Genomic DNA, 285307 nt, shown 5'->3' with positions numbered 1-285307 from the left:
ATCTCAAATACAAAGTGAAGTCCAAAATAAACAAGACTGAGCTGAAATAGAAACGACCGGAACTTTGTTCTAATAACTTCGAGTTTATTTATTCAAAATAGTCTACTCAGGCCTCGATACACTGTTTTGCGCAATCTAAAAGCTTTTTGGCAGAGTGTTTCAGATCATTGACCGGAATGTCGGTACAAGCCTTTTGAATGGCCTCCACGGACGCAAAACGTTTCTCCTTTCATGGCCAATTGCAATTTTCCGAATAGGTAGAAGTCACAGGGAGCCATATCAGCCGAATACGGTAAGTTATTGATGGTTAAAATGCGATTTCTAGTGAAAAAATCAGTCACAAGAGAGGTGAATCGATGAGATGGTGCATTATCATACAATAAGCGGCAGCTGCCTCCTTCGCGGTATTCAGGGCGAATTCAACGAAGGCGATTCAACAAACGCTGCAAAAGGCCAAGATAGAAAATTGCATTGACGGTTTGGCCCATTGGCATGCACTCCTTGTGGACAATTCCCTTGGAATCGCAAAAACAAATGAGCACCGACTCGATTTTTGACTTCTCCAAACGCGATTTTTTGGGTGGTGGCTCGTTTGAGGCATTCCATTCGGCACTTTGATGCTTAGTTTTAGGTTCATGTTGGAAACAGACCGTTTCATCACCAGTTAGAATGTTGTAAAGGGAGTTCTCGTCTTTTCTCGCCTCTTTCAGGAGGTCTTTCGAATGATCAATTTTGAACAATTTTTGGTCCTCAGTTAACTTGTCCGATTCCGGGAATTTCAACTATGATTTCGATGCATTTGTGATAAATTTACGAACAAGTTGTATGGAGTTTTCGGTGATTACTTTTGGGCAGCCCATATGTTCATTGTAATTTATGTCCTCACAACCATTTCTGAAACATGTAAACCACTCATGAACTCCCATAAGCTAGTAGACTGGTCAAATACTCATTTTTTATAGATATTTTTAAGGATTTTTTTTCACAAAATAAAATGCGATCGTTTTGATTTTATAGTATGTTATTATTAACATCAAATAGTATACAAAAACAGTTTTTTTTTTACATATTTTTTTGTAGTAGGGTGGCACCAAAGTAAGCGTCTTAAAAAAAAGCTTGTCAACAGGATTTTGGCTCTTCAAGACATCTGAAACGAAAAAGTTAAACTGAATATTATTCTGTAGGCTTGTCATTCTGGCAGATTGTCAACAAGAGGGATATATTGTGCAAAGCCTGCTGAGGTACGCTACATATTTTAAGGCCTTTTACGAATTTTAGTACATTCTGGGGTTAATTGTTCTACAATTTATGTGGAAGCAGGGCAATGCCTTTTGTAGTTGAAAGTTTGTAAATGTGGGTAAATATTTCTGACTGTGGCTTTAACTGTGGAAGAATGATAGTACAGCATACAAAAACTGAAAAAAAGGCTTACTACCTACCCGACCTAAACAAAATCTGTGGTCATCTTGCAACACAAAAGAAAGGCCAGGTAAATATTATATAACAGCAATTCGACTGCTGAGTTACATCTGTTCAAAAACTGTTTTCAGGGTCATAACCAAGGCAAATCTATTTGAATTGATATCGGTGGACCAGCTGAGTTATTTTCGCAACAAAGTCATCAAATCACTAACCGGCAGCACTTGGGGCAAAGGCAAATAAAGGTTGCTGGCGAGACATTTAAAGCGATTGGCCAGCCGGTATAGAATTATGATGCGTTGTTGTTGTTGTAGCACCATAAACGTTCCCAATACTTACATGCGGGGAATACTGCTGGAGTGACAGTCTTTGGCCGGATATAAATCCGGTTCGTTTCGGTAACGTAGAACCGACTGTCGTGGAAACGAATTATGCTGCGTGCGTCGGGTCGCCTGGCTTTAGTCATTTGCAGTGGACAAACTTCCAGACCTATCAAAGTATTGCTATCAGGACAGCCCCGGAATGCCTTCTGATGTCCCCCCTGCAACACCTTCACAGCAAAAGGCAGAAGCAATTTCTGCTTAGGTGTTACCGTAGGAATCACCTCCGGAGACAATTGCTAGAGCCTGAGCCACCTCCGTTAGATGAGTTAGACGATGAGGATCGATAACTACACCGGACTGGTAGGGCCTAATGCTCTGCTACAGCAACAACAACAACATGGAGTCACAACCTTTTATTGGTATGGAGTTTAATAGTCCATTACATTTTTTCTACTCTAATTTTAAGTGGCTTCGAAATACTGCTGGTTTTTGGAATTTTTTTTTTTTTTGCTGTCTTTTTTCCACGTAAAAAATTCAAGATTGCAAAGAACATTTCCGAAGACGCGCTAAATTCTTTCAGGTTAGACTATTTTTATTCAATATATGGCTCTTAACTATTATATGTGAAAAATGGCATCATTTAAATGTCCACCATGAGCACGTCCTCCGACTCATTCGGAGGATTATTTCCTCCACAAAAATTACGAAGTTTGCAAAATGTTGGTCTTCAACATCGACCATTTTCATAAAAAGTTTCAATAATTTTAATGCGTTCCTCTCTTGTGTAAAATTGTCAACTTCATCTGTCGACTTGATAAATGTCAAAGATGACATAAAAAAGGTACTGCCCAGGAATTATTCACTGCTGGCATCTAGACGTCACTTTTTTTGTAAAGAAGCCGTAACATCTCAGCGAAAGACAATTCTCAAAAACCAACGGTAAGACTAAGGTACGGTACACTAGACAGGGTTAGTTCACTGGGACGGCAGTCCTTGGTCTGAAAAAAACCGAGTCATTCCAGTAACGTAAAACCAGTGAAAACCAACGGTATTTTGTAGTCACTTGAAACTTGCACTTTGTTATTCGTATATAGAAATCTGTAGCCAAAGAAGAGGAGGGAGACAAAGAAAAAATATTTCTCATGCCATAAATTTTCTGAAACAACTTGTCGTTCAATTTCAGAAATCGGGTAACATTTTCAATTCTTAAAAACGAGATAACTTTGAGAAATCGGATAAAATTTTCAATTTTTAAAAACGAGGTAACTCTCAGTTTGGACAGTTGGTCACTGATAGTTTTTGGACTTCAATTGAAATTTTTGGTATTTATACGAGTACAATTTTATTTTCTAATGCACGCCTATACCGGTACGTATAAAATAATAGACCCATAAAGTAATATATTAAAAATTAATTTACATTTATTGCACAATATTCCCTAATCTTTCTGTTATTCATTGCTTTTTCTGTGAAAAAAATGTTAATAGATAAAACGCAGTACTGAAAATATTTTATTTTTAACAATTACACAAAGCTGTGTTGGAATCAAAGCAACTTTGTCAGTTGGTACTGATTGAATAACTGAGTTTAAATAGAAATAGGGGCACATTTAAGTGAGTCTCACGTAATATCTTCTGTTTAAATTTAATAATAACGAATTGCTTGCTCAGCGCTTGATTCAACAAACAGGGTGACTGCAAAAAGTGTAGAGAATAAGTTTTAAATTTTTTTCATATGTATATGCAGAGAGTGAGAAATTTTCAAATTTATACTGCTCATCATGATTAAAGCCTGATACATTTTCCATCTGGCCTGCATCCATTTTTTACGATTTACTGTTTAAAATTGCAGAAGTTCCTGCTCTAATATTCGTAAATCGCAAAATATTTTCGATTACAAACCGGGTGCTTTTGATGGAAACCTTCTGGTAGATGGAATATTATATTATATAGAAGAAATTTATAAAATTTGGATTTTTTTATTTCCACACTGTTATGAAATATAATTTAATTCATATAAAGGGTTTTCCAATAAGAGGTGTTCTTTTGATATTCAAAGAAAAATGCTATTTTTTAATATAAATGATCGGATGTTTATATATATATATATATAATTGGCGCGTACACCCTTTTTGGGTGTTTGGCCGAGCTCCTCCTACTATTTGTGGTGAGCGTCTTGATGTTGTTCCACAAATGGAATCGGATGTTTATTTCATTATAAAGAGAAAGGTATGCCGTTAATAGTGGAAAATAACATCAGGCGAATGACCACCACAGCCACGCTATTATTGTTACTGTCCTATCCTTTTCATGAAATTTTCCACAACCGAATTGCAAAGTGGCAGCCCTATGTCCTCGATAGCCTCACAAATTCCATCTTTGAGATCTTGAATCGACCCTGGGCTGTTGGCGTAGACCATCTCTTTCACGTGACCCCAAAGAAAAAAGTCGCAAGATGTTAAATCACAAGATCTCGGTGGCCAATTGTAATCCCCTCTTAGAGAGATAAGACGGTCCGGATACTTTTCCCGTAAAAGATAAATGGTTTCGTTGCTTGTGTGGCACATAGCGCCGTCTTGTTGAAAATAAACGTTGCCCAGATCAATATCATCCAATTCCGGCCATAAAAAATCGTTAATCATTTCTCGATAGCGCAGTCCTATTCAAACTAACACCTGTTATTGGAAAATGCTTTACTTTAACTTATTTATTATATATATTATTATTTATTTTATATAAATAAATTTTCTCGCAGTTCCTTGGTGGAATATAGAGCCTCAATAAACAAATAACATCGCAATGGCTAAAATTAAAACTTAGTTTAACCAGCTCCTCATAAAATATCGACCAATCGAAATCGGCTTAAAACTGAAGGTCCTTCCATTTGTCGAAAAACATCCAGCCGCACTACACAAATAAGAAATTGCGTTTGTTACGTTTTTGTGCAATTAAACTTGGCAACTTGTGTCCCGCCTTGTTCTATATTCGCCATCTGGTGTCAAGGCGAACTCTGGGTTGCGTTTTTACCGAAGACTTAGTTCAACAAAAAAATTATATCTATAAGTTAATCAATTATATATTGCCGTTGCTGTTTACTACCTCTTCATACCTCTCGACCAATTCGTCCGCATGATGCCGTTCCGTCAAAAATCGCCTAGTCTGGTGTCAAAGAAATAGTTGAGCCAGTTTTTAAGGACTTCTTTGTTATCGAAAGTAACGCCCTTCATATGTTTCGACAGCATAATCGGTCGGTGGAAGGTTGTGAGTGCGGCTGTGATGACTTGTGCAACTTGTGCATCTAGGGCCCAGCGTTTTCGGAAGGTTTGCATGGTTTTACTATGTCGATCAGGTATTTTAAGTCTAGTATCCTCGTTCACGCGGTGTAGCTAGGCAATGTAGAGCTCTTTGTTGACCGTGACAGTCTTTTCGAGCATTTCGCATTGCATCAAGCCCTCCCAGTCCCACCAAACATGTATCGTTCTTTCTTTGGATGAAGATCTGGCTTGACTCTCGACTTTGGCGTATCTCCTGGAGCCACCCACTCCTTTCTTTGCTTCATATTGAGGTATACTCACCATTTCTCATCTCTCTCGTCTCCCGTGATGATTTGGTACAAAACGCGCTGTTTAGGACCGCGTGTTGCTCGATGGCGGGCGAGATGCTGAGAAGCAATTTGAAGATGGCGTTCCTTATATATATTTTTTCGTTGAGATCGTGAAGCACCTAGGCCCGCAGGCTCTAAGTTTTTCGGTAAATCCCATTGAATGAAAAGGATTGACAATAGTTTTATGGTCGCAGTGGTATTTTCCGGCAATTCTCAAAACAAATAAAAAATTAAATAACTCAAAAATACAATCAACATAATTTTGTAGAGCAGAATGAATACTTACCCTTTGCCAAACAGCAAACAAATCGTTGTAAAATAAACACAAGAGTTATTACATCAAATGCGTCTTTTTTGATGAAGAGTACCCGAGTTTTATTTCTCTTGCTGGTTGTAGTTGGTTTTATTTAAACTTTTACGGGGCGTAATCGAGATTTGACGAGCAGAGACCGTTAAAAAAACACTTTAATTTTGATGTTGGGATTATGGCTAGATTAAGTTAGACGGACACTCTTGAAGATTGTGCTCTATAACTAAAGAGGCATATTATTATTCCCATCAGGTGCCCCTTCCTTATCTCAATAGCTCGTGCAAAAATCGGTATACGTGGGTCTGAAGTTGACGTTCTTATGGGTCATGATCACTCAGTTAGTATTCTTGTTTCGTTTGGTTCGTTTTTTACAGTCTCAATAAGTTCCGTCTTCTTCATTTATTTATTTCGTCGAGTGCTCTTCAAAGTTAAGTCAAATGCCCAAATTTAATTTATATCCAAAAAGGCTAGCAGTTTTCTCAAATTCTCCACATATGAGACTTGGAGGGGCTTGAGTGCTTATATTCAATTCCATGAGTTATGTATGCACTCTCGATTCCTGGAGCACCACAAAGTCCCTTGATGAGAGATTACTAATGTGTTGTCTAACAAATCATCTGATATTCTTGCGCACATTTCTAGTTAGTCGCCCAAAGCACTTAGATCATTCGTGACTGTCTACAACGCAGGCGTATCGTGCTTGTAATGCATGTAATGATTAGTGCATGTAATTATAATTATACGTAAATGTAATATGTTGGAAGAAAGGGGTGCTTGCTGAACTCACTTAAGAACTACCTGGTTAAGCAACAGTTCGCAAGCACCTCGGAGTCAAGATTACCCGGCCTAACTAAGGTTAGTTAGGGTAGATGGCTGCCCACGCGAGGGGCCCACTTGCACAAAGGATCAACATTCGTCCAAGGTGATGCCATACAGAGCAAAGACAGAGGAATAGGAACCAAGGAGGGAGAAAAAAAGAGGGTGCTTTGGATTGGAGGATGGCGACCAACGATGGCTAATTATATTCGTATTAACCGCTTCAATTTACTCATGAAATTCACCAGTTGTGTGATATTTAAACCTGTTATATTCGCAGGTGAGCTGCCGTAGCCGAATGAGTTGGTGCGTGACTACCATTCGGGAGTGCGGGTTCGAATCTCCGTGCATGAACATCAAATAATAGAAACAGATTTTTCTAATAGCGGTCGCCCCTCGGTAGCCAATGACAATCCACCGAGTGTATTTCTGCCATGGAAAAGCTCCTCATAAAAAGCTATCTGCCGTTCAGAGTCGGCAAGAGTCAGACAACATCAAAGCGCACGCAACAAATAGGAGGAGGAGCTCGGCCAAACACCCAAAAAGGGTGTAAGTGCCAATTATATATGTATATATAAATATATATATATGTATCCGCAAACAAGTTAGAGCTCAGTGCCTGACTAAGGTTATTAGCCATTGAACTCGAATGCAACGCACAGACATTTTTCATAGATAGCTAAAAATATGAAATAGCTTGAAATATTTGTTTCCATCTATATTACTACAGAATATTGGCTTCAAGTTGAGAACCACATATAAGGACTCAGCTTGAATTTCTTTTAAAATGCGGGAAATTTGGCAATTCGACGCATCGCCATACGCAAATGTAGAAGTTGTGCATGGCCACAATCGTTATGAACTTAACTCTACATTTATTTCAATGTTTGTTGATGTGTCCTTACAATGAGTAGTTAACATAGAGTCAAACTAAAATTAAGGGACATAAACAAAGAACAGCTTAGAAATGAGAGAATAATAAATTGCGCCTTTCGAATTCGCTGTGACGTCAGGCTCCGAAAATATACAAACAAAAGGAAGAGCAAGTGTAGGCGAAAGAAATACATAGTAATTACCAAACGCAAAAGTTTTCACAAACATTTAATTTATCCTCCGTTTATTTGTTTTGCTCGTGTGTTTTATATTTGAAAGGAGCCGTCAGACTTGCCTAAATCGCGAAAAATAAATTAACTCTTTTCGGAACACGCCACTTTCTGTATTCAATTCGCCCTGAAAACAGCTGGTTTTGAAGTTGAAAAAACGAGTAAATTTTAAAAGCAATTTAATATTAAGAATATTTAATCACTTCCTTTATTGGTTAATGGAAAAACAGATTTTAAAGACGTCTGACCAAAAATGCAATGCAGTATGCAACAATCATTAACTTTATGACAAACCATTTAAATTATTTATGAGTTGCTTCAAAAGATTCTGACCAGTAATAAATTAAGTTTAAATGAGATTCTAACGGAAGTTCTGAGCAATCGCTTTACCATTTTCTTTACCATTTTTAAATTCGGACTATAAAAGTGCGTATCCAAGTTGATTACTTTTGAGAGCATAGATAACTTAAAACAAAAAAATTAAATTCAGGAGCATCACCCTATACACTCACATATTAAAGAGCATCTGACTAAGCTCAACTCGCTACATTTCGACACAAGAGTTCCACACTTTAGTCGCTTGCATTGAGTGGCATTAAATTCAATTAGGGATTAAGTTCAAGTTTAGCGTTACGAACGCAACAAACGCTATGTATCTAAGCTTTTTGTTAATTATTTGCTATAATCTGCCGCTTCTGTTGCGTGGTAAGTTGCAGCGAATAGTTGTGAAAAAAATTCTACAAATATATTTCTAATTTATAATTTTATTTCCTAAAATTTTTTTTAGCTTGCCCCATCTATCTGACCATTTCGCTTGAAAGTAAAACCTTACAGGATGCTAATCTTGAAATAAATTGGGGCCCCGAATGCCATGATCATCCCGAGTGGATTGGCATCTTCAATGAAGACCCCTCTACGGCATATGTACATCCCGAGGCACGTATAACTAATGTAAACAATTCTTCCGGTAAGGTCTTGACCAATGTGAATGTTGGTAAATTGCGATTTCCGTTCGGTTGGAATATCAATGATATTAATACGGTGCCCATCGAATATCCCAAAGGGAAATGCTTACCATATTATGTAGCCAGTTTTAATGGTAGTGAACTACTGACGGTAGAATGCTTAAAAATACAACCGAACTGGATGTCGAAACTGGAACATATTGCACAAATGCCATTGAAGGACATTTTCATACCAGGTATGCTTATTAAATCAAATACTACGCATATAGGAGTATGAATTTGTTGGAATTTCAATTTAAAATTTTAGGTACCCATGCCTCTGGCGCTTATATCAACAACTCAGCAAAAACCAAATCAGTGCTGGTTAAAGATTATGTAGTTGCGCAGCAATTTGATGTCTGGTCGCAATTGGTATTTGGCATACGCTATTTGGATTTTAGTATTGGGTGAGTGTTAGTGAAACTTAAAAGCGAGAAAAGTATTTAATATTTTATTGATCGATACCTCATAATAATTTCGCTATTATATTCAAGCCCAAGAATCAGACCATCCAAGTCCTATGTAAAATCGATTACTGAGTCCGAAAGCCCACACTTTAGGCAAACCTTTTGCAAAACACATGCGTTGGATTATTCTTAAAGTATTAAAGGAGTCCTAGTGAATGAAATTTAATATTACTCGTACTTTGAGGAAAACGAAATCCATTATTTTCTCGATAGATGGCTGTAGAGATCGATATCTCTTAAAGTATCGATCAAACAATTTCAAGTTTATGTTCGTTGTCAAGGTGAGATTTCACACTAAAAAAATTATTTTGCTGTTGTTTGTTCCATTCAGTGGTGGGACAATGGAAGTCAACAAAGAAAAAATTCGGTACAGTTTGTTTTTTTATGAAGGTGCCGATACTGTAAAAGCTAATTAAGTGCAATTTTGGTGTCGTCGATTCCGTTCAGGAGTTCTTGATGTTAAAGAAAATGTCGATAAAATCACAGAAATAGTCGAAGTTGGCATGTTAGTGGTCGTAGCATCGCCGAGGAGCTAAATATCGACCATAAAACAGTTTTAAACTACTTTCCCAAAGCTGGATTCAAAAAGAAGTGCGATATTTGAGTGCCACACTAAAAGGCACGATGGATCGAATCTCCATCTGCGAACCCTTGGCCATACGGAATGAATTGGCTTAAACGAATGATGATTGTGGATGAGAAATGGATCACATACGGCGATATTGTGCGAAAACGATCGTGCTCAAAGCGTGATGAAGCAGCTCAAACGGTGGCCAAACCATGATTAATGATCAGGAAGATTCTACTATGCATTTCAAGGGACTTGAAAGGAATCATTTATTATGAGTTGCTTCCGTATTGCCAAACACTAAATACAGATCTCTATTGTCAACAACTAGACCGTTTGAAACTAGCGATTGGCCAGAAACTGTCAGAATTGGTCTACAGAAGAGGTGTTGCATTCCATCAGAACAACGCAAGGCCGCCTACGTCTCTAGTGACTCGCCAAAAACTCCGGGAGCTTGCTTGGGAAGTTTCAATGCAACCGCCATATAGTCCAGATCTAGCACCAAGCGATTACCTCTTTTTCTCTCATTACAAAACTTTTTGAATGATACGAAATTGGTATCAAGAGAAGATTGTGAAAATCGATTACTAGAGTTTTTCGCCAATAAGGACCAAGTCTTCTATGAGGGAGGCATTATGAAGTAACCTTTAAAATGGCAACAAATTATACAACAAAACGAAGCTTATTTGACCTAAATGGGACAATCCGGAACACCTTGAATAAAGTTTTGAATTTTATGCAAAATAATGGACTTCATTTTCCCCAAACTAATATTAAGTTTCAAGTGTTGATGTAAATAAGTAAATTTCAAAACAACCTTCTATCTTTTGGATTGGTCAACGTATTCGCCAGACATTAGCCATATTTTACGAGCTTACACTCTTTGTGGGATATTTGGCCGATATAAACGTGCACCTCCCCTGTTGGCATTTCTTTCGATATTTCTGGTCGATAAAGCAGATTGCAATATTAAGGAAAAGAAAGAAAAAGATCGACCTGACAACAGCCAAGGAAAGTAGACACCCTCAATACATAAAAAGTAGGTTTGTATCATAGGTCAAACCACCTTCTATTTCTAACTATCATAAACAGGAGTATATTTGGAACGCTTTGTTTGTTAAGGAAAATCCGGGCTTCAGTTTTTTTCTGAGCATATGTTTCTTTCCAACAGGTCATGGGCGTCTTAATACATTTTTGTCCAAAAGTGAAAAATTCGCTTTTGGAATGCCAAAGGAAGACTGGGATGATATGCTTTGTGGATGCTGAATGAACTCAGACATTATAAATCTTGCGGGTTTAGGGACTAGAAGGGACTGACGAACGATACGATGTGAGTAATATGTCCTACACTAGTCGAAGTTTCAAAATATTAGAACATATCCTGCGTGAAATGTTTAGGCGACGAATTTACTTCGTGTTCAATTGACTACTTAATTTTTTCTGTGAATAGATTGTGTGTAGTGAAAAATGCGTATGGTGTTCAATCCAAGCCGCCAGTTTAAAGAATATCGTGATAATAGTTATATATATGTATAAATATTTTTTTTTTCGGGACAACTAGCAAGTGCAGCACTCAGACATTAAAAAAGTCCATTGTACTACATTTGGATTCCCTTTTAATTTTCTTTAAATCTAACCGATGTCCGAAGAAATCTGAGTAGATCTTGTGGTGCCAAGGAGTCAAGATGGTCGCTTCTTAACACATGAGTACCAAGGACCTCAAGCCTGATTCGAGCGAAGGCGGGGCAGACTCATCGGAAGTGGTCCGCCATCCTATCCTCCTCTTCACAAGCTGGGCAGAGTGCACTGTCTGAGAGGGCCAAAGAAGTTGGCCTCAGAGCCCATCTTAGCTAAGGAGTCAGAGGTCTCGTTACCCACGATACCCACATGTCCCGGGACCCATGTTAGCATCAGACTATTATGTCTACTGACATACTTCAGCCTGGATTTACAGGACCCGACTACCCCTGATGTGGTTGGGGGGCTGTCTGAGGCCATGAAGCCTGGCTGTCGCTGCAGACACATATAAGTCTGCCTCTCCATCGGTTTTCTACAATAAAGCTCATCACTTCTTGGACAGCATACACCTCCGCTTGAAACACAGATGCATACATTCCAAGAGCAAAGTGCAGTTTTGTCCCGCTAATTATTATTATATTAGTAAAATATACCAGCCAGTTGAAAGACTCAAGCAGAATGAAAAAAAAAATAAAAATTACTGTATAAGTGCCAAGTCTGCGTACTGAAAACGAATGTCATTGCAACCTGACACAGTTTATATCGTTACACTATGATCCAAAACAGTATGGAAGCTGAACTGGTAGAATCTTCGAAACCTTACCGGAGACTTATTTCTAGTAACACTGATAACATGGATCTTTAGAATCCACTTGAACCTATTCGTGGAAACAGCCCCTCTGAAAATTCCATGGTAGCTGTCTTTCAACGCCCAAAGGCGGCTAGAGCCTGGCACGGTGTGGAGTGGCAGGTGACCCAGGTGCTTAATGTAACATTTTCTGAGAAACCAAACCCAAATTGTTTGCACACGAACCGCTGATCAACGCAATAATTTCATCCGCTGTTCCGTAAAAGAGACGAAGAGAAAAAGTTGCTGCTTCAGCAATAGCGGATTTTAGCTTTGAAAGTAATGAATTTTTGCTATATGAATATTCAAGTTTTTAGTGAAACCATGTACAATACATAAATAATATTCCAATCAAGGCACATTGAACAGGGAGTCGCAGCAGGGTTGCAATTCAAATTGTTTCTATTATTTGGTCTTTAATTGTCGTATTTTTTTTAAATTACCCTAAAATGTCGATTTTTTTTAATCGAGTTTAGTGATCAAAAGCAAAAACGAAATTATTGCTCTGGTTGTTCTTATTCTGCTGTTACTTCCTGTTTAATGTGCCTTACTTCTAATTTCTTTTTCAGCTTTGACAAAATCGTGGACGTCTACGATACAAGTAGTGGTGACAATTTTTATATTGTCAACGAAAACAAATTCGTTCAACCGTTAAGAAATGTTTTGAAAGATTTACGGCGATTTGTTAAACTCTCCCATGAGGTCGTTATATTGGACTTCAGCTGCTTTCCAATAGGTGAGCTCAAAGTATAAGTACAAATAAAATTATGAAAGTAAAAAAAGTTATTATCCATTATATTATTACGCCTATTATTTTTATTTTACGCCTATCCTTAAAAGGTGCAATAGAAATAAAATTGCGAATTATAGGCCGATTTCCAAGCTAACTACACTTTCTAAATTATTTGAGTGTATAGTCAAAGACAAAATATACTTTGCCGTTAAACATTTGTTATTTCCCAATGAACATGGATTTGTTTCCGGCAGATCTACGTTAACAAATTTAGGTGCCTTTACGACAGCAATGTTGGTACTACTTTAGGTCCGTTACTATTTATTGGTCCTCTTCCTTAACGATATTTCCTTCATGTGTAATTTTCTTCTACAGGTATAGGCGGATTATCTGAAAATCTCTCCCGCGTGAGTTGAATAACTTACATATATACGAGGGCGGTTCAATAAGTACCCGTGTTTGATGGCAGAGAGCGTTCCTGAGGGAAGTTGGTGTTAGCATCGAGTGCTGCCACCTATCAACCGACGGCAACACAAATTTCACATTGATTGATAGGTTAGTTTGGATTTGGCTAAGATGGAAAAAGAGCAGTATCGTTCGGTAATTCGCTCTTTGTTTTCGGATGGAAAAACATGCGAAGAGATAAAGACAAACTTGGATGCTGTCTATGGGAACACTTCGCCATATATGGCTACATTTAGGTATTGGTTCAACAAATTTAAACGAAAGTGATTGTCGCTAATCAACAAACGAAAGTGCGTGAAGTAGCAGAGGCCATAGGTGTGTCGCCCGGAACGGCAATTATATTTTACATGATAAGTTGGCGATGTTCCTCATAACCAACAAGAAGCGGATGCCCCTCTTAACTTCGAAGCAGTGTGTGGAGCAATTTAAGCGAGATACGAAAAAAATTTTGCATCGAGTTGTGACCGTTGATGAAACCTGGATTCATCATTACACCCTAGAAAATAATCAACAATCAAAACAATGGATTCCTCCAAGTGAATCTGCTCCAAAGAAAGCGATCAGAACGATCACTGGGAAATACTACAGTGAGTTATTGGACCGCTTTCACAAAAAATTGAAAGAGGCACGGCCGCATTTGGCGAAAAAGAAGATGTTGTTTCACCACGATAACGCACCAGCACATTCATCCGGAGTTGTCGCCGCCAAACTGCATGAATTGCTACCGCACCCACCGCATTCACCCGATCTGGCTCCCTGCGACTTTCTATTGTTGCCTAACGAGCCATTCCGGCCCGCGGAAACAAAAAATTTAGTTCAAATCCTATTTTTTGGAGTGGTTGAAAAAATAGCCGGAGCGTTGGGAGAAGTGTATCTTTCTAAAAGGAGACTATGTTGAAAAAAAAAAATTTTTTTTAAATGGTGTCTTCATTCCTAACTCGGGTACTTATTGTTTTAATGAAGTAAAAGGTCCTAGGTCAACTTCACCACGCAAATAAATCGTTCACAATGTTAGCCTTTATTCGCCGAAATAGTTCTCCGTTTTCTGATCTCTGTACTCTCAAATTGTTGTACTCTTCCTTAGCTCGGTCCAGGTTAAAATACACGGTATTCGTTAGGATACTGTTTCATGCAGTCTATATTAATAGATTAGAGACAGTTTGGAGTCCCAGCAGTGTCTTCCAGGCGGAGGTACTGGCAATTGGGAAAGCTTGTAGGCTACTAATCGCATATTTCTCTTTTAAGGGCAATATCGCTATTCTTTCGGATAGCCAATCTGGCAGTGGATGCGGCTACAACAACCTCTAAATTGGTGGAAAAAAGTAGGAATAACCTCACCACCTTGATTAAAAACCATAAAGTTATCTTAATCTGGGTCTCGGGCCATCCGAACATTAAAGGTAACGAAAAAGCAGATGAACTGAACACTGGTGTGCAGTCAAGAATACAAAATTCCCGTGAAATACCTCCGAATCGCGGATTGTAGATGGAGATACCAGACGAAATGCAAAACTAGCAGAACGGTATGGGCCACCTACAACCTCAAGCAATTGTCGACATTAATAAGCATGAAATGACGGGACACCTGGAGACTAACGGCAGTCATAACTGGCTGTTGATGTATCGGCGAACAAGCAGCCGAAAAGGGAATCGCTCCCAACACATACTGTCACAGTTGTAGGCAACGGGAGAAAAAGGAAACAATCTTTCATTTCTTCTGAATGCCATGCTTTATGGAAGGATAGAATGCCAACCCTGGGTGAACCGCTGTTCGAGAGTCTCAAGCAACTGTCTGGCCTAGACGTCAACAACCTAATAAGGTTGCTGAACTCCACAGACTGAATGTAGTCATGCTGTAGTTAATTGTTAAACAAATTGGTAACGAAAATGCGGCAACAAATGGGGCGGAAGCGCTAGTTGGATTTTGGACAAATCACCACTTTCACCAATCAACCTGTTCAGAGAGTTTTTGTACGCTTGGCTTTGCGCTCGATACAATTTATTCATCCCATTCCATCCTATCGCTCTCCTTTCTTATTAATAAATCCCATGTCCTTAGAGTCTAGGCGTGTTCTGTTGTCGATGTGTTTTGTCTCTGATATTTGTGCGGGCGTATTGATTTTATTCCACAAATGGAGGGGCCTACAGTTTTACGCCATCTCCAAACGGCAGATGGTTTTTTATGAGTAGTTTTTTCATGGCATGAATACACTTTAAGGTTTGTCATTGCCTACCGAGGAGCAAGCACTATTAGAAAAATCTTTTCCTATCATTTGGTGTTTCATGCCCGAAGACTCGAATCTGTGCACTTCCAAATGATAATCATGCACCAGCCCATTTAAAGCTACACAGACTAAGCAAAATGTTGTTTTTGTATTTAATTACTATTCGCAACATTAAAATAGGTAGTTTTATCCTCTTTATTAAAATAAAATTTTAAAAATCCGCAGAAGCCCATATATCTGCTTTAGAATATCATATGCCGTAGCAGCCGAAGTTACTCTCGCAATTTTACTTCGGATGGCCAAACCTTGTACAAGCACGAGCAACTCGATGCCTTTCTCAAGCCCTCTTACAAGTTACGAGCCGAAGCAAAAAAATGGGTGCGGTCCTGCGTGAACTCACACATAGTCTTAATACATTATGAGGGCTGCTACAACAATTTTGAACCAAGAACTTCAATTCACTTTTCCTACAGCCTCTGACCTATTGAATCCGAGTCTAAGCTCAGAATACACTTACTACACTAGGTTTTTGATATACTCCGGCTTGTCTATATTTAAAATTATACCATCATGACGCTATGACAATTTTTCTAACATCCCAACCATTTCTCAAAGGGCAACCCTTCACTTTCTAAATACAATTCTATATATAAAGAAAAACTTCTTTTTACATTGTACGTACTGTTACGATATTTGAAAAAAGTTTCACTCTTTCTTACAGGCTTTTACAAGCATCCCGAGCGTCATAGTAACCTACTGCATTTGTTGCACGAAGAAATCGGTGATGTTGTCTACATAAGAAACACCAGCACCACTGTGGGATCAAAACAATGCTTTGAGCTTACCATCGACGAGATTAGAAATAATAATAAATATATAATAATTCTATATCCAGTACAGGAGTTACCATATCCTGAAAGTGGTAAATATATATATAAATATTATAATATAATATATAGTGAATATATATATAAACCATTATAAAGGGCTTTCCAATAACAGGTGTTATTTTGAATATCCCGCAATTTCGGTAGGTGTCACTTTTGAAGCTGTCATTTTTTGATATTTGACAAGCGGAAACTACGCCATTAATAAAAATGGAACAATACACGCTTAAACAACGCACTGAAATTATTCAAATTCATTATAAAAATGGTGAAAACTTGGCAGAGTCGGTTCGTAAAACTCGAACATTTTTGGGTTATCGTGAAGCACCTTGTCGGATCGCAATACAGAACTGGGTGAAAAAATTCGAGCTGTTGGAACAAGTTAGTGACGTGAAGAATAAAACCTGTGCACGTCGCTCAAGAACAGCCGAAAATCGAAAATATTGCTGTTGTAGCCGAAAGTGTTGAAGACAACCCAGGTTTGTCCATTCCTCGTCGTTCTTTGGAATTAGGCATTCCGCAAACGTCATTACACCGTATTTTGCATTAAGATTTGGGTCTTAAGGCTTATAAAGTCCATTTAACCCAAAAACTCAAGCCGGCGGATCATCAACAACGTCGTGTCTTTGCTGATTGGGTCGTTGAAATGCATGAAAATTATCCGGAATTCCATCGAATAATCATTTTGAGTGATGAGACACATTTTTACCTCGGTGCCTTCATCAACAAGCAAAATTGTCGAATCTGTTGCTCAGAAAATCCAAGAGTTATTGTTGAAAAGCCTCTATATCCTCAACGTGTGACTGTTTGGTGCGGTTTATGGTCCGGCGGAGTCTTTGGGCTTTACTTTTTCGAAAATGAGGCTATCGAGAGATGATTAACGATTTTTATGGCCGGAATTGTATGGTATTGATCTGGACAACGTTTATTTTCAACAAGATGGAGCTACGTGTCACACAAGCAACGAAACCATTGATCTTTTACATAAATAACACCTCTTATTGGAAAACCCTTTATATAGCAGTACATCAATAACTAATTTTCAAAATATCCCTTCGTATAGAATCGAAAATGTTATGCCCCAATTGGAAACGTTTCTCAACTGCTTTTATGAATACCTCACAAGTGCTGGACTATATGCGTTTGTTGTTCAGCAAAAAGGACACATCACCAGTGCAAAATGAAGGTTGGGTGTTTCAAGCCACACGCAGCATGGAACAATCACTGGTAAATAGCAATAAAATACTCGTATATGTATTGAATATCTGTGGACTTTTAACAAAACAATATTTGTAAACTTTTAGCTTATAGGAAAAGGTTTCGTATAATTTTTTGAGTTCTCTCGTTGAAGAGTACGAGATAAATTTCAACATCGACCATGTTCAGAATATGATCGCCTGAAAAATGTACGCCATCTTGTTTATGCACTCATTCCTTACCTCGATTTTTTAATAGTTTTTACAAATTATTAAACTTTAATTCATACGCTACAATCCCATGGAAAAGTGTTCAGAAATGGCCTCCAGGTCTTCTTTTAAAATTTAAACGTTCATTTGGGGCAATTTCAAATGTCTGATTTGTTATTTTTTGTTAGGGATGGATGCGTAAAGGAAGCCTCTCTTTTTTGCCAAGCGTTAGCAAATGGCGAATAGATGAAGAAAATGATACAACATAAATGAACATATATTGGCAACGCGGGAATAGAGCTGCCTAAAATTACATTTGTTTGTAAAATAGTGAGTTATACCAGCTTTACGAGTTTATAACTATACTCGCTAGCGGCCCATCTTACTCGAAATTTTTACCAAATTTTTACTGGAAATTTTTTCACCAAGTTAGTCGAGCAGAGAAGTGACGAATAGAAGAGGTCTTATGTATCATTTGATGAAAATGTGCCTTTACCAGGTAAAGTAGATTTTGTCAACCAAAACCACTTAATGAACTCCTCGTGCGGAGAACTCTTCAAAATAGTTCATTCGGCTCCGAAATACCCTATTAGCAACGGTGGCCGAGAATGATAGAGAATAAGATTGCGCTCTTCAGAGCGGTGTGACGTCTGACTGGTGCAATTGCAGGGAGGGAAAGTAAACACACGAATAAATTACACAAATTTGTCGTGACACCTTCCGAATTCGCTGCGACGTCAGGCTCCGAGAGTATACAAGCAAAAGGAAGGTGAACAACTTGTTTGCAGCGTTAGTAGTAGAGTTAGCGGAACTAATATAAACTGCCAAACACAAGAAATGATCAAGAAATTATACACACTCGCACACACTTTCTGTCTTCTGTCTGACACTCTGCCGTCTTCCGCATAAAAACGCAAAAAAAACTGCATTTTGAGGTACTTTACAATTTTTACAAATTATTTGTAAATTTAAATTTCACAAATCACAATATTGCCACCAAGCCGTTCTCACAAACATGCAAGCTTTCTTCCTTTCCTTTTGTTCATTTATTTGCCATTGGAAGGAGCTGGATGTCAGACTTGTCAAAATTTCAAAAAATAGAGTAACAGCTTTGGGAAAAGTCACCTTCAGTAGCCAATTCGCCATGTGTGAAATAATTATGCAGAATTCGGGCACCTAATCCCCAAGTTCCCCACACAATTTTCTTTTTCACCATAGTTATTGACCAAAGCTTGTAAATCTATCATCCTTGACTTCCATCAATACATATTTACTTATACAATATCAATTTGTTGAGCTTCCATTTGTAGATATTTGTTTTTCTCTATCTTTAAAATACTTCGAAATTACTGATATCACACAAACAATCCTCACCATCATCATCATAGCATCACAGTTCGGGGTGTACCATTGCTCCCGTTACAATTCGCCTCCAAATCACTCGGTCATCAGCTTTTCGTTTGATATCCGATATGCCCATAGCTTCAAAGTCGCCTTCAATGTCATCTCTACATCATTTTCTCTCTTCTTCTGTCGCCTTGTGGATTTGTTTCGAAGATCTTTTTTAGATGTCTATCGTAGCTCATTCGTAAAATGTGATCATACCATAGAATCTTTTGCGCTTTGATGTACCTGATTACATTTGCACCCCTAATAAAAGTGTCTAACTCGTCGTTGTACCGAATGCGGTAAGTACAGTTTTCAAATTTTTCTTAGAATCTTCCTTTCAAAACTTCTAAGTGATTGGTTTCATTAGAGTTCAGAACCCACACTTCGTTTCTGGTTTCTAGAAAGTAATCTCGACTTCATCAACTTCGTATGCTTTGTATGCGTTAGTAAGACTTATTTGAAGTCTGTATCCTTTCTTGTATGGCAATAGATGTATCTTTCTGTGCACTCAGCATAACTCCAAGATACTCAATTTTATTGACCATTTCAAAGCTAAAGCTGCCGATTTGTAAGTTACTCGTATTTGTTGCGATGCGGCCTGCGCTTTCCATATATATTATTTAGTTTTTTCTTCGTTTATGATAAGTCGTACCATCCTAGCAGATGATTCTAGACACATACATGTTTCTTGCAGAACCTGCACAAATTTGTGTAGATTTGCAAAAAATTGTGCCTCCGGGATCTATATCAGCTATAACAGCGGGTAGTACCAGGTTGAAAAGCAGGGATGAAAGCGTATGTCCCTGTTTTACACCTGTGATCACTTCAAAATGGTCGGTGATATTACCTTGGATTCTTACTTTTCCCCAAGTGTTTGATAAAGTTATGGCAATCAGGCGTACAAATTTAAAAGGTATGCCTAACATCTTTGAATGATGTTCAATATGTTTTCGACCAAGCTTGTCACACGCTTCTTTGAAGTCTGTAAAAAGGCAACATAACGTAATTTTGTATTTTTCAAATATCTGGGGCAGCGAAAAACATTGGACAATTGTTGATCGCTCCACCTTGAGGACGCATTGATAGTCGCCGATAAATTTTTGAGCATATTCATTGAGCTTGTTGTGGAGAATATTTGAAAATATTTTATAGTAGCAGAGAGACGCCTCTATAGTTTTCCCAATTGGTTTCTTATACAATTATGCAACCACAACAACAATAAATCACCTAAAACGTGTTACTGCAGTATGCAGAAACGTATGTATGTATGTATTTGTGTTTGATGTTATTTTTATAGGTTAAGTAGAAAAGATTAGCCCAAGAGTGGCAAGGAAAACCATGAAAACCAGTCTTGCGTTGGTTTCGTTAATCTATTTGATTTCTGACAGGGTAGGTGCGAGGGCCGTGGATTCGAACCCACAACCTCTGGGATGGCAGGCTAGTGCACTTCTGCTAGACTTTTTTTCGGGATTTTCCATTCGAATGTGTCTGCTTACGTTAATATTATATATAGGGTGTTGTTTTAGCTGCATGAGAACTGTTCCGATAACCGTGGTTTGACAGCTGTGTTGACATTTCTGTTCCGGAAAGGCTCGCAAGTCATCATGAGTCCTTTAACGCCACAACAACGCTTCCAAATTGTAGAAATTTACTTTGGAAAAAAATAAAACAAATAAATCTGCTCGCGAATTTCATACAGCCTGGTGTTATCGTCGCTCCTTATTTCTTTCGAAATGCGGACGAAGCTGCCTTTACGGCGAATAGCGAGTGCTACCGAGCCTTACTGACTGAATTTTTGTTCCCAAAAACTAATCAGCTAAACAACGCTAACATTTGGTTTCAACAAGACGGCCCAACTTGCCCCACAGCGTACTTAACAATCGATTTATTGCAATCGAGCAAGCCAACATTGACGCCACACGGCCAGACTTATTAGAAAAAGTAGTAAAAAATTGGACTGATCGAATGGACCATGTAACTCTTTGCCGCGGCGGACATATGCCGGATACCATTTTCAAAAAAAAAAAAACAAAAAAAATGTCTGTTCTGTAATATCATTTTAAGTTCACAAGCTCTTAAGAAACACCTGTTACATATTTGTACATATGACGTGAAATAAATGGCAAAGCATAGCATGATAACGAAGGTTCAACACTTTACCATAAATATACACATATTTTATTTATTTAACTGTACACAACTTAGCATTTTCTTCCTATGTATTTTGTCTTTGAGTTATCTAGAAATCAATTAGAACATAAGCAAATTGGCTTTTCCTGGAAAACTGCATTGAGGGAAATATATTTTGTTTAAAAATGAAATGTTTACTTATCTCTGCATGTGTAATTTTAATTTTCCATCGTATCTTAAATTGATGCTAAAATTGCTTGTGTCTCACACTCCTGATAAAATAATGAATGAACAAACTGATAAGTTCGCATTCGCGAACATAAGCGAGGGTGAATGATTGCTTCCGAGCTCTGCTCAAAGGTCAATATCCTATTTTTTTATACAAAAATGTTTATTAAAATACGACAATGAAGCTGTGTCTATATAACAAATTATAAATTGATAAAATATTTAATTAAAATCCAGCGATTGAGTGCTTGACAACAAAAAACCTCAAAGTCGACTTAAATGGCTTTGGAAAAAGTCTACAGATATGCACTTTTTTTTTTTTGGTTTTGTAAGAGAAATACACAACTTTGTTGCCCAAGATAAAGATAAATATTTACAAGAGAACTTGAACTTAGAATAGAAATTTAAAGCGAATTTATATTCTTAAGTTCGGAACGGACATAAAGTTAAATCCTAGTACCTTCTGGCGTTATGTTAAATCCAGAAAAGCATGCTCAAATATTCCTTCTCTTGTCTATTATAATGAAACTCAAGCATATTATTCTATAGATGCAGCTAATCTTTTTGCAGATTTTTTTTATTCAAATTTTCAAGTATACTCTAATTTAATTCATGAGTGTCTTGGTTGGTTGGTTAAAGTGGTGATTCTTCCAGAATCCAACTAGCGCTTCCGCACCATTTTGTTGCCACATCCAACTTGATTACCAACTTGTTTAACAGTTAATTACAGCATGACTACGTCCAGTCTGTGTGGTTCAGGAACCTGAGATGTCGAGCCAGACAGTGGTTCGAAACTCTCGAGCAGCGGTTCACCCAGAGTTGACATTCCACCCTTCCATAGAGCAGGGCGTTCAGAAGAAATTAAAGATTGTTTCCTTTTTTTCCGTTGCCTACAACTGTGAGAGTATGTGTTGGGAGGGATCTGCTTGTTCTCCGATAGACCAAAAGCCGGTTATGACTGCCGTTAGTCTCCAGGTGTCCTGTCGTTTCATGCTTATCAATGTCGACGATTGCTTGAGATTGTAGGTGGGCCATAACGTTCTGCTAATTTTGCATTTCGTCAGGTCTTTCCATCTACAATTCGCGTTTCGGAGGAATTTTAAGGAAATTATATTCTCGACTGCACCTATTGGTGTGAATACCGATTCTACAAGAGCGTTATTCATGGCCAGTTCACGTGCTTTTTTGTTACCTTTAATGTTCCGATGTCCCGGGACCCAGATTAAGGTAACTTTATGGTTTTCACTCAAGGTGGTGAGGCTATTCCTACTTTGTCCCACCACTTTAGAGGTTGTTCTAGCCCGATCCAGTGCCTGGATTGCAGCTTGGCTATCCGAAAGAATAGTGGTATTGCCCTTAAAAGAAAAATCTGCGATTAGTAGCTTACAGGTTTCCCCAATTGCCAGTACTTCCGCCTGGAAGACACTGCTGGTATTAGGGAGACGCACAGATTTCTCAACTTTAAGTATGTGAGAATATATACCAGCTCCAACACCACAGTCCATTTACCTGCCATCTGTATAGACTGTAGTGTCGAAGTTGTTTAGAGAGAATCCCTTATTCAATTCTTTCCTTAGATGGAAAGAGAGTGGCAAAATTGCTATTAAATGTTACTCATGAGTGTCACTCGAACGTGAATTCCTCAATCAATATTGGTTCGTTCGATGTTGAAGATGGAATTCGACAACTCAAAACATCAACAAAATCTGATGTAGATGGGCTATCTTCGAAACTTTCAAAAAACTGCTCTGCAAATGCCTATACACTTTTACTAATGTTTAACAAATCCCTTGAACGAGTAGAGTTCATAGACGCCTGGAAAGTAACAACCCTTAATCCAGCATTTACAAGTGGCCATAAAAGCAACATTGCCAATTATAGCCCAAAAAATTAAATAAAAATTCTCTGAATATTGTATATCACCTTTTAAAAACTCAAGTTGACACTGTTTACACAGATTTTTCAAAAGCATTTGGTAAGGTTAATCACAAGGTTTCAATTTGCAAATTGAGTGATGTAGGACTTCATTTCCCTCTTTTAAAATGGGTTAAACCCTATATCTACTCACAGAAATGTGTTGTTAATGTTGATGAAGCGTCATCTATTTCTTTTATTGAGCCCTCTGGTGTACCCCAGGGAAGTATACTGGGTCCCCTACTTATTATAATTTTTGTTAATCACATTTCTAGTTCTTTTAATAACGCAAATTTTCTCTTGTATGCCGATGATTTAAAGATATACTCGGGGATCGCAAGTATAGTGGACTCTTTAAGTCTTCAACCTGATATATAATAGATAACATCGTTGCTTGGGGTAAGGGGTTAGAAGTAGTCAGTGGCCAGAAAAAATTATGATTTTCATTAATTTTTTTTTTTGCTAGTCAAATGTTTTATTTTACAAAAATAAAGACATAGCATTAATACATTATGTTTCGACTTGACTTTAACAAAATTTCAAAAAAATAGTAATAATCATAGTAAAAGTTATCGCCATTTGTGTGGAGCCCATTTCTCCAGAAGTCCCCTACGGTAATCATCACAAGTCCTTGAAGATTCATCTAAAACCAATCGGACAAAAGAAATTAGTTTTATTAATAGATAATCTTGTGCCTGATCGAAGCTTTTTTTTCAAAATTAAAAATATGGAGGTCTTAGGAAATATTTCACGCTAATGCTCCGATTTCTAGAACTCTGGGAGAATTTAATTCGCTTTCAAATCATACTGCTTACTTCAACAAGGAACCACTTCAAATTGGTATTAAATGAGTTGTTGAATTAAATTCTTAGTAGATATTATCTAATAATCTTTCCCTTTAAGTTATAAGAAATGTTATATTTGTCTTTCACTCATTACAATTGAAAGTAATTAATTATAAGTTTCATTTTACTTTGACTAAACTATTTCGCATTAATCTGTTTTCATAGTCTGTAAGAAATACAGTAATTTTTAGACTATTAATTGAATAAATAAATGCTTTTTCACCAATTCTAGAACAACAACAAGCTGGAGAAAGCCAAAGAACGTGCTGCCATTTTGAATCCGAAAGTTAGTAGCTGGCTTAAGGGCCCTTGGAGTTTGACCGCAAACGTTGTGGCACTTGATTATTTCAGCAATACAAATATTATCGATGTGGCCATTTATGCAAATATGCATAAAGCTTTCAATATGGCCAATAAAAATTTTATAAACTTTGAAATTGTTAGTAATTAAATCATACAAAATATTTATATTATTATTTAAGTAAATATAAATTACATGCACACATATCGTTCGCTTGCTGCAAGACTGTAAGAAATCAAAATAAAATACTTGAAAGAGCGTAATTTTAAGCTTTCAGTTGGTGGCTCAATGTAGGCCGACTTTGATCGACAGCTTTTAGGCGAACCCTATTTTGTTTCCTTGTTCACTCCTCCCGGTAGCATAGCGCCTCGACAAGACTTATTTTGTGTTGGTTTCGTTAATCTATTTGACTTCTAGCTGGCTAGCCTACCTATACGTTCAATACTGGATTGTGATATTTATTGAACGAGTGGGGCAAAACATTGTTGGAGCATGAACGGGATCCCAAAATATTAGAAAAAAAATTTAAATCTTATCCGTCGTTTTCGATCATATTGAACGTAAAATGCGAATATCTTCAGCAATCAGTGTCGATAATGATAAAAAACGACAAAATCCATTTGAAGTCATTTATTTTCAAATTCAAACCTTTTGAAATTTCCTGTTCAATTATTAAGGAAATACGGATTTAATAAATACTGAGTTTGAAGGTTTTATCACGAGCTGAACGTAATCCCTCAATATGCAATTTATTTCGTCAATCCAAAAACCGCGATGTTTAACGAACGTATGGCGTTCGCTTGAAAAACTTGATAGAGATGTATGAAAGTTAGAGCTCAGTTGAAATTTGATAAGGTTGAGCCAAGGAGCACCAGGAGATTTTGTGGCTCCTAAAATACGCAGGCTAAAAAGCTCATTGTATTTAGAGCTCTGGAAAGAGGGTAGATAGTCAAGGGGGAAAGGAGAAAAGTATCAGAGAAAGAGATAGGAAAGAATAGAGACAGGATCAGAGGTAGTTAGTATGTGAGAATTTTCCAGATTCTTTGGCAAATCTGTAGATATCCTCCAGTTTTAGAGAACGAATATTACACATTCTCACAACATCGGAACCCAAAACTGGTAGTCTTGCTCTAGCAAAGGCAGGACACTCACAGAGAAAGTGCTCAGTGCTATCCGTCTCCGCACATTGGGTTCTCAATGATTCTAATGGTGATCATATGCTGACCCCATGGGTTGTGTGCTGTAATAATGCCGACCATCAACCGAACGTCTTTCCTTTCAAGTTTTAGTAGAAAGTTTGACAGTTTACTGTTCGGACTTGTCACAAAACACTTTGCAGTTCTGCAGCGTTCTAGACCGGACCATCGCTCTTTATGTAAATTGCATAAATAAACGCTGATTCAATTTATGATTCCTGCGGAACTAATTCCGATTATTGGCACTGAACCGCTGATCCATGGTTGGCCAATTCATCGGCAATTTCGTTTCTTTGAACACCGGAGTGTACTGGAACCCATATACCTCAGTGCAAGCCTTTTTTGTCTTGCGACAGAATTAAGCTTCTTCTTACATTCTTGAACAATCTTTGAGGCTTGCTTCGCGTTCTCCAGGACCTTTAGTGCAGCCGGACAGTCACTAAAAACTCCAATCTGTTTCCCGTTCCATCTTCTCTCGATTATCCATTCGGCTACTTTCAGGATGGCAAAAACTTCTGTTTGGAAAACAGTTGCCATTTCCCGCATAGCATAGTGATACTTATTACTATTTCATTCTTGGACCCATCGATAGAGCTCAGTTAGTGTAGACTTAATTTACGTAACTTAACTTAACTTAATATTTTGCCCAACCTATTATATAGAGAGCTGTGTAGCAGTTAGTTATAACTTAAGAAATTTAAGAGACTGCTATGTTACATTCTTGAGTTTCGGTCTTACCTAAATTTAGAGCGCGCTTGGCATTATCTTCGGTATTATAAGTCTTAAAAATAAATTATTGAATGTATGAAAAAATTGTTTTTGAAATATTTTGTTTCATCTGGCAATAAATTAAGGGGGTAGTATGGTTAATTCGGTGTAAAACAAGCATATTTTTCGAAATTTTTTTTGTCAACACAGTTGATTTATTCAAAATTTTAAAATTACTTCATTATAAAGTCATATTTAAAGAATATTGTGTGAAATTTTCATTGATTTTTATGAAGAAATGAGTTGGTGGCAGCGAATCTTCGCGGACGTCTCATAAAAAAGTTTTATTGCGGTGTCCCTCAGAACTCATTACTGGATCAACTAAAATCAAAAAACCAAATTGATTTCATCAGCTAATAAAGTTTCGCAGGTAACAACGTCGAATTTTTTTTTTAATTTTTTAAAGCGCTTTGAAGTCAAAACACCGATTTTTCATAAAAAAAACTTGAAAACTTTGTTGTTTTAAAATATGACAAAATTTAAAAAAAAAAAAACTCGACGTCATTACCTCGTGAATAAAGTAAAGAAACAAAAAAACCAAATTTGAAAAGAATCGGTGCAGTAGATATGAATCTACAGTGGACACCGACCGTAAAAAAGGCAAGTGTGAGAAAAACACGTTTAAAGTTCGCCGACCGCTCAAACCAGTCCAGCTGTCGCGTCACTAAAATAGTTGTAGCTTCGAAAATAATTCGAATTTTGAAAAATCCTTTTAGGGAGATATTTTTGAATAGTTAAACTATCAAATTTTGAAAAAAAAAAATTTTCGATTTTTTCAAATTTCTAGACTAGAATACCCGCTTAAGGGAAGCGAACTGTTAAAACGCCAAATTTGCGCATTCTCTTCCAAAGAATTCTCGAAAATCTTTCCTTGCATGTTTTTGACGTTTAAAAGGATAATTTTTTTTGCCATTCATTCGTCGAGTGCTGGCCCTAAGTGCACTTGAATAAAAATACGAAAATGTGAATTCGATGAAAACGAAATGTCAGAAAAAACACTCGATTTCGCTGACCGAGCGTGCGCCTACCCCGTTGACTTCTCTACGCTTTTTGCCACCAAGCTCTACACGCAGGCCTCTCCACCATGGGTGAAAAATTATCATGGTAATTGACTGAAACAGATGTAACGAAAGGTACAGAAGCAAAACATTGACGTCTGAGTAATCGGTGCCAATTTCGTAAATTAAGTTAAGTTAAGCCTACACTAACTGGGTTTTTAAACAAATGATAGCGTGAAGCGGTTCAAAATTTCGATAGAGCGGAGTTTTTTGCAATTTCAATGTTTTCAATTATTTTTGTCATTTCTCAGCTGCAAGCGTCAATTTGAAGTGAAATAATTTGTTTATGTAATCAATTAATTGTTAATAATGATGTTTAAAAAACAAAAGTTTTGCCTATTTAAATGTTTTGCTGCTGATTTCGTTGCTGTAAGTTTTCAAATTCACCATTTTGCCGCCGAGCTTTCAAAATAAACGCAATCTAAAAAAAGTAAGCATATAATTTGTAGTTTTATCTACATTTTTTTATTACAAATATTTACATATATCTAAGTACATATGTATGTAATTATAATTACCTGCCGATACATTTTTTTGGAGTTATGACAGTCTGGCAGCATCTGATGCGATGTGTTTAAATTATTATTATATTTTATTATTAAATTATTACATATACATACAGATGTATGTATGCATTATATTGTATTAAACATTTTTCTTCATTAATATTTATATGGAAATTGATAAAAAAATATGCAAAAAATACAACAATAAATCGAAAACAAATATTCAGTTTTTACTTCAGCAAACCAGCTGATTCTGTCAAATTCTTTAAGAGCGGGATAGCATCTCACGGAGGTCGCCACCTTCTGTATCTCTCCACCGTATGGAGCTCCCATTTATAAAACATGGGCCGACAAGTCCCACACAAAACACGTTTTTTTTTTGTTCGAAATTATCTTTATTAATCAACGTAATTTCCATCAAGAACAACGCAATTCTTCCAGCGCCGCTCTAACATTTCAATACCACTTTTGTGGATCGATTTATCTTTTGCCTCAAAATGGGCCTCAGTTCTAGCGATAACTTTTTCATTCGAGCGAAATTTCTTACCGGCGAGCTTTTTGTTTTTAATCTGCGAACAACCAGTTGTCGCTGGGAGCCAAATCTGGCGAATACGCTGGATGTGGGAGCGATTCGAATTTCAATTCGTGTATCATAGTTGCGAAGCGAACCAGATGCTTTTTTGATGCAATTCACTTGAAGCGCCTAATGCCGACATAATGCTGCACAAATAGCAAAAGAGTTGCACATCTTCCAGTTGGCCCCATCAATTAAAAAATTTACTTATTCGCGTATTAGCGCGTATAGCTTTCGTTTTTGAGATGTTAAGCTTTAAGCCAGTTTTCGGTGCTACTTCTTGCCCTGCTTGCAGTTTGGACCCATATCCGTGTATGGGTCAACAGGCATCGTTCGCGTAGTCAAGATCCGTTGATTGGCCTTACAGACTCCAGGCGATTCGCAACCAAACTTAGTGTTTTTCGTTATGACGAGAAAATACAGCCTTGTCGAACACCTGTCAGTACCCTTTACTGTCTCCCAAGCGTCGTTCATGCATTATCCGGCAGCCTGCATCAGCATATATGTGCAACCGCTACGAGACTGATGAGCTTTTGTGGGACAACCTTTCACTGAAGAGTTTTGCGAATTTCGTGGTGGAGAGCATATCAAAAGCTTTACGAAAGTTGATAAATAAAAAGTGTAATGGCGTTCTGATAATAAAGCGAGAGTATTTACATATGTGAAAATCATCGAACGTAGCGTTATTTCAATGCGTTCAATCTTCGAAATGAAAAAACACTTCCAAGACAATACCGTCTAACTATATAAAGGGTTTGCCCAACAACAGGTGTTACAGGTGAATGGATTGCGCTATCGAGAGATGATTAACGATTTTTATGGCCGGAATTGGATGGTATTGATCTGGACAACGTTTATTTTCAAAAAGACAGCGCTACGTGCCACTCAAGCAACGAAACCATTGATCTTTTACGGGAAAAGTTTCCGGACCGTGTTATCTCTCGTAGAGGTGATCACAATTGGCCACCGAGGTCTTATGATTTAACACCTTGTGACTTTTTTCTTTGGGGCCACGTGGAAGAGAAGGTCTACGCCAACAGCCCAGGGTCGATTCAAAACCTCAAATATGGAATTCGTGAGGTTATCGAGGACATAGGGCAGCCATTTTGCAATTCGGTGGTTATGGAAAATTTCATGAAAAGGATATTGCCCTGCAAGTGTGGTCGTGGTGGTCATTTGCCTGATTTTATTTTCCACTATTAACGGCATACCTTCCTCACTATAATGAAATAAACATCCGATAATTTATATTAAAAAATTGCATTTTGCTTTGAATATCAAAATAACAACTCTTATTGGAAAATCCTTTATTTAGAGAATGTTAGAGTCGAAGAATATGAAAAAGTAACCTTAAGTCACCAGTAAGTTTAAGACTATTTGAATATTAATTGTAAATAAAACACTTATATTTTTATTGTGCGTGACCACCAGCATTTGGTACTCTTAGAAATTGTTAAGATCTACATGAAAGCTAATAGGCTGAATTTGCAAAAAATATTTAACAGCTTCTGCGAAGATGACAAATTTTGCAGTTTAAACATTAGGAGCAAAAGAAGGCACCAGTTGGTGCTTTGGGGTAACCGGACCACATTAATCCGTCTACTTAATTTCTAAATAGGTGAGCATAAATTTCATGCATCCAATTCGTTTAGACAGGGCGTTGTATTTTTTTCCTGGCGGTGAGGTAGGCTTAAAAATGCATTCGCATCAATATAAATGGTGATTCCACTCAAAACATCCCTCCTCTTCTCTTGAATTTTTTCCTCAACAGCCGGCGCCTAAGAAGCACACATTGACTTACTCACCCTGCGTCCACAATGAAAAACATATGCATCCGTTGAAAAATATACACTTACTGCTCTTCAGCCCAAGTTTCCATTTCACGCCTCTTTTTCGGAACGAAATTTGCGACAACATTCCATTTTTCTTCGCATCACGCCATTTCTTCGATTATTTCTTCAGGTGTACATATGTACATACACCGTTGTAGAGCTGTTCTCTCGGTGTTCCGCCTCTCACATTTGAAGAAGGTTTACCACCTCCTTAAGGAGTAATGGCAATGAAAAATCGGAAACATCGAAAAGATATATATTTTGTAGAATGAATTATTGTTTCAAATTGAATTTGAACTTGAAATTTTTAGTTTCTCAAAGTCAATAAAAACCTCTCAGGCAAACGATGCTATCAACAGTCGGTTATGCGTTACCGGAACAACTCGGATTTATATTCGGCCAAGAAATGTCACTCCAGCAATGCATGTGTGGGGAATTTTAAGCTGCTACAACAACAAAAGCGAGAACAACAATAAAAAAATACTTCAATAGTTTCTTTTTTCTTTTTCTGCTTCGATATTTTTAACTGACGGTCGCCGTAGCTGAATGGGTTGGTGCGTGACTACCATTCGGAATTCACAGAGAAAACGTAGGTTCGAATCCCGGTGAAACACCAAAATGAAGAAAAAGTTTTTTCTAATAGCCGTCGCCCCTCGGCAGGCAAGGCAAACCTCCGAGTGTATTTCTGCCATGAAAAAGCTCCTCATAAAAATATCTGCCGTTCGGAGTCGACTTGAAACTGTAGGTCCCTCCATTTGTGGAACAACATCAAAACGCACGTCACAAATAGGCGGAAAAGCTCGGCCAAACACCTAAATATAAATATATATATATATATATATATGTATATATTTTTTTTATCTGAAATCATTCTTAAACGAATAAATTATACAAACAAAATTATATTAAGTTTCATTTAAATGTAAGGAATTTACTGAACAATCGTTAAATTTTATTTCACTCCTGCTATAAATGTACAATGCATTCTCCAGAATAAGTAAATGGGTTACAGATTTCATGAATTTAGCATACAAAGGGCAAAACTTCTCAGGCATTTTCTTAACGGCATGTTGATTTTATTTACACTAAAAATAAAAAAGAAAACATAACAAATCAGGTTTACACCACAACTGAAGCTGCATGTGCAGCCGTACATATGTTCCATATATCAGATATATAAATATAAACATTATATATATATATATAGATATACATATATATATAGGTAACTCTATGCATACACCTGTGTTCGCAATAATAGCAGCTTGAATATGCAGTTTTATAGCAATTGAATTTTGATTAAAGTGCCAGTTTGAAGTGCCTCAAAAATCGCTTTAATTTTGGCGTGTTTTTTTCTAGCGGTCTCCATATACAAAAATTTCGAACATTCCTTATATGGAAAAAAATACAAAAAACCGTCACCAATCAACGCCAATTTTGAGCTACTTTAAACTGCTACATTATTATCCCAAAATTATGAGAGCTGCAAAACTGCATAAACTGGGTTTTTCTAAACAAAAAAACGGTTATCAAATCAGATTGGACTGTTCCTTCGACAGATTGCGCGTGACTACTTCCAAACTAAACACATAATTTTTTCAGTATTCATTGCCATTTCATCAAAGAAAGACTTACCCCTCAACAGTGTTTACAATGGACTTTTATTTGTGGGAGTATGTAAAGCCTTCATGGTTTGTGGATACTCCTGCTTCGATTGAGACATTGGAAGCTGGCATTACTAAAGTTATTCACGTCCAACCTTGCCATATGTCGTGCTGCTGTTATTGTGAACCCGGGTGTATATAGTAATTAATAAACGTTGCGTTTTAAATAAACTTTCGTAAATAAACAACGTATTTGAATCAACAGCCGACGTTATAAAAGGCGGCTACTTCAAGAAAATCAACATTTACTATTCGATTACTCGTACGAGAACAGTAATAATGAAACTTATTTGGATTGCCGCAGTCATTCTTGTAATACTGGCCACCTTAGCAGCCGCGCAGGACCCATCATGCCCTGGAAGACCACGTAAGAGGCTTTTATTTTAATTTAAAAATGTGTGTTTGCATTAAAATCATTTGAAATCTTATTCAGCAAACCAACTGTGTCTGAAACCAAAGAATGCCGGTACAACGGGTCGAGGCTGCAGGCCCAGTCAAATGTGGTACTTCAATGAACGGACACAAACATGCGAGCGTCTCAAATATCTGGGCTGTGGTGGCAATGAGAATCGTTACTGCACTTATGACGGTTGTATAAATACGTGTATTTAAGTGACGAGCTTAGTGTGTTGCATGTACCACTCATTTGTTGCAAGAACATAATAATCTTACTAAGTGCATTTCATGGAAAAATAAAGGCTTAATTTTTTTGCGGAAAATGTAACGACATTGAAGATCTTTGAATTAGCATAGACTTCATAAATCTTCTGTGATAAATATTAGGTTGGGGAAGACTTTTATTTAAACAAAAAACAATAGTTATATAAATAAGTTATTCAATTATATGTTGTTGTTGTAGCAGCATAAACTTTCCCCATACATATACGGGGAATGCTACTGAAGTGACAGCCCTTGGCCGGATATAAATCCGGGTCGTTCCGGTTACGTATAACTGACTGTCGTGGCAACGACATATATTCGCCGTTGCTGTTTACAACCTCTTCCCACCTCTCGACCAATTCGTTCGCATGATGCCGTTCCGCCGAAAATCGGCTGGTCTGGTGTCAAAGAAGTAGTTGAGCCAGTTTTTAAGGACCTCTTTGTTATCAAAGGAAACGCCGCTCATGTAGTTTAACAGGGAGCGGAAAAGATGGTAATCGGTCGGCACAAGGCCCGGAGAATGCGGGGGATGTTGAAGGACCTCCCATTCGAGCTCTTGGAGTGCGGCTTTAACAACTTCTGTAAGATGGGGCCTGGCTTTGTCGTGAAGGAGTATGGTTTGACCATGTCGCTCCGGTATTTTCAGTCGAATTGCCTCATTGACGCGGTGCAGCTGGGCAATGTAGAGCTTCTTGTTGACTGTGGCATTCTTTCCGAGCATTTCCCAGTGCACCAAGCCCTCCCAGTCCCCACAAACACATATTATGATCTACTTTGGATGAAAATCCGGCTTGACTCTCGGCTTTGGTGAATCTCCTGGACCCACCCACTCCTTTCTTTGATTCATATTGACAGCGTGTTGCTCGATGGTGGGCGAGATGCTGAGAAGCAATTTGAAGGCGACTTTCTTTGATTTTTCCATTGAGTTAATGAGACACCCAGGCTCCGAATTATTCAGTAAATTCCATTGAAAGAAGGTGATTGGGAATCGTTTTATGATCGCAGTCCACTTTTTCCGCCAATTCACAACTGGCCCGTTCTCCATCAAAAGTTCATCGAATTCAGAAGGAACGTTGAGGTCTATGACTCAAAGTTGCTATTTTTGAACTATACAGACCATTTCTATGCTGTAGACTCTCCTATGACACATTCTTCATACACGTCGCAAACGTCCCGGGCTGCTCGGTAGCTTCGGAAGCTATTTGACCTCGATGAAAAGCAAAGAAAGGCATCTGTCGAAAATGTTGATTTTTGCCTCCTGGGTATTCCATTTCTAAGCTTCAAATCTAATAAAAAATTAAATAACTAAAATATCCACTTAATATAGTTTTGTAGAGCAGAAAGAGTTCTATCGAATGAATACTTACCCTTTGCCAAACAGCAAACAAATCGTTGTAAAATAAAAAAAAATATAAAAACGCTATGAACTTATTCCCCGAACCAATACATTGATTTTGCGACTGCTTTAGCTGCATGATTTTTGTGTGACTACAAATTCGGTTGTCTCGGATTCGAAACACGTTGTGGGTACAAAGCAAAAAAGTGATGGAAAATATATGTTTCTAATAGCGGTCGCACCTCGAAAATTCTTATAAAAAACTAACTACCGTTTGTTAGGTCCTTCCTGTAGGTAGCTAGGTAAGTAGGTAGAAGTGACAGTCAATCATTAAACCAACTCACCAACCGTTGAGGATCTTTTGTGATACCACAGAAGCAGTTTACCTACTACTCCTCGTTAAACCATTTTATTTTAAGTGTAAACCCATTGATCAGGCTGAAACTTATATCCTTAACGTTATCAATATCACTCAAGGGCGATGAGCTGAAGTATCTAAACCTAGTGGCACGCCAAAAGGTACTGTGACAAAGAAGATGTCTGACAGACTCTTCCCCCTCCTCATTCTTGCAACTTCTGCAATAGCCAAAATGAGGTGCATACCTTCAATCTTTTAACTTGCCGACCAAGGGGGCAGTGGCCTGTGATCAGAGAGAGACATTTTTTCTTGACCGAATGAGTAGTGCCTTTGAACACCTAACGTCCCATTTCGGCCAAATTCTTTTTCTAGCACTACATGTCAGACTACCAACCCATCTCGTGTTGGCTGAAGTGCACTGCTACTTGTACCACGCACTTTGTGGGTTGAAAGATGTATAACTACAACATCCATACTAAAAGGGAGGCGAGTGCCCTCTCTCGCTAATTTGTCTGCCTTACGATTCGATGGAAGGTATCTGTGCCCTAGAGCCCATATCAAATGGATGCAGAAATGTTCCGCCATCTCGTTAAGAGATGCCTGGCGCTTGCGAGCAATAATGGAATTAGCGACAACCCCACCAAGAGATTCAATCGACTCTTGCCTATCAAAATAAATATAGAATTCACGAAAGGTAGTCACATTTTTGCCTAACCAGACAGCTACCTCATTAATGACTAGAATTTCAGCCTGAAATACGCTACAGTGATTAAGAAGAGACGAGCCGAAACACGTCCCACCTGTAAGACAAAATGTTATATTATATTATTATATGCTTATAACTGACTTATATTATTCTTGTCCATTGATGAAAACCAACGCTAGATTCAAATGAAGATGGTATACTTTATTCGTAAATAAGTAAGTAACTACCCTATTTGTAAGAAAACATATTTACGCGCGTCTACACAATTCTACAGGGTTCGGCACTCGAATTTTAACCAACTTCAGACCGCTCATGTAGCTGATGCGTGGGCAGAAGTGGTCATTAAAAGACTTCAACGTCACGTGAAATGGTTCAAAAAGGGAAGAACCGACTTGAGCGAAACCCCCAACGAAGTGCCAATCAAATGGCGAAAGAACTGAAAATATCTGACCTTAGCATCCGCCGCATACTGTAAAATGATCGCAAAGTCAAGCCTTATAAGATCCAAAAGGCGCATGATCTTACACCAAAACAGCAACAAGTCAGATTTGAGAGAGCGAAAGAACTGCTTCGCATGCTCGAAAGCGGTCTTCTTCATCTCCTTCAGCGAATTCTCTATATACCTTCTATCCTCTATCGACTCAAAGCGGCGTCCAGGGAGTGGCAATTTAAGTTTTGGGAAAGGGAAAAAGTCAAAGGGGGCTAAACTCAGCAAATACGGTGGTTGTTCGATGATATTTGTCGGGTTTTTGTTCAAAAAAGTGTTCACAATATGAGCCTTGTGTGACGGTGCGTTATCATGGTGCAAGATCAATGAGTTTTCTTCTTCCACAAATTGGGCCGTTTCCTATGCACATTCTCTCTCAAACGTCGCATAACTTCCAAATAATATTCTTTATTTACCGTAGAACCATTTAAAATGAATTCCGAGCGCACAAGAACAAGATAATCAAAGAAAACGAGTAGCATGACTTTCACTTTTGATCGACTTTGACGTGGTTTTTTGGGTTTCGGCTTATGTGGATAGCGCCATTCAGCCGCCTGTTAATGGGTTTGCGAACTCATACTCATGAATACCTACGTCTCATAACCTGTTATGATGCGCTGGATAATCGTTGGGTCCGAATTCACTTGCTCAAGCATGTCTTCAGCCAGCTTCTTCCGATGAATTTTTTTTTAAGAAATTAAACTCTCTTGGAACGAGTCGAGCAGCCACGCGTCCCATGTCCAACTGATGGTGTAAAATATTGAGAATTGATTCGTGAGACCCGCTAAGAAAACCAGCCACTTCCTTCAAACTTAAATAACCAGCATTTCCTTCAAACTTAAATAACGATCGTATTCTAGGGATCAAAATAAGAAACTTTGCCGAAGAAACCATACCTCTAAAACGAATTTTGATTTCCCCCAATTTGGGTCGAACGAAAAATCCCACTTTGACCCATTTAGAGTGCTCCAATCGAGTCCAAATGTATGACCGACCCCCACTAACTTTGGACGGCCGATCCACCCATGCCAGTGGCACACCCCCTGGAACTCCCCTGGAGGGTTCCCCATACAATCATTTCAAAATATCACCATTTTTATCTTTTACATGAGAAAAGAAACTAAAAAGTTCGACCCAAATTGGGGGACATCAGAATTCGTTTTAGAGGTATGGTTCCTTCGGCAAAGTTTCTTATTTTGATCCCTAGAATATGATTTTCACAGAGCAATGGGCGATTTTTTTGCCTCCTCACAAATCAACCCGGCCTAGTATATATAATTGGCGCGTACACCCTTTTTGGGTGTTTGACCGGGCTCCTCCTTCTGTTTGTGGTGTGCGTATCCACAAATAGAGGGACCTACAGTTTCAAGCCGACTCCGAAGGGCAGATATTTTAATGAGGAGCCTTTTCATGGCAGAAATACACTCGGAGGTTTGCCATTGCCTGCCGAGGGGCGACAGCTATTAGAAAAATATCTTTCTTAATTTTGGTGTTTCACCGAGAGTCGAACCTACGTTCTCTCTGTGAATTCCGAATGGTAGTCACGCACCAACTCATTCGGCTACGGCGGCCGCCTAACTAGGGATTAGGATCGCAATGATTTCGGCAACTTTCCATGACTTTGGGAAATACTTGAACTTTAAAGCCGCATTGAAAACGTTCCTGAGATAAATTATTGCTCTGTCGGGCATATGCTTTAAAATTTTTCCCGAGATGAGGTCATATCCAGGGGACTTATTGTTTTTTAATGTCGAAATTAATTGCTTTATCTCCGTTAGTGAAGTTTTTTTGATGATTTGCTTGTCTTTATTGCTCGTTGTACGAGTATGTGTCAAATCGCACAAGGCGTTATTTTCATTTTGAAATATATTTTTAAAATGTTGAGCTAAATAAGTCGCTTTTTCCGATGATGTTCGGGCCCACTCTCCGTTTGTAGTTCTTATTGGTGGAAGGTGTATTGTAGCTCCAACCATCTTTTGTTGTGTCAATATTTTTAAGGTATTTGTTTAGTTTTTTGTCTTTTTCATGTTTCAATAGTTCTTTAACTTCTTTATTTAATTTGTTAAATTGTATTTTTTGTCATCTGGGAATCTGGTGGTCTGACATTTTTTTTCTCTGTTTTCTCTTTGGTTTTAGTTTCTTTTTTATAGGGTCAGGAATGTTATATTTTGTAGTTTGTGGTTGTAGAGTTTAGAGAGCTTAGTGACATAATAGTCGTGACATTAAAAACAGCTATTGCAGTTTCAATATCGTTGGTAGTTTGTAATGAGATTTTCCTCTCCAGGCTTTGTTCCATTATTTCCATAAATTGATGAATAAATAAGTATTTCGCGAGAAAAGTACAAATCACGTACACATAAAAAAACGTCCCTTTAAGAACTTACGATTACTATACACCTAAAATCTCATAATAATACTATAAAAGTAAATATTAATCTAAACCGCGACACTGATGCAGTGTGATGCAATATCCGGAAATGATATCTACATTTTCACTGATAGCCAAGCGGCGATAAAATCCCTCACAAAACAGTCGACAACCTCCAAGGTAGCGTTGAAATACCGCACATCTCTTAACGAGATGGCTGAGTCATTTCACCTAATGGTAACATGGGTTCCTGGCCATCGCGACATTGAGGGTAACTGTAGAGCCGATGAACTAGCAAGACTCGGCACTAAATTGTCTGAGGAGCACATAGATAATGACATAGGGATACGCTTACAAACATGTAAGCTACACATCTTTGAAGAAATTGTACAGAAAGCAAGCGAAAGATGGCGTAATGAAGTCACCTGCAAAATCGCCTGTCAACTGTGGCCGACTCTAAATGCTAAACGCACAGAATCTCTGCTAAGCCAAAATAAACACAGTCTTAGCACATTGATCTCAGTCATAACGGGGCACTGCCTAATAGGTAGACACGCCCAAAGGATGGGTGTGCAGACACATGACTTTTGTAGAAGTTGTCTAGATGAGGACGAGGAAGAGACAATCTCGCACCTACTGTGCCACTGCCCTGCTCTATTCAGACGCAGGTTTACTATTCTGGGTAGATCATTTTTTAATGAGTTAGAAGACCTCAGTTCTATAGAAATCAGAGATATTTTAAAATTTTTGAAAAACACACACTGGTTTTAGGAGAGATAGGGACAAGCTCCCCACGCGGCATCACAATGGGCTATGATGGGTGTGACCCACAGGACCACCGCTTCAACCTAACCTAAATATTAACCTAAAATATGACAAGAAAATTGTACAGTTCCTCTAATATTTAATAACATCAGATTCAAATCTTTACAAAGTCAAAAACTAAATTTTAAAATTTCCCATATGAGTTACTGAACGTTGAATGTACCGGAATATCGATCTTAAACAATGAGTGGTGCTGGCGACGGATTAGGATAGATCATATATTTACTTAGTTAGTTAGCAAAAACCGGGTAAGACTCTAATATAGAGGTACTGGAATTCACTGCATCAATACCTTCTTGTCCAGTCAAAATGTTCTGTGGAGTATAAATATAGGTACATATATGCATACATACTTAGTCCTGACATAAACTCTGTTACAAGTTAAGTTCGTTATGGATATGAAATTATAATGCTTTTGTTAATGAGGTTAGTTTTATTTAATCAGGTAAATATTAAAAACAAAAAGTTTATATTTTCATTCAAATTGTCACCACTTGCTTTTACAAAAGCCCTGAAACGATTAGGCCATTCAGCTATTACAGCTCGCACGGTTTCCATGGACATTGACATCGCTACTTCAACCAAAGATTGTTTGAGACTCTTCAAAATTTCTATGAGGTTTTCAAAAGGCCATGTTTGCCAACCCTGACCATAAACTGTAGTTCAGTGGATTCAGATCTGGATTTCTAGACTGCCAATCTTCTACAGCTATGAACTCAGGAATATTGTTTTTTTAGCCACTGCTGTTAGGTTTTTGCATTATGGGCTCGAGCGGAATCTTGCTCTCCATTGAAGAGGGTACTGATGAATTGCTGCACCACGTCTTCTAAGACTTTTGCCCCGGTCTTAACCACTTTTTCGCAGAAATGAAGAGATGTAACGCCTTTACAAGACACTCCCCACCAAACCATTGCGGAGGATGGATGGTGGCGTTTCCACGGCAGTCGGTTCTACGTTACCGAAACGACCCGGATTTATATCCGGCCAAGGACTGTCACTCCAGCAGCATTCCCCGTATGTAAGTATGGGGAATGTTTATGCTACTACAACAACATGGATGGTGGCCACGCTCAACCCTTGGAACAACATTTTTGCGTCTTTTAAAGTTTAAACATCGATTTTGTTGTTTTGCTTATTAAAAACTTCTTCAACAGTAAACATTTTCTCATAATACTTTCATGGCCGTAACTGCGTGCCACCGAATAAGCTGTTTGCATCTGTCGAGTCTAATTTTCTTCAAGCGCTTTGTCAAAAGCTGACCAGTTGAGCGACGAAAGGCTTTCATGTGGTGAGCATCTCTAATTAGTCTTGATATGATTTTCTACTTTCTAAGTCGATTTCGGCAATTTATTTCTCGAACGACTTTTATGGCTTCTCTGATTCGAACCACGCGAGTACGATCACTTCTTTTTCCGTGTGTCACTTCAGATGTTTAGGAAAAACGATTGATCGTGCACTTTTACCCCACTTTTGTAATGCAATGACTGCAATGCGATTTTAATTAGCTCACCACTCCATTGTTAACAAGCGAAATTTGCCACGAAACTGAGCTGTTTGAGATTATTCCAGTTAGTATTTGAGTTCCTTAGAAAACATAGTTAGTTGACAAAATATTTATATGCATACAAAAGTGTGCAGTCTCCGGATCAGCACAGATGTTAGCGCCTAGGTCTCGGTCTCGCAACCATATAGCAACACGAATTTTATATTGGAACTGAAGATCCGAAGCTTGGTCGTGACTGATAAGGATTTTGAAGACCACAGTTTTGTTTGATTGTACAGAAGCAATGCACGTTTCATTTATTGGATTTGCGATGTCTTCAGACGATGCTTTCGAGATAACCAAAATCCTCTTTGTGAAATGTAGGATACCATTCTCTGTACAGTTCGAGATGAATGCGGTTTTGTTTACATTTATTTTAAGGATAACTTCGCTTGCATGTACACCGAGTACGACTAAGTTATTTTGTAGGTCCGACGTTTTGACAGCAAGGTAACCTGATAGCATCGTCAGCGTAAGCCAGTTCTTCTACATGTTCGTGAAAGTTCCAGGATAAACCCCGCTTGTCCGTTAGCACATTGATCAGCTCATCGTCGAGAGCTATGTGAAACAACAACGGAGACATGGGACAGACTTGTTCAGACACAGACATTCTCACAACAGTTACGGTTCTGCGTTACTGGAACGACCCCGTTTTATATCCGGCCAAGGAGTGTCACTTCACCAGCATTCCCCGTACAAGTATGGGGAATGGTTATACTGCTACCGGAACAAAAACAGCACCACAGAACAACAGACTTGATTTATGCCGGAATTTGGGCATATCGGATCCGAGTTGAGTTGAGTTACACTCAAAATCTCTCTAGTGTGCCTTCATGATGTTAATTAACTTTTCCGAAAACCTCTAGAGGCCGCTGTAGCCGAATGGGCTGGTGCGTCACTCCCATTTGGAATTCAGAGAGAACCTACATAGGTTCGAATCTCGGTGAAACACCAAAATGAAGAAAAACATTTTTCTAATAGCGGTCGCCCCTCGGCAGGCAATGGCAAACCTCCGAGTGTATTTCTGCAATGAAAAAGCTTAAAACTGTAGGCTTAAAACTGTAGGTCCCGGTTTGTTGTTGAGGCAAAGAAAGTTCGTTGGGATGCTGATCAGGGTGATGCCTCTGTAGTTTTTACATAGAGAAAGGTCGCCGTTTTTAGGAACTTTCATCAGTAGGCCCGTCATCCACTCATCCGATAATTCCTCATAGCGCCAAATCGCGAAGACCAAAATAACGCGGCGCTAAAGCGGGGTCAACTTTAAGGATTTCAGCAGAAATCATATCACTATCTCTCTCGGGTTTAGGGTCTCTCATAGCACATTCAATTTCTTCCACACTAGGTGAGCACGATGATAGTGATGAGTCATTTCTGGTAGGAGAAGCTGAAAAATGTGGGTCGTTAGTATGTTAGTCTATGTAGGATTGAAAACTTCAGAGAAATGTTTACTTTTAAACGTCATATCGTCGAATACACAAATTCCCGCCTGTGATGCATCACAGTATTAATGCAGAGTACGGATTTGAGACATCCTTAAATGTTTGCCTACTGGAAGAAAAAACAAAATATGATGAATGCAAAAATATGTAAAAATGATTTACCTATGCTTTTTATGTGCCAATTTATCCACGTGCATATTAGCCAATGCCTTACTAGTGATGTGGGTATTTGACGATTATTTTTACTCGCATATACGGGGTATTCGCAGGTGCGTACTCCTTCGCCAAGTTCAAACGAATTTAAAGCGGAGGAGCAGAAACGAACTGCTTCAAAGTGGTGTATACCCAATGATCAGAAAGTACCGGGAATGTTTAAATAAAACACAACAGAGTTAAATTTCAGGCAAATCTATTTTATCTCCTTCCTTTCCAGTCCTCCATGCACCCCTGGTAGGCCGACGAAAGGATGGACTTCAGCTCCTTCGTCGCATTCTCTTTGATCTCCTCTATCGACTGAAATCTCCTTACACGAAGTGGTAACTTCAACTTGGAAAACAAAAATATGTCCATATCAGGTGAATATGGATCTTGCACGATGGTATTTACTTGGTGTTTGGTCAAATAATCCAGCACAATTTGGGTGCTCAGCATCTCTCAAATGTTACAAAACGGATAAATAATATTCCTTATTGACTGTCGGGCCTGATGGAAGGTGCTCATGATGCACTACGCCTTTGCAATCGAAGAAAACAGTCAACCCGGTACTTTTTGATCATAGGGTGTATACATACATACATATGTGTGTTACAATCTATTGAAAAATAAAGAAGGAAATAATATTAAGCAAAATGAGGTGTGTACAATATTCGGTATATTCAATCGATTAATCGTAGAATTACCTGATAATTTCAAGCTATGAAACTTTTAATTCCTCCCATAGTAAACTCTTCAATAATGTTGTACATCGAAATGTATCTGCCAGAAAAGCAACAAATTAAAGGTAAGTAAATATCAAACCAAATATCAAAAGCTTCTGTGACAATCGACTTTACGTTACATACCCAGCCGAGGATGATCGTTTACGGAGAATCCCAGAAAAATATATGGTGCATGTTTTCTTTTACAACAACAACACCAAATCGTCGTTCCAGATGGTGTAGCGACCTAAACATACTTGTATATGTATAAGTATATTACATACAGGTATCGTCATTAAAATAGGTACCGCCACATTCGTAGGGAAAATGCAACTTTTTAAATAAATACTAACAGATATTCAATTGTATGTGGTTATTTATTATAGAATAATATAAAAAATATAAATAGTAATTCAAGGATATTGTAAAACTTAAACTAGCGACAATAGGAACAAATAGAAAATATTCGGGTGGTCATTAAAATAGGTACGAAATAGAAAGACACAAAACAAAAAGAACTTAGTGATTTTATTAAAAATGCCTTTTAAATTATAGAAATTTAGTCAATAACCAGTGTGTCCACCTCAATTGTCAATGACTTTTTGTGTTCCATTTGGCATAGAATTGGTAATCCTACGCCAGGTTTCTGTGACAGTGGTATACCAGAGTTCTTTGATTTTTTTTGCATATTTTTTAATATTTTCTTTCCGATACTTTAAGTCTTTCCAAAGGTTTTCAATGGTTGTTGTTGCTGTTGTTGTAGCTGTATAAACATTCCCCGTGCATATACGAAGAATGCTGCTGAAGTGACAGTCCTTGGCCGGATATAAATCCAGGTCGTTCCGGTTACGTAGAACCGACTGTCGTGGGAACGGGTTTTCGATGGTCTTTAGGTCGGGTGACTGGCTTGGCTAATCCATAACTTTAACATTATTTTGTAAAAACCATTCACATACTAATATTGAGGAGCGTTTTGGGTCATTATTTTACAAAACAGCCTACGAAGTGGCTAATCTGAAAATGGTAGCATCACCTCTTAAAGTCTGTCCTTGTAAATAAATTTCTTCATTTTATTCTCGATTCTTCTTGATTAACAAATCGCGCCAGTCGTTTCTTTCTCGTGTGAAGCCAAATCCTTCTATACCTGATCTTTCCAACGCAGAGGAGAACTTCCTCTTCCTCTGCTACCACCAGCGGGTACCGCATCAAATACTTTCACAGTCAGAGCGCTTGTTCCCATTCAAGCGACATCCTTGATCCATTGCCGGCAATACTCGCCGTCACCAACGTGCAAAGTTCCAAAAATCTTCCGCAAAATCTTTCTCTCAAACACTCCAAGCGACGCTTCATCGGTTGTTGTCATCGTCCACGCTTATGTGCCATACGTTAGGACGGACATGATGAGAGCCTTGTAGAGTGTTAGTTTTGTTCGTCGACTTTACTACTCAGTTGCCTACTTAGTCCAAAGTAACACTTGTTGGCAATAGAGATTTTACATTGGATTTCTAGGCTAACATTGTTGTAGGTGTTAATGCTGGTTCCTAAATAAACTGGTATGCCCGGTAATGAGATGAATAGGTCCTACTTCATACCAAGAGAAGCATCCGCGAATCATTATGCTGCCGCCACCGTGCTTGACTGTTTTTGTTTTGTGAGCTGAGGTGAGAACTCTTGTTTTTTCGGATCCAAATGATCCAAATAAATCCTATTCTATTTTATCATACCCTCCGGCCCACACCATGTCTTGAGCAAAACTTTTCCATTTCCTTAAATTCACTTGCTTCAACAGACGAACTTTGCGAGCTATTCTGCCTTATAGACTTTTGTTGTACAATCGACGCCATACAGTTCTCGCTGTTACTACGTAGTTGATTCCAGCTGCTATGGCTTTTGTTGACCTCTAGGCAAGAATCACAAATTTTCCGTAGTGCAAGTCACCACCTCGTTCTGTGGATTTACGTAAAATTTTTGGACGTTCCAACTGACTCGGTGAAAAATTGATACGATTTTTCTGTTTTCGAAGATTGACAACAAGCCTCCGCTCCTCAATTGTGCAATGCTGCGCCATCTTAGAAAGAAATTCATATTAATTATTACTTATTAAATGAACCATCTAATTCACTACTTACGTTAAATTCAATATTTTTCAATAAAGGGGGGCAGTTCCTCCAGACAGCGAGTTTTTCAATCAATTTTTACGAAAAACGATGAGTATTTAGAATCTTAAAATAAATTGCATATTAATATTCATACTTCCATGAATATAAATTTTTTTTTTATAAAATTCTGGCGGTACAGCTGCTCAAACGTGGCGTCTTTGATTTGCACCGTGGAATGTACAGCCTCTTGTAATCAACTGAAATCAACTAGAAAAAAAATGTCATTAAGATAAGTTATTCCGCTTTGACTTACCCGAAAAAAAAAATAAAAATGAAATGAAAAAAATACACTTTTTTTATAAACAAATTGATCAAAACAATATTTTTAGTGATTATTAATATATAATGTGAGGTAAATGCAAAGGCCAATATGTCAAGGAATATCCCTGTAAAATTTTAAGTTGACATCTTGATTAATTTCTGAGTTATGTTCTACAGCGCGGCAAAAAAGTATTTCGAGAAAAACGCGAGTAAATTTTCGTTCTTACTCTTCTTTCGTTTGACGCTCATCACTCGACTGACTTTATAGACATATTAGACTTTCTATTAAGCTTAAAACATTGAAAAGATATGGAAAGATAAAAAATGGACATTTTGAAAGTGCTGGAGGAGATGCCCCCCTTAATTCGATAATATGTAAGAGTTATGTGCAAAGTACCTATTTTAGGTACTTGTGCACTGTGGCCATCTGTTGCGTCGGAGCTTTTCATTCAAGGAGAGGCCTTGAAGGCCATCCGCAGGCTGAAACACAATGGGAATTGATACGGCCCCTGTACGGCATTGGACAACAGAGTAGGCATGGACTTCGATCCAACGATCCTTGCCAATTGACTCCATTCCATCCAGAGTCGTGCTTGACATGAGATACAGTGTGCTGCCAGAGGTTCAACTGTGGTCAAACACAGAAAATGAGTCCGGCAAACACTGTTTTCGCATTTTCATGGATGGCTTCAAGACCGTGCACGGCTCCGTCTACGTGGAATCCAGCGGGACAAAACTCCGCTTTGCCTAGTGATGAACTTTGTTGTGGAAAAGAGATGGAGAGGCAGATCTATATGTGTCTTTTGCGACAGCCAAGCTGCGCTCATAGACCTAGACAGCCCCCCAACCACTTCAAGGGTAGTCGAGCCCTTTAAATCCAGGTTGGAATATGTTGGTAGACATAATAGCCTGGTACTAACATGGGTCCCTTGATATGTGGGTATCGCGGGTAACGAGATCTCTGACTGTTTAGCCGTTTTGTCACTCCCTTCTGCAGCCATGAAAGCCACGGTTACCAAATGTGTTACTACAACCCATTAGCGAGCTTGGCAGGCTGAGACAGGCAATAGCTAAGAAAAATGAAGCTCGGCAAAGAATGCTAAGAAGGCCCACCACTTGAACAACTCGTGACGGATTATCACACCAAAGGCATTAGAAAATTTTACAAGCGTGTCAAACAACAAACAAAAGACTTTCTGCCTCGTCTTAACATCTGTAAGGATAAAAACGGAGTTATATTATCTGAAGAAAGTAGCATAATCGGACGGTGGAAAGAATTCTTTTCAGATCTATATAACCCCGTTACAGCAAGCGCATCATCTCTCATAAATTTTACGCCCGCCAATAATACGGCGGAGCCGGAACCAACTTTGATGGAACTTTATAAAGCTATGACTCATATGAGTAACAATAAGGCTCCTTGGGAAGATGGCACTCCCATAGAGCTGCTGAAGTACCTCGACGACAACGGACGTCAAGTTCTGCTACACCTCTTTTTAAGAATATGGCACCGAGGCAGCATTCCGGAAGCATGGCGTGTAGGCTTGGTAACTCCTATTCACAAAAAGGGAAAGAAATTAAACTGTGAAAACTACCGTAGAATCACTCTACTAACTTCCACATATAAAATCTTTTCTCGAATCCTCGCATCCCGGCTAACTGCGGAAGCAGAAAAAATCATAGGCGAATACCAAGCCGGATTTCGCCCAAGTCGATCAACAACAGATCAAATCTTTATGTTAAAGTAAAATCTTGAAAAATGCTGTGAACGCAACTTAGACGTACACATCCTGTTCGTCGATTTGAAACAAGCCTTTGATAGTATCCTCCGAGACAAAATCCCAGAAGCGCTCTCCAACTTGGATATCAGCGACAAACTTATTCAGCTGGTCATGGCAACACTAACTAACACCACTAGAAAAGTAGTTGTACAACAAGCAGTGTCAAAGCCCTTCGAAATCTCCTGTGGCGTAAAACAAGGCGACGCGCTTTCCACATCTTTATTTAATCTCCTTCTTCACTATGATGATGATATCGCAATAGTGGCAAGGAACAAAAGATATCTCATTGAAACATTCTGTAATATTGAATTTCGTACAAAATCAGTAGACCTTAGAATAAATGAAGGCAAAACTAAATATCTGAAGGTCTCCCGCAGCGAAGAAAGACGAAGTCCTGAAAACATCCAAATCGGGACATTAACCTTTGAAGGTGTTCAACACTTCAAATATTTGGGAGTGTTAATAAAAAATGGCAACAGTAGTTACGACACAATACAAGACAGAATAATGGCAGCAAACAAAGCATATTACGCCCACACAAAATTGCTGAAGTCCAAACTGCTCACACCTGAATGTAAACTCCGCCTCTAACAGTCAATAATACTACCGGAGCTGTCCTACGGCTGCGAGTGCTAGACATTGACAAGCACAGTCGAAAGTAGCTTAAGGGTGCGGCCAGAGTGAACGCTGATGTCGAGCCGAGCCGAGCCGAGCTTATTGACGCTTATTTTCATGCGAGAAGAAAATTTGTATATAACACAGTGAATGCGAGAATCAGCGCTGAAATTCTGTTTATTCCATGTGTTTTGCTCTTATGTCATTTAATTTTGTTGTTCATTTGTGTTTATAAAATTGCTGCACACGGTAATGGATTCATCTGATGACGAGTATTTTGCTTCTCCTAGTGTGATTAAAACAATTATTAACACAAAAGAGTTTGGAAAACATCCAATTACACTAAAAAGGAATGAATTTGGTGAATTTCATCATTTATATAATGATTTTTGCATCACGATAATGCACCGTCTCACACTGCACTCGTTCTTCGGGACCATTTCGCCAAAAATTCCACGCATATGATGGCTACTCCGGAAATGGACTATTTGGCATGTTTCGGGGATTGGAAAAATCGTTGGCATAAGTGTATTTCATCGAGAGGGCACTATTTTGAAGGGGATGAAATTGATTTACAAGAATAAATGACGATTTTTCATTTTACAACCAAATTCACCTTACTTTTTGCCCACAGGTAAAAACAGAAAATATTAATCCTGGCAATCCCAATAAGGATAATGGAAAACTTTTATCAAATTATTGCATTGTCATCGGTTCTTGATAGGTGTGCAAAATTTCAAGTCGATCAGATTTTTAGAAGCCAGTGAAAATTAAGCTCACAGATTCCGTTACATACATACATACATACATACATACAACCCGACCTAATAAAAGTGTGTTAAAAACACAACTGCACTCTAAAAAGTAAACATCAACAATCCAAAAAAGCGAGCAAAACGCTTTGAAACTGTTTTCTCGCACTCATCGGCTTTGCTCTCTGCTCTTGTCGGCGCTCACTGTGTTATACACAAGCTTATTTGTATTGACTTGTATGTAACCAGTTTTATCGCACTGACAATCTTTATCGCACTGACAATCTCGGCTCGGCTTTCAGCGTTCACTCTGGCCGCACCCTAAGAGTTTTCGAACGAAAATGACTCCGAAGGGTGTTTGGCCCCATACGCTGCAACGATGGAACGTACCGCTTACGCTACAACGATGAGTTGCTAAACTTCTGCCAGAGAGAAGACGTCGTGAAATACATTAAATCCCAAAGGTTTCGATGGTTAGGGCACACTGTGCGCATGTAAGAGAGCCGCCCCCAAAAATCTTTTGTTATCAACAAATTGTCTAATGACCCGAGCCCGAGGACGTCCAAGGTTAACCTGGCTTGACCAAACCATAGCCGACCTGACAAAGCTAAGAGTTAGGAGCTGGAGATTTGTTGCTATGAACCATGCAAATTGGAAGAGGATTGTGGATGAAGCTAAAGCTCACCCTGAGCTGTCATCGCTACTTGATGATGATGATGATGATGATGTACGGAGAGTGCCAGTGGAGTGACAGTTCTTGGCCAGATTTAAATCTGGGTCGTTCCGGTTACGTAGAATCGACTGGCATGGGAACGTTTGAAGTTTAATATTTTTTATTTATTTTTTTTATCACAGAATTACATTCAAATGAAACGAAGTTATTGATCCATATTTCTATATTTCCAACCCATATATTCTTCGCGAAATAACTTCTGCAATATTGCGACAGCTAATCAGCTGAGTAATTTGTGGAGCAACACCAAGAGGCACGCCACAAATAGGAGGAACACCCAAAAAAGTATAAGCACCAATTACATATATAATCAGCTGAGTATCAGCAACAGACCATTAAATAACACGACCGCCATTACGTTCCTACGACAATCGTCTCTACGTAACCGGAACGACCCGGATTTATATCCGGCGAAGGACTGTCACTTCAGCAGCATTCCCCGTATATGTATGGGGAATGTTTATGCTGCTACAACATATATAGCGGTAATTGCGGCGAACACACCCAATGCTATTTGAAAATTTCCTTTAGAGCCGCTGAGCGCGCATTTAGCACTCCGTTGGGCACCCGGGTTATAGCTAACGACTTCAGTTTCCAGGTAGTTTCCTAAAACTTAATTTTTTATTTGTTTGTGGATATAACCTTTTAAAATGGATACTCGAACAAGACAAAAAAAGGCCAAGCCGAGAGTTAAAACCAAACTTAAATCACAAATACATAATAGCGATACAAAAAAAATACTTCAATTAATTTTAATTTTTTTTTATTTCTATTTTTAATATTCTGTTTTATAAATTTGCTCAAATGTGAACCTTTTTTAACATATTTTATTAATTTTACTTCAACTCCTATAGAACTGAATGTTCAAATATTGTGCTATTGAGAACTAGATATATCAGTATAGCCTACCGACCCTTTCCAACTACGAGCACAAATTTTAATTATTATTTAATTCGAGTTTTAAGCTGACTACCTTCATTGCAATGTTTCCGCATATGGCAGTTTCAGAACTACTCAATACTGTGTGTGTGTGTGTGAGTTTGTATGTATTTGTGACAAGTCAATTATTAATTTATTTATACGACAATTTTTATATGCTTCACAGCATTCAAACTACAGTCTCCGGCGCTGACGCATCGCTTATTTCAAAGAAAACCCACACACAGCCGCCAACAAGTTTGCATTCGCACGAAGCTTAGCTGCCTGGGTTTCAAGATGCTGCGTGTTCCCCGTCCCCGTGCCCCGTAGTATATGCGCTATAGAATTGCAATGAAATAAAGATTTTTTGTGTAGGCGTTCGTAGAGCAATGTGTCAGCCACTGAGATAACGCGCATGTAAGTAAATACATATGAACATTCATGATTAGATGTTTATGTGCCTAACTAGTCGAAACCATACGCCTACTAAAGCGCCTTCCTAATATGCGCACTGCTGAAATGAAATGCTGCAATTTTTGTTTTCTTGTTTTATATTTATTTTAAGAGTAAAGCATAAATATATTTTTTATTCGGCCAGTTGCAGCGCAGCAATACTTGGGACATACCACAACTGGCCGAATTACCGCACATTAACGTTCTTATTATTTACAACGCGGGTTAGTCTAATGTTTAATAAATAGTATTTATAACTGATTAAGGAAAAAACACGCGCATCACATTTGTAAAAGGTTTCCGACAGACCGGGCACTTCGAGACCGAGGACGCGCACTTGGCGCAGGCCACCACATGGCCGCAGGGTAAAAACGCTGTGTTGTATTCATCAGCATAGCATATCTTGCAGAGCTTCTCATCGGGGATGTTTGCCTCTTTGAGTTTCATATCATCCTTCTCTGCCGATGTCGTACATTTCGGTGTCGATATTGTAGCCATCACAGGCTGTGCGACCGTGGTGTCTGATGTTGAGCATTGCTGACCCGACGACTTCAGCCCTTTATCCGCACTTTTACCATTATTCACCTTGAATTTGGCAGCGACGCTGTCAATATAGCTTGGGTCTTTGAGCAGATTCAAGTAACGACATTTAGGGAACCAGAGCGCATGTTGTTCCCATGGTTCATCGTCATTGTCCCAATCCTTGAGGCCGCAACCACAGCTAAAACATTTCACACGATCACCAATACCAGTGTAGAAGAAGCCAGCGTCTGCCAATTGTGCAGGCCGTTGTTTCATGTTGCGTGGCCATTCGGCAAACGAACGTAAACGTGCAGCTTCGATGGTATACTCAGGGTACTCTGGTCGAAACAATATCACCTCGTTTAGGGCTGGCCTGTCGTTGACGCCGGAGTTGTTATGCGTCGTCGCATCACCACTCGCTATGCTATCATATTGATAAGTTATGCCAGATGTTGCTGTCGTCAGACCATCTTCAGGACGGCCAACGGCTGCAGATTCACTTGCCTCCAATTCCGATTCGAGCCCCTCATTGCCGCAAACATCATAACTGACGGGCGGTAGGACGCGATTCAGTGTATCACTGTTAAGAGCCACATTGTTGGTGGTTCGCCGCCTCAGTAATGGGCAATTGGGTGAGAAACGTAAATGCTCATTGACAGGCTGATCCTCACGTTCCCAACGACCGATCTCAACTTCGCAGAAATAACATTTCACTTTGTCATCGTCGCCAGTATAGAATAGACCAGTTTGCGCCAATTCCCTCTTGTTCAGCCACTCCAGTGGCCAATTGTCGAATGTCTTCAAACGTTCATCTTCGCGTTGATATTTTTCGTCCATAGTAAATTGTTCCGGCTTCCATTGGTGGAGGAACATTTCATTTGTTTTGTTGTCCGTTACGTCGTAGCTGTTTGCGTACAAAAATGCTGGATAAAAATACGACCTCAGACAGTGGTTCGAATTCTTAGCTTGGTAGGTGGAAGGTTTCTCGGTTATGGTTTCAGACATTTTGATGACGTTGTTCTTTGTTCTGATTGCTGGAAATACTACTGAGTGTTGACAATATATACGAGCTGTTAATGTTGTTGCGGACGAAAGTCTGGAAGTATAAAGAAAACAAAGTGTGCTGTGTTACTCAATTTATATTTATATGTTTAGAGCAACGTAATCTTGAAATTGCAGAAATAAATTACGCTAGATAAGATAATACCAGGCGCCAGAATGTGCATGTACACATATGTACATAAACACATACATACTCGTATATATGTACTTAGCTCACTTTACAATTTCTGGAACTTCGTCATGAATCGCATTTGATAGAGAAAATATTGCGAAAGAATACTTGGTAGTTTAGCGAATTACTTGGAAAGCAACAACACAAAACAAGCTACTCGAAATGATATGAACGGCATGAGTTCAGGTTGCAAAGGAAAATGCAAGTCACTATTGTGAATGGGCCCCTAGAAAATAGGGGGGAATTTAAAGCTAAAGGGGAAACTGAAAACAAAATGGAGCACAACTAAGTAAAGGATGGTTAAATTTCAAGGGCCGATGTTGAATGTGAACCACACCTAAACGCCAACGACACCATTGGACTTCTTTCTTTGGGGTTATTTGAAAGAAAAGGTGTACGTCGATAAGCCAGCAACAATTCAAGAGCTAAAGGATGAGATAATTCGGCACATTAACGGCATAGAACCTCAATTATGCCTCAGCGTCATCGAAAATTTGCACCATCGAATGGAGGTGTGCCGCCGAGGCCAAGGCAGCCATTTGGCCGATATTTTGTTCTATACGTAATTGAGCCATACCAATATTATCATAATGAAGGGAAATGACAATAATTTCTTAAAAAAATTGTATTTTATTCAAAATCAACACCGGCCCTTGAAACTTAACCGCTCTTTAGAATGGCGTTGCATAGTTTTTTATTAAAATATCAAATAAAATATGATTTAAAATAAGATTTTAATTAGAATGAAAACACACAAAGAGAGGAGGACACACCACGACAGTCGGTTCTACGTTACCGAAACGACCCGGATTTATATCCGGCCAAGGACTGTCACTCCAGCAGCATTCACCGTATGTAAGTATGGGGAATGTTTATGCTGCTACAACAACAACAACAATAACTAAATGTAAAACATAAGCGAGTTCAAACGTTCTTTTGCAGGTCGGTTGCAAAAGAATACTGCTAATATTTCAACATTTTAAAAGTATTGCAAAAATTATATGCAAAATTTGCCCATCTGAATTGGTTGTTGTTGTTGTTGTTGATGTTATTGTAGCAGCAAAAATATTCACCCATACATATACGGGGCATGCTGCTGGAGTAACAGTTCTTGGCCGGATATAAATCCGGGTCGTTCCGGTTACGTAGAACCGACTGTCGTGGGAACGCTCTGAATTTGTCTGTCGTTCGACTTTTCTGAAAATTATTTCTTCTCACAACATAAAACTAATAATAATTGGGAAATATTACTTTTATTTAGGGAGGAATAGTAAATTGAACCTTGTTTTCTTGGAATAGGACGTACTTCCAGTCTTCCAGCTAACGCGCGTTGCGATGGATATTGAAAAACGAAGTTGTTGCGAACAAAATATCTTGAAAAACAAAAGCTCTTAAGTTTAAAGTTTTTTTTTTTTTTAATTTCATCAAATTAGTTATGCCTTATTATTATTTTTTTTTTCTACTTTTTGGCTCATCTGCGAAACCGCTTAGAGTATTGAAATTGGAAATAAATAAAACTAGACTCTAATTATTAGAGTGTACACAAAAATAAATCCAATTTCAGTTTCGATTTATTAGCTAATTTTTGTACTAACCAGCGAAAATCTGTATGCCGTACAAAATAATTCCTAATCTGTCTCAAGTGCCTAGATTTCATTTCAAACGGTTTCAGGAAAATCAAATTTAAATAAAAAAAAATTTACAAGTTTTGTGCTTGTGAGTACTTTATTTTTTTATTTCGTTCCATTACTTCAACAAATTATTTACATATGAATATACTTTTTATTTCCCCACCGACATGAGAAAGCTCCTCATAAAAACCATCTGCCGTTCGGAGTCGGCTTAAAATTGTAGGTCCCCCCCTCTATTAGTGCAACAACATGAAGACGCACACCGCGAATAGGGGGAAGAGCTCGGTTAAGCCTCCAGCAAATGGTGTAAGCGCGCGCCGTATATATAATATATGTATTTATGTATGAATGTATACATAAATGTACATATGTACATACTTATATACTTTTTATTTCTCTATTTTAATAAAATTTACTCCTGAACTTATTTTTTCTTTAAAATGTATTTTTTTATAAAAAGATTTCAAAATCACAAAAAAAATCAATCGGTGCTACAATCAGTACTTCCTTGGACATCGCCCGCCCATCCTATAAAATTTACCAGTTGACAACATTTTTATGGAAACAATGAAAGCACAAAAACTTTTATTTTAACTAATGCAAATTTCAAATTAATACCCCAAAAAAAAATTTGCACTGAATATTATTATTTTTTTCATTCAATTTACCTTCAACACGAACGCTGGCTTATCGTATGTATACATGCAATGTACAAAGTCACCATTCAACAATCAATGCTTTACACGAAGGCAATGAATAGCGGCGCCATTTTTATTTTCACTTCCTTTTTGTTTCACACTTTGAGAAAGTTAAGAGAAAATTTTACTACTATATTCTGTGATAGCTTCCGATAAAGCGAACTATGACTGATGTGTCCTGGCGATGGCTGTCTGATGACTGAATCCTGGAAGTGATGAGCCATACCAGTGACGGAACATCGGGAAAACGAGCGAGTAAAAGTGCTGCGCAGGACACTATCTGTACAATACACCTATGTGATAGTGACGATTAGGGGTGGAATCAAATGCATTCACCCTTAGCGCCAGCCAGCTGCCGGCCATGTATGTACATACATACGAGTGCATTGTATTTAGGCTCGCTCTCATCAAAGGCAACAGCAGATGCCACATGCTCGTGGGGTTAGTGGATGGTATACGGCGGCGGCCATCACGAAGTTTCACGAAATTTCGTTAAGCTTCACCATTTACGACGATACGCTACGGGCGAGTACTACAACACCAACGAGACTACGGCGAACGCTTCGCAACCGAATCCAATATACTCGCATTGCTGTAGCTAACAGCAAGAGGCATGAACTCTTCATTAGAGTACGCAACAAAGTGCAAAATACTCGTGTAAGCGTAAGCAGCAAAATACTCACAAGCATCGAGCAACGACCGTAAGCGCGTCCAAAGCCAAGTCGTTTCTACGAGACTATACGAAGGACATTTTTGCATTGGTAAATTTGCAAAATCACACTTTCAACTGCTAAGGGTTGTTGACGCTGCAAGGAAAGTGTAAAAATGATTGTATGTATGGATGTATGTCTTGCAGAAATCATAAATCATGCTTGGGCGCATTGAAACATAATTGAAGTTTAGCTGCGCAGGTCATTTCCAGCCCAGTAATGGCGGCCAAACAACGACCAACCACATCGACAACGACGACGACGACAACGACGACAGGACAGGTTGCAATGTGAATGCAACCGAAAAAGCACAAAGAACTTAACGTAATGGCCATCATCATATACAGTATTCCATGTAGTATACGCGTATACATAATAATCAATGAACCCTACGATGAACGACCTCGACGCTGGGGCCCCGACCGGCTAGTCGTGGACGAATTAACAAAACGGCGCAAATAAATGTACGAATGAGTTTTAAATGTTTGATAGAATAGGAAAAGTAGCAAATATCGGGGGACGCGAATATGCGAATATCAACATTATGGTGTTTCAATTTGCCTTATGTTTTTATCGTTGTAGCAGTTACAAAAAATCCTGCCAAGTGCAGTGAAGCCATCGCTTGTCGTCATCCATCTCATATAACGATACGCCTGGGAATGAGGCTGTTTCGACAGGGTACGACTAAAGGGAAAGAGGTGCGGTAGGCGGAGGTGATTGCTGAAGCTGCAACTTTTTCATATAGAAGATAAAATTCACTATGGCGTCCAAATGAAATTTGATATCAAGAGTACGAACTCCAAGCATTAGCACACATGCATACTCGTACATCTAAAAAAATACAAATTTTATATGCTTAAAAGTAATACCCAAAATTTAAGTAAATAATGAAAAAGAAGACTGCGCGCTAACAAATGGAAATATTGTTTAAGTTAAAAAAGTAATGCATGGGTGCTCGGTGGAGCCATATTCGAAGATACGAGTATTGGTGACTGTCTTGTTAGAAAAAGAATTTTCCATAACTTTTCCACGCATTTGATTAACAAAAAATGTGCTAGCATCATCCACATCAATATCAATCTCCATTGAACGTTCTCTGAAGAAAAATTCAAATATGGGTTTTTATCAAACATTGACTATAAACTAGCATTTACCCAAACACTTCAGAAAATTCTTCTCCGAAAATTCCTGCTCAACTTTTTCAATTCAATAATATTTCAATCAACCGCATTTGGCATATGAACATTTGAAGATTTTGTTTCGATACCCACAGATGTTTATCTGCGGACTTTGGCATGAACCTAGACATTTTGATTTTTCGCAAAGCTCTATCTAACAGAGTGGATATTTTTATAAGAACTGCTCGATGAAATTTCGGATAAATTGACGATATTTTAAAGAACTTAAGTGAAGACGTCGGTTACTTGAGAATTGAAAGTTATTTAATAATTCCATTGACTTGGTTGAGATGGGGCAGCCAGAGTAAAATCATATATGTTCCTAAATCCATATGAAATACTGCTGCAGTCAGTTCTACGTTACCGGAACGACTCGGGTCAAGCACTGTCAACTCCAGCAGTATTTGTATGCGGAAATTTCAAACTGTTTTAGTCAAAATTTGTAGAACTTTTCTGAATTTAGTTTTCATTGAATTATGGTATAATAAAGGGAAAGTTTGGAATGGCTCAAAAGTCCCATTGATTTTTTTTTTTTGTTTTTTTCCGGCGGTCTTGCGCGAAATATCGAGTAGCCATTATATGGAAGAAAATGCGTAGCACCATCAACAAGAAAAAAATATCAAAAATCAATCCGAATTTTGAGCTGCTTTAAAGCTTGAAATGTTTATAACAAATTATTGAAAGTTGTTCAATTTTTTTTAATTTTTATTGAAAATTCTGACTAAGAGTTTAAAATTTTTATGATTATTTCTCAATTTGTTTTTTTAGGTTTGTAGAAAGTTTGAAATTTTGAGTTATGTGGTTTTTACAGCATAATTTTTTTATTTTAATATTGTGAGCACAAGCTTATGTAAACTAAGAAAAAATAAAACTAAATAAAAAACATATATTCTTCATTTTAAAGTTACCAAACTTGCCGAAAAAGACTAAATTTCAAAAACACTGAAAACAAACCCCTACCCCTATCGTCTGGCTGTCCATCCAACTGATAAAACGCAGCTAGTCCCCAAAACCCAGCCAGGAAAATAAGCTCGTAATGAGCATATTTTCTGGAAAAGACGATTGTGAGTGAATTGGATTGGGTTTCAAATATGTAGGTACATAACATTGCAATTGCAAGAGCTACGAGAAATTGCTGTAAGCAGGCAAGCAAAAACAAAATAAAAAACAGAAAAAAACGACTACGAAAGCCAAAGCCAAAACAACCAAGTCAGTCAAGCCAGTCGCTGGGCAATATACTATGCACTCGGCACTAGGCACCAATCACCAACAAACAATCAACCAACCAACCAGCTAACCAACCGAACCAACGAACCAACAACTTGGGGGCATTTGCAGCAGACTGTGAGAAAGTTTCAATGGAATGCAGTCAAACAACTATTTGAGTGCAACATAAAAACAACACTAACAACGACAAGAAAAACAAGCGACAGCAAAACAATTGAAGTGGCAGCAAGACAAAAATAAAAACACAACGACAAAAACAAATGCTGCGCTCATGCACGCTGAACGAATTTCTGCATCGAGAAAAAAAACACTCTGTGAACTCGCTAGTGACGATTGAGCGAGTTGGTTCATATGCACCATAAAGAGCTGGCAACGAAGCCAGCGATGCAATGCAAGAACCATCAATGGAAATATGAAAAAGTCGAGTTCTCGATGATGTTATTGTTAGTGGTGCCAACAGCAGAGCACATTCATACATACATATTTATATACATGCACATGCACATGCATATATGTATATAAATCATACAACAATAGTGCAAGAGAAGTTTTTTCCCTCCTCGCGACGAAAAAAAAAACAGAAATAATAATTCAACTCATCATGAGCAGAAGCAGACGCCAACAATGCATTGGTCTCTCCATCACAGCAAGCCTTGAGGGGGGCGGGGGCGAAGGCTAACACAGTGGAAATGTACGAGTACAAGTTTAACGAAGCAACGAGTTAATGAGCACGTACGAGCAAAATTGTTGCGAAAAATGTGACTATGGGCTCCAAAAATTGTGCACAAGAACGAGTTGTTAAGGAGTTTTGAGCAGCTGAAATCTTAGCGGGGTGATGTATTCAAAATTTACGGTGATAATGTTGTAAAGCTTGGTATTGTAGAGGATATATGGGTAGAGTTTGGTCGTTTTATCAGAAAATAGGAGATGCCTGCCCAGCAGTGATGAGTCCAAAGGTACAAATCATTGGTCAAGCCACCGCTGCTGCTGCTGCTGTTACTGCTATTGCCGCTCTCGAATGAACGACAATGCGAAATGAGTAAAGCGGTGGTGTTACCGTTAATCTGTATGCTGTTGGTGTGATGCTGATGCATTAATATAATGAATGCACGGCGGAGTTACAATGTTGCTATTGTTAAACACATACATACACATATACATAATCAATGTAAATTGATTTTTCTCTTCAGAGCTTTTATATGCATACATATGAACTGCTTACAAAGCATGTAAAGCAAAAATGTTTAAGCAACAGTGTACTTTAAAAAAATATGTAAACAGCTGCACAGTAAAAACAACTCTGGAAATAGCAGAAGTCAGTTTTGTATTCAGGATTGGTTGCACTAAAAAATAAATATAATAAGCATTCTGCTCACTACCTCTTCAGTGGTACTTAATACATGAATTCCATTATAATTAAAGATTTAGTGATATGAAAAAAATTGCAATATCACTAAACACTTTTTTACACGTACTATCACTACATTTATAATGAAAATCGTACCTTAACTACCACTGAAAGGGCAGTGGTAGTGCAGCCCTGGTTGCACTATTTGTTTCGTATGCGTTTTAAATATGGTAAATTAATAATAAGTTTTATTTAGAAGCGCAGCCATTATCGACCACAGAGTTGTGTTGATGTAAAACACGAAACATATGTTTCTGTTTCCATGGAAGGTTATCAACTTGAGTTGTGGTTAGGGAATTGAAAGCTAAAATTAATTTCTGTGCGTCAAAACAGTAACTTGGATTTTCATATATAATATTTACATTTGCGGTAGCAAACTTTTTGGACATACACACACACGCTCTCAATTATGAAAACAGTAATCGTGGCTTTTACATACACAAGAAAACCAAAGGGAGACAAACACGCGGCATATATTGCAATCGTTTTAAAAAATAAAACTAATTAGTATATAATTTTTTTTTAATACTTCGTTTATCACTTACATTAAATACTAACAGCTGCTACAGCAATCCAAATTAAATTGTCAATTAAGCAAATATTTTCCTTGCACAGCGGTTCACGAATGCTCACGAACAGTTCATACGAATATTTTTCTTTTGCTTGAATTTTCTTTTTTTTCAGGTCAATATGAACTCGTAAGTTTCAATACAATTAACAAGAACAAAAATAATTTACACAACACAATTTTCTTCAAATTATTATTAAAATCAAAAAGTTTTTTGAACGCTACTCAAACTAAATATTTTTCACGTTTTTATGCTTTGACTATGTTGTATGTAGAACGTGCGTGTTGACAGCACCAGACTTAATGCACTAGTGATTCGACGAGCGTGCAGACACCGGAGACGAAGCCAAAACCGACCAAGGAGACTACAGCGGAAACCGAATTGAAGAGGCCAAAAATAAAATGTCTGCATTTGGAAAACATAATAGCATTGCATGCAGTAATAGGGGTGACAGTGCTGCCAGCTAAGAGAGAGAAAAGGTCCGAAGCAGGCAAGTATGTGGATTTATGTAGGTAGAAATCTACATAACAAAGATTTGAAAGGAATTTTCGAGAACGGTTCAATGATTTTTCCAATAAATATTTTAATCATTCATTGCAGCATTAATTCATGTTAAATATTAACCCACACCAGAAGAACAAGATGGAATTTAAAAATATAATCGATTAAACAAGAATTATTAAGTCTCTAATTTTTAATATTACCTAATTTAAAATTATCTAAATTAATTAAATCTAAAATTTTAAACAGACGTCAAATTATTTAAAAAAAAATTAAGCACTCGGCTCTGAAGAGTTTAATATCCAAGTTTTTTTCGCGCCCTAGGACACAAATTTGTCTAATTCTTAAGAGGAATTTAACAAAGGGAATCACTTCTCTATGAAGATAACTTTTAATAACTATTTGTTAAGCAAGGTGGCACAAAATTAATTATCAATCACTTTTCTATTAAATAATTATATTTTATTACAAAATAAATAAATATTTGCTTAAGCGCATGCATTTTGCATCAATTGAGTCCAGGTGAGGTCGCTGCGAGTTATTTCCTCATGCAGACAGCGTCGCCAGAATCCTCTTGATCTTTCAGTGCGTCCACATGTTAAGGCCATCGTTCGTATTTTTTAGGTTTCAGTGATGGAAATCCTTATATCCTATAGCAGACAATTTTTTTAAAGCTTTATATCTTCTAGCAAAATTTTTTTTCTAGAGCTTGCTTTATTGATGAATATAAATTTTTTATTTACTGTTCATGGAGAATCCGTTCGCTCGAGAACGAGTCTTAAAAATATGCGATTTCGATATGAGATTGACCCAAGTGATAAAAAATATTATTTCTTAATACAATCTGTAGATATTAAATACATCTGCTGAAAGGTTTCCATACTTCCAAAATAAATCAAAAGTTAGTCATTTTTGCGGGCTCTGGGGTAGTACTTCGCCTTAAAGCGTATATGTTATGTATGATATTTATGTATATGTGCCTGTGTATGTATAATTTTGCATTATTTTATAATTAATCAGAAGAGCTAGTTGTTAATATTCGATTTATATAAATATAAACTATTTTCAGAACAAAATTCAAACCATTTTTAAACCCGAATTTGGCCTAGTATAATCAAGAAAACTACCGTCTATTTGGAAATTTTTCCATTGTCCTGTCTAATTTTAATTTTATTTCATTTTTTCATTTTAGTATACACGAATTCCCCTTATAACAATACCAAAAAATCTCAAAACATTACAAAGGCTTAACCAACTCAAATGTTAGGCATCATCTGGCAACGCCACAATATCCGCTTGGCCAACCCAACATAGCTGCAATAAAAAACAAAATTGGAATGCAGTCAGACAACTTTTTTTCTCAAACAGACTCATGCTTTTTTTTTTGTCTAGTTACATTCGAATTACCTGGCGACATCAAATGCAGTTGTATGGATGTGTGCTCGTGGTCGGTTAATGTTGTTGTAATGTTATGCTGGTACACCAACATAAAGTTAGATTCTTATTGGAAAAGCAGCATAGGGTACAAAGAATGGAGCATGGCAACGCACTGGGCGGCCTCTGAATGCCAGCGAGTTAGCCAAGAAATCGGAGAATACCCACAGCAACTTGCAACTGATGTAGGCAAAAGCATAGAAGCCACGAGCCAGTCATCTAACCTAGCAATCGACCACCAGGTAATACTCGCTTCTGCATACCGAAGAAGCATAACACTGTTAACATACATACATACATACATACATTCATACCAACATAACTACAAAATATGTTTATGTATATGTGCGCGAGTACATACAGTATGATATGCATGTTTGCCTATTAAAATGCGTATGTTTGTTGGAGTTTCTCGAGTTTGCTCTGTTCTGTGGGAATAATTCAATTCTTCGTTGTCTTATTTCTGGTTTCAAGTTTGCTTCATTCTGAGATTGGAATGCGGTGCTACTAGATATCAGTGCACAAACACATGAACGCACATACATATGTATGTATGCATGTATGTGTATGTATGTATGTATGTGCATGAGATCCATTTACATGATCAACAGGCAACATTAACAAAAACAACAACAGGGAATATAACACTAACCAGCAACAACAATCGTGACTCCAGTAAAAAAAAAAGATAAAATAAGTAAGGAAGTTCTAAATTCGGCCCAGACCAAACTTAATACACCGCGTATATTTTTGCTATGATAGTTTGGTTTCCTTAAAAAAATGTTGCCCGCCTTTCCACGGCGTAGAAATTGTTCAGTGTTGCACTCAATCCTGTAAAAAGCCTTGTCTTTGCCTACTCAGAAAAAAGAGCACAAAACACTGCTAGTATTTACCTAACCTTAGGTGGTGTACCAACATTTTAAGTAGTCAATTAATTTTCATGGCAACCAACTCCCTTGACAAACATTCTCAAATAGCCTCCTTTGCCGTTGTTGTTGTTGTAGCATCATAAACATTCTCCATATTTACATACCGGGAATGCTGCTGGAGTGACATTCCTTGGCCGGATGTAAATCCGGGTCGTTTTCATTCATTTTTGGAATCAAAGAAACTCATACAGACAATTAGAGTTATAATTTATCGCTCTCACGACAGTCGTTTCTCGAGTTATCATGCGCATGGACGAACAGACGGACGGACACACATGGCTCAAACAATTTATATCATAATTTTCAGCATTTTGGCATATAAATCGCTGCTTTATTTCAATAGTTGGTTTTGGTTTTTTTTGTACTGTTAGACACAACCATTAGGTGAACAAAATTACGAAAAATACCCTTGAGCAAAAGCGCGCGGGTATACAAAAAATTATATGCCCTGTCCGATGGGAGCTAAAGAACCACTCAAAGAATGCATTCACACAATCACTTAAAAAATTAAAAAAAAAATCATTTATAAAGTGTATGAGTATAAAAGAAAGCTGAAGGAAAAAATAAAAAAAAAATAACAACAAGGCGAACGAAATGAAAAATTAAAAAAACAAAAACATTCTTGAGTCGTCCTTCCAAGAAATGCAATCATGCAGCGATCACCAACGACGTTGTCGCCAACAACAGCAACAGCAATTGTCCTATGCATACACAACATAAGGCAACGGCATTGAAAAAAGTATGATAAAAATAATAACAACAACAATATCATCATCATCAAAACCAACAACAATAACACTAAGAAGGCTAAATACAAAAGGAGCAGATAACAAGAAATGCACTCAACATAGCGGCACAGGCGCAGACACAGCATAGCATAAAATTATCGAGCAAGCGACCGAACGAATGAACCAGTAATTCTCTTTAAAGCTGTTCGCTCCCTCGCTCGCTCTCATTTGTGTGTACTGTTGTAAGGCATGAGTGGCGCAGGCGTAGTAGCATAAATGCATGTGTGCTGGCAGTAATACTGTAAGCCGAAGATCGTGAGCTATCGATCACTTTTCCGTTGCTGCCCTGCAGGGTTCCCTGCTTTGCGGTAAAGATCAATGAAATGCAAAAAATGCCATAACAGCATGGCTTGAAGCAACAAAATTCCTAAATTGGATGCTGGTTGGGTTGACCGACCGCCGAACGCCGATCACCGTACGTTCGATCGTCTGTCCGTCCATTCAACTCTACATTACTTCTAACTTCTAATTCGATTTTGTTGATTGTATCATAAATGTCTGCTTGTTCTTGTTTTCTGGGAGAGTGTATGTGCGTCGTGTTGAGGGGGAGAAGAGAGGATGTGAAAGCGCCTAAAAGTGGAGTGAGACGAAGCTACTATCGTAAATTCTAACTTTTATGTCCAGCATTCGCCTATACAATCGATCGCCCATACTATCGATGATTGTTCTGGGCGTTATATTATTTGGGAAATCTCAAACAATTGAGAAGTGCCGAACAATGCAGCATGAAAATGAGAAATTATACTACTATCAATTGTGTTAGTGATAAAAGGAAAAGACCGCTGTCGCCAGCGCCACAATACGTGCACCTAATGGTCACGGAAATATTAGAGTTGAGCTGAAACTATGAATGCTCGACGATAATGTGCGTGTGAAAGAGCATGTAAGAGGGAATTCGAAAGAATTTTTCATTCTAATCATTATTCAGTATTGAAATTTCTGGGAATTCCTATCTACACAAACAACAAAACTCATTTGACATTTAACAGTCACAACAGACGACACCGTTTTCTCGTATTATCTCGAATACTCTGAACGAGGGTCTCTCAATAAGTGTTGATATATGCACCACAAATGTCCGTAAAATTATGATTCATCAGTTTCCTATTTCTCCCATAATGCACACCCGTTCAGGATCAGTCTTGATTATCGGAGAAATGGAGTTGTGAAGGTCACCCTGCTTCATTTAGTAAAAACTTTAGTCATAAAGATATGCGACCAGAATTGAAAAATATATTTGTTTCTTGGCACCTTTCAAAAAATCGTGGTCATCGGGACATGCAGGGTAGCCGATGATGATGACAGAGAACGAAATTAGAGCACTAAGCAGATTGACCCGCGTTACTTTGACACAATTACGATTCAAATACTATTTACACTTCCTTACACGACCCTATGTCTATATCTGGCATCGGTCTATCGGTACCCCGCACGACACTAACCACCAATTCACGTATCATTATACCTCATGCACTGACATGGTTCAGTAAGCTGCTACAACAACAACAACCTCATCGCGCTTGTAGGGATCGGTAAACTGGTGTAATAAAATCAATAACGAACGGGTTTAACCTCTGGCAGGACCGAAAAGCGATGAAGTGTCGCTTGGAATGTATAAGAGAAGGATTCTGCGCAAGATTTTGGGAACTTTGCACGTTGGCGACGGCGAGTATTGCAGGCAATGAGCTGTATGAGATTTACGACGACATAGACATAGCGCAGCGAATAAAGATCCAGCGCTACGTTGGCTGTGATGTGTTTGAAGGGAAACAAGCGACCCGGCTCTGAAAGTATTCGATGCGGTACCCACTGGTGATAACAGAGAAAGAGCAAGGCCTCCTCTGCATTGGAAAGATCTGGTAGAGAAGGACTTGGATTCACTTGGTGTGTCCAACTTGCGCCGGTTAGCGTGAGAAAGAAACGACTGACGCGCTTTGTTAAACACGGCCAAAATCTCGTAAGCGGTTATCGCGCCAATTAAGAAAACGAAGAAGAAAAAAAAAGAGCGAAATGAGCATCCCCAATCTTCAACAATGTTAGAAATAGTGAACCGAGGTCAAACTTACTTGATTGAAAATTTGGAAAAATTAAGTTTCGGAAAAATCTCCGAAAATGAATTGACATAAATTGAAAATTAAAAAGAAAAAAAAACCTACACTAAATTAATAAATTTCCGAAACCTTTTGAACAACCCTCGTAAGTATATGTGGTTTCTAGCTTTGCGCTCCTATTACCGCCGATGTGGCGGTTGAAGTACGTGAGAAGCAATTTCTTATTTACCTTGCATGTATTGTTGGGATCCAAGTATGATAAATTGTGTGTTTAAATTATAAGGATAGTTTGTGATTCATTTCTCACTGAGTTTACTTTCTGGTGTGAGAATTGTTTTTGTGCTTAGGACTTGATTTTGCGTTAAAGAAAGTGCCAAATGAAAGCAAGCGCTACGAAACCAAGCCTCTGCTCAAATATTAGATACATATGTTTTGTTTGTTTCGTTATTTTCGGTTGAAATATCGTTTTTTACAGATCATTCATTTTGAATGGTCTCCAATACTGTCCTGTTCCAAACAGCAAATGTTGTGTAGAATATTTGAATGATTGAATTCTAGCCCGCACTTTCCTTCAAATGTAGTAATCGTCTGAAATTATGGTTTCTGCTTGACGAAAGATTTGTAAAAAAATAACAAAGTCACTGAGCAAGATTGGCTATTAGCGAGTTGGGTTTAAGTAAGATAGATATAGCAGATTTGGTCACGATCGATACTGTTGACTGAAGACTAACTCTCCGTTTGACACCTTTTTTGAGCAACCGGGTCTGGCCTTTTTTCGTCCTGTTAGAAGATCCTTTTTAAAAGGTTGTATACATAAATCGATAGAAACTTAAATTTTAGGAAGCTACCTGGAAACTCTCAAGTAGTTAGCTATAATAGAAACATTTACATTTTCGCCGGTTGTGGAATATATCCGAACCAGTAAGACGGTTATTGTTTACAGCTTCAGCATAAACTCTACCATCAGGATACTTTCCCCCACTTTCAATCACAAAATTATGGAAAGTACAACTAACAAATTATTTTCTTTACTTTATAAAATTACAAGAATCACGGCAAAATATCCAAATATCAAAAGATGCTAGAGAAGTAAACTTCAAAAGCAACGAATGTTGTCGAAAACAATTTCGCCGATTTTGCCGTGTGGCCGCGAATGAAACATCAAAAGTTAGTTTCCGGGAGATACCAGATGTCTCTGTGTGTAAATTGGGACTTTGTAATTCCATAACTCTTTTCTTGCATTCACAAACAAATTTTTCGCTTAGCAAGCAGAAAATTGGAGATTTTAGTCATTTCTGTTACCTTCTCTGAGCCGTTTTTATTTTCGTTTGGAGTAGTTTTGGTTAGGTGGCTGTCATTTGAGGATCTAGTTTTTCCACTGAAGAAGGAAGAGCTTTTGATTCGTTCACTTTCCCATAAAATTTGGGCCACTTGAGTGTTTTTTTATAAAACGAAAAACCTTACTGAATTTAAATATGCACATCACCGAAAAATAAACAATAAAATTATATTGTCTACATACAGCAGTTTTGCTAAAGAAGATCAGCATATAAATGAAGATGGAGTAATTAAAAAATACTCTACACCATTCCATTTCCATATGAATAATTTTGTATTTTTTATCAAATAACACGGTGTGACAAAAAAAAAAAATTAAATATACTTTTATGGAGACCTAGCACAACTTGTAGGTATAGTAAAACTAAGAAACATGGTATAGGAGAAATTTCCAATACACCCCCAAAATCTCATTTTATGGCCATAAAACCGTTTTTCAGTAGGTTGATGTGAACAATCACTCCTAACTTCGCCAATTTCCATCCGATTTCGAATTTGTTTTTTTAGTTCGAAAGAACAAAAACAAGCTTTTTTGACAGTGTGTTGAACATTTTTCTGAAATGACAACTGACGAGACTGTAGACGGAAGTATTCGGAATTTTTTTATTTTTTCTCCATTTTTTCAACTTTGACATCATTTTTGCGATATTATCCGATATTGAGGATGTTTTTTAGTACACTATTGCTATAGTAAATTTAATTCTGCGTCGAATGAGCTATATTTGACTGTAATTGAATTAAAATTAATAGAGTTGTGTGAGTTTTAAGATTTTTTTTTTTTTTTTTTACTAATTTGGTATGTAGGTATAACTTACGCTAAATGGGAATTAGGACGTGTTTTGATGCGTTATTATAGATACATAATATTTATTGGAGTAGCACAATAGCACACTTTTTTTTCAATAGAAATATGGAAAAGCTCCCAAGTGTACCAAAGTTCACACTGTACATTGATTAACAAAAGAAGTTTGTTATTATAATTTAACCTTATTAAAACGTCAAAGCTTTATTTTTTGTTTCATTGAAATTCAAGAGATATAAATCAAAACGTTGCCAGAAAAGTCGAATTTCTCAATATTCTCTGATGATGTGGCATCATCATTCTTATCATAAACCAGATGATTGTTATTTTTATAAAACGGACGTAAACGGTCATCATTATAAAGCTCGAAAGCACATAAAGTATGCTGATGTTGCAATTGTTAAGAACCCCGTAGTCTTGGACGATATGATTGACTCAACTGCAGGAACTGAAGGAAGTTCAACTCATTGCTGATGATGATCAAACTGATAACAATAAACCTGATGATGAAGAGTACTTTCCGTCTGGTTCTAAGTCTTCAGAACGACACATTGTATCAAATTCAGATTTTCAGGATCTTTCTCGTGATTTACTTCTATCGGGAAGACAATCTGAAACGCTCGCTTCTCGATTTAAACAATGGAATTTAGTTGATGACGACTTCAGATGAATGATGATGATCGAATTTCTTACAGAGAAGTATTTAAAACTGATGAAGAGAATGACAAATGTACCGTACCATACTAAACTCCAAAGAGCCGTTTCCAATGCATTTTTAAGTTTGGAACCAGTTCCGTTGTGTACTACACCGTACCATACCGTACAATGCTGCACTGCACAATACTCCAATAAATATTATGTGTTTATAATGACACTTGTTATCATTTTCATGCTTCGATGCCTATATACCAAATTAGTAAAAAAAAAAATAAAATCTTAAAACTCACACAACTCTATTAATTTTAATTCAATTACAGTCAAATATAGCTCATTCGACGCAGAATTAAATTTACTATAGCAGTAGTGTACTAAAAAACATCCTCAATATCGGATAATATCGCAAAAATGATGTCAAAGTTGAAAAAATGGAGAAAAAATAAAAAAATTCCGAATACTTCCGTCTACAGTCTCGTCAGTTGTCATTTCAGAAAAATGTTCAACACACTGTCAAAAAGGCTTGTTTTTGTTCTTTCGAACTAAAAAAACAAATTCGAAATCGGATGGAAATTGGCGAAGTTAGGAGTGATTGTTCACATCAACCTACTGAAAAACGGTTTTATGGCCATAAAATGAAATTTTGGGGGTGTATTGGAAATTTCTCCTATACCATGTTTCTTAGTTTTACTATACCTACAAGTTGTACTAGGTCTCTATAAAAGTATATTTTCACTGTCGCACAGTGTAATTTGAGACGGAGTACAACAATTTGTTTGCCAGAAATATCGAGCCCATTTTAAATATCTGAAATTTCGGTCTAGTGTAATTATATAATATTTATATAGAATATGAAAACATTTGACGTAAGAATATGCATATGCATATTATGTGTATATAGATTTATATTTCAAAATAACTCACGGTGGTATATGCAATCGAAAATCGCTATCAACCACTACAGCATTGCAATCAAATAACTTAGTTGTCTGGTCATATGATACGGATTTAATTGCTTTCGTTGTTTATAAGTGCATTTCTTTGGATTGCGAAATATCTACCCCCATTCTCGAATTTTTATTATTACATTTATTGGTGGAAGGGCGTGGAAATACTGAAATAGTATGATTAATACAAAATATACTTGGCCTAATCACTTTTAATTCGTACACCCCGTTGCAAATTTATAAACACGCCACTATTTTGTTATAAAAATATAGTTCATACTGGAAAAAAACCACACAAAATTGCGTCCAGAATTTTTAGAATAATTTCTGGCTGTGCAGTTTTAGAGTACATAAATTTTTGTATAACAAAATGCTTAACTCTGGATTACTAAACATTCGACTAAATAGACTTCGACATATTCTCCTCACACCAGCTCACTGAGAGAACTTTCATAAACAGTTAAATAGAAATAATATTATATAATATAATACAGACAGACTGAGTAACATTGATTTCAGTTTAGTTAAGGGCGAATACCACTATGAACGCGTGAAAATTAAGTGATTTTCATGAATTTTTTTTTATAGGTAGGGATGATTATTTGAGGATCGGACAAATTATAATTTATTTAACACACATATATATATTTAACTATAATGACACAAATTTTTATTAAAAAATATTAAAAACTGCAATTTTTATTAATATTAATGCGTCATAAAAAACTGATGCGCCCTGGTGGCCACGATACAGCGGGGAAAAATCATCTGAAAGCAATCAACCAAAAAAATTCTTAATCTACTATATACATCAATGACTATCGTCGTACTTGGCGGTTTTTTTTAATTTTTTTTTTGAGAAAATGGTGCAGATTTGAAAACTGAGTTTGTGTTTTTACCGTTTTTTTGTTTTCGAAAGGCTTGAAAAAAATATTAATTTTTTAATATTAATTCATACGGCTATGTAAGTATGTAGCCAGTACATGTACAAAAATTAAAAAAAAGAAATTAAAAAAAAAAAATTAAAATCGGTTCATAAATCTTCGAGAAATGGAGGCCAGCGAGAAGTCGTATTGAGAAAAACGCATTTAAAGTTTTCATTGGCCGTTGTAACTCACTGCCTACACTTATTGTATTGGGTATAACTTCGTCAATTTTCAAGATTTTAAGTTAAAATTTGTTTACATATTTTTGAATATATCTGCTTTAAGAAAATGCAAAACAAAAAAAAAATCGATTTTTTTTGAAAAATCAAAGTGGTGTTCCTCCTTAACTATGGTTGAAATCATTGTTGACTTTTGATCATTTTCTCCGTATACCACACAACAATGTATTACATTTGTTATATGGAGAAAATGTGCAACCTGCAGGGGAAAAAGTATTCAAAATCAACGATAATTTTGGAGCCAAACAATTGATGATTTGAACGGAAATTTTTTTAAACTGTACTTCTGTAATCTAATAAGTTATGGAAGGTAGAGAGCTCAGAGAATATTTTGACCACGAGATTTTTAACATTCCTTGTGTGAAAGAGTGATGAAAATTGTGTGCAAAGAATCGATTTTTAATTCACAATATCGAGGAACTCCACATTTGAAGGGGAAGCCTGCTTTACAGGCTTCAAAAAATCGATTTTTTCGTGAATTTTTTTTGGGAAGGAAACAAATATTCGATTGAAACGAAACTTTCAGGTTTTATTGTTTTATATTTCAACAGTCTTCTCAAATTTTTTCATTAAAATATATGTCATATAATGCCTGGTACAAGCATTTTGCCAAGGCTCCTCGAGTATGCATGTGTCGTGCGGGGGGAAAAATGCAAGTCGCAATTTTCATCTGAAACCAAAAACCCAAAAAGATTTTTATTTTAGCATAGTATAGCTTCTAGTTAAACCCAGAAAATTAAACGAAAATTTCGACAATTTTTCACTAATTAAAAAAAAAAATCATTTTTTTTGGAAAAACAAATTCACTTTAGATTGTTTAAAAAGTGGGTTAATCATAACTTTCTTAAGGTTTTCTAGGTTCAACTAGAAGAGAATTTAATTCCGAATACAATCAATGTTATCTCGTTTCGATAGGACGTTCAACTTTTTCCCTATCTTTCCCGCCCATTAGAAAACATCGTAAAAATAAAAAACCGTAACTGTAACTCCGAAAACATTTTGAATTTGCTTCTGAAATTTTGAGGACACATTCTTGGATAGTTTGGGAAGACATTTATGTAAAAAAAAACGATTTTTTGAAGCTTCTAAAGCAGGGGAACCTTAAACTTCATATAATAAACTATGCCGTCTTTTATTTGTATTCCATTTGTTATTGTACCATTTGTGGAATAACATCAAGACACACACGACCCATAGGAGAAGGAGCTCGGCCAAATACCTAACAGAAGTGTACGCGCCAATTATTATTTTTTTTTTATTTCTCCTTATTTGTATGTAAATTCAAAATTGTTTTATTCCAATTAAAACCCCCCTTACTAAGTATACATTATTTGCGACCAAAAAATTGGAATCCACAAGGAGTTTGGTCTGCTGAGCAACACAATAACATGTTTGCAGTTAACAGTAAATAAAACAGCAAAAGAAAAAGTTTGCAATGTGTATTACTTACGAGTGACTAGACTTTCTCTTTGTGAAAAATTACCGATTGCAAACAAACTATGGTTGCGGCATAGAAATGAGTGCAAAAGTTCAGCCAATCGCGGCACATTAAACAAGTCAGTTTCTTTATTATTTCTTTTTAATTCTCTGTTAAGGTAAAAGCACTGAAGACACGCCATAATGTTAGCCGAATAAAGTAAACTGAAATAAATTTACGAATTTTTCTTCTTCCTCTTCTTTTTTTTTAACTTTAATCCGGAAATATTACATTGCAGCATGTAGTAGATTTTTTTTATCTTAGTACCGAATATCTAAAGGGGACGGAAACGGATGAGTTGTAAAAAGTAAGCTCAAAACTAATTGCGGATATAAAGAATTTTACAATTTATACCAGCTTCCGCTTTACCACTTCTTTTATTACATTTCGTAATGGTATACAAGTATATATGTATGTATGTATGTATGTATATGCCCAATAACCAAGGTACCTGCTTATGCAAGTACCCCGCAGGGAAAAACTGAGGTGAAGAAAAACATAATTTACCGATTCAATCTAGTGCAGCATTTTATTTTTATTATTATTTTCTGATTAGGCGATATCTGAGACGTATTTTAAGAGGGTAATCAAAATATTGTAAGAAAAAGTTAAAAGCGATTAACAAATAATGAAAATATCAAAACTGAACCCGCGAATAAAGCGCTTATAAGACATTTTTTCAACCCTAGAATACTAAACTTAAATCAGTGTTACTCTGTCACTAACCATTCGTCTTACAGGCTACAAATTAAGAACAAGAATATTTTTATATTTCAGACAGACAAAAATATAATGACATTATTAATAATATGACCTGACAACCTTACGACTAAGATCATAATGACGTTTGTATGTAGTCGCGAACATCCAGCATGGATACGCCGATCAAAAAAAGTTTACTATTTATGAAAGTTCTGTTAGTGAGGTGGTGTGACGGGAATATGTCCAATTCGCCAAACTGCATGCGTGCGTAGTCTATTAGCGAAATTTTAGTGATCCAGGGTTAAGAAAAGTATGCAAATTCGCCACTAGCGCTCAATTTGTTTTATGAAAACTCGTAGCAGTTACTATTTACATTATCTCATTACAAGAAAAATGTGTGTTTATTTTTGCTTGAAAGAAATATTCATAGTAAATTGAAAACTTCACGCCCCTTCATATTTTTCTTATATTTTGGTAGTGATACATAAATACGTGCCGTTCCGCTAACTTAGGGAAAGAGTTAAATTTTTTGGCACAGTGCACGCTTGGCTTGACGCTTTAAATCGTTCTTTGGCTTCTTCTCATCGGGACTTGTTCACAACCACTAATTGTAAAGTATCTTCAATATATTTTGTTTTTGTTTTCTTTTTTTTCCTTTTTCCTGTCTTTTTTTGCTATTTGTGTTTTAGTTTGTTGTTCACTCTGTTGGGGTTTCCGGTCCTCTTTCGAATTATGTGCAGCGTTATACACATTTTTCGTTCACCGGAAATAAATACTTGGGCATAAGCGATAATGATGTATTTGTTGAAAAACAAAAACATGTGCATATTATATACAGTGCATCAACAACTTAAATGAACAAATTCTGACTAATTGTTCGAGTATTTTTATTTGTATTAAATTTTATATTATATACACATATAATTATTATTTTTTATAATATTTATACAGTTTTCGGACAATAAAGAGACCTTCCAAGACACTTATATAGCATAATACATTTTCATTAAAAATTGCTATAAAAAAGTCGTAAAAGGAGAAGAGCAAAATTTCAAGTCGAACAAAGGTAGTAAGACCAACAAACGAGTTAGCAGAATTTCACTACGAAACCTTGCCTTATTTCTGGAATTATTTGTCATTTGCAATTCGATCGCAATCGCTGGACCCTAAAAAGAGTTAACAGCATTTTCTTTGCATTTTTGTAGCACATTCAATTGTAGAATTATATTATTTATTTATTTAATTTTTTATTTTTAAAAGCTTACATGATATTAAAATTATTAGTAAACTCAAGTAAACGCAGCGCTAGCAGCAGAGGCTTTCGGTTAGCTAGTGATGTGGGTTGGATAAGATTCGACGGAGGAGATCGGTGTCCTTTAGTGCAAATTTTTTTATTTTATCTTCAGTGGCATCTTTTAATAAAAGTATAAAAGGATCTCTGTTGCTGAAGTGGTGATGCCTTTGAGAAGCAAGTTCTGAGCCAGTTCTGTACCAGTATGTATACATGATTGTTGGTGTAACGGAAATGTCCTTGACAATTGTATCTGCCAGTGTGTTATTTTAGAATTATATTATGGCAGTTTAAAGTGATTCAAAAGTCATGATTTTTTGATTTTTTCTTAAATTTGTTTTTGAGTGTTGCTAGTTTTCTCTGGGTCCACTGTATAACAGTAATACTGTACATACAAGTATATTTATAAAATAGCTTTTAAGTTTTTAATACACAGCCAGTATTATTCATCGATCAGCCGTTGGTGATTTAATTTAATTTAAACAATTGCAACCCTGTAGGTGCTAGGCGCCATTTTGGTTCTAATATGTGTGTATGCAAGACGAATCTATACATGGTGATACCAGTCGAATAGCTGTTTTGGTGCGTTATTTTTTCATTATGTTAGAGCAGAAAACATTTCCCTTCAATTTTGGGTCAATGCTGCTGAAATGAATATAAATTCGGGTCGTTCCGGTAACGTACAACCAATTATTGCTTTTTTTTGTCATTTGGTGGTTTTAATATTAAAGTGATATGTTTTTGTCGTTGTTTTGTTAACATTATAATTGAAATTTTTACCCACCAAATTGCAAAAACTAAATATATATCAACTTTGTTCTTCTACCGCTATCACATTGTCCAATTCATGACTTGTGTACATTTGTTTACCAATCATCATTAGGGATGGATTATGACATTGCACATACGTAGATTTTTATTGGTTGTGTAGCGACATCAATGCTAATTCAGTTACAGCCATAAAATTGTATGTGAATCGCTCATTAAAAGAAAAAAAAACCCAATCAACCCAGCAATGGGGTCGATAGAACTTTTGTGGTTTTTAAAAAAGTTAAATTTACCTTTGGTCTTCGATAAAAGAATAATTTCAAAAATATTATGCTTACTGAGTTAACAATTGCCTTATTTCAGTAAGCCTTCCATCCAAATACATCATGCTAGTAATGGAAAATTTAACCAAAATTTTAAAAGTAGAACAAATGCCTTCCGTTGGTTGAGTGGGTGTGACAATTCGCCACCCCCTTGGCCCGCCAACCAAACACTGTCTGATCATAATGGCAAGTTTAATCCTTTATAATCAGCATAAAAAGGTCAGTATGATTTTTTAGCGAAACGGTAGGTATTCTTTAAATATTCTAAATTTATTTTCTTGGGAATTTGATTAGAGCCAAATTTCGAGTTGCAAACCATCATTAAATTACACTGGAGTTACCAAAAACATCGTACACCCCTAATGATTAACAAATACGTTTTGTTTTTCTGCTGCCAACTCATTTATATTACAAATGCACACACACACACAACAGTTTGTATACATACGGCATTCCTCTGTGAAGTCATACATGTTCATATGTACATACATATGTATATACTACTTCACATTTCTCTTTAATTATTTACAGACACATTATGTAGCGTTGACTATTTAATTATGAAAAACAAATATGGTGCACTGATTCACCTTAATAAATAACATATTTACAATTATCACATTTAAATGCATTTTATCACGCTCACCTTGACAGTTTTTCTCTTTTCACGAAAAACTCCAAGTCTTTTTACTTCCAGTGTAGCTAAAATATTTCTGCACGATGTACCACGATGTTATATTCAATCGGTTTTGAACAAGAAAGCATATAACTTATTTATTGCTTTTCAAATGTAAATAATATTTATAGATTCATCAGTACAATTTTACATTAATACATTTCTCAAATTTTGTGCGCAATAGAAAATAACTTTAACTAAGTCAAACAACGAACAATCAACGAATAGCTGGCCGAACTTGAGTGAAGCAGCGATAATACCGAGTGTGATATTCGCATAGTTGCCAACCTATGCTTCAAGCACTGCATTTATTGCTTTTTGAAAAAGCGTCAAAACATGTAGTGAAGTTAAGCACATTTCCAATACAAGTAATACTTTTAAAAGCAGTAAATTGCGTTGCTCCAATAAAAAGTAAACTTCTTGCCGCGACAATTATAATACGTAAGTCACAATTGTCACATCGAATATAAACAAGTTTGCAAATTATACAGAAATGGTAGACTTTGAAATTAATTTGTGACATAACTTGTACATTTTTGTATTTTATAGAATCGTAATGAACGAAGAAAGTCAGTGTTATTGAATTATATTATACATTGCACGTTTATTTTTGCTTTTGGTGTACACAAACCGTTGAGAGAAAAAAAATCACTGGTTTAAAACACCAACATTTGGGAGGAGTAAAACGCAAGGCGAATCTATTAAAGGTGGTGTTGGTAAATCAGCTGAGTTTTTTTTTTCTTTCGCCGTGTCCATGAGGCTGTTAGCACAGAATGAAACAAGGCGAATTCATTTGCTGTTTTCTAGTTGTTCAATACTTTGCTTTGGCAATCAAACGTGCAGAACAGTGTTGTTGACCTAGTGCCACCACCTTTAATGAATGCGACTTGGTAAAACACTTTTTTCCAAGTTTTGCTGTTTTTTGAAACTGAATAGTTGGCAACACTGGATATTCGTTATATTAATTTCAACGAATACATTCGACGAACGCAGCTGCTACTCATAGCCGAAGCTTTGGCGAGTTTAATAGAAGGTGACTTCGGTGGAGCAACAACTGCATTTACATTTATTTTGCTTTTGCAATTCGATGGTTTGTTTGTATGTATGTCGAAATTTCAATAAAAATGTAAAGAAATAAACAAACAAGGCAACAAAAAGGTGCTGTATCGAATTCACCTTGCTAAGCGAATTCATATAAGGTGATAGCAGTAGTACAAAAACTAAATTTGCAGTACAGTAGAATTTCGGTTTGTGCAATTACAAATGGCAAATATATGCAGCAGGGTCATATCGTCCGATAGGAAACAAGCGCTCCGGCTCTAAAAGTATGCGATGCGGTACCAGCTGGTGGTAGCAGAGGAATAGGAAGGCCTCATCTGCGTTGGAAAGATCAGGTGGAGAAGGACTTGGTGTTGTTGTTGTTGTAGCAGTATCTTCGTCCTGTCAGTGTAGTGTAGTTACCGGTCGTCTTCGTCTAGCTCATCTAACGGTAGGCCCAGGAAACTAGCTTTTTCGACGGGTTGGGTTCAGAGGGAGAGAGGTGTTAGATGAGTGGGTTTTATAGGGCATGTGAAAAGGTGGTTAGTGTCGTGCGGGGTGCCTTCACATGCCGGACATATGTTTGGTATGTCGGGGCCGATTCTTGATAGGTAGGAGTTTAACCTGCTACAGTATCCAGAACGTAATTGTGCCAAGGTTACGCGGGACTCTCGGGGAAGCTGGAGCTCTTCGTCTGCAATAGGTGGTGGTTGGACTCCGATAACGGCATTCGGGGGTCGGGAGCTTAAGAAGGTAGTAAGGGTCTCCCGATGAATGTCAAAAAGGTCTTGGCTTTTCACTTGGTGTGTCTAACTGGCGCCGGTTAGCACGAGAAAGGAACCACTTGCGCGCTTTATTAAATTCGGCCAAAATCACGTAAACGGTTATCGCGCCAATTAAGAAGAAGAATTCAATTTCAAGAAAATATTCAAGGCCGATTTTTTACAATTGAAAATTTATTTTATTTTATTATTTATTCAGGTTAATTATAAGTAGTGAGTAGCTGTAGCAGCATAAAAACTACCAGAAATATTAGGTAATGCTGATGGAATACAAACGAGACCAAGATGTAGGATACAAAGAGCGCACACTCAGAGCGTTCGTAACAAGTGCAAATTGTAGCGCATGCTAAGAGGTTAGCAGCTGCAATGCACATCAAAAATAAGATGCAGCAAAGAACTCAGTTTCGGCAGTGCGTGTCAATGCACTTAGCCGCCGTAAACCAAAAGAAAAAATAAAAAAATTTCGAATCAGTCGCGTGCTAATTCCGTACACGTATGTATGTATGTATGTGTTAAGAACTACCTGCCCACCTTGCTTGTTGTCCAATCAACAAATAATAATAAAGACTAAAATGGTCATACCAAAAAGGGTCTATGGGTATATTTACTTGAACTGAATGAATGCAGATATCCTGTTTAAATTGTTCGCAGTTTGTTCAGTTGTATTTGAAATAAGAGAACTGCCGTAGTTGCAGCAAACAGACGTCCATATTCCATTTATACATATGTATGTATATACATATTGTATATATTTATCATACAGATTTCACTCATAAAAAACATTCGGCTACTCCATCAGCAGTCATCAGTAACGTGTGAGTTTGTACACAATCCCGAAACAGCTGCAACAGATGTTTCAGTTTCCCATTCTTTCAATTTGATTTTGGTTTTTGTATGGTACTGTCTGTTGTTCCATTATTTAAACTACATATGTGTATATGTATGTATGTGTATGGGATTTATATGAATTACTAATGCGATGGTGTGGTGATATTATTCTTAATATTGCAAACTTCACTAAATTCACACTGAATCAATTTGAAAAATAAACTGGGTTTTCTCTTTTTTTTTGTCGGGACAAACTGTACAGCACTTGGGTTCCTTTTTTAATTTTCTTTAAATCTACCGACTTTCGAAGAAATCTTGTGGTTCCAAGGAGCCAAGATGGTCGCTTTTTAACACATCAGTGCCAAAAACCTCAAGCCTGACTCGAGCGAAGGCCGGGCAGACGCACAGAAAGTGGTCCGGTGTCTCATCTGGCTATCTGAGATGCCTTCCTTTTCCATGTGCTTCGCGCATTATTCAAAATAGCTTATTCATCATGTTTACCAGAAAATTAGGCTCGATTAGGACCAAGTTCTAGGTTATGTGTCGACTGGACTTTAATGGTTTGAAAAAGAAATCGGTTCCTTAGGACAAAAGCAGCGGAAAAAGGTAAAATTAATCTTCTGAATTTTTCAACATAGTCGCAACTTACAAGGAATTTTTGTTGCTTATTCGTCACGGATTTTCTCCATTGTCTCATCAGTGATTTCATAAGTCATAAGTTTCATAAATATTTTTAACTCCCTCAAAATATCACGTTTTGTTCAAAATAACTTCTGTAATACTGCAGCAGATTATCAGATCAGCATCAGCAAGAGAGTAACAAGCAATAAGGTTGCAATATTGCCATCATTATTGCGTAGCTCGGATATATACCTAATCGAATGCTGTTTTGATCAAATGGGCAGACCTATCCCAGTACTCCTTATGCCACACATTCATAATCGACGGGATGGAGTATCTCTTGTAATCAAACAGTCAGCGCACTCGGCGTTTCGCATCCCTAATGAGAGTTAAAATTTTATAGTAGCAGATGAATGAAATTGCTTGGGACCCAGCTTTGAAATCCGACAAAGAATCCCTCTTGCAAGAGCTGTAATATGGACTATGTAAGCAATTGAGAAGTAAAGTCATGTCACGACGAACAAAAGCCACACTTTGTAAGGAGGAACCAGATGAAACCACGAGTTAAGTTAGGATAAATGGCTGCCTTTGCGAGGCGCCCACTTGGACAAATATTTAAAATTCGTCCGTTATGATACCATACAGGGGAAAGGAGAAATAAGGTTCCTTGGGATTAGGTGATGAAGACCAACGGTAGCTAATTTACTTTTGATGAACTTCACCAGATGTGTGATATATAAACCCGCAAGTGAGAGCCCAGATGTCTAAATCTTTGCCCAACGAGAGCGGAAAAGCTAAGAAGAAGAGGTGTTGAGCTGATTTCATCTCATCCTCCAGACAGCTTCTGCAGAACGCATGGGCGCCTAACAGACATGTCCGGTAAGGAACCAAGTTCGACAGCTGCAGCTTTGTTAGTCTTAGATGCTCCCTCGAGCGACTCCGATCTACCCTTGGCCAGAAGGATCGCGCGACATTGCACGTTTGCGCACTAGCCCAGCGCTCGCCGAGTTACCGCGAGGTTCATCTTTTCAAGAGCAGACCACAGGTTCTCAAGAGAACCCCAATACTCTCATTTTGCAATGAAACCGTTGTTGTTGCTGTACTAATACAGACGATGAAACCGTCTCCAGGGTTCCCTGTCTAGCGAGCTCATCAGCCCAGCAGCTTCCCTCTATGCCATTTTAAAGTGCCAGGGAGAATAAAGATCCAACGACCAAACGAAATAGAAGAACCATCCAAAAACATGTTTTGTTGTTGTTCTATTTATCTAATAATACTGCTAATATCAAGGAATTCATTCAATTTATCGCTCGCTGTTTTCTTTGCCTTTGATACTTTTCTCTCTAAACACATTCCAACACGTACGCTCGAGTCATCATATTAGTAATCAATCGATTCTATAGACATACATACTGATACAACAACAACATGCACATTCGATTGTTCGTATAAACTGCATTCCGGCGAACGGCGAATATGGCCCAGCGGAGTGACTATTGGGTACTAATTGCACAATTTATTAATTCCTCTATGGAAAATTGAACTCAATTACGGTTTTGATCGCTTAAAATTCCTACGTAATTTTTTTTATTAGCTTATTATTTGCAATCTTTCTCAGAGAAGATAATCAAATTTTTTAAAATTATTTTTTTAACAGGAATAGCTCTGGTCTCCAATGAGCTAGCCATTATATGTATACTAACTATAAAATTCTTAAAGTGAATATTTTTTTTTACTAAAGATATGTTGTTTACAATTAATCTGGGAGATCTAAAATATGATATCTTTCCAGTCTTTATAAGTTAAACTATTGTCTAGCAAATTTAAAGCTGGTAAAGACCACTTCCACCCACTCCTGCTGCTGCTGACATGCCCACTTTTCAGCCGGTTCACTACCTTCACATGTCCACCATTTTCTGCATGCACCTTCTTCCACCCACTACTATGAACACTTTTCATCAGGTTCACTCATGTCCACCATTTTCCATATCCACCCACTCCCACTGTCTAATACTTAATTTTCGTGTTTCATCAATTATAAAATGGGCTCTAAGATCTTTAAGAATTTCGGCATTAGTAATGAACTAACAATAGAGCGAAGTCTTTTCGATTGATATCTTTGTACAATTTTTAATTTTAGGCAGATTTGCTGTACCCCAAAGTGGAATAGCAGGAACAGCATAAGTCCAGACAAGCTTTTACATAGTTTTGTTCAGGCGCACCTTGTTTTCAATACTGACTTGGAAATTTCGACTGAAAGCCAATACATTATTTTAGTTTGACTTTTAAGTTACTTCTGCTTTTCTTTGTTGTGGACTTTCTGGCTTAGTCCTCGATCACGGTGACCTTCAAGATATTTAACTATATCACTTTGAGGGATTTCGAAACAATTAAGTGAAACTTTTCGGCAGTCGTCGCCTCTCTTTTTCAATGCAAAATTAGCTTGAACTGATTTTTGCAAATTTACTCGAATTTCCCACTGCAGCCTTTTCAAAACGGAAATTAGCCGAATGAATAATCGAGAGGAGATGGAGTAGGGAACAAATAGGAGATTTCAGTGACAGTCAGGCTGCACTGAAGGCCCTAGAGAACGCGAAGCAAACCTCAAAGATTGTTCAAGAATATAAGGAAAAGCTTAATTCTGTCACAAGACAGAACAGGCTTGCACTTATATGGATTCCAGGACACTCCGGTGTTCAAGGAAACGAAATTGACGATGAATTGGCCAACCGTGGAATAACGGTTCCCCCACAAGGGCCAGAGCCAATAATCGGAATTAGTTCCGCAGGAATCATGGATTGGATCAGCGTTTATGTATGCAATTTACATAAAGAGCGATGGTCCGGTCTAGAACGCTGCAGAAGTGCAAAGTGTTTTGTGACAAGTCCGAACAGAAAACTGTCAAACTTTCTAGTAAAACTTAGAAGGAAAGACGTTCGGTTGGTGGTCGGTATCATTACAGGACACAACCCATGGGGTCAGCATATAACCACCATTGGAATCTTTGAGAACCCAGTGTGCCTGTCATGCTTGGAGGAGGCGGTTAGCACTGAGCACTTTCTCTGTGAGTGTCCTGCCTTTGCTAGAGCAAGGTTACGAGTTTTGGGCTCCGATGTCGTGAGAATTAGTAAAATTCGTTCTCTAAAACCTGAGGATATTTACAAATTTACCAAAGAATCTGGAAAATTCTCACAAGACCTTTGTCTTTGTCTCTATTCCTTCCTATCTCTTTCTCTGATACTTTTCTCCTTTCCCCCTTGACTATCTACCCTGTTTCCAGAACTTTAAATACAATGGGATTTTCACTCTGAGTGTATTAGAAGCCAGCAAATCTGTAGGTGCTCCTTGGCTCGACCAATTCAATATCAATTCCAATAAATAGAAAATATGGAGCCGGAAGCTAAAATACGAGCGTGCCAAACTCTATGAAACTTTTGCTGTACATCAAGAAATTCTGCACAACAGTACCATTTGATTGCATTCACAACTCGATGACACTGCTCAGGTGCTCCATGCTCCTTTCTGTACCCAAACTGATGTTCCGGTACGATATCAATTACGCAATTAAGGTGCATGTCTGAACGTACTTTTAACGAAGTAAATTAGCACTTATTATTTGCTACACTATGACATAATACGTATACATATTACGATCATGATGATATAATTTATGACTAGTGGACCTCGTCAAAAATTCTAAGAAAAAGTTCACCAAACCACAAACATATAATTTCTCTATGTCGTTGAAATATCTATCTTGCCGCAGTAGTTTCAGTACATTTTCAAAATATGCCGAAGTGACGCATTGAACGAAGCAAAGTGTCTGATGTCTAGACAGAAGATCTGGGCAAGCAGCCAAAATATATTTATAGTATGAAGTCATTGAGGAAATCGCAAAGTTAGAAAATCACTTCAGTCATGTTTCGGCATGCAGAAGAGATTGCAGCGAAGTGAGCTCAAAGTGCACACATATTAACTTATGCATACATACGCAACTGGGTGCATACAAATAAAGCAGAATTTGCGTTGGCAAAAGTACGAGTATAATTATTTAGGTATACATTAGACTGGGTTGCAAAACAAAGTTGCAAAAGGCCACTACTGTATTTAAAGCTTATGTTGGGAATACTTCGTCACCATAAAAACTATTTTTTGTTAAGCCACCGACGAAATGGCCTTTTAATTGCAACTTTGATATTTGACATCCGATTCTGGGTAACTAACCCAAATGCATATGTAAAAACGGCTTCCGAGCTCACCATGGAATGTTACATAACCAAGTTATAACAGAAAAAAAAGAATATCGAAGGTTTGTATGAGGATGAAAAAAAAAATTGTTTTTATGGTGCCGAAAATCTCTTAAAATAAACTTTAAATGCAGGGGTGGAAATTTCCAACTTAGTTTTCGTATGGCGATCGATCCGGTCTAGTAATGCGTGGATTAAAGTTAATTTATATACATATACATGCATTCTTATGGCCACACATAGATGTATGTATGTGTTGGATTACTTTGTTTACATGTTCATGCTGATAAGGCCTAATTAGCAACGAGCAGTTAAACTACATATAAAAAAGATGAATATTGTACCCACACAAAGGTCAAAAATACTATATATTTAGCAATATTTCGAAATAAAGAAGCAACTAATAGAGTTTATATTAATGCAGGGATGCCACTATACGAAAATATTTAACACAAAACAAAATTACCAAATTGAAGAAATGATTTGAAAAATTGTCTTCGTTTGCGCGAAAACTCGAATCTGTACACAAAAATAATAATAACAATTAAAACTAAAACATTACACTAGGCATGTATGGAAAGCACCCAGTGGTGCAAACATTTCTAGATTTTGCTCGTTGATTTTATAAATTTTGGTGATGGCTCCTGCGTTTTTTTTTTCATAGGTGAAATTTATAAAAACTTGAGTTGATTTTTAGAAAACAATCTTGCGCATTTTCTTCCACAAGATGTTCATTTTTATATGGATTAAAGTGCAAAAGCACGTTAGAAAAAATATATTAAAAATCCAACCGATTTTTAGATGCTTAATATTGGCACTTATTTTACTAAGATTATTCGAAAAGTTTCTAAAGATTCAGATTAGGTAGGTAGGTGAGTTAAATGGCTAGAGTACCACGGGTACCATACGAAAATTTTCAAAACTTAATGTAAGAAAAACCGTCTACAGCCATCTAGTACTGCTGATGTAGTGGAGGAGAGAAACGCGATCTAAGCAGGAGAACTGTCTCAGGCTATCCCCGAAAGGCACACTACGCAACTTTAAGCGCCCAGCCGCCAGATCCGGAGTTAAAAAAAAAAATAAAATCTTAAAACTCACACAACTCTTTTAATTTTAATTCAATTACAGTCAAATATAACTCATTCGACGCAAAATTAAATTAGTAGTGTATTAAAAAAAATCCTCAATAACGGATGATATCGTAAAAAATATGTCAAAGTTGAAAAAATAGAGAAAAAATAAAAAAATTCCAAATACTTCCGTCTACAGTCTCGTCAGTTGTCATTTAAGAAAAATTGTCAACACACTGTCAAAAAGGCTTGGTTTTGTTCTTTCGAACTAAAAAAACAAATTCGAAATCGGATGGAAATTGGCGAAGTTAGGAGTGATTCTTCACATCAACCTACTGAAAAACGGTTTTATGGCCATAAAACGAGATTTTGGGGGTGTATTGGAAATTTCTCCTATACCATTTTTCTTAGTTTTACTATACCTACAAGTTGTACTAGGTCTCCATAAAAGTATAAAATCACTGTCGCACAGTGTAATCAATAAACAAATGAAAAAAATGGATAGTAAATTTTTTTTGTTTCCTTTGTACAGCGCTTCGAAAACCGGGCGAAATTCATGCTTCTACACTAGAATACAGGGGGTATAAGCAAGCAACAATTTTATGAAATAGTCAGTAAGAATTGTTCGGACCGAAGTAACTTCCAGATACGTTTTCTTTTCTTTCGCCAAGTGCATGTGGCTAGTCAGTCCAGAATGAAACAAGGCGAATTCATTCTTTGCTTTCTACTTTGCCAATACTATTCGTTGACAATCAAACGTACAAAATATTGTTGTTGGTCTAGTGCCACCACCTTTAATGAATGCGCCTTGGTTTTCTTTTTTTTTCAAATTTAAAAAAGTATTGCCACTAGCAGCCGCCGTGACCGAATGGGTTTGTGCGTGACTACCATTCGGAATTCAGAGAGAACGTAGGTTCGAATATCGGTGGAAGACCAAAATAAAGAAAAAGTTTTTTCTAATAGCGGTCGCCTCTCGGCAGGCAATGGCAAGCCTCCGAGTGTATTTGTGCCATGAAAAAGCTCCTCATAAAAAATATCTGCCGTTCGGAGTCGGCTTGAAACTGTAGATCCCCTCATTTGTGAAAGAGCATCAAGACGCACACCACAAATAGGAGGAGGAGCTCGGCTAAACACCCAAAATGGGTGTATGCGCCAATTATATTTATATACATATGTATATATGCCGCTAGCGAATATTTCTGGATGGTAGTGAGATCAAGGCTGTCATAATAGAAAACCATCTTAAAGAGAAATCCTAATTATTTGATCATTGGCATATTAAAAGTGTTTTTCTCTTGAGCGGGAATTTCACTGAAAAATAAAAAAAATGTAAAACCATATCTTTCGTCAATTTTGTACCACCGTACATATGTACATTATATTACAATATATACGTGTATGTAATATATGCATATATGGATAATGTACACTCGCATGAATCCGTATTTTTGCAACATTCTTGGCTTTCCCCCGAGCGGACAATAACAACTAAATACAATAAAAATGTAATCACAATTAAATGGTTTTAAAATTTAAATGCTTAAGTGCACATGTACTTTGAATCACACACATACCTACAAACATAGGCACAAACATTCTTAATGTGGTAAGCACTGGCTGGAGAGTACTTTGTTCTCTTCTCAGCTTACATTTGCCATGCGATGAAGTCATGATCAAAATACTTACTTTGCAAAATGAATGTATATACATATACATATATATCTATATATAGTTGGATAACCATGCACACATATCAATACTTTTATACTAAGGTATACAATCAGCAACTGCATTTTTTGTAAATTATGCAGTTGTGGCAAATTCAAGCAAACTACTTCATCGCACTGGTCATTCACTTAGTTTGAAAGGCCTTGCAAGGCCGTCTAGTTGGACAGCTTTGTTTAGTCATATGCTTAGATATTCTTAATACTCTCAAAATTGTAGTAAATAATTTTACATACTTTAAAGCAGAAATAAAGAAAACTTTACTTCAATTACAATGGGCATTGGATTGTGGTAGAGGAGAAATAAAAAAAATATATATGCGGGCATTGAAGATTTGAAAGTTTAGATAAGAATTTCGCTTTTAAGAGAACTTAAAGTTTTCACTGTTTTGCACATTCTTATGGAAAAACTGTAATCCTTACATTTTAGATTTTATGATGTATTCAACAGTTTTATATCACCCTTACTTTTCAACTTCTACATATCGCAGCTTCCTCAGCTCCATCAGAGGGAGTCTCCCTTGTCTCCTATGGTGACGACTGTTCGATAATGGCGTCGGGCAATGATATCGATGGCCTATGCTCCAAAGTAAATGATTACCTCACCGGCCTTTCTCGTTTATCTACTGTGAGGAATCTCCAACTTTCCCCACTAAATGCACAGCATCCTCTTTACCAAAGGACAAAGGAAGTCAAACTAAGGTCAAAGTCGATGACACACCAATACCGACAGTAAACAACCCGAAAATTTTAGGAGTTACCTTCGATAGTTTGCTCTCTTTCTCTGCACAAACAACCGCAATTGCTACTAAAGTCCTAAACTGCAACAAGGTCCTCCAATCGCTTGAGGGCAGTACTTGGGGCAAATGTCTGAACGCCTGTCTGATCGCCTGGAACTAGTAATTCGCAGTAGATTAAACATCAGACATGGTAAAATACTGCAATTAGGATAGCTACAGGATGCCTCCTGATGTTGTCCCTACAACACATACACAACGAGGCACTAATGCTTCCCGTCAAGGAGCACAATAAAATACTGAGCAAACAGGTTTTGCGGCGGCCGCTGTAGCCGAATGGGTTGGTGCGTGACTACCATTCGGAATTCACAGAGAGAACATCGGTTCGAATCTCGGTGAAACACCAAAATTAAGAAAAAGATTTTTCTAACAGCGGTCGCCCCTTGGCAGGCAATGGCAAACCTCCGAATGTATTTCTGCCATCAAAAAGCTCCTCATAAAAATATCTGCTGTTCGGAGTCGGCTTGAAACTGTAAATCCCTCCATTTGTGGAACAACATCAAGACGCACACCACAAATAGGAGGAGGAGTTCGGCCAAACACCCAAAAAGGGTGTACGCGCCAATTATATTTGTATATAAATAGGTTCTGCTTGAGTGCTATCGAAGATTTCACCCCTGTAGACACCTGTTAGAAGCTGAGCCGCCTCCCAGGCGCTCCAAGGAAGCATCACTATATTAATTTTGACCAGATCCAGGACAAAACCAACCTATAACTACTGGACCGGACTGTATATAAACATACACTAAATGGCATTCATCGGGGGGACTTACCACCTTCCTAAGCTCCCGACCTCTGAATGCCGTTATCGGAATCCAATTATCACCTATTGCAGATGAAGAGCTTCAGCTACCCCGATAGAACCGCGCAACTCTAGCACAATTACGTTATAGATATTGTATCAGAAAAACTCCTACATATCCAGAGTTGAACCCTACATACCCACCACCTACCTTTAACCTCTGGACCAAATCGGTTGAAACAGTGCGTTTCCTCGGCTTACCGTTAGAAAACGACCGGTAACTACATTGCACTGACAGGCCTGAGTAAGGTACTACAACAACAACTTAACTTTTGCACATATAATCCTAGTCCGGGAGCCAGGGGTCATTTTGACCTCATCATTTCATGCCGGCTGATTTTAATACTGAAGGCAGACGCCATCCAAGCGGTGGTTCAGTAGCGGTGGGTACGTGCGTGGGATGCTGCGAAACGTGTCGAAAGAAATGTTTAACAATTCATTTAATACCGGCAGACATTTTTTTTGTGTATTGTTGACATTTAGTACAATAAAAAAAATAGCCAGCTGCGCCGTAGAGGGGGGAAAATACGTCAGCTGAAATTTGTCTAAGAATTCAGATTGAAAAGTTAAATATTTATACGAAAATTTGTTGAATTTTTTTTCTAATTTTTGGTTAAAAAATTGGCAATATAAAAAAAACATCATCACACCTAAGTTATATCTGTGCGTATATCGCATTTAAAAAAGCTCGCACTAAAAACTAAATTTAACCCATACATCTCTACATACGAATATTTCCCCAAGGTACATTTATATATGTAAATACAAACATACATACATATACACTCACGCATGTGCATGCAGTAGGTATTATTTTGTTTTTTACTTTTTATCCTTGGAGTACGTGCACTGAAGTGTGCCCGCCAGCAGCTGCTGTCAGTACAGCTGATGGTTGATCCCGCAGGACTCTTGCGCATGGAGTGTAATGAAAGGAATGTGGCAGCTGCTGCCTGATGCCACGATCTTTTATTCTTATTTTTAAATACTTTTCTTTTTGTGTATATTTGAGGCATAATAACAGTGCCGCACGCAGCGCAAGGATAAACGTATTTATGAACAGCTGGAATTGAATAAAATTAATGGCAATGCGCTTAAAATTAAAAAAAAAATTAAGAATAACACGTAGTTCCAAGGAAAAATTGATTGAATGTTTTTATGTGTATTATTGGGGGTGTTTTTTTGGTAGCTGTATAGAGTTTTAGTTTCTGGAAAGGCTCCATGTATAAAACCATCTGCCGTTCACAGGCAGCAAAAAACGGTAGATCCCTTCATTTGGGGAAAAACAACAATGCACACCACAAATAGGAGAAGGAACTCGGCCAAACACCCAACAAAGGGTGTACAGGCTTGTTAATATTCGACAGACCCATCTGACAACCCTGTCTTTTGACAGAGACGTCAGATCGCTTAATGACATACCGCGTTGGAAGCGTCAGTCCAAGCAGATTTTTACCATGGAACAGTACACGCCACGCGAGCACTCCCAAATTGTTGAAATTTACATTCAACAAAAGAAGTCAATTGCGAAAACTCAACGCGCGTATAAAAAATTAAATAATGTGAAAAGTGCGCCTTCAAAGAACACCATTAAACGTTTGTATGAAAGGTTTTCGACTGGTGATGCTCTTTCTAATCCAAAGAGGCCAAATCAAAACCGACCAAGGCGATCGGATGAGAATATTGCTCTTGTACGGGCCAGTGTAGAGACGTCGCCAAAGACATCCCAAAATCGCCGTTCTCAGCAGTTGGACAATGCTCGGACCACTTTACAACGAATTATCCGCATTGATTTGCATTTACAATATTATCGTATAAGATTCAATTGACGCAGATTGTTGCCTACGGACAAGCCTCGTCGATTGGAATGGGCCCAAAAAACACATGGGTCCGTCGAATATGAGCAACCCTGTAGTAGGCACCCGTACACACGGAAGTCAGTTCTAAGTTATTGGAACGACCCGGATTTATAGCCGGCCAAGCACTGTCACTTCAGCAGCATTCCCCGTACATGCAAGGGGAATGTTTATGCTGTTACAAACACAATAATAACAACAAAAAGGAACCGTAATCATTGAGTTTTTTTCAAAAAAAAAAAAAATATTATATTAAATTATTATTTGTTGATCAGAAATAATCGTAATACTTAGGAGTTTTGCGGAACATGTGCATGTACTACTCTCAAGTATTTATAAACAAGAAAGTTAAATTCAATAATAAAACGCATTTATTTAAAAAAAACACACATTTTAAAGACAATTTATCACGCATACAACCTTCTTTAAGTAGTTCAATAGAAATTTGATATTTTATTTTCTTTAAACGGGCATTTGAGTACGTTTTTATATCCAAAGCTAGGCAACACTGCCGTAGCGAGAGAGATTTTACTGCTGAAAGCAGAAGAACACCAACAACAACTGCAATCGCGGGCAATGCGGCCAGATGTTAAAAAAAAGTGTAGCTAAATAAATCTGAGTGCATTATTAAACTAATTTTAAAAAAATTTATATTTTACAAAATTATAAACATTACTTTTAATTAGAACAGGCTCGAAAAATGTCATGAAGAAAGAACTAAGACTCCGATACTAAATAACAAAAAAAGAAATCCTAAATCAAGTTACGAAAATGGTAATCTAGCCATACTGGTGCTCAAACGACGTAACACATTGTCAGATTCGCTGAGAGCAAAGTAACGGTACCACGACAGGCGCCATCTCATTATTCTTTTCATCATGGGTATGGCCGATATGAGACCGTTAGCCGGCTCTCAGCGTATTTGACATAATCAGCAGATGGGCTGACGTAGTCCAGGTACCGCATCGGTTTGTTTACGAAAATACTAAGAATGTATTAGTGAGATATGAAAAAGTATTAACACAATGTCACTTGGTTGCTGTCTGAACAACGACAGATTTGACGATTTTGTGAATACATGTGAAACGATCATGCTGAGTTCGTGGCAGTCGAAGTTCCCTTTACAAGTTTTCTTTTTTTACCATATTTATTGACCAAATCTAGTAATCTATCATCCTTAATAAGACGCCGTTGTTGTAGTTATAGCAACATTAAAATACAGTGACAGTGCTTGGCGGGCTATAAATCCAAGAATATTGTTTAAAGAGAATGGAAGAGAATATTGTCTATGGCTTTCAAAAGTCCTAGAGCGAGGTTAGCTTAAGTAGAAAAAACTGCATCAAAAAGTTCCACGCTTAGTCTTACAAAGAATATATAATTATTATGATATTACAAGTAGAAAAAGAAAGGAATAGAACTCACTATTTTTATTTATTTTATTTCAGTAGGTCTATATTGTATATTAAAATAAAATAATTATATATGAAATTTTAAAAAATTAAACTTGCACTTTATATACTAAATTTATTTTAGAGTAAAAATTTACAAAAAAATTACGTTTACTGTAAAAAGGGTTGTGGTTTCTGTTTTTGCGAAAAATATTGCTTCTTTCTTGTATCTTTTGGCGATTTTCTTCGGTTTAAATGTTTACTTTTACTCCAGAAAATCATAAACACTCAGGGAGCCATATTCCTCAAAGATCGACTTAGGTTTTCAAAGTTTTGCCGATCGCTAAACTTAGCCCCGATAAAATACAGTTGTTTGGTGACTGAACGTCAATACTTTGTGTCCTCTGTCCGTCTTTAGAATACCTTACGTCATATATTTAAACGTATAAAAGAAAGCTCGCGCTTCAAACATAAATGGCTTCGCTACCTTGCCGAAAATTGCTGAATGTACTCAAATGATTTCTCATTATTTCAATCTATTCCAATTTCTCCCTACTCCTACTACTACTATTTTTACCTTACTTTACGTTTTTAATACCTTCTCCAACTTGAACTTCTTCACTACTTGCTGTAATTTTAATTTTGATTTTATTGTTAATCCTTTTATCTACGATTAATTATGTAAACTATTCTTAAGGTCAATCATTTTAAAAATGACCCATGATTGTATGTTTGATTTTAATACTAAATAAAATAAATAAATAAATACTTATTACTTTGAAACAACACAAATGATTTATGTATTTTATTTAATATATGAAAAAAAACAATAAATTGATAGTCTGCAATAAGAGGAGCACCAGCTGCCAAAGTTTACAGCTCAACAAAAATCGCTTCTTTTAGTTTATTACTAAAAAACGCACTAACTACTACATCATTAAGCGACGTCTTGCGGTAAATGAGCGCTCAAATCGTTAGAGCTCTAGCACAGACACAAACCACAAATTAATGACGACGAGTGATCACGAAACCGCATTGCCAACTTCAGCAAAGTAGGTGGTAGGTAATGAATAATTTAAACTTGATGCTCGCTACTCAAATGCAATTAAAACTTAGATAAGCATATTTTTTCAAAAACCTTTCAAATATTAAAATTCAGAAACAAAATTTCGCCAAGTTCTTTCTCAATTTGAGTTGTAGATCATGATGTTCTCCTAGAAAATCTTACTGTTGTTGTTGTTGTTGTTAACAGCATAGGTAACCCTGTCAGTGTAGTCATATCATCGTTCGTCGTCGTCTGGCTCATCTAGGGGTAGGCCCAGGAAACATGCTGTTTCGACGGGTTGGGTCCAGAGGGAGAGGGGGGTTAGATGAGTCGGTTTGAGGGGGCATGTGAAGAGGTGGTTAGTGTCGTGCGGGGTACCTTCGCATGCCGGACATGTGTTTGGTATGTCGGGGTCGATTCTGGATAAGTAGGAGTTTAACCTGCTACAGTATCCAGAACGTAGTTGTGCCAATGTTACACGGGTCTCACGGGGAAGCTGGAGCTCTTCATCTGCGATGGGTGGTGGTTGGACTCCAATTACGGCATTCACAAGACGGGAGTTTAAGAAGGTGGTAACGGTCTCCCGGTGAATGTCGTTTATAGACTGTCGAAATACTGTCCGGTCCAGTAGGTTACGGTCGGTCTTGTCCTGGATATCGCCAGCGTAGTCAAAGAGGTGTCTCCTGACGTGCCTGGGAGGCGGCTCGGGCTCAAGCAGGTGTCTGCAGGGATGAGACCTGCGGTAACATCCGAGCAGGAACTGCTTGCTGAGCAATTTATTGTGCTCCGCAACTGGGAGCATTTGTGCCTCGTTGTGAAGATGTTGTATAGGTGACATCAGGAGGCACCCGGTCGCTGTCCGAATGGCGGTATTTTGACAGGTCTGTAGCTTAGTCCACTGCGAATCACTAGTTCCAGGCGACCAGACAGGCGCAGCATAGTTGAGAACCGGCCGGCCAATTGCCTTAAATGTCGAAAGCAACAGTTCTTTGTCTTTGCCCCAAGTGCTGCCGGCCAGCGATTTGAGGACCTTGTTGCGATTTTGGACTTTAGTGGCAATTGCGGTTGTATGCGCAGAGAAGGAGAGCAAGCTGTCAAAGGTTACACCCAAAATTTTGGGGTTATTCACAGTCGGAATTGGTGTGTCGTCGACTTTTACCTTAAGGGGCAGCTTGACCTCCTTTGTCCAGGTGGTGAAAAGGGTCGCCGTGGACTTGGTGGGGGAAAGTTGTAGATTCCTCGCAGTGAAAAAGCGAGAAAGGTCGGTGAGGTAGACGTTCACTTTGGAACACAGGCCGTCGATGTCATTGCCCGACGCCATTATCGAGCAATCGTCAGCGTATGAGATCAGGGAAACTCCCGCTGGTGGTTGGGGGAGCTTCGAGATGTAGAAGTTAAAAAGCAAGGGTGAAAGGACACCACCCTGCGGTACGCCTTGCTTAATCTTCCTCTGCTTTGACATTTGATCTCGAAAAATCACTGACGAGTGCCGACCGCTCAGGTAGTTCGCGGACCACCTCTTCAGCCCTGGCGGGAGTGTCGACTGATAAATGTCATCTAGTAGCGTGGAGTGGCTGACTGTGTCGAAAGCCTTTTTCAAGTCCAACGCTACTAGGACAGTCCTCTCGCAGGGGCGGTTTTGGTTAAGCCCGCGATTTATCTGGGCGTTTATGGCGGTGAGTGCAGTGGTGGTGCTGTGCACTCGTCGGAAACCGTGCTGATGTGGGGCTGGGGCCAGGTGTTTCGTAAAGAGTGGGAGTAGGAGGGCTTCAAGTGTCTTCACTACTGGGGAAAGGAGAGTTATCGGCCGATAAGACTCCCCTTGGTTGGCGGGTTTCCCTGGTTTCAGTAGTGGGACAACTCTCCCTGCTTTCCACTTTTCAGGGATGATGAGAGTGGCCATGGACAGATTGAAAACCCTTGTGAGAAATCCTACTCCCAGGGGTCCCAGATGCTTCAGCATCAGCGCGTTTAAGCCGTCAGGGCCAATGGCTTTCGATGATTTCGAACTCTTGATGGCCCCCTGAACCTCATCACTGGAGAAAGTAAGTGGCGCACTGTTGTTCTTCAGTTTGTGCAGCCTTCTGGTAGCACGACGCTTGGTTCTGTCGCCCGGAGGATGCAATATAAAAAGCCGGCTAAAGTAGCTCGCGCATCGCTTCGGGTCCGACGAAGTGCAACCGTTGAAGGTGATGGCCACCTTGTCGTTGTGCTTCGTCGGGTTTGACAGAGACCTAACGGTGGACCAGAGCTTACTCACCCCAGAGGTGAGGTTGCAGGTCTTCAGGTGCTCAACCCATTTGGTCCGCTTATGCTGGTTTACCAGTTGCCGGATCTCCAAATTGAGATCCCTTATGCGGGGATCCCCGGGATCGGCCTGGCGTAGGTGATCACGCTCGTTCGCTAAACTGGCTGCTTCGGCTGGGAAATGAGGACGAATGTCCTTATAACTTCCAGCAGGGATGAAGCGAGCCGCAGCAGCTGTGAGCACCTTGCGGAATGCGCGTTCGCCTACGCGCACATCAGTGGGGATGGGAAGAGCGGCGAAGGTGTCCTCAGTAAATTCCGTGAAGCCGGCCCAATTAGCTTTTTTAAAGTTAAAATAGGACCGGTGATTCGCGGAAACGAAATCGGCAGGTCTCTCGATCGAGACGATAATGGGCAAGTGGTCTGATGCAAGCGATAGCATAGGTCGCCACGTTATGCTATTTATCAGACCAGCGCTAGCAATTGTTAGGTCAGGCGAGCTGCTGCAATTGCCCACTACCCTGGTGGGGGCGTCGTCGTTCACTGTGCTGAATGTCGAGTCGTCTATCTGCTCTGCCAGTTGCTGTCCCCTACGATCATTTGGCAGGCTTGAATGCCAAAGATCGTGATGCGCATTAAAGTCACCTACAACCAATCGGTTTTCACCTCTGAGGAGCGCACCTATATCAGGGTGATATCCTGCCGGGCAGCAGGTGACAGGGGGTATATATATGTTAAATATTTCGAGCTCGGAATCGCCTGACCGGACAGCTATGCCTTGACATTCTAAGGTGCTGTCCCTGGGGTCGATTCCTTCATCGATAAGACGATACTGCACAGTGTGGTGGACTATAAACGCTAGGCCACCACCATTGTCTCGCTCGCGATCACGTCTGTGCACGTTATAGCCATCCCTGGTGATCAGAGATGACCTAGCGTGCAACTTTGTTTCTTGGACCGCAGCTATCTTGATACTGTGCCGGTTCATAAAGTCGACTATCTCGTCGACCTTGCTCATAAGTCCGTTGCAGTTTAGTTGGAGAAGCTTGAAGCTTCTCGGCGAGGTCAGTGTAATCCGGGGGGTGAGGGACGCGTGGTGTTGTCTGCGTTGGGCCTGCTGCGCAATCCACTGTGGCTGTTGCGGCCTGATGGTGATGGGCGGCCGCGCCTCCGGGGGCGGTTGTGGGTGCAGAGCTCTGCAGCAGGGAGCAACGTAGGCAGTTGTCCACTCACGGGTGGTGCGCAGGCCGGAACATCTCCGAAAATGGCACCAGCCATTGCAGGAATTGCACTGGACTGTTACCAGATTCCGAGGTATTACGGCCTGACACACGGAACAGACTGTGCGGGGGACCAGGAGCTGCTGGTTTGTCCCCGCACTGGGGTTGGAGCTGGAAGGAAGGGGAGGGGTTGAGGGGGAGTTGTGTTGCTCCGATAGGCTCCTCACCGTGGAGGTGTTTGTGGTGGTGGCGGTTGGTGGTGCCGGCCTATCAGGGGGTGTGTTAGCCGTGGAGGCATTAGTCGCCTGCTGGCGGGAGCAACACTTGGCCACATACCGTGTGGACCACTCCCTATGTGACTTAAGACCCGAGCAGGTCTTAAGGTGGCTCCACCCGTTGCACTTGTTGCACCTAACCGAGGTTGAGTTCGGGTGAAGCCGCTATTTAATGTCGCTAACGCATGGCGAATCGAAGACAGCTACAATTAGTTAGACATTTATTGCAAATATGAGCGTAAATATATGTATGAGATATTGCCTGTGAAAATATGACTACATACAATAAATAATGCAAATAAGAGTATGCTAAATTTACATACGCACACACATGCATGTAGTTATACCTACACCTAAAATGCATTGCGTGAACAGTGAGATCACTTTGCTTTTGTCTGATTAGTGCCGCAAACCCACGCTTAGTACAAAGCTGTTACAGTCATTGTTTAATTCAGAATTTCCCCACGCCATGAACTGCATTCAGGTGCATACTCAAATTCATAAGTATGTATGTATGTATATATAGAAATATGCACACAAGTACATTGGGAAACATTTTTAGGAATAATTGCAATTAAGTTATTATTACTTTATAAAATGTATAAGGAGATATATGTAGATACAAATGTATAGCATAGAAAGAGTGGGCCGAGTGAACTCAGTGACTTAAAGAACTCCATAAACTCAAATTGGAAAACTTAGAACATTTTATAAAGAGTACAGAATATCGTCACAAAATGCGGTCTATCGCTAACAGCTTTGCATTTTTTACAAAGTGGCACAATTTGATTTTACTTTGGCACAAATAAGAGCCTTTCCTAAATACACGCACACATACACTCTTACGCATACCCCGAGAAGAAATCACGAGCTACGCCCCGGCTAACCAAACAGAGAGCGCTCCGAAATAAGGGTACGAAGGGAGTCTCATTTTTGGGCTTTTTTTGGAGTGTTTTTCTTGTTTTTGTATAATTTAAAAAATGTACCTTTTTATGAAGGTGCTTGAAGTGTTGAGCGTCAATGCTTATTTAAGGCTTATTGGGGCATTTAAAAAAATTGTGGAGTATCATTAAAAAGATTTTGAAACAGCGTTTCGCTAAATGAACTTTAAAAGAATAGTCAAAACGGAATCCGTGAGAAGTTCACACATTTTTGTCTAACAAATTTTGTTTCCCCAACATGAAGTTTAAAATGATTATTAAAATAAAGTATTTTATTCCATTAAAAAGTACATAAAAAATACACAAATATGATTCCAAAGAGACTTCTAGAAATATGATATTAAAAAACAACTCCTAAAGGCCTGCTTTATTTACTGAAAATCGTCATAAAACGCACCGAATTCATAGGACTAGCGAGTCTTTTTGATGTAATTTTTAGACTCATTTTTAAACTCGCCGCATTAGGGCTCCAAAAAGAGCTTACTTTTGGCAGCTTACTTATGGCTTATGCGACAGTCGGTTCTACGCTACCGGAACGACCCGGATTTATATCCGGCCAAAGACTGTAACTTCAGCAGCATTCCCCATATATGTATGGCTGTTACAACAACAATAAAAATAACTTACTTATGAGGGAAAAAGCTCCTCTATAAGAAGGCTTATAGCGCATAGGTCTCATTCTTTGAGAATCCACTGGTTTTCCGAGATGAAATAAATTTCTGGTCTCTCAGATTACACTGGTTTACAGCCAAAATGCACCAGAGACGCCGTTATGAAATTCCTATGTAAAATCACCGTCTGATTCCGAAAATCAAGGTTATTTTTTATTCTATGGTAACGTTTTTGAGATATTTACGAATTACCGTTATTTAAAAAAAAAAAAAAAATTCGGCTCACTTAATCATATATATCTCGAAAACGAATTGAGCGATTCCAAAACCGTTGAAAGCTTTTAAAAGGTAATAAAATTTGCTATAAACTGTGTGTAAAACACTTTTTGCTAGGCCCTGCAGATTTAAAGATAACGAGCTATCATAACGGATTTTTTTAATTTTTTTTGTAAAAATATAAAAAAATTTGTACTTTGAGAGAAAGGATCTCGAAAACTTTTTACTTTTTCGTATATTTTTTGTTTTCACTCTAAGCTCCGTTTTATTACAAAAAAAATAAACTTTGATTAAACAAAATCGATGAACTAATACAAAAGTTACAAGCATTCAAGTAAATATATCCATTTAATACTTAAGTACCCTACAAATAATACCATATGTACATATGATTCTGTCTTAACTCTATGATCTTATTTTATAATTGAAAAAGTTATGTGTCTTGTTTTGACGCTTATTTATAGAAGGATCGGTTTCTCTTATGAGAAACCAACAGTAATCACCCATCATAGCGACATCCCAGAATCCTTGATACCTACTTTCAATCATTTGCATTTGCTGGTGAAACCTTTCGCCATGCTCATCACTTTCGTCGCCAAGATTTTGCGGGAAAAAATTTAAATGGGAGTGCAGAAAATGAATTTTTAAAGACATATTTACTCCTGAAAGAAAATTAAAAAGGGAATTAGATAAATACATAAGTGACACATTAGCATATAATTTTCTTAGGCTGGATTAATCTTCCAATTCAGAACAAATTTTGGTGGTTCTTGTTTGTTCGGAGCAGGGCAATAAATTCAGATTAAGGGCTATATGTTCTCATGTAAATTTAAAAATTTGCTTTCAAACTTTTTGTTTAGTTTTAAAGTTAACTGAGAAAATGGTCTTATATGTGTTTTTTATTTACCCATTTCCGCATAGTTTTTGATTAAATCGTTTACTATCAGCTCGAAGTTAGGACTTTTGTGTTTGCCTAAAAAAGAAGTAACGACCTTTTCAAAAGAGTCCCACGCCGCTGCCTCCACTGGTGACAATAATTCTTTGAAATGGGTATTGGCCATTATTTTCCTTATTTGCGGCCCCACAAAAATCCCTTCCTTTATTTTTGCTTCTGAAATCTGTGGAAAGATTGTTTTCAAATAATGAAAAGCTTCGCCTTCTTTGTCCAAAGCCTTGACAAAGTTTTTGATAAGGCCGAGCTTGATGTGGAGCGGAGGTAGAATTATTTTTTCCTTCTTTATAAGTGGTGAGTATTTTATGTTATCCACCCCAACTTGAAACTCGATTCGTTCTGGCCAATCCTTTATGATGTAGTGGTCTTGACGTGCCCGGCTATCCCATTTGCATAGAAAGCAACAGTATTTTGTGTATCCAGATTGTAGACCACATAGCATTCCAACGACTTTTAGATCGGCACATATTTTCCAATCATGTTCTTCGTATTTAATTAATTTAAGCAATTTTTGCATTGTCTCATATGTTTCCTTCGTATTTACTGCATGCGCGATCGGGATAGATGGCTTTTGGTTGCCAATATGCAATAATACGGCCTTTAAACTTAATTTATTGGCGTCTATGAACAATCGCCACTCTTTTGAATCATATGGTTCACCAAACTGTTTAAATAGACCAGCAATGTTTTTGCAATAACAAATACTGTCCTTCTTCGTATAGTACTGGGAGAATTGTTCGTGACGAGTCCTATAATATGTTACCTTAACATCGGATGAAACAAATTTAAATTGTTGCATACGAGAGGCGTGTAGTTCGGCCTTTTCTTTTGACAATTCCAAATCCCTTATCCAATCATTGAGTTGTGCTTGTGACAAAGGGTTTCTTTCGTTTTCCGTTTGCAATTCAGTACAACATGATGCCGCGTAATCAGATACTGCTGTTGACAATGAAACTGGAGCCGGAACTAAAGTTAAATTTGATGCTGGCAATCTAGCTTCCGTTGAATTTAGTTCTGGTAATGACACTGTAGATACGCTCGCATAGGTTACTTTTCTTGACTTTCCAACCCCAAATACTTTTGTAGTACAAATATAGCAGTCCGTTGAATGGCAAGTTGGTTCCCTCCACTTCATTGGTGTAATAAATTTCATATGTCGTCTAAATAGATAGTTTAAGAAACTTGTCAGATATGCATTAAAAGAGAGCAAACTCCTAATTTTTATGATGTACCTTTTGGTTCCGGTTTCCGAAAATATCAATTCGACTCGACATGTGGTGCACACAGTATTCGGTGTCCATGGTTTTTCATTGTTTCTAGGCTCAATTCCATAACACTTATGGTATGCAAATTTCAAAGGATTTGAAAACACACGTCGCATCCTTTTAACGATAAACTCCCCGCAGATGAAACAGAACATATCTGGATCATTTTTACACTCAAATTCTCGCGCCCTTTTATTCATATTATATTTTTAAGCAAATGACGGATTATAAACTGCAATTAAAAAATGAACAGTATCCGGCGATCCTTGCAGAAATTATGAAGGAACGAGGCACATGTACTATTATTTATACTTACATAGATCACCTACCTATACAAAAAGGTTCCCCAGTTATACATAGAAAACACTACCTGCCTTAAACATATGATCTTGCTTGAAATGTGTCTGTGCTTGAGATAACGACACTAACAATTTTTTATATCTAATAACCCTTCCAAAATCTACCTGAAACTAACTGATCTGCGAATACTAACACATATTACCAGTAGGGTACTTAACACGTTCCCTGTCCGCTGAGCCACATATGGTTCAGGAAACGTGCGCCTGATAAGCACTGATACGTTCCTGAGCCATATGTGTGTCAGCATAGAAAAAATTCCCTGAACCACATGTGTTTCATGAACATGCAGAAGCAAAAATGGACCATATGTGTTTCAGGTAGAAATACCCTACATCCGTTTTTTTTTTAGTTATTATTATTACTAAAGCTATCCTATGACTACAGAAAAAACCTTGTTGGACTTGACGGTCAATTTTGCATTTTTGTATTGGGACAGGGAACGTGTTAAGTATTAAATGGATATATTTACTTGAATGCTTGTAACTTTTGTATTAGTTCATCGATTTTGTTTAATCAAAGTTTATTTTTTTTGTAATAAAACGGAGCTTAGAGTGAAAACAAAAAATATACGAAAAAGTAAAAAGTTTTCGAGATCCTTTCTCTCAAAGTACAAATTTTTTTATATTTTTACAAAAAAAATTAAAAAAATCCGTTATGATAGCTCGTTATCTTTAAATCTGCAGGGCCTAGCAAAAAGTGTTTTACACACAGTTTATAGCAAATTTTATTACCTTTTAAAAGCTTTCAACGGTTTTGGAATCGCTCAATTCGTTTTCGAGATATATATGATTAAGTGAGCCGAATTTTTTTTTTTTTTGAAATAACGGTAATTCGTTAATATCTCAAAAACGTTACCATAGAATAAAAAATAACCTTGATTTTCGGAATCAGACGGTGATTTTACATAGGAATTTCATAACGGCGTCTCTGGTGCAGAAAAAAAGCTGAAATTTGTGATCCAGTGTTATGACAGTGTCAAAGTCAAAAATAGCAATAAATAAAATAAAAACTAACTAAAAACAATTTCTTTTATTTTACTGATCAATCCTTACAGGCTTTTGTTAAATATATTGTAACAAAAAAACAAAGAACAACGGCCAGCTCGTAAATGAAGAATACTAACTCGCGAGTAAATTAATGGAAAAGTGTTCACGGACATTCTTGCAGGCCACTGAAGACTGTGTAGTCATCTGCACTTGATCGGAAGATGGTCCACTAATTCTTGTCGTTTCTGCGCCCAATGGCAGAAGGCTCCAGTGCACCTTCTCCTTGAATATAATTTTCGGAGAAGATTGAGACATCTCGGCCAACTGCAGCCAGAAAAAAGGCAAATAGGCTAAATTATACCCAGCTTTATCCTAGCTTTAATAAGGGAACTGGGTCTGGATGAGCTACTGTGATGAGCCGAGGGCACTAAAGAGCACAAGGTCGAAGTGCAATCCTCGAAGTAATTTATCTATCTATCTATCTAAAAAAAACTCATGAATTTTGCACCACGATAACGTGCCATTTTACAAAGTTATCTTTACGAGCAAATGTCTGACTTTGGCTGACGCTTGCCGACTTTTGGCTTGACGTATGCCGATGATATTGACATTATTCGCCTTAACAAAAACGCTGTTAGTTCTGCTTTCTGGATAAAGAGGCAAAGCGAATGGGTCTGGTGGTGAACTAGGGCAAAACGAAGTACCTCCTGCCATCAAACAAACAGTCGGCGCACTCGCGTATCGGCACCCACGTCACTGCTAACAGCTATGATTTCGAGGTTGTAAAAGACTTCGTATATTTAGGAACCAACATTATCACCGATAACAATGTCAGCCTTGAAATCCAACGTAGAATCTCTCTTGCCAACAAGTGCTACTTTGGACTAAGTAGGCAATTGAGTAGTAAAGTCCTCCCTCGACGAACAAAACTAACACTCTAAAAGGCTCTCATCATGTCCATCCTAATGTATGGCGCAGAAACGCGGACGATGACAGCATCCGATGGAGCGACGCTTGGAGTGTTTGAGAGAAAGATTCTGCGTAAGATTTTTAGATCTGTGCACGTTGGCGCCGGCGACTATTGCAGGCAATGGAAGAATGAGCTGTATGAGCTTTACGACGACATAGACATAGCGCAGCGAATGGATACAAACGCTCCGGCTCTGAAAGTATTCGATGCGGTACCAGCTGGTGGTACTAGAGGAAGAGGAAGGGGTCCTGTGTGTTGGAAAGATCAGGTGGAGAAGGACTTCGCTTCACTTGGTGTGTCCAATTGGCGCCGGTTAGCACGAGAAAGAAACGATTGGCGTGCTTTGTTAAATTCGGCCAAAATCGCGTAAGCGGTTATCGCGCCAATTAAGAAGAAGAAGTCACGTAACAACCCATTCGGCTACAGCGGTCGATGATTGTATTATTCATGTGTTTTCTCCCGGTTACGGACTTCATTTGGAGGTGGTATTATAAAATTTAATGAATGATTTTACGCATTTATTACCGATTTTTCTTAAAAAAAAACAGATACAATGGGGCTCAATTGACTCTTTCTAGGATATCGATGTATAAAATCCCCCAGCTATTTGTATGAAAGAGAAGAGGAACGCAAGCTAGTCATGGCGTCAAACTCACAACGGCCGCTCCCATTCTCAACTAGCGGATTACCCTTCCGGTTAGCATTGATATTATTTACAGTGTATGAATGTATGTATGTTTGCAAACTAAAATACATTTTACTTAATAGCTTGGTGACATTGAAAGGCAATTAATATTTCCAAACCGCTATTTACAGAGTGTGGAGGGAGCACTTACAAGCCGCTAACCATTAAGAAAACAAAACATTTAAATTATTACTATTATTTTATTGAGTGCTTGGAACTTGTGCGAAAAGTCTATATTAGGAATTGGAGAGAGTTTTGGTGATACGGTCTACTGCTTAAAGCTGATCCCACAGCCGCAATTATTCAGGACGCTTTTTTTTATTCTGAAAATTATGCTAGCGATGGACGAAAATTTGAGAAAAAAAACCAACGTTTTCTTATGCTTCGAGTTTCGAGCTTTCAGCAATCCGAAAACCCTACAAATTCAATTATTCCTTTTTTAAATTTATTTAATTATTAATTATATTAATAATTTCTTAATTTAATATTAATAATTTTTTTAAATTCTTCCAACTTTAATTCTTCAAATATTTATAATAAATAAAGCTTGCAAATCTGCACTTGCTGAACTACTGGTTGCAAAAACTTTACTTCTGCCTGCAGGGTACAAACGCCTGTGCTCATAATAAAAGCAACTCAACATACCATTTGGCAAAGTTTTAACCATATATTTATTTACTTATTTCTTTATAAAAATATAGTTCATACTACAACAAAAACCATATAACTTAAAGTTTCAAACTTTGCACAAAATTTAAAAATAATTCAACAAATTTTCATCAAAACTTCAACTTTTTAAATCGAAATATAGTGCAATCGGGGAGGTCGTTTAATGAAAATTGTTTCCATGCTTAATGCCAAAGTTTACAATTTCCAATAAAAGAAATCATTGAAAAAAATTCGTACGTCTTTTATTTATAGCCGGATTCAATTCAATTCCAAAGCCTAGATGGATCACCCTGTATGCATACATTGATTAGAAACCGTTTTTACGGTCAGTTTGCAATTAAAATTTAAGCTCAGATTGCTTGAAACAAATTTAAATACAGTCACGCGCAGCTTAAAACGTTGTTTTAAATGCAAAGTTGAAAAATACTGACCAAATGCGCATAACCAATCGATTGAAATATAATTTGGCCTCCCTTTTCCGAAAACCAAATTAAATTAAAGTGCAAAAAATCATATAATCAGTAATAATTTGATCGTCTGTGTAAACTAGGCATTACAATGATTTAGCGCTTTGATTGAGCTCTACCACTATGTACATATAGGGTGATAAAAGGGAGATGCAGATCTTTGGCGGCAATTATTTGTGATCCTTTTTTTCATTTAATTAGTACAACAGGCGTCGGCAACCTTAGTCATGGGCCATTGTACATATCTATAAGTAAAAATACTCAGCTGGTTGTCAAAAAACAGTTCTGCCCACAATTGGGATCACCTGATTCCACATCGCTCTTTTATGTAAGATAATTGACATAAAAAAATGATTAAATTCCACGCAAAATCGTATCAAAAAGTCTAAGAAATGGCGTTCAAATTCAGATAATCCCCATTAAAAAGAAATATTATAGCTAAAAAATATATTTGTTATTGTAAATTTTCCAAGTCAAAGGTATTATTATTATTATTTTTTATTTTTTTGTTGTTGTCGACATTCTATTGTTTTTAAAGTTACCATAAAAATTCTACGCTCAAGCAAAAAACTCAAGCACTTACACCATCGCACACTTATGTAGGTGGCTGTCAAATTCACACCTAGGGTGCCTGTCAAAAAATAGAAAGAAGCGTATGTTTACTTGTAATATTGTACAATGTCATGCAGCTGTAGTCAGTTGGACAACGCGTAAAAGCGATTCAATCCTTTTATGAAAATGCTCGATATGCAAGAAGTGCATTTCGCGTATTTCACGATTTATTTGGTTCAACATAACCGACCATTTCAGTCAACAATCAGTCGCTAATAAGCAAACTGCCGCATTTTTTCTTCTTGATTGGCGTCATTGTTATTGTTTTAACATCATAATCGAGAATGGTTCCATATGTATGTAGAAGTCCACGCAAGTGGGGGAAGTCCTTGATCACTATTCACATATGAGTGCCCAGGAAGATTCTTCTGCAAATGGTCCAAGCAGTTCACAACTTTCAGGCATCGCTTAAGTATCCTCTGGGTTACTTCCGAACAACCGTTCGAGAGCGAGCTAATATGAGAAGGTAAAATAACCCAGGATATCCGTCACGTAAAGTTCTCCCCAATGAAAACGAATAGAAACTGCCATAATTGGGTACTGAAAATCTGCACATCATTCAAGAAAAACCCTTGCACCCTCAACGAGTCACAATTGTTTTGGTGATTTTTGGACTTGCGAAGTCATCGAACGGTACTTCTTTAAAATGGCGATCAAAAAAAATCATTTTGACAAATTTAGTGGTGTTTTAATTACAAAGGAAGTTCTGCAGTCTCATTGAATCACCTTGTACAAATACAATTTTAATTTGCCTACTAATCGACTGACTCTAATATGCATACAATGTTTGTATATAAACTCAAAAACAGATGTCCAACAATTTTTTGTACAATATTTGTGCGCATACATATGTACATAATATGTGAATATAAAATACTGCGCTTTAGTTTACAATTACATGACTGCTCGAAATAATTTCGCCATTGCTCTATATTTCCAATTTAAATCGATGAGCAATGAATGTCCGAGAAAAAGGAAGCTGCCATTGGGCGAAATTTGCAAAAACTATTGCAAACTTGCATATACACGTACATACATGCACACATATACATATAAATGAAAATCAATTAGTGTCAAAATTTCACAATACATGGAAATCGGAAAATGCAAATTCATATGGAAATGAAAGGTTCCTTTCTCCCATGATTTATCCGCAGTCCTTTTGAAAATCTGATTAATGTATTTATTTCCCTTGTTAGTATAAATTTGTTAAAAAGAAAATGAGCTTAAAGCCTAGCTGCTATAGCTCCTAACATAAATAACTTATAAGATTTATGTTGTAAACTAATTTTATACAAATAAAAAAAAAAAATAAGAAAAATTATGCTTGTGGATATAGCAATTTTCAAAAAGCCAGAAGAAGGGTTTGGCAGATTTAGGCATGACATCTATTATGTTTTAGGTAAACAAGCCCCCATGCCCACCTAGTTCGATATACCTTCTACTCAAATATGAACGAGACGGTATCAATAAAACGGTCCGCGGATGACATATGGCAAAAATAAAATTTTTGTTTTTTGGTAGGACTGTTATAAGCTTACATGGCAAATTTCAGCGTGATATGTCACATAGTTTGTTTTCTGTGCTACTGTAAACAAGTCAAGCTCGAGTGTGTGCATAAATACATCTCGCTATAAAATGGTAGCACAGAAAGATGTTGACCAATTTTTACTATGTATTTTTTTTTTAAAGTTCATTATTTTTGTATAAAAGTTAGAGCTCATTGTCTTACAAAACCCTATAGATCCAATTTAAAAATGTATGCAATTCTACGGTTTTTAAGGGAGGAAACCGGTTTAGGAGGCCGAAATTTTTGTGTTTTTCGTGAATTTTTTTAACAAGGAAGGAATAATCAGAAATTGTTTAAACTTAGAGGGTATTTTATTAATATTTTTAAGTACACTTTTAAATTTTTTTCAAGCTATTTCCGCCGGAAATAGTGGCATTAGAGCGTGCTTTTCATGGACGATCGCCATCCGAGTATCTGGCTGGTGGGAATTCCTGAAGTTGTAATTTTTCTCTGTAATGAACAACAATTTTTTTTTCATTCACAACATGTTTCCTAAGAATATGAAACTAATTTTGATAAAATAATATTGAAAATTGCATGTTTTTGAGCGGCTGGAACACAATATCATTTTTTCATACCATATTTTCTCATATATTTTCCTTAAAAAAAAATATTTTTAATGATAATATAATCCAAGAATTAGGTTCATATAAATTAGAATCGAATGAAGAACACTCCCCAAAAATTTTAACGATTGGTCGATAACTTTTTGAACTAGAGTTCCCACCAGTTGAAAAAAATTAGCTTCGAGAAAAACGTCGTTCTAACTAACGCGCGCTACGGTGCCGGCCAGCTTTTTGGGAATCGGCCGCACTGTGCGACGGGCGGTCACTTAAGTGCTCATAAAATCGGGAATAATGCGAATTTCCTTTTAAAATTTTTACCACATATTCTTGAGTAGTTATACTAACAATTTATGCAATAAAAAAATTTCTATTTTTGATCAGTCTCAACTGGTTTCCCCCCTTAAATAGAATTCCTAGAAAGATTTTTGATATGGTATGTTATAGGGTATTAAATTTGCATTGCATGACATTTTTTTATATAGAGAAAATTTTAAGAAAAAAATTATTATATAAAAAATCAACGTCTTTTTTCAGCAACTTCAAACTTGCACTTTATTATACTATAAAATTTAATGTGTGTGTGTACGGTTAAAATTTTGGAATATAATAAGTTCTTTAATCAAGGAAATTGGAATTGAGAAAATAAATAGCGTAGTCCTTTTTTCTTGTGTTTTTCAAAATTAAATTTTCAAAACAAATTATCGAAAGAAGGAAAAATGGCGATCAAACACTCAAAAATTATTTCTTTTATCATGCCACCAACATACCTACGGAGAAGAAAACTTTCATCGTTCATACTAGGGGTGGGATTATTTTCGAATAATATTCGAATAAACATTATTCGAATAAAACGAATAATACTATTCGTTTCAAATAATTCGAATAGTTCATTATTCGAATACCTTACTATTCGAATACCGCACTATTCGAATAGTTTACTATAGTTTACTATTCGAATACCTTACTATTCGAATACCTCACTATATATTCATTTACATCAGGGAGAAAATGCTTTTAAAAATATAAAAATTACATTGGCCCTTCTCATGGTGCATGCACTTGTACATAAACCGATTAGTAGTCCGCTAATCTAAATAAATATTTACCAAAAATATTCGAATAGCGAAGTATTCGAATAGTGATGTATTCGAATAGTAAGGTATTCGAATAGTAAGGTATTCGAATAGTAAGGTATTCGAATAGTGAGGTATTCGAATAGTGAGGTATTCGAATAGCATTATTCGAATAAACGAATAAAAAATTCGAATAAATATTATTCGAATTACGAATACCTCTCGAATAAAAGATTTTATTATTCGAATAATAGTTCATACGGTAGTTGGCCCTGCATGCATGGGAATGTTTATGATGCTAACAACAACACCAGCAATAAAAAAAAACCAACAACAACACCAACAATAGTAAGACCAACATGAAAAACAATAACAATAGCATTAGTCGCTACAACAACAACAATAACAAGAAGAAAAATTTCATAAAATCATTCAATCAGTTTGTCTTTTGCATTATTTTGCATTTCCTTTAAAATTGAATTTAGCATTAGTTGGTTTTTTTAATCCTCTAATGCCCTGCAATAGGCAATACAAGAAAGGGTCAGTTACAGTTACGCTCTTTTTTTGTGAGGAAAGCAAATAGTTTTTGAACTCAAATGCATTCTCCTAATGCAAGTACAAAAATACATATACCTAAACAAAACAGAAAACACTTGACGATGTGAAAAAATCAAGAGCCTTTTCCACATTTTCCACATCTTCCCACGCCGCAAATGTATGGTACAAAACATAACCTTAGCTACGGACATTGTAATATGCCCATGTGAAAGAATCCTGCGGGCCTCTCTCACAGTCAAACAAACACACATTGTGATGAGCATGCAATTCTGTATGCACATATGTATGTATGTATGTATTTAATAAAAACATCAGCATGGGAAAATGTGAATGAACTCAAAATGCGATTAACGGCGAGCGCTCTCGTCACTCCAGCCGCAGGGCAACCACACACAATGCTCCTGGGCAAGACAATAGTCAAAATGCTGGGAGTGAGTGCTAGCGAGATTGGACGAGTACCGCGATGAATGCAACAAAAACATGCCATCTTTATTGTTGCACAGTGAATATCCTGCACTCGGATGCTTTATATGAGATTGTTTTTTTACTCATGTTGCTCGTACTATTCCTACTACTAGTAGTATTGTATTTTTGACGCGTACTCGTACTCGAAACTACCGTACTGCCAGCAACAACAATGCTGCACAAGCGAGTTCCGTTCGGCGAGTGAAATGCAACTTTACGATGAGTGAGAAAAGGACTAAAGGATGCATGTGTACATATATGTATGTTATGACGGCAAATACACATAAATATTTGTGTATGTATGTGTAGCTATGGAGAGCAGTTGTAAATATTTTATAACTGCCCCTTTTTCAACTTTTAGAGCGTATGAGGGAAATGACTTTGTGTCGGAAGTGTTGCATATTTTTAGACATCGATAAGAATTACTTACCATTTTGCATATTTATGGTGGAAAATAGGATTTAACAATTTTTCTAGAATGCTGCTGGTGCTTGTGAATTTCTAATTGTAGTAGTGAAGCTAAAATTTTATACGAAAGTTTATTTATTAGGCGCGTAGTTATTTGCTTGCTTTACCGTAATTTTAAATACGCAATAAGATAGACTGCATAAAGTTTTCTTTTAAGCTCTTTTTATAGGGCTTGGCAATTGGGTTTCGCGTTATTTGCATTCAACTTTAGTGTTTTCGTTTGCACTCTTATCGATCGCCACACAAATTCCCGTTCGATTACTTCACTGATAACATTATCGTCACTTAGAACAACTAGAACACATACTAATTACTAGCAGAACGTTTCTACTATGTTCTTGTTTTTATTTCACGGTAAAATCACTTAATTTGAAGGTGTAATGGCTCTGTCATTACGCTGCCAGTTACGACCTGCTGGTCTCATCACCGAATCGTATCTACGCTGCTTTTAGTAGTTTTTGTAGTTTTTATTATATTCCTATTTGAATGGGTTTGCGCAGCCGACTAGAACGTGCACACTTAGTTACATATAGGTACATACATACACTTTGATATTAAGTAACGAAAATAGAGGGGTGGTTCGGTTGGTTAGAGTAGTGACAGAATAAAGGCCAGTTTTTTAGTGCTAGTTTATGCTAGGCGGTCCACTAAAGCTGTTTAACTAAGTTTAAAACAAGCAGTTTTGCGGGCTTGCGGGTCCCGGTGTTCTAGAGCTCGAAAATTTAGGGTAAATTTATATTTTTTAGGCTTTTTAACTTCTTTTACTTAACAAAATTAAAATTTTATTTTTTTTAATAGGACTATGAATAAGTGCGGTTTTACAACAGATGGCGTAACTTGATTATTATTCCATCGATCCACATTTCCAAACATTCATTGGAGAGCTACTGTCGTAAGGCACAAACGTCAGTATAAGTTTTTTATTTGAAGCGTAAACAACAATATTTTTACCACACTTGAAAATGTCGAATTTCGTGCCAAATAATGTGTTTTTGCGGGGAATTCTTCTTCATTATTTTAATATGAAGAAAAAAGCAGCCGAAAGTCATCGTATCTTGGTGGAAGTTTATGGTGAGCATGGTCTAGCTGAGCGAACGTGCCAGAAGTGGTTTGCACGCTTTAAAAGTGGTGATTTTGGCTTGGAAGACGAAGAACGCGAGGGTGCGCCGCCAAAGTTCATGGATACCGAATTGGAGGAATTGCTCGATCAAGATCCGGCTCAAACGCAAGAAGAGGTTGCAAAAACTTTGGGAGTTGATCAATCAACCATTTCCAAACGTTTAAAAGCCATGGGAATGATCCGAAAGGTAGGCCATTGGGTGCCGTATGAATTGAAGCCAAGAGAAGTTGAACGCCGTTTTATGGCATGCGAACAACTGCTTCAACGGCACAAAAGAAAGGGTTTTTTGCATCGAATTGTGACTGGCGATGAAAAGTGGGTCCATTACGACAATCCAAAACGTCGGGCAACGTATGGATATCCTGGCCATGCTTCAACATCGACGTCGGCGCAGAATATTCATGGCCTGAAGGTTATGCTGTGTATCTGGTGGGACCAGCTGGGTGTTGTGTATTATGAGCTACTGAAACCGAATGAAACGATTACGGGGGATGTCTACCGACGACAATTGATGCGTTGGAGCCGAGCACTGCGAGAAAAACGGCCGCAATACGCCGATAGACACGACAAAGTTATTTTGCAACATGACAATGCTCGGCCACATGTTGCACAAGTGGTCAAAACATACTTAGAAACGCTCAAATGGGATGTCCTACCTCACCCGCCGTATAGTCCAGACCTTGCGCCATCCGATTACTATCTCTTCCGATCGATGCAACATGGCCTGGCTGACCAGCACTTCCGTAATTACGATGAAGTCAAAAAATGGATCGATTCGTGGATTGCGGCAAAACCGACCGAATTTTTCACAAAGGGAATCCGTGAATTGCCAGAAAGATGGGGAAAAGTAGTAGCAAGCGATGGACAATACTTTGAATATTAAATTTGTAACCATTTTACGTCAATTAAGTTTCAAATTTCGAAAAAAAACCGCACGAACTTATTCATAGTCCATTAATAATTTTAAAAATTACGCTGAAGTGGCCCTTCCGAAAAATTGGACCTAATCGGTGTTGTCCATTTTGGGTCTTCTATTTATCTAAAACACAAAAAGCAAAAAAATTATTCATCAGTATGACTGTAGCTATGTCCCATACTAGAATAAAAAAAATTGACAAAATGGCGCGGTTTTGAATTTGGCACTCTAAAAATCGATTTTTTTTCAGTTTTTTATTAAAAAAAAATACGAAATAATTGAAATAATAGTATGATTCTAGAACGGGCGGTAGCCCTTGATGTTGTGAACAACATATACAAATTTCAGACGATTCGGTTGAATAGTTTTTTTTTTTTGACAACACCTGGCGGAAAAAAGTCCTTTCGAGTAAATGAGTTTAACGTTTGAGGTACAGGAGCGCGCAGACAGCTCTCTTTTGAGGTACAGGAGCGCGCAGACAGCTCTCTACCTATTATATTTAATGGGCTGTAGAAGCTATAATATTGGGAATTTCCTCATGAAAAATTCACAGTATATTCTAAAGATACCATACTTTCGAAATATCGAAAAAACAAAAAATCGATTTTTTGAAATTTCTAGACCCCCGGGTCCTCAGTTTAAACAACTAAGGAAGGCAAAATTCGGTCTAGGTCGAATTTTCTCTACTCTATACACATTTTGATAAAATTTAATATAGGCTGGTTGTTAATTTTTAAAATCAAACTCATAGACAGTGAGAGTTAGTAACATCAGATGGATGGGCGGAAATTAAATTCGAACATCCCAAAAGTGGACGTGGGTTTTATCCGATCTCAATAATATTAGTTTAGGGCTAAAGAATTCCATTATTTTCTCAGTAAATGTCTGTACTGATCGATATCTCCTAAAGTATCGATCAAACAATTTAAAGCTTATGCTCGTTGTCAAGGTGAGATTCACACTAAAAAATATATTTTCCTGTTGTATATTTGTTCCATTCAGTTGTGAGTTAATAGAAGTCAACCAAGAGAAAATTTGGTACATTTTACAGTTTTTCTTTGATAAAGGCGGAAATGCAAGCCAGGCCGCTAAAATTGTGAATGGGGTTTATGGTTTGAAAAGCTAGTTACGTGCAATTTTGGCTTCGTGATTCCGCCCAGGCATTTTTGATGTTAAAGAAAATGTTGATAATGTCGGAAATGTCGATAAAATAACAGAAATAATCGAAGTTAACCGACATGTTAGTAGTCGTAGCATCGCCCAGGAGCTAAAGATCGACCATAAAACAGTTTTAAACAGTTTCGCAAAAAATGTATGCAAATATAAGGGACTTGTTTTCCCCTTACTAATATTTATGTAGGATCTAAGTGAGGTATGGAGAAATGCGCGTGTCAAGTTCGAGCAAATTTTTTGTGAGCTGTTATCGAAATATTCACATTTACCCCAAAATAGAGGTGACTCCGCCCATTGTCTGTTTTGGTGTCTCACCAAAAAAAAAGGCGATTCGAGACTTAAAATCGCTAAAAACTGGGTACTAAACCAGTTAGCGAACCATTAAAATTAGATGAAGTGTTTAATTTTTTAAATTTTCGGAGCATATACTGACTGAATACTTAAATGCTAAAGAAATATTTAAAAAAGTATAATTGGCACCTACACTTTTTTTACGTGTTTGTTATTCCATGTTATTCCACAATTTGAAGGACCTACACTTTTAAACAGACTCCGGACCGCAAATGGTTTTTTTGTGAGGAGACTTTCCATGGCAGAAATACACTCCGAGATTTGCCAATGCCTGCCGTGTGGCGATGCACCGAGATTCGAATCTACGCACTCCCGAATGCTAATCACGCACCAACCCATTCGGCTACGTTGGCCTAAGAAATATTGCGTTTTGCAAATATTGAAGGTGGTTTCGAAATTATGACACGTTACTTTGGGAAAAATTACGTTGTTTTCTTTCTGCATCGTTCAGCATTTAGGGTCAATATCTGATTAAGCGCTTAACCAGCGAATAACCTTAGATGACTAAATAAGCTATTTCGCAATGTCTACTGAGTGAATATCTATCAGTTAACTGCTGATAAAGTTCATTGTCAAGCGAGCCAGGCAAAAACTCGCCGCTTGTATTAGTGAAAACAATAAATACGATTTCTATTTGCCATTGTTTTGCAAGTTTAGAGAGATTTTCTCTTCAATTTGTATACCTTATTTCTGAGGAATAAGCGTGGCGCTGCAAGCAACGTAATTAATAAGGTCTCTAATGCTAGTGCAAGACTTGATAAAGATGTTATTGAAAGGCCCTTTCGCTTCTCCTCCCGAGAAACCGCTTCCTTTCTTTTATTTTCTATAACATTAGGGTGTGGCAATCAATAAATTTCAATTTGGATAGCCGATTTCTTTTTTTAAATTGTATTACTATTATTAAATAAAATGATTAGGATATACAAATAAATATATCAATTTTTTTTAAGAGCTCGAAAACTTACAATGATAATACATACAAAACAGTCATTCATCATTCTGAAAAACTGGTTACAAGTGAATCATTCCCCATCACTGGCTACTACTTTTTCTCATCTTTCTGGTAAATCTCGTATACCGTCGCAGTAAAACTGTTCATCTTTTGAGGCTATCCACGGATCAAGCCATTTTTTGATGTCTTCATATGAATGGAACTGTTGGTCAGCTAGACCATGTGCCATCGATCGGAACAGGTGATAATCGGATGGCGAATATCTGGAGAATGTGGCGGGTGGGGTAGGATTTCCCATTTCAATGTTTCCAAGTAGGTTTTAACGGGTTTGGCAACGTGAGGCCGAGCGTTGTCATGCTGTAGAATCACTTTTTCATGCCTTTCCGCGTATTGCGGCCGCTTCTCGGGCAGTGCTCGGCTCAATCGCATCAATTGAAGTCGACGGTTTCGCTTCGATTTAACAGTTCATAATAAATAACACCAACTTAGTCCCACCAAATACATAGCATAACCGTCGCAGCGTAAATATTCGGACGAGGCGACGACGGAGAAGCATGACCGGGCAGTCCCCATACTTTCTTTTCTTTGGATTGCTGTAATGAATCCATTTTTCATCACCCGTCACGATGCGATGAAGAAAACCCTTCCTTTTTTGCCGCTGGAGCAATTGTTCACAGGCGAAAAAACGGCGTTCAACATCCCTTGGTTTTAAATCATAAGGAACCCAAATCCGCATGCAATCGCTGGGAAATGGATTGGCGGGTAACTCCTAATACTGAAGCAAGCTGTTCTTGCCTTTGACACGGATCCTGAGCAATGCCTCCAATTCAGCGACTTCGAAGGTTTTTGGTCTTCCTTCCGGAAAATTAAGGGAAATCAACCGCATGTATGTAGACGAACATCCTGCATCAAGACAATGCGAGCTCTCAAGTATCGGGTAACACAAGAGCGCTCAAAAGAGCGAACTAATGGGTCATCCATCTTTCAGCTCGGATTTGGCACCTAATGAATAATTTTTATTCCCGAACATCAACAATAAAATTCGAGGTAAAAGTTTTCCCAACGCCTGAAGAAGCCATTAAACAGTTCGTTTTGGAAGTATCCGCTTCCGAGTGGCAAAAGTGCCTTGAAAACTGATTCAAGCAAACGCTGAAGTGTATTGACTTTCTAAGAGAATATTTTGAAAAATAATAAAACCATTTTTATTATTGTTTTTGTGTGTTTTCATTATTGAGCGCGAAATATGAAAGGCATCCCTCGTATTTGTTTGTTTGTTTGCATTCTGATTGAAATTTTGACACTCAACCCAAAAAAGACCAAAAGAATGGTAATGGTAAATGTAAATGTAAGATGCTCAAATAGAGAATTTTATTTTTCTAACATAATTGCAATTGAGTAAAAATCGTGTTTTCTTCTGATATTTCAGTGCGCTATAAAATCACTATAAATGCAATAAATTAAGTGAATAAAATAAGTGAATAAAAATTAAATGAGATGAACATTAATATTTAATTAAAAACATAAAGTAACAACAATCAGTCAGCGTAAGTTCATTTTGGAGTAGTTTTTTACAGTCCGGATGAGATTTTCTATGTTCCTGGACACAGCGCAGCAAAAACTGTTTTTGTTCTTCTTTAGCCGCGATAAGTCCCTTAAATCCTGCATTAATTCAACAGCCCTTTCAGCAGTATCATTCACACCTCTCAATTGACTTATTCTTCTTTTAGAAGATACATTTTTCTTTAGAAAATTGTCGTTGATCTGCAGTCGTGGTAGAAATTGTTTGCTCTGCTCCGTTACGAAATCATCCAACGTTTTCTCTGAAAAAAAGGAAAATAAGTTTAATAACAAAAAAACAAATCAACAAACGATTTAAAATTATCACAAAGTGGAAGTTGGCAATCATTTTATTTTTAGTTTGGTTATCAACTTCATCATTAAACAGTGATAGAATGACTGTCTCTTCACATTAATACCACAAGTGCTTTAGAAATTGATGTGTAAACTTTTTCGTACTCTTTTAATATCTTTAAGAGGCGGTTAGGAGATTTGGTCGTCACTGTGCATTCGAGCCAAGCTTAAACATACAACATCACGACAAATAAGCAAACAACTTGCAGAGCCTTTTTGTCCTTCGTAGTCATTCTGCATTGTGACTGAAGTAAATATATTTTTAAAGAATAGATTTCTCTCGCCCTCCAGAGTTCCTGATGCATAGTTCCTGGGAGCCTTAGTTTTAATTTTTCCTTTATGTCTCCTCCGAAACATATTAGGCACAGTTCGACTAATTCGGGGTAGACATCTCTTACAAAACCATTGTCTAATTCTACCTAATAAAATATTAACAAAGCTTGAATGTCCGCCTCGGCGACACGTTCTTTTAGGAAATTAAGAAATAATTCAGTGTTACTAGAATCGATGTTTTTCCAATTTTTCCTGAACTTTTTGAACATCGGAATATCTGGGCTACTAGTAATTTGCTTAATCTTGGTTTCAAACACAGCTTTTAGGGCCAATTCGTAAACATGATGACGACAGGCGAAAAGCAGCAATTCTCTTCTAAAGTTTGCACCAGAATAGCACAAGCTCCATTGGAACGGCCAGTATTGGAAGCTGTTGTGTCGCAGCACATTATTTGTACTTTATCGTGTAGGTTCCAGTCAAAGAGAGCTGTTGAGACGATCTTAGCTTGATGTTTTCCAGTTTTTCTCTAGTTTTGGCACTGCAAGAAGCTTTTCTCTATCGTCAACCGGAGCAATAACTGTCAAGCATTCTTCTTTTGAATTTGGTACATCCGACCCAGGTAATAGTTTTCCATCCCAATGGACTGTGATAACTTCGGGTATATTGTTTCGGAAGTCAGATTCTGCCTCTGATTTTCTATTTTCAGTACGAGTTCGCTGAATCGAGGATTTGTTAAAATGGAAATCATCGCCACTCAGACCAAGCGCTTCTATCACCGCATTAATAATATAAAGGGAGTCTCTAATGCTTAACTGGCATCGATCTAAAGCTGCAACTAGTTTAGATGTTATGAGATTATTTCTACCCCTTTTTGATATTTGTTCATGGCAGGGAACGCCCGGCAATCTGAGTTCAGAATTTAAGATATGTTATTCGTCTGAATCTTCTACACTTTTAAAGTTATTTGTGGTGAAAGTAGATGCAACAGTCAGTGATTCTTTGTCTTACAATGCTTTCCTCTTCTTCCAGTAGCCGTCGTCCAGATCTTTCTTCTTTTTCGGCCAATTTTTTGCCTACACCATTTAAGCAGCACGGGCGACCTGGCTCTCTCTGTTGCATTCAAAATTATTTATCTTCCTCTATTTTCATGGAATTCTTGCTTTTTCCCCAACATATGATGCACTCCCTAATCACAAAATTCGCACTTTCACTAACAGTCAGTTTAACCTAACGAATATTTTAAAATAGGATTGAGAGAACTTGTCGATTAGATAGGAATTTTGCACCATTTATTTGATAGCTAAGCAAACCGATAAGGAAAATATTTTGTTTGTCACTCCGTAATTCTATCGACATGTTTACGCACTTAATACTGGGGCACTAATAAATAATCTAAAATCACGTATGAAATGACAAATAAAACACGTCGTTACAAGTCACAGCGCAGTACTCATGCAACTTGTATGGACAAGTTTAAATCGCAAGTCGACACGGGTTGTCGTTTATAAGGTATACGTAAAAAAACTTGAAATTTAAGGGACACCCTAAGAACCATCCATGAGATTTATCTTTTAAGGGGTTAGGTGGGTTACAGAGGTTCAAAAAAAGGGTATTTTTACTATTTTTTTTTAATATATACAATCATATATTTTATTTAAACAATTCAGCATATCAAAGATACATATTTAAACAGTATTTTGTGAAATTTTTATTTAAAAATTCCGAAAACTCAGCCGTTGGTACCTCATCTCCCTTAACGTCTTACAAAAAAATGCTCTTGCCGTGGACAGCATAACTCATTATTGGTTCATTTAAAATCAAAAACCCAAAAATATTTCGTTAGTACATGGATAAATCTCGTTACTGGACGAAGGAAAAAAAAAAAAAAATTAATTTGAATTTTTGACAGTCTTTGAACAAAAAAACACATTTTTTGGTCAAATTTTCGTCATGTGTTGGCTCGAAAAAATTAGTTGTAATAAAAATAAAAAAAAATCCTTCGTTCAATAACTTGATAATGTTATTCCAAAGATGTGTGCAAAATTTGAACAAAATCGCTTCATAACTTTTCGAGAAATCGTGTCCACCGACTTAAAAAATCGAGTTTTGAGATAAACGCGTATACCTGCGAAACGCTGCACTGACATGGCCTGATGGGCGGAACTTCTGAAGGGTCTATCTCGTAGAATTTTACTCGGATCAATTTGAAATTTTAGGAGAATATTTTAAACATATTATACTATTTAATAAGACAAAAAAAAAAATCGATTTTTTGAAATTTTCAAACCCACCTAACCCCTTAAAGATAATCCTTCTCAAATGTTGCCCGCAACTGCGCCGTGATTCGTCCATCCGTAAACACCAATTTTTAATAACTCGCTGGAAGACTTCGGTCAGTATCTCATGAATAACTTTAGTAATGTTGGCTTCCAATGCCTCAATCAAAGCTGATTTATCCACAAAGCATTTAGACTTTACATACCACCACAAATAAAATTCAAAGATGTGATAGCACACAATCTTGGGGACCAATCCACTGATCCAAGACAATAGATAATTTGCTCACCGAAACGACGAAGCAGTAAATCCATCGTTTCACGAGCTGTATGGCAACTAGCGCCGTCTCGCTGGAACCACGGGCTTCAATTACCGGCATCAAAACGTTGTGGATCATGGCGCGATAGCGTGCGCCTTTCACAGCTCCAGCCTCGTCCTTGGAAAAATATGGGCCGATGATTCCTCGAGAACATAGCCCGCACCCAACGGTTGTTTTCAATGGACATAAAGGCTGTTCTTGAATGGATTCGGATTGCTCTTCAGCCCGAACACGGCAATTTTGCTTATTGACGTAGCTATTAAGCCAAAAAAGGATTTCATCGCGGTTAAGTACACCATACGTTGGTCTAAGCGCGCGATAAACACTTTTCGCAGAGCGTTGATTTTCGTAATACACTTGTATTACGATTTGTAAACATTGTTGACGCGTAAGTCTTTCCATGATGAAATGTCAATGGGTACTAAAAAAGATAACGTGTACGATGGAAGTCTTGTTGTTGTTGTAGCAGCATAAACATTCCTCGTGCATATACGAGGAATGCTGCTGAAGTGACAGTCTTTGGCCGGATATAAATCCGGGACGTTTCGGTTACGTTGAACCGACTGTCGTGGGAAGAGTCTTGTCGACGTCCTATGCTCCCGAGAGGAGTCAACAAGGAGAAAAAAAATTCGCCAATACCTTGCTATGACAATCAAAAGTACAAAACATTGTTGTCGGTCTAGTGCCACCACCTTCAAAATGGAACAGATAGAAAGTTTTTCGTCAAGATTAACAAACACGTAAGCGAGAGCTTTTTTTCATTTAATAGGTTCAATGGGGCACTCTCATATCAAGATCGATTGGCGTGAAAATCAAGTTTACAAAACATCACGATTACAGTTGATTATAAAAAATAGTTCGTTCTACAACAAATATAAACCGAAGTTTCAACCTTTGTACAAGATTTATAAAAATTCGACTAATTTTCTTCAAAACTTCAAACTTTTTAATCAAAACTAAAAATAACTGGTATGCAATTTTATAGCCCATTCATAGTATAATAAAGTACAAATGGCAGAAAATTCTTGTTTATTTTTGATAATTTTTTGAAGAATATGCAACACCATCATTAACGGAAATTTTGATTATTTTGATCTATACGGTCACTTAATTTGTGGAAAATTAACATACAATTGCATGAAATATACAACTAAGTCTTATGGTTATATCTGCAAAGTGATGTGCCGCTTTTGATAATTTATGGCGCGCTGAATCCGCATTCGGCACCAAACATTTACCATTGCTTCAGAGTTTTTAGAAACTTTGTCGAAATAACACTTTTTAAGTAAAAAATAAGAATATACAGATGTGAGAAGCAAATCTGTTATCTATACTAATATTATAAAGAGGAAAACTTTGTTTGTTTGTTTGTTTGTAATGAATAGCCTCAAAAACTACTGGACCGATTTTAAAAATTCTTTCACCATTCGAAAGCTACATCATCCACAAGTAACATGGATTATATTTTATTTTGGAAATAGGGCTCGAGATATAGGTCAAAACGTGGACCCGGGTAACCTTCGGATGTGTATGTACAATATGGGTATCAAATAGAAGCTGTTGGTGAATGCTTTAGTCCAGAGTATTTTTCATGCCGCTCCGTGACCAGGGTCTCGAGATAGAGACCAAAACGTGGACCCTAGAATGTGTTTGTACAATATGGATATCATATTGAAGCTGGTGGTGAATGCTTTAGTACAGAGTATTTTTCATGCCGCTCCGTGACTGGGGTCTCGAGATATAGGTCAAAACGTGGACCCGGGTAACCTTTGGTTGTGTATGTACAATATGGGTATCAAATGAAAGCTGTTGATAAGTGCTTTAATACGGGGTAATTTTCATACCTATTGATGACTAGGGTCTCGAAATATATGCCAAAACGTGGACCCGCCGTGTCTTTGCACCGAATTAAACCAAACTTACACACATTGTTAAGGAGGTATTGAAGATGGGTTTCGTAAAGTTTGGTTGTAATTCGGAGCACTGGCAACGGGTACAGCGTTCTTTTGAACCAGCCATAATGTCGCTTACTTTTTTAACGCTTGGGGCGGAACTGAACTGTCAAATTGACAGTGTGAGTTACAATGTGTCAATATTTCTTTCTGATTTGGATGCCATAAGGAAAAAACGTAAGTGCAACATGTAAAAATTGTTTGTGAATTTTTTTGGAGTGGATTTTGGAACAGTGAATAATTTCTTACGAAATTTGAGAATTTAATGTGAAATCCGAATGAAATTATGTGTTCGTGGAAAAACAATTATTTTCGTTTTTTTTTTTTTTGAAAAATATAAATGGATAATGGTTAAAAAAGCTCCAATGCTTAATAAAACATATAAATTGAAACGAAAAATTCATGGATGATCAGGAAAAAAGACGATTGTTTATTCATATGCGTTGATTTGAAATTTAAAAACAATTTTCTTTTTTCCTGATTTTCAATTTATATTTTATATTTACTCAAAAACAAATAGAAAAACAAAAAATATTGTTTATGCCAAAGCGCTTGAATAAAGAATAAAGAAATAAATAATATGAAAATCATATATTTTCTGTTCTAAACCATATCTATTCTATTTTAGTGTGCCCAGCGAAGGGGGCCGGGTTTGCTAGTTGTTTGTAAAGATGAAGGAGCTATGATTAGACTTCCTTCTATAAACACTATATAAAGTTTCAGTTGTTGTTGATGTTGTTGTAGCAGCATAAACATTCCCCATACTTACATACGGGGAATGCTGCTGGAGTGACAGTCCTTGGCCGGATATAAATCTGGGTCGACTGTCGTGGAAAATTGTCTCTAAATTGTGGTATGGTAAGTAATTCCTCAGGCCAGGTTCGTAATCGATGCACTTCACTTAGAATAATTTTATATGGTAATGTAAAAAAAATAAGTTATAGGTATTCAAGCAGTGCAAGCGGCACCGTCTATATGTAGAGTTTACCTACAATACTGAATATTCCAAGTTTGGTGAGATGAATAAACAGCCAGTGTTTTCACTATGCGGGACAACAACGAAAATATGTATAATTTACATAGATAACTATAAATTTGTCTATAAATCCGAGTTTACTTGGCTTAATTGAAAATAAAGAAAATCAATACTTTTTTTTAATGCATCAAGGTTTTGAATGCTTGCTTTTTAGACGTAAATTTGAATACCAATATAAGTAGTGTAACAAATTACAAAAGAAATACATGTATTAATCCTAAATATTTTATGGGATATTACAGATTTCCCATTTTATAATTGCACGTCTTAGTTATCGGGATTTAGACTCTGGCAGTTTTTTTCATATTCTGCGTAATGAAATCAAACGAGCTAGTAGTACTCGTAGATGTACACCTAAAGCAATGGTATATGTATATATACACATAGTAGAAAAAGTCTGCGTTCACCTATGCAAAAATTCTTGGCATTAGAAAAAGTTCAAAACAATAAATATTTCAGAAATTTTTTTAATGAGTTTTATTTAGTTCACTTAAACGTAACTATCACACATATTTCGCTACCAATAACAAAATCAAATTTAAAATGAGATCACATAAAATTAAAAAGGCCATTCAAACTAAACGGAAAAAGTTTGCGTTCACTTCAATAATAATAAAATAAAAGGCTTAAGATCATAGAAATGTTTTAAAATTAATAGCTAGTTGGATATCCACGCCTTTTTATGACTTCTAGAAGGCGTCTTTTCATTGATCCAACTAGTTTGGCTGTTATTTCTGGACTTATGACTTCCCATTCCTCTTTAACCCTTTGAAGCACACATTTTACTTACCAACCGCTTTTATGATTGCATGTAATTTTAAGGGTTTCAGGGGTCGCTGATTACGAATCTGAGGTCAGATTTGAGAAATTCAATATGGCGGATACAAAATGGCGGACCTATTTTTTGAAAAATTTTTTGGAAACTTACCAAATTTGACATTAGGGAGTTTTTGGGGTCGCTGATTACGAACCTTGAGTCAGATTTGAGAAATTCAATATGGCGGATACAAAATGGCGGACATATTTTTTGAAAACTTGTTGGATACTCACCAAGTTTGATATTAGGGAGTTTTTGGTATCCAACAAGTTTTCAAAAACTATGTCCGCCATTTTGTATCCGCCATTTTGAATTTTTCAAATCTGACCCAAAATTCGTAATCAGCGACCCCAAAAACTCCCTAATATCAAACTTGGTGAGTATCCAACAATTTTTCAAAAAATATGTCCGCCATTTTGTATCCGCCATATTGAATTTCTCAAATCTGACCTCAGATTCGTAATCAGCAACCCCAAAAACCTTATAGTATCATGTCCCATCTTTATACATTATGTACAATGTTGAAAAATGAATTTTTTCCTGAAAATAGACGATTTTTTCAATTTGTTTATCTGTAATTGTTTATAAATTCACGCAAAACAATTTTCTTAGTTTCAGTTACATTCTTTGATATATGGATTATCATATAAATAAATTTTCTCGGTCCCATTTTCATAAATATCAAATCTGTAGAGAAAAGTTGAGAAAAAAGAAGGTGGGAACCTGGCTTCCCACCATGCTCCTAAGGGTTAAGCGCGTTCTTAAGCATTTCCTTGCTAGTTACTGTACGCTCTCGTATTTTTTTTTTTCTAGAACGTCCCGTAAGTGCTCAATGGGGTTAAGGTCAGGTGATTGTGGGGGTGTGCGAAGTTGTTTTGGAACATTATACAACAACCACAACCTAACAATCTCTGCTGTGTGTTTCGGGTCGTTTTCCTGTTGGAAAACAAATCTTTCACCGAGTCCCAGTTTGATTGCACTTTCTCTCAAATTCGTTTTTAAAATATCGAGATAATCATGTCTGTTCATTATCGACTCAATAAACTATATATTTCCAACGCCCGAACTAGCCATACACCCCCATATCATGGCACCTCCTCCCCCATGCTTTACCGTAAGTACCAGATTTTGCTTTCCAAGTGCCGTTCCGTTTTTCCTCCAAATAATTTTACGACCTTTTATCCCGAAAATGCAAAACTTGCTCTCATCTGAAAAAATCACACTATTCCAAAACTCAGGTGGCTTAAGTCGATTTACTCGCGATATGAAGGGTTGTTTTCGGGCCACTCTGCCGTGAAATCCGATTCTTTTTAGAATTTTTCTTACTGTATCTGGATGTACTTTCTTTTTGTATTTTACTTCTATGTCTTTTGAAATTTGGCTTGCTGTTAATCGTGGATTAGACTTCACAAGAATAGTTATGTTGCGTTCTTCTCTTTCCGTCAGTTTTTTTGGACGCCCAGAACGAGGCTTAGACTCCAAACATTTCGTTTGCTAGAAGTTGTTTATCACTCTTTGGACCGAGGAGTATTGCCTCCAAACAATTTTCGCGATTTCCCGATAGCTCTTACTATTTTGCCACAAACTTACAATGATTTTCCTTTCACCAATATCTATTTCTTTTCGCCTTTGGTCCATAGTAACAAAAAATGTATTTCTAATATCAATTTTTCCCTCTTTAGATTTGTTCTTAACCGCGTCAACTACATGAATGATTTAAAATTAAATTTAACGTAATTGCCATGCAAATAATCGTCACTATTCGAAATGAACGCACACTTTTTCTGCTCAGCCTATTTAAGTAACTGTACTACAATCCCGTTATCTGAACACGACGCAGCTCAAACTCCAAAAAATTTTGTTCATACCCTCTACGAATAATTTTCTTTGAAATAAGTGAAAAGAAATAACTGAGAGTTTTAAGATAAACACGTTAAATTATTTTAATACTTTATAACAGTGGGTGAACGCAGACTTTTTCTACCATGTGTATGTATATTATTGGCGCGAAGGGCAAATATTTTTTATGGTAACTTTTTCATAGCAGAAATATACTCGAAGGTTTGCCATTGCCTGCTGAGAGGCGACCGCAATAAGAAAACACTTTTTGATCTTATTAAAAATTCTTGATATCTGGACGATATACATAATTGCAAGCACATTAAATACAATTTGTTAAGCTAAAGGCGTCAAAGTAGACGAATCGATCTATGCTGCCGTACAATAGATACTAGGTTATCTGCATGAAACATAAAGTAAAGAAATGGAAGTAATTTCTAACAGCAATCGCTATAGACCTCAGCGATTTATTCACATACACAATTCCCTTTTACAACCACATATGCATAATTACTTACCGGATGTTTTAAGGATTCCCAGTTTTTTAACATCGATTTCAGTTTATTTCTTTGCATTATTTAACGCCAAATGTCGTATCTTTAAATGCCTTTCAATCAATTCCGCTGGACATTCTATGTAATCTATTTTGAAACAATTTATCGCTGGAAAATACTTCTTGTGTAATTGTTCAAATATCTCTTTGTTATTGATTTTATCGAAATTCTGTGAAGATTCCAGTGCTCCCCGAGGTGTCACTCGCAACCAATTGTCTCGCGAATTATTTGGATTCCAAAGGACAACTTCACCAACCACTTCGCAATAATGGCCAATTTTCAATTCGACATCCCAAACAGCAAATTTAAAAATACGCAAATTTGCTGTACCTTCAGGCAAGGCGTATTTTCTGTTAGTGAATACGACAAAATTAAAAATAAAAGCTTTATTTGCAAAGCAAAACATATTACATACCTAGGCAAATGTGATAGATTAATGTTTTCCAATATGAGATATCCGTTGTGATGTTGTTGTAACCTACCAATTACAGTGCAGCGCCCCTGATGCAGTCTTAAAAAGTTTCGTTCCAGAGCGAGTTCTTCTACTAGAATGAATTTGTTGTGAAAGCAGTATTCAGGCAGCTCTAATGTATCAATATCACTCTTTTCTTTGGTCATAACTCTCAAACATCGTAGTCCCTTAACGTATGTAACTCGGCAAATACTTGCCCAAATCAGAAAACAACATGAATTATCCTAACATCCTTGCTCTGAATCAAGGTGGATTGCACCAAACGCAACAACAAATGCATGTAGGGTTTTACTTATATGTGTTTGCTGTCACCTGTAATAAATTCGCCTTGCTCTGAATAATGGCGCGAGTTATTTCCCAATTACCAAATGAAAGTATCAATAACAGAGTGACACAAAGAATTTAAAAGATTGGAAAGTAAGACCCATCGCACACTACAAATTTTGTCATCCGACTATTTAGTCGTTTCTCTTGAATCACATGAAGGGAGAAACTTTAGGCTCAACGTCATAGGGGAGTTCGGAATACAATTATGCCAGATCATAACGCACGTCTTCAAACGCTCTTCCAATCAATCGCTGTTCAGACGACGTTGATTTTTTCGTATATCTCCAACACAATCTCCGTTTTTGCCTACCTCTGTTTTAACCAAGCCGGTGCGATATTCCTTACTATTTCAGCAAATCAGCTGATTCCTTCAAATTCACCGGGAGTCGACTATCGGTTTGCTGTTGGCCACATCCTTGCATTCTGTACATCGTGTACATTTGTTTGGCGAATACCGTGTGGTTTTTGCACGGAATGCGAGGAGAGGAGTGAGTTCGCTAATTTTAACAGCAGAAATAAATTTGTCCGGCCAAACAGACGTCAATTGTGGTGCTGCCATGCATAAAAATTGTTAAAGATCGCATCATATATAAATAAAACGTAACTATCGCGGTTCAGCGTGTTAAGTGTTAATAAAATCTCTATTATTCCTCTGAGTTCGGTCACTGGATTTCTTGGTTAAATGGTCAAACAAATGGCAGCACAACTTGCTTGCTTTATTTTATTTCAATTACTTTACTTTACGTTCACACGCTCAAATTAAGATTCATTATATATGCATGTGCTTAATACATATCGTATGTTCTAAATATGGTAACTCGTATTTTCTCGAAACTTTCACTTTTCATCTGGTATTTACGTTTTGGTTTTGGTATAGCATTCATTCGGTATTGCCCAAAGCGAACTGAATATCTAAGGTGGCGCCATTAAAAACGGTTACTTTATTTTTCGCGATTTTAACGTCAACCATGTCTAGGAAGCATGTGTGTGCGTATAATTTCTTGTGTTTGGTTGTTTCCAAGGTGGATTTATTAAGGTGACAGCATTCACCCAGCTGAATTTTTCACCGTAGGTATGGCTTACGTCAAAATGATATGCTTTGTTTGTATGCATTGGTATGTTTACATTCGTATGTTTACATTTGCTTGCTGATTTTGACGTGATGGTTGAACCAAACGCAACAACAAATACATGTAGGGTTTTACTTATATGTGTTTGCTGTCACCTGTAATAAATTCGCTTTGGTTGTTTCCATTGCTTTCACATATTCTTCTTCTTCACAAACAAGAAATTCCTCTTCCTTCTGGTTGTTTATTCATGCGCTGTTACAACACGGCAAATTCGGAAAGCGCAATCGTGTACTCCATAATTATGGGGTATTGCCGGTAGTTTCGCAAACTTTTGTGTTTTGCCACAATACCATACCAATAAAGGACGTACTTAAGTAGGGAAGGTACAGTTTTAAAACAATTCTGCTGATGACTGCCTAATTTTTATGTTGTAAATATTTTAATAAGCTTCTTATGTTTCTTATGTAATAAAATAATCCTAAAGCCTAAGGGTAATGTTATAATTACAGACGAACTGAAAACGCTATAAGTGGTGAAAATGTTTTGGAAGACGCTATCGAAGACGAAAAACTTTTTGATTGACACACTGTGTTATGTTAATTTTAAACTCATAACTCAAAATATAAGCCGTAAAACGGTTATTGTTATTTGCATTTCTTTAAAATTATTGTTATTTAAAAACGTAAACTAATTTTCAGTTGAAGATATTTATTATTCAAAAAACAAGAATTATCACAATTTTATTACAAAAAGTACTATCCTTCAGTAAATTTTATACAATGTCGAGAATTTAATTTCACAAAATCTGTTCTTACATAATTTCCTCTTGGTTTTATAATATAAAGCAACAACAATAAAACACAAGATTGCGCCTTCCGAATTCGCTGTGACGTCATCTTCTCAAATTAACAAACAAAGGAGGAAAATTACTTGTGAAAGCAATAAACTAGTAAGCGAAAGCAATAGAAGCTTTCAAACACAATTATACGCAAACAATTTTTTGCCACGGCGTGATCGGCAATAACACTGTATTTTTTGGTATTTCTATAATTCGTGCTTTCACACTTGAACACGCGATATTTCATTTTTATTAATTTGTGTACCTTAAAAATTAAAAATCTGAATATCATAATAATGTTAGCAAGCCAATCACTGAACATTTACGAATAAGTAAGTTCTCATGCTTTTTTTTGTTTAATTGAAGAGCTGACGTCATCAGCTGTCGAAATCGCAAGAAATAGAGTCGAGGTTTTGGAAGGCGTCGCTTGCTGTATTCTGTACACCGGATATGTGAAATGTCTCAGCCCGTTCGATGCACGCACATTTGAATTATCTTTTTTTTTTCAATTTTGGTTTTAATCTGTTATAACTCTAGATGCTAAATTACTACAGTTTCTTCAATACATGTATACAAAGAAAACATATAAATATTGGAGAGGCAGTTTCAAGCATTTTATTTATTTTGTACTAATGCTTTCCGAACTCACTTTGTAACAATGCTTTATTCAAATCCTCTATCTTTATCTTTAGTTGTTTCCCCTTTTTACTTATTTGGCTTATTAATTTTAATTTCAAAGAAAATGTTCACTAGTGGGTTGTTTATTAAAAAGATAAATTGAAAAAGAATATCAGTTTTACTTGGAACACTTTATATCGTACTAAAAATTGTGGTTATCATTTTGCTTTTTCGAGAAGCCACCATTTTCAATGCTCACTAAACACAACTTATTATTCAAGTATTTGCAAAAAAGTGTTATTCGATGCAACCCTGAAACCGAAAAGATTGAAGAAGTGGTAGAAATTGTGAAAATTTGTACGTGAAAAGATCAAAATTATCGCCGAAGTTGACGAAATCGGAAACAGGAGCAAATTCATTGGTAATTTGTAACGTGAAATTAGTGAAGAAAATGTATGTGAATATTCTTTGAAAAGCGTTTAAGTATCTGGATAGAATAAAAGGAATTAATAATTGTGTGGTGAAGCTTAACAAAGTGAAAACTAGTTTAAATAGTGAATGCTGAGCACATAGAGAAAATAATCACAATCTTTTAATCGAAATAGGGGGGAACTAGCTGGAATGCAAAGTGCAGCAGAGGCAGCGTACGCCAGCGGAGCCCCAACCCCAACCTCAAAATTATACGAATAGAGATTACTTGGTCGGTCGGTTAATGTGTTGCGAAAAAGTCAAATAATCGCGAGAGGAGTGGCGGAGACGCTACAAATAAATGAGCTTGTTAGTTACGCGCAAAACGTGAAATTTAAGGACGGACTGATTACTAACATTATTGAAACTAAAAAATAGGTGATTAAAAAATACGGTTATAATATATGAAATGGTAATGCTGAAAGTGTGAATAATGTAGATGGAAAATGTTTATCAACCATGAAGAAATTAATCAATTTGGAACAATTAGTGCAAGAAATTGGTTTCACTACAGCTTAAAATATAAATTATTCTTTTAGAACAGTGTTTCAAGTGTTTTTATATCCAATTTGAAATACTTATTTGAGTATATATCTTTATGCAATCGCCTACTCTTTTTTACTAGCTGCTTCATCTTGTAATCTCTTTTGTGTTCTGTTGCCAGATTTTTATGCGGCTGTTGGATTTATGTCAGGTTGGAAACAACAACTATGCAATGCAACAGTACGGCTGGCAGCTGCGTAGCAGAGCTAGTAACGACGACGTTGACTTTGTAGATAGTTTAATTTGTTTTCCAAACAAATTTTTTGTATTCAACATATATTGCTGAATTTGTAAAATTTGAATTTTAAGGGCTCCCATAGTAAACGCCGGCACAACTCTGCAAACAGCGCTGTCAATATTCGGCGACCGCGATCTTGCTGCTGCATTTTCATTGTTTCGGTTTATTGGACAATTTGACGCATTTGCTGTGAGCTAATTCTACGATTGGGCTGTTCAGCTAGCGGTATCTTCGGGTGTATTCGGCCCACTTTGCTGATCGGCGTTCTGTTCGGCTCCATCTGTGTGCAGTGTTAGAGTTGCCGAGAATCTCGTTAACTTTGTTTATGAAGTGGTTTCTTTAATTGTAGTATATAAATATATAACTATATAACTATTTTCGCTGAGTGATTTTAAACAGCGTCAATCATTTTTTTTTTAATTATTTATCCACATTATTTTATCTAGAAAGCGTTTTATAGAAAAACGCCCCACAAAAAGTGTTGGCAGTACTGTTAAATGAATTGATTTTGAGTGGCATGGAGGCCGATCGTCGTTGGAGCTGCGCAGTTGCTCTGCTCCTGCCGCCATCAAAGTTGCTATTTTCCTTCTTGACAAGTGTTCTGTTTAGTTTCTATTAACGCAAGTGCTTCTGATATAACGTTTCCTCTTTGTTCACATTATTTTCGAAATTTTTCAAACTTAGAAAAGCGCACTGCAGGAAAATCGATAAAAAAAAACATTGCAAGGTGCAGTGAGCAATAACAGCCAAATAACCACGATACGAGAAAACTATTGTAATAAATAATCAAAACAAAAGTATTATGAACGAAAACGAAATTGCAAACAATTTAATTTTGTGCTACAATGAAATTTGAAAAAGAATTAGATTTTCTGCTAGTGAAGGAAAAAGAAAAAATAAACGAAAAGGTGGTGGACGCAGTCCAGCAACTAGATGTAGAAGTAGGATACGATCAAAATTGACACAAAGTAAATCGAAGGAAAGGGAATATCACAAAATATCAAAGAAAAAAGCACCGGATAAAAGGTGGCAAAAGAAAGTTTAAATGCAGTGAAGTGTAAAAAGAAATACGTTAAAGCAAAATCAAGAAGAAAAGCTGTGATGTGCAATAAAGTGCTGGCGCAGTAAACGAAGAGGAAAGATAGTAGAAGAGTGAATTTTTTCATCATTGCATGGTGTGTGAAATGAAGTGAAAGAAATCGAAAGAAGGTAAATAAGAGCAAATATGCAAGAAAGCAGAAATGTTGATTAAATCGGGCAAAGTCAACTTTCAATGACAATTTAATACATTCAGTAAAGGAATTGCACGACAAGAGAAAAATTTTAACATATTTTGGAAAGAAAACTCAATTGTGCTAGAGAAAATCAGTTTTAGTTTTTACTTTATTATAGCTATTCCTCTCAATTTCACATGCTTAATGTTTCATGGATGTTATACTTAGTAGCGAAAATAAAATTAAAAAATTTTAAACTAAAACTCAAATTGTAAATAGCAAAAATTGTGCTGAACAGTTTGTGGAAATTTAATTCTTATTGTAATTGAAATACGAACTGTCACAAAATACTGCCAGCTCCGCGGCGTGGCAGATACATAAAGTCTGCCTTTGAGTGACTGGCAGACTGATTGGTAGGCTGGCGTACGATCCAACAAATTGATCGAAAGATTGGGTGATCAATTAATATTGTCAGCCAAGCAAAAGGGTGATAATTCATATCACCATAATATCAAAGACGAAAGTTTAGAAGAGACAAGGAATCAAAGAAGCATTCAAAATGACATCTCTGGATGTGCGCAACAATTCGGCGGTTATGAAGCGGGCCGAGCAACTGAAACGCTGGGAGGAATCAGATACAAATCGTCAACCGCCAACGCCACGTCCCGAGCGTGGACGCAAAATCAAATTCTCCTCCGGCTGTGTCTTTTTAGCAGCATGCATGTCTGGCGACAAGGAGGAAGTTCTAAAGTTGCTAGAAAATGGTGCCGATATCAATACAGCCAATGTTGACGGATTAACTGCCCTACATCAGGTGAGATATAAAAATAATATTTTTCTAGAAAACATAGCACATAAATATTTCACAAAGGATTGGTGTCCACTTCTATTCAAATATATCACGGTTCTATAATCAATAGATTTTTATCTCTCTGTTTATTTACATGGTAAAATATTTGTGTTATTCAAGCAATGGAAATATTTGCCCGAAAAATACTGAATTCCTAGCTATAATAGATAAAACAAATTCTTCTTTCCATTTATTTTCGACCAGAGCATATCTTGTTCCAAATATCCGTCGCATCTCACTAGAAAAACTAGTTTTCGTATAATGCCCCCATTCTACCCCATTTTCTACGTCCTTACTTCTAGCAGAAATACATTTTGCCTTCTTCTCTTTTTCTCTTCGTTTGTGTTTGCTTTATTAATATTAATTTTTTCACTACCCTTTCTTATGTAACTAGTGCTATTTTTGTTGTCAAAAATTCTAATCGGCATTCCTATTAAGTTGTCCTCTATATATGTAGCATTACTAACAATTAACATTCCCTTTGCTCTCGAAAACTGTTTCTTTCCCAAAGGCAGTGGAAATCTGTATAAGGGAATTCTGTACATATGCAAACACGTGAAGGTACCAATTGCGTCAATTTACCTAAGGTTTATTTGAAAATTTACGCTATGAAACCATATAATCCCCTAATATCTGCAGACTTTCCCCTCTTCCGATTCAACTGTCTACACATCCATTGCCATCATCAACCGACCATAGGTTCTGGCGCGTTTCGATGGCAGAAGCCATAGCGCCAAATTAACAAATTCGTTTCTAATGCAAACAGACGATTTACAAACCCACCAAAAAATAGAAGCTATTTTTAACTATGAAATTATTTCGCGAGCGCGCTTCGTCGTATATTTTTCGCAAATCATTTATGTACGTTTGGTGCAGAGAAATATATAATTTTTTTTTAATTTTGCTCATTACGCGTATGTTTTGTTCAGTTTACAACGCGTATGGGATTTTTCTCAATTAGTTTTCATTTTCTTTTTCACGCTGCGCGGCTAAGATGTTGCATACAGAAGGCAGCCGCCAAAAGCCTAAAAACATTTGAAAGGCGTTTAAAAATGGTGGGAAAACGAAAGGGAAACGAGCTGAAAGTTTGCTACTGGCTGCAATAGTAATTGTAATATTTGCTTTGTTTATTTTACATTGAATAAGCAAAAGTTCCACAGGGAAATTTTTATTTTTCGCTTTATTTTATTTTGAAAATTATTATTAGACCTATCGACGCTTGAACACTCACAAATTAATAACATTAGTAAACTGTTATCCTACTTACTTTAGTCAATATAATTTTTAGGAATAACAATGATCCATTTTCTGTATTGCTGTTTTCAAGTTTTTCAACAGTGTTACGGAGGTGTTACTTACATATATGCATTAGTTAAAACTAGGTATAATAACATATCGGCGCCAAACCAAAACATTTTTAAAATAATGGTGCTTTCTATCATTAATTTCACGAAAATAAATACACTAAGGGGCCAAATTTCACCTTTTCTTCACTCACAGTATTATATTGTATTTAAACTGAAAAAAAAAAAAAATGTTGCATGTATGAAGAGCATCACTCAAAAACTACTATCGAATTTAAAATTTGTTTACATGGCAGTCAGATTTATATTATATTACACAGGTCTTCTAAAATTAAAAAGTTTGATAGCGTTCGTCAAAGTTTTAACTTAAAAATCAATTTTTAAAACTGTTTAACTGTTTAAAACTAAGAATGCATACCATTATACCATTTAGGAAAAAATGTTGGCCCCACACAAAATTTCAAAAAAATTACAAGAGGGGTCAAGTTTTTGGGACATTAACTAATTAAAAAGGCCATAAATTTAGTTGGGAAAATTAGTTTTATTTAATTCAAAGTAAAAAGTGTGTGAAGAGATAATAATACAAAATTAAGAATCAATTTACTTCAGACGGTCCAGGAACGAATCGCAAGCTGCCCAAATATGACTTGCAGGTATTTTGGCCACTCGGAACAATGGCTTTTTTCAGCGCCTCGAGACTGGTTAATCTTTTAGTTCGGTCCTTGCTCTCCAAAATGGCCCAAAGAGAATCCATCGGATTCGCGTCTGGTGAATTTGAGAGGAATGTGTGGACGTTATGAAGTCAAATAAACCCTATCGTTTTGGGAGTTTACGAATTGCTCAATTTGAAAAATTTTCTCGTTAGAAAATGCAAAATTTGGGAATTCACCGCTTTCGGCCAAACGAAGCAACTCCTTCGCTCTCTCAAGTCTGACTTCTTTCTGCTTTGGTGTGAGATCATGCGGGTTTGGATCTTGTAAGGCTTGACTTTGAGATCATTTTTCTGTATGCTGCGGATGCTACGGTCAGATATTTTCAGTGACATTTCACGTGACGTTGTCCCTGTAGTCCCCATCTCAGACATAGATGTCCCCTTGACTGTTGTTAAAGGGAAACTACACAATTTCCTTACCAAAAAAGCGCAAGACAGATGGAGGAGTATTATCGTGTGCTATCTCAAAAACACTAAACACTAAAAAACCTCAATACGACAGGAACAGGATGCTTAAGGTGATAGAAATTCAATCAAACTCCAAACTCATTGCGGTGTTCACAGGACTTCCGTACAACCCCTATTGCAGAAGGGGTGTAAGTGCTACTTGTAGTGTACCGGTGGTACCCATCTTACGTCAGTCTTTTGATGACCACCTCCATGATGCCCGTGCATCGGCTGCGCGAGCGGTCTCAAGTTGGTTACACTTCGAGTGCCGGAATGCAGGCTTAAGTTCTAATGGAGTTACAGCGGTACATCTTTGCTCAATTTTGCCCCAACCGAAAGTAAAGGTGATTCACATCGAAAGTTCGTCAAAGGAATGAACGCGTCTAAACAATGGCCAAGTGAACATTTATCGTTTATTCTCTTCCACATTGAATTAAGCTCCTCATTTTTATTTTACATTAAACCAAAAGTCGAATTGAATTAAATTTTCAGGTAGCGCCCTGTTAGGTTATTTGAATATCAGCGTAAAACATTGTTTATAAAACATTTTATGTATATTAACTATTATTAAAAAATGTTTATGCTGGGACAGTTCTTAACAATATAAATCCGAGCTGTTTTTGGTGAAATATCAGCGATTTCGTAGGCCTATCTTTAACTGGAAATTCAATTTTACATCAATGAAGCGCTCCCTTCCCCTCTAGGTCACATCCGTGCGGTATTTTGCTTTTATGAAAAGTTTTATACGGTATATGCCGAAATTTACGCAGGAGTTTGCCAAAGCCGTAGAGGCAGTTTTCTATTAGGCATATACGCATACTCGTAAATATCTATACTCGAATAAGGCGTTCAGCAGTTACATATTTTGTGAACTAAATTTTTCTGATTCCAGACAAGATTTCCGACTGTGTTTAAACAAAAATTATATTCATGTATGTACAAAAAAATGCGCCATTGCATTCGGGAGTTAATTAAAATGGCATTAACCTGTGGTTTGAATGACACGGCCACCTTTCGTTGGCGTCTAATATTTGATTTTATTAAAAAAATAAAATTTCACATTTCACGCCAGCGCATGGACAACTACATACATAAGTACAATTCAGTTACGACATTGGCATTGATGAAATCAAAAACAAGGTGGTTTCATGGCATTGCCGTTGAAGGTGGGTGGGTTTATCACTTGGTCATTTGGTTGTTTAATTTGCTAGCGTGTGAAAAGTGGCGAAAACAATGTTGTTTTTTTAGGAATTTTACATTTAGAAAATGCAGAAAAATATGTTAACATTTTTTGATTTGTTTTTGTTTGGAATTTCGCTACATTTTTGAAACGTTTGAATACATCTTTTTGCTATTTTGTATTTACCAATAGATGTGTTTGTCTTCTTTTAAAGCAAAGCAATGAGAAGTAAAAAATTAATATCATAAATTGTCCAGTGTGAAATTTTCACTCTTCATAGAAGTGTTCCTTTAATTGGTTGCTGTACTCGAGCACTTAGGAACCTGAAGTTAATATTTGATCTTAACACTAATACTGTTTATTTTCATTATATAGACGAAAAAATATTTTTATTTTTTCATTCTTTGGATTCAAACGAGGGTATTCGGTCCTCGCCCAGTTGATTCCACGTTACCGTATATCTGTATGGTCAATCTTTTGTGCTCGTACACTAACAACAATAACAACAAGGGGCTTGTTCAAAGCTCGTGTTTCACGTTTCGTTATACCGAAAGATCGGTCGGCAACACTATGTACTGAATGCAGAGGTGTGTCCTACATCAGACCGTTAACCGTCTCTCAGTGATTTTGAAGGAATCAGCCTATTGGCGAACGAAGCTGGGGTCATGATAGCGGTTTGTTTACGAAACAACTAAGATTCTGTTAATGATATACGAAAAAAATCAACACAGCCATTGGTCATATTACTTTGTTGCCGTCTGAATAACGATTGATTGTGCGAGTGTATGAATAGGTGTGCAATGAGCGGGCAGAATTTTGTTGCCGAGTACCCGGTGACATTGCAGCCGAAGTTACTCTCGCAATTTTGCTTCAGATCGCCAAAACTTGTAATCTATCATCCCTCGGTTGGCAACACCTATTGTGGGCCTTACATTTTTTGGGAATTTACGATATTGAATACAAAATGTGTTTAGATTGAATCACTTGCGTAGGCGGAATTTGAGAGATATTTATTAAACATTTTTTCAGGATGCCGCCCTTCCACATTCCAGGCTTTTTCAAATGCACGCCTTGAACCACGAGAATACCGAAGCCTCTTTGTTGAAATTTATTTTATTTTTCTGAGCACGTACATAGGTATGAGTGTATGTATGTGAATGTGTAATTTTTGTTTTTTGTTATATGAGATTTTTGTATTTGCTTTTTGGCAACAAAAAACTGCATTAAAACACAAACTAAAACAAAAAAAAAACAGCAATAAACGTTTGTTGACGTGTTTTATAGCCTTGGCCTGGTTCTAGGCGATTTTCTATCACAAATCAAACATTTCACAGGAGGCAAAAGCTGCTGTTAGTGGCAGAGCAACAACAACAATACTATCTACAAAACATCGCAAAAACAGCTTAATTTCATTTGAACTTAATTTGATTTAGCTTTGTATGTATTTGTTTGCTTTATTTTCCTCTTTTTTTCTTTGATAAATGTTTCTTTAGTGTAATTTCTGATTTTGTTTTATAGTATATTTGTTGCATTTTGTTTTTGAAATATTGAATTTGTGATGGTCGCTTTTATCTAAAAATGCACAAATCTCTCGATTCATTCGACTTAATGATTTACACAAAGAAGCTTTAGCTCAAAAGCTGATGAAATAGACGTAAATACGATGTGCATTAATTTGAAGGAAAATTTTATAATTCTCAATAAATCGTGTTCGGGAAATTTTGTATCATATTACTTTTCTTTTCAATTTGATAGATACCAACAAATCGCTTAATGTTGAAATTGAAAATAAAGGGTAAAAACATCGCCGCCAAATTTTATTTTGCCCCACTGCTAGTGTTTTATTTAATTATAATAATAAATAGTAATAATAATGAGCAGTAGCAGGCTAAGTTACATATGAGGCCGAAATTTTTTAAACTGCCGTACGATGATTACCTATTTCTGGAATCTTATGTTGCCCATTCTGAGACAAAAAGATGTTAAGATCTTCTCAACAACGCTAATAGCTCATTTTGCTTCCTTCGTCTATAATCGCGGATTTAGGTAGGCCTGATTATACTTTTCTCATTGACATGTACCACCTTTCGTTCGCTTTTAATGACATCTTCAATTTTCTGACTGATACAGCCGGCGAAATAAACTATAGTACCACAACATTTTTATCAATTTGACTACTTTTTTTTTAATTTTCATAAATTTTTTTAAAGAAATATAGTTTATTCCACAATAAATGTCATATAAATCAGAGTTTAAAACTTTGTACAAACTTTTTAAAAATTTCAGAAAATTTTCATAAAAATTTTAAACTTTTTAACAATTCTTCGTAGGCAGAGTGAACTAAATCAAACTGTAAACACGATTTTTATAAATATCCGTACTTTAGCGCCATTTAGAGCCTCTAGACACCTTCCCTGACTTTCTGACCACAGCTTAGCTATCAATTGAACTTTTTAGGAGTGTATAAAGTACATTAAAGTTAAAGGAAGAGTCAACTAATCGATCCATTTATTCTTATGCGCAATATGAAAACTACATATGGCTATGTATGTATATATTTTTCTTTTTATTGTCTATGAATATATTTTTATTCTGCCCTAAAATAAAGCTTCCTGCTTTCTCTATTCTGTGTGCCCAAATTTTTGAATCAAGATTAAACATTAATTTTAATTAGGATTAAATATTTAAGAACACAAAATTTTTGAGTAGGATTAAAAATTGAAGAAATATGTATCAAAAATTAAATTTGTGGTTCGATAGAAAAGTTAAGTCACTGCTTACTTAAAAAAATGTTATTCTTAAATTTTGTTATTTATATCTTTGAAGGTCGCTTAATTTATGAGCAATAACTTGATTCGTGTAATAAAAATGTATAACATTTATAAAGAGTTTTCTAAATATCTCAATGAAGGAGTTGAGTAGTTCACTAGTTCTCCTGTTAAGCATTTTAACGACTTTAACTTAGATTTAAAAGTTACCAATTATTTCCAATTTATGCGCCTATCCAATCAAATTTAACACTACTTATTGTATTGCATCATTCTCAAAAATTTCGCAAATTTTATTTCTGTACTAAGTGATCGTGTTTCTTAAAATATGCTATAGGCATCTCTATCGCTGCAATTTAAAGTTAGTTGTTGTTGTTCTGGCTAACGTTTCGCTTTATAACTTGGCGCTGAAAATGATGACGACAAGCGTGTGTGAAATATTTTCTTATTATAACAAATATTTAGACGTTTCACAAATCCAAAGTTTTTCGACAAAACAGCAAAGGACGCAACAACACCAACTAGAGGGGAATGATGTGTATAGAGAGCAGAAGTTGGCAACAGTTGTCCAACGGCAAATCAGTGGCAGTGATAGCCATGGTGATGGCAATAGTGTAGCATAAATTTTCACACATTTGACGCGTAAAATATGAAGTTGTTGTTTTGAAATATTTCTCCTAACACTTGCTACATTTCGTAGGTGTTGGCTCATTAAGCTAAAGGAATACGCTCAATGTGCCATCTTATTCTTCTTCCCACCTATGGAGAAGGACGCTTGCGCCATATGTACATCTGCGGCTGAATGATTTGTTTAATCCAAAAATAAAATTCGAAACTGTTGCAAAAATTTTATTGAGTACAAGAGAAGGGAAAACTCTAGCACACTGGAAGCCAGCTAAACTCTTACATACTTACTCGTACCGTGGCAGTCGAGTGAGTGAGCGTATGTTGCGGAAGTGTGCATTGGGACGACGAGCGAAAAGCGTCGAAAAAGCCACGCCTCACGAGCATGCGATGTGCCGCAATTAATGTTAATGGCTGGCTGTCTGGGTTTTTGTACACTTTTCCGACATGCGAATAGATCAGTTGCCGTACACGCCGAAACACATTTGGTTTTATATGGCTCGCTTTGTTTTAAATGATGTACGATTAGCTGGTGCGCCTTCATCACTTCCTTGAACTAAACGAATTCTATTCTAAAACTTTATTGTTTTGCAAACATAAATATCATACATACATGTTATATGTACATATATACGAACACACACTATAGAGTATAGACTTATAATAATTTGCATAAAGTATTACAATTATTCATTGCGTATGCTTTAAAATCCAATTGTTTAGTGACCCAGATGAGATCTCAGAATAGATAATGATTGGTCTGGTTATTGCCTTTGCTTTTGCAAAATAGCCGTTTTGTTTTATTTCCGTTTTTACTCCCACACGCTTGTAAGCCTACCGAATCGGCATACATACCTATGTACATATATCCATTTGATTTTACTCCAATACTCTGCATTGTGGGTGATGTTCGTACGTATCGCATTTTGCATGTGAAGATCATTAAGTAAATTTAAAAATTTTTATAATGTATTTACGAATTAATTCACAATTAAAACGAGCGGCCACTTTAGCGGAATATTTAGTGCGTGACTACCATTCGGGAGTGCGTAGGTTCGAATCTCCGTGCATGAAATACAGCAAAATCATAGAAAACTTTTTTTTGTTTAGCGGTTTCCTTTCTGCAGGCAATGGCGAACCTCCGAGTGCATCTCCGCCAAGGAAAAGCTCCTCCTCAAAAAGTTTGACATTCGGATTCGGCTTAAAAACTGTAGGTCCCTTCATTAGAGGAGGAGCTCGGCCATACACACAACAGAAGTGTTTCCGCCAATTTTTTATTTTTTTTTATATACAGGGTCCGCTATATAACTTTACGGAACTAAAAATGCTATAAAAAAGAAATTACTCAATATTTTTCCAAACTGTTTTTTTTATTTTGAAGTACAATCCTTCCGGTTAATGATGGAACACAACCATATGAGGTTGCCTCGGCTAGCCATGCACCATCCCATACGATCGGTCCAATTTTTCAACACATTTTCGATTGTATGCGGCTGTATTGTTGAGAACGACGGTGAACTGATGTTCCTGGTGATTCACGAACACTCTCGGCCACAGCAGCAATATTTTCGGGTATACGCACGGTTTTTGGTCGGTCACGCGTTGGTTTGTCAATAAGCAACCCAGTTTCTCTTACTTTTTTCGCAAAGTAACGCACATACGCTTCATTCGGTGCTTTTCTTCTTCCCATTGCCGTACGTAATTTTCGTACACATTCTGCAACATTACCATGATTCTCAAAGTAATGTCGCAATATTTCCCAGCGTTCTTTGAATGTATACACAACCATTTTCGTTCAGCGGAAGAATAAAACTAATTTTCTGTCAAATCAGATGACTGCTAAGTGTTACCATTCTTCAAATAATACCTAGTTCAAATCCGAAACGATAGATGGCGGGCCCTTTATTAAAATTAGAGATTTGTACTTCGTAAATAATACAGCCAAACTTAAAAATAATTGTCATAAACTTAATGATATTAAAAAAAATTAAAACTCATTGCTTAAAAAGTATTATTATGTTGTTGGTGTATAAATATATGTAAAACCTACTAAATATATTTGTTTCATTTTTGGAAACAGCCTCTAAGCTTCTGGGCCTACAGCCGTTGAAATATACTTGAAAAGGATACTCACTTCTCTGCATTTGAGACTTTTTTCATTAGAAACACGTAAATGTTTTGCAAATTAGGTTTTTTAAAATTAAAAATGTTTTTAATCTGTATCAGTCTTAATGTCTAAGTAAAGTATCAACACTTTATGTACAAAAGTTAATAAAATAAATAAATTATTGGCGAGCACACTTCTTTTAGGTGTTTGGTCGAGTTCTCCAACTAATTGTGGTGTGCGTCTTGAAGTTGTTTTACAAATGGAAGTTCGGACAAAAGTTAATAGAATTCGAATTTTCTTCGCAAAAAATACTTAAGAACGAAGAAAACTAATAGTCAAATCATAAAAAAAAGGGAAAAGTATACAATAATATTTTGATGAAAATCCTTTTTGCTTTATTACTGCTGCACGGCGCCTTTGCATTGACATTATTAAACCTCTACTACGAACGTCCAAGAGGAATGCACTCCCATGCTGTCCTGGCCTTTTAAAATAACTGATCCAAATTAGTGATATTCTGCGCACTGAGTGCATTTTTTATGTCGTTCCAACGATGTTCTATAACAAAATATTCGGAGTTCGATTAACATTATGGGTCCCGGTGGTCTAGAGCTCGAAGATTTAGGGCATTTTTAGGAATATTTTTTACAATAAATATCGTTTAAATTTTATAGGCTTTTTATTTAACTTCTGTTACATACAAAAATGAAATTTTTTTTTTTAATTCTAATAATTTAAAAAATGGCGCTGAAGTAGTCCCTTCCGAAAAATTGGACTTGGACAGTGTTGTCAGTTTGGCTCTTCTAACGGGTGATATTTTATCTATTATCTTTTTAAACAGTGGGTTTAAACAGCTGACGCACGTTTCGTGTTTTGTTTCACTGTCAAACATCTTCAGTTTGGTCTATAATTTAACCATGAATCGGCTTACAAACGAACAACGCTTGCAAATCATTGAATTTTATTATAAAAATGCGTGTTCTGTTAAGAAAGTTTAAGTTGGCCGAAGATCCACTTTTTTTATCGAAAAATTGTGTTCAGTGACGAAGCTCATTTTTGGATCAATGGGTACGTAAATAAGTAGAATTGTCGATTTTGGAGTGAAGATCAGCCAGAAGAATTGCAAGAGCTACCAATGTATCCAGAAAAGGTCACAGTTTGGTGTGGTTTATGGGCTGGAGGTATCATTGGACCGTACTTCTTCAAAGATCCTGCAAATCGTAACGTAACTGTGAATGGTGAGCGCTACCGTGAAATGATATCCAACTTTTTTTGCCCAAAATGCAAGAGCTTGACTTGCATGACATGTGGTTTCAGCAAGACGGTGCTACATGCTACACAGCACGCGTAACAATGGACTTGTTGAGAGGCGAGTTCGGTGAACATTTTATTTAACGTTCGGAATCTGTCAATTGGCCACCCAGATCGTGCGATATAACGCCTTTAGATTATTTTTGGGACTATGTTAAAGCTCATGTCTATTCAGACAAACATTTGAAGCGCAGTCGCGGTCAACATTTGCATGAAATAATCTTCAAACATTACATTATATGGACTGTACTATCGATTTAAATAAAAATTTCATGCAATTCTCTAAATTTTACGTGTTTTTTTTTTTGAAAAACTTTCCTATAGCTCGTAAAACATCACCCTTTCGGTTGAGGTACAGGAGCGCACGGACCACTCTCTTCCTACTTAATGGGCTGTAGGAGCTACTATAACATTGGGAATTTCCGCATGAAAATTTCACAGCATATTCTTAAGATACCATACTTTCGAAAAATAAAAAAAAAACAAAAAATCGATTTTTTAAAATTTCTAGACCACCGGGTCCTCTTAAAAGTGTTAAACTTTACGATAAAAATGTCAGTTCTATGTTAATACATACATATATTCATATTGGTGTTGCTATATCGCAAAATTTAGGTAACAACTCTGGTATTAAAAACTATTTTTTTATTCTGCTATTTGTAATTTTATAACGTATTGCCATACCTTTTTTCTTTCTTCATCAAAACATTTTCGCGTGATTTATTTACATTTGTACGATTTGTTTAAAGATTTTATTTATAGATTTATTAACTCAGAAGATGTAAAATTTGCAGAATTCAATATTCCTTGGGAAAATTGTAAATTTGCGCCACAAATAAGCAAACATTTGAGATGCTTCATTTAATTTTTGGGCATTCAATAATTTTCTTCGATGGAATTCGGACATTTCCAACAAATATTTTAAACGTGCGCAATTGGGCATATTATCGTATGTATGTGTGTATGTATGTATTGTTGTATATTTATTTTAGCATTTAATAAAAAATCTTTCGAAATTGCTGCTGTATTGACATATTAGTGCAATAATTCGTAATTTCAAAATTCACGGGAAACACAACCCCAAATTTCCTCCAAGTCCGCTCACTTGCAGTTACAGGCTTACTTAAACATATACACCTGTGTTCACAAAAATAGCAGCGCGACATTTTCCAAAGTTTTGGGCATTTATTTTTTTTTATATTTTTTTTTTATAAAAATATACATGGTTATACAGTAACAAAAATCATATCAGAGAATTTTCATCAGAATTTCATAGTTTTTAACCAAAATTTTTAGAAAAATAAATGCGGGCAATGTGAAAGTTGATATTTGAGTTGTAGTTGTCGTTGATTTAAATGCGGTATGAACTACATATAATAAAAGAAAGAAACAAATAATAAAATATAAAAATGTAATCAAAACTTGTCACTATGTAGCGCTGCTACTATTGTGTTCATAGGTATACATACATATGTATGTATGCATCTATGCCGCTGTCTTCTCTACAGGCAATTGCGAAATTTTGTGCGTGCATTGCGTTTCATTGGAGTTCATCGCATAATTTTCCTCTTCTCTTCATCTCCGCATCTATAGCAAATGGTATTGTACTGGATGTTGTAAGTGTAGTCACATGTGTGTTGTTGCATGTGTCAGCACTGCTGCAACAATTGTGGCAGTGGCATTATGCGTAGTCTGTCAAAATGTTTATTGCCACAAAAACTATATAAAATGCTACTTTGTTCAATGTATTGCCTTTTGCTGTTGTTGTTCATTTTTTCTGTTCTGTTTTTTTTTTTTTAATTCTTTTGGCTCTGATGTGTTGCATGAAACCTTCTTGCTTTATTTTTCGTGATTTGTAGTAACATTCCGCTGTTCGGTTGCATTATTTTTTCGTTTCGTTGTTTCATTATTGTTTTTCACATCAAACGATCGATATTTTTCATGACGTTGGTATTTCGTTTCATTTCTAATTGCATTGATGACGTAAGACCCTACAATTTCTGAAGAACTTGTGCATGTGCGTACAACATAAATTTAATTTCTGTTTAACTTCATATAAACTGAGCATTATACTATATACGAAAATCAATCATTCTTTTTCTGCCCTCATTTTTTTGAGGTATTTACATTGTCATTGAAATGCAAGCGTCATAAATAATATCATTGCATGGTCAGTGCTATTTACATATAAGAGAGCTATAAACATAAATACACAGTTTTTCATCAAGTCGATCCTGGCATATTTAGCGGAAGTTAATATAATATTGGGCAAAAATAATTTACTACTTAGCGGAATACTTCAGTATCCTAAAGCAGTACAATTTTACTTCTTAATATTTTGGAAAAAGAATTTATTACTTAGAGGAAAATTGCACTATCCTAAATTATGTAGGACACTTTTATTTGTTACAGGAACTCGTTAATTTAATATTCCAATATGGCTATGGCTCTAACGAAAAGAGACAATCTAGAGTTGGATGATGAATTAAATTGAAATAGGGAATAGTACTCGGCAAACAAATTTAGGTCGTTACACCTCATCAGACATTTCTTCAATTCTTCGTTGCTCCACAAATAATACGATATCTTGAGACCTCAAAATAAGAAGAAAACTATTTATTTAAGCCTTACAGACTAGTTGACAATACCAAATAGGGTTAACTTAAATATTTGTAAGCTTGTTTTAACATCAAAATTGCTACTGCAGCTATTACATAATCGTATTGGTCACCTAATAGGCTCGCTAATAAGTGCTTTTTTTCAATTTTAATTTATTCAATTTATGTATAATATTAGGTTAGGTTGAAGAGGTTCATATCCCATTGTGATAATCTTTCCTAAAATCAGTGTGCACTTTTAAAAAATTGTAGAAGATTCCTGATTTCCGCAGAACGGAGATCTTTCAATTCATTAAAATATTGTCTACCTAAAATAGGAAATCTACGTCTGTATAGAGCAGGACAGTAGTACAGAAGGTGCGAGATCGTCTCTTCCTTCTTTTCATCTAGACAGCTTCTGCGGAAGTCATGTGTTTGCACACCCATCCTTTGGGCTGGCCTGCCTATGAGGCAGTGCCCAATTTTAAATGAAATCCATGTAATGAGACTGTGCTTGTTTTGGCTTTGCAGAGATTCTGTGTGTTTAGCATTGAGAGTCGGCCACAAATGCCATTCAGCAGGTGGTTTCATTACGCTATCTTTCATTCGCTGCTCTTACAATATCTACAAATAGAAGTAGCTTACCAATTTGTAAGGATATGCTAAAGCCATTGTCTGTGTACATATTGGTTAATTTGGGGCCGAGTCTCGCTAGTTCCTCGACTTTGGAGTTAGGCAAAATCGGTCGTCTCGTTAAGAGATGTGTGGCATTTCGTGGCTACCTTGGAGGGGCCCGCCCACCGTGTCCTCAAGCATTGAGCCGTCTGTATATACATGGATGGACTCGCCCTGTCTTACTTCATTCTGTCTCACTCTTCCCTTGAGGGTGAAGGGTCATGAACGTTGTAACGGTGCAAGTGTAGGCAGGAGTGCATACTCCCCCAGTACGGAAAGCTCCGAAATGCCAGCCAGGACTTTACCGTAGCCGTAGTCCGTGTTTGACTACTTATCTAAAGAGTTCGATATCTTGCCTACAGATCTACCGGAAGGAGGTTTAATATCGCATGTTATCCTTTTGATTGTGTGGTTGATCTTGCACCGATTATAAGAACATATACAAGTCGTTGAACCTTGTGAACTCTTTCACTGTTCACACCCTTCTCAAGGGCATTCCAACATACTACAATACCATAGTAGAGAATTAGTCTAACTAATGCTCTGTAGAGCCAATGCATTATTCTAACCACCATTTTTCCCAATCAGCTTTCTGAAAGAGTACAATGCCATCATAGTTTGCATACTCTATCTGTGAGTCTCCAATTTAGTTTCCTATCCAGAACAAATCCTAGATATTTAGCCCTTTCCTTTTTGTTTAGGAGCTGGTGTTTTGTGTCCCATTGCTGAACAGTATCCCTTTTTTCCAGATTTACTTCTTGTTCTTGACTTTGTTGTAGACTTGATAGGTTTACAATGAGGATAGTAGGATTTCAAGGCATCAGAAAAATTTAGAGGTTTAAGGACGAAACGGGGAAATTTCTTTTGTACTTGTTTAATTCTTTTATCATGAATAAGTCTACAGATTGAACTTCAAACTACAGAGGCACATTCTAATTTTGAGCGGGCCAAATAATTAAATTAGACTTTACGAAGGAAAGAGGTAGAGGTTTTTTGAAAACGTTCACAAATCTATACAAGAAGGCAGGGCGCTTTTGGAAACATGTAACAGATATGATTTACAAAAGAGAAGCTTGACGTGCGAACCACTAAGACCATTGTAAAGTGAATATCTTTTCTCGAAAGCGCCAAGTTCTTTCTCAGCTTTGATCAAAATCCTGGTTCCTAATTAGACGTAGGACATTGATAGGACTTCACAAAGGCGAAGTCTTTGACTTGCCTTCCAATACTCGGGAACTCGGTGTGCTGCTAGGGAGTTTTTTGCGATGAAAAAGCTTGTCATAAAAACCAAGGTGTGCGTCTTGATGTTTTTCCACAAATGGAAGGTCCTTCAGTTTTACGCCGTCTCTGAACAGCAAAGGAGGCAGTTTTCTTCACTAAGCTGAGTTCTACTGATATTCCCACTGCAGTCGATTGTACATTAGCGGAACGACCCGGATTTATATCCGACCAAGGACTGCCGCATTTCGATGGGGAGTCTTTCTGCTGCTGCGACAACAAGGGCTGCATTGATGATCCCAGAGGTGAAGCTAATGACGATAACGATAGAAAAAGTAATTTAAATACCATAACAATGGTGTGAGACCGCTTCGCTTGAGAGTACTTTAAATGAAGGATGGAAGGGGTCCATTTTTATGTAACAAAAGTTTAATTGAAATCTTCACATAGGCTAAAATATTTCCAATAAAATTTATTCTTTTAGTTTAAATCGTTCTTTGCACGTGGGTGCAACATATTTAAATACATAAATCGGTCAGTTTCACAATCCTTCTCTTTCAAATATTTAACTTTGTTGTATTAATGCAATAATATAACACATTTCGCGTAATCTTTTAGAACAACAGTCCCCCGACAGTCGTGGATATATCGCAGCTCAGTGAGACTGCGCGTAGCAATCGTGAATCGCCGGTCCCTACTTCTTCGTATAAATAAAAATTTATAAAAAAAAAACAAATTCTAATGGAAGTCATCTCTCGGTAGACAAGGTCAAGCCTACGATTGCATTTCTGCACTATTAGTGAACGTTTTTTGTGCAAAAAAATAACGAGTGATTTTACAGACAATTATGAATTTTTAATCTGTATACACTCGTGTATATAGGCTCCATATATAAGTATTGGAACTGAAAAAAAAAAACATATTTTTAGAGTACTAAACCAATTGCTCGAATGAGTATTCCGAAAATTTAATATGTTTTTCATTTAAATTTGGATGTTTGCCAAACAATTAGTTATGAAGAAATGCATTAGGGAATCACAAAGCGGCTGGTCGGTCAGACGGCAACTGCCCACTTGGACATACGCGTATGTAATTTTAAATATATAAATATTTGTGCATGTAAGTGTATGTGTGTGTGTTGCTTTGATCATGAATCAAATATGTACGTATGGATTTAGATAAATATGCTATTTTTTCGGGTTGAGGGCAACATACTTGTAAATTTTAATAGAATAAAAATAAAATAAAAAATCGATTGGTATTTAAACTTTTATATATTTTTTTTAATTTTTGCTTAATTTGTCCTAAGCTATCTTTGATTTATATTTAATGTGGTCTTTGCCTTGGTATTTATTAACCTTGAAGAGGGTATTGGAGGAGGGTATTATATTTGAAATATGTGTGATTATACACAAAATGATGATTTTTAGTTAGGTTTATTGAGAAAAAAATATAAATAAAGCAATAAATAAAAATAAAAAATATATATAAATAAATATTTTGATCTAAAAATACATTCGAATATTTTTGAAACGTCTTGAAACGGTTAGCTGAGGAGCTAAAATATAAGAGTTAAAAAAATTAAGTCATGATAGTTTCTGATATTGTTTTTTTACGTATTTGGTTTAGTTTCGCTACTTGCCAAGATTATTAGTTTTGATATTATTTTTGGGTTTTTACCCGTTTTTTTTTGTACGGGTCAACGAAATACAAGAATAAAATTTTGTGTTCTGACTTACGAAAACATACAGAAAATGATAATGAATATTTCGGTTTTTTTGCACTCACAAAAAAAAACAAAAAGTTCCGAATCCGCGGTTCGTATCAAAAATGTTACTACACTCCATCTGTTGTAAATTTGTATTTGGTGAACCAGTGATAAGTGAAGACGAGGAATTTCGCGAATTGAATTAAGTTTTAAATTTAGTTTCTCCCTAAGCGCTGAGCGATCTACGATACTACGGAACGGAACGGTGGTGAGAATTCATTTACATGGGGCTCTCATAAGTTTCATCGTGTCAGCTGATACGGGCGTACGTTTACGTTGGCGAGTGTGAGCACCATAAGTGCGGAGGGGAGGGGACTTATTTAGTCACGGTGTCGCAGTGGACGGGTGAATAGCGTGCATCTTCCAATAAGTTCGTGTGCAAACAATAGAACAAGGTTTCTTTTATAATACCTCGACCAGGCAATGGCAAACCTCCGAGTGTATTTCTGACATGAAAAAGTTTCTTATTAAACCCCCATCGTCGTTCAGAGGCGGCATAAAATTGTAGCTTTCTCTGTTTGTGGAAAAATATCAAGACGCACACCACAAATAGGAGGAGGAGCTCGGCAAAGCACGCAATAAAAAGTATAAATTATGTTAATTTCCCCAAAGGAGAGACCTACAGTTTTACGCCTCCTCCGTATGGCAGATGGTTTTATATGAGGTGCATTTTCACGGCAAAAATACAGGTGTTGCTAGGTTCGAAAAATGTTCTAGCAGTTGTTGTTTCATACGCGGCATTTCGAAACCACGCATTCCGGCTATGGTAAAAGTTATTGAAATAAAGTTTTATTACTAGTAACTCTTTTTTTAATTCTTAAGGGGGAGGTAGGGTTTAGCGCTAAAAAAAAAACACTTTTTTTGTGAATTTTTTACAGAAATATGGCTTAAGATACTTTAATAAAATCAGTTACATGTTATTGTACATCTTTTCAATAAGTTTTTAAAAAATATTAATAATAAAATATTGACAAATAAGCCCATGACAGAGTTTTTTTGGAGATATGTTTTTCGAGAGGTGCTCTGCGGTGCCAATCGGCATTCGTCGTAGAATCATCTGAAACTAAAAAAGTCGAATTTTTCAGTTAAAGTATGACGTAATGCTCCCCCCTACATTAATACAAATTTTTTTTTTCATTTTTGTAATAGGACTATGAATAAGTTCGTGCGGTTTTTTTCGAAATTTGAAACTTTATTGACGTAAAATGGTTACAAATTTAATATTCAAAGTATTGTCCATCGCTTGCTACTACTTTTTCCCATCTTTCTGGCAATTCACGGATTCCCTTTGTGAAAAATTCGGTCGGTTTTGCCGCAATCCACGAATCGATCCATTTTTTGACTTCATCGTAATTACGGAAGTGCTGGTCAGCCAGGCCATGTTGCATCGATCGGAAGAGATAGTAATCGGATGGCGCAAGGTCTGGACTATACGGCGGGTGGGGTAGGACATCCCATTTGAGCGTTTCTAAGTATGTTTTGACCACTTGTGCAACATGTGGCCGAGCATTGTCATGTTGCAAAATAACTTTGTCGTGTCTATCGGCGTATTGCGGCCGTTTTTCTCGTAGTGCTCGGCTCAAACGCATCAATTGTCGTCGGTAGACATCCCCCGTAATCGTTTCATTCGGTTTCAGTAGCTCATAATACACAACACCCAGCTGGCCCCACCAGATACACAGCATAACCTTCAGGCCATGAATATTCTGCGCCGACGTCGATGTTGAAGCATGGCCAGGGTATCCATACGTTGCCCGACGTTTTGGATTGTCGTAATGGACCCACTTTTCATCGCCAGTCACAATTCGATGCAAAAAACCCTTTCTTTTGTGCCGTTGAAGCAGTTGTTCGCATGCCATAAAACGGCGTTCAACGTCTCTTGGCTTCAATTCATACGGCACCCAATGGCCTACCTTTCGGATCATTCCCATGGCTTTTAAACGTTTGGAAATGGTTGATTGATCAACTCCCAAAGTTTTTGCAACCTCTTCTTGCGTTTGAGCCGGATCTTGATCGAGCAATTCCTCCAATTCGGTATCCATGAACTTTGGCGGCGCACCCTCGCGTTCTTCGTCTTCCAAGCCAAAATCACCACTTTTAAAGCGTGCAAACCACTTCTGGCACGTTCGCTCAGCTAGAGCATGCTCACCATAAACTTCCACCAAGATACGATGACTTTCGGCTGCTTATTTCTTCATATTAAAATAATGAAGAAGAATTCCCCGCAAAAACACATTATTTGGCACGAAATTCGACATTTTCAAGTGTGGTAAAAATATTGTTGTTTACGCTTCAAATAAAAAACTTATACTGACGTTTGTGCCTTACGACAGTAGCTCTCCAATGAATGTTTGGAAATGTGGATCGATGGAATAATAATCAAGTTACGCCATCTGTTGTAAAACCGCACGAACTTATTCATAGTCCTATTAGTTTTGGTGGCAAAAAAACGTAAAACGAGCATTTTTGGCGAAAAATTTCGCCATATTTGTAAGTGAAAAACAACCTTAAAAAACAAAAACTAAAAAAAAACAGTGTAGGGGGGAGGTATTTTTGATTTAGAAAACGTGTGCCAAATTTGAAAAGAATCGGTTGAATAGTTTCGGAGTTGTGATTGGCACCGACTTTTAAGAAGTCGTTTCGGGAAAAACGCGTTTGAAAAAATGACTCTGAGAAATTATCGATGCTCCGCATTCGAGGTAGAGTGCCTACAAAGGCTATAACTTTGAGAGTTCTGCTCCGATCCACTTAAAATTTTGACACAACATTCTTGAAATGATTTACTATAAGATGAGTGAAGAAAAAAAATTTCGATTTTGTGACCCTACCCCCCCCTTAAGTGATAATTATTTTAATTCCTAAGTCGCCTGTTGTTGTGCGTACATGTTTTTTGTGTATTGAAAATGTTCCGCCGTTGAGTAACAAATTTTCTGAAAATATTTGAGATAGTGGATGAATGTGGAACTCTGAAAATAATCCCCTTATTCGGAATAATCGCAATTCGAACTGATTAGATTCTTTCTAACGGTGAACCTTGAAGCCTATTTGCATTCTTTGAACTAAAGATGTTACAAAAGAATTCAGCAAAATTTGCGCTCCACTTCTAGTTATTTCCATAATTATACACGCTTGTTTACATGAAATTAAAACTAAATATTATCATGTTATTTCCTCAATTCTACTCGCTTTTAGGGCACAGAAGAATTAAATTTTTGTGAAATAATTTTTTCATTTCTGATTAGTTGAATGGAAAAGAAAACCAAAACAAAGAATGGAAGTGAGAGTGTGAGATCACATTTTTCGAAAGATGCTAAAAGTGCTTCTCAATGGTTCAATCTTACTATATTTGTATCGTGAATGGAAATATCTAATTTATCATGTTTACTATCCGCTTGTACGTTCTACCAGTAAAATGAATTATTATTATTTTTTTTAATTTCTTATGATTGTGGTAGCAACTAAAATTGAAATTAATGGATATAATTCAAGCTAATTAAGCTTTCGGCATAAAAATAACATACACACGTACATAAGTGCATGTCTACATATTGCCAGTGATAGCGAAATTCTTTCATTCAATTAGAAATTCCTAAGCTGTTTGGGACTGAGAAAACCATCAGCAATCGCTATACGTAGTCGTTGCAGCCAACCACTCTGCTATGCATTGAAAAGTGCTAATCTTTTTCTTATTTTGTAGTTTATTGTCGCATTGGCGATGGCGAGTGCACTTGTACTTTTTATTTCATTCTAGGCTGTCTGTTTTTTTTATAAATTTGTTTTTTTCTTCAGTTTTGATTATATTATTTAGGTTTTTGTTGTTTTTTGTTTTTGTTTCTGCCTCTGTTGCTTTTCTGTTCGCGTCAACAAAAAGCGCTCAACGCCGTACGCCGCTTCGCATTCAGCATAATAATAGAAACTATTAGCGCAAGTTTAATCAAATAAAGTGTTATTCACCCCATTTGTTACTCAAGCGCATACCCAACGTGTTCAACGAAGTAACCACAGCAACGGCAACAACAATATTTTTAAAAAATACTTGCTGCCCAGCAAATGTAATTGCATTACAAGTAGGAAAGTGTAAGTGTTAGAAAATCAACATGCCTCTATATATATATGTATGTATGTATTATACGTACATACAAACCTGCATAATTAAATAATTTTTTTTTGTATTTTATTTTTTATTTTCATTGCATTTGTGGATGCATACATTTTAGAAAAGCGAATGTAAACAAACAGCTGGTGCTAGCTAGAGTCATGCGAATCTACTAAAGTCACGCAATCCAAGATGTAAATATTACTGAAGCGTATAGAGAATTCGATACAAAATTTCGGTGCTCAATGAAAGAGTTTTTAATGCACGAAATGTTACTCATACGCCGTGAGTGGCAAACAGCCTGCTGGTTTGTTTACATACGAGTATGTTGGTATATGAACATTTTATTTCATTGCAAATTTCTGAAACTTAGAAAACTCTATAACTTTTGAAAAATACTGACTTGAAAGATTCATTTTTATACCCGCGTGCGCTTGTGCCCGAGGGTATTACTTGTATAATTTTATTCATATAACGGTTGTTTGTAATAACTGGAAGAAATTAAAGATATATAGACATATACTTGCCTTAACAACTGCTAATTCGCACACCTACGATTTCTTCTCATGCACGCCCCATTGGAAAATTATAAACACATTACTATTTTCTTATAAAAAAAATAGTTCATACAATAACTAAAATCAAAAAACGCAAAGTTTTAAACTTTGTACAAAATTTCTTAGAATTTCAAAAACTCACCATCTGGGTATGCAGTTTTATAGCACATTGAATTTTGGTAAAATAAAATGCACATTTCAAATGGCTTGCGTGGTTTTTTACAATTTTTTGTGCTGTCGGTCTTGTGCAGATTCATATGGAAGAAAAACCCAACACCGTTAACAAAAAAAATTTGTTAAATTCTACTCAATGCGATTTGCACAAAGTTTGAAACATGGAATTATATGGTTTTTGTTGTACTAATATGAACTATTTTTTAATAAAAGTGTTACAAAAAAGGACAATTTTTTTTGCGACCATCATAAAAATCTGTTTTAGCAAATTAAAACCTTTCAGTGAGAGAAAATACGCAACACCAAAGTGGGTAAATCGCTAACTATGGGATGTGGGACCACTATTTTTTAGTACAATTAACTTTTTGTTACCAATTTTTGTTGCTATAGAAACCACAGCAGTCCCGACATTTGAGACATTCCGCAGTTCGATGTCTCTTAAATTCAAGTAGATATTTCACTAACCTCTACAATGGAGACAGTTCAATCTAATGTTGTGCTAAGTTCCTTACTAAAGAAGGTACACAAGAACGTGTCACATTCGGGCTCATAGAAAAAAAATTGATTTACAAGTGGCATAATCTGTGTTGCTGAAGTGATGTTCTCAGGAATTGCCGAACAGGTCAAAAATATTGTTCTGGACCGTTATGGACATCTTCCATAATCGTCTGGTATATTGAATACGAATTTATATCACATATACCGCATTGGCACTGCAGACGATAGTTGGTCTCACCATTATTATGAGCATTAGTCGATGTAATCGTTAAAAAAAGGCTGGCTACTACCTGAGAGTTCCAAAGGTGTCACATTCGGCTGGAAAGATAAGTACTACGGTTTGGAGGTATTTAGAAAGCTTCTTATAATCGACTAATAAAGATTGTTGGTGTCAAGAGAAATTTGGATCACTGATGATGAAGTGAAGTTTGATATTTCTGCCTATTTTAAAAGCATTAAAAATTGTTTAATATGCATTTTTAAATCTCTACGTAAACAAGTTTTCATTTTAAATAAATTTCTAAAAATCGCATTATCTTTTTAAGCTGCTCCGATTCTTAGGGAGTTGTGAGACAGCTGCAAAGCCTTCCGGTGCGTTGAACATCAAATAGTACATTTTTTGACTAAATAAAAGTATTTATTGTTCGTACATAGCTGTCCACGCTAAATATTGAATAATTTCGAATTCCGGGTAGATGTTTGGTTGCAAAAGTGTCTATTGAAATGAAAGCACTCCAGACTGCTAAAAAATATATGTATGTAGGTTAATACTGCGATAAGCATGCAACTACAGATTATAGATGTAGATGAGCAAATATTCGACTGAACTACGACAAATAAGCATACAGACCCATTGACATACTAGGTATTTGTACAGTGTAAATTTTTTTTTGCTTTTTGCATACAATACAAATGGCGCTGAATTTGCAAACATTCATGTTTTTCATTGCTTTGACAGCACCCAGCTAATGTAATCCCTTGCATACATTTCAATCACATATACGCATTCTTATGTATTGTAAATACAGTGGCATACATAAAAATGTTAACAATCCAAAAAATTCTATTTTCTGATGTTTTTCTGTTAAAGATAAAATATATCATATGGAAATCAGTGAAAATAGTGTCGATTCTAATATAGATAAATGGGAGGGTTTAACTTTTAATTTCAAAGCTGTTATTTATATTATTATATCTATTTTATTACAGCAGTAGTTTTTATAAAACTTTTTCTTATTATAAACACAAAAAAAAAGCAATGCCTTTAATTAAGTTTTGCAATATTTTGTGACAACAAGTTTAATTTTTATAATCGCAAGAAATAGAGTCGGTACAACACCTTCTCTGTGAATGTCCTGCACTTCAAAGAAGCTATGCCAAAAATCTTGGCGAATATTTCCTTTGCGACTCGGGAAACTTAAAAAAATGTCTCACTGGAGGGACTAGTTACCTTCTTAAAAATATCCAAGTGGTTTAAGCAACTTAGTTAGGGGATGGAGATCAAATGCAGACATCACAATGAGCCTTAGGGCCACCAAGAGTGTTAAACCCACTAACCAGTTCACAGCGAGCATCATTTTGATAGATAAAAAAAAAATGAAAATATTACTTTTCTGAAGTCGTATGCCACTCAATTTGCATACGTTTTCATTCATACCAAATACTTCTTGCGTATTTCTTCGATCCAAAATATAGCAGCAGATATTTAAGAAAATTTAAGTCTACCTCTCTTTCGGCGTTCAATGGGTCCAGTAGCCAACCTTCTCAGTAGCATTTTTTACAAATAAAAAAAAAAAAATTTAACTAAACACATTAGTATCGTTAAAATAGTTGCACAACTATTATAATTATATGGATAAGTCTTTCAACCGCAATAAGCCTCGCTGTTATTATTATTGTGACCGCCACTGTATTTATATATAGTACATATGTACAAGTGTGTGCTTAGTTTAATCATTTCCCCACATCCAGGCATCATTTGCGCAGATTGTGCAAACTTTCAAATTGTTTGTGCTGCGTTGGGTTTTATATACACATTCACATATGTTGTATGTATATAGTAGGTAAATATGCACATACAAACCACCCTCCATGTAAATATTCCCTCGTATACTAGGGAAAATTAGGACGTCTCAGCTAGAAGTATGGATGCGTGTAGCATTTTTGTTTTTTCTTTGTTTTTATACATATGTACATACGTGGAGCGTTCAGCGGCCTTTTGGCTTACATGATTTTCTGCTGGCAGTTTTTTTGATTTTAGCTTAATTTCATTTGCCAACATTTTTAATATTTTCATTTTTCATTTAATGTTGAAATGTTTGGAATTCAGTCATAACATAAAACGTCTGTTAGTGTACTGTTCGTTTAGTTAGAAAATCATATTAAGCAATCTAGCTAGTGGACAAGGGTGTCATAACGGTTGTTTATAGCAGCTTAAGCGAATCGATATACTATAAATATAGACATATACACGGATGGATGTACATATAATATATTTACCAAAATGTTCACAATATCGAGGGATATCGATTTAACCTACGGCAGCATGTGAAGATGAAACTTGGTACATATGTACACCTTGGTCCAGGAGCGTTGTTAGTGAAAATTAGCAAAATTGGTCACTAACAACACGCAAACCTTCCACAAAACGGTGGTTTTCAAAAATACTATTTAAAAAAAAAGAGGTTGTCTGTAAAGTCGGTTTACTGACGATAGTTTAACGTGACAACGTCATAAGAAAAAACTGATGGAATGGAATTTCAAAAGAAAATTTGAATTTTATTTGTTCGATAGATATTTTGTATGGATATAGAGAAGAAGGTTAATGGAATCGCAATGGAATGGATCAAGTTACATTTACACCAACGTGAAAAATTACGAAACATTTATCAAATTCATGAAAGATATGCTCAATTTCGATTGTGCATCAGACGTTAATAAGTCAACAACACTAAGAAGCACCATCATTGATGGACACATTGCACTCGAAACATTCCCTTTCATTTCTCACTTTTCCTATCATCGTCTTATGGTTCAGAGAAATGGTTCATTACCATGCACACAGGAAGAAGGCATATGTAAATACACATATGTGAATTTATATACATATGCGAATATACATACATATATATGCTCACTCAAGTAGGAGAGAGCCAGATGTCGAACGTTGCCGAATGCGGAGGCCGATTGTGCCTCTTTGTCGTTCGCTCGGCGCTCTCGCATGAAGTTCAAGCAAGGTAACGACGCATGAGCAAGATAACGACGCATTTTTTGGTGCGTGCAGCCGGCTACATCGAATTATAAGACGTTATCACATCAAAAATACGATACTGGATTGGCCAAAACTAAAGCACCTCCTTTACATGATCTCTAATAATGCCAAATAATTCAATAAAAACCACGTAAAATATCGATACCTTTTGTTTTTCTTAATAACTCGGTCTTAATTAAACATAACAAAAATTATTCAACACTTTTATTAAATTATTTGGTATTATTAAAAATCGTGTAATTGGGTGCTTTAGTTTTGGCCAATACTGTCTGTATACCTTGACCTTGGTATTGACAATCATTTACAGATTTAAAAAAATTCTCATCAACATTTTCAACTTTTTAATCAGAATATTTAGAAATTCTTCAAGTTTAGTATAATAAAATATTACTTTGAAGCCACTCCGAAATCGCATTGTTTCTTGACAATTTTTTTGCAAATAATGTTGAGAATTTTTTCCATATAAAGCACATGTTTGGAAGTCTTTTATATGGGATGGGCTTGGAATCTGCATGTAAAGAATTTTTAGAAAAGTAAAGAAAGCTAGTTAACCTGCAGCGCATGAAATCAGGGATGCAACGCTAATGCTATGGCAAGATCGCTCGATTAACGAAACACGCGGCAGATGGACGGTTAGACTCATAAAAGACGTCCCCACATGGAAAAGCAGGAACCACGGGTATTTCCAAAAATACCTGTTCAAAATAGGGAAATGCGAATACCTCACATGAATATACGGATATGCCGCCGAAGATGCGCTGGAGAATGCAGTCGGTCACATAATCTCTGAAAATATAATCGACAAGATGCTAAGTAGCGAAGAAACGTGGGAGATCATCAGTGGTATCGTGAAAAGAATTCTACGTATAAAAAAGTGAAACCTAGTCGCAGGCACATAGACATAGACCTTTGTAATGACAAAGATTTAATGTCACTCCGAAGTAATGTGAAAGCGGTTCCCTGGGGCGACGGTTCCAAATGAGGAGGAGTTTTTTAGTCCTCGGACATATTATTGCTGCCACGGCAGCTTTTAAGCTGCATTAGGCATTTTAAACCCCCTCACCCACAAAAAAGAAAAAAAATGGGCTCAAAAGTCCGGCCTAACAAAGAACATTAGCTTTATTCATCAACGTAATTTCCATCAAAAACAAAGCAATCATTCCAGCGCCGTTCTAACATTTCAATACCACCTTTGTGGAACGATTGAAGTTTCTTACCGCCGAGCATTTATTTTAGGTCTGCGAATAGCCAGTAATCGCTGGGAGCCAAATCTGGATGTGGGAACAATTCGAAGTTCAATTCATGTAGTTTTGCCATCAACAACACGTTCTTGCTTTTGGTCAACAGTGAGCAAACGCGGCACCCACTTTGAATTCAGCTTTCTCATAGTCAAATGCTCATACAATATAAAGCCGAAACATTCTTTTGATGTCAGTTAATTCACGTAACTTCACTTTTCGTTCATTCAAAACGATTTTGTGGATTTTTTTGATCTTTTCTGGTGTTACCGCATCATTTGGAAACTGAAAGCCGTGCTTCGCTTGAACGGTATTTTTTCTTCATCAAGAAGCAGTGTAAAACAAAAACACGAAATTTGATTGATCCATTGTTTTGAAAATAACTCAAGTAACGTCGCTCTTAGCACAATAACTCACGAACTATTGGATAGAATAGCATGAAGTGTTAACAGCTGTCTTTTTAAGGTTAGTCCTAACTGAAAAAGAGGTGGATGCAATAAAACTAGTGTTAGTTAATCTATGTGTTAAGCCGGAAACTTTTCCCAGGTCGCCATTTGAAAATGAACGAAGTTGGTCAATAATCGCGCCCATCTCCCATAGACCAGACCGGTGATTTTCAAAGTTGCCGAACATGCGATAGAAATATTAACGAAGAAAATATGCAAAGTAACATTTAGTCTAAGTAATGATATGATAACCACACATGGGTGGAAGACTGACTGTTTTCCGAAATTAAAGAAATTTACTTGAAGTTTTCTTTTAAATTTTATGTATTGTATCTAATTTTTCTTGAATATAAGAGGTTCGTGCAACTAAATGTACTTAATTGAAAAATTACAAATTATTCCTTATAAATTAATAGTTAGTGTTTTATAAGAATTTCTTAAGATTTTTTTCTAAGGTCATAAATTAAGAAACTTAGCAATAACTGTTATAAAATTATACATATTATATATATATATAATTGGCGCGTACACCCTTTTGTTTGGCCGAGCTCCTCCTCCTATTTTTGGTGTGCGTCTTGATGTTGTTCCACAAATTGAGGGACCTACAGTTTCAAGCAGACTCCGAGGAGGAGCTTTGCCAAATACACTCGGAGGTTTGCCATTGCCTGCCGAGGGGCAATGTTTTTCTTAATTTTGGTGTTTCACCAAGATTCGAACCTACGTTCACTCTGTGAATTCCGAGTGGTAGTCACGCACCAACCCATTCGGCTACGGCGGCCGAACCGTATACATATTAAGAGAAGTAAAATGTTCCGAGTTAAAGGAGTCATATCTTACGATGTACACTGGCTAGAATAACTGGATGTATGGTGATTGTTTAATTAGTGATAATATCTACAACGTTTTCCAGCAAACTTTTTTTGTCATTTTTTTTCTAAAACATTATTCATGCTTTAATCAGTACCATGTAAATCTTATTTTCTAACTTTATACAAAATTTAGAAAAAATTAGCCAAATTGTCATATAAATGTTAAACTTTTTCATTTGAATTTTTAGAAAATTTCTCAGTTCATGAAATTTTACTAAAATAAGTGCAAGCGAATACGAAATCGCATTGAATTCCAATAATATTTTTTGCTGATACGAGCAGCTCCAGCTAAGGTTCATCCATCAATAGGTACTTACTCGCTTTAATCAAATTCATTAGGAAGTAAGAAAAGAAGAGGTTTTAACTGTGCTCAAATCTTTGTAATCAAACTTTTTATGATACCCATTTCTTATTCTTCGTAAAATTTATGTACTACACACTTCTAATTAACTTTGTTTTTTTTTTTCTTTTTTGAAGACTCATCGCATTCCTCATAAATTATCAAATTTCGTAGACATTAAACTGTGTTAACCAAAATATTTTATGCAAATCGATAAGGCAAACACAAAAAAAAGTCAGCTTAGTGGTTCGCACAGTGTTCTCTTTTCATATAAAATGTGGGAAAAAATATAATTATGGACAGATTTAAATAAAAATTTGTATCTTAATTATTTTGAGGACGCTAACTGCGTATATAACTCTCATAGTTTCACTGATAATATTGTTAAAAACGGACCCTGTATACGAACATATGTACAAGTATATTATATACGTGGAATATACAGTGCTACCAAGAAGGTCGTCCATTCTTTTTGTCTGATTGCTAGAATGTCGTGGACTACGAACATTTTTTAAGGAACAATTTACTCGAATTATTAATACCTCTTGGCTCTGGATTGCCTCCTGACCGCAAACAAGTGTTCATCCGACCATTTTCGATTAAATTAAATGATGTTAGCTACTAAGCAGGTGGTGTTTGGAACCGCTTCACAGTCGACCACAAACGCAATCGTGTAACAACTTCACAGGAAGGTTTGGCGTTGTTTAATCGCAATATGGAGGAGTTTTTGCGCCGTTTTGTAACCGTGGACGAACACGGATCCATCACCACACACCAGAGACCAAACAACAGTCGAAACAGTGGGTTTCTAAGGGTGAATCGGCTTAATAAGCACACGAAATTCAGTTTTTTCCATTTTCTCCTCAAATTACTGGGTAGTCTGACAAAGGTAGCTGTAAAACACAAACTAACTGACGCAGCACGTTCAAATTTTGACAGGAGTCAGCTGACAGACGCCTGTTGACAGGAGCAGTATTTCTTTTTCAGTAAAGAGGTCAGAAATACAAAAAGTCACGGACTTATTGACCCGCCCTCGTATATGGAAATAAAAAAACGTCAAACCAAAATTTTATTTCAAAAAATATTTTCGACACATTTTTCCATTGCCTATACTCTGATTATAATTCTTAGTATTGAATCTGTTACTATAACTTTGGTGGCTTCCTGACGGCATATAATTTATTTTATAGAGAAATTTCGGTTTGATACTTCTTAGTTTATAAATTAAGTTTACAAAAATACTAAAACGTCGCCCTTATATTGTAAATAATTGGCGTTTAAACATTCGTCTAAAACGTATCAAAATGAGCGCTTGCCAAAATAGAATATTTAATGGCTTCTTGCTTTTTGCTTCTATTCTTAATTTCCGTTATCAAAATGTGAGCCATAAAATTTAAACAATGCGAGCGATAGCAAAATGCGCATAAATAAATAGGCGGGCAATGTGGATTTTTGCACCTTTTCTAATAACTTTTTCTCTTTTATATTTATACATACATATGTGTGCATGTATGTGTGTGTGTGTGAAAGAGGCGTGAAGCGTATGTACATATTTTTCCACCATCGCTAGCCACCTTGCTCAACAATTGTCGAGCGCTGGAAGAAGCGATGATATCATAATTTTTGTTTGGAATCCATTTGATTTTTCTGTTTAAATTTATCACACAGAAGCTTATTTTCGATTTGCATTGCTACGGTTTTTATTGATAAATATTTTTAAGCACGTACTAAGGGAGTTTTGTTGTAAAGTTCATTTTTAGTCCATTTCCTTTTCGGCAAGTGAAATTCTAAAGATTCTGTTTTTGTTTATAAATGCACAAGCAAATCAATTATTTGGAATTTTCATGCATAGAGGGTACACCAGAATTATGGAAAATGGAAAAACGAGGACGTTGTTTTTTATTTTGATATTGGATAATAGTGGCTAAGGTGCTGCTCGAGCTTTGAAGTAGTATATGGTGGTAGGTATTCCATATACAGGGTGCGTATGGTGTCTGAGGGCAATTTGAGAGTAAAACTAATTAGCTTTTATATTGAACAAAATTGATAAAGTTTCAAATTATTTACACAACATTAACTTATTATATATTCCCAAAATCACTAAATAAAATTTCCAATGCAATAACCTCCTCGATCCGGGTCCGGAAACTATTGCGAATCAAATCTTGTTTAAGGTCTTCAGAAAAGAAATGGTGTTAAGGTATGGTTCACGCCTAGCCTAGCCATACGTAGTAACCCAGGTGATTTAAGTCTGGGTAGTTATGTCGCCATAAATTTGGTGTTATGTGGCCATGAAATTTTTCAGCAATCCAATCTTGTGTGAAGGAGCAGAGTTCGCTGAATGATGTATAAGCTATCACCGCATATACAGTCAGTTTCACTACTGCCTCTGGAACTGGTATATATGCTGCAGAGTTCATTCGAAATCCTTACAACCCTAAAACCATTACAGTGGCTGGAAACTTCGTGTGCATGACAACAGGAATCTCTGTAGAATTGTAGATGGCTAGTCTGTCATTTCTGTAGTTGGTCTTTTGATCTTGGTAAACATTGTCGTCAGATATAAGCCATCACATCTCAGGTGCTTCCAAATCACGGCGAACCTTATGAATGAAGGAGCGGGCGTACTTAATGAAATTAGAAATTTATAAATCAGTGTGATTTGCATATATAACTGCATGTCTCCTCACTGCTTGAGGTAAGTTGCAATTCTCCATGTCATGCCCATCTCAAAAAGAGCAAACAGAAAAAATGGTTTTGGGAAGTTATAGCCACATATTTTACATAGGGAAATAAATTTTTGCGTAGATTTGCGAAAATATTTTTTGATCGAAATCTTCAATTAATCAGATTCTGATGCATATTTAATAGTTTATATTTAGTATGTATGTATAGATAAATAAGATTTGATCGGTGATCGTAGCCAGCAAAAGCCAGTTGTAAAATTAAGAACAAAAATTGCAAATTCGAAGCAAGAATAATTATTTGTCTAAACATTGATATGCTTAAACTCATCATCCTTCATTTCATTTCCTGGAAGCAATAAAAATTCTGTGCGGAAAATGACAATAACATTGTTAGAAATACTCAAAAAGATACATATCTTATTTATGGAAAAAATACAATAGTTAAAACAATTCTAAAAAAATGTGCATCAGAATTTCATATATTGAAGATTTTGGAAGCAAAAATATTTATTTTTTTTTTAACGATTTTATAGGAGTTATGGAAAATGATGAATTTCCAGTTTGCAATATAAATGGGAAGTTTCAAAGCTCGAGCGGCACCTTAAATATTAACCAATTTCAAAATAAAAGAGTACGGGTCTTTTTTTTTCTGGAGAACGAAATATCTATTTTTAAAATCTAGACAAGCCGAACGCAATTTGGGCCATTTTCAGCCTAAGCCGAACCGAACATTTTAGAGGGTTCAAGTAATAAGAAACCAATGATTTTTAAAAAATCCAATATTTTTTTGAATAAAAATGCAGGCCTAAATCACATTAATTTCTGTTCATAAGGTTCACTTATGTTATTAGAAATTACAAAAAAAAAAAAAAATTATATACTATACATATGTGGGCATATAGAAACCATTTAATTATTCATAGTTAAATGAGAACACGTTTTCATTCAACGCGTGCTCTGTCTTTTACCACATAATAGGACTATGGTTAAGTTCGTGCGGTTTTTTTTCGAAATTTGAAACTTTATTGACGTAAAATGGTTACAAATTTAATATTCAAAGTATTGTCCATCGCTTGCTACTACTTTTTCCCATCTTTCTGGCAATTCACGGATTCCCTTTGTGAAAAATTCGGTCGGTTTTGCCGCAATCCACGAATCGATCCATTTTTTGACTTCATCGTAATTACGGAAGTGCTGGTCAGCCAGGCCATGTTGCATCGATCGGAAGAGATAGTAATCGGATGGCGCAAGGTCTGGACTATACGGCGGGTGGGGTAGGACATCCCATTTGAGCGTTTCTAAGTATGTTTTGACCACTTGTGCAACATGTGGCCGAGCATTGTCATGTTGCAAAATAACTTTGTCGTGTCTATCGGCGTATTGCGGCCGTTTTTCTCGCAGTGCTCGGCTCAAACGCATCAATTGTCGTCGGTAGACATCCCCCGTAATCGTTTCATTCGGTTTCAGTAGCTCATAATACACAACACCCAGCTGGTCCCACCAGATACACAGCATAACCTTCAGGCCATGAATATTCTGCGCCGACGTCGATGTTGAAGCATGGCCAGGGTATCCATACGTTGCCCGACGTTTTGGATTGTCGTAATGGACCCACTTTTCATCGCCAGTCACAATTCGATGCAAAAAACCCTTTCTTTTGTGCCGTTGAAGCAGTTGTTCGCATGCCATAAAACGGCGTTCAACGTCTCTTGGCTTCAATTCATACGGCACCCAATGGCCTACCTTTCGGATCATTCCCATGGCTTTTAAACGTTTGGAAATGGTTGATTGATCAACTCCCAAAGTTTTTGCAACCTCTTCTTGCGTTTGAGCCGGATCTTGATCGAGCAATTCCTCCAATTCGGTATCCATGAACTTTGGCGGCGCACCCTCGCGTTCTTCGTCTTCCAAGCCAAAATCACCACTTTTAAAGCGTGCAAACCACTTCTGGCACGTTCGCTCAGCTAGAGCATGCTCACCATAAACTTCCACCAAGATACGATGACTTTCGGCTGCTTTTTTCTTCATATTAAAATAATGAAGAAGAATTCCCCGCAAAAACACATTATTTGGCACGAAATTCGACATTTTCAAGTGTGGTAAAAATATTGTTGTTTACGCTTCAAATAAAAAACTTATACTGACGTTTGTGCCTTACGACAGTAGCTCTCCAATGAATGTTTGGAAATGTGGATCGATAAAATAATAATCAAGTTACGCCATCTGTTGTAAAACCGCAAGGAACTTATTCATAGCCCTATTATTTTGAACAGTTCGGCTCTTTTTTGGTCAAAGCCGAAGCCGCAGCTTGGTCATTCTTAACGTTTTTCATTTTCTGCAATTCTGGGGTGTTGCTGGAATTTTTCGGACCAACCTAATGTTCATGTTTATATGATGCCCAATCGCCAGAGTTGTCAATTATTCTGGAGCAATATTCGTTGAATTTCTCCAAATCAGTTTCCAAGTGCGGTTAAGCTGCCGATTTTTTCCTCTAATTTTAGCTTAATAATGTCTTTAATGTCTTGGCGGCCGCCGTAGCCGAATGGACTAGTGCGTGACTGTCATTCGCAATTCACAGAGAGAACGTCGGTTCGAATCTCGGTGAAACACCAAAATTAAGAAAAAAATTTTTCTATTAGCGGTCGCCCCTCGGCAGACAATGGCAAACCTCCGAGTGTATTTCTGCCATGAAAAAGCTCCTCATAAAAATATCTGCCATTCGGAGTCGGCTTAAAACTGTAGCTCCCTCCATTTGTGAAACAACATCAAGACACAAACCAAAAATAAGAAGAGGAGCTCGGCCAAACACCCAAAAAAGGGTGTACGCTCCAATTATATATATATAATGTCTTTAATGTCATTTTCCTCTTTCCACGCTTGCAAACCGTGTTTCATTTAGTGTCGTCAAAGAGGTTTCGGATGAAAATGCAGAAAAGCGATTCTGACACCTTTATTTGTTCAATTATTTAGGAAAAAAGTGGGCTGTTGTGTAAATATCACCTTAATTCGTTTGCCGTCGATATTTTCCTCTGCCAAGTCAGTCATATTTCAATATGGTCCTCTGGTTCCGTGGGAAGGGAATATAAAAAGCATATTTTAGCAGAGGAGCAAATAATCAATCAATGGAATTGGACTTATACTAAAATTTATAGAGGAAGTTGGGTTCGGAGAAATACTCTGAATCTCTGTAGAAGGCACAATAGATCTTTTAGGTCGCAGTGCTAAGCCCCTTCGTAATAATAATGTATGTTAACTAGTACCCAGAGTAAAACGAACCTGGTACTGATATTCAACATGGGTAAATTTGATGTACACTTTTTTTAGGTGTCGAGGTAAAAAGTCGACCCGAGTTGAATGTAAATATTTTTTCCACATTGGTAGAGTCTTTACACAGGTTGGAATATGTGTATCAACTATTAGTGAGTTGAGTAAAACCTGAATATTGGATGTTCAAATTCACAAAATCAATCTCCATGCAAAATAAAAGAAACCTGTGTTCAAAATAATAAAAGCGCGACGAACTACAAAGTTTTATAAATTTTTTTTTTTAATCTAATTTGTTTATGTTTTTAAAAAGTATAGTCATTTAATTCAAAGCCCCTAACTTTGTAAAAAATGTACGAAAATTTAATAAATTTAAAAAAGTACATCAAAATTTTCAACTTATAAATAAATATAAATTCTGGGTATGTAGTTTACAGCCCATTCAATATTAAAATAACGAAGTGTAAGTTTCAAGTAGTTAAAATTTTCGTTAAATTTTTCTTCCTTATAAAAGACTGCCAACCATGTGCATGAAGTAGTTAGAGGATTGGTCAATGAGGATTGAGTGTAGAGTGGCAGTGCCTGTATAAATGTATGTAATATGAGTATGCATCCTGGGGTTCAGTATTGGCATTAAGACTATAGCGAGCCTCATGGGACTCAATGTTGTAGTATCCCCTCAGCAAGAGCTGCTATACTAGCCTGTGGTATAGAAAAGTCACGAGTGTCACAATTCTTGACACCATTAATTTTCGCCGAATCCGTAATACGTATGATTGCATGGAAGTAGTAAAGAGAGTTACAAATTTCACATAAAGGGTAATTTTGATAGAAAACATAGTTTTTTCTATTCATCATCAGACAGCGTTACAGCTCGGGGTGAACTTTAGCTTCGTCAACTAGTCTTCTCCAAGTTACCTGACTTAAAGCAGCATACCGCCAGTTATGTATGTATTTTCAGTTGATTAATATCTTCGATAACATCGTAGAATCAGTGTTTCGTAGGCCTTCCTTTATATTAAGTGGCTAACGCGTTATAATTTAAGAATGATTTTTGGGGACGTTCCTTACTCATGCGTATGACATGATCTAACGATTGGAGTCGTTGCAATTTCACGAACTTAACCACATCTTCATCAGCTGCGCGAGAGTAGTATGGATTTTAGTAAATTCGGGTTGGCGTAGAACGCTCTGTTTGGCGCAACAAGTCGATCTTGAATGCAGTCCTGAACACTATTGTTATTTTTTGGTAGTACTCCCAGTTACTTGAAACTTTCTACACTCATTCGAAAACATAGTTTTATTTTCGGGCTTCCGCATTCAAACATCCCGTGACATTTTCATATATTTGGCTTTATTGCAGTGCATATGGAGCCCGACAGCATTTGCTTTTATTTCCATGTTAGAGAAAAGTTCACCTACTATATGTATCTTCGATTTCGAGCAAGAATGGCTATGCCATCAGTATTCGCGATGGTTAGACCGGACCGGCTGAATAAATGATGGGGTCTCACATCGTCCTTGATAGGGTAGTGCAAAAGTAAATTGAAAACGGTTGTTGATAAGATGACGCCTTGTTTGACACCACTTTCGATGGCAAAGTGTTCCGAGGTTGACTATTACAAAAGGACTTTTCCTTTGGTGTTATTAGAGGTGGTCATAGTTAAGCGTAATATTTTTTAGTTTATGTCGATCTCCGTGAATACTTGAGGGATTTTGATTCTAAGGACGCTATCAAAAGCTTGTTTGAAATCGACAAAGATTATTTGCACATCGTTGTTGTACTCGTAACACCTTTCAAGGTTTTGCATTAGATTGAACACCTGGTCAGTTGTTGAGCGACCGCGACGAAAAGGACACTGATAATCTCCCAGTATATTCTTCACCAAAAATAAGGAAAAGTTGTTTCTAATAGCGGTCGCCCCTCGGTAGGCAATGGCAAACCTCCGACTGTATTTCTGCCATGAAAAAGCTCCTCATAAAATATATCTGCCGTTCGGAGTCGGCTTGAAACTGTAGATCCCTCCATTTGTGGAATAATATCAAGACGCACGCCACAAATAGAAGGAGGAGCTCGGCCAAATACCCTAAAAAAAAAGGATGTACGCGCCAATTATATATATAGTATATATATATATATTCTGCGCCGCATCTCTGAGGTGGTTCGGCAGCAAACTCGAGAATATTTGTAGCAACATAGTTTTTTCTATTAGTAGTTTTAAAATTTTTAATGGTGCCGTGCAGCGGAATTTTTGTGAATTTACTTATTATTTTGAAGTAAAAACACCGGGAAATCGGTTGTCGATTCAAGTAGGCGATTCACTGTGTCGATTCGCATGCACATAACTTTTATCCACGTTTTAATGCTGTAATTAATGCTATTGGGAATACCACAACGAATGACTCCAACCCTGAATAAAAAGCAACAGCTGCAAGTGTGTTTTGAAAGAAGCAATCGCGGTTTTAAGCAATAAAATTCGCATTGTTACACTCTTCAATGAAAATTATATTTCGAAATTTTTAATATAATATTTTAAATTTAACGTTAGAGTATTGTACTAAATATGCTTTATAGGGTATGGGTTTTGTAGTTAATGCTGTCACGCTGCCTTGTTGCGATTGCAACACTTCGCTGGGACACATCATTCTATTAAAATTCGGTGCTAAAAGTTGTTGAAGTCTGAAAATGTTAACATGCGTAGCAAGCAAAATTAAATATACCCTCTATTGTTTTTTAATTTCTTTTAGGCTTGCATTGATGATAATCTAGAAATGGTGGAATTTCTAATCGAACATGGCGCTGATATAAACAGACAAGATAATGAAGGTTGGACGCCGCTACACGCCACAGCCTCGTGTGGGTGAGTAACCTAATCGAGCCAAATTCTTTTAGAACCAAAATTACCAGCGTTGCGCACTTAAAAATAATCAAAAAATAAATAATTTATTTTCTCTTTCTACTTTTTCCTCCAATTTATTTCCCATTAAAATCAACATGGCTCACGTCACTCTTTTCCCCGTTTTTTCGTTGCTGATGGAGCAGCTTTGTGAGCATAGCCCGTTATTTGGTAGAACACAACGCCGATCCGGCCGCTGTAAATAGCGACGGTGACTTGGCCGTGGACTTGGCTGTCGATATACAACATTTGCCGATGATGGATTTCATGCAAAAGGTGATGACTGAACACAATATCGACTGTGAGAAGGCGCGACAGGCAGAGGAGCAGCTGATGTTGAGTGATGCCAAAAAATGGTTGCGCAGTGATGCGTCCGAAGTGGATCGGCCACATCCAAAAACTGGTGCCACAGCGTTGCATGTTGCAGCGGCAAAGGGTTACACTAAGGTATAGTCGTTTTTTTTAACAAAATTTTGTGAATTTGTGTTTAGTATTTTTGCTTAAACATTTTCTTATATGTTTTGTATATCACGTTAGGTTATAAGTTTACTACTCGCCGGGCGTGCTAATGTCGATAAACAGGACAATGATGGCTGGACGCCGTTGCATGCTGCATCACATTGGGGCCAGAAGGAGGCAGCCGAAATGATTGTCAATGCCATGGCTGATATGGATATACGAAATTACGCCGGTCAAACGTGCATCGATGTGGCTGATCGTAAAATGGCAAAGTTCTTGGAGGAATTGCGTAACACCAGCAACAAACGTGTCAAACGTCGCCCTTCTAGTCAAATCAGGTTACTCGTTTCATTGAAATCACTTTAACTTTTTTTAATTGATTTGCCGTTTTTACAGAATCTCAGATAAAATTGAAAATCACATTGATAATACACCAACGAAAATCATACGAGTTGAAGTGAAGTCGGATCAGTCGAAGGATCAAGCGAATGGTATGCACATCAACATTTACATATATTCAGAGTTTATTTTATTTATTTATTTTTTTGTTTTCGCATTAGACATTAGACAAACATATTTACTACATTTATAATATTTTCTCAAACTGTTATAAATTGATTTTCTCTTAAATTCGTTTCTTATTGCCAACTCCCAATGTTTGTTGCCCTTCGGTTTTCTATGTTAATTTCAATCAGGCTCACATGGTCGTTAAACTCCATTGTGCATGAGCTACCCTTCTCAAGTTTCTGTATCACACATATTTTAAATTTCAATAACGTTTTTCCACACTATTGAGTTGAATACTCGCACCTCGCACTGCCATTTTAGCATCTATTTTTTATTCATATTTTTCGTTTCAATCGTTGGCATTTACCACACCAAAACGTTTTCAATTAAATAAGTATACCAAAGTTTTGTACATTTTGTATTGCATTATTCCCCATTGTACACGAATGACTGTGAATACTTGCTGCTGCAAACACCCAATTCGTACTTTTGCGCAACTCGAAACAATCATCTTTACCTGGCTCATCGTGTCCATTGTGCCGTACCGTTGTATCGTTTCTGTAAATACATATGTTTGCCTAGCAGCTTCCATATCTGATATTGAACTGCCAATGATTGATAGTAGTGAACAGCTGGATCAGCCGCATAACCTAGCGCGAATAGCTGAATATGATGAAACCGATTCTGAACTCACCGATTCAACAGAAAGCTCACACTCGACAAGCCTATCCGAACCTGAAGGTATCTTTCGTGAAAGCGTATGTGTGCGTGTGTGTGTTTTGTTATGTATGTAGAGCTACATCATTCCTCCGGGGGAGAACGATTGAGAACGATTGAATTGAGTAATTAAAAAAAAACTGAACAATTTTCAAATCAGTACATATGTATATGAGATTGAATATTCAACATGGTGAAAAGATTTTTACAGGTGTGTCCAATATGAGGCCGTTAACCGGCTCGCAGCGAATTGCTAGAATCATGTTGCTTCGTTGCCAATTAACAACGACTGAGTGTGTGAATACATGTGAAATGATCGTGCAGAATTCGGCTGCCGCATTCCCTGTGACGTGGCAGCCGAAGTTGCTCGCATAATTTTGTTTTTCATCATAGTTGATGGCCAAACCTGATAAATCTATCATCCTTGAATATTCAAGTATACTCTCTAATAACTGTGAAATGTTGTAGTGTGGTGGGCATTTTGTTTGTTGGTTGAGTTTTCTTTTTTGTTATGAAAAATTGAATATATAATACATTTGTATATCTTATTCTGATTGTTACAATTGTTACGAATTAAATTGTGGTTGTTAATATGAGAATCATGCTGTGTAGTATCATTTTTTTTTTAATTTCGTTGGAATCTATTTACCTAGCCTATTCTAATAATAGTCTATCTTTAAACGGTTATATACGCTGAAATCGAAAGTGTTTTTTTATATTGTTGTGTTATACTTTAGAAAGATTGTTTTACTTAATTTAATTTTTTTTTGAGGAATTTATTGTTTCATTGCTTCTAATTCACAGATAATGAAATTCTTACTATATTACAGATGAAAAATCAAAGCAACCGAGTGATTCATCTACTGATAACCAATCTGTTGAGGAGGAGGCACCGTGGCGACGCAATAGTTTGGCACGTGTGCGCACACAGAACGAAAGTCCAACGAAAAATCGTGAGTGATAGGCTATAAATAGAAATTCAATTTTAATAAATCACAATTTTTAAACATATAAATATATCTATGATTCTTAGAAGTTCCTGAAAAAGAAGTTAATAAAACTAACAACACACCAGAGACATCAGATGTTATATTGAGGCGCACTCAGAGCTTCGAGCATGATGAGAAGTGAGTAGCAAAGGCTCCAACTTATGGTTGCTTCTGAATTAATTGTAAACCTTTTTGAAGCCCGGTTTGTGGTTATTTGCTAAAATTCATTGGACTTGTTTTTCCAATCTGTATGTTTGTGTATGTGTTCAGTCTCGCTTTTTATTGCTGGAAGTTTGTTTTTGAAACAGAATTAATGCCACTAATAGCGCAAGCAATGCAGAAGTAATTTTCTTTTTTTTATAAATATTTTTTTTTTTTTCATATTGCTTTTAAGGTTACATTTGCCTTACTTTTCAGATATCTATGCACTTTTACCCATTTATCATTTACGATTTCTATGCACGCAAAAGTAGGAAACTAACTTGGAGGAAATCCCGTGCGGCCGAAGTGATGAATTTTTGCTGATTTTAGAAAATTATGATTCACGTTTTTGCGTTCTTTCTCACTCTCATATATACAAATAACTCGCGACTATTAATTGGGAGATTCTTAGGAAGAAACAATTGCAACATCATCTTTTCTTTAATTGAGTCGACTAATTTTGTTCACTCCACCTATAGTACGCTAGTATGCAGTCAAGGAATATCCGGGATATTTATGCAAATACTGTTAAGCGTTCTTGATGTAAAAAATTATTTTTTTTCTCTGTAATTATTGAAAAAGGCAGCAATTTATAAATTAATAATTAGATTGTGATTGCTAAAAAAATATTTTACATAGATAAAACACTAGGTCACTACCAGGCTCCTTAGGAGTTGCCAAGATTATACTTTCTGCACAGGTATAAGTAAACTGAGAATACCTGTAGGGGATAAAGTAGTATGAACCACAATCTAAACATTTTTTTTCATCTTAATTTCAATATCATGCCATCTTTTTCACATACCTAGCACTTGCAAAAATGATTTCATAGCAATATCATATTTATCAATTGCACTCATACTTACATACATACTCACAAATGTATATATATGTACATATATATGTATATATTATCCTGAATTCATAGTTCTTCGTTATTTTATATTAAAACGTATACTCAAGCAAAATTGATAAGATTGCAAACAATCGAAATGAATAATTGAAACTTTTGTTTCGAAATTATCGGTGCTTATCGGCAACGGCAATACTTTTGAGCCCTGTTACCTGCCCGTATCAATTCAACTTCAATGTAGTAGTTGCAAATGTGCATTCGTGCAGGTCTGAACATTCGTGCGCTTGTCAAAAAACTCTATTAAGTATTTCCGTGTTTGTAAGATGCCTACGGCGTAGCAACACATACACAAACGACGCTGTAAATTATATCTTAATTTTTAAAGATGTCGAAAATTCAAAATTGTTTGTTTTTTTGCAAATTTATTCTGCTAAATTACTAATACAAAATTTTATTTGTTTATTATTTTTTGCATTTTCACATAAAATAATCCATCAAACCACAAATCACCATTACTACTACTCTCACAACCACAACCTACAAACACTATCACCAATCACCATTCAACAACCACAAATCGACCTGCTAACAATCGCTGAATGATCAAAATAAACTGAAATTAAAAACAAAAACAAAAACAAAACATCCATTGGCGCTTGAAATGTATATGAAAAATGCAAAATAACCAAATTTCTAACGCTTTTGAAATATTGAATACAAATTGGAAATGAAATTGGATAAACAAATCAAATTGGGAAATTGACAAATAAAATGCAGATTCTATCAAAAATATCATGAGCTGCGCGCACGCATAAAAGCCAATTCATGCCCCATATTGCCGGCCACACAACTCAATAGTAACAACAGTAGTAACAGTAATAGCCGAAATAACAATAGCAACAGTAGCAATAGCAATAGCAATAACAACATCAACAATAATTGCAATAATAGTAACAATATAAATAACAGTAAAAGTAACACCAACATTATCAATAATCCCACAAGCGCATTAGGCAACGTTTACACGCCCATTCCAAATTATTCGGTACAAAGATCGGCTTCACTCAAAGATCATAGAAATTACAGGTTTGTTAATTCTGTTTAATTTAAGTTTTAAACTCGAAATTCTTAATGAAATTACTTTTTAAAATGTTTTGGTTGGCCATCACCTATTTTGTTTGTATGTATAATATTTTGTGCTATACCCAACTCATTTTTGTTTCTCATCGCTAAATTGTGTGTGTGTGTGTTTTCACAAATTTGCTAACTTATTGTTTAAATACATATATATGCTGACAATAAACTATCGGGTGTTTTTGCAAGAGCTTGAGAACTTGAAATGATAAAAAAAAACAGAAATATTATTGGAATGCATCTTGTCGCCGTAAGGCAAATGAATGCGTTTCCACGACAGTCGTTGCTACATTACCGAAACGACCCGGATTTATATCCGGCCAAGGACTGTCACTCCAGCAGCATTCCCCGTATGTAAGTATGGGGAATGTTTATGCTGCTACAACAACAGCAAAAGAATGCCGTCTTGTTGGAAGCAAGTGTCGTCGACGTTCAATGCAGGGGGAGCCTGGTTTATAAGATCAAAAAATCAATTTTTTTTTTTCGTTTTAAGCGATTCCTAATATATTTCAGAATATTCACACAAAGTTGCAGAGCCTAATTCTCAATATTTCCGTAGATACAAAGCCAAAGGTAGGCGAGCGTTAGGTAGTTACGCTGTGACCGGACAGCTATAGTACAAACTTTATCTTCTTTTCTCGACTTTTCATTTTTATGATATCTTTGAATTGGCGTACATAAATGAAAAAAAAAACTAATAAACCTTTTGAAATGAATCATAGCTTGTTTCCTTCAGTATTAAAATCTCTTCTATTTGAACTAACAAAATAGACGAAAAAAAAGTTTTCAAGATTTTTATACCAAGTTGAAGGGATTTTTTTTTATAGAAAGGCATTTTTTTCTTTAAAACCTCCAAAAAGTTGAAATTTTGGAATTTCTCTCAGTTTTCTTAGTTCATCTAGAATAAAAAATCATGATAATTAGAAATCCATTTGAATTTTTTGCTTTAGATAATAATTACGAGCTGTATCTTGTACGCCAGTTGGAAACTCCAGCGTTGCAGCGATCTACGAATTTCTATGTTAAACATTTTTTTCAACTTATTTTAACCAGTACAAAAACTTTTTATACTTTTTAACACTAAACCTACCATGGGCGGGTCAAATGACCCATTTTAAACTTTTTGTCAGAAGTTCTTAGAAATAACATTATTAAATCGTCGTTTGCCTTCACGACTTTTATTAAAAAATGCATCGAATGTATTTTTCAAGATTTACTCTTCTCTTGCTAATTGTTTTACCGAGAAATATATGTGATCTTAATAATACAGTGCACTCGCGGTAACTCGAATAGCCGCTAAGTCGAACGACGTGCTAACTCGAACACATTTTTTCCCCTATTGACTTCTTTGTAACTCGAACAATAAAAAAGCGCTATAACTCGAACAAAAAAACAAATTTATTTGTACACACATTCTTTTCAAACATGTACATTTTGTACATAGATACATATGTAATAGTATATGTATATAAATTATATGTATACTAGTGTATTGCCCATATGAATATTTCGGCGTTAATATCCCGTTAGTTTTCTGGGAACAACATCTTGCATTGACCAAATTGCTTTAAATTTGTCATTTGTAGTGTATCAGTGCACGTGAGTAATGGATCGTAAAAGGTTGAAGTGTTTAACATTAAAAGAGAGGGCTGAAGTCCTTAACAAAATTAAACGTGTACGTAGTGTTACTTCTCTAGCGAAGGAATATGGGGTAGCCAAGTCCACCATAAGTCTTATAAAAAAGAAAGATAAGGCAATTTATGTCTTGCACTAACGCTGCCGGCAACCATAAGCTTAAACTTCTCGTTATTGACAAAGCAAGAAATCCTCGTGTTTTCAAAAATTTTAACTGTCCGGTGGAGTACAAAAATTCCAAATCAGCCTGGATGACTTCGGCGATTTTCAAAGACTGGTTTCATAATTCGTTCGTGCCGCAGGTAAAATCCAGATTCATTAAAACAATTTTTTTAACCAATTTAAATGACTTTAATATTTAGGTAAGAAAATATTTGAAAGATGGGGGACTACCTGAGAAGGCTCTTCTTCTAATTGATAATGCCCAATCACATCCCAACGAAATCGAATTAAAGTCCGAGGATGGTTTAATTTTAACTATGTTTATGTCGCCGAATGCGACACCATTGATCCAGCCAATGGACCAAAATGTAATTCGTATAACGAAACTATACTACAGAAATTTTCTACTGGCTTCCATTTTCAACAATCGATCGAAAAATCGATATCGATGACTGTTTTTTTAACATAGCACACTCAATTGATAAGTCGAACAAATTCGATAAATCGAACAGCGCCTGTTTTAATTAGTTCGAGTTATCGCGAGTGCACTGTATATATAATATTTTAAAGACGGGTCATTTGACCCACTTTGGTAGGAATAGGAATGCATAAAATATCGGTAGGTTTAGTGTTAAATGTTCATTAAAAGATAGAAAAAACCTTGCAGTGCCAAATTAATTTTTTCCTTAAAAAAAAAGGAGATGCAATTTTTAGACCTCATAAACCAGGCTCCCACCTTCAGTCAGCATGGCTCGATAGCGCTTGCCATTCACCATAACGGCAGCTCCTTCCTAATTTCAAAATAGAATAAGGACCGATAATGACGCCAGTGCTCTATAAACTTCGCGAGCAGATTTATTTATTTGTTCAAAGTCAATTTCCACAATATGAAAACGATTTTTTGGCGTTAAACGATTCATGATGACTTACTTGCGAAACCTTACTGAACGGAAATGCCAACACAATTTGACATTCTTAGCTGTCATACTAAAGTTATCATTATAGTTTTCATGCAGCTAAACAAAAACACCCGATAATTTTAAATTCTTGTATCTTGTAAGATAGCTTAGTAGCATTAAATACATATATGTTTGTTTTCAAATTCATCTAATTTCTCTGGCATAGAACCATTTCGACGAATACAACGACCACATCAGTAACAGCGGCGTACACTATCAGCGCACCCTCTACTGCTGATTCAACTGCTTCCGTAACGACAAGCACCACCACCACTACTTCATCGACGGCTGCAATAACGACACCGATACGCAGGTGAGTTGACAGACTTAAAAAAAAATAATAATATATAAAAAATCAACTGCACAAATTATTTTAGTCATCGAAAACTCTGCTATTGGTGTGGACCCTGCCACTTTTCGTTATCAGTGATATTTTTTATAATATTTATTTTATCTAAAATTAAAATTTTTCCTTTTTTTTAATTACCTCATTTTCTATTATTTCTTTAAACCTCATAATTTTTCCCTTCATAGCACCTCCAATAGTCCAGCAAATATTGGCAAAGGTGCCACCAGTGCTGTCAGCACCATCGGCAATAATAATAATAATAATAACAGCAATACGTTTACAAATTCAAACACTGCCAAGAATCACAATAATAATGTTAATAATAATAATAATGATAATGACATTAAACAGCCATCATCACCTTTGTCCAGTCAGTCTACTCCCGATTCAGCTGCACCAACTACTACTGTCGCAACAAAGCAGAAAATGTCTGCGGGCACAATTTTCAAAAATTTCTTCAAGTAATTATTCACTATACGAGGAAGAAAATTATTGCGCTGTGTTTCTTTTAATGTTGTTTATATATATTATTTTTTGTTTTTTGTTTGCTGCCAACTTTTATTTTTTTTGTCTTTGGTTTCTAGCTGAATTTTAGATTCAGTCGCGATAATTGTTTTTTTTTTTTTTGTTTTCTGAGCCATTCGTTGCCTACTGACTTATTTCTAATCTATGCGCTAACTCGCCGTGTAAAAATTTGCATTAACAAATATACGTTTGTAAATAAGGTCATGCATACTAGGAGATATATTGTATATAAATTGCTTCAATGTTTTTAATGCCTTTCAAGAAATTGAAATTTTAGTTCGCTTAAAACAATCGATATAATCCAGCCGTGGCTCTATTTGTAGTAGTTGGAAGGATGGCTAATGCCTTTCATAATAAGCGTTTTGGACGGCCTAACAGTTTTATAACGCCATCAAAGAGCAGGAGATATTTTACAAAAGCTTTTTCATTTTAGATAAGAAATTTATTATAATTTCATTTTGAAAAATTATATAGTCCGCAACAAAAGATGTACACTTTCTATCTTTCACACATCGATAAGTTTTGACTATTTATTTATTTTGCAATTTCAATTACTTTTTTATAAAAATATATTAGTTCATGCTGCATGAAGTACCCTATAAAATAAAGTGTCGAATTTTGTATAAAATTTAAAAAAATTCGGCATATTTTCTTAAAATTGTCAAACCTTTTACAAGAGAATTATTAGGAAAATTTCGGCTATGCAGTTTTATACATAATTTAAATCTGATATAATAAAGTCCAAATTTCAAGAGGTTCAAAAATCGCGTTGATTTTAGAAATTTTTTTCTGCTGACGGTATTTAGTGTTTCTTCCATGGAAAGAGATGAAATTATGGAGAAAATGCACAAGACCGCGACCGTAAAAAATTCACAAAAATCAATGTAATTTTTGGCCTACTTAAAACTTGCATCAAAATTTAATGAACTATAAAATTGCATACTTGGAATTTCTTCAGAAATTCTGATTAAAAATTTTGGAATTTTGATGGAAATTTGATGAATTATGAATTATGTACAAAGCTTAAAAAAATTTTTTTTAAATAAATATTTTTGTTACTCTTTATATGTAGAATCTTGTATACCTTCCAAATAACACATTTCTCAAAACTGTTGGATTAAAATTTTGGTGTGGTTTGGTCCAAAGGGACTTGGGAATTTTTCGTTATTAAAAGTTGTCTAAATTAGTATCGTGGAATGATTGACGGCTTCTGTCCCAACAATTTTCAGTTTTGCCGTAGTCTATAACTATCTCCTAATACGTACGTGTATTTAGAGTCAAGAAACATTTTAGAAATTCATCTATTCCAGACAGCGCTTCTCCATGATCCTCACAATGGCTGGTTAGATTTTTAGGGAAGTGCCAGCGCCTACCTTTTTATCCTTAACCAAATTCATATTCTGAGAAGTTTATGTATAAAATAATTCATAATGGTTTATGACTACGTCCGATATTAACCCAGATAACCCGATGAGCTTACTAGTGCAAGATTTTTCTTGATTTTCATAGATTTCTTAGTCTGAAAAAATGTTTAGTTTTGCAAGAGAGTTTAAAAAAAATATTTGTTTATCCATACTCTTTGTTTACCGGTTAGCAAATGCAAAATACTGTTAAGGCATCTTTCTGGTCTAGAAACGTGAAAATTGATGGCGTTGAAAATTGAAGAAAAACAATCGGTATCAATTGAAAATCATTTTTATTCTTTAGATCAATTATTTATTTACAAAAAAAAAATATTGTTTTTAGTGACAATAATAAAAGAAAATTGCTCCCCCTGACGTGACACATGCCACTGGCGTAACTGATTGGGCTGCTCAGGTACGTCCGAAAAAAAATAATTCGGTCGATTATTCATCAGGAGATATGTTGCTTGGTGGGTAGCAGATTAAAAAAATTTTTTTTTCTAGATATTTTATCTGTTTATTGGAAACCAAAAAGAAAAAGGATTTTTTTTCACGTTCTCGCTCTTAAAAACATAGAAAAACTGATTTTAAAATTATAATTCTGCTACCCGCGAGAGCCACAAATCTACTCAATAACATATTAAAATTTCAAATCCATCGGTTCAGTACTTTTTGAGAAATTACCAACGCCAACTCGGAAAAAATAATTTCCCTAAAAACACGGTTAACGCGCTTATACGTGGGCGTCGTACTCCAAACCGGTCCCGTTTTAAAGGACTGCAACGTCTAAACTACAACGAATTTCAATATGAAAATTTGCAAGTAAATGTTTGAAAGTATAAACTATCATAACATGAAAAAAAATCTATTTTTTCAAAATTCTAGACCAGAAAGGTGCCTTATCGCAGTACTCTAAAAAAGAAGTGCCGTACATGCAGTACATTAGGTATATCTGAGTTAAGTGCGTTGATTTAAGAAAATACTATAATTTTGCAACGAATTGAGTAAATATTCATTAAAACACATTAGGCCGTATAAAACTTGTTTCCTAAGCGTACTTCAACAAATAATGGTTTGATTAAATAAATTTCATGAAAGGTGTGAAAGGCAGCAATTTTATTATTAGCGTTAACTTGCTTGCTCACTTTGCGATTAGTGTGAGTATAAAGATAAGTAACAGTAAGTGTTTGTGCCATTGAAAAAGTGTCTGTGTATAAACTATTGTGTTTTAAAGAAAAACTTCTTCAATCGTTCAGTGTTCCCATAACCCCTTAATTTAAGAGTCAGCTATTGATGTCAGGTATTGATGTGGATTGTAATGAAAATCTTAAACTGGAATACCAAAAATTGTGATATAAAAATATAACACATTATTTCTCCGCATATACTCGTACCAAAGTTTCATTTCGCATTTGAGATAATTGGGCAAATTTCTTGCTTTGCGAAAAATACTTTTCATTTTATTTATTATAAAATTTAGTATTTTAGTTAAATTGTATAGCAGATATTTGCCCACTAGACTTAATTACATTTTTTTTGTGTTTTTTTGTTTTGTTGCTCAAATTCTTCCTTTTCGTATACTAAAAAATAATTTATTTTATCACCCATTCTACAGATGTACTTTATAGCAAATAATAAAGTACAGTAAATATTTAATAATAACTAACTATTACTTACCATAATAAAACATTTTCATTAATCCTATGCGCTTTGCTGCATCCTACAAATTGAAGGGTGTTCGTTTTGACTGAATATGGGAAAATGATATGAATATGAATACCTTTTGTTAAGCCATCGAGAGCGTGAAATCGATGGATTTTCCAACAAGTGAACGTGAACGTTCAGAATATGAATATAAGGCCGGATCGGTCCCCACACAAAAATAAAAAAAAAATCGCGTAATTCAGTTTTTGAGCTGGCTGAAATTTTTAATTTTTTTTCCGTTTCGTTTTGCACTCCATATAAGTTTTCCATAGGAAGGAGGTATTTTTTTTTTGTTTCTTACCTTTTATTCGACCCGCTCTAAAGATTCTGATTAAAAAGTTGAAAATGTTGATGACAATTTTTGGAATTTTTATTTATAAGGTTTTTGTTTTAGAATGCACTATATTTTTATAAAAAAAAATTACGAAAAAAATGTAGCGTGAAAAATATTGCGAATATTGTATAAAGATAAAGTGAACTACTTATGTGACCACTAGTGTATGTACAAGGTGACACCAAATTAATCATCCAATTTTGTTTCTGAATATTTTGAGCGACATACATTTTTATTGTGATCTTCGCCCGCTCCATTGCTTGTATGTTTGTATACAGCAGCTGTCTAGTTGACAAGTGTCAAATATGATTGACTTACGACGGTATTTGAAAACTTATAAATCTTACTAAAGGAAAATCTTAAATCTTACTATCTTAAGTTTAATAAGGGAACTGGATCTGAGTTTAATAAGGGAACTGGGACCTTACGGGGGTATTTGAAAACTTATAAATCTTACTAAAGGAAAATATTAAATCTTACTATCCCGAGTTTAAAAAGGGAACTGGGTCTGGATGAGGTACTGCGATGAGTAGAGACACAAAATACCATGAGGTCGAAGTGCAAACCTCTTATAAAATCTATATATCTGTATAAAGGATGGCTAATTTTGCGCCACCTTGTACCTATATAAGCTATCCATGAACGCGGACACTTGAAGGTTCTCTCACTTGAAGATTCTCACCTTAAGTTTTGTTAATTATCGTCACAAAAGCTATCTATGGGCTTCATTTGGCATTCCCATATCTTAGATAGATCCCCCTCGATTAGGTTATTGAAAAATTCGTCTATGCAGACCGGCATGATGGGCCAATAATGCGAAGTAAAATATTTTTTAAAACGCCTCGACTTTAGCGCCACTTAGGTATGTAATACATACATCATAAAAAAGATGTGTGCAAAATTTCAGGGAGATCGGTCAATAACTTTTCGAGTTATCGTGTACGCCAATTCGAAAAATATAGTTTTGAGAAAAACGCGTCTAAAGTCGGCAACGTAACTATACCTCTCCCAGCGCTCGAACGCAAAGAATAGAGTCCTCACGGTTGACTATATATGACATCTATAATATTATATAAGAAATACTTAAATTTACGTTCTACATTTTTTTTTGACATATTCTTAAAGGATTATATTAATATTTTATGAAAACAAAAAAAAAAAAATTTTTTTTTCGAAATTTTACAGGTATCTGTCCCCTTAATGGAAGTCGAGTAAAATATTAAATTTTTCCATTATCGTTTCTTTCTATGATTTATTGATCATAAAGTAAAACCTGTTAAAGTCATTTAAGTTATTTTGTCTAAAGTCAATACTTATAAACTTTGAAACACAACCAAAAATTGCAAGGCAAACATGTGTTTGAAAGTTTAGCTCTATTAGTTCAGTAGTTTTCGAGTCTATAGAGGATACACACGCAGCCATAAGAATGCCATACAGTTTGCCAAGGAAATCTTTTGACTGACTAAAATATTCAAGTCATTGTAATTAATACCAGCCTTAACTAAAATCACCGCTTCTTATTGAATTTGTAGAGGCTTTCAACATCATTATTTCATTAACTTGCATAGTATTACGTAACGGTAAACTTCTTGAATCAACCAAAACAAGCTAAAACAAAAATACAAAAACAAATCAAATGTTTCTCTCAGCTGTCCAGAAAGTATTTCTACGTAAATGTAGTTCTACGTTATGTAGTTAAAGTTCAAAGCTTGACGTAGAATGTTTGAAGAAATTAAATGTGAATCAGTACTTTGTATGACTACCCCGAGCATTTACAATTACAACACCGTATAGTCTGCTTCTCATAAAATTAATCAATTTTTGAACATTATAGTCCTGGGTATCTTGTGCATTTTTTCTACTATTGGCTTATATTTTTATTAGTCAAATAAAACTAAAGATGGAAAGAAAACCTTAAAAAATGAATATTTCCTTAAACAAAATGTCTGAATTTCGTTAGATTAGTAGATGTCGAAATACTTCCTTGGCAAACTGTACGTTGCTATATATTACGTCAATAACAACATTAAAATAATGCGAAATAACTTTCACCACTTATATGTAGGGGAGACCGGGGATGGTTGACTAACTTTTGACTTAAGCTCGTATATCTCTAATTTTTAATTTAATATAACAAAAACCACAATTGCTACCGTTAAAAGAACTATTCAGGTACCTAAAATACTATAATATGACCTATATATTCACTATTATAATACTTATTTTGCTGATTTTATAAACCCCTGACGCTTGGTCAACCTACCCCATGCCCGGGGCAGGTTGACTATATGCATGGGGTAGGTTGACTTAGGCAGTAATTAGTATAAATTAAGAGAATTGGTTTAAAATAAAACACAAACATCTACTAAATGATAGAAACTTCTGAACCTACAGGACCCGCAGTAAGAAAATGGTTCTTGAAGTGAACCCTTGGAAAAACAAAAAAAAGAGGAACCATGTTGCCGAGAGCTGATATAGCTACTGCAATCGTCACTAAAGTACCTCTTTCAGCCGATGTCATTTTCCCCAAGTTTTTAATACCTCGGCAAGATAAGACTCTATTAGGCACGTGAACTGTTGTAAGTCCCGTCTCATCAACATTCCAGATATCACCTGGGGTAAGATTTAATCGTTCGTAAACTGTTTTCAAATTACCAAAAAAATCATTTACGTTTTTCTGGTTGAACGACGTAGCTCTAGATAGGCTCGTAGCTTGATCTTATTGATAATGAGGGATGACGTTTTAAAAAATTACCAAGCCAATCTTCGCCAGCCATTAATTTTGTTTTCCAAGATTCAGGCATACTTTTATTATTCTTTTTTACGTATTCAAATGCAAACTTGCGTGTCTCATACGGTGTCAATCCATAATAAATATCAGCAGCCGTCTTCAAATAAACTGCCAGTTTGTTTTCTTCGTCATCGCTAAATATCTGCCTATTTCTTATGTACCCGGCCGTGTCCAGCTTCAAATCAGCTCTCGTGAGGTTAGGATTACTTTCTAGCTTATTTTTTAGTCTAGTTACATAACGATGCAACGTTTTGTACGGGATTTGGTATTGCTTTGACGTGGCGTTTATGCTTTCATTATCGAAGATAATCGCTTGGCAAGCTCTTTCTATGCTATCTTTTGGAGAATTACCCCTTTCAGATTTTCTTTTGTAAGTACTCATTATCTGTAAAAATAAGAATGTGACAGAAGACTATAGAGCAATTCCATGAGAGATGATCATGAAAGTAGGAGCGACTGAGGTTGGTTGACTAATTAGACAACCTGCCCCGAAGAAAATTTGTCAACCAGCCCCTGACGCCATTTTGCATTTTAATTGCTCATAATATGCAAACTCTGGCACTAATATAGGAGCAATAATGCGTTATATATAGTAGAACTATTACGTTTTTATTTGGCATAAGATCAAAATTGTTTCTAACAGATACATGGGCACAATAACAAAAAAAGTGTGAGCTAAAAAAATTACTTACCGAGAACAAAAACACAACATGTGATCTCACTCACGAACGCCTTGCGACTGCCGCGGCTCACTTTGCACAAGTCCGCGGGTCATGGGGAGGCATCGATATTCATGATTGGTTAATGAAAATCACGTGATGATGACGAGTTATTGTTACTTAGTCTACCTGCCCCTATAGTCAACCATCCCCGGTCTCCCCTATGTATAATTTTTTATTTTTTTATGAGAATGAAACCTAACTGATGTGCATACTTTGCAGTAGCTAAATTATATTGTAAACCTTTTTATTGAATGACTGACCTGAACCGTTTTGAAAATCGATGCCCACGAAAGATCACTGTTTTAGTAAGAATAACAAATAAGCGCTGGAAAAACGGTTGCTTTAATTTTTGAATCTATTGAAAGTAGAAAATAACCGGAATACATCGAAATATAATATCTCACTTACTATAGCCCGATTCCATCGAATTATTGGGCCCATACAATCAAAAAATATTGCTACCATAACTTCAATTCTTTAAATAAATTGCATTCCACAATTGTTCCGCTTGTTTATCGCACTTACAAATCGAATACATTGTACAGGCATATTTACCTATGAATAACGATTCGTGCGCCTTTTTTGAACTTGCCCAAATTCGCTAATCTCACCGCTACGCCAATCGTGCATGCCTTCTCTTTCTTGTTCTGGCCCTCTACTGACATTTTCTAACTAAAATATGCGAATATATTTATAAGAATATCAAGATTTTTATTTATACTCATTCTCAACCACTTGCAGATCCTTTGTGCCACCCGTGCGTGACGAGGAGAGTGAAACGCAACGTAAGGCACATGCAAAACGCGTGCGCGAAACGCGTCGCTCCACACAGGGTGTAACGTTGGACGAAATCAAAAGTGCCGAAGAGTTGGTCAAGAAGAAAAATTCAAATATGAATAACAACAATAACAGCAGCAGCGTAAGTACACAAACAAAGAACGATTTCAGTTTGAAATTGACGCTTTTTAAATAGTCTCTTTTAAGCAAAAAGCAGTTAAAAAAAATTAAAAAAAAACAACCTAAAGAATATGTTTTGCTATTATTTACTAAATGCATACAAGCATATAGGCTATATAGTACATACATACTTACATACATATATGCATATGTCATATGTCTTAACTTACCATTATTTACAAACAAAAAGATCATATCAGAAAATCAAAACAAAAATACCATTATTTACATTACATTACAAATAGCAATTATTTGTGAAATGAATTACTGTATTTGTGTTTTTAAACAAACCAATGTGAAAACTCTCATCTTGTACCGTACAATGCCCTTCAGGTGTTTGTGTAGCCATTACCAATACCACAACCACCACCACTACCTCCACTACTTTTCACAATCAATCAGTCAACCAATGCAACCTTCAATTACCCTCCTCATCTAAAATGACTATGTATACTCGTATTTCTCTCTCTCATAAAAACATGTTGCAGATTACAATCAAAATCAAAAGTAAATACACGAGTTGAAATTTGTATTCACATCTACCTAAAAAATAAAATCAAAAATGCTTTGGAAGCGGTACTGTTATTTAATGTTACTTAAAATGAAATTTAAGATATACATACATATATTTAGCGTTTGTTGGTTTTGATAATCAATTAATCGTAGTACCAATATCATCACAACCCAATCCAAGCAACCACCAACCAACCAATGCAATCCACCACAATCCATTTGTACACTTCAAATCTCACTAAATCACCTACTACTTGGATTTGTGGCCACCACCCAGGCTTTGGAACTACTATATCTCACTATATTGGCGTGTTGATTATTGTTGTTTTCAATATAAAAAAGTACTACTTTGCAAGCAACAAATGTACAGCTACTAGGATAGCGGGGCATAGAAAATATACAACAAATTTGAAGGACTTGCATAATATATATAAAATATACCTAGATTTTTTTTTTTTTTAATTTTTTTTTTATCGAAAATACTACACATTCGCCTGCATCGTGCATTTTGACGCTTTTTGCTAAACGTGCCATTAACCAGATAGCGAACGTTATAAAAAAAACGAAATTATTCATGCCAGCGATACGCAATAGAAACGAAAAACATAAAAAAATAGAAATGCGAAAATGCTTAAATGAAGCAACATCTGACAGCATCCGCTGATACTTCTTTTATTGCATCTAAATATATCTGAGATCATCTGCACAGGATTACACGCGCCTTTCAAACTCTACTTTTATCTCTACTTCTTAACTAGATTGAATATTTTCTTAAGTAGCACTAGAATTTGTTAACGATTTGTATTGTCATACTGTGACATAGTGATTTTAATTAAGTCTGTAAGTGATGTTGTTATTTAATAGTTCGACGTTATTTTAGTTAGATGTAATTTATGTATTCTTGTTTTATATTTATATACATACATACATACAGTAAGTACTTGGTAATCGCAACTAATAGAAATTAGAAAATAGAAAGCAATTGCATGCAGTGCGCCAGAGTGTATTAAGAAGAAAACTGCTAAATGGCAACATTACGCCACAAATCTTTTTTTTTTTTTAATTTTTAAATTTTTTCTTAATATCTTATTGTTTTGTGCTATTTGTCATATACCACGAGGTCAATTCTCGTTCTGCGTAAATGTGAAGTGAAAAGATTTCATTTTGGTTTTCACAGACACTTTTCACTGTGTCTTCATAAACGATTATTTTGCGTTTCTCGTTTGTGCCATGATAAAAGTGTTCCGTTTCCACGGTAGACATGACACTTTTGCAAGTGAGTTATTCCATTTTCAAAACAAATGTCAAGCTTGACTAAAATTAAGGAAAATATGTCGCGAATATTTTGCTGTTTTGAGCAAAGAGTTCGTGATGAGCCAAGTTAAGATAATATTTTTAGTGAAATTAATCCTATTTTGAAAATAATTTAATTTTCATAAGAAATGGTTGTGAGTGCTGAGACACTCACTTCGCGATGGACAAAATCCCTTTGAAATGAGGTTTATTTAGAGCACTTTGAAAAACCTGAAGTACATAATTTGAACACTGCAAAAAGGCAACGTTTGGAAATAGTGGAAGATGGCTTTACTAATAGCATTCAATTATAAAAATTATTTATTTTTTCCATTCATTATTAAAAAAAAATAATTCTTCATATGCTACATTTATTTAAAACTATTCTTAAAAGTTAGTTCAAGTGTACCAAAATATTTAAACTTAAAAAAAAAATACTTCAAAAAAGTTCTTATTCTTTGGTAAGAATTATTAATTTTAAATCTTCCTTGGATTGGACACCTTTTTTAAAACCATCGATTGGGCACCTGGGTTAACCTTTTTTCGTACTGTTCAAGTATCCGTTTTAAAAGCGTATATCCATAAATCGGTAGAAAATTAAATTTTAGGAAGCTACCCGGAAGCTCAAGTCGTTAGCTATAATAGAAATGTGTAAAATTCACGTCCAACGTTGGAAAGGTCTGGCCAGACCCGCGTGCCCAACAGAGCATGAAATATTAATTATGCATAGATGCATACAGTGGTTCCCAGTCAAAATGGTACAGTGTTCTCTTTTACAATATTTACTAAATTTTTCGTGTACAATTTTTTTTTGTTAATTGTTTATAAAAATGGATCGCATTATACAACAGAAACCATATAAATCCTAGTTTAAAACTTTGGGCAGGCAAAAACAAAAAATTTCATAAAATTCTTCAATTTTTAATCAAAGTTTTTAGAAACTTTTCGGGTATATACATAGCTTTGCAGCCACCCAACTAGACTCGCACTACTTGCACGCTTGCCACGTAACTCCGTCTCCATTTTTTCACATGGAAATTGTCAGTGAAAAAAAAGTTTTTATATGGAAATATTTTGACAGTTGCTTTCACATTAACACGCAACAAGAATCGAGTGTGAAATGAAAAAGTGAAAAGATCTCGTTGCATTCCCCTTTGTTATTTTCATGTGAAAACACGTTGACGTTTCTTTTCTTTTTTTCCCGGTTTCTTTTCTTTTTTTCACACAGTACGGAACTAACCCCCAAAAGTATGAACTCGATCTCAGAATTATAAAACGAGAGTTATGAGCTATATATTATAGTGTTAATAAAAGTCATGCATGTGCCAAGGGTTACGATTACCGAGTTTGTACTGTATGTATTTTTTTTTTTTTATCTCGAATGCCTTATCCTAAACATATTGAACTTGAATTATTTATTTATAGAAGTAGTACACTTATTCATAGTGGACACAACGCAAAACGATTTTCTCCAAGTTTTAAATATTTTTCTTTACACTTATTTCATTTATATGTACTCGTATGCGTATTATCTCTATGTAGGCGAATCATATATGTGCATATATGGCTCTACACTATTGTACAGATGCGTATTCGTTGTTATTTACAACCTTTAGAAATGGAGATTTCGTTTCATCACACATTGCAGAAGAACGTGAAATGGTATTTTACCGCTCTATAAAAAAAACATGCCGTATTTTTATTTATTAATTAAAAGCGGAATGAACGCACACACAAGGATATTATAATATTGTTCGAATAACGGTTGTATGTAGCTAACATGAAAAAGGCATCACGAGATTATAAATTTTCAGAATAAAATTTTCATTAGTTCATTCTTTAACAAAAGCCATATGAATCAAGTTAACAAACTTTCTGCGAAATTCACAAAAATTTATAAAATTTTCATGACAACTTTTCAGTATGTACTCACGAGGGGGATTCAATAAGTACCCATGTTAGAAATGAAGACTCCATTTTTTCAAAATTTTTTTGTTTACTCAACATAGAAAGAAACACTTCTCCCAACGCTCCGGTCATTTTTTAACTATTCCCAAAAATAGGATTTGTCGAACTCTCCAAAATACCCCTCTGTCTCGGCGATAACTTCCGCGTTTGAACTAAATTTTTTCCCCGCGAGCTATTTCTTCATGTTAGCGAACTATAAAAAGTCAAGGGCATCCAGATCGGGCTGGTGCGTTATCGCGGTTAAACAGCACTTTCTTTTTCGCCAAAAAGCGGCCCTCTCTCCTTCAATTTTTTGTGAAAGCGGTCCAATAACTCACTGTAGTATTGTCCAGTGATCGTTCTTCCTTTTTCTAAATGATCCATGAGGATGAATTCGTTCGCATCCCAAAAATCGTCGCCATGACCTTTCTGACCGATGGGACTGTCTTCGCCTTCTTTGGAGCAGATTCACCTGAGGAACCCATTGTTTTGATTGTTGCTTCATATCTGGTTTAGTTTTAAGTTTCTTCACAGGTGACAACTCGACGCAAAAATTCATTCGGGTCTCGCTTAAATTACTTCAAACGCGGTTTCGAAGTTAACAGCCGCATCCGCTTGTTTGTCCACCGTGAGCAATCGCGGCACCCATTGGGCTGACAATTTTTTCATTGCCAAGTTATCGTGTAAAATTTAAGTGCCGTTCCAGTCGACACACCTATCGACCAACGAGAATCATGTCTTGGACTTTTTGAATGATTTCCTCGGTAATCACGTCTACTGTTCGTCCTGGTCGCTCCTCATCAAAAATAGATTTTCGCACACTTTTAAATTCCTTGAACCAATATCTAACTGTGGTCATAGATGGCGATGCGTCCCCATAGACAGCATCCAACTTTGATTTTATCTCCTCGTATTTTTTCCCATCCAAAAACAAAAAGCGAATTACCAAACGATTTCTTTTTCCAACTTAGCGAAAGTCACGAAACACGTCTTACTCGAATATCTGTCAAATCTAAACTAACCTATCAATCAGTCTGAAATTTGTTTTGCCCTCGTTTGATAGAAGGCAGTAAACGATGCTAAAACCAACTTCTCTCAAGAACGCCTCTGTCATCAAACACGGGTAATTATTGAATCGCCCTTGCACAGTTTCATAGTCTATTCAACTCAAAGTTAATCTTCATTACCCAATTTCAATTTCAACCAATTCACCTGCTCGGCAATTAGAGACGCCTACGCATTAGTTGATTTTCAATGTGCTTTTAGTTAATCAGATATTACGTCTTCGATGATAAGAAGAAACAGCATTAGAGACATCCTTATGCATCCTTTGTCGTATACCGTTCAGGACTTGCAAATACTCGGAAAGCAATTTGTGCAGGACATAGCAATTCCCGTCCCTGTAGCTCTCCCTTATCAGAGCAATTATCTTATCTGGGATATCTCTTTTCCAAAGTCAATGAAAAGCGAATGTAGCCGAAACTTATACTCAACCAAATCATTGTTGTCGATGATAATTTTAAGGGTGTCTATTTGTTCGGCGCCAAAGAATCGACTGCGAAAACCGGCCTGGCAGTAGCTTGTACATGCTTCCAGCAGCACACAGATGCCCCTCCAATTGTTGCAATTCCTGAGATCACCTTTTTTGTGAGTTTTAATATAATTCCTTCTACACATTCTTGCAGGAAGGAATTTTGCTACTATACAGATGTACCTCTCAATCCGATTTCATTCCAAAGCAATTAAAAAAAGGTTTAAATTTTATGAGGTTTAAAAAAAAACTTTTTTTGCATTATATATTCTTTGAGATTTTCGCGAAACTTTAATAGATACTCAATTTTTTAAAATTAATTTTAAATACCAGGTATCCGATAATTGTTAAAAAAAAATCTAAATTTAATTTTTTCTTGTGATGCTGAGATGTAATTTACATCGAAATTCCTTAACGGTGATGAGAGGTGAGGAAAGAAAAATTTTAACAGCAGTTATAGCATTAATTACTAATTTTCAGGTACTACTCTATCGCGAAATCAAACGAAAGACAAGTGTTATTGTTGAAACGTAATCTCTTTTTCCACTATCATTCAATTCTTGTGCATTTGCATGGGTTGCAATTTTGTATATGCATGGATATTTTATTTTAAATTGAAGTACAAATAATTCGGCGAAAACCGCATAGAAGTTTCATATTTTTGGCGGTTTTTTACTCAATAAAACTCACTGCAAAAAAAAAAAACAAAAAATTTTTTAGTGCTTACACAAACCAATTTTTTTAGTATAGTATATTTAAATATACCTATGTACATTTTGTTAAAAAAGAAAAAATTAATTTATTTTATTCTATTTATCAAAATATTATGTAAAATTAGAGTTTTATTTAAAATTGCTATTTAACTGAAATACCCCCAAACAACAAAAAGAATAAGTTTTCGTTAAACTAAAAAAAATTATTAACAGAATGAAACGCAAGTAGCTACAGCACCGGCGACTATTCCATCTACATCACAGCAACAAGAAATAGAATCTATTGAGCCTCTCACACAACCCTCAATAACAGCATCACAAGCGCTAATACCGCTAGAACTCAATCTTCAACCGCAGCGTAACAGACGTTCAGTTGATAACGATGAAACACCAAACACGCCCTCCACCATCAGCGCAGAATGTGCGCGAGAAAAAGCGGCTAATAAAGAAGGAGAACCAGAAGCCGAAAAGGATGAAGCGGTTGTGGAAAATGATGGTGAAGATGTTTCTGCTTCGTTCACAATTGTAACGCCAGCCAGAAAGATCTCTAATACAAAAGCAACCATGCTAGAAGTTGCAACGACTGATGAAACCACCGACGATAATGACGAAGAAGTAAGTACCACATATACATTGACACCACGACATTCGTATGCAATCAGCACTGCGCCTGCTGAAGCTGTGGAAACGACGATAGTGGTCACTCCACCGGAGATATCAAGCAATAAAACTGAAGCAGGGACAAACGAGAATGAGCATGAAGCTGAGAAAGAGAATGAAGAAGAGGAGGAGGTAGAGGCGGTGCAAATCAAGAACGATGCCGAGGATGAAGGCGCATACGAATCTGCATCGTTAAAACAAAACACTGATGTAAATAGTGTGGAAGTGGCTCAAGTTGCGCAAGCTCAAGTAGAAGCGGAAGATGAAGACGAAGATGTGGACGAGGAGGAAGAGGATGCGGAGGAAGCAGTTGGTAGTGAAATTATTGAAATCAACGATTTACAAAATGAAAACGAAAAGACTGACAACTCTTCAAGAAAACAGATTAAGATCAGTGAAAATATAACTATTAAACCCGCCCTATCCTCAATCGCAACTTTAACAGATCGTACACGTGTTAATACCCTTACTCCATTACCATTGGCTGTGAATGAGGGTGTGAAAAGCAATTCCCCATTGCATGCTGAAGAAGATACTACACCGTTAACGCCAACCAGCGTGAGCAGCACAAATACGCCAACTCTTGAAAGCCCAGTACGTCTGCGCGAAAAACGAATACCCTTCGAGCCGGACAATAATAGCACTTTAACGCTTGTCGAGCGGCTAAGATACGAAGCGAGTAAATATAGCGGTGATGGGGGTGATGAGCTGGTAGTTAATAACAAAACGCGCTCACTACCACCAGCGTTACAAGGGGACCATGAAAGTAGCAGTGGGGTCGTTAATATGGGCATCGGCAATAGTGAATCGACGTTGACGACAACAACAAATTACGGCAAAATCTTCAATAGCAGCCGTCGTAGCTTAGATTCAACATCACTGCCACTTCAAAGCCATATCAGCGAATGTAAAACGTCTCAACAGGCAACTGAATTACAAAGCAATAACAGCGCTATCGGTAGTATTAGTAGTTGTAGTAGTAGCGGCACGGCGGCTGTAACCACTTTGGCGACAGCGGTGTCGTCGGGCAGCAGCAGCAGCAGCAGCAGTAGTAGTTGTAGTACGTCGTCTTCTACGGTGAATACAATGGCTGAGCGGCGTCCATCTTGGCGTTTGAAATTCGATGCCGGCTGTAAGGTAATGCATTGTACGCGCATGCGTACAACACTATAGTACAACAAAATATTATTCAGAGTATTGCAAAACAAAACCACCCATCAAATAGACCAATCCAATAGAAATTTTATCAACTCTTTTCGGCGGAATTGCAATACGCGTTCGTTCGTTTGAAGTGTCCGTACTTGAGATCAAGTTATTGTACGAATTTTGTATAGATATTTATGCCACTTGTAAAAATAATTGTGTTAGAAAAGGCAAGAATTAAAGTAGAGCATACATGAATTTTATTGTATGCATTGTAAAGTTTTATGTTTGTTAGTAGTACCTTCATCAGCCAACAAGAAATGCCACCAGCATTGCCAACACAACACACCAGGCTTTTATGATTTTCTTTGTATGCATTTAAAAAGAAAAATATACTATTAAAAAGGCAAACACACACACAGACAAACAGTCATCAATACATAAATGCAAACTTGAATACATTTTAATTTTGTAAATAACCATTAATAGAAGTCAAAAATGAAAATTAAAAACTACAAAAACTAAAAATAACAAAAAATTGGTTTATGGTCTACTAGACAAAGATAAGAGAGAAATACTATATAAATTTATGCCTTTTTTGGGACAAAATATTTCTAAATTTAACAATAAAAATATTATAACAAGCCGTACAGTAAAATTTTCAAAAAATATTACAATGAAATTTAATGTACGCAAAATTCTTAAAACTTGCGTATGAATTGTTAAGTTTAGTTTAGCTCCGCAAGATTGCACAATTTAACTGAATTTAGTTTGTAATCAGCATTAAACAACCGTTAAGCTTGCGATTAAAAGCTTGACCCTATATTGCCGTACGTGATATCAATACAGAAGTGTTTTTTTTATAAATTTATAATAACAGAAAATATCTGAAAATCTACTAAATTTATTAAAATATAAAATAAATTTATATAAATATTTCACTCTTGGTTTAGGTTTTAATTTTAACATTTTTTTATATTTAACCCTTTAAAATTTACTTTTAAACCATTATATAATCTTACAAATTTACTTAATATTAATTTTTACTTATTAATTTAATACACCTTTGTAAAGTAGTTATTAGTTTACACACCAGTATATTATCCGAACTTGTATTGCCGAAATTTATTCTTGATTAATTGGAAGTAGTGATTTGCGTTGTAAACCCTTCAAAGTAAAGAGTAACCCAGTAATGCCTATTCATATACTTTATTACTTCATATTGTTGTTGCTACTACATACTAATTTTTGCTTTATTTGTGTGTGTATTTGTATAAATAATTGTTTTCGAAAATTATTCCTTAATAATAGTCCGTCCACTAAATTATTCACATCTACGTGTATGTTGTACATCAACCTTAACTTGTGTTGCTTACTAAGCGTCTTCATCCAACTACTTAAACATTTATTTGTATGTATGTAACTGTAATTTATATTAATATGCACTAATTACATATACATATATGTATATCTACTATATATATATCTATCTACGATTTTATGCTTTTCCATTGAAAAACTGCTGCTTTTGCCGACACACTTACACATGTATCTATCATACATACACATAAACATATATTCGTTCCCATCTGTGCTTAAAATCCATTTCGAAATTGCTTTAACTACTAACTGAGCAATTGCCAAATTTGCTAATACATTGCGAATTATAGGGCTTGGCCTACTAAGCCGCGCACCCTGATTTTAAATATACTCGTATGTACTGAAAATAAACGGACACAATCTAATTAAGGGCAAAGGATTAAAAAATCAAATCAATAATTTGTGGTTTTGGTTACTTACACGCTGAGGTAGATATAAAAAATTTGCAGGTTACAAAAATTTCTAAGTTTCCAGTTTGCGAATCTCATTGTTTGAAAAAATCAGAATCAGATCTATTGAACTTTTCGATAAGGCTACGAGCGAGCAGAAAACTCAGGGTATTTTTTTTTCAACTACTAACATAACTGACTTGCTTGTCTCGTCTCAAGTCCATGTTATTATAAACCCCAAATTGAGGACTTGTACGCATTTTTTCTCAAGCTATAGCTCCTTGAGAATATGAATAAGATATTTCAGTATCACAATAGCGGCGCAGGCTGGAGAGTCGCATTGCTAATAGTCATGAATAGCTATGTAGATAAGTCCTAAACTAAATTAAAAGCAATAGATACACATATGGCCCACGTGCATACGGAAACGTTTTTTTAAATTCATAATTACAGATATTCAATTGTATGCAGTTTTTATTTCATAGATTTATATAACAAATATGAAGAATACAAGGTGCCGTCCAAAATAAGCAAGACTGAGCTAAAATAGAAACGACAGGAGCTTTGTTCTGATAACTTCGAGTTTGTTTATTCACAATAGTCCCCTCTGGCCTCGATATCCTGTTTTACGCGATGTAAAAGTCGGTACAAGCCTTTTGGATGGCCTCTACGGACGCCAAACGTTTTCCCTTTCATAGCCAAATGCAATTTTCCGAATAGGCAGAAGTCACAGGGAGCCATATCAGGGGAATACGGGAGGGAGTGTTGGTTAAAATGCGACTTTTGACCAAAAAATCAGTCACAAGAGTGGATCGATGAGATGGTGTATTATCATCCAATAAGCGCCAGCGTCCTCCGTCACCGTATTCAGGGTGAATTCGATGAATGCGATGCAACAAACGCTTCAAAACGCCAAGATAGAATATTGCATTGACGGCTTGGCCTGTTAGCACGAACTCCTTGTGGACAATTTCCTTGGAATCGTAAAAACAAATGAGCGTCGACTTGATTTTTGACTTCTCCAAAGGCAATTTTTTGGGTGGTGGCTCGTCTGGAGCCTTCCATTCGGCACTTTGACGCTTAGTTTCAGGTTCAAAATAGAAATAGATCATCATCATCATTTGGCGTTACAGCTCTGTGTGAGCTTTGGCCTGCTGCACAAAATGTCCCCGTTTGACCCGATCTTTGGTTGTTTCCCTCCAATTGGTGACCTTGAGTTTCCCCATGTCGTCTTCTAGTTCGTTAATACATCTTGATCTTGGTCTGCCCGTTGCTTGCATTGCAAATGTTTTAGCGTCAATTACTTAGCGTTGAGCTCTCGTGGGGTCCATTCTCATGGTATGGTCTAGCCATTATAGACTCTGAGCTTTGATGAACCGCACAATATTTTCCTCTCTTATAAGTTGGTCCAGTTCATGGTTCCATCTTATACACGCCACTCGCAGTTGTCTTTGACTGTGCCTCAAAGTTTCTCTCGAATACTTGGAGCTATATATATACACATATTTTCCTCGTTAATTCCCAACCCCAATTTTACAGGTTGTCTTTTCTATGTCACAGTAAGTAATTGCTAATTCATTAAGGTTTTTGCTGGTTATCGCAATATCATCTGCGTACGCGTATATTTCTGTAGTTCTGTTAAGTTATGCCCAGATCTTTTTGCATCGGTTATTTCGTCTATTGCGAAGCACAGTAAAAGATTAAAAAACGGTCGAGGAAAGTGTGTCGCCTTGTCTAACTCCTGTCTGTATTTTAAAGGCCTCAGATAATCTCTCTTGTAGCAAAACTCTCGATTCGGTATTGCGCAGAGTCATTATTACCATGTGCGTCACTTTTTTGGGGGTTCCACATTGCTCAAATATTACAAGTATATTCATTCTGTTAATATAGTCAAATGCTTGCTTAAAACCAATAGACAGCATGCGTAGATTGATGTTGCGCTCATATCATTTTTCCATAGATTGTTTTAGGCAGAATATTTGATCTGTCGTCGCTCTGCTGGGTCTGAAACCACATTGGTATTCTGGTGCAACTTTTTCGGCATAACTAATAAGCCTTTAGTTGACGATTTTTGCTAGTAATTTATATGTTGTATTGAGAAGCGATATTCCGCGGTAGTGTTTACACTTTGTTTTGTCGCCTTTTTTAAGGATTGGATTATAAGTGCCGTGCTCCATTCACTAGTCATCATTTCAATTTTCCATATTCGTGTCATAAGATGATATAATTTTTCCATAAATACTACGCTTCCATTTTTCAAGAGCTCGCACGCAATCTCGTCTTCTCCAGGAGGTTTAAGGTTTTTCATTTGGTTGACCGCTTCTACAATCTTAGTTAATGTGGTGGGTCCTGATCTTCTTCTATCATGTCTGGACAGCGACTGCCGTCATGTGACATGCCTCCATTTGCAGGTGTAACTGCTCCGGCATTGAGCAGATACTTAAAGTGATCCACCCATCTTTCCATTACTTCTTGTGAATCAGTAAGTATTTCTTCCTTCTTGTTTCTACATATGTTGACGCGTGGTTGAAAACCTTTCTTTTCTGTTTTTACTTTTCTGTAGAATTTCCGAGTTTCTTTTATTTCAAAATCCTCACGAATAGTCTTTAGATTTTTCTTTAAGGTTTCCCAATTCTTCTTCTGCTCTATCAGTTTTCTTATTCATCCAGCTTTTTCTAGCATAATTTTTTAATTTTCTATGAATTTATCAAACCAATCTGAGTCTTTCTTTTTCACTGTTTGCCCAACTGTTATTGATGCAGCAGATGTGATTGAGCCTCAAAACCCTCCACACTTAATCTCTGTTGTCGGATAGATACACTACGAAACAAAAAAAAAAACTTAAAAATAAAAACAATAAAATATAATTGGCACGTATACGTCTCTTAGGTGTTTGGCCGAGTTTCTCCTCCTATTTATGGCGTGCGTCTTAATGTTGTTCCACAAATGGTTTCACACAACAGTTTCAAGGCGACTCCGAATGGCAGATGGTTTTTTATGAGGAGATTTTTTAAAGCAGAAATACACCTCGAAGGTCATTGGCTGTCGAGGGGCGACCGACACATTTTTTCTATAATTTTACAGTTTCATGCACGGAGGTTCGAACCTACGTTCTCCCGAATGCTAGTTACGCACTAACCGTTCGGAGGTTTGAACTTACGCACAGCGACCGCTTAAAAATTAACTTAGTGGTGTTATTAAAAATTACCGAAGTTTAATCAATAACCCCCATAATTGTCAGTGACTTTTTGCATTGGATTTAATATAGAATTGATAATTCTACGGCAGGCTTCTGTGGGAGTTAAATATCATAGTTCTTTGATTTATTGCCATAAATTCTTCTTATTTTTGAATGTTTTCTTCCCGATTCGCATATTTAAATCTCTCCATAGCTTTAATATTATTTTGTATGGATCATTCAGTATTTTCCATCGTGAATAAAAATCATATTCTCCTCAGCAAATGGTAGCATCTCTTCTTTAAGTACGACTTTGTAAATAAATTTTTCCATTTTATTGGTTATGAGGTGAATACTCCATACCGAGCGAAGCATACCCAAATCACTATGTTGCCGCCACCGTGCTTGACTGTGTTTGTTTTGTGAGCTGAGGTGAGAACTCTTCTTTATAACGCCCAACATCATTTTCAAATAAATTTATTTTTGTTTCATCGCTCCAAAGTATGTTATTCTATTTTTTCATACACTGGTCCACAACATGTCTTGTGCTTTTGAGCAAAACTTTTCTTTTTCCTTAAATTTGCTTCTTTCAACAGAGGAACTTTGCGCGTTATTCTGCCTGGTAGGCTCTTGTACAATCGACGAGATAAAGTTCCCGTAGTACCACTACGTAGTTGATTCCAGCTGCAATGGCCTTTGATGACTTATCTCTTTTTGCTTGAAATTATCAGTAGTGCAAGTTATTTTATTTTTACCACCACGTCGTATTGTGGATTTTTTGGGCTTAAGAGAATTTACAACAAAATTTTTGGACCCTCCAAGCGACTCAGCGATAAATTTGTACGATTATTTTTTTTGCTTTCGAAGATTGACAACAAACCTCCGTTCCTCAACTGCGCAATGCTACGCCATCTTTGAAAGAAATTCATACTAATTGTTAGTGAATAAATGAATGGCATTCAATATTTTTCATTCATTTAATTTGTTAAAATGTAAAAGTTATCCGCAAAGTACCTAGTTTAGTGGCCGCGCAAAAGTACACTTTATGAAAATAACCGAATCTGTGCATCGAATAACGCAACTTAATAGGACGGGACTTTTGAATTTACAAATAAGCAATGATGCTATTTGTAAAAAAGCGATATTCCAATAATAGCTTTAAATTTTTCCGAGCGGCACAAGAGAATCGATAGATAAAGGCAGTATCCTTATTTTAATGACCTTATGTGTGTATATATATTTTTCCCCGCAATGGATGAATAGGCTGTTTTGTTTCTAGGATGATTTTATAGTACCCAATTTTTGGTAGAGTGCAGATGTGACATTTTCAGTTCGCTCCTTAACCAGAAAGACAAAAATAGGTTTTGTAAACCAGAATAAATTAAACTGAAAGCTCTCTAAATATCCTGATCATGTTTTCCCATTTGATTTTATAAAAAGTTCATAAAAAAATATTTCCACCATTTTGCCTTTTTTTCGAATTGAAGCATTTTATAAAAATCATTTCCATTGAAAGCAAATTCGACCGCTTTTACCTGTATAAATTTAAAACCCAACTTAATGATTTGGCTTAGGATTTATCAAACGAGTTTTGTATTTGCATTAAGAGGCTATTTTTTCTGCAAAAAAATATACAAGTGAAAACTGAGTTTAACTTCTTGTCATTCAGACCCTAAAAATCTGGCAAAACTTAAGTGTACTCCCATCAATTCATTTTATGGGTATTAGCAATTATTCTGTTTAAGAGTTATTTACTTAATTAAAAAAAAGTATTAAATATTTCTATTCATTAATATGGTTTTGGTTAAAAATATTAATTTTACAATTTCAAAAGCGCTTAACTTACCAACTACAATTGGAAAACAACGCAAAAAAACAATACTAAGTAGATAAATCATTCCTGCAACCAGTAGCTGCGTCTTCACACATTCTTCTCTTAAAAAGTTCTGTTGTTTTTGTGTATCCGTTTACCTACCAACATAGTTGTGTTGTAGAACGTTTATCACCCTCCCGAAGAATTTGTTTAATTACATATAATACATACACGTACCTACTACCTCTGTGTTAAAGTGCGGTTCCGAACTGTTGACACAACAATCAGGACACATTTTGCTGTAGCCTTATTTTCACATAGCAATCAAAGTAGTAACTATTGTACTAAGCAAAATTGTTAATTATAATTTTCGATAATCCTAAATTTAGTTCAAATTGGAAGATGCATCGAGCGGGAGTACATTTCCCCCAAATAACAGCACAATCATACCAAGTGCACCAGCTGTTATTGCCGCCGCCAACTTATCGTCAACCATATCACAACGTCGTATCAATAGTAATTCATGTAAGTTGTGAGGCAGTTGAAAACGTTTACATATATACAAAATTATATGCCATTGCAGTGAATTCCTCGAATCAATCGCTGAATTCAGTTGGACGACCCGTTTCTGCGCCGGCTAATACCAGTACATCCACCACACCGCTAAGCAACGATGGTCAGAGCGAAAGTGTTGGTATTTTCGGCCGAAGAGTCACTTCTGGAGTTGGTAATACATATAGCAACAGCAGCTCAGCTACCACTGCAACGTCAACTACAGCCACAACAACAGCTACTGTTACAGCTTCCACGGCTATTTCGGCGTCTAAAGCTAATGAGGATAAAGGTATTGATTGCGTGTCTTTTCTATTTTTATTAAGGAAATTTTCGATTTTCTCCATATTTAGATAACGACAAAGAAAACGACAATCGCAATTTGGCTGCACAATCTGCTATACAGCGAAGAAGAAAGCCAAAACGAAGATCCACCGGCGTTGTACATATCGATATGGATGTAAGTATATTACTGAAGAAAATTTACTTTAATCAGTGACACCATAGAATTGTTTGCCTGTAGGAGAGAATAACAAAGTAAAAAAGAACAGTTTTCCCTTACTTCCAAATTGCATCAATAGGTTAAGTATATTAGCATCCGAAATCAATTGCGAAACTTTACACAACCTTTTACTATTGAATCATGCCTCAATTTCAATTGAACCGAACTTCACAAACAAACTGCATTTGGTCGCAACTTATCATTTCATCTATTCAAAAGCAATGCAATTGTATTTCATCACAGCTCAAACAATTTTAAATTTATAAATATAATCAATATATGACTATGACGGCGGTCCCCGTAGCCGAATAGATTGGTGCGTGATTACCATTCGGAATTAAGAGAGAACGTAGGTTCGAATCCCGGTGCAATACCAAAATGAAGAAACATTTTTTTTCTAATAGCGGTCGCCCCTCGGCAGCCAATGGAATGGAAATGGAAAATCTCCTCACAAAAAATATCTGCCGTTCGGAGTCGGTTTGAAACTGAGGCCCCTCAATTTGTGGAATAACATCAAGACGTGTGCCACAAATAAGAGGAGGAGCTCGGCCAAACATCCACAAAGGGTGTACGCGTCAAAAAAAAAAAAAAATATATATATATATTAGGGTGGTCCAAAAATTCATGGGAAAAAATTTATATTAAAATTTTTATGCTGCCGCCCCCCATAATGGTAAAGAATGAAAAATAAAAAGAGCCGTATTTTTTTTTTTTTAATCAGACCATATTTTGCATGAGAAAAAAATACTTTTTCGTAGATTTCATGTAAAAACCTGGAAAATGAATATATTTTAACCGGATACCTCAGTTTCTCTTCATAATTGGTCAGGGAATAACAACCAATTATGAAATAATTAATTTTTTTGTATTAACTATTTTTTATAGAACCCCAAAAAGCCCCCATAAAACGAAAATCTAAGAAAAAATCGAAAAACAATATTTTATATTACTTTTATGAAAATAGTTAATACAAAAAAAATTAATTATTTCATAATTGGTTGTTATTCCCTGACCAATTATGAAGAGAAACTGAGGTATCCGGTTAAAATAATATATATTCATTTTCCAGGTTTTTACATGAAATCTACGAAAAAGTATTTTTTTCCCATGCAAAATACATGGGATATTTCAAAGCCCCGGCGGCACCATTAAATATGGTCTGATTAAAAAAAAAAAAAAATACGGGTCTTTTTATTTTTCATTCTTTACTATTTTGGGGGGCGGCAGCATACAAATTTTTTTTTGGACCACCCTAATATATATTATATATATATATATATACCATATATATATTTATTTATGTCTCATATAAATATAAAGGATTTTCCAATAAGAGGTGTTATTCCCGTAAAATATTAATGGCTTCGTTGCTTGCGAGGGACGTAGCGCCGTCTTGTTGAAAATAAACGTTGCCCAGATCAATACCATCCAATTCCGGCCATAAAAAATCGTTAATCATCTCTCGATAGCGCAATCCATTCACCGTAACTGTTGCTCCAGCTTCATTTTCGAAAAAGTAAGGTCCAATGAGAGGCTTTTCAATAATAACTCTTGGATTTTCTAAGCCCCAGGCCCGACAATTTTGCTTGTTGACAAAGCCACCGAGGTGGAAAAGGGCCTCATGATTTTCCGATGGAATTCCGGAACGACCCAATCAGCAAAGACACGAGGTTGTTGATGATCGGCCGGCTTGAGTTCTTCTGTTAACTGGACTTTATAAGCCTTAAGACCCAAATTATGCAAAATACGGTGTAATGCCTAATTCCAAAGAACGACGAGGAAGCAATATTTTCGGCTGTTCTTGAGTGACACATCACTAACTTGTCCCAACAGCTCGAATTTTTTCACCAATTTCTGTATTGCGGTCCGACAAGGTGCTTCACGATAACCCAAAAATGTTCGAGATTTACGAACCGTCTCTGTTAAATTTTCACCATTTTTATAGTGAATTTTAATAATTTGAATGCATTGTTTAAGCGTGTATCGTTCCATTTACATTAATGGCGTAGTTTCTACTTGTAAAATATCAAAAAATGACAGCTTCAAAAGTGACATCTACGGAAATAGCGGGCTATTCAAAATATAACCTGTTATTGGAATACCCTTTATATATGACTATGCCTATTTTCACAACACATAGACATATTTTTCTGTGATTAAAATAAAATTTTAAATTTAAAAATTAAACCATTTCAAAAATGACTTAGGTATGTACCATAAATCAAATTTTTGTGGATACTATATTTCTAAATTTCCATTTGTAATAACGAAAACATTTAAAATGTCAGATAAAAAGATATTTATACCCGCTCGCACTTGTCCTCAAGGGTATTGTAATTTTGTCAACATAACGACGGCCGCCATAGCCGAAGTAGTTGTTGCGTGACTACCATTCGGCCAAACACAAAATAAAGGGTGTAAGCTCTATATTACGAGGGCGGTTCAAGTGACCGTGTTTGATGACAGAGGCGTTCCTGAGAGAAGTTGGTGTTCGCATCGTGTGTTGTCATCTATCAAACGACGGCAAAACAAATTTCAGACTGACGAGTAAGACATGTTTCGTGATTTTCCCTAAGATGGAAGAAGAGCAGTATCGTTCGGTAATTCGCTTGTTGACCCGATGGGTGCCGCCATTGCTTACAAGCAACAACAAGTGGATGCGGCTGTTAACTTGTTAACTTCGATGTAGTGTTTGGAGCAATTTAAGCGAGACCCGAATGAATTTTTGCGTTGAGTTGTCACTGACGATGGAACCTGAAATTAAACCAGAAACTAAGCAACAATCAAAACAATGGATTTCTCCCGGTGAATCTGCTCCAAAGAAGGCGAAGACACTCCCATTGGCCGGAAAGGTCATAGCGAAGATTGTTTTGGGATGCGAACGACGTCATCCTCATGGATCGTTTAGAAAAAGAAAGAACGATCACTGGGAAAGACTACAGTGAGTTATTGAATCGCTTTCACAAAAAATTGAAAGAGACACGGCCGCATTTGATGAAAAAGAAGGTGCTGTTTAACCGCGATAATGCACTAGCACATTCATGTGGAGTTGTAGCCGCCAAACTAAATGAATTGCGTTATGAATTGCTGTCGCACACACCGTATTCACCCGATCTGGCTCCCCGCGAATTTTTCGAAAAAGTCATCGCGGAGACATAGGGATATTTTGGAGAGTTTGACAAATCCTAGTTTTTGGAGTGGTTAAAAATTTGGCCGGAGCGTTGGTAGAAGTGTATCTTTCTAAAAGGGGACTATGTGGAAAAATAAAAAAAATAAAAATTTGAAAAAAATGGTGTCATCATTTTTAACACGGGTACTTATTGAACCGCCTCGTATATATATACAGGGTGGCTGATGAAAGCCGCTACCAAAAAAAAATTGAATAACTTTTTTTCTTTTTAAGTTATCTGTTCCATTTTTGTTTTAATTTGCAGATTGATCTTTAGAATTTATTAAAATGGATAACTGGGACACGCAAACAAGAATTTGGATAGTCCGCCGCTATCACGCACTGGAGTCCGTAGTTTTGGTACAGAGAGAGTACAGGCGGATGTTTGGCGGCGATCCCCCGAGCAGATGGACCATAATGAGACTGGTGAATAATTTTGCTGAGCAAGGAACAGTCGCAAGAAGGCCTTATCATCGAAACCCACCAGTTCGGACGGAGGAAACGATCGCTGCTGTAGCTGCAGCTATACAAAGCAATCCAAGGGTTTCAACAAGAAGCTTATCTGCTCAACTTGGTGTCAGCCGACAGTCTTTGCAAACAATAATGCACAAAGATTTAGACTTATTTCCCTACAAAATTCAAATGGTTAACAAACTGAATGCAGCAGACTTGCCGATTCGCTTGGAATTTTGCCAGAAGATCCTGCAAATGGTGGAAGAAGACCAAAACATGTTAAACTGCCTTTTCATGTCTGATGAGGCCCATTTCGATTTAAACGGCAATGTGAAAAACAAAATTGTCGAATATGGAGTACTTCTAACCCACAGATACTCCACGAGACGGAATTGCATCCTCTTCGCGTGACTGTGTTGTGTGCGGTTTCTTCACGCTGTATTGCCGGGCCTTATTTTTTTTGAAGAAAATGATCACACCGTTACGGTTACTGGAGACCGTTATTTGAAAATGCTGAAAGAATTTTTCTATCCAGAACTACGCCGAAAGAGAATTCCTTTCAACTCTGTGTGGTTTCAACAAGATGGGGCAACGTCTCACATAGCCCAGACTGTTATGACAGAGTTGCGACGAAAATTTCCCAATAAACTGATTTCAAGAAACTCCGAATTTCGTTGGCCCCCCAGGTCGCCTGACCTTACTGCACCTGACTTTTTCTTGTGGGGTTTATGTAAACAAGAAGTTTATAAAACAAAGCCAACAAATTTGGATGAACTAAAACAATCCATTCGGGCAACAATTGCGGCTATTCCTGTCGCAACTCTCGAAGCAGCAATGAACAACTTTGTCAACGAGCATGGGGGGCATTTAAATTCAATTATTTTTAAAACTAGTTAAGCTACATTTAATAAAATTTAATGACCTTTAACTTGAAAAAAAAAAAATAAATGAATTCCATACACTAAAAAAAAGTTATTTGAGTTTCTTAATGTAGCAAAATTCATCAGCCACCCTGTATAAGCGATGACGGTTAGATATAACTCTAATTGTCTATGAGTATCTTTGATTCCAAAAATTAACAGCCAGTCCTATTTAAATTTTACTTAGACGTGCGCGAGTTCGGACCAAATTTTACACTTCCTTACTTGTTTAAAACGCAATTAATCTGCAAGTGCGAAGGTCTGCAAAATATTCGTGTGCGCCGCTTAAAATTTATTGCCAATTTCAATTTCGGAAATTCATTGGGCGTCGGTTGTATTTACGTTCACACGCGGTTGATGTTGATTAATTTGCTGTAATTTTTGAACTTTTTTTGTTTATTGCGAATATTTTGCAAAATGCCAACTTATACATGTATGCACATAAATATTATCATTTTCTTTTTCTTGCATTTACAGGATCTTGATCCAGAACGACACGATTCGGCCAACGATGCGGAAGAGAAAGAAAAGGAAAAAGAGGTAAGTGCACATGCATAGTTGGTTATATTATATTTTGTGTAGATATATACATGCATTAGGGTGGTTAATTTGTTTCTCGACAACGTTCCTAGCAAATTCGGATTCTACAATACATAGAATTATAAAAAAAAAAAGTTCATTTGAGCATAGCTCTGAAGACATGTTTGAGGCACCCAAATTAAAAAAAAACTATCTTTTATTACTATGAAGTTAGCATGAAGTTTATTGAAAATATTGTGAATGTTGTTTTTTTTCATTCAAAGGAGGATTTTTTGACGCGACTAATCTATTTCTGATATTAAATTTTTATTTGAAGAGCCGCTATGTGACGCTGCAAAGCAAATTACAGTGGAATTGCGATAACTCGTATTCCCCGGAAGCACCAAAGTGTTACGCATTATCGCGTTTCCGTTATTCCGATAATATGAAAATCGCGATAACTCGTAACATTTTAGTGCTTCCGGGAAATGCGAGTTATTGCGATTTTCATATTACCGGAATTACTAGTTATTTTAACAATTTTTCCGATTGATAATTTTTTGTTTTTAATTAACAACGTATTTTCACACCAGATGTATTTTTTCTACTTTCTAGCTTCACAGTCATAACTCCCTATCTGTCTATGTTCGTATTAATCAAGGCAGATTTTTTTTTTAATTTGGGTAAGTAACTTTAGAGCTATGATCGTATGGATTTGGTTTTCTTAGAATTTATTGTGGAATCGAAATATGTTAGAAATGGTGTTAAAAAAATCATTCCATATAAATTGACCCGCCCTAATATACATATATTTATATGTAGAATATATATTTTTTTAATTTTATACAATAGGAAATAGTGCATTTAATAATAGCAACAACAATCGAGGAATAATTTATGGCAGAATATGCACAATCACTTTAGGTTACATGTAAATGGTTTTTCGTCTCTTGAAGAAAAAAAATAATGTTTTATGTTATTTATCATGCTACAAAATAGAAGGTAGTTTTCCATACTTACTTTTCTGTCGACAAATTTTTTTTTTTGTGTAGGTGGGGTAGGGTTCAAAATGCCTTACAGCGATCGTGGTTGTTGTTGTTGTTGTAGCAGTATCTTCGCCCTGTCAGTGTAGTGTAAATTACCGGTCGTCTTCGTCTAGCTCATCTAACGGTAGGCCCAGGAAACTGGCAGTTTCGACGGGTTGGGTCCAGAGGGAGAGAGGTGTTAGATGAGTGGGTTTGATGGGGCATGTGAAGAGGTGGTTAGTGTCGTGCGGGGTACCTTCACATGCAGGACATATGTTTAGTATGTCGGGGTCGATTCTGGATAGGTAGGAGTTTAACCTGCTACAATATCCAGAACGTAGTTGTGCCAAGATTACGCGGGACTCTCGAGGAAGCTGGAGCTCTTCGTCTGCGATAGGTGGTGGTTGGACTCCGATAACGGCATTCGGGGGTCGGGAGCTTAGGAAGGTGGTAAGTGTCTCCCGATGAATGTCGTTAATAGCCTGTCTGTATACTGTCTGATCCTGGAGAGGTCTGTCCGTTTTGTCCTGGATCTCGTCCACGTAGTTGAGGAAGTGTCTCCTGATGTGCCTGGATTGGTGGCTCAGGCTCGAGCAGGTGTCTGCATGGGTGAGGCCTACGGTAGCGATCGTGGTCTACTGCGTCGGGTGAGGTGACCACTAAAACAACCCTCCCTCCTTTTCAGGGGAGATTCCCTTCCCGGGACTATTTTTTGCATTACTTCGGGAGGGCTCAGAATGACGTCCATGAAATGGACAAGTTTTATTCACCCACGTGTGGACCCACCATGCTTGTGTGTGCTATGTGCAGCTTCATGCTTTAAGCTTCGTCTTCTTATGTCTCTGTCTGTGAGGCTTCGCTTTGTTGTATAGCATATACTATAGTTCTATCTTTTTTCGCCGTAATACGCCTGCAACGTATCTTTTAGGCACATTTCAGTTATCCTCGCGTAAAAAGCACCTTTCTGATCACATTGGTCCGTGCGATGTCGCCAATCAGCTTCCGCAGAGCATCTCTATCCACGAGCTATCTGTCGCAATTAACGAACGTGTGTTCAGTGGCATCGTTCGGTCCTTCGCAGTTTATGCACCTGGGATCACTTATCATACCCATGCGGTATAGGTATTTCCGGAAGTATCCTTGGCCCGAGAGGAACTGAGTCATGAAATAGCCCACTTCACCAAAGTTCATTTGAACCTATTTACCTATTGTAGGAATCAGCTTCGCCGTCCACCTGCCACTCCATTCATTGTCCCATCGGCTTTGGCACCGCTCGACATATTAACAACCTGATAATTAAGCATATTATGACATTACGTGCTCCATACCTAATAGAAGATATCTTTTTCTGCTATTATGCTTTTGTTTTGTCATTTCCTACATGTCTTAAAAGATAACTCTATGAATTTATGTATTTATTGATTAGCGCGACAACCGCTTACGCGATTTTGGCCGATTCTTTAATACGTTTGTAGAGGTCGTCATCAGAGCAGGTCGTATCAGAGCAGTTCTCATCCGAGGCTTTGTGTAGTTTTTCAATTGGGGTGATTGTTACGTGACGGGTCCCAAATCGCACAAGCAGATACCCTGGGATGCTTCGCTTTCTTACAACGGCTGTTCGGGAGCTGTCCAGAGGATAGTTGGGCGAAGCCCGAAAGTTGTGAGCTGCTTAGACCATGGTCAGAACAATCGCCCTGGGTACTCCCAAGTGAATGGCATTCAGGGACTTTCCCCACTTGCGTGGACTTCTACACACGGAACCATCTTGAATTTTTTAACCAGCACAAAATAAGAGCTGCCGAGAATTTCTTCATATAGATGTATAACGGGTGTTTTTTTTAGCAGCTGTATCAGAACTATCGATATCGATAACTATGGTTTGGCAGTTGACAGGGGCAGACTGTGTTGACATCTCTGTTCAGTGAAGGTTTGCAGCGCCAGAACAACGCTTATAAATTATTGAAGTTTACTTTGAATAATTTAAATCTGTTTATAGTTAATAGAGTACTTCGTCGTGCCATACAGCGCGCTTAACAAGCGATTTATTGCAAAATAAATTTGGTAACAGATTTCTTGCCAAAACTGGTCCTAGCCCCTCGTTCGTGCGATTTAATGGCTGCTTTTTATGAGGCTATGTTAAGTCATTGGTTTATGCCGACAAACTAGCAACTCTTGAAGCATTGGAAGCCGATATTCAAGCTACCAGTGACGCCATACGGACAGATTTATTGGAAAAAGTAGTCAAAAATTGAACAGATCGAATGAACTATGTAACTCGTAGCCGCGGCGGACATATACCGGATATCATATTTAGTTAAAAAATAAATGCAACGAAATTAGCACCAAGATTATAACAGAAAAAAAGTTCATTCCAGTAATATTTCTGTTTTGTATTAAGCTCTTAAAAAACACCCGTTACAATTGGCGCCTTCACCCTTTATTGGCGTTTTAGTCGAGCTCATCCTCCTATTTATGGTGTGCGTCTTGATGTTGTTCCACCTGGGGGGAACCTATAGTTTCAAGCCGACTCCGAACGTCAACTATTTTTTTTTTCTATGAGGAGTTTTTTCATGGCAGAAATACACTCGGAGGTTTGCCATTGCCTGCCGAAGGGCGACCGCTATTAGAAAAAATCTTGTCAATTATTAGATGTTCATGGCACTACCGGACACGACCGAATGGTAGTCACGCACGAACCCATTCAGCTACCGCGCCATCCGAAATTCCTGCATACTCATAGAATTTCTTCATAGAAAACGCCACGAGCAATCAGGTAATAACTAATTCAAACGCCATTGGCGGCATTTCGTTATGAGACGATGAACCGAATTTGCCGAAGACATTACTGCGTAGTACGTGTTTACTTCTTTCCTGCATTTCTCTTTGAGTTCCTTAACTTTTATATCATTCATGCCGTATATAAACCAAGAAATTTACGTAGCGCATACATTTAAGTGGATGGTCATTAAAAGTAAAAGTTATTTAATTAGTTCCGCGCTCAGAGTACAATAATTTCAAGAAATACTTAGCACATTGCGGTTGTCTGCATGCACACATACGTACATACATCTGTGTATAGAGAGAAGTAATTTCCTTACTTAATTAAATGCTGCGCAATGGCTGCAATTCGGTGTATTGTGTTTTTTGCGTGGGATGTGGTATCCAATAAGCGTTTGCTTGCGCCTTCACATACATACGTACATACTATGTATGTACATAGAGATGTGCATATACGTATTGCAAAAAGAACTCATAATTAAAATTTGCAAGGTTATTTCGATGCGGTGATGGTGGTACTGAACTAAACATTCAACGAATAGCACCTTCGTTTGCCTGCCCATCCATCGATCGTCTCAGTTAACGCAGCTGCTAAGCATTAATTACCTGCTATTGCCACTACAATGGCCCACTTGCTGCACGCCGACTTCGCTTAGTTTATGTGAGAAGTATATCTTTACGGTTATCTGCATATGCATATAAGTAATTTTGAGTATATTGCACATAAGCATTTATGTAGTATTTGAGAACAAATATTAAAGGTGTATTTGACCCACTTAGTATCATTTATTTTCACTTAACTTTGCCAAAACGAAGAAATTTCGAAGATTACATTTGTCTCGCCTGCAAATTTTATGACATTTCGTATCGAGTACATTTCATCCGAATACGTTGTACATGCAAATTTCGCTATGTAAATATTTATGTACGTCTGACTTTCTTACAATGCGTCGCGTCATTCTGTCTGCAACCGATAATACATTCGCTTGTCAAATTATGCAAAATTTCAAGTGTAATTTTCATTTTATTGGCATTGAATTTATTTCTAAACCGATTGCTTATTAAAAAAAAAAAACAACATAAACAAAAACGAAACCAATTAAATTCAAATCCACCTCATGGTTGAGGTCATCGGTATTAGAGCGAAAATTGTAGCCAATAATTTAAAGTGTTGTGAAGATTTGTGTTCGCACTTGTTGCTTTCGTACCATTGTTTTTTGTTTTTGTTTTTTTTTGTTATGTTTTGTTTTTGTTTATTTTTTGTAAGCACTTGCAAGTAGTTTTGAATATTGTCGAGTACCAATTCTGAAAACCACATATCTAATATTTTCTCGAATAATACAATAAAAATTTGCCAAAAGCTAAATTCAGTTATGTACGAGTACGTACTTATGTACTAGGTTGTTCCATAAGTTTTGCGATTCGATAAGAAAAACACAAATTGTGAATTCCATCCCTGAGGTGAGATCCTGGAAGGGCTGCAAAATAGCTTCCACAGCTGTTCTGACCTCATCATTTCATGAAAAATGCTTTCCACGCGTGCATTTTTTTTGGTCTGGAAACAGATGGAAGTCGCTGGGAGCCAAATCTGGTGAATACGATGGATGCTTCACCAATTCGAACTTTAATTCATGGATTTTAGCCATTGTGAAAATGCTCTTGTCACATGGTGCATTGTCCTGGATCTTTTTTCAAGAGTTTTTTTTTGGAATTTTTACCTGGTTTAAAAGGTTTAAATAATATTCAGAATGTTTAACCAGTTTGCAAGTCATCAACAAACAAAATTCCTTTCGCATTCCAAAAAACTGATGCTAACACCTTCTTGGCCGATTTCGGGACACGAACTCGTTTGGGGGCCGAATAACTAGATTTACATCATTCTTTAGCCTCTTATTTTGATTTAGGATCATGGTGATCGACCCAAGTCTAATCCGTAGGGATGAATCGTCGTACAAAATGCACTATATCCTTTCGAAAACACTCTAAATGTTGCTGAGAAAGTCGCATTCGAGTGAAACCAAATATTTCTGAAGCCCAAAATATTGCTTACACTGTCCAATGACATGCCTGGGGCTTCTACTAAATCTCTTTCAATCACTCGACGATTTTTCCATTAGATTATTAAGATTATTCTATGATTTCGGGTGTTGTTGCTGTTTTGGGACGTCATTGACGTGGATCGTCTCATCTCTCTACTAATTAATGGGGAAAAGCCCTTATACACTTTCAATATTAGTTCATAAATTTCCTTTATTTTAAACTTTTTAAAAATGGAAAATCTATTACTGCGCGAAACTTGATTTTTTCCATTGTAGAAAATACTGTGACACGCCGATAGTAAATGGCTTGTAAACAAAGCATGAATTGACAGATTGAAATAAAATTGCACGTACGTTCATATGAAGAGTGTACGAACATGACAAAAAAAAAAAAAAATTAGGCCAGCAGAATCAAATTGAACAACCTAGTATGTGTAAGCTTTTAGTGGTTCTTAATCGCCGCAAAAGCTGTTTGACAAAATTTGTTTCAATTTTTTGTTGTCCTTTCATGAGTGTTCCTCTAAATTAGTCAACATGTAAAATTTGCAGACTTAACATATTTCACACTTAGCCAAACAATAGCAGCTGTCTAGTGGTGAGTGGAGTGGCTATGATTGACGATGTCAAGCGCACTATTTTGTATGCCTGTATTTATGTAGCTGGTACTTGTATGTAGATATGTACTTTAGCACAACTGATTCATCAGCCCAACTAACTAAAGCTATTAATGGAAATTGCTAAGAAATTCTCATAAATTTTCTAACATCTGCTTTACATTTATTTTGCACATCTTTAATGTACTACATGTATGCAGATTTATAACCGTATGAGATGGCCGTTTGTACATACAGTGGCCCATAAAATAAAAGGAGTGTCGGAATGAAAAATATGCAATGTTAAGGCTCTCGCTTCATTTGAAATAGTGTTTTTTGGGTGTTTCTTTAAAAGCGTGTGAAACGGAAACTAACTCTCTCTGAATTCCGAATGATAGTCACGCACCAACCCTACCCACGGCGGCCGCCTTCAATAAATAGTCTTTAAAAAAAAGATAAGTCGCTGGCGACACAGATTCTGGGACTCACAGGAGTCTGAAATCAAAAAGACAAAAAGGTTCTTGTTCAGTATGAAGGTTTTTAAAAAATTAAATTTGTCAAAATGGCGGTCGTTCAAAGATGACCCGTTTGACCCTTTTTTTGACTTTAAAGTTCCGAAAAAACTACTAAAAGTTTTTTCCCTAAATGTTCGTAGCTCACACGATAACGACATTGATTTTACATCATTTTAATTTTATTTCACAAAAATCGGTTCAGTAGAACCTGTGTGCATTGTCCATGCGAAAACCATTTTTTGAAAGCTGACAATTTTTTGAACGAACCTCGTTTGGCCAAAAAAAAATTTTATTTTTTTTAAATTGGTTCAAAAGATAAAAAAAATCTTTTTTCGTTTCCGTTTTACACGCTTTTAAAAAAACACTCAAACAACACCATTTCAAATGAGGCGAGGGCCTAGGTTAGTTGCTCCCTGTCAAGGAGCTTAATAAACTGCTCAGAAAGCAGTTCCTGTTAGGGTGTTACCGCAGGTCTAACCCATGCAGACACCTGCTAGAGCCTGAGCCACCTCCCAGGCATGTCAGGAGGCACCTCCTTAACTACGCGGACGAGATCCAGGTCAAAACAGACTGACAATTACTGCATCGGACAATGTACAGACAGACTATTAACGGCATTCATCCGGAGACGCTTACCACCTTCTTAAGCTCCCGACCCCCGAATGAGTCCAACTTCCCCGAGAGTCCCGCTTAACCTTGACGAAACAGAAAGTTTCCTCGGCCTACCGTTAGATGAGCTAGACGGAGACGACCGGTGATTACACTATACTGACAGGGAAAAGTTACTGTTACAACAACTACAAGGCGAGGGCCTTAAATTTTCAATAAAAGAACGGTTTTATTTCAAAATTTTTGGCACAAAATAGATCACATATTGCAGTTGTCTTTATCTTTTCGTAGTTCACATATTTCAATTAAAATTAAAACTTGAATTTAAGTTAAACAAATAAAAATATGAGTAATAATACACAATTATCTTTTTAACTGATAGCATAAAATGTTTTCAAAGCTTTATAAAACAAAAAAAAAAAACACTAATATTTTGTTGAGTACCTGCGGTTTTAGCACTGCATCATATCTTCGAGGCGTAGAGCCTATGAGATCCTGACTACGTTTTAATAAATCTCTAGATTCAGTTGGTTTCCGTTCGTCAACACTTTTTTTTAAATTGGTTCACAAGTTTTCTATGGGGTTGAGGTCGAGAGACTGAGCAGGATAACGCGTAACCTCAACTCCGTTGAACCTACCATAAACCATTATTTTGCGGCCTTGCGGTTACATTTGGTACACAAATGTTATGTCTTCATGCCGGCACTCCAATTACATTTTTTGGGCAACTGTACATATGTATGTGGATTCTTTCTTTCAGTTCTATATAAACAATATCCCATGTATCAAATATGCACAAATCTCTCAAGTGCACCTTTCTACATTTTTTTAGCACTGCGAATTTGGCTATTTATACTGTTTCAGAATGTTAAAACAAAAGTATATACTTTTCAGCCAGGTTGTCCTTTTTTGAAGATATATCTTGACACATATAAGTATACATACATAAGTATAAAAAATAATATTCTCCATGTCACGGAGAGAAGAAAACCCGTGTGTTACAACCAGGTTAATTTGGCCGCAAATAGATAAAAGAAGATCAGGAGAGTTGCTTAACCTCTGAGGTGAGAAAATCTCGAAGGTCGTGGCTTGTGTCACTGGTCATTGGCTGTTAGGTAGGCACTCTTCTAGGCTAGGCATATTTTCGCATGAATACTGCAAAAGTTGTGGAGACGAGGAAGAAACAGTATAACACTTGCTTTTTAACTGTCCAGCCTTGGCTAGGAGTAGATCAAGGTTCTTGGGGAAAATATCCTTTTGACTCTCTACGCGTCATTTAGGAGAATATTGCTAAAGTGGCAGTCCTGAGCTGGATATAAATCGGGTCGTTCTGGTAATGTAGAACTCTTCGAAAACAATTGTCGAAATCGATCGGTGAAAACAAAGGGAGGTATTCAGAAAGAGAAACTTTTACTATTCAGAGGGAGTATTACTTTCTAAAGTTAAAATATAAAGGAAAAATATCAGCACAATGGCAGTAAACTGAAGTGGCTACCTGCAATTAACCCGTAACTAGAACGCATAATACGAGGTGTGTTCAAAAAGTATCACGAATTTTGTGTTTTTCCAAAAATTATTTATTTATTCATTAATATCTATTTTGTCCTCTTCAAAGTAATCTCCATGAGATATTATGCACTTGTGCCAACGTTTTTTCCAATCTTCAAAAAATCATTTTTTTGAACTTGTTCAGCTCGTCTTTCGATGTCGTCTTTATCTCGTCAATCGTAGCATAGTGTCGTCCTTTCATGGGCCGGGTTTCGGGAACAAGAAAAATTCACAGGGTGCCAGATCTAGGGAATACGGTGGCGCACAAGCAACCATGTGTGAGCAGGGGCGTTATCGTGATGCAAGAGCCAATTTTTGTTCTTCCACATATCCGAGCGTTTCTGGCGGATTGCTTCGCGCAAATTGCACAGCGCATAACTTGCAGGTAATATTCCGGTCAATAGACCGTTTTACCCTGTGGCAAGAACTCATGATGCACAACGCCCCTGCAATCGAAGAAAACGGTAAGCAAAACTTTTACATTCGACCGAAATGGGCGCGCTTTTTTCGGTCTTGGTTCGTGCGGCAGCCTCCATTAAGATGATTGAGCTTTGGTTTTCACGTCAAAACCATAAGCCCACTATTCGTCACCAATTATGACCCTCTGGAGAAAATTTCGGTCGTCGCAGACAGAGTCCAATATCTTATTACGAGTAGCAAGGGTTCATGCGATGCTGCTTTTGTTTTGGTCGAAATTGAGCAGTTTTGGTACGAATTTTGCGGCGGCCCGTCTCATGCATAACTTATTGAAACAAATCGATTGGCACGAGCAACTCAGCAACTTCTCTACGGTGATTCGACGATTGGCCAATACCATTTTCTTCACTTCATCAATTTTTTCGTCTGTTGTTGAAGTACTCGGGTGTCCGGCACGCCGGCACGCTTTTCGTCGGCCACATTTTTTCGGCCTACTGAGAACATTTTGTACCACGGATAAACTTTGAAAGTAGCTTCTCCGTATGACACAGTCAACATGCGGAATACATCCGCGCACTTAATTTCGTTTTTCACACAGATTTTGCTGCAGGTTCTTTGATCCATCTTTTTGAATAGGTAAAAATCGAAGACGAGCCGAAACACGTGCAAGCAAAGCAGCTGTCAACAATTAACTGAACATTTAAAATGGCCGAACTCGGCGGTATGAGGGAGAGACATGAGTACCAACATATCGCCACAAAAAAATCGAAATTCGAATATAAGTAACCTGAGAAAATTCAAAATTCGCGATACTTTTTGAACACACCTCGTATACCAGATTTCCCTGAAGTTTCCACCCGTTATATTTTTTTAAAAAAAGGCCGTGAATTGTCTTAAAATTCTCAGTTCCTTCAAGTTTACACATACGAAGGTCTTTTGAAAAGTCGGTGCAAAGCCAGAGAAATAGTATTATCGAGGTTATGTTTAGTTAGTAGCATCTCTTGGAAAAACACACCAAGTTTCAGTTAGCAGTTAGCAGTGTCTCCATTTGCGGTGTTTTGCATTCAATTGAATGGAGTCAAAATGATAATTGTTAATAAATGATTATATGATAAAAAAAGTCCTTTTCCAACACTAAAATCCACCAGCTTACACCTCAGCAGTTGTGGTCGCAAAATTAGTGGAATATAGTTCAAACTCTATGAGCGCTGCCCCCGCCACGACATAAAAATCGTGCTTGGCGACTTCAACGCCAGGGTGGGCAAGGAGGGAATTTTTGGTCCCACAGTCGGAAAATTCAGCCTGCACAACGAAACATCCGGTAACGGACAGAGGCTGATCGACTTCGCCGGGGCCCGAAACATGGTAGTCTGCAGCACCAGATTCCAGCATAAGAAGATTCACCAAGCCACCTGGCTGTCTCCTGATCGAAAAACGCGAAACCAGATCGATCATGTTGTGATAGATGGAAGACACGCTTCTAGTGTATTAGATGTACGTACGATCCGAGGACCCAACATCGACTCGGATCATTACCTTGTTGCAGCCAAACTGCGCACCCGCCTCTGTGCAGCAAAAAACGTACATCTACCTACGCAAAGAATGTTCGACATCGAAAAGCTGCAATCACAACAGACAGCCAGAAGATTCGCCACTCGACTCTCACTCCTGCTCTCGGAGAGCACTGCCCAACAACCCGGCATGCGCGAGCAATGGAGCAACATTTCTCGTTCCCTACGTACCGCCGCCGAAGAAGAAATCGGATTCCGGCGAGCCCGAAAAAACAATTGGTACGACGAGGAATGTCATGCTGCCGCAGAAAGAAAGGATGCCGCCTATAGAGCCACGCTGCGATCGGGCGCAACGCGAGCCATGTGGGATCGCTACAGAGAGCTGAAAAGGGAAGAGAGACGTATTATCCGAAAGAAGAAACGAGAGGCCGAAATACGTGAGTGCGAAGAGCTTGAGATGCTGGCCAACAGGAACAACGCCCGAAAATTCTACCAGAAAGTTCGGCGGCTTACAGAAGGTTTCAAGACCGGGGCGTTTTCCTGTAAGAACAAAGACGGCGAACTGGTGACTGACGTACAGAGCAATCTTAGATTATGGAGGGAACACTTCTCGAACCTATTAAACAGTGACAGCTGCGCATGTCACCGAGAAAGTGAAGATCCCGATACCCCAATCGTTGACGACGGAATTGTCGTTCCGCTACCCGATCATGACGAGGTGAGAATAGCGATAACGCGGCTAAAGAACAACAAAGCCGCGGGCGCCGACGGACTGCCGGCTGAGCTATTCAAACATGGCGGCGAGGAGCTGGTAAGGTGCATGCATCAGCTCCTATGCAAAATATGGTCGGATGAAAGCATGCCTGCCGATTGGAATTTAAGTGTGCTCTGCCCAATCCATAAGAAGGGCGATCCTGCAATTTGTGCCAATTACCGCGGGATTAGTCTTCTAAATATCGCCTATAAGGTTCTAGCGAGCGTATTGTGTGAAAGGCTGAAGCCCACCGTCAACCAACTGATTGGACCTTATCAGTGTGGCTTCAGACCTGGAAAGTCTACCATCGACCAAATATTCACAATACGCCAAATCTTGGAAAAGACCCATGAAAGAAGAATCGACACGCACCATCTTTTCGTCGACTTCAAAGCTGCATTCGACAGTGCGGCAAGGAGTTACCTGTATGCCGCGATGTCTGAATTTGGTATCCCCGCAAAACTAATACGGCTATGTAGGATGACGTTGCTCAACACCAGCAGCGCCGTCAGAATTGGGAAGGACCTCTCCGAGCCGTTTGATACCAAACGAGGTTTCAGACAGGGTGACTCGCTGTCGTGTGACTTCTTTAACCTGATGTTGGAGAGCATCGTACGAGCCGCAGAACTTAATCGCTCAGGCACAATTTTTTATAAGAGCGTACAATTGTTGGCGTATGCCGATGATATTGACATCATCGGCCTTAACAACCGCGCTGTTAGTTCTGCCTTCTCCAAACTGGATAAAGAGGCAAAGCGAATGGGTTTGGTGGTGAACGAGGACAAAACGAAGTACCTCCTGTCTTCAAACAAACAGTCGGCGCACTCGCGTATCGGCACCCACGTCACTGTAGACAGTTATAATTTCGAGGTTGTAAAAGACTTCGTCTATTTAGGAACCAGCATTAACACCGATAACAATGTCAGCCTTGAAATCCAACGTAGAATCTCTCTTGCCAACAAGTGCTACTTTGGACTAAGTAGGCAACTGAGCAGTAAAGTCCTCTCTCGTCGAACAAAACTAACACTCTACAAGACTCTCATCATGCCCGTCCTTACGTATGGCGCAGAAGCTTGGACGATGACAACATCCGATGAAGCGACGCTTGGAGTGTTTGAGAGAAAGATTCTGCGCAAGATTTTTGGACCTTTGCACGTTGGCAACGGCGAATATCGCAGACGATGGAACGATGAGCTGTATGAGCTTTACGACGACATAGACATAGCACAGCGAATAAAGATCCAGCGGCTACGTTGGCTGGGTCATGTCGTCCGAATGGATACAAACGCTCCGGCACTGAAAGTATTCGATGCGGTACCAGCTGGTGGTAGTAGAGGAAGAGGAAGGCCTCCTCTGCGTTGGAAAGATCAGGTGGAGAAGGACTTGGCTTCACTTGGTGTGTCCAATTGGCGCCGGTTAGCACGAGAAAGAAACGACTGGCGCGCTTTGTTAAACTCGGCCAAAATCGCGTAAGCGGTTATAGCGCCAATTAAGAAGAAGAAGTTCAAACTCATTTCAAACCTTCCACTCAAATTAATAGGTTGTTTACAAAATTCCTTTAAACATCTTTTGTTGACTTACTTTTGAGATGGGTGAAAAAATTTGAGAAACATTTTTTATGAGTTGATTGGTTAAGTTGACTTTGGAACCTTGGATTTTTATTTCCTTGCCAGCTTTAATGGATATCAATCGGAGGAATACAAATTGCTACGACTTTGCTTTGTTATGTGACTATATTTTTTTATTTTTTGACTATTTCATGACTATTTTTTTGGGGGTTATATGTAGCTAATGAGGATCTATTAATGCACATTAACATGATGCGACAAACTACTATTTCACAAAATTCGTTGAGGTTTATCGCTCGCGAGATACTCGCATAATATGACAATATCAAACTCGAACATGATGAAAATCATGGTTGTATAGAGTTGTATATTCTTATAGGGACTTTTCGATGTTGACATGCTCTGAGTGTCATGTTGATTTGTTGGGTTCTGTCAAATCCATTGGTTGATTATTCAATTACGGTTCCCTCGAGATCGGGCGACTTAACCACGTCTCTCATTTTCTTATGGGATCTTCTGAGGTCGCAAGTTAATGCCAATATGCCACAGTCGGCCGATACGCTCGCATTCAGGTAATTATTAAAATTCGAAAAATACACAACTTAATTCCGTTTCGCATGCCGACTTTGACCCTATAATACTCCATTGGAATCATGCATTTTTCGAAATAGTGGTGACTGAAATAGTCTTCTATGAAGTCCTCTAAGACGCTCGCGCTAGCACAGATATACAACACGTGGCCGGAAATTACTTGACAGACAACGCGAAAGACATTTGTTGCCAAAATAACTCTAAACCGAAGGAAGGTTACGGCTATACTGGTTTGCTCCTGAAGTACGGCATTCGAAAGAAAATGCTTAACATTGAACAGCTGGCGCTTGCTTTCTTTTATAACTACACCTGGTATATATCAGTTCGAGATATAAACCATACTCGTATTTTGTATTATTTTATTCTTTAAAATGTTGTGTGTGTTTTGTGGCAAAACCACAATTTGTCAAGAAGTTTTTTTTCTCATATTTAAAGGTCATTTTCTCTATTTTTTACTTGGCATCTGCCATCAATTGGTTGACATATAAACCACTCGTTCATTGAACTTTTGACCATTTTCGAAAGGCATCATTAAATCCCCGAAACACATTTCTTAAATGTTTAAAAATAGAAAGCATCTAAACTTTTTTACAGTTGTTGTGCGGCATTCTACTCTCTATGAAGTTTATCGCGTTTGCTCTTTCGCAGTGGAGTGAGGAATGGTGGGGACTACTGTCACGCACTATGTTGACACACAAGCAGACCAAACGCCTGCCCGTCCAATACGTAATAGACTATTAGTGTAACAACAAATTTTGCTGTTTAAGTCGTAATACATTATTTGGCCTGGCCACGAAACAGTCCCAAAGCACAGAGATGCTATAAATAGTCGTAAAAAGACCAAAAACACGCGTGCACTCTTCTTTGCTTATTCCTTTAAATGATGATGCGTGTTAGGTTTGTGAAATGAAATGCTCTTCTATGGAGAAATTCAATATGAATACAGATGTGGTCATAACAATAGCACAGCGACGTTTTGTAAAGTTTGGACTATTTATTTTTTAATTTTATTCTATAAAAATATAGGTTATACTACAACAAAAACCATATAACTCAAAATTTCACACTTTATGTAAAATTAAAAAAAAAAGAATACATTTTCAGCCAGATCTCAGACTTTGTAGTCAGAATTTTTAGAAAAAAGGCAAATAAACAAATGGTCAAAGAATTTTAAATTGAAATAAAACAACGAAAATTCAAATTGATTGGGCAATCTTTATAAAATAAATAAAAGTCCAAAGGTATGATATCACACGATCTTGCCGGCCAATCCACTGGTCCGAGACGAGAGATAAACTCCTCACCGAAACGACGACGCAGTAAATCTATTGTTTCACGGGCTTCAAGGCAAGTAGCGCCGTCTTGTTGGAACCAAATGCTGTGTAGATTACGGGCTTCAATTTCCGGCATTAAAAAGTAGTTTATCATGGCGCAATAGCGTTCACCATTCACTGTTACATTGGCGCCAGCCTCGTCTGTGAAGATATATGGGCCGATGATTCCTCGAGAACATAGGCCACACCCAACGGTTGTTTGCAATGGATTTCATGGATGTTCTTGAATGGTTTCGGGTTGCTCTTCAGCTTGTATACGGCAATTTTGCTTATTGACGTAGCCATTAAGTCAAAAATGGGCCTCCATAAGTGAACCATAAGTTGATCTGAGCGCGTGATGAACTTTTTTTCACAGAGCGTCAATTTTCGTAATATAATTGCACGATTTGTAAAGGTTGTAGAGGTGTAAGTCTTTCCATAATGAAATGTAAATGGGTACTAAAAAAATTATGTATGTAGTTTGACAGTAGGCATGTGTGGTCTGTCAAAAATACTCTATGGGAAAAAGTACCTCTAGTCTGATCACCATTTATAATGGATACGTACTGAAATAAGGAAAGTACAGCAATAAAGTACATTTTGTATTCCTATCTGTAAAAAATCAAATTTATTTCAAGGGCATTGTGATGCTGCAGGCTGCAGTAACAAAATGACCTTAGAAATATAAAAGGATAGATTCAATTTAAAATTCTACTTCTTTGCCATTGCCCACACTTCCTCCTTTCAGGGGATGTCGTCAAAAATGTTGCTAAAAATTCACGACTTGTTCGAATATCGTACACTCAACAGCTGGCCAAATTAGAACTAAAAATAAAATTTTCAGTTGGAAAAAATCAGGTGAAAAACGCTTGTCAATTGCTATGACGTCGGCGCAATTTTTTGCATATTTAAATACATATGTACATAAAGTACCCTATGATCAAAAAGTACCGGGAAGGGCATGTTGACTGTATTTTTCGATTGCCAACTCGTAGTCCACCATGAGTACCTTCCATCGGGCCAGACAGTTAATAAAAAATACTATTTATCCGTTTTGAAGCGTTTCAGAGATGATGGGCGTCGCAAACGACCGGAAATGTGGGCAAACAATTCTTGGATTGTGCATGATGATAACGCGCCCTCGCACCGAGCCCAAATTGTACTGGATTATTTGACCAAACACCAAGTAAATACCACCGTGCAAGCACGGTATTCGCCTGATATGGTCCCGCCCGACATCTATTTGTCGATAGAGGAGATCAAAAATAATGCGACGAAGGCTTCTTCCCTTCGTCGGCCTATCAGGGGTGCATGGTGGATTGGGTTAAACGTTGGCACATATGTGTTGCTTCAGACGGGTCATATTTTAAAGGAGATAAAATCAATTGCCTGAAATTTAACTCTGCCTTATTTTATTTAAACATTCCCGGTACTTTCTGATCATAGGGTATGTGTGAACGTAAATTTGTGTCTATGAAGGTTTTTCCATTTTGAGTTTAACCCTAATTCGTTTCTATTTTAGATTAGCCACGTCATCCCGCTTATGAAATAATAAATAAAAATATGTTTCAGAATGCAATTATCTTATTATTCAGATTTATTGGAAAAAGTAGTCAAAAATTGGACTGATCGAATGGACTATTTAATACCGTAGCCCCGGCGGAAATATGCCGGATATTGTATTCAAAAAATAAATGCTATGAAATTATCTATCAGATTATAATAAAAAAAGATTCGTTCAGAAATATTATTCTCTCATATCGTTCATACTGGTTAAGAATCTGATTGTAAATTAAGAGTTTTGTTTTCGACAGTCAACTTTCAATTTCTGGCAGAAGCCAATAAAGTTTATTCTCTTTGATGTTCAGCTCTGCTCTTTGATTTTAACAAGCTCCTTCCATTTCAGCTTGGCGTTTAGTGCTTTGCCCACGTATTTGCGCTGCAAGCGTGTGGAACATTTACTGAAAATATATGGACGGGCTGATGATAATTTTTTTATTTGTAAAGTTTACGTGTACTGATTTTGTGCTATTCAGTTTTTTCTGCATTAATTTTTCAATCGAGGTTTGCAGTTTTTCAGTCGATACACGCTTGTTTTCACCAACGGAGAGTATGCACGTATCATCCGCAAATATATCCATTTTCCTGGATTCAGCAACGAGAATATCTGAAGTGTTTAACAACTACAAAATAGGTCCGAGTATGCTGCCTTGAGGGACGATGTCTATTCGAAAATAGCGATTATTGATATAGGCTTCTAGTAGATCTGTAAACTGGAACGGAAGTATTGTTTTAAGTTTGCAGGTTAGCTCCTGGTGCCAGACTTTGCCGAACGCCTGTGCGACATCGAAAAAATAAGCGGAGCAGTCACAGTTTCTCTCCAGAGCTTCTTTTATTGTATGGACTAGTCTATGCCCTTGGAATGATTTTCTCTCGTAGAATGATTTTCTCTTAACCTAAATTGGTGCGTAGGCATGGCTTCTTTGAGCGCTATAATTTCTTTTAAGCGGGTGGCAAATAGCTTCTCAAAATGTTTTCCCCACAATTGAAGTAACGAGATTGGGTGATAAGAGGCTGCATCATTTGCATTTTTTCCTGGTTTGAGAATCATTATAATTTCCGAGTATTTCCATTGCGGTGTGATATATATTTTGAACGAATACATGCATTCAGGATCAATGTTAATTTACCCAACGCGGTAGGTGTTTTAGAACTTCAACTGTGTTATCAAGTCAAAGCCGGGGCTTTTCTTCGTTTTCAAATTAGAGATTTGAGAAATTGTTTCCCAGACTATAAATGGTTCAATTTCGCAGGTTTCTTAGACAGCAAGAGGTGGGATAAATCTATCAATTATATCATGGGGTTGAAATATCATTCCAAGGCGTTGCTCGAAAACTTCTACCATTTCGATATCGCTTCTTGCCCAAACTTAAGGGTTTCGATTTGCTTTTTTAATTGGAGGATTGTGGCTGATTGGTTCCTTTGTGGCTTTCCAAAGAGGATAATCGGATTTCTTATTAGCTGAAAGGCCTTTCAAATTTTTGTGGAGCATTTAGCTTTTGTTTTCTTGTAATTCATCAGACTTAAATAATGAGAAACTTATGAAGTATGATTTTTGTTACAAAAATTTGTTCGCCAAAGTCGCTCGTTTACGCTCCAGATCGGTGACGAATCGACCCAATGCTCGGTTTAACCTTTTAAAGGTAATCGATGTGAATAGGACCCCCAAAAAATGTAACCTATGATCGCACGAGCCAACAGTTCCAACTGGGCCTTTTTCGGTTTCAGTTCATTATGAGAAAACCAGGGTCATTGGCAATAAAGCAATTAACCAAAAATACAAAGAATTATTATTTTCAAAAATAAAAAAAAATTACTAACCTTTAATGGAAGTGCGTAGGTTCGAATCTCCGTGCCTGAAACAGCAAAATGATAGAAAAAGTGTTTGCCGTTCGGAGTCGGCTTAAAACTGTAGGTGTACAGCGCTATAGACATTGCTCTATAATCTTTCTAAGCCTTGGCGCTAAGTAAATGCCAACAATTTTTATATGTATCAAATTTATAGACATCAAGCCTAAGCCCAGCACCCTATCTACACCTTACATTCTTCACATCTTAGCATTTTATTTTCAAAATAGCATCAAAGAAATCAGTTCGTTGAGTTCACGTACGAAATTCGTCAAGGTGAGTTGTCGAATACTGAATGACAGCTGTTCCTAAGACAGCTATTTCATGATTACTCGGCGATGGAGGGATTAGTTTTGCTCCAGATGATTTTTGCTTTGCCGTTGTATTTGCCGTTATTATTATGACTATTATTAGATCCGAAAACAATTTGCCACAAATTTTGTTTGGAACAAACAGCCATACAAAGTTAAATTTTTCAATTTTATTACAATTTACACAATACTCGATTCACTTGGCTGTTTGTATTTTATATATATTTTAAGCTTGCGTAAATATTGGAAAAATAGGGAAAGAATAAGGAAATAGTAAAAATAAAACACTTTCTTTTACGGTCAATATGCCACGCGCTCTTATTTGTACACGAATTTTCCGCATTTGCGGCATTTTCAATTCTCTGCTGGCACAACACACAACACACACCACCACCCAACACCCGAACGATAGGGCGGGCTATGCTATGCTATGTTATGTATGCAGCTTCCAAGTTGTCGCTTCCGTTCAATAGGCTCTCTTGTACTAGAAGCTCACTACGAATTACATTCGCTCTATTGCCATCGATGCAGGCTCTCCCATACATGATCGGTTTTCTCCTCTATGCCGATGCTCATTCTATTTTGCGTAGTGGGTGCCTGCTCTCTGAGCAAGTGTTCTGGATGCGCCTCTGAAAATATATTTGAAAATATCGCGTTAACATTAAGTTTAAAATAAAATGCTACGTTATTATTTTATGAATTTAGTTTGATTTTAGACCTTTAGGCGTGCGTTTGCCAAAACGAAATAGCATAAAAAGAAGCCACTTAAATCGTTCTTAAAGAAAAAATAAAGAAAAATAAAAATTATAAATATATAAATATCCAAATTCTAAAATATTGTACTCGCATATACAAAATTTTGGTTTGTCAAACGTTTTCCAATTTTTTATTGCACTTACATACATACACTCCTTCCTGTATGTATAGTTAGATTGAAGACAAAGAATAGATTTTGTGGTTACAGAGAAATCTTATAACGTGCGATCGATCGTATTAAATGCAAATAATTATTACAATTCTTGCGGTTGTTATTTAAAAATAATAATAACAATAATAAATTATGTATGTAGATAACGCGCACACAGTGCAACGCAGATGTAAAGATTTGTCGGATTGGATTTCTATGCGTGTTTTTGTTAAACCGCGATTGATGCATTTTTTTAATTTTATTTTTTAATTATTTTCTTAATGTTTTATTCATTTATTTTTTGGTTTTTTTATGTTTTCCACTCTTAGTTACGCGTGCATTTCTCTGCCATCACTGACGTCAGCTTGTCATACTCATGACAGTTGAAATATTTATATCCACCATCATGTGTTACTTTGCTTGCGGTGAATGTCAGTTTGTTTTATTTGTAAATGCCTTATTTAGTGTTGGTCTCTCGAGACGACGACGGCAACAGCGCATCTACTAACTACGACTATAATTTTGTTACCATTTTTGAACATTTTTAGATTTTTACAAATAGCTCAATTGCTAGCCGTTCAAGCGCCGCGGGAAATAGACAAAATGACTGGCATTCGCACTGCTGCAATATAAAAAAAAAAACATGAAGTTTTTGTAAAAATTATTTACATTGCTTTGTTGCTTCTTTTTTTAAGTTTTTTTGTGTTTCATTCTGCTTGCCACTAAATGATGTCATCTTGTTCTACACAAGTTTTAGTTATAATTCAGCTTTTGCTGACGAACAATCTATTATGGTGTGCCTGATTTAAAAAGAAAAACAAAACAAAAAAATTGTAGAAAAGATGTTTTGAATTTATTTCATACAAATTTTTGTGCTGCATTCACTCACCGGCTTTTTCTTGTGCAGTGAGAAATTTCGTAGCGTCGGTTTTTTTATTACATTTTGTTTTCCTCGCAGCTGACACGAATCGAAAGTGTGACGAAATAAATTATTTTTAAACACCGGGAAGGATTAACAGCTGGCCTCTTATTTGTGTTGAAAATTCATCTCCAATTAAAGCAGCATTTTGTTGTGAAGTAAAAAAATATTTTAATATTTTTGGCCAGCTGTTTTCAAACGAAAAAATAAATTTTGTAATTGAGGCTGAACCTATAAAGTGCACACAGAATTTTTGGAGCTATTTTTTTATACATACAAAAGTGGGCAACTAAATAGGGTCAACAAGCTCGCTATCTTGTTTCATGTTATTATATAATATGTATTATTTCTTTCTTAGAGATAGCAATGCAATTTTTCTGTTATAGAAACTTTTGTGAAATTAGAAACTTTTCCGCGTATTTAGTGGATTGTAACAGCAGACAGAATTCAAACAATAAATCCTTTTTCTTGGAATGAATAATAATGAAAAAAAAAGAAAAAAAATAAAAAAAAGAAAAAAAGAAAAAAAGAAAAAAAAGAAAAAAAAAGAAAAAAAAAGAAAAAAAAAGAAAAAAGAAAAAAAAGATAAAAAGAAAAAAGGAAAAAAGAAAAACAAAGAAAAAAAAAAAACAAAAAAGAAACCAACTCATTCACGATAAAAATAAAATAAAATTAAGTCGTTCACCACCATAAACCCTAGATCACTAAACTTAAATCAGCGTTACTCTGTTTTTGATGTTTACTTTTTTTATTTCAAACAAATGAGTGTAAATTAAGAGAAGTGTTATATTATTTCTATTTAACTGTTTATGATACTCCTGTTAGTGAGGTGCTGTGGTGGGAATATGTCGAATTCGCAAAACTGCGTGCGTGCGTAGTCTATTAGACGAACGTTTACTGATTCAGGGTTAAGGCAAACGCAGACTCATTTACTTTATAATTATTGTTCTTTTGTGCATTCGCTCAGCAAAATTCCAAGTAGATCGCCTTTTTTGATAGCTATATTTATTTCATTTATTAAAAGGCGTCAAAATTGTAGAATTTTGCCGAAAGCTATAATTTCAAATTAAGCGGTCCGAGCACGAAAATTTCACGATTTTTTTTGCCATTAAAAACTAAAACAAACGATATTTCAACTTTACTACATCATAGTGTACAAAATTTTTACTTCTTTTTATTTTAAAAACAATATTTATTATTACAAAAATGTCGCTGATGAAGATGACCCTTTCGAAAAACCGGACCCGGACGGCGTAGGTGGTGTCGAGACTTCTACTTATCTGAAACACAAAATTCAAGAAGATTCTTAATCAGAAAGAGTGCAGTTATGGTGGGAACTAGAACAAAACGAAAAAATTAAAAATTGACAATTGAAAAAAGTTCCTAAAAGTTCCCATCAAGAAACAGTGTAAATTTACTTGACTGAATTCAGAATTAGAAATAGTGATATCATTAGTAAGTCATATTCGTGCTAAATTCATTCGTTGAATGAATGAATGAATGAAAATGAGCTATGCACCTCGATCCCACGATCTCAGCTCCCTGAGCGAATTTGCCTTTCTTCCGGCCGTATCCGGCCGAGATATCTAAACATTCTTCTCGCTATAGCATCACATTCGAGAAGAAGGTGTGTTGGAGTTTCCGGGGATTGGTCACAGCAAGCTGTGCATGATAGTTGCGCAATTTGCAGTGACTGCGAGATTTGTGAGACAGCCAGTGAGTATTCTTAGTTTGTCCTTAGACAAGGTTATAGGGGTCTGAACCTCTTTTGTTTATACCCCCAGTAAAGACTTCGTAGTCCATAGTTTGGTGGCAGCTTACATCGCGTAGCCTTAGTTCCTCGCTTCTAAGCTTCTGCTTGTTCCATGGCCAGGAAAAACTCGGGTCCTATTAATAACGAGGTCGCAGCGCCTCTAGACAATACATTCGCTACTTCGTTCTCAGGTATATCTCTATGTTCTTGGACCCACATGAGCCGAATGCGATTGTGCATTACTAGTAAATTCAATTTCTCGATGCACTCAAAACGATTGGGAACTTTATTTACCTCAAAGGATAACAACGTCTTGAGTGCCGCTTGACTGTCACTCAGAATGGCAATTCGCCCATTCCGGAGATTTATATCTAAGTTGATCTCTGCACATGACAGATGGTATACACTTCCGCTTGGAAAATGCTGGGAAAACTACCCATCGGCACGGAGCGCTTTGTTTTGAGGCCATAAAATCCAGCGTATATGTCTTTAGGTGTCCGAGTACTCTGTATACCAATGTACAGGGTAAACTCTTGGAGTTTCCTTTCGAGAGCAAGTGTGTTTTAGCTTACTTTATGCTGAACTTTTTCTCAAATTTGTGCCGTGATAACAGCCAATGAGGCGTCCCTTGGAGGGTTTTTGTAAATATTCTGCAGAAGATTTTTGGACATTTGCACGTTGGCGATGGCGAGTATCGTAGGCGATGGAACAATGAGCTTTACGACGACACAGACATAGCGCAGCGAATAAAGATCCAGCGGTTACGCTGGCTGGGTCATGTCGCCCGAATGGGTACAAACACTCCGGCTCTGAAAGTATTCGATGCGGTACCAGCTGGTGGTAGCAGAGGAAGGCCTCCTGTGCGTTGGAGCGGTCGGGTGCCGAGGGATTTGGCTTCATTTAGTGTTTCTAACTGGCGCCGCTTAGCACGAAAAAGAAACGACTGGCGCGCTTTGTTAAACTCGGCCAAGATCGCTTAAGCGGTTATCGCGACATTCAAGAAGAAGAAGTGATATCATCTCTGGGCAAGTAGGAACTGCCGGCTCAACGATTCCATGCTCTTGAATGCGGTCACTTTTCCTTTTTCAAAAACTTCTCTAGTCATAATAAACAGGGTACGCTTGGCTGACTCGGTGAATAACTGAGTGAAGTGGTGTCAGGTCGAGCATTCCCATTACCGTGCATTGCCGTATGAACCATTACCATTATCATTACTAATTATCATCAGTGTATTCCGGCCTCTTTCGAAAATAAAGGGTTTTCCAATAACAGGTGTTATTTTGAAAATCCCGCTATTTCGGTAGATGTAACTTTTGAAGCTGTCATTTTTTGACATTTGACAAGTGAAAACTACGCCATTAATAAAAATGGAACGATATACGCTTAAACAAAGCATTCAAATTATTAAAATTCACTATAAAAATGGTGAAAATTTGGCAGAGTCGGTTCGTAAAACTCGAACATTTTTGGGTTATCGTGAAGCACCTTGTCGGACTGCAATACAGAAATTGGCGAAAAAATTCTAGCTGTTGGGACAAGTTAGTGATGTGAAGAATAAAACCTGCGCACGTCGCTCAAGAACAGCCGAAAATATTGCTGTTGTAGCCGAAAGTGTTGAAGAAAATCCAGGTTTGTCCATTCCTCGTCGTTTTTTGGAATTAGGCATTCCACAATCGTCATTACACCGTATTTTGTATAAAGATTTGTGTCTTAAGACTTATAAAGTCCAGTTAACACAAGAGCTCAAACCGGCCGATCATCAACAACGTCAAGTCTTTGCTGATTGGGTCGTTGAAATGCATGAAAATGATCCGGAATTCCATCGAAAAATCATCTTGATTGATGAGACCCATTTCCACCTCGGTGGCTTCGTCAACAAGCAAAGTTATCGGACCTGGGGCTCAGAAAATTCAAGAGTTATTGTTGAAAAGCCTCTCTATCCTCAACGTGCGACTATTTGGTGCGATTTATGGTCCGGCGGAGTCATTGGACCTTACTTTTTCGAAAATGAAGCTGGAGCAATAGTTACGGTGAATGGAGTGTGCTATCGAGAGATGATTATCGATTTTTTATGACCGGAATTGGATGATATTGATCTGAACAACGTCTATTTTCAACAAGACGGCGCTGCGTGCCACACAAGCATCAAAACCATTCTTTGAATATCAAAATAACACCTCTTGTTGGAAAACCCTTTACATTTAATTAATGTTTCTAAGCATGCACATATATATGGATATGTATTTACTTCATGCTTTCAATTTGCTGTGCAACAATGTCTTCGACTTTTGTGGTCTTCCATAATAAAAGCAGCAATCCGTTCGAAACACCTCCCTCCGCAACGGTTGAACATATGTACATACATATGCATGTGCACGTGTGTATATTTACGCTCATAGCCAGAATATTGCATACACGGGAATATACTTTTCTTGTTCATCTGTTTGGTTTGTATACATATTTTTAGTTTCTTCAAATTTACTTAGCTCTGCGTGGGTGTGATGTGGCTGATGGAATAGAGTAAAATCCTTTGCTTATCTGCATTTATTATTTCAAAAAACAGATTTTCTCTTTCATATACACACTTACATATGTATACGTCTATGTATGTACATAGTATGTATGAGTATTTAAAATTCGGAAGCAACAACGCAAATTAAGAAAATGCTTTATTTGATTTAGTACGTTTTATATTCTATATTGTGATGGATATCTTTTCCTGTATTGACGTCATTTGTGGCCGGGTGACCTTATGACCGTGTTCATACAGGGTTGATCAACTTTGCGAATACACTTTTGGTGTTGTCCGTGTCCAAGGCGGATCTAGTCAAGGTGATAGGAGTTGTACAAAAACAAAACATTACATGTATTGTGTTTTTGCTTTCTTTGGGCTCAATTGCCAAACTGATTAATTCCAAGGCGAATTGGACTCTTTCGAGTGCCTCCTCTCATATTATTATAAGTAAAACTTTACCGGATTTCCTGGGCGACGACCAAAAAGTAAAGTTTCACTTGTAATTTGCAATAGTGGATGAAATTGAACAGGGTACGGCAGCAAATGCTTCCTTCCCCTTTTGCGCACACAACTCATTTGACTAGTTTTTCTTTTGTCTTTGCCCAAAATAGCACATATTTCCAATTATTTTTGTTTTTTTGTTTGTTTGAACTTAATTTAAACACTATTATTTTCACTTCTAATAAGAATTTCTACTTCACAGTAACAATGTAAACAAAGTACACATTTTGACATAAGTGCCAAAGCCGACTTATCAGCTGTCATACTGATATCACCTTCCATAGCTACGCCTTTTCGTGTCGGTTCACACAGAGTGACTCTGTCGCTTTCAATTGCTTCAGTTTTTAGTCTAGTGGTAACGACAGCATATGGGCATCACTGTGAACGATTATACATAGGTGCCGCACCATATCGCCATTACCATAACCGTTTGTATCTATTGAATTTTGGGTTTTCCCCGTATCCGGAAGCAGCTGTGAAATACATGACATTTGTTTTGACAACGAAAAATTAATTGACTTAGTGGAAAAGTATCCGTTTTTTATGACAAAATGCAAGTGTTAACATGAATTCTACTTCAATATCAGCTATTTATGGTTATGGCATGACTATTTGACACATTCTGTAATGTTGTTGCGCCTATGGTTATGGTGACGCCAATGCCGCTATGGCTACGGCCCCACTAATTGCAGCTTTTACCGGGAACGAGTAGCTCAGTGCCCTTCTCCTATGTCATTTACCAACCGATCGACTTCAACATACATGTTTTCGATGCGTCAATTCAGTACAATTTCAACCATGGATCGTGTTACACCGAAACAACGCGAAAAATATGATGCACCCTGTATTTATCTTAGTGTACCCTCGTTAAAGATCAAACGATGAAACTCTGATAGAGAACAAGAACCAGTTCAATATCGAATATGAAATTTCTAACGTTCCAGATCGATATGTGGGTATAGTAATGGGAAATTGCTTCCGAAGAATCGATGCTAAATCATGTTCATGGTACTCAAAAGAGCATTATGCGTATATTATGTGTAATATCTCACACTCTATAAATAAATAAATCTCAGCTCGATATAGCAATTATTCTCTGCTTTATTGAAATACAAAATTGTTATGTTCCTGTTACTGCCCATTGAGCTGAAGTTAAGTAATAGAATGTTGATATGATAGAGCTGTAATTTTTATTGGACATGTGACTTTCCGTGACTCTTTTTGATTTGGGGTCGTTCACTCATCAAATCAACCAAATAAAGTAGGCTTACTTATCTTCCATATTCCTAACTTTAAAGAGCCCTTTAATTGCCTTCGTTTTCTTAACTGCATTAGAAAGGTAAATATGTTTGATTCGAAACTCCATCAAGACAGGAATCAAAATTTACTATTTTGTTCAAATTATGTATCTCAAAAACTCCAAAAATCTCTAAAACCAACTGTTTTTTATTTACATCATCTTAATTAATTTTATTTCACATCAGTTAATCTTTAAATGTATGAATAGTTGAATACGTTTTGAATACGATCAAAATGTGTTCTACGGTAAGCTGTATTTTCAGGGATTAGGCGAGAAAACGATGGTTAAATTGAAAGTATAAAAAAATAACGTTCTAAGTTATCTATTCTCTTGAATTTCTACCTGTTTGGTTTGGTGGTGGTCTGATGATTTATCAAAGATTCGTTAAGAAAGCGCCGTTTTCATGAAGTAATTTTTGTGTAACATCTTTTTAAATAGCTGTGAGAGAGAAGCCAAAGCAAAAAGCAATTTTTTGTTATTTAGAAATATTAAGTTAGGTTAGATTAATGCAAACTTTGGGCGGTAATCGAAGAGCGAAAGTAAATGTTGTTTGTAAACATGTCTCCAAAATGATGACAGCCCATTAGATCAAATAATATTACTTCGGGGTTTGCACTTCGACTTCATGGCCTCTTGTGCTCTACTCATCACAGTACCTCATTCAGATCCAGTTCCCTTATTAAACTCAAGATAGAGCTGGGTTGGCTTGAGCGTATGTTTTTTTCTTCTCGAGTTGTCTCTACCTTCTCGGCACTGTAGCGCTGCATTCAAGGAGAAGGAGCACTGGAATATCCTCAGACTGGTCGCATAAACGACAAGAATCTGTGGACCATATCCCGATCATATGCAGATTACTTCGCAGTGTGCAGTGACTTGTGAGAATGTCCGTGAGCATTCTCAGTTTGTCCTGATTCTGTTAAACTCACTGAGGACCCAAAAATAATAAATTACCAGGTTTGGCCATGCGAAGCAAAATTGTGAGAGTGACTTCGGATGCCATGTTGTCATCGGATATTCGGAAGCAGAATTCTGCTCGCTCATTTCACGCGTATTCACACACTCGTCCAAACAGTCGTTGTTCGGACGTCAACGTAGTAATATGTGAGGAGACTGTATTGATGTATTTTTTTTTTTTAACACTAGCACAATCTCAGTTTTTTCTTTACCCCGGTTATGTCAGCCAATCAGCTGGTTGTTTTAAATTCTACGATAATGGTTAACGCTCTGATGTTAGTCACATTTCTGCATTCTGTACATCATGCTGAGAACCGACTAGCGGTACCACAAATAGCTCAACGCTGATTAGTCGACATGTACTTGTGACCTAACATATCCCATAGAAAATAATTTAACGACGTCACATCATCATTAAATCACTCACATACTGCAACATAAATTTGACAAACGATCCCTCGATTTGCACAGTAAATTTGAATGGTTTGTAAAAGCCGGATTATTTGTAAATTAAAAAAAAAAACGTCAAAATGGAATAACATGGGACGGTTGCACAAAGATTGGAGAAGGCATTATTTTTACTTTGTATATATTTTTTTTGTTTTTTTTTTCTAATGCCGCCAGCCATTATGGCTAATTGAAATTTTGAGCTGCAATATTAAAATTCTGCAAAAATTAATAAATTTTCTACATTCGCGTACTTAAACGCCTAATTTCATTTATTACGTTTTGACTGCGTTGTGTTGTGTGCGCAATTTACACAAAGTGCAATATGCCGTTTTATGTGCAATTTATTATTGTCATTTTTTTTCTGCTTCAAGATTCGACGTCATCTGTTCCGCATTTTAGCGCATCCTAGTTAGTTGCGCTGTGTATAAAAATTTCGTTCAGTGGACTCGTGCCAATTTGTACGAACTATAATATAATAATTCATGTAATTTCGGCATTCTTAAATAAAAAAAAAATTCCATAATCGTCTTCTACGAATATAAATTGTGATTTCACTATTAGTTTTTAATACCGTTATTCGTTAGTGGTATTTTACTGCAAGTCGGTGAGTAACATAAACCGCTGTAATTTTCCACGCACAAATCTCTGAAGTGCTGGTGCAATGTCTTTTCGGTCCCGTTCACGCGCCGCACAACCGCTCGCCGGCGCATCACGTCGTCGTTCACTCTCCAGTTCGCGCGCCACTTCTACCTCGGGTGTGGGAAGTGGTAGCGCCTACAATTACAATGGCAGTAATTACAACAACAATCATACAAATGGATATAGCTCAACTTCTCGTCCTTTGAGCACTGGCTATTATCAGAATGGCGTTGGCGCCGGCACTTCGTCTTCCGCATCGTCGTCATCTTACTATCAGAGCCCGTATGCGAGTATTTATGGTTCGCGCGACAATCTCTACAGCACAGCCGGAAGTCGTGCTGTTGGCGGTAGCAGCTCCTCCTATTACACGAATGGTAAAAGTGGTGGTAGTGGTGGGGGTGGTGGTGTTATTGTGATAGGTCGTTATGAATATATGTGCACACCTACTGCATCTGCATCCGCCTTTTCGTCCAAAGCTACTGTCAACTCATCTACTTACGCTGCGTCCTCCGCATCAGCATTAAAATCCACTAATTATACGCCAAGAAATTCAAGCGCTGGTGTTGATAATCATCATCACCAACATCATCGTCATCATCAGCAATATGCAAAATCCTCAACCCAGAAAAGCTCCTCTTCATCCTGCTCCATATCCACCAGCTCTCATCACCATCATACGTCTAAGCATATGCAAACAAATTCTAGGCACACTTCTTTATCGCCAATTGGCCGTCATTGCATATCCTCATCTCTGGCAACTTGCATTAATTGCTCTGCTTCCTCATGTACAGCTAATAATAATAAAATCTTTTTATACAACTCCTCGCAATCCACAGCCAATGGTGGCGGCGCAGGTGGTAGCAGCGGTTATGAATCGCGTTATATTTCAAATCCTTACAGTAGCGATCGCTACATGAGTCCCTACACTAGCTATGACAATGGTGTGACTACAGCTTCGCTGAGTTTAAATGTGGGTAGCGGCACTGGCAAGTCCAATTCTTTCAAAAGTGCATCCAGTTCATCGTACAGAAGCACGCCGAGCAGTGCACGCTCAACATCAAGTCTTCCTAAGAGTAAATCGATATCCAACTCGAATAGTAATTTGAATTCTTACGGCGGTAGTACCGCGTCAGGAGTATCCATGGGGGCAGCTGTCAACAGTAGCAGTGCAGCAGCGATGGCAGCCATAGTGGGACGTAGCAATTCGTTGCGTGAACAAGAACGCAAATCACGTAATCGTTCACGTTCGCGCAGCGCAGCGCAACGATCGCTAAGCGCCTCGTCAGAGAAAAGTGAAGGTTATGAAGTACGTTAAGTGTGCTGAAAATACCCACTTATAAGTTGTTGTTGCTATTATTGTGCTAATTATTATTTAGAATTTAATAGTTATACGAGCTCAGAATATTTGTTTAATATAAAAATATATTTTTTCCTCTCCCTCTCTTCTTCTAGAGTGGCGGTGAACGTGGAGCATCGCGCTCACGCTTAGGAAGCACCACTACCGGCAGTTCAAATTCCGCGACAGATGAAAACAAATCACGTGATAAGTCAGAGAATGGCGAAGCCATCGACTACAAGGCTCTATGGGAGGCTGTAAAGTAAGTATAATAAGGCTGCTAAGTATAGCTGCACCCAAAGGGCAGTCAAAACAAAGTTTTTTGCAAGCCAATCTATGACCTAGGTTTTTGTGACAGCTGGTTGAGAATAGCCAACTCACTTAGGTTGTGGTACGACCTAAATATTAAAAAGAAAAATGCGGAAACAGAGTGGTCCACACACAGTATTTGTTTAAATCATTTGTTATTTGGACAGAGACAGCTGTTTCCCGCTGTAAATCAGAAAGTCAGTATTATATCCACGCGGAACGAAATGAATCGTTTTACGCTTGAACAACTTTAGGAAATATTACAAACTTGCATATTCTAAAAGTCGATGTGTATAACCCATAAAGTACATTTATAGAAAAGAAGTCAAAAAGCGCATTTTCATGTCAGCGGCTACATGCGTTAACAAGCACAACTGCCGCATTTGGGGAGCGGAAAACCCGACCTTGATCTTGATCGTCAGGAAGTCAATGCATCCTCGGAGAGTTGCGATTTGATGCGTTGGTTTGGATTTCAGAGCGGTGAACATTTTTTGCCAACGCTACTACGAAATCAGCCGAGGCAGGCACATGAATGATGGGAATAAATCAATAATATACAAAAAAATATAGAATTTTTTGGATTATTAAAAATAAACCACAATATGGACTAGCCTGTATAGTCTTCATTCGTCGCTCACTCCTAATTACGTGACATTTTTGTTCATGCAAATGAAACAACTAGCATAAAAGCGAATTTAGTCAAAGTATTTTTCAGGAAAATAGAAAAAAATGGAAAGAAGAGCATGAAACAGGTGTATGGCAGCTTAAAGCATATTTAGTAGAAAATATTTGTCCTAGAATGTCTACACCAGTCTCTATATAAATAGATACGTATACAGCTCAATAACTAATCCCCTGAAATAGAAAAAAAAAACACTCAAAATAATATCATTGCACTATCTCATAAGCATACCATTTTTAAAGGAAAAATATCAGCCCATAAATAAAGAATATTATCAGGGCGTTATGAGAAGTTCGAGAGAGCTAATTCGTCGTAAAAAATAAAGTTTGTCAGAAATTTGTAAAATAAGTAAATGAACGACCCGATATGGCTCCGACTGACTTTTTTCTTTCCAAATTACCACTTCTATGGATGGCATTATTGCCACTTTTTAACTACTTTTATTTTAATTATACAAATATTGTTCTTTCTATATTACAACAAAGTTCATATTTATTACAGTTTCAAACTTTGCACAAGACTTATTAGATTCCAGAAATTTCATCAAAATTTCAAACATGTTAATCAGAATTCAAAAAAGTATAAATTTAAAGTGGTTTAAAACTCTCGTTAATTTATGATAATTTTTTCCACTGAGGGTGTTAAGCATTTTATCGATATAAAAAAATCATTCGTAGCAAAAACTGGTAAAAATGTTGTGGTGCAGGCTTCATCTTGTATTTTATTTAGTTATTTCTTTGATAGAATGAAAAATTGTTAAAAATATTTTATACCAAGAGCGTAAAATGGAAAAACTGATGCTGTGACGTATCTAGATGCGGAAAAAAGTTTTAAGTAACCAATGTTAATGTAAACAGTGAGCAAAATAAAAACAATAAAATTATTTGTAACCTCTACATTGGCGTCAACTCAACGGCTGATTTTATCCAAGGATAATAGATTACCAAACTTTGCCTTCAGCTGTGGGGAAAAACGAAGTTGAGCAAGTAACTTTCACTGCCACGTCACCAAAGACTCGGCAGAGGAAATCTGCACGCTCATTTTACACGTATTCACACACTCTTCCGATCAGTAGTTATTTAAAAGGCAACGAAGCAAGCGGAGACTGTGATGATTTTGTTTTTGGTGTGTCACCAACACAATCCTCCCCCAGTTCATTCTTTTAAATTTGCTGAGCGCCGGTTAACGTTCTGATATTGGCCACACCTACAGAAGTTTTTTTTCATCATGGATTCTATCAATTTTACTGAAAGCGGTACAGCGATATGCGCAATGTTTCATATTCTCTAAGCCCTGATTTCATACTTCAGATGAAAGATGGAAGAATTTTGTGATCTCCTAAGCCAGATCATCCGAAGAAAAAGTTAACTTGGGGCATTTTTAAAAAACCAAATTTAAGAAAAAATTTACGGCAGATGACCGATAAGAAATATTATTTGTTACAGTAAATGGCGAGCGCTACCGTGACATGCTCAACGAGTTTTTGTTTCCAATAATTGAAGAGGATGACATGGCCGACATTTGATTTCAACAGGACGGTGCAACTTGTCACTCTGCCAAAGTTACACTCGAACTTTTGGCTACCGTTTTTGAATTCCGATATCAATTGGCCGCCTCGGAGCTATGATATAAGGACTATTTTTTGTGGGAAGCCGTTAAGGACAAATGCTATGCGAACCATCCAGAGACGATTGATGCTTTAAAGCATGAACTCGAAGCTGCCATTCATGAAATTGGAGCCCAAACAATCGAAAATGTGCTTAAAAATTGGGTTGATCGAATGGCCTACTGTAAAGCCAGTCGTGGCAGTCATTTGAACGATATTATTTTTCATTCGTAAATGACAATGTTTAATCTTCAAAATAAAAAAGAAAGTTTGAAAAAATATTGATTATTTTTTTTTATAGCCGATTTAAAAAGCAAATTTTACATGGCCCACCCTGTACCTTAGCTCAGGAAAAATTTTGCGCCCAACATGGTGAGATTTCTATGGAGATACTTGCCTGAACTGAGAAATCGAATGTTTTCGAATGTTTTAATATAGTTGTTGGATCAGTGTGCTGTAAATGAACGCTAAGTGGTTTTGTTAGTACAAAAATATTCGCATTTGGAGCGACACTTCACCATATGCAGGGTTGGCCATATTAAACTGACCCATGTGATTATTAAAAAAATATGGAAAAAGAAACATTTTTTTGTGTTTCATTGTGAAAAACATTTATGGATATGTACAGGGTTGGCCATCTTAAACTGACCCATGTGATTATTAAAAAAATATGGAAAAAGAAACATTATTTTGTGTTTCATTGTGAAAAACATTTAATTTAGTTCAAGGAGATTCGTTTACATCACTTTTTGAATATGATATCGCGCAAGTGGTCGCCCTTAGCTCGTATAGCGTAATGTGCCCGTTTTTCGGCGTTTTCCATAGTTTTGGCCAGCGTCTCGGCCGATATGGCGGCTATTTCCCGTCGGATATTGGCCTTAAGTGCGCCTAGTGTCTTTGGCTTGTTGACGTAAACCTTAGATTTCAAATTACAGTAAAAAGTTATAGGGTTACTCAATGGGTCAGTTTAATATGGCCAACCCTGTACATATACAGCAAATGATCTCTGGTTGGTGCGGTTTACGGGTGTGAGGCATAATTGGGCTATACTGCTTCAAAGTCACACTATCACTGTCAATGACTACAATGTTTTATGCTCAGGGGTGTGTTAGCCTAGTCTGGAAAACTTTTGCCTAACGCAGGATGGTACCACGTGCCGTTCTGCCAGCGAATCCATTGTTTTATTGATGAACTTGTTTGATAATACGATTAACTCCAGAATATGATGCGATCTCGACCCTTTGTATTATTTTTTATCGGGCTATTTATGCTGTAGAAGCCAATAGCGAGCGCAAAACTTGTGCCATACAGACTTACTTGTATGTTTGTGCTCACTTGTTTTTTTTTTGTAAATTGGTGTAAGATTACGTAAGAAAGTTCTCATCATTAATGGTGTATGGCTATCCAGTGCTGACGAATTTTATAGTTTCCGATTTGTTTTTACTTAATTGCAATTAATTTTTTAAAACATTGTTTTTTTCTTGTTCACTCCACTCGGCCTAGACAAGACTCAGTTTTGCGTTGGTTTCGTTAATCTGTTTTGCTTTCTGACAGGGTAGGTGATTAGTCTGCCGCTAAAACATAGCTTTATATTACATATTTGCTCGTTATCAACAGTTGAATGTTGACTCCAAGTAAGCAAATTCATGCTAAACAAGGAATGGAATTGGCATTTATTTTAATTTTTTAATTTTAAATTTGAAGCCCGAAAACTGATTTTTACGATTATTGCTACGCATTTCAGATTGGAGAACGACAAACTAAAGCAACAATTGAAGAAAAAGGATGATGAAATCGTACAAAGTAGAGCAACACTCGAAAGAATTACAAACGCAGTAAGTTTAATATTTACCATATCTACACCCAAACTAAAACGAGTTATTATTACCTACTACGGATTACTTAATCCAAAGTATTGAAAAAGCAACAACAAAAAAAATACAACATGTTTCAAAAACCAATAAAAAAATCTAAAAAAACCAAAAATTATACCAAACGTGCATTGCCCGCTGCCAACATATAAATAATTATATTTAAAATATGTTACTACATACATACATAATATATCTGCAACTTTCCGCTTAAAAACAAAAGCAATTAATAAAATTTGCCGAATGGCAAATTGAAGCAAAACAAACAATAACACAAAACATGCGAAAGCATAGGTCAAAAGTATTGTAGACAAATAATAATAAACAGTTGAAAAAAAAACAAAAAAAAATGTGATATGTAAATGTACCATAAAGAAGAAAAAAAAACATGAAATGAAAATAAACTAAAATTTTCTGCTCGCGCCCTTTCTATCGCTCATGCTCTTACGATCACGCTCTTGATCTAATCTCTTAGCCACAACATTTGCACCATTCAGAATATAACATAAAACAAAAGCTACTATGGCCAAATAACATAGAAATTGCAGGGTGACTGTAGACACTGCAACAGCTGTATCGACACCAAAAACAACTTCTGCTACTAACATATGCTAATTGCTAAAATTACGCTTGCTTTCGATGCAGGATTCTACACTCCCACAATTAACAAATGTGTACATACATATGTATGTATATATAATACATGTATACTCTTTACTTAGTTACCAGCTGCTCTCTTAATTTACCTGCTCACACTCTCACTTACTTTGTTTTACTCTGTTAGAAAACATACCCGCACGCATACTTATCGACCACGCGCAGACACATTCATACATAAAACTGGATTAATTTCGCTAAATGTTCCTTGTCTGTTAATAAAACTTTAATAAATATATAATATATGGGTATTTTGTACTTGTGAAAAAAATGTCATTCTATAAATTTGAAAAAAAAGAAAGAAAAAAAATATCGAAACAAAATTTCGCAAATTTAATTTTTGCAGACCACTAGAAACTCACTCTCAGAGCTCGAAAAACGCGAAAGGAGAGCTATGGAACGCAAACTTTCCGAAATGGAAGAAGAGTTAAAGGTAAATAATATTCCAAGCACAAATAAACGCAAACATGCACACACGCATACAACGTGCATCCCCTCACACTTTCACGAAAGTAAAAATTTTGTTTGTTGATTGTTGTTTAACACACTTAACCGCTCTTCTGGCTTAAAGACCACACAATTAAAATGAAGTTAAAAAAAAACTACTAAAGACACGCGTTTTTATTCTTTTTTTGTTAATTTTTTGTTAACATTTAAAAACTATACTCACACCATCAAGTGATCTTAACAAAGCTGCCAATTAATTTATTGCAAAAACTAGCTTTAAGTGCACACAAAAAAAGAAAAATATATATAATCTTACGATTTTGTATTTCTTTTAATTTTTATCTGTGCTTTTTGTTGTTTTTTTTTTCTTGGGTAGTTGATTACTACTATATATAATATAAAATTGCTAATTAATTTAATGCAAAAACTACTTTGAGTGCATTCACACAACAAAAACTTATTTTACAATTTTGTATTTTTTTGAAATTTTTATATGTGCTTATTTGTTTTTTCTTGGGTAGTTATTACTAAATATAAAACTGCCAACTTTTTTTTTAGATATATTATATATTTGTTAAAAATGTTGGTGCCAGTTTTTATTTTCAGAATATTTAATCAATAATAACAAGATTTTTATTACTTCTCCTTTTATTTACACACACTTTCTTAATTTAACTAAATTTGGTTATATACAAATTATGTTACGTATAAAATAAATTTGTTTATAAATTCGTTTTACAATTTTGATTTTTTTTTTTTTTTTAAGTTGTGATATGTGCTTTTTTTTAGTTGATTGTTAAATGCAATTAGTGCTGTAGCGCATTAGTTGCCAAATATAAAATTTTTTTTATCTTTCTGTTAAAACTGCTAGAAAATTTAATGTACAGGATTTGTATTTCTTCTCCGTTTATGGAAAATCTGCTTAATTGCTGTGAATTTGCGAAGCATTTAATCTAAAGAATTTTTATTCCGTTTCATTTTAGAATACTGGCTTGTTTTTCTTTCTTATAAATGAAAATTTAAGTATTTTTGTTTTTGCTTTCCGTTCCATTTAATAAATACAAATATTTTTTCTTCTTATAAATGAAAATTTTAGTATTTTTATTTTTGCGGAACATTGAATGCACAGGTTTTGCATTTCCTCCCCTTTGTGTTTTGTGTTTTTGTTTTTTTTTTTTTGAAAGCAATTAGCTTTCATTTTCACTTTGAAATATTCCTTCTTCCTGTGCCTTAGACAAGAACTACTTATGCTTGTTTTTTTTATTATATTAAATTTTTTATTTAAATTGATTTGTTAGTTTATACTTACATACATATATAACTTTTCTACGCAGAACGAAATTAAATTTAATTTTAAATGCACCGAATTTTCCTTCTACACCCTAAGTATTTCACGTTTTTGCACATTCAGCTATGCATTTTTCTTCCACCTTTAAAAATATTACATCGCCATTCATCATTCACGCTATTGCTTTTGAAAGTGTCGCAATTGTTTAAATGCGTAGGAAAATCGAAAACTAGCAAACTCATATTGGTCGTTTGCTGCAAGGCCGTTATAAAGGAAGAAATGAAAATATTAACAAAAAGGAAATATCTAATGTTGCATTTTGCGTGATATCTCATTATGCTTACAAGATAACGCTAAAATACCACATAAATAAATTTTTATTTCTATGAACCATTTTTTGTGAATAAAGACGCTCTGACGGAGTAGGCATTTCACGATGTTTAGAAGCATTTTAAATATTTGAGTTGAGTGGTCCAAATATTAGTATCTTTCTGAATTTATATTAATTATTTTGGCTGCACAACTTTTGTGAATGAGTGCAGTGTTGCTCGAAGTGTGGGTTTTTTTTTTTTTTCGTTTAAGAAGAAGAGTTTGCCGCAATGAAGAACCCATCGGGCATAAGTTTGTGCAAAAAAAAACAAAATGTATGTAGTAAGAGCGGCTTGCTAGTAGACAACACTCCCGATCTCCATCGTAAATACGGAAGAGTTAGTTAATGAGAATTTCGCCCAGGAGTCTCTGATTCTTGGCTTTCGAAATCTACTTTGAATTGCTTCTCAGTTCGGGCATTAGAGCCAAATTTGAGCTAACAATAATATTTAAAATACCGCATCTGAAGATCGAGAAATCGCAAGGGATACATCTAGACGGTGATAGTTTGGGTGGAGCTTGGATTAGTGGCATCATCGTGTACGTTTTTTGTTTTTTTTTTTTTTTTGTTTTTTTTTTTTTTGTTTTAATCCGGTTGAAGAGGCATAATTATCGATGCTTTGTAGACTGAAATTGAGAATATGTACAGCTATTTTGATAGTTTTGGATTTTGGAGTTAGCAGTATGATCCACCTCATGTCACACATCAAACTTATGCGCACTATTAGAGATTATGCAAGGTTTAATCTAAAAGCTGTCTTGATCCTTAAGGTGAATATTCGAATAACAGAATCCGTCAACATGGTCTAGAAAAATTGGATTACCATAATGTGCTACTACGAAGCCAATCTAACGGTATTATTTGTTCTTTCCGATAAAGTTATAATCTTCTTAAGTAAATTTCGTTTTGATTCTTCTATTTCATTTTTAAAAGATACTTATATTTGGTCCAGCCTATACTACTGGGTGCTTCTTACAACAGCATTCTACAGTTAAAACGAGTTTTTAACCTAATATGTCAAAAAGGAGGAAATATATAAATTTAAAAATTATAAATTAAAAGAAATTTAACGAAAAAAAAATGAAACAAAAATTTTAATAAATATTATTAACATTTAATGGTTAAACACTATTTTTTTTTTATTTATTTTGTTTTATTTAAAAATAATTTCTTTTTTTAATCAAAATTTATTTTAGTTTAATTAATTTTTTTTTTTTTGAAATTTAATTTTTTTTAAATACAAAAAAAACAAAAAAAAAATTTTATTAAAAAATACTAGTTCAAAAAAAATTGATTAATATTTTAATTTTTTTTTAATTCAACTTTTTTTTTTAATTTTTAATTAGCTTGTTTCAATTACAATTTTTTTAATTAAAAAAAATATAAAAATATTATTTAACCATGAAAAAGCCTCTCAAAATATATATGTATGTATGTGTGTTTTTTTTTTTTTTTTTTTTTTTTTTTTTTTTTTTTTTTTTTTTTTTTTTTTTCAAAATAGATATTTGTAGTAAGGCTTTTATATACAAGAAATTCTTCACTGATTCTGATTCTTGACTTCAGAAGTAGAGGGCATAGTGTTTTAAGCGACAACATATTTGTGTAATCGGTATAAAAATGAGCGTCAAAGAAAGGTCTTATTTATATTCACTTTTGTTTCAAAACATATTTATGGTGATGATTGTATAACCTGTGACAGGTTTAATGAGTCGGGTAGTTTTTATTGGAAGAATCCCTATATATTTTGGAATGCACCACGTACTCCCTGCTCTCAATATAATAACTCTTGATCCGAATAGTACTTAGTACTCTTAATAAAACAATAATTCTCTCGAAAAACCTATTAACTTTGTTTTTCAGCCTGACTAATCTATATACATACCTATAACCGAGGGTGGCTGATAAGTATCTTAACTGGCTAATTTGCGGAGGATAATATAAATCCAATTTTTATAAGATGTCAGTGTTTGAGTCATATCGATCGCGTTATTTATTAACTGTGAATATATAAAGAAAATGATTTCTGTTTTTTTTTTTGTTGTGAATACAGGAAAAGAAGAAATTCTCAACACTTTCATGGAAAACGGAAACCCTCGCAGAAATTAAGAAGGGTTAGGTGATGCACGTGAAATATTTACACCTATATTTTTTACCGTTTGCTTTTGATTAAATGAAGAGATAACCTCGTTTTGGTTGTCCGGTATAAGCAATGAAGAAATTGTTAAAAAAAATCGAAGTTGAAGTAGGCGAGATAACAAAAAGCAAAGAAACAAATTTTGAATTTTTGGCGGTTCCTTATGGTTTAAGGTTTCCAAAATATGTACAATGCCAAAAGTTCCAATGGAAACAATTTTTATTTTGCAATTGTTCAGACAAAAATAAAATACTTCGAATGAATTTTTTATGGAATGACTCTTGACATTTACGCCGAAATTCAATTTCAACTATGATGAAAATGTTTAAAAATGTTTCGGAAAGGTTTATTTCAGCAGTTAACCACTTTCATTGATGAATTAAAACATTTTTTGGGGAATACAAGAAATAATATTTTTCGAAAGGTCAAAAATGTTGAAACATGCATATTGTGCTAAAGGAAGCTTCCTTTTAAAAATAGAACCGAGTTTTTCGGATTTTTTTTCTTCGTTAGTTAAGACATTTGTCAGTCGGCCCTTGTATGTTCTATTTTAATTACCTTATCAATTGTCTTTTGCATTAGCTTAAGAAGGCAACTTCCAATTAGATAGTTATTGTTATCCTCGAATTTATCTATATGAAATATTTTTAAAATAGTGAAACTTTTTCGTTTCATGTAAAAAAAAAAAAATTGTTTTTTTTAATTGAATTGTTTTTTTTTTATATAAAATTATGCTTTTTTCTTTTCGTTTTATGTAAAAATAATTTTTTTTTAATTTCATATAAAAATAATTTTTATTTTTTTTATATAAAAATATTTATTTTTTTATTTTTTATTATAATATATATAAAAATGTTTCTGTTTTCTTATACATAAAAAAAATTTTTTTTAATATAAAAATATATTTACTTTTATATAAAAATAGTTTTTTTACTCTTTATATAAAGACATGTGTTTTTCTTTGTATATAAAAATATTTTCCTTTCAAAAATGTGTATGCCTCTCATAAAATCATAACCAATGTCTTGGCACAACATACCAATACCCTTGTACATAATTTCTTTTTTTTGTGAATTTTCAAATCATACTGTGCTGAACTTTCACCCACAAGTATGCATAAATACCTTTTTATTATCTTTAATTGCCGGTCATAACATCTTTTACGGTTTGCAAATTATTATTAAATTCCTTGTCTTATATACACATTTTCCGATAAACATATTTAAGTGCATATGTACGTATATCACATTTCATGAATCATCATTACATTTATTGTATATTCGCTTTATGGTGTTAATAATCTGATCACGGCTCCAATCTAAAATTATCTGCAGCTTCACACATTCACACATAAAGTCACGAGTTGTTCTCTTCAATATCCTTTTTCATGAAACACCCACCTATGTACAGTTTTCATTTGTTCTCTTATACGAGTTGTTTTTTTTTTTTTTTGCTTATTTTTGCATACAAAATTATTCCTTACGTCAACTCTGTTTATCACTTGTTAACATTTTATGATTTCATCAATTCATGATCGCCTCCGAATAAAATTTGTGCATCACCCCTCCAATACAAGATTACCAAACCACCTTAAATCATCGTCATTTCATGTTTTCATCATCAAACGAAAACGAAATCTGTTAATTACCATGCTCTTATACTTCTTGTTCTTCTCTTTTTTTCTCCATCACTTTTGTTGTTGTTTTTGTCATTTTAGCTATTGCAGAAGCTAAAGACTGAGAATGAGCGTTTGCGTGCGGAGAATCGCGCTCTCACGCGCGTCGTATCCAAGTTGACCACCTCAGCTCAGAGTCAACTAGCTAAAAAATCGAAATAATTGAAATAAATACATAAATGAAATTAATCAAATTATACCAAAACTAAGGAAATTAGTAGATGAAATTATTTAATGAAATTCATATTCACATACATATACATACATACTTATAAACAAGAACTTATATTGTTATATATAAATAAGTGTTTATCAGAAAAAGAAAGATAGTAAATGGCAAAGCAAGTGCTTCAACAGATGGCGTTTAACTAATGGTGCCGGCTAATGGGCGAATGGGCTAATGCACTCAGTATTTAAGCCCGTATTGGAGTACACAATTCGCGCTATGCAAATAAAATGGCACTGATGGTAGAAGAGTCTCTGTAACATAGTATATTCAGACTCGGCTACATAAGACTTGCAAATGTACTCATATGACAAATTATAAGCTGTACTCCAAAACTGTTCGTAACCGTACGCGTATATCCCAGCTGTGTTAGCGGTGCAATACAAATTGTGTTGGAAAGTAAAATTGTATAACTTATTTCTAATGCGTCACCAGCATTCAATTATTGCATTACCAAGAATCTTTATAAATTATCATGGCAACATTGGACTGCGAGAAAAACAAAAAACGTGTCCAGCTCAACCCCTATACTGCTGGCTTCAAAAACGAAGGGAATGCAATTTTCATTTCAAAACAAATATACGAGATACATAGATTTATAAATTTGAACAAAATACTACTTGCATATCATAAAGGCACAATAACCGAATAAAAATTACCATATGCGTTTACGAAAAGTGTTTAATTGAGTGAAAGGTTAAACGAAAAAACAAAAATTAAAAATTAAATAACGAAAAAATAAAAAAAATTACACGAATATGAGAATAAAGAAATTTGTTTCAACAATAACGAAGAAAAATTATCCTTTTGGCAAGCAAATTTTTTACTAAAGCTCGTCCGTCAGGCGCAATTTGAATTTCGTACCGATCAAACAACTTTTTCAAAAACTTCGTCGATATGCAACAACAATCGAATTGGCTTTGGGCCCGCTGCGTATTTACGTCGGTATGGATTATGATGGTTTGAATGTTTTCCTTGTAACTTTATTTTTTTTTGTACCAGTAATTGACACGCACCAAAGAGACGATATTCAAAATGTCCGCATTGCACTTAAGCGTTGAGGTATGAGGTCGTCTAGCAGGCGGTTAGACTAAAATAGCTGTCCGCTAAATGGGATCGATCAGTCGCATTTTAGGGTGAGGTTAACTTGTGGCAGTTTAGGAAAAAATGTACCATAATTTATAATAACTTAAGGTTCCTGGAATGCTAAAATATTTCGAATATATTGGGAATTAACTGTGAAATACCTTAAAAAGGTCCAATTGTTGGCATATATACTCGTATGGTTGCTTTTCAGTAAACTTAATCACCCACTTTTCAGTACTACCGAGACAATTTGTTTTCTGATACATTTAGTTTTTCTCAACAATGAAGGAATGTTTTATTTCGAAATACGGATTAGATTACGAAATCAAAGTTGCTGGATTTCGGCTAAACAGTGCCCAGTAGATATCAGGAAAGTAGTTGGTTTTCTGGCAGGTCACTATTATTAATAAATTAACATCTCTTCAAAATTTACATTGGGATTGACACAGAGTAAAGACTCTGTCTGGAGGATGGTCAAACGACAGAACATATCTCGAGCAACTATATTCCCTTGGCAAAGACAAGACTGCACCTGTTTCTTCGAGGTCACATGGATCCGAATGAAAACCATAACTTCCATTTCTCCATATCATAAGTATCAGACTTGTTCTGCAAATCGTAGGATTTGAAATCAATGCCATTTACAAAATCTATTCCGATAATTTCTTCATAAAAATGCAAAAATTTGGCACTAAATCGTTGGATATGATGATGTAAGTTATGTGTGCAGTATATTTATAAAGGAACAGAAAAGTCGAATCTAACATTTTTAACTCCAGTAATTCAAAGAATAAAAAAAAGTTAAAGCTACCTGGAAATTCAAGCCGTTAGCTATAATAGAAATATGCGAAATTCACGTCCAAAGTCGAAAAAGTCTGGCAAGACCCGGGTGCCCAGCGGAGGGTTAAATATAAATATAAAAATAAAAATATCAAAAAAATGTATAAATGAGGAGAAGAAGTTAATATGTTAAAAAAAAGTATCCCCTGCAGTTTTTATTCATTCTAAGAAGTAGTAACCTTTGGCCCCCTTAAAAAAATTATGGCATAAACCTTAAAAACATTATACGGCAGGTATTATATCCCGGTCCCCTTTACCTGCTGCTGTTCAAAACTCGTTTTTTTGTTGCAGTCCGAGCGCTTAATAAATCTTCCTCTATCGTGTTCGCATACCTTTGAAGAGCCCGGGTATGAGTAACGAATACCTGTACGCGTTCGATTCTCATCGCTTTCGAGCTCGAAAATTTTAAACAAACATTTCATCTTTAAGCATAGTGCTTCTAATTCTAATTGATGATAGATACGATCTCCAAAAAATTCGTGTAAAAAGAGGATTAGGTGAAAACAATATTAAAATATTCTTTTTAGAATTCCTTTAACAATTTATGTATTTCATGCTTACACATTTTAATTCATTAAATATTTTTTAAGAAATAATTTATTGAGCGGCGAGAGCAAATCTAGCGAGTCTCAGAGACTTTTCCTGTGACTATTTTGAACGCTTCGTATATGCGGCGGAAAATCTCACTCTGTATGCTCTATTAGATTCAAGAAAAATTTATAAAATATTGAAAGTCGCGTTGAAACAAAACAATTCGGGTAAAAAAATATTTTTTTTCTTTTTAACTCGTGATAAATTAAATTTGTGTTCGCGTTCCTCGTGAAATGGCTATCAAAATCCATACAAATTGTATTGCCGTGAAATGTGCGTGAAATTTCCTATGTATCTCACGGCAAAGTAATACTCAGTTCATGCCGTGCAATATGCCAGCAACATCTTTTCACACCTGTTTAAAATTGAGCCAAAAATGACAGTTTTATTGCGTTTAAATACTCCGAAGATATAAGAATTAAATTTTTAAGCTTAACGTCTTCAATATTTTAAAATAAATAAAATATTTTTGTGTCAATATATATTTTTATTAATTTGTTTAAAACTTTTCTTATCAAAATTTGCCAATTGCTTCTGGGCGATGCGTAAAAATGTGACGTTTTTTCTCATTTGACAATCCATGCTACTAGCAACATTTCACGCAAGCCAAATGCATGTAGCTGCCGATATTGCACAGATTTGAAGCTAGTAAAGGGTGTTTTTTTAGAGGTTAGGTTTTCAAGTTGGCACTACTTTTTTCGTAGATGGTCTTTTTGACAGCTGTCACTTGATTTATGCTCAGTTTGGTTTGTCATTTCATAATGAATAGACTTACACCTGAACAACGTTTGCAAATCGTGCAAATTTATTACGAAAATAATGGTTTGGTTCGCGCGGTTCGAAAATAATGGTTTTTGTTCAGCGAATGGTTTTGGTTGAATGGGTATGTCAATAAGCAAAATTGTCGCATTTGAAGTGAACATAATCCACAAGCCATTGCTGAGACGCCGTTACATCCTCAAAAAGTCACTGTTTGGTGTGCTCAGAAAAGAAATATGAATTTATTCGAGCCAGCCGGGGCGGCCACTTGCCCGAAATCATTTTTAAAACATAATGGCAAACCCTTATCTTTATAATAAAGCTAAATTCTTGGCCATAATATTAAATTATATACGTTTTATTTCATCTTGAAAACCTAACCTCTAAAAAAAACACCCTTTACTAGCTGTTACTGCTCATGAACGAAATCCGAGCGAGCATAAAGATACTCGCATTGCTAGAGCTCTACTTCATAGCACAGCTTATATTTATTTTATCGTTTCGGCACTTTCTTGAAATTAATATTTAACCCTCCTTTAGGCACCCGAGTCTTTTCTGGTCAGACTTTTTTAACTTTAGACGTGAATTTCATATATTTCTACTATAGCTAACGACTTGAGCTTCTAGGGCGCTTCCTAAAATTTAATTTTCTATCGATTTATGGATATAATCTTTTAAAAAGGATCCTCGAACCGAACAAAAAACGATCCAACTGAAGGTTTTAAAAAAGGTCTCCAACATAGGGTTAAGGCAAGGCTTGGTTCAACAGCTCTCAATAAAAAGCAAACACTCCATATACAAAAGTTATTAAGGAAGAGCTAGAAAATTTCTTTTGTAACATTTTCTTAAGATAGGTGGTATCAATAAATAAACTCTTTTTCCTACTAACTTGTTTTTTTTTTTTGAATTGCATAGAAAATTGTGAGCAAAAACTCTAATTTGACAAGAAATACGCCACGTTATTGAAGCAGGAAATTTTAACAGCTACCAAATAATGGAAAGTTTTTCTTGATAATTTTCTCGCGAGGTGTGGACTTAACTGCATTTTTTTTTTTTTTTTAATTCTTTTCTTACCAACTGTAGAGGATTGTCGGGTTGTTCTTTGGTATCTGGAGCATGTGTAGAGTCTGGCGTGCCGCATTACCTGCAAGGCTTTGTGGCGTGCATATGTTTTGAATATTGCCCAAATCACCAAAGATTGCATACGTACATATACCGAAATAGCAACGTATTTTGTGATATTTGTTAAATGTTGGTTATACGAATTTTGTTTTTTGTTAAAATCTATTTGTTAGTTCATAAATAGTATGCATATTTATATCATATTAATAAATAAAGAAACGTTGATAATAAGAATAAGAAATAAACACTTTTATTGGAGAAAAAAAAACATTCTTGTTTTGTTCTGTTTTGTTGCGTTTTTTGTATGCGTATTGGAAACTCATTCTGTTTTCGTTTGAATCGTTTTGCATTTGTTTGAATTTGTACGAAATTCTCTGTCTATCGGCTAAACTTTTTATAAATATTCTCTTTAATAACATTTATTTTCCTCTATTTGTGTTGTGTAAACTACTTTTTCGAGCTCTTTTTCAAAGCTTTAAAATTTTATACCAGTAAAAAACAATAAAAAATTGAAATACTAATAAAATCGCAAATGTACTTTGCAGGCTAAATTATTAGATTTAAAATAAACTTTTATTATATTTTATTCATTTCTATTTTGATTTATTTGTACAATCAATTAAATATTCTACAAAAACAATACGACTCCCAGCATTGGCGACGGCGGCCTTCGGCTGTCCTTTGCAACTTATGCGAAGAAATTGAGAATTTAGGAAAAATTGCTTTAAGCGATTGTTTCCTATTGTTGGGCGTTACTGTTTTCACGCAGAACGGACAAATGACGCTCAAGGATCGTTGTAATAGATGGGTATGAGTTATAATTGTGTGGCCAAGCCATGAAGATATATGTCTCCGTCGTAAACAGACCTATTTCTGCTCGGGCAGTTTGCAGAGTAGTGGTGGGTGTACCTTGCTCAGTCCATAATTAATGAAGTTCGTCTTTGTCTTGTTACCTTGGCACAAATGTCTCGTTTAGATACGGAGCCATATGCCAGTTAGGGCGTGATGGCGATGTTTTTGGCTCCGGCATCAGTGTATTCACTCCCGGCAATTCCTATGTGTCCGGAAATCTACATCAGTTTAATGTTGTTGGAACAGCGTATTAATGGGTTGCAGGTGGTCACCATTTCACTCTGAGTTGGTGATACGACGGCGTCGATGCACGAGTGGCTATCTGTGTAGACAATGAATTTGCTTTTGTTTATCTTGACTTAAATGAGTGCTTCGAGTACCGTAGTAGATTATGCCGCAAACACCGAGCATATCGACTGCGATATGCATTATGTCCCCATTTTGAGTTACTACTGCAAAGCAGGTGTTATTTTCGAAACCTAGTTTCCTTCCCAACGGTAAGTATGCAGCAAGTTGCGCTTAATTCTTGGCATCATTTCACTCACTTTGCCCTAGCCCTATCTCTGCACCTCCCAAATGGTTTCTGAAATGGTAAATTGGAAATGTGGAACTGCGTACAGACTAAAATCAGTAAATATTATGGCATCGCCCTCATTTTTGTCAACGAGGGATTATCTAACAAACGTGTTTTTTTACATCTGTGGTCCTTATATCGATGACAACGATATTGAGGTGATTCACAAGCTAGTGACAACTTAGGCCCCCAATTTGTCATATGTCTCAAATTTTTAACGGCTAAATAAATGTTTAGACGCCTTGATACCGCAACCAAATTCTCTCAAACGAATAAAGAAATCCATTATTTTCTCGGTAGATGGCTGTAGTGATCGATATATCGTAAAAATCGATCGTACAATTTGAAGTTGCCAAGGTGACATTTCACACTAAAAATATTCTTTTGCTGTTTTTTGTTTGTTCCATTCAGTGGTGAGTTACAGTGTTAACAATGCTAGTCAACAAAGAGAAAATTGTATATATTTTACAGTTTTTCTTTGACTAACGCAAAAATGCGAAAATTCAAGCCAGACCGCTAAAATTATAAATGGCGTTTAGGGTGCCGATACTGTAAAAGCTAATTACGTGCAATTTCAGTTTGGCGATTCCATGCAGGCATTTTTGATGTGAAAGAAAATGTCGTTAATGTCGATAAAATCACAGAAATAATCGAAGTTTAGCAACATGCTAGTTGTCGTAGCATCGCCCAGAAGCTAAAGATCGACCATAAAGTAGTTTTAAACCATATGGACATAAATTTTACGCAAAAATAATTGATTTATATATCCCCACACTAATTTATAATATAATATATCTTTGAAATATAGTTTAAAATAAACTTAAAAACACTGGCAACGTTTTGCTCGAATAAATATTTTTGTAATAAAATTTTGTTTCGCACCGCATTAGAGCTTGAGCCTCCAGGCCTTGCACGTAATAATTTACTCCACCTCGATTATATTATATATTTTATCTTAAAAGGAAAAAAATTTAAATGTTAAAAAGAACCTAAGATATTTGACTTTTAAAAATCCGTACCAAAATTAACAACTTTTATTAAATCTCACAATTATTAATTTTTTTTGTTGACTTATGTATTATAGTAGTTAAGCCTATAAATAAACAAATTTTCAAAAACAAAAACTGTGGAGCCATTTTCAAAATATTGGATCGCTTTATATTACAAAATATCGCAAACTATCGGACTGAATGATGTTTAAAAAAAATTTTGATTCGAACAAATGAGCTGCAATTGTTTATGAAAATGGAATTGTTTATAAAATAAATATGCATTTATTTATTATATCCATATATATACAAATAAAATATAATTTTACAGCTACTTGCCAAATCCCAAGGCAATGCATGAAACAAAGTTCATGTCAAAAAACGTCGTTTTGAGAAAAATGCGTTAAAGTTTTACGAGCAGCTTTGAAACGCTGCTCTAAAATCGAGATTTGAACCTTTATGAAATTTTTCAATATGAGACCAACTACTGAAAATGGTCTTTAAAACACCAAACTAACTATGGGTTAAGCCAAACACTCAAATGGACCTTTTTTTTTGAAATTTCTAGAGTGGGGTTATATCTTAACTGAATAGGATTATTATTGAAAATGAAGGAAAGAATTATAAAAATGTAACTCCAACCGTTGTATGTAACTTTTCATACGAAAAGGATACATAAGTCGTTATAAATAAAGTTTTGCACAGCAAACAACTGGAGTAGGCTTATGCGAGCATCACGAAACAATGTTTTTTTTTGTGTTACATGTACGGCATAATTGATGATTTACTAGATTCATTACCGTCCCTTATAATTTGAATTACTCCTTTGGTCATTAAACCACATAATCGACTGATCTTCATCACTGCCGCCGAACTGTTTGTTATTGTTTTTTCTTTTCGCACTTTCGCTCATACGCCCTGGCTGCCTTAACGCCACGCCATTGCTTATTCTGCACTGTCGTTACCGCGATGTGTGTGTGTGTATGCGTACCAAAAACATGTACCACGTAAAATAAGTAAACAAACACTTGATTTATTTTTTATTTGCATGACGTCGTTCGTTCTACGTTCATTTGCATGCTGCTAATTTTTCTAATGTAAATTTTGTGTTTATTGTTTATGAAAGTAATTGGGTTATGTGTAATTAGCGTTGTTTGAATGCGCATTAATAAATGATTTTGAGCGGGCACTATTGCTAACTTATTCTGCATATATGTATGTATTTATTGTATACATACGTAAGTTACGAGTAGAAGAAATTCTTTCGCAATTTTTGAATTGATGAAGAATAATATTTTAACCTTATGCGAGTTACATCATCTCTTTATTTTCCGGTAAGTTAATTGTTTCGGACCACAAACTCATTTTTTATTGAGCATTTGCGCACAACATCATAATCATGAATACTTATATGTCATATACTGGTGAGGTCCTCGAAGATATACAAAAAATGTAACAATAAATTTGAACTGAATCTTAAGTGCGCTATCAACACGAATACCTCATAGAGTTCTTAACTATTGAAGGAATATTTATGATCGCATATTGATTTTTATTTACGGTACTCGAATGTTTGTATGGAAAAAGTGATTCAAACTTGCTAAGCCATTAGTCGAAGAGGAAATAAAAATTTGTGATTTATCTTTCGATATGCTGTACAATTTTTTGTTAATCTTGTGTGTGGTATTAATAGTGAAAAAACGTAAAGAGTACTCAATAAAAGGTGTATTTTGAAAATATTTGCTGCAGCTGGGGCATAGTACAGATTGGTTAGAAAGTAAGAAAGCAAAAAAATGAAGCATGAGAATTTTAGAAATTTTTTAGGATTTGTTTTTTTAAATATTTTAATATTTTTTGAATTTTTTAATATTTTTTGAATTTTATAATATATTTTTTTTTTATTTTAATATTTTTTATTTATTTCTATTTTGTGTTTTGTTTGTTTTTTAATTTGGTTTTTTTTAATTTTTGTGAGAATTAGAAATTTTTTAGGATTTGTTTTTTTTTTTAAGTTTTTAATATATTTCTTTAAATTTTTTTTTATTTCTTCTTTTTGTGTTTTAATTTTTTTTTTATTTCTGCTTTTTGTTTTTTAAATTTTTTTTTTATTTTGTTTTTAGTTGTAATTTTTCTTTTATTTTTTTAATTTTAATGTTTTTTTTATTTAAATTTTCTTTTAATTTTTTTAGTTTTAATTTTTTTAGTTTTAATTTTTTTTTATTTTTTTATTTTATTTATTTATTTTTTAAATTTTTTTAAATTTATTTTTTTATTTATTTCTTATTTATATTTTAATTTTTTTTGTTTACTTATACCAAAGTAAGGATTAAATTTTCGATTAAGCCGACATGATTGATATTTAATTTCTTTGTTTAAAACTGTTTTTCATTGTCTACATGCTTAAAGGTCAGTCCTTCATCGAGAAAAAAATGCATATAGTACAAACAAATCTTTCCTTACACTTGCGAAAGTTTAAATAAAACAATTTCATTGCGACTTTGCATTTTTTTCAAATTTGAAATTTCTTTATAATTAATTTATTTGAAGTTAATTGTTTTAAAAACATTTATTAGAGTTTTTATTACTTTCATCGAAAGGTCTGATGGTAAACTATATTTTTTGTGTTTCCGCCCGAAGAGAAACTAAAAGCGCCGATGGTTTACCGACTCTCAAGCACGCCACGAATAATTAACTGTCCATTGGCAAAGCAGGGCATTTCTAGGTTTATTCCATATACTTTTAACTATTGGCCGTGTGATTTGTTAAAGTCCGTGATTCAATCCACAAAATTCGGTTTAAATAGAAATACTAATTTTTACGCCAACTTTAAATGTATGGTAAACAAAGAATGAATTCTCGAATAAAAATAAAATTTGTTTTGTGTTCAGAAAGATTTCCGGGTTTTAGGTAAATAAAAAGCTATCAACGTAAAATCAATGGAAGAAATAAACCCCATACTTGAATGCGTTAGGCGTTTTAAAGATATGGACTGTGCCAAGATTCGAAAAATTGTTGCTCCTAACCGAGAATTTCCACGCTGAAATTATAATAAAACTGGATTGTTGGCATTTGCTGAAATGCTGTGCTGTTCGAGAGAACCGAAATTGATTCGTGCCAGAAGACAACATTCCGAAGCATTCTAATAATTTCTGTCGACGTTCAAAAGAGAAGTAGCACAAAGAAAATTTCTGGTGGCTTATGAAGCAGAAAACAAAAGAAAGAGATGTTAAAGCAATAAAAGAGCTGAAAATGGTTTTAAAAAGGAATAGGAGAGGCTGGGCAATTTTTTCATTATTCAATTCGGGCATTAAAAAAATGCTTAAGTGCTTAAATAAAAGCAGCAGAAACCTGAGTCAATGGATGTATAATGCGGCTTATGGATAAAAAGTGGCAGCGCCTTGACTTCGAATGTAACGTTGTTTCAAATGTTTGGAAATATTTTTTGGAATATTCTGCATTGTAGTCTGCCCACCTCTTTGTGTTATTTTTTTTTAATGCGCCTAGCGCTTAATGGGGAATTAGTAATTGTGATACCTAAAAATCTTTATCATAATTGTTTGTGCTAGTTTCTCCTGCAAATAATTTTAATCAAAATTAACCGCCTTCGATAAGAAAAGAAAATGTCATTATGATTGATCGTAGCATTATTAAAGCAGTAAAATCCATATGCTGTTACTTTTAATTTTCGTCTGATCCACATATCTATGTAGGCTCCATGTACACCGCTGAATCTCCATAGAATTATTTCCGTCAGAGCTTTTGAGTGGAGTAAGAGACACAGAGTACCTCCAACACTTCCCGTGCGAAGAATGCGTTTCAGATTTCTGGAAGTGACTTCTTTGAGGGCTGGCACTGTTCGGCATAATATCGAGATGGCTGTGATGGTTTAATACAAAGTTTGCTTAAATTCCTCGTTTCTGAGCAATAGAAACAACATGGGCCTTTGAGGGCTACGAGTGAATCGTAGAATATTTGCATGAGTTGTCGCGCGTGTGCATTTTGCTCACTCGATATAATTAATGCAATTTTTTGATACCAAATTTTTGCTGTGGCAATTGCGTATTTATGGACCGCCTATACCTCCGATCGTACGCTAACTGCAACAAATGATCGATAAAGCATGCAGCTGAGTGTAAAAATGCCATAGAACATAGGAATTTTGGTGGTTCCTAAAATACTCAGGCTAAAAAGTCCATTGTATTTGCAGCTCTAGAAAGAGGGTTGATAGTCAACCCATGGAGGAAATGAGAAAAGTATCAGAGAAAGAGATAAAAAAAACTAGAGATAGGGACGAAGTTAGTTAGTCCTGTGAGAATTTCCCAGATTATTTAGCAAATCTGTAAATATCCTCCAATTTTAGAGAACGAATATTATGAAAGAATAGAGACAGAGGCAAAGGTAGTTAGTCCTGTGAGAATTTTCCAGATTCTTTAGCAAATCTGTAAATATCCTCCAGTTTTAGAGATCGAATATTACTCATTCTCGTGACATTGGAATCTAAAACTCGTAACCTTGCCCTAGCAAAGGCTGGACACTCACAGAAAAAGTGGTCAGTGCTTTCCGCCTCCTCCAAACAAGATAGGCACATCGGGTCCTCAAAGATTCCAGGGGTGGTCATACGCTGTCCTCTAATAATACCGACCATCGATCGAACTCCTTTCCTTCCAAGTTTTAGTAGAAAGTTTTATTTTCGGACTTGTCACAAAACACTTCGCACTTCTGCAACGTTCTAGACCGGACCATCGCTCTTTATGTAAATTGCATACATAATCGCTTATCCAATTCATGATTCCTGCGGAACTGTTTCCGATTATTGGCTCTGGCCCTTGTGGGGGAACCGCTGATCCACGGTTGGCCAATTCATCGGCAATTTCGTCAGACTCGGCTTCTTAAGACATGTCAAGTTTGTATGCCTGGCGTTGCGCCTGGCAGTCAATGCGTTGAGGATTTTATATTGATATTATGAAACATTAAAGATCTACTACGACATGGAAGGTCTGCAGTAAACAAGGATTTTATACCGTTCACAATAAATAATTAAACAACGCAATGAAAAAAAAAAAAATCATTTGTTCTAAATTTAATTTTTTTGCGTTTTACTTCTGCCATAAAAGATATATGTATGTAGATACATTAAAAAATGTAAAAAAAACTTTAAATATGCTAATTATTGCTAATTGTAACCACCAATATCGCTCAAATAATCTATTGCTCGCCACTCGTTCGCTCGCAATACCGTTTCTTGAATATTTAAATAATCGTTATTTGCATTGTAAATTTTTGTATTTATGGACGTTTCGTTAATTTTTTTTTAAATATGGCATTATTGTAATTCAATATATATTTGTCTGTTATAATGTATTTTATGTAGTTATTTCTATCTCGCTTTAATAACTGATTTCTTTCTCTTTTTGTCTAACAGCAATTGGAAGTTTACAAAACGGAGAATCAACGCCTTAAAGAGGAAAACGGAGCGCTAATTAGAGTAATTAGTAAATTAAGTAAATGAAATTAATCTTAAATCAAATTTACAGAGTTGCAATGCAAATTTAATGTTAATTTGAAAAGAACCAATAACAAAAACAAAAAAAAAAACACACAAAACAGTCCTAAAACAAAATTTCGTTATCGAACGTGAAGAAATTGTTATTATTTTCTGTAATCAAACAAACACAGCAGCAACAGTAAACAAAAGAAAATAAAATAAAATAAAAATAAAAAAAGGTATTACTGAACCTATCTAATCAAATAGAATACAAATGTAAGATGACTGTAGCGAAAATTGTCCTTGTAAATGTGCCGTTTGTTTAGGCTGCAGGATCTAATATTTTCGATTATAAAATAAAAACACTCAAATGTTTTATTACACTTTCCGACTGTTTTAAGTTTTACTAGCATAGTGCCACCCACTGCGTTACAATATTATTACATAAAAACAAACATACATACATACATGTAATTGTTTAAAGTTTTTAAGAGCGAATAGGCGATTAATACAGTAAAATGCAATATAATAATACATATACACACACATGCGCACCCATATTGCGACTATCACTCCGAACATACTAGACAAGCAAAAAAGAAAAAACAAAAAAACAACTAAGAAATTTGGGCTCTATTAAAGTAAATTTACACACAACCAAACGGAAAAGATATATACATATACATATATATATACGTTCATACCTACATAATTATGTACATGCATTTGTATGTATTTATAACAAATTTAATGCAATTTCATAAGAAGAATAAAATACAAATAAACTTAGAGACTAATGAAATCAAACTCAAATCAATTCAAATGTAACACTAATATTCTATGTACATATGTATGTACGTATGTACCACAGAAGAAGATACAAGGGAGGAGTAATTTGTTAAATGTACACTTAAAACAATTTAGTATGTATGTACATATGTATTTCCACATACAAATCAATTCGTTGTTATTTCATAAATGAATAAAAAAGTTATCATTATATGTCTACACTTACATATACATATATGCATTGCTCATTGCAACGACACGACACAAATATATTAACATAAATAATTATTTAAATACATATGTGCGCGCCGCTCATACAATCTACACCTACACATACATATGCGTATATGTACATACATACATATATAATAAATATATTGTATATTTTTTCATAACTCTTAATTTGTTTAAAAAATATGTATAATATAATAGCAATGCACATACATATGTATGCCATATGTATGTATGTGCATACATAAAAGTCTAGAGAACAGAACAAAATTAGGCATGGAAAGCAATGAAAGGCTCGTGTTGATGCGATGTACGAGTTGTTAAAATCCGGGCGCCCGGCATAAAATTCGCTTGAACATTTTATTTGACTCGATGCAGCGATGATACTTTTTATCACATTTGAATTTGTAAATATCGGAGAAATACAAGGTGGCGCAAAATTAATCACTCAGCAGAAGGTTTTTAGCTTGTACGTCATTCATATTTGACATTTGTGAACCTAAGGGGTTAGGCGTAGTCAGAGGCCCGAAAAATTGATGATTTTCAATAATGTTTTTTTTGAAAGTCAAATACTTAATTTTACAAAAATAAAAACATAGCATTAAATTTCAAAAATAAAAACTAAAAAACAAATTAATAATTGTAAAAGTTATCGTTGTTTGTGTGGAGTCCGTTTCTCCAGAAGTCCCTTGCGGTGATCACCACAAGTCCTTGGAGATTCATCTGAAATCAGTCGGACAAGAGAAATTAGTTTTATTAATAGATAATCTTGTGCCTGATTGAAGCTTTTTCTTTTTTTCAAAATTAACAATATGACGGTCTCAGCAAATATTTTTCAGGCTTTCGAGAAAAAAACCGACAATTAATTGTTAAAAAAATGGAAATTTTGAACAAAAAAAAATCTTTCGATCAGCCACGAGTTTTTTATGTTTTTCAAAAGCAGTATACATTTTATTGAAATCTACCAAGGGGTTTTTAAGTTACAGTGATCACAAGTTAAAAAAAAATATAGTTTTGAGAAAAACGCATTTAAAGTTTTGCCATCCGCTCCGGAGCGCCCTTTGCTAATTGTTGAATGACGCGAAAAGTATTTGTCGGATTCACTTCAAATTTTTTGAAAATTCTGACTACTCCTAACCCCTTAAACAGTTGGAGTATACAAGTAGACAAGCCATGGAGCGCGTAAAGGTCAAAATAAAGATTTCCATCACTCAAACTCGGCCGCCGTAGTCGAATGAATTGGTGCGTGACTACCATTCAGGAGTTCGTTGGTTTGAATCTCCGTGCATGAAACAGCAAAGTGATAGAATAAACTTTTTCCAATAACGGTCTCCCCTCGGCAGGCAATGGCAAACCTCCAAGTGTATATTAGCCATGAAAAAGCTCCTCATAAAGCATTTGCCATTCGGAGTCGGTTTAAAACTGTAGGCCCCCCCATTTGTGGCACAACATCACGACGTACGCCACAAATAGGAGGAGGAGCTTGGTCAAACACCTAACAGAAGTGTACGCGCCGAATATTTATTAATTTTTTTTATCACTCAAAGTAATTTTTCTTATTTCGTAAAAAAGTTATTCAAAAACAAAATTCGTGATTAATTTTGCGCCACCTTGTAGAATGAACGGGCATAAAAAACAATAATTTTCTAAAATACTAGCGAAGTTATTGATTGCAGAACTTTATTTTATTAAAATTGCGTTTCTGCTTTGTTGGAAGATGTTTTTTGAAAAGCCTAACAACTTCGAAAGTGCTTTTGATAACGCCCGTTAACCATTGAATGGGAAGGCAGAAGCTCGGGATATCACTCTAATCGGATACCTATTTTTCGGTGTTGTATAATATTCAAGATCACTTTCCAGAAATCCATATATTAATGATAAATTAGTCCTTGGCCGAATATAAATTCAGGTCGTTACGGTAACGTAGAAACAACTGTTGTGGAAACGCTGAACGAACAATTAAGTCCTAGACAACCTGGACTGGTCGATTGGTTTTAAATCATATCGCGAACTTAATATCGATTTTCTAAATAAATTTCAGTAATGTGAAAGTGTAAGGTTCTTCATCTGTACATCTGTAAGGTTTTTCATAATCAAGTGAGTGGAAAAATAGCTTCTTAATTGTAGTGTTACAGCTAACATTCACTGTTAAGGATTCTTATAGAAAATTATATAAAAAATAAATGTAAAAAAATAAAAATATCGATAAAGGAGTTAAAATTTGCTTACAAGTGTCAAATTATAGAGTTCGTATTAAGTATGATATTTCGAAAATCCCGTGTAAATTAATTATTTTTTAAAATAACTACACTTTGCTTTAAAAAAAATCAACTTCATAAAAGCTATTAGTCCCGATTTACACATAGCGACATCTGCGAGGGAGGCACTGGAAAATCGCTTTTGATGTTTCATTCGCGGTTAAATGGGCATAATTGTTTTGGGCAGCATTCGTTGCTTTTGACGTTTACTTCTTTAAGTTCAACAATACGATTAAGAAGCACAAAGCTTGTCGATGCCTCTCTCTTCCCCGTCCGTCCTTCTTCCACGAACAAAATGTTTACCTGTGTGAATCGGGACCTACTACTCACGGCAAATGAAAACTTACATATTTTTGAATATTTTTCTCCAATTACGCTTGAGCAAATACATTGATAAAGGGAAATAAAAAAGTCGTTATGGATCTGTGAATTATTACCTTGTCTTGTTAGAGAAAATGGTGTCTTAAAAAATGTACTATAATTTTTATTTTTTTCAATACTCCAAAGTATTAAAGAGTACATCAATGTATTAAAGAAGTACTGGTGGAAACCCTTTTTCAGTAATGAAGGCATATTTACCAACCTTTTACCCGCTGAAATTGACAGTATGAGCTTCGACGATCTTTGGCTTCAACAGAATGGCGCATCATGTCACACAGCTCACCGAACCATCGCTATTAAGTTCGATCTTTGAGCAACGATTAGATGCTGTTAGACTTTCAAAATTCAAAAAAAGCTTCAGCTACTTAAATGGAAGATCGGCTGAGCCTTGCGCATAGATGGGCACACTGCATTATATATTTACTGCATTACAAATAGCATATAAATTTTACTGATACTGAAATTTACTTTGCATTACCAGCAAACTTTTACTGATTACTGAAAACCATTGCAGTAAAATATTTTTTTACTGATTACTGGATAAAAATTTCAGTAAAAGTATTTTCTTACCGATTACTGGAAAAAAGTGCAGTAAAAATACTTAATTTGTTTTGCCCATCTGCAAATCGGGCTAAATGGCTGGACTTTGAAGGACCAACCGTGGCATAACGTTATATTTCACACTCAATCTGTCTTGGTTAGCCTTCTTAATAAACTAAAAACCATTGGAAAATATTGAACGTTTTTTTAAGCAGTTTCAAATAGTAATTAGCCTGTAAATTACAGCTTTATAATAACTATGCTCTTGGCTTTACAACGTAATAAAGGTTGGCCAAAAAGTTTCTCGGTATTTTTATTGAATTTTCAATTGTTCATAAAATTGGTTATAATAATGCGATTTAAGTCAAATATGCGCCGTTTTGTTCGATGACGAGTTCTCAACGAGATGCCAACTTCATAATGCCCCTCTTATAGAAGCTCGCTTCCCTATTGTCAAAAAACTCGGAGAGCCAATTTTCACAGGACTCTCTTGTGGACAACTTCCGACTACCAAGCTCGTTCGCCATGGACAGAAATAGGTGGTAATCACTTGGTGCGAGATCCGGACTATACGGTGGATGCAAAAGAACCTCCCATCCGAGCTCCCGGAGCTTCTGGCGCGTCACCAAAGATGTGTGTGGCCTGGCGTTGTCCTGATGGAAGACAATTCGGCCTCTGTTGATCAAAGATGGCCTCTTCTGCATGAGTGCTGCATTCAAGCGGTCCAGTTGTTGGCAGTACAGGTCCGAATTGAGCGTTTGGCCATAGGGGAGCAGCTCATAGTGGATGATTCCCTGCCAATCCCACCAAACACACAGAAGAACCTTCCTGGCCGTCAATCCAGGCTTGGCCACCGTCTGGGCAGCTTCACCGCTTTTCGGCCACGACCGTTTGCGCTTCACGTTGTCGTAAGTGACCCACTTTTCATCGCCAGTCACCATTCGCTTCAAAAACGGGTCGATTTTGTTGCGATTCAGAAGCGATTCGCATGCATCCATACGGGCAAAAATGTTTTTTGCGTCAAGTCGTGTGGCACCCATACATCGAGCTTCTTTTTGAATCCAAGCTTCTTCAAATGGTTTATAACGGTTTGATGACTCATGCCCAGCCCTTGGCCGATGCTACGGCTGCTACTATGCCGGTCTCTTTCGATCAATTCAGCGATTTTGTCGCAATTTTTGACGACAGGCCTTCCGGACCGTGGCGCATCTTCGATCACCTCTGCACCAGAACGAAAACGTTGAAACCATCGTTGTGCGGTGGAAATGGAAACTGTATCGGGTCCATAAACTGCACAAATTTTATTGGCAGCATGAGATGCATTTTTGCCTTTATCGTAGTAGTACTGTAAAATATGCCGTATTTTCTCTTTATTTTGCTCCATGTTTGCGACGCTATAACTCACGTGTTAGCACGTGAAAAGAGCTTTCCAAAAAGCTCAAGCGTGAACCGATGCGACGAATACAACTAGAACTACGCACTTGCAAAGACAAGCTTGCGGAAATACCGCAAGACTTTTTTGCCAACCTATATTATGCAACCATTTTTTGTTTATTTTTTGAAAATAATGAATGATACGACCAACATATTTGAAATCATTTGTATCCGGTTACGCAGAACGATATCAGTCCTAGCACTTCATTAAGATTCAATGCTTAAAAAATCGGATATATCAATTCTCCAGAATATAAATTTAATTTGATGCGACCTTTCGCAAAGACTCTTGATAAAATTTCTATAAAAAGTTATGCATGCAATTTCAATTCTCGAAAAAAAAAATTCACTATTTCTTATTAACTTCCAAGGGAATTTATGTATTTTATGTGGCTTGACAGCTGAGAATGGCAAACTATGGTGGCATTTCTGTTATGTAAGGTTTGGCAAATGAGCATCATGAATCGTTTAACATCACAGAAACCCTTCCAAATTGTAAAAATTTACTATGAAAAAAAAAATATATATATATTATAATAAATCTGTTCGCGAAGTTCATAGCGCACTGGTGGCATCACCGGTCCTTATTCCTTTTGAAATTAGGAAGGAGCTGGCTTTGCGGTGAATGGCTAGCGCTATCAAGCCATGCTGACTGAGCTTTTGTTTCCTGAAATTAATTAGCTAAGAATGGATGACATTTGGTTCCGACAGCGGCGCTTAACAATCGATTTATTGCAATATTCAAGATTCAAGCCACATTTGACGCCTTGCGGCCAGATTTATTGGAAATACTAGACAAAAATTGGACTGCCCTAATATGCCATGTAATTCGTAGCCGCGACGGACATATTATTAAAAAAAATGCCATGAAATTGTCTATTAGATAATAATTATATAAAAAAATTCATTCCAACAATATTTCTGTTTTGTATTACCAGTTAAAGATCTCAAGCTCTTAAAAAACACCCTATATACAATAAAACTGAGCATATTCCCATCAGCCGGTTGTTTTAATGTGCAATCAAATCTCAAAAAAAAAAAAAAAAAATTCTAGCTTACTTCTCTATATTATTAAACGCGCCGTTGTTGATCAAAGCATCGCTTAAATGCAGAATAACTTCCAAAAGATAACGATGCAAACGGGGCCTGGTATAAAAATAGCCGGTTTGGGCGGACAGGACAAGTCTAAAATTATAAATGAATTTCTTCTACTCTATAAGTGCAACAATCGAGCCTTTCGTTTGTGCTTAAAAGCATTTAACCGCTGGGCAGCAAAAAAAAAACGAATATGAAAAAATACAAGCTTTCCGTATTACAAAAATAAAATTTTCATATTAACTGATTTAGTATTTATTAGCATAAAATTTGAGTAGCTAAAGAAATTTTTTCAGAAAAATACGAAATAAAACACTGTATAAAAACTTTTCATTTTCTTAAGTTCATTGATGTATGTATGTATAAAGCAGCAAAGTTGTTGAAAACAAAAATGCAAGCTTAACTCACTTTCACCGATTTTCTATGGAGAGAACAAACAACAATTCAAACTAACAACAAATTCAATAGTCCAACGAGTAGTAGTTGTAGTATTTAATTTGAATAATTCATTTATTTTGACATTTTCGTAACTCGAAAACTCAACTCCTTATTCCCAGTACTAGTAAAAAGTGGCTAAGCGAGTTAATATCATTTTTTTATTATTATAATTTTTTTTATTATTATAATTTTTTTTTGTTTTTCAAGCGTCGCTGAAAATGGCCAATCAAAAGATATGATTAGAAGCAAATATTAATGAGTCTCTTAGTTGAAATACATATAAACCTACACAGATTTTTCATTGTAATATATAGTAATTTATATACATACACATACATGCACATACCTGCATTAAATTTCCTCTTGCAATCGTACATAAAAACTTGCGCAACAATTATATTTTAATTTTCATTACTCGCCACTCGCTCTGAATATGTAACTAATTTATGTACTTTATTTAAAAGCTCTTAATTATAAGTGTGTAATGCCATGCAAAAGCTATTTCAAACTATAAATATTTGTATGTATTTTGTTTTTATTTTTATTATTATTATTTTTTTTTTTGTTTTTATATTTTTATTATTTTTTTTTTGTTTTTTGAAATTAGTGCATTCGTAATTTTATAATATTAAAACTTGTGTTTTTCGTTGTGATGATAAATGTTGAATTACTTTTGCCTTGCAGCAAAGTAATTATTATAAAAAAAAAAATAAAAATAAAAATTGTGCAACAATTGTAATTTTTAATTATCTTTAGTTTGCTATTATTATTTTTATATAAGTAAGAAAAACGAATAAAATATACAAATTTATGTGTGTTTCGACAGGCGTTAAAAATTAAATAATCCTTTGTTTTTAAGATTTTGAATTGCGTCAACAAGAACAAAAGCAATATATTATACATATTTATTAATTGGTTAACTTTAAGTTTTGCCTATATAAACAGTGCTTATTTTGCATAATACATTTAAATACAGACAAACAAAGCGTTGCGTATGTATGTATGTGCACTCTTACGTGCATGTGTTGCAAAAGTAAAATCAATCATTACGGTTTACACTGATGCTCTCAACTCAAGCAAATAATTAGCGTCATTAACATTATACATACACGAGTACATAGTATACATATACATATATATATATAAATATATATAATATAATTTAAATAAACTATTTTTAATTTATTAATTAAATCATGCTGATTCAATATATAGTTGCATTCATACGTACATATGTACGTATGTGCACATCTCGTTCCACCAACATGTACCCATCCTCACACATACACATTTTAATTTTAATTTCAATTAAAAATTATTGTTATATAAAAGGTAGAGTTAACAAGAAAAACCACAATACTGGCACACGTCTCTGCATGTGAATGTGTGGCACCATAAATACGAAGTAAATATATGAATATGCATAGCGCTACTACAATTCGTATATGTACATATGTATGCGGCTGTCGTAGCCGAATGGTTTGTGCCTGATTGCCATTCGGTTGTATCGACTGCCTGCCATTGTTGACAGAAAAAGTGTTTTTTTCTAATAGCGGTGGCCACTCGGCAGGCAATGGCCCAGCAATGAGTGTATTTCCGCCATGAAAAATCTCCTCATAAAAGACCATCTGTAGGGGCAGGAACGCGGTCAAACACCCAACAAACGATGTGCGTGCCATGTATATATATTAGAGAACGACTGGACATTGATTTTTAAGGCCGAACCAAAATGAACATATTCGATGGACCCAGTAATAAATAACTAAGAAATTAAAAAAAATCCAGTATTTTTTACATAAGGTGAAAAAGCTCCAAAGTTTCAATGTTCTTAAAAATAACAAAGAAGAAATTGTATTAGTTTGTGGGAAAAAGATTCATTATTTTTGCATTCAATTTTAAATAAAAAATAAAAAAACAAAAAAAAAGCTGCATACGTTTCAATGTTTGTAAAAATAACGCAGTGAAAATTGTATTTTTACATGTGCACGTGCAGTAATTATTTAACATAGTTGAATAATTTTATAATGGAATGAGTGGATGAAAGGGGGCGGTTTGTACTCCGACCTTAAGATCTTTTGTGTCTTATACTCAACGCAAGACCTAATCCAAATCCAGTTTCCACAATAAGCTACAGTTGGTGGATCCGGGTTAGGGGGCGTCCATAAATTACGTGAGGTATTTTTTTCAATTTTCTGTACCTCCCTCCCCCCCTGATGAGATGTCGTGAGATTTTATTCAACCCCCTCCCCATCCCCCAATCTCACGTGAGATTTTTCAAAATGTGGGTTTCTTATATAAACGCGTTAGATTGTTATTGTAAAAAGAAAAAAAATGCTTCGTGTTTTTATTTACGACTAGTTAAGACTAGTAATCAATATTGCTGAGAGTTATAAGTGTTATAAAAATTTAACAATACTCGTAAAAGACTTAAATCGTAACTACTGCGATTAAAAAAAGAATATCTACTCTAATTCCGTCCATGGAGAATCATGCGCGGTTTCAAGAGAGACTATTGGGACCAACATGTCCATATGATTTTCAGTAAAATCATCTGCTCCTTCAACTTCGTTCTGATCTATCCACTCTAAGCCGTTGACGCTTGCGCACAGCAACTCATTAGCTCGTCTTTCGACAATCCGTGAGGGTCGCACTTTGCGGTACATACGCGCTTGCTTAGCTGGTGCAATGTGAGCTGCTCGCCTGTGCTCTGCAGCTCTTGTGATAGATGCGAAGTAAATACCGCATGTACTGCAGCATATTTTCTCTAAATCATCACGTATACTTGGGCAATATAGAGCATAAGGCGTGCTGATAAAGGCATTCAGCGGTTGAATCGGTAGGCTATTAGAAATGGAGCAAATGACTTTCCGTCATGTTCTTTAAAGTCCGGAATTATCAAACGTCAATCAACCTAAGTGATGGGGTATGGAGGTGGCAGAAAACGGTCGTGAAGAATCATATGCAGATCACTCCGGCGTGGGCTGCAGCAGTTCTGATCATCGCATTTCACAACCTAAAAAAAATTAAAAACAATTTCCCTTTGTAACTCTTAATAAAAATTTGTTGACATTCGCGCTCGTTAATAAACTAAAAAAAAACAAAAAATAGGCACGCATAAAAATTGTATATGAATCAACTGCAATGTACCTGGAGTAAATATTGGCTCTCTAAACAAAGAAGGTTGGAACCTGTCTGTGTGTCGCTGCCACTCAGCTCGTACGCTCTTGTTCATCGAGTCGCACGTTCGGCTGATAGTGGCGCGAAAACAAACGACGGGCTACACTGTACCGTAAATTCAGATTAAATTGAGCTATTTGGTATAAAACAAATATGGTGGTTTGACAGCAGTAATGTATAACGTGAATGATCTTAATCATACTACGATTACGCTTAAGATTAAATCTTAAGCATGTACAATCTGGATAATGGACCAAAATAGTATAATTTTTTTTTGTTTCAATCAGAAAAAAAATTGCGTGATATTTGCCGAGACCGCCCCCTCTCTCCAACGTAAGATTAGATGAGATTTGACTCGATCCCCTCTCCCCTTAAATATCTCACGTAATTTATGGACGCCCCCTTAGGCGGAGCATATGTGCCTCTCTTCTGACCGTAACATACCGAAATGTTTAGTCTTCTTGTAATGTAATGCAAAAATAATAAATGAGCGGCATTTTCACCTTGCAAGCGGCTCCATCAATCGGTAAAGTGCTGACCGGTAACGCACAATTCCTTGGTAGTTGATATTCATTAAGATACCACAAGTGTCTAATTCGTGCAAATCATAGACTGTTCTGAATTTTCGCTGCAGGAGTGCAAACTTAGAAATGTTCGTCCTTTTTGCCGAACTTTCAACCGAACAGAACTTTTGTGGCCGAAGTTTGGTCGTTCTCTAATATATACAGTTATATGTGTATCTGCATGTATTTATATGTATTGTATAACTCTTTGATTTGCTTTAACTGACGTCTATGCGTTTTTCAACTTAATTCTGTTTTTATTCTTATATGACTTGTATTAATTATTTTATTTTATTTCAATTTTTGTTATTTATATACATTTTAAATTATAATGACTCCATCAAATGATGCATACATACATAAAACAAAAATGCAACTAAATTTAAAAAATAAAACAAAAAGTTAAATAGAAGCGCAGGTAACTCTGTAGCGCATTAGCTTGAAGAATTAAGAAGTATAGTTATTAACATTTTGTGAAAATTAAAGTACGAAACTTAAATATATGTGATCGATTAATTAATCAGTTTTGTGTTTTTTTGTATTACCTTTGAGTCGAACTTTACAGTGAGTGTGCGATATATACGCCATCGGATTGGGCGAACAATTTAAGGGGGGAGCCTGGTTTATAAGGTCAAAAAATCAATTTTTTTTTCGTTTTAAGCGATTCCTAATATATTTCAGAATATTCACACAAAGTTACAGAGCCTAATTCTCAATATTTCCGTAGATGCAAAGCCAAAGGTAGGCGAGCGTTAGGTAGTTACGCTGTGACCGGACAGCTATAGTACAAACTTTATCTTCTTTTCTCGACTTTTCATTTTTTTGATTTCTTTGAATTGGCGTACATGAATGAAATAAAACTAATGAACCTTTTGAAATGAATCATAGCTTGTTCCCTTCAGTATTAAATTCTCTTCTATTTGAACTAACAAAATAGATAAAAAAAAATTTTTTCAAGATTTTTATACCAAGTTGAAGTGAATTTTTTTTTTATAGAAAGGCATTTTTTTTCTTTAAAACCTCCAAAAAGTTGAAATTTTGGAATTTCTCTCAGTTTTCTTAGTTCATCTAGAATAAAAAACCATGATAATTAGAAATCCATTTGAATTTTTTGCTTTAGATAATAATTACGAGCTGTATCTTGTACGCCAGTTGGAAACTCCAACGTTGCAGCGCTCTACTAATTTCTATGTTAAACATTTTTTTCAACTTATTTTAACCAGTACAAAATTTTTTTATACTTTTTAAATGTTCATTAAAAGATAGAAAAAACTTTGGAGTGCTAAATTAATTTTTTCCTTAAAAAAAAAAAATCGCAAAGAGATGCAATTTTTAGGCCTCATAAACCAGGCTCGCCCCTTAAGCATTTTGAATTTCTATTTTTACAGCCTCATTCCTATGCAATGACGAAACTCTCCGAAATGACAATAGCTATAAAACCGTATACATACACTAAGTGAAATCGCTTCATAATTTTTCTTCTAATTTTTTTGTTTTTTTTTTCGTGGTCACTCCTCTTGGGAGTATATTGCCTCGACAAGACGCTTGTCTTGCGTTAGTTTCGTTAATTTATTTCTGAGAGAGTAAGTGATTAGCCTGCCGCTACCAGTCCTTCTTACTGCTTGGAGCGCCATCCCATCTTTGTGGTTCACATTTTTCTGCCAGAAGGATCGCACAGATGGTTGAGGACTTCGCTAAATTTGGTGTGTCTGCGTTATTATCGCGGTTGCCCGCTTCCTCTTGCTGACGCCACTGAAGCGATGTGCAACTGTGTGCTTTTCTTTGGTTTTGCTTGCTTTAGTAGGCACAATACAAATAATGCGCTGACTGTTGTGCGGGTAAGGATGGAAAGGATAAGTTTTTGGGTTTGCGGAATGCGATTTTTTTTTTTGCTAGTGCACTTAGGCTAGACTACCGAGCCCGCGCTCTAAAATAGCTGCATAATATTTTTATTGAGTTACCTTATATTGTATTTAGATGTGTGCACGAAATAGCGGTAGTTTTAAATTATTTTGTTGTAGCCGCATACACCTTTCCCATGCAGTTATTGTACTTATATATGGGGAATGCTGCTTAAGTGACAGTCCTTGACCGAATATAAATCTGGCTCGTTTCACTTACGTAGAACCGACTGTCGTGGGAATGAATTATTAGGTTGGGGAATAAGTTCGTAGCGTTTTTAAAAAGAATAATTACATATATCAATAAGTTAGTCAATTATATATCCGCCGTTGCTGTTTACAACCTCTTCCCATTTCTCGACCAATTTGTTGATGCCGTTACGCCAAAAATCGCCTGATCTGGTGTCAAAGAAGTTGTTGTGCCAATTTTTAAGGAGCTCTTAGTTATTGAATGTAACGCCCTTCATATGGTTTGATACGGCGCAGAAAAGATGGTAAGCGGTCGGTGCAAGGTTCGAAGAATACGGTGGATGTTGAAGGACCTCCCATTGGAGCTCTTGGAATGCGTTTTTGACGATTTGTGCAACATAGGGCCTGGTGTTGACGTGAAGGAGTATGGTTTGACCATGTCAATCAGGTCTTTTCAGTTGAATAGCCTCATTTACACGGTGTAGCTGGGCAATGTACTGTTCCTTGTTGACTGTAACATTCTTCTCGTGCATTTTCCAGTGCACCGTGCCCTCCCAGTCCCACCAAACACATATCCTGATCTACTTTGGAGGAAAATCCGGCTTGACTATGGACTTTGGCGCATCTCCTGGAGCCACCCACTCCTTTTTTTTGTTTCATATTGATGTATAGGCACCATTTCTCATCTTTCGTGACGATTCGGTACAAAAAGCTCTGTTTATGAACGCGTATTGCTCGATGACGAGCGAGATGCTGAGAAGCTATTTGAAGGTGACTTTCTTTGTTTTTTTATTTTTTATTGAGCTCGTGAGGCATCCAGGCTCTCAATTCTTCCGTAAATTCTATTTAATAAAGGTGATTGAGAATCGTTTTATGGTCGCAGTTCATTTGTTCCGCCAATTCATGACTGGTTTGGTGACCGTTCTCTTTCAAAAGTGATTTGAGACGTTCTCATCGAATTCAGAAGGCATTCCGCTGCGGGACATGTTATCGACGTCAAAGCCGTAATCTTTGAACAGTACAAACCATTTCCATGCTGTAGACTCGCCTATGACATCTTCTCCATACACCTCGCAAATGTTCCGGGCTGCTTCGGCAGCTTCGCCAGCTTTTTGACCTCGATGAAAAGCAAAGAAGAGCAGGTGTCGAAAATGTTGATTTTTGCCTCCTGGGTATTCCATTTTTTATGCCTCAAAACCAATAAAACATTAAACACCTCAAAAATATAATTAACATAGTTTTGTAGAGCAGAAAGAGTTCTATCGAAAGAATCCTTACCCTTTGCCAAACCACAAGCAAATCGTTGTAAAATAAAAGAAAATATAAAAACGCTATAAACTTATTTCCCAACCCAATATTTTCTTTTACGCTTTTGAAAATTATTCAATTTTTAGAATAAAATGCTGAAATAAATCCTTTGTTTTTAGCTTTGGAAACATTATATTAAAATTATGTAATCCTTTTTTTATTCTTTAAATATTTTCCTTTCTGAATGTTCTGCTTTAAAGTCTTTTTTGTGTGTCTTTCAGTGGAAATTTGTGTTTGTTGGTATTAAAAATTAAAACTATTTCTAGGTTTTCAGTTTTGGCAGTACGTGCGATGCGATTCATTTTATAAAAATTTGTGTGCGTGCAAGACTAATAGAGCAGAAGGTTACGACAACCTGTGATGCCGTCATACTTAGGATGCGCGAACTTAATTTTTTTCATAAAAAAACCAATCCTTTTGTATTTCCGTTTTCGATTTAAATCATTATCACTTAAGAGATTTAATCTTAAATACATTTTAAATTTAATGAAAAATAAAGCTTGCGCGATATGTCACTTGTTTTCATCGGCCATTCCAAATTTGTATAATCTTTTTTTCTTTTATCCAAGACCGTTATTTTGGGATATCTCGAAATTTTGTATATTTTTCTGGCCTTGCGTAGGATTTGCATGATCTGGTTTTTTTTCTTTGGCTGTAAGCTAGTGTCATATAAATTAATTTTTTTGGCCGAGCGCGCTCTGTCATTCCAAGATTTTGTTTATTAATGCAGAAATCTTCTGGTAAATATTTATTGGGATTAACGTTTAGTTGTGGGAATAACATTAGAGGTGATTGCTGACGAGTTTTTGTCTAACTCTGAATTCACGTTAGATGTTGATGAATATAAATGAATTAGATACATTTTTCTATGTAAAAATGCCGGCAGAAAGATTTGTCTCTGGTAGTAGTTGTTACTTCTATACAGTTTCGCCCTTATCTACGATATACGAGTACACTCAGATATACAGCCGTTGACAAATACTTAAAGAACGATACCCAATTCTCTCCATTTAAGACTTTTTTTTTCAATAAAATCACTTAAATGTTTTGCGTATTACATTTTTTTTAACTTGAAATGTCGCCAATCGATATCAGTCCTTGTGTCTAAGAAAAATACAATTTTTGAAGTGAAACTTCTTAGGCGTCGATGGACGAGCGAGAATGGAGAGTAAAATTTCAAGGCCATGCAACGTTTTGCGCATTTCCGTTCCGCGAGAGAGAAAAAAGATATAACGTAGAGGAATAGGAGAGAGAGAGCTATACCTTATATATATCTTTTAATACACTTTAGGCTATTTTTCCTGAGTTTTTACTTGTGGTTGCTAATTTCTAGTGAGAAATAACACTGCCTACTTTTTGGCGTTTGTTTGTTGGTGCAAACTTTTAGGAAATATATTTTTGGTGCCTACTGTTTGGGGCGTTTTTTCGGTCCCAATTTTTTGCGCCTTTGCATTGGGATTGTTAAACCTCTACAACGATCAACAGGAATTTAATTCCGTCTTAGTCTTTGCAAATAACTGATCTTAATTTGTGATATTCTGCATAATGAGTGCATTTGTTCTATTGATCAAATAGACTTCCAACATCTTTTTTGCCACATGAGAAGTGTGCTTTGGATACTTATTTTGTTGGAATTTCCAAATCAGCGGCGAGTTCTCTTCCGTATATGTTGGCATTCGATTTTGAAGTATTTGATCGTACTTGGCCGCATCGATATTACCTTCGATACGAGGAATTGGCCCGCCACCGTTTCTGGAAAAGTAGTCCCACACCATTATTGAGCCTCCTTCGCGCTTTATGATTGATGAATCCAGCTTAGGGTCGAATGTTGCACATTTTAACCGCCGCACGTACCTCTTACCATCTGGATCAATTCTATTTATTTTCGACTGACTAAAATACAAGGTGGCGCAAAAGTAACCTTGCGATGTTTTTTGGCTGTAATTTAAAAAAAAAATGAAAAACTTTGATTCTTCTTGTGGATTATTTTTATTTGGCCTTTTAGTTTTTTTTACATCAAGTCGAGAATATGATGTCATGTAAATGGCCGCCGCCACAGTTGATTGCCATTTGAACCCTTTTTATGGCATTTTCCATCACTTTGGCCAAAAATTCCAGCGATAGGACCTCACATTCTTGACGGATATTGTCTTTAAGAGCTGCAAGAGTCTGAGACTTGTTGACATAAGCCCGCGACTTCAAAAAGCCCCACAAAAAGAAGTCTGGAGCGGTCAAATCAGGCGATCTTGCTGGCCAGTGCAAATCGCCGAAACGGGAGATTAGGCGCCCGGGAAATGCATCCTTCAGTATATCGGTTGTGGCACGTGCAGTGTGTGCCGTTGCACCGTCCCGTTGGAACCACATGTTTTCCAATCCCAATTCATCAAGTTGCGGCAAAAAGAACTCGTTGATCATTGCTCTGTAGCGCTCACCATTCGCAGTAACCGTTTGGCCCGCGACGTCTTCGAAGAAAAAAGGTCCGATGACTTCTCCAGCGAAAACAGCACACCATACAGTGACTTTGAGCGGATGTAATGGCTCTTCGTGGGTTACACGCGGATTTTCAGTGCCCCAGAAGCGTAAATTTTGCTTATTTACGTACCCGCTAAGATGGAAATGGGCCTCATCACTCATGATTATCTTTGATGAAAAATCATCTTCCTCTTGGTGGTGATTAAGGATGGCTTTAGCGTATGTTAGACGCGATTGGCGGTCAGCAGCTAACAGCTGATGCACCGTCTGGACTTTGTACGGAAACATCTTCAAATCTTGAAGCAAAATTCGCTGTAAAGACCGTCGACTGACACCCATTTGCGTGGCATGTCGTCTGGCCGATGTCGACGGCGCTTCCATGACATCCTCGGCTACAGCAGCAATATTCTCTGCAGAACGGCTACTCCGGGGTCTGCCACGCCTGGCAGCATCTCGTGTTGTGCCAGTCTCTTCGAGGCGAGCGGCTAAACGTCGCAGTGTTTCACCAGTAGGCGTTGGACGGCGAGGAAATCTGCGACGAAATTCACGTTGTGCCAAAGTCACCGACCGATTATTGGTCAAATAAATAGTCAGCAATATTCCGCGTTCTGGAGCAGTGTAGCGTAACATTGTTTATTAACGTGTATTTCGCATGTGTTTACTACACAAATGTCAAAACAGAACTGACATTAGGGGCCAATCGCAAAATTTATAGCATTTTCTGATAGGAGGATTACTTTAGCGCCACCTGTTATAATGCCACTGATTTTGAATTCAGGGTGTGTCCTCTCGAACAAACTCAATTCGACATCTTCGCTGCGATGTGGTTACCAATGACTTCTTCCGTGCCAGTAGACCGTGCAGCCCTGCTACTGTTGAAGTGCAACTGTTCTTTACGTGATTGACTTTTCCGGGTGAACAAGAATTTCTTGATGGATGTCAGCAGCATTCTTCCTGGGATGCTGTTTCGAAAATCTAACGATTTGGTTAGTAGTTCTTCGCGCTTTCTTATTTCTGGAAACGTTTTCCATTGTTTTATAAGTATACTCAGATGGTAAAAAGGCAAGGAGGTAAAAGCAAAGTTGGATGCTATATGTATATCTATGGAGACGACTTGCCATCTATGCCCACAGTTAGATATTGGTTCAACGAATTTAAACGTGAGCGAACATCCGTTTTTGATGAGGAGCGACCAGGACGCCCGGCAGATGTAGTTACCGAGGAAATCATTCAAAAGATCCACGACATGATTCTCGCTGATCGACGAACGAAAGTGGGCGATGTAATAGAGGCTATAGGTGTGTCGACCGGAACGGCAATTAATATTTTACATGATAAGTTGGTGATGAAAAAATGGTCAGCCCAATGGGTGCCGTGATTGCTCATAAGCAAGAACAAGCGGATACGACTGAGAATTTCGAATGTTTGGGGTAATTTAAACGAGATCCGAAGGAATTTTCGCGTCGAGTTGGCACCGAGTAGAGTCGAGTTGTCAGAAACTAGGCAATAATCAAAACAATGGATTTCTCCTGGTAAATCTGCTCCAAAGAAGGCGAAGGCAGTGCCATCCGACGGAAAGGTCATGGCGATGATGTTTTGGGATGGGAACGGCGTCATCCTCATGGATTTTTTAGAAAAAGGAAGAACAATCACTGGAAAACACTACAGTGGACCGCTTTCACAAAAAATTAAAAAAAGACACAGCCGCATTTGGCGAAAAAGAAGGGGATTTTTCACCACAATAACGCACCAGCACATTCATCCGGAGTTGTCGCTGCCAAACTTCATAAATTGCATTATTCCCCCGATCTGGATCTCTATGACTTTTTCTTGTTCCCTAACATGAGAAAATAGCTCGCGGGAAAAAAATTAGTTCGTCGAGACAGAGGCGTTTGGAGATTTCGACAAATCCTATTTTTCGGAAGAGTTAAAAAATGGCCGGGGCGTTGGGAGAAGTGCATCTTTCTAAAAGGCGACTATGCTGAAAAATAAGAAAACATTTTTTGAAAAAATGGTATCTTCAATTCTAACACAGGTATTTATTGAACACCCCTCGTAGGATTATCGGTCTTTGGCAACTCTATGACTGCTTTTAGAAGAGCTGGGGTACAGTTTTTCCCTTTCGAATTTATTGAATTAAATAGGAATACTCCATACTTTATTTTTTACTTACTTACCAGTTGTATCACAATGGACCTGCGAAAGGTCTAAGTGTGTCTTTATGACAATTACCACCCGTACTTACCAGTTAAAATATACAACAGAAAAAAATTCACAGAATTTTGAAAAATGACCGAATCAGCCTTAAGTATATTTCTCAACAAAACAAAGGTGCTCTTATTAAAACGCAAAAAATCCAAGAGAACCCTTCAAGAGAAAGAGATAAATGAACGCATTTCAAAAGCTGTGAGCACAGTAAGCGCAAAAAGTACCGTTACGGTACCATACTCGATAAAAGATGTGCGTATATGGTGGCCAACGCATCGTTCCTACGTATTTTCCCACAGCTGTACTCGTATGTATATACAACAAGTTACGGAGCATAGGATTTGTATGCTTTGAGAGCAACATATCCGACAGTTTTGAATGATAATTTTGTATTTGCTATTTATTTTGTCAGACCTTCAAACCTCAACCATAATTTTAGTAATCCCACCAAATTCGTACGCACTTCCTCACAAGCATTTTTGTGTAAACAGTTTTAATGAGTTTATGGTACTGGCCTATTTAGTACTCGTATCAACAGCAGCTGTTGTTCGCACATTCTACAGTGATAGAAATTTTATGATGTTTCTCTTATTGCTGCCGTAAAAAATAGGTCAGCCTCGTAAAATTCCTAGTAATGTGTGCCATTCATACGAGTATGTCGAGACTAAATCTAAAGGGTTTCAGGTTGAGTTGATGCAGAATATTCATACATCCAAAGGCAAGCCACATCTAAGTAGGCTCAAGAGTTGAGCGAGAACTGATACTGAGTATTTACATACATACAGTGTACAGCAGAAATCTTGATACCCTACCACTTCGATCTTGTTTTATAAAAAAATATAACAAAAGTTTCTGAGTATTTCAATATTTTATTGTATTAAAAATAAAATAAACCCAATTGTTCCCGTGCAAAATATAAATAAGAAAATATAAAATATAAACTATCTTACAGGGTTTGATTGAAAAGTAATGAGCCTTACTTTTTTTAAGCATTTTTATTAAATCTTTCGGCTTATACAACTAATATTCTTCAAAATAGGAACCTTGAGCGTCAATACACCGCTGGTAGCGGCCCTTCCACTGCAGGAAACATTTTTTAAACTCATCCGCCGGAATCGCGTTCAATTCGGCTGTCACAGTATTTGAATCGCCTCGATAGAGTCGAAACAAGAAGAAGTCCGGAGGGGACAGGTCTGGGCTCTAGGGAGGGTGGGGAAGCACCGGAACCCCCATCTTGGTCAATGCAGAGGTGCAGAGGGAGGGGGTGTGCGCCAGCGCATTGTCGTGATGAAGTGTCTAATTGTTGACGAGGTCGGGCCGAACCCGGGCGACGCGGTTTTTCAGCCAAAGGAGCGCTTCTTTGTAAAATGCCGCGTTTACAGTGCTTCCTGGAGGTACAAACTGTTTAGCTTTACGCAAAATTTGATTGAGTAACGTTGCTCCAACGATACCTGCATTTTCGCCACTGCAAAGTCCTAACACACTTTTAAAACAGCTTTCACGCGCAGAGCGATGTTGACTGCACCGCTGTTGCCAGCGAACTGGGACCGGTTTCTAGTGGAATGGGAAGGTCCAACGATCATTCTGCCCCACCAGCCGATTCGGTTGATCGCTTGGCAGGCGCTCCACGCGGGAAGGCTCATTACTTTTCAATCAAACTTTGTATTCTGAAATAAGAAGGAAAAACCCATAGAAAATCTGAAAATTCGCTCAGCAAAAGTGTTGATATTCTTGCATTAAAGTATTCATGTACGAAAAAGTTTAATAGCAATTTGAGAAAAATTATATTTTATATCTAGTAGGATATTCTCGTAATCGAATAACCTCTTTTAGTCTTTCAGACATTGAGTGAATCAAGTTTTTTGTATAAACCGAATTTATAGTCTGTGAAACGAATCGCGATTATTTATGAAATATAAAAGATATAGATTTTAATTTTTTTTACATGAAAGCATGTACAAAATTACGAGTCGCAATCACTCAATAAGCCGTGTAGTCTTCATCGTTGTCGATTATAGCCAAGCATCTTCTTCGCGCTTTGAACCAGCTATTCTGCGTAGCTCGTCGACAAACAGGACTAGATTTTACGAAGTTGCTTTAAATCAGGGACTGGCCTTTCGGCAAGATGCGTTTTCATAATCCCCCACACATTTTCAATGGGGTTGGCGTCTGAGGGCTGGGAAGACCAGTCCAATATTGTGACGCCATTTTCTTGTTTTGTTGTTTCACAATATGTTTTTCTGAGAGCAGTGATTTTGATGATGTGGGACGTTAGGATATGTTCGCCTCCTTCAGTCGACGTTCGATGGTGTTGATATTCACATCTATTCCCTTTTTCGCAAGAACTGATCGTGCTTGGCATAGTCACAAAAAAGGGTTCCGCTTAAAAAGTTGGACGACCACTTTATCCTGTTTTTTTGTCGTCACTCGCTTCAAGTCGCGCTCGGAAAAGTCATCAAAATTTTTGTACACCTTATACTGCTGATTCCACATCACAACAAACTTTTTTGAGTTTTTAATCAGTTTTGCAGCCGCGGCTAAGATAATTTCGGCCCTTTCGAATGCGTGCATAAAAATACCGCCTCAAAACACTTCGCGTACTTCTCACTCATTTTTATTGGTTGCGTTTACAGGAAAGTTTCGAACGACACTAACCTGAATTAGCACTGGCGTCGTAGCCTTTGAGTGGGACTATTATGCAGCAAAAAGCAAAACGAAATATATCTTGAAGTTACAAGAAAAAAACCGGTTATTTTTTTCGGACACAGACTGTATATTTTGCCATTCGCGTCGGAGCAAGCTTTTAAGTTGACTTTTGTTTGTTATGTTATGTTATGTGTAGTTCACTTAATCGTTTTTGCAAATGATCCCATAAATGCTCTATAGAGTTCATATCTGGGCTCTGTGGAGGCGTTGATAATTGAGGTACTTTATTTATTAGCCACCTCTTCACTATGTGCGCGGGGTGTGTATGTCCTGCTGGAAATAAAATCCACCAGACAGTCCCATTTTTTCTGCGCTTTGTAACAAGTTTTCTTGAAGAATTTTTAAACATACTTCTTTTGTCATTATTTCATCAATAAAAAGAAGCGCCAAACCGTGACGCCTCCACCTCCATGCTTGACCGTTTAAATTGTATTCTTTGGATTTAATTTTTCCCACTTTCAGTCGCCCATCATATCCGAAAATATTATATTTCGATTCGTCGGAGAAAATTACTCTGCCGCAGAATACAAATTCTTTGAGTTTATAGTTCTGGCAAATTCAAACCTTTTAATTCTATTAGTATCACTGGCAAAGGGCTTTTTTCTAGCAATACATGCCTTATATTAATTTCCCTTGAGTGACCTTGGCACTGTATCCGATGAAACAATGGCGTTTAGAGATGTTTGCAATACAGTAGCTATTTTTCACTTTCAAAAGAATTATTTTCTATTGTTTTCTTGATAAGGCGCTTTTAACTCTCTTAGCTAACTTCCTAGGGCGGCCTGATCTCTGCTTATTTTCGATCCTTTTCTCCTTTTTGAATCTTTGTGTTACCTTTGGCACTGTTCCTCCTGCTGATAGTTTTCCCGATTTCTGAGTATGATTTTCCATCTTTATGCATGCATACAACAATTTTTCTCTCTTCTAATATCAATTCTCTTCAAGACATGATTGGACACGTAGAAAAGTTAACACAAAAGTAGTAGTTCGAGGAATACAACGGAGCCAGGTCTGGAGAATAGGGGGGCAGTGAAACGAGTTGGAACCCTCTTTACATTAACTTTGCGATCACAACAGTTGAGGTGGCCGCCGTAGCTGAAGTGGTTGGTGAATAACTACTGCTATTGCGTATGCTCAAATCTCCGTGCATGAAACAGCAAAATTACAGAAAACGTTTTTTTCTAAAAGCGGTCGCCCCTCGGCAGGCAATGGCAAAATAAATGAAGTTCATTAGTTATATTGAAAATATTATTTCGAGGCATCGCAAATCAAAACTACTGTTTTTTCGCGCATTGGCTACTTCAAAGTCCGAACGTATCAACACTTTTGCCGTACGAATTTCTTACTTACAATTACAGGGCCCTGCACTCGAAGTGTAACTAATTTCAGACCGCTCGCGCAGCTGATGCACAGACTGTTGGTTGGCTAAATGACAGTCCAGAGTATTGTTTACAAGCGTGCAGAAGCATTTTGCCGAGAGTAAACGCGAAAAAAAATCAGTAATGGATTTCAAACGTAATAGTGAGATCGCATTATATTTGGTTCAAAAATCAGAACCAGCAAGTGTTCGCAAGCTCGAGCACTTTAAAGTAAATAAAGTTTCTGAAGTGCCAATCAAATGGCGAAAGAACCGAAAATATCTGACCATAGCATCCGCCACATACTGAAAAATTGTTTCAAATTCGAGCCTTACAAGATACAAAAGGCGTATGATCTCACACCAAAGCAGCAACAAGTTAGACTTGAGAGAGCGAAGGAGTTGCTTCGCTTGGCCGAAAGCGGTCAATTTCCGAACATTGTGTTTTCTGACGAGAAAATGTTTCAAATTGGGCAATTCGTAAACTCCCAAAATCATTGGACTTATTTGACCGACCGTTCATACGAGAATTTGAGTCATCGATTGGCCACCAGGAAGCAGCATCCGTCACAGGTAATGGTTTGGGTCGCTACAACCGCAGATGGGCGCTCTCCAAACGTTTTCATCGAGGTCAAGGTAAATGCGAAATATTATTGGGAAAGTATTCTAGAGGCTGCTTTGAAGCCGTGGGCAGGCAAACATTTCGGTGGCAGACCATAGACGTTTCAACAAGACTCGGCACCGTCTGCCAAAGCTCGAGTGAACTAAGAGTGACTAAAACACAACGTTCCGAACTTCATAACGTCCACACAATGGCTCTCAAATTCCCCAGACGCGAATCCGATGGATTATTCTCTTTGGGGTATTTTGGAGAGTAAGGTCCGAACTAAAAGATTCACCAGTCTCGAGGCGCTGAAAATTGTCCGCGAATGTGCCAAAATACCTGCAAGTCACATTCGGGCATCCTGCGATTCGTTTCTGGACCGTCTCAAGGCCATAGCCAAGGCCAAAGGTGGTCATATCGAGCAAAAGTAAGTTGATTCTTAATTTTGTATTATTTTCACACATTTTTTACTTTGAATTGAATAAAAGTAATTTTCCAAACTAAATTTATGGCCTTTTTAATTGATTACACTTCGAGTGTCGGACCTTGTACATTTTTGCTTGCCGTTGTTGATGCAGCAGACAAAGTTGATTATTATTATTTTTTGTTTTTGATTTCTAATGAGTACAAAGTTTATTATTCATATTTTAATTAAGTTTTTTTTGGAATCTATAATATTGTGTGAAATTACTTAAAATTATACTTTGAAATCGTAGGGTATGCCCAGTGTTACTGGATTTTTTTATCTATGAATTTCCATAAAACAAAAAAAAACTAATTTTCGACCAAAACACGGTTTTTAATATTATAATTTTTTAATTTTTAACATAAATAACGAAGAACGATTCATTTAGAATAAAATAAAATAAAAGAAAATATGGGTTTGTATTACCGTCTCAAGGCCATAGCCAAGGCCAAAGGTGGTCATATCGAGCAAAAGTAAGTTGATTCTTAATTTTGTATTATTTTCACACATTTTTTACTTTGAATTGAATAAAAGTAATTTTCCAAACTAAATTTATGGCCTTTTTAATTGATTACACTTCGAGTGTCGGACCTTGTACATTTTTGCTTGCCGTTGTTGATGCAGCAGACAAAGTTGATTATTATTATTTTTTGTTTTTGATTTCTAATGAGTACAAAGTTTATTACACGGTGTGACAAAAAAAAAAAAATTAAATATACTTTTATGGAGACCAAGCACGATTTGTGGCTATAGAAAAACTAAAAAAAATGGTATAGGAGAAATTTCCAATACACCCCCAAAATCTCATTTTATGGCCATAAAACCGTTTTTCAGTAGGTTGATGTGAAGAATCACTCCTAACTTCGCCAATTTCCATCCGATTTCGAATTTGTTTTTTTAGTTCGAAAGAACAAAAACAAGCCTTTTTGACAGTGTATTGACAATTTTTCTGAAATGACAACTGACGAGACTGTAGACGGAAGTATTCGGAATTTTTTTATTTTTTCTCTATTTTTTCAACTTTGACATCATTTTTGCGATATTATCCGATATTGAGGATGTTTTTTAGTACACTATTGTTATAGTGAATTTAATTCTGCGTCGAATGAGCTATATTTGACTGTAATTGAAATAAAATTCATAAAGTTGTGCGAGTTGTGCGAGTTTTAAGATTTTATTTTTTTTACTAATTTTATAGCAAGTGTCAGTATAAACACATCATCAGTACGAAACAGTACCCTTACTATCTTTTTGAGTGGGATAGCCGTGCCCCGAATCGCTATGCAAAATCTGAATGGCCAACACGTCAACTCTACAAAATTGGTCAAAAAAATGTTTTGAACCCTCCACTTGTCCGACCAGAAAATGTTATTTTGCCACCACTGCTCCTGAAACTTGGGTATGCGAAGCAGTTTTTGAAAAAACTAAAAGTCGATGGCGAAGCGTTCCGTCACCTGAAAGAAGTTGCATTCCCTAAAGTCAGCGATGCAAAGCTAAAAGGAGGTAACACATTATTCTCATATTTGTTAATAGTATTGTAGTTTACAGTTTATTACAATTTTAGGGATCCTTGTCGAGCCTCAGATTCGAAAACTCATGCGAGATGAGAAATTTACGAGTAAGCTCAGTGCAGTGGAAAGACGGGCATGGGAAAGTTTTAAATCATTGTGTGAGAAGTTCCTTGAAAATAAAAAGAGCTCTGATTATGTTGAAGTCGTCAAAGAGTTTTTGAGTGCGTACGAAAAAATGGAATGCAATATGTCCATCAAGATACACTTCCTGCACTCACATTTGAATTTTTTCCCGGAAAACCTAGGCCAGATGAGCGATGAACAGGGTGAACGATTTCACCAGGAGATAGGAGTAATCGAAAAACGTTTTCAAGGGAAGAACTCCATCAACATGCTTGCTGATTACTGCTAGTCCTTGAAACGTAAAACCAGTGATAACTCTTATAAATGGAGCAGGTCTAGCAAACATTTTTGAAATGAAGATTAGTTTTTCCCGACATCTTTTAAAATTTTAAACCTGTACTGTTTCGTACTGATGATGTGTTAATACTGACACTTGCTATAAAATTAGTAAAAAAAATAAAATCTTAAAACTCGCACAACTCGCACAACTTTATGAATTTTAATTCAATTACAGTCAAATATAGCTCATTCGACGCAGAATTAAATTCACTATAACAATAGTGTACTAAAAAACATCCTCAATATCGGATAATATCGCAAAAATGATGTCAAAGTTGAAAAAA

General features: G+C 36.3%; 5 protein-coding genes across 29 annotated transcripts; 3 read left to right on the top strand and 2 right to left on the bottom strand.

The window, feature by feature from the left end:
- Window positions 1-8140: 8140 nt before the first annotated feature.
- Window positions 8141-24718, top strand: LOC129242577 (uncharacterized). Its single transcript, XM_054879305.1, has 7 exons — window positions 8141-8279; window positions 8362-8775; window positions 8847-8985; window positions 12548-12714; window positions 16123-16323; window positions 17352-17515; window positions 24433-24718. The coding sequence occupies exons 1-7, from the start codon at window positions 8225-8227 to the stop codon at window positions 24649-24651; spliced, it is 1359 nt and encodes a 452-aa protein (XP_054735280.1). The 5' UTR covers window positions 8141-8224; the 3' UTR covers window positions 24652-24718.
- Window positions 24719-32332: 7614 nt separating this feature from the next.
- Window positions 32333-32828, top strand: LOC129241457 (kunitz-type serine protease inhibitor homolog alpha-dendrotoxin-like). The gene is made up of 2 exons (XM_054877785.1): window positions 32333-32466; window positions 32533-32828. Exons 1-2 carry the CDS (start codon window positions 32379-32381, stop codon window positions 32709-32711), a joined length of 267 nt encoding a protein of 88 aa, XP_054733760.1. The 5' UTR covers window positions 32333-32378; the 3' UTR covers window positions 32712-32828.
- Window positions 32829-50490: 17662 nt separating this feature from the next.
- Window positions 50491-124434, bottom strand: LOC129243098 (death-associated inhibitor of apoptosis 1). 5 transcript variants are annotated; one of them, XM_054880222.1, is made up of 2 exons: window positions 124319-124434; window positions 50491-52028 (listed from the first exon to the last, which is right to left on the bottom strand). In XM_054880222.1, the coding sequence occupies exon 2, from the start codon at window positions 51935-51937 to the stop codon at window positions 50672-50674; it is 1266 nt and encodes a 421-aa protein (XP_054736197.1). In that variant the 5' UTR covers window positions 51938-52028; window positions 124319-124434; the 3' UTR covers window positions 50491-50671. The 5 variants fall into 5 exon arrangements, with proteins under 5 accessions (XP_054736197.1, XP_054736196.1, XP_054736194.1 ...); XM_054880221.1 differs by lacking the exon at window positions 124319-124434 and adding an exon at window positions 108827-109294; XM_054880219.1 differs by lacking the exon at window positions 124319-124434 and adding an exon at window positions 75404-75654.
- On the bottom strand, window positions 124319-125064 carry LOC129243100 (uncharacterized). The gene is made up of 2 exons (XM_054880224.1): window positions 124770-125064; window positions 124319-124704 (listed from the first exon to the last, which is right to left on the bottom strand). The coding sequence occupies exons 1-2, from the start codon at window positions 124970-124972 to the stop codon at window positions 124362-124364; spliced, it is 546 nt and encodes a 181-aa protein (XP_054736199.1). The 5' UTR covers window positions 124973-125064; the 3' UTR covers window positions 124319-124361.
- A 2932-nt stretch (window positions 125065-127996) lies between these two features.
- LOC129241446 (protein phosphatase 1 regulatory subunit 12A) lies at window positions 127997-259316 on the top strand. Of its 21 annotated transcripts, none has more exons than XM_054877757.1 (22): window positions 128024-128132; window positions 129613-130137; window positions 130422-130956; window positions 167892-168004; window positions 168187-168487; window positions 168578-168837; window positions 168896-168990; window positions 169592-169747; window positions 170554-170676; window positions 170757-170850; window positions 172544-172852; window positions 175823-175969; window positions 184226-184403; window positions 190652-192235; window positions 199391-199526; window positions 199585-199845; window positions 199907-200013; window positions 205075-205137; window positions 235487-235632; window positions 239712-239802; window positions 240842-240928; window positions 246452-247338. In XM_054877757.1, exons 3-22 carry the CDS (start codon window positions 130702-130704, stop codon window positions 246569-246571), a joined length of 4626 nt encoding a protein of 1541 aa, XP_054733732.1. In that variant the 5' UTR covers window positions 128024-128132; window positions 129613-130137; window positions 130422-130701; the 3' UTR covers window positions 246572-247338. The 21 variants fall into 21 exon arrangements, with proteins under 21 accessions (XP_054733726.1, XP_054733732.1, XP_054733730.1 ...); XM_054877755.1 differs by having other exon boundaries at window positions 130371-130956; XM_054877750.1 differs by having other exon boundaries at window positions 130321-130956.
- The last annotated feature ends 25991 nt before the right edge of the window (window positions 259317-285307 follow it).

Source organism: Anastrepha obliqua, chromosome 3, assembly GCF_027943255.1.
Source record: "Anastrepha obliqua isolate idAnaObli1 chromosome 3, idAnaObli1_1.0, whole genome shotgun sequence".
NCBI lineage: Eukaryota > Metazoa > Arthropoda > Insecta > Diptera > Tephritidae > Anastrepha > Anastrepha obliqua.
Note: the sequence above shows the minus strand (reverse complement) of the source record. Positions and strands in the feature narration are given on the sequence as shown.

Coding starts and splice junctions, on each gene's coding strand:
- LOC129242577 (XM_054879305.1), top strand. CDS start 8,225: ATGTATCTAAGCTTTTTGTTAATTATTTGCTATAATCTGCCGCTTCTG. Junction 8,776..8,846: donor GAAGGACATTTTCATACCAG/GTATGCTTATTA, acceptor TTAAAATTTTAG/GTACCCATGCCTCTGGCGCT. Junction 8,986..12,547: donor TATTTGGATTTTAGTATTGG/GTGAGTGTTAGT, acceptor TTTCTTTTTCAG/CTTTGACAAAATCGTGGACG.
- LOC129243100 (XM_054880224.1), bottom strand. CDS start 124,972: ATGACCAAAGAAAAGAGTGATATTGATACATTAGAGCTGCCTGAATAC. Junction 124,705..124,769: donor AATCTATCACATTTGCCTAG/GTATGTAATATG, acceptor ATTCACTAACAG/AAAATACGCCTTGCCTGAAG.
- LOC129243098 (XM_054880222.1), bottom strand. CDS start 51,937: ATGTCTGAAACCATAACCGAGAAACCTTCCACCTACCAAGCTAAGAAT.
- LOC129241446 (XM_054877771.1), top strand. CDS start 130,702: ATGACATCTCTGGATGTGCGCAACAATTCGGCGGTTATGAAGCGGGCC. Junction 199,527..199,584: donor TCGTATCAATAGTAATTCAT/GTAAGTTGTGAG, acceptor ATGCCATTGCAG/TGAATTCCTCGAATCAATCG. Junction 200,014..205,074: donor TTGTACATATCGATATGGAT/GTAAGTATATTA, acceptor TTGCATTTACAG/GATCTTGATCCAGAACGACA.
- LOC129241457 (XM_054877785.1), top strand. CDS start 32,379: ATGAAACTTATTTGGATTGCCGCAGTCATTCTTGTAATACTGGCCACC. Junction 32,467..32,532: donor ATCATGCCCTGGAAGACCAC/GTAAGAGGCTTT, acceptor AATCTTATTCAG/CAAACCAACTGTGTCTGAAA.